This window comes from Pholcus phalangioides, unplaced genomic scaffold (assembly GCF_987345545.1).
Source record: "Pholcus phalangioides strain wild (caught in Gottingen) unplaced genomic scaffold, Ppha-v1.0 ptg000011l_1, whole genome shotgun sequence".
NCBI lineage: Eukaryota > Metazoa > Arthropoda > Arachnida > Araneae > Pholcidae > Pholcus > Pholcus phalangioides.
The window spans coordinates 12,575,399-12,851,727 of record NW_028301604.1 but is presented as its reverse complement, the minus strand read 5'-3'; the positions used below and the strand labels follow the sequence as shown (position 1 = coordinate 12,851,727).

The 276,329-nt window shown below is 34.2% G+C and overlaps 1 protein-coding gene and 1 non-coding gene across 2 annotated transcripts; one reads left to right on the top strand and one right to left on the bottom strand.

The window, feature by feature from the left end:
• Positions 1 to 89,176: 89,176 nt before the first annotated feature.
• LOC149080075 (metabotropic glutamate receptor 6-like) lies at positions 89,177 to 255,666 on the top strand. The gene is made up of 7 exons (XM_089239039.1): positions 89,177 to 89,992; positions 213,330 to 213,484; positions 224,683 to 224,853; positions 231,075 to 231,219; positions 244,712 to 245,245; positions 245,398 to 246,663; positions 255,271 to 255,666. Exons 1-7 carry the CDS (start codon positions 89,236 to 89,238, stop codon positions 255,504 to 255,506), a joined length of 3,264 nt encoding a protein of 1,087 aa, XP_089095165.1. The 5' UTR covers positions 89,177 to 89,235; the 3' UTR covers positions 255,507 to 255,666.
• Positions 231,740 to 231,811, bottom strand: TRNAA-GGC (transfer RNA alanine (anticodon GGC)). The gene has a single exon. It is a non-coding gene; the product is annotated as a tRNA-Ala (tRNA).
• Positions 255,667 to 276,329: the final 20,663 nt, after the last annotated feature.

The window sequence follows — 276,329 nt, the reverse complement described above, 5'->3', positions numbered from 1 at the left end:
AGGCACTCAGTTTCATTGAGTATATTGTTTATTATATTACAATGCTTCACTACAATGATTGGTTACGATCGACATGACTTAATGACTATAAAAGAATGTGAATTTTAACAGTGGCAAACGAATGAAATCGTGAGTGAACCGGCTAATTTTAAGAGTGAATAATTTTTGCGAAATGTAACTAATTATATATGCTACCTTCTTAATAAATTTTCATGACTATTACCGATGCATCATGTGAATGAACGATGAGAGAGAAAAAAGATTATTTTATATATACCGTATATACTCGAGTATAAGCCGAGTTTTTTTGTGGAAAAATTCCCCATGTGGGGGGGGGGGGGTCGGCTTATACTCGGGTCAGTTTTTGATGAGAAAATATCGACCCCCGCAATCAATAGTCATTTTTGTAGCAGTGTTTGAGAAACCGGCATTATTGGTATGGACTATGTTCAAACCCCACAGAACCGATAATGTCAAACCCAGGCAAAGAAATCGAAAACATCATTGGCTTTGATACCAGGTGGGCTAACATCAATTGTACATCCTTTAGATGTGAGCATCAACAAACCTCTCCAAGACTATTTGAAGAATTTGTGGATCGAATGGATGAGTTCCGATGATAAAGTAACTACAAAAAGTGGTGCTTTGAAGAAACCTGACATTGGCCTATTGCGCCAATGGGTACATGAGGCGTGGAATTCTGTTCCCACCGAAATTATCATCCGATCCTTCAAAAAAGTGTTGCATTAGCAATGCGATGGACGGAACTGAACATGATATCCTCTTTGAAAGTGACAATGGCGATGACAGCCCAGATGAAGATGAAAACGAAGATGTCGCACCCTCTATGATGATCTGATGGATTACCATGAGTTTGGAGACTTAGAAGAAACGGATTAAAAAGTTTGAATAATTTTCTATTGTAAATTCCCGTAAGCTATTAATTTTGCATGAAAAAATATAAGATTTTTTTTTTCTCTGAAATGAATGGATTTTTCGGGGTCGGCTTATACACGGGTTTTCAATTTATTGCGGTTTTGGTGGTCCTGAAGTGGGGAGGGGGTCGGCTTATATTTTAATTTCAGACATTAGTTATTGACCCAACTAAAGGTGGGCTGTCAAAAAATTGACGAAAAATGTTTTCAGTTTTTAGGCGTGTTTGGTCTATCTTCACCCTAATTGTACGTCAACACTTTGATCCAATTTGCCTGAGAATTGCAATTTTTAGATCCTCTGCTGGGCAGGATTGCCCTCGCAAGTCTGATCCCCAGATCCCAGCGTATGTCCCTAGGGGCGAGTCGCTTAAACCTAAAGCGCCTTGAATAGACCAAGCGAAGTCATCGCCCTACATCTTAGACCGGGTTCACACCACAACGATACGATCCGCGATATCGACACGGATTGGTTAAAAACCTGAAATTCAGGTTAATAACTAATCCTTGTCGATGTTGTATCGTTTATCATATCGTTTCAGTGTGGACTTGGAGTGGTAAGACTAGTTTTCTGTTCAAAGTAACGCCTAATCGTTTAAAAAGAAGGAATAAGGAACATCTATTGGTTGTAGCGATAATGACGCCACACCTTGCACAAAGATGACGAATAAATCAGCCTGGAATTTTCAGGGGCTCGGCTCTACGTAAACCTTATGTGTCTTTCCCTTTTACACATTATAATTGAATGTATTGGGCATAAATCTAATGCAAATTATACACATATACGTACATATACACACACAACCTACTTTACTTCATAAATACATTATCAACTATGTATACTCTGCAAAAAATTCTTATTTTTTTTCTATAAAACAAAATATAAAAAAAAATATTTACATTATGTTCATGCGGAAAAACAATCTGCAGTATAGAGACCAGTAAAATGACTGAACCGTACTAATCATAGGTAAAAATATAAGAAAAGAAAGTTTCACTCTGTCATTCCTCTGTCTGATCAATTTAAGAACTGAGATCATTCATATACAGCAAGAGTCTTCAACTTTTTTAACCCCCGTTTACATGGGAAATAAAGAAAACCCGAGAAGCCACCGTATCAGGCACCTTCGCTACAACCAGTTTACATGGCGTTTAGTTTATACCGGTATACCCCCTTTTCCGGAAGTCGTACTGGTCACGTGAGTTGAACGGAAGTGGTTGGCTCTCAAGATGGCTGACAAAAGGAGCTAACGGTAGTTTTCATGGCACGAAAGATTATTGGAGAGTGGTCGTAGTTCTCCCCAAAAAATATGGCTTCTTTTGAGGGCTCTCTCTCTCTCTCTCCCCGTCCCTCCTTTCTTTCCCTACGAGGAAATAAAGTTACCATGTAAGTAATCATTGAGATCTTGTTTCTCAATGTGTTCCTGCTCGCAATGACGATAAGTTTACGAGATCGGAGTATGATAACGAAATTTGAAATCACAAGGATCGTTGGCTGTTCGTCCTGGAAGAGGAAGAAAACCCATTTCTATAGACGAAGTACAGAAGGGTTCGCTCTCAGGGCCGTCATTTCAACTTTTTCCGGGGGGGGGGGCGAAAAGCATGTACTAAAGGTACGCATATATATATATATATATATATACCATTTGTAGTGTATTTTCAAAAGCCGGGGGGGGGCGCCCCCTAAATGACGGGCCTGGTTTAGCTTCAGGTGGAAGAGGACAGAGCTTCAAATTCTCTTGGTTGCACTAGTGTCAGGCGTGTAGCACAGGCGTTGGATAGGCCACGTTCAACTGTCCATAAGATCATGCGGAATATCCTCAGATATCATCCATACAAACTTTCACTTGTGCACCGATTGCTCCCATATGATTATGACGCTCGACTCCGATTCTCACTGCAGCTTCTAGCTCGCGTTGAGGCAGCACCTCCTAGTAATAGGCCTTCACACGGGTTGCCATAAACGTCATTCACACTACCTAGCAAGTTTGCCACATTTTGAAACACAGCATCCTATTTCGTTTCTTCTTATTTTGGGGTAGAATCTTCCTGTGATTGGCTCACAAATACCGCATACTTTCTAATTGTAAGTTAGAGCCCAGGTAGACACTCTCAAAACTAGTACCAAGTAATTTTTGAACACCTGTTGAGCATTTTTAAACCAGAATCATATCTCTATACGACGCGGACAGTTGATGAGATAAAGCACTTACAGGACACCCTGTATAAATATATATTAACTAATATTATTATGTATAATGTAACTAATAAGTATAGCAACTAAAATAAATGTATAGATAATAACTGGAAAGGGTGGATGGAGTTAGGACACCTTTGAGGAAAATCCAAAATTTGCGATGTTTTGATTTTTTTTTTGGTTAGAAAAAATTTATTTAGTATAATCACACTTGCAGCACTATTACCTAATGAGTTATTTAAATCAGTTTTTAAATTATTTTAATTCTAAACAAATTTTCAGAATTTACGATTTTGCATAGGGGAGGACGGTATATGTAGGCACTTTCCCTTATCTCCTTTTTTTTAATATCTTGAAAAAAAATTTTTGATGAAAATTTTTTTCCAAATTTTAAGCCAAAAAAAAAAATAAAAAAAAATAACGGGGTTCCTTATTTTACACGTTAAAATACGGTAATTTATAGACATTAATTAAAAAAAAATTCCTGTAGCAATTGTAATGATTTCGGCTCAATTTTCTAACTTCAAATAATTTACGTAATAAATGGTTTATCAATCAATTGACCTTCAAGAGCCATCTTGAAAAGTATTAAAAAATTAAAGAGAAAAAAAATTAGCTAATATGTTTTCTTGACTTAAATATGAGTATGATTTACTGTATAATTTAATAAATCTGAAGGATTTCTCTTATCATTGAATGAATTCAGACCAAGAATGCCACCGCAGGTTTTATTTTTAATTTAGTCTATTAAGTTTTAATTGTCAGTTCGGTTGTCCTGACAATGAACGTAAATTGAACTTTTTATCCCTAACAAATTTCCTTTTTTATTCACCCCATTCCTTTATTCGCATTCTGCATCGATTCTGCCAAAAACACGCAAACGGGGTTCCTTATACGATCGATTTATATTTTGTCCCTCAGTTAAATTTTTTTTCCCCGATTTTTTTCGCTTTCCTGTATTTACGAGGGCAGCAAAAATTGATGTCCACTCTTTTTTATTTATTTATTTTTTTTTATGTATGATCCGCGTCGTGTTTTTAAATAAGGACTTTTTAGGAAATTCTTCTGTTTGGACGTCTGGGTGAACATAAAATTTATAGACTGATATTAGATAGGATCAAGCCGGTTTCCACGCGAGTACTTTGTTAAGTATTAAGTTGTATAATATTTCTACGCTTTCTTGCATATATAAGCACATAAAAAACATATTATGAAATAATATTGTGATATTATTTCACGAATATGTGAATAGCTTCCTTTTGTACCTCATATATTTAAAATTATTCAAATTATTTCATTTTAATTACAAAAAAATATAAGGCCACAACAGCCGAAATATCCAACGAGGTGGCTGAAAAAAGGTGTCCATAACAAATATGCATGTCATACATTTCTGAAGTATAGCAACTCAATTAAAAGTGTAATTATACATACTATATATAAAAACTATACATACGTAATAAAAATATAATACACTGCACATAAAAATATTTATATGGCTGTCTTATCTAAGTATGGATAGCTGCTCGATTTACCCCAATATGTTTATCGTATTCCATTTAGGAATATTCTCCGCAGTCCTATGGATAACCTTAGGAATTATAATATTCCTAATACCTCATAGAAGGCCTCTGCAGTGTTTGCCATAAACGTTATCCAGACTACCAAGCAAGTTTGCCACATTTTGAAACGCACAGCATCCTATTTCGTTTCTTCTTATTTTGGCGTAGAATCTTGCTGATTGGCTCACAAATACCGCATAGTTATTGGATGTGGGCCATAGAAATCGCCAATTCTGAGCCTATCATTTCTTTTCTTCACAACGATGATACTGGCACGCGAGCAGAGAAATTTTTTCCCCTGAATATCCTGAGAGAAAATGGACTACTTACTGAAGTCACAAGTAGACTGCGGAGGCCTGTTGATGCATGTAACGCAAAGAAAAATTAACCTTTATATAATAATTGGAATTGGTGAAATTGAAGCCATGTGGGGTGAATAAAGTATATTAGACAAAATGAATGTAAAACGTTCAAAATGAGAAATAAAAAGTAATACTGTATGGGGTCATTCAAGTATTACGTCAGGATCGATGGGGGATTCCGATTTGCTGTCTTTTGATGACAAGAGGGGGGGGGGGTTTGGATGATGCTTACGTCATCAACCACCCTTTATGAAAATATGAAATATTCTTAATGGGATCTTATTCGGTGCGCTAAAAACGAGAAAAACCTTTCGGTAGTTTGTGAGCACCTAAACTAACATTCTTCATAATGATAAATCCCTTACAGAGCCACTTCAGCGATCTCTAAATGTTTCACGGATCCTTCAATGCTCAGGAAATTTGTCCTGGCTGCTTAAGTGCTATGGAAATGTTTCCGGGCCGTTTAAGTGCTCTGGAAATGTGCAACGCATCACTCAAATGATCCGTAATTATGCCAAGGATCACTTAAGCAATCTGGGAATGTTCCGCGGATAACTTGAGAGATTTAGAACCGCACTGGAGGGCCGCTTAAGTGCTCTAAAATTTTACCACATGTCACTCAAGGGATCTGTAAATGTGCCACGGATCACTTAAGTATTCTGGAACTGTGTCGCGAGTTAATTAAGTGATCTTTGAGGCCTACTTCAGTGATCTGAAAAGTGTTTCACAAACACTTTCGCAACAGGCCTTTTTTTCCTTAGATAACATAACATAGAAAAAACTCGATCATTAGTCATTACAATTAATAGTCGTTACAATTTTGTGAAAACGTAACAGCTTAACATAAATATGGCAGTATACCAAACCATAGTAAGATGTCCATTCAATTGAAATTATTCAATTTTTACCTATATGAGCGTCGTCATTGATTTTTGTTTTTTTATAATTTCAAGTAAAAAATAACAGATAAAGTTCTAATTTGAAAAAAGAACTCCCGCCCCCACTCCTACATTATGGAGGTCCATCTAGCAATATCAAAAATATCATTCCGAAATGAAAGACATAAAAATAAATAAATCGATTTTCTTGTTTGTTTCCTAAATAAAATATGAAAAACAAAAAAATGTGTTGTAGATAGTTAGTTATAAATGTTATGCGTAGAGGAAATTGTTATACCTTGGCACATTATTTTTCAATTTTTTTTCCTCAATCTCTCTCTCAGTTTTTACCATATTATTTCACTTAATTCTTTTTTAGTACCTGTATACTGTATGAGGCACCATCTAAATTTTAAATTAGCGTTCTTTCTTACTGTAATAATAAAATATAGATTTTTGTGAAGGAAAATTTGCTCCAAGATCCCTACAACCAGGGATGTTGTACCTTGAAGCATAAACTGTTATAGTTTGAAGAAGGGTAAAATTACGAAGACAAAAAAATACAAATATTGCTGGAAAAATAATATGAGTATTTTTTCAATATTTAAATCATATATTGAAATAAAAAATATGAAAATAATGGCACAAATATATATGATCACGAAGCACTCCTAACTTTGGAAATAAATAACTCGGAAACGGTGATAGATAGAAGCATGAAACGAGTGGTATGTTTATTAAGAAAACCGTAAGAAAATCCGATACAGAAACCTCAAAATTTTAGTTACAGATTGCGCCGATAGATGGTGCCGCAGGTGGCATTACAGATCCCTATAGAGTTCAGACGACGAGAACGATCAGCCGTTGAAACGTAACCGCTATTAGCGTATAGTGAAAGAAATTCCGGAGGAACATATATTTATTGTGTTAGAGTACCACCGATTAAATCGCAGACCTACTGCCGCAAGGAGAAGTTTCAAACGCGATTTCAAGTCGCAAAAGGCCCAGATAGGAAAACAATTCGTGAGCTATTCAAAAAATTTCGACAGACAGGCAACGCAGACAACGTTGCCTGTCTGTCGATGTGTTAGTCGGAAATGTGGGTCCCACCCACTCCGTCGTTACACCTGAAAATGCAACGACACTTGCTGCAGTTATTGAGCGTCATCCGAATAAACATGTCCGCAGACTTGCAGCTGAATCCGGAATCACGCCATCCAGCACGTACAGAATCCTGTGGAAGACATTACACATGTTTCCGTACAAGATTCAATGCCGGCACGCCATACCAGTTCGAGCTGAACGACAACGAAAGAATTTCGCTAACGAGATGCTCAACATGATGGATGGTTCTGGTTTCGATGTCGCTCGAATATGGTTTACAGACGAGGCGCATTTTCATCTGGATGGTGTGATTAACAGACACAATTGGCGATTTTGGGTTATCAAAAACCCTCACATTTGTCTCAGCACGACCACTCTATTGCCCAAACCTTGCCGTTTGGGCTGCAATCTCCTGCAAAGGCATCATTGGGCCCTTTTTCTTGCGAGTGACGACTGACCGGTGTAAATTGCTCTTTTGAAACAAACAATTTGTCGCCACTCAACAAGCGTTGGACGGTCGACCTGGCACGACATAGTTCACGCAAGATGGGGCTCGTCCAGGGGCGTAGCCAGAAATTTCGTTCGGGGGGGGACCAAAGTGACAGAACAATGGATTTGGCCATCTTTTTCCCTTTTTTCGGTCATTTTCTCACATTTCGGGGGGGGGGGACCAGACCCCCAAGTCCCCCCCCCCCCCGGCTACGCCCTTGGGCTCGTCCACACCGTACACAAGCCGTTTTTGACTTTCTGGACGAATACTTCGATGACAGAGTTATTGCGTTGAACTATTCGACAGTTAAGGGAGGAAGCATGGACTATATTCACCCGACCTCACCCCCTGCGATTACTTTCTGTGGAGCACACTGAAGGACATTATTTACCGCAACAATCCTTTAACACTCGACGACCTGGAGGAGGCTATTTGTCAAGATTGTGTCGATTTCCGGTCACTGCAGAGAGTCACTGACAATTTCATTCTTCGTTTGCGACATGTGTGTTGTGTGAAAGGTGCACATTTCACACAACACACATGTGTAATTTAGGAGGCCATGCCCCTTCACGGGCTGTGACGTCTCAAATTTGGGATTATTTCTCTCATTAATTTGGAATTTTAATCAATTCCAAATTTTTTCATTGATCCTGAATTATTTATCTTATTAATTTTCAGTAATTTCTCTCATCAATTTTCAATTATTTCTTTAATTTTGAGTTGTCATCAATTGAGAACATTGACCGTTAAAATAATAATACGTTTAAATGTGGGTAGAACGGTTTACCCGAATTTAATACAGTTTTTCGAAGTCGAATATCTCAGCAAACATTGCACTTAGAAACGTGGAATTTTTTTTGGCACCAAGAGAGACAGGACAGCAACGTTCTAATCGGGTTTTTGAGTATCTATATAAAAAAAATATTTTTTTATTTGAATAACTATACAACTCCTTGCAACATGAATGACATATCTAAGCATTACACGTTATTTGGATATTTTTTTAAATTCAAAATATGTCTCTAGGTAGGGTCAATAGTTTACCAGTAAAATGTGCCATGCGCCTTGTTACCTATATGCATCCTCCATACTGTTTTCATTGCGATGTTGAAAATTGGTGGATGAAGTACTATTGGTGAAGTTGTTTTACCTCAGGCACGAATTTGACGCTGAAGCTTCTAGAACGCTTCGGACACAGAAGCGAATGAAGAAAGATTTGGATCCAATTAATCCTGCCAGATTATCGTGTAGCGTCCTTTCTCGGGGAAAATTCGAACTTAATTTTTTTTTTCTGTACCAAAAAAATTTCTCTTCGTGGAAACAGCATTTTCGCAAATTGCATTCAAATGTACCAATTCCTTTAAATTTCTATGACTTTTTGAACTGTTTAAGAATTTATGGGACACCCTGTATAATCAATAAAAGTGATTGACTATTCATGTGCCGAGTTTTACTGAAGAGGCCCTAGGAAAAAAGTAAATTGGGGAGCTGGGAGCGACCAGGGTCATACATGTTTGGTTAGTCAGTGAATATATGTTGTTTAATTTAATAATTTAATAATTAAGGCCCCAAAGTCCTGGGGTCCCGTTCAAATCCCTCAAATGTCCATTTGGAAATTAGGTGCTGTGATGACTTGCTCCACTTACTTCAGCGACCATTTACATTGATTGAGCACGTTTTCGGATTTTATCAGTTACAATCAGGGGCGGATCTATGGAGGGGAGAGGATGATCGCATTGATCACCCCCTCCTCAATCGAAATGCGATGATTCGTAGAATTTTCGGAACTTCTATATGATAATATTGAACTTCTATAATAATAACAACAAATTGGAGAATACTTTGACTAAAAAACGGGTAAAACCGGGACATTTTCAAAAAAACTCGGGGTAGAGGAAAATAACCAGAAAAAGGGGACTGTCACGGAAAGTATGGACAAAATATGGGACACATGGTCACCTCATACTGAAACAAATTTTTAGCAATTTGTAAAATCAACAGCGAGCTCTAAATCCGCCCCAGGTGACAATATATAGGGGCGGCGGAAGTATTTAAGATCCTGGGGGGGGGGGAGAGGGGTGCTCAGCTCTGTGTAAGATAATTTTAATACGGATGTAATTTTTATTAGGATGCTCTAAATCAATGATTCCCAACGTGGACGTTAACGCCCGCTTGGGGACGATCGAAATTTCCGGGGGGGGGGGCGGTAGAAGCTACAGGTATAACATAGGATCCTATGGGTTACATTGCGTTGGGGGCGATGGGAGGAGAAAAAAATTTCTGAAGAAGGGGGCGATGGGACGAAAAAGGTTGGGAAACTATGCTCTAAATGAGCCCTCGGCTTCAATGCCACTGATTTGTATTTTTGAATGAAATGAATTTGAAATTATAGGTTTTCTTTTACTCCTACGGATACAAATGCACAATGCAGGTAGTGCCATCTAGCATCCAATATCGGAACGAAGGGTAATTTGTGTAAGACTTAACCCTTTAATTGGCAGGAAAAATACACATTAAATACACACAGGAAAAATATTTTTAGGGGGGTTATTATTGTGTGTGTGAATAAATATAAATCCTTGAATGCTATTACATGACGAAAAAAAATTATTGTCAATATTAAAAAAAATATGGGATGTTGCACTTCAGATGTTGCACTGCATTTATATGCAGGGCCGCAACTAGATGCTTGGTCACCCGGGGCAAGCGCACGTTTTGACGCCCCTTTGTAATGTTGAAGGAAAGGTTTCTGAATGAAATTTACGTCCCCTCGGATCCAGCGCCCGAGGCACGAGACCCACCTGCTCCCCCCCTAGTTGCGGCCCCGTTTATATGATTTACGTAGATTTGAGTAGTTTGATAATGTCATTTATATTGTTTGCCAACTTCGGAACCACCCTTAGGGGTGTGCGACAGGTGCAGTCGCACCGGGCCCCTCGGTTTGGGAGGTCCTGTTCTCTCAGTAAATTATTGGAGGCTTTCACCAATTCTTAAATTATTTCTTGCACTAATTCCGAATTTTCATTGCAATTCTTGAATTCGGGGATTATTTCTTTCATCAACACTGCATTTGCGAGGATTCTGGAATTATTTTTTCCATAGGCGGAGATAGACTTGGAAGTCTGGGGGGCACGGTCATTATTTCTGGGGCGCACGATGATGATGTCAATTCATATATGCATATAGCCTATACATTAGATCAGTCAACTTCACCTTTGACGCTGCCCCCCCCCCCCCCCACATATTTAGGAGTTGCTTAGAAGCACCAATCCCAAAACGAGCTCAAAATATAAAATGCTTTTGCTTCAAAAATGGTGAAAACCATGAAACCCAAGCGCGTGAGCAGGGTTGCCCTCACCAGACGCGGGGCCAGAGGCGTTGCAATAATTTTGGGCCCTCTTAGCTTCGATTTTATATATTCTGTGGAACGAGGGGAGAAGTCTTCAGATCCAAAAATTCATACATTATAACAAAATTTTCAGGAATGTGTGTGTTCGGGAAAATTTCCATGCAAAAATATAGACGCAGTTAACTGAGAATCAGTAACAGAATTAAATGAAAACTTCTTACAGAAAAAAATTAAAATTGATGAAAGAAATAATTTTTCAAAACCAGTTAAAATTGGGACCTAAGTCCTAACGAAAGATATTGTCTGAGAACTAATGTAACTAACTCAGAATCGATGAATCAAAAATAAGAAAAATAATTAACAGAGATAATCCCAGCGCCCCCCTGAAAATTCAGAATCAATAAAAGAAATAATATTCTAGAATTGATGAAAATCCAGAATTTCAGAATTGATGAAATTGAATTGAACAGAATGATTGTTTTTTTCCTATCCCTTCGTCAATGCTTTCCTAAAGTTTCATGACGTTCTAATGGGTAGCTGAGTCTATTGACAGCTGAGTATGGGGCAACTGACCCCTTGAATATCAAACTCCAAACACAATTCTGTGATAAATTTTTTTTAGCTTTAGCATTCAGAGAAAAATGCAATTATTTTAATTTTAAATTTTTTCTAAATCAAATTTTTTTCAGTTCAAAAATTTTTGAATTTAAAAACACTATATTAATTGAAATGTCATTGTTTTTATTCTTTAAAATTTCATTGTTTTTTTTAACTTTTAAATTTCATCTTATTTTTTTAATTTAATTTTAAAAAAAGTCGTTTTAACATCCCAACATGAATGTTCACATGTATCACGTACTGCTACTTGTATGTTCATATGTATTACAAACGCAAAATGGATTGTTTTGAATAAAAAAGTATTTAATTACTTAAAATTGTTATCGGTAGTAAAGGCCATAATAAAAAAAATGATTATTTAACATTATTTTTGGCGGGAATGTCGATGAATGTAGCGCCATCTATTATGTACTTCTGAATATATTAATACAGATTTTTAAATTTTCATTGTTTGAAAAGCAAGGTATCTTTCTGAAGTGTGTGTAATTATTTGGAGGGAATTGATTATTTTTACGTCCCCCGCAGTGGGCCGTTTCAGTTGCCGTTGAAAGAGGCTTAGCCTCGTGCCCGGCGTTGAAATTTTCCCATTCGGTTTTCGGAATTGATTATTACTTTGATTTTCTTTAATGTCATTAGGATTATGATTACTTTCAAATATATGGCTCATTGATGTAAGTCTCATTGATCTCATATGTCTCATCGATGTATCATTTGAGTAAGATGAAATGTTTTTTTTATCTACCAAAGTCGGCATGAATAAATAAATAAAAGAAAAACTCATTATTATTTTCGTAAAGCCTCCTAGTCGCCCCTATCTACGTAAGTGATCTCCACCCCCGTATCTCCACACTTCATTTAACGCTGGGGGGACCCCGCCCCAGCGTAAAAAGCGGAGCCGGCTGATCTAATGTATATACCTATATATGTGCTAACATCATCGTCATCCCCCTCCCCAGACGTACACACACACAAAAGTCTATCTCCACCTATGTCCAATCAGACATTTGTATTTCTATAAAATCTGCATTGCCGTTCATAAAAATCTAGTTCAGTGCAATAGACGCATATTAATGTTATTTATCCCAGGGGACAGATTTTAATTAATCCTAAACAGAAGGTACCATAGTAAAATTTTACTGGGTACTAGGTCATGTTGCAATGAGAAAGCAGACAACGCAGCTTGAACAACTACAAACATTGACAATAGCCTTTTGGTGCCTGCCAGTGACCACTTCTCAATCATCCGAGAAGTGATGCATCTCCGCTGGCAAAATCATTGGAATAATCAGATAAATAATACATTACATGCCATCAAGCCCACACTTGGCCATTGGCATTCGAGCTGCAGAACTAACCGAAAGGAAGAAGTTCTGCTTGCCCGGTTGCGCATAGGACACAGTCGCCTTACACAATCATATCTTTTACTACGAGAGGGTCAACCAAAGTGCCCTCACTGTCAAAGTGCATTGACCATTGTTCACGCTTTTACTTGTTCACAGCGTCATCATTTTACGACCGCTTTTGGCCAGAATCATCTTTCACTTCGCGACATTTTATCTGACCATTGCGATGCATCCCGCATTTATAAATACATCAAAACCATTGGTTTATACGACAAATTATAGTTTTATACAATCCGTCATTGCTTTAAGTTTCATGAATACTTTTACTTTTTGATATGACAAGAACAAATCTTTTATCAATTTTATATGGACATTTCTTTTGGCGCATCTTGACCTAGATGGTCCTTGCTCCAAAAAAATCAAAATCCAATCCAATCCTAAACAGAATAAAAATATGTAAAAACTTCTTTTACTTAGCCCCATAGCAAAACTTTTAAGTTGCCTAGCCTAAAACCAAAGCCTATCCATTGAAATCTAAAATGAAAAAAAAAACCTAATAATCTCCTTCAAAAAATTGTTTGAAAATTTCATTATTTCCATTACTAATATTGAACAATATTTTTAAAATATCGTATTTGATACCTTGTTGTTTATTTGTCGTCTATTTTTTACTCTAATTCTGAAATAACAGTATATATATAACGAATGTTTCTATATTTCATTGAAAAACTGACACAACTGTGTGCCACATGACAATTATAATTTACGTCAATTTTTTCAAACACGAAATTGTGATCTTCATATACCTAATAAATTCGAACAATATTAATGAAAAACGTTTCATTTATGCATGACGAATATGAATTGTATACATTTATATATTTATGTGAATTATGTACATGAAAGGAATTGTTTCCTTTCATCTATAAACACCACTACTGATCCTATGATCCTTTGTTGATTTTATTTTGTTCTTTGAAAAATGCATGATATATATGAATGATAACGATAATAAATTTGTAATTTGGAAAAAAAATTCAGGTGATGCATCACAAATTAATATATCAATTTTACTTTTTATTTCGTACACGCTTATTTTTTTTATAAAAGGAGAAGATGGAAATTTATCAAGCAAAAAGGTAATCTAATTTAAACAAATTTGTTTAACAGAAGATGAAATTTCATACATGATTTTTTTTAATTTGTTTTCGTGGAATTATTTTAATTAACAGTCAGTCAATTTTTTTTGTCTGTGATAAGAGTAAAAGGTGTGAAATAAATACGAAATATGGTGTAAAATATTTAAAGGAGCAAAAATGTTTTAATTAAAACTTAATTATATATAGGTGTCTTTATCAGCTTCGCAAGAACGCAATATGATATTCGGAGAGTATACATATATTAAAATGTTTTCTCCGATCATTAGAAAGGAAAAATTTAAAAAAATTCCATCAAAACATGCGATCATAAAAAATTAAATTGACTTTGTTGAAACACATTTAGAAGAACATACCTTATATTTATATTATTTCAACGTTGTTTGAATTTGTAAATGATGCAAGAGGTATATAATGATGATCAGTTTTTTTATTTTCATTTATTATCTTTATAATTCAGGTTTCATCTTTTTGGTTGAAGCCATTTATTAACTACGTTTATTCTTCAAATAATATAGTACTTGTAATTCCTGTTATGAAATATGTATTTTGTTACCAAACACCGGATTAACTTGTGATAAACATCACGGGAACATTAATAGTTTAAATTTCCGTTAGTTACCTAAAATGTATTTTTATGAGAAAAGGCATTTATTATCGTATGTAAATTCAGAAATATATTCGTATAGGTGTGTGAACATTATTACAGAAATGTGCACACGTGATTTGTAATGTGTTTTTGAAAGTTATATGTCTCAAAGATAAAAAACGTGAAAATAAATGTGATCTGGAATTGAACTTTCTATATTAGTTTGCAAAACAGTAAAGCATTTTAATTTTATTTTTAATACAAAATCGTCTTGTAAAATAGTACATTTTCCTTTTCCCTAGAGCTTTTATTTTTGAGAATTTGCCATATAGAAATTCTAGAAAAATTTGCTGCGGATTATGTCAAAAAAAAAACAAAAAAACTAGCGGTTGATACCCCAAACCATCTATGAAATCGAGATCTGGATCCCACAATACTATCGTGCTGGGATAAGAATGGGTCCTCACCAAATGTTGCTATAGTGTAGGCAACGCGAAATTCTTATATCTCTTATAAAGGCAGTCCCAAATTGTTTGCACAGCAGATACCTCTGTAACCCGTTGACTTCAGAGAAACACACTTTAAATTACAAAAAGTTTTCAAATGATGTGCAGTTACTTAAAATTTCAAAAGTTATTTGGAGGGTCGTATACAGTAAAAATAAAGAAATTTTATAAGGTCCCCGGGTGATAAAACTTCCAATTATCGAAATTTGGATCCCACTCTAAAAGGACCTTTCCAAAAAAAAAAAAAAATCACATTTTTAAATGTAATATTTATCGGGGTAATGAATATGTGAGATTATTATGGTTTAGCAAATTATCACTATTATTACTAGTGGCAAGTTTTCATTACCTCAAAATTTGCCGTTCTTAGGGACTGTACATAAATAGTATGAATTCAACCATTTTATTTTTTTTTTAAATCACAATAAGTAATAGTTAAATTTTTTACTATTATTTAGGCAATCACAAAATTTTTAAGTCTTTGAATTTAATTCACGTTTCGAGGTATTTGTGAACCAGACTTTCAATCATTGACGATATAAATGCTGAAAACTTCGAAGCCAAATATTTCCGTTAATATTGCATTTAAAAATACGAATTTTATTAAATCACTTCTCAGAGACACATTAATTGAATGTTTTAGCGCGTGAGGGTTGTATACAAAGGGTTGTATACAACCCTTTGCAAAATTTAAGACATTTTGAGTAACCGCACGTCATTTGAAAATTTTTGTGCCTAAAATATGTTCCTAAAGTCAACGGATGCACAGATATCCTCGGTGCAAACAATTTGGGACAGCCTGTATATAAAATAAGATAGGTTTCCGTATCAATAGTTTCACGGGAACAAATAGATCCCAAACCAAAAGAAACAGCTTGCGTGTTTTGTCGCTCCATGGTACCAATAATATACATTCTTATACAATCAAATCTCGATATAACGATACTCGATATAACGATAAATACTTCTGCCGCAATATCTTCAAATCTTGTCTGGAATTACCTATAATATAATCCTTTCAGGCCCGGTGTTCATTCTAACGTGGGATTGATTTTTTTCTCACTGTAGATATTATTTTTTACTTTACGATTAAAGAACGTAATATTGCGTCCAAACGCCAGTGGAATGAATTCAAACAAGTTCACTTTGCTTTCTTTCCTCTCTCCTGATCATCCCGAAACTCTGTTGCAACCTTACAATTTTTTTCTTTTTGGTTTTTTGTATACCCTGATAGTGATTTTTTCCATAACACATGATAACACATGATTAGGCTGACCATATTTACTCGAAAGCATTACGTGACATCGGGTTTCAAAATACGGAAAAATACGGGACATTGTTAATAATCACCAAAAATGATGCCAAAAGTAAGCAGTCACCAACTCGAACTAAAATCACAGAAAAGTTTCCAATATAAGTGAAAATGAAGTGCCACTTTAAATTGCAGTGAATTAAAAAAGCGTGACAAATATGTGAAATAAATATTCTTATTTGTATTTGCAAATTATCGTAATGTAATTTCTTTTGGGAAGATAATTTTAAACGTTGATTTGAAGAATAAAAGTCAAATTGTCTTCGTGGAAATACGTGAAAAACCGGGACATTTTTGCAAAAAGGTCGGGACAACCGAAAAAACAAAAAAAAACCGAGACTGTCCCGGCAAATACGGGACGTATGGTCACTCTACATATGATGCATCTTATAAGAGTGAAAGAGAACAGGTAGGGTGGAGATGAAAAGAAATCTAACTCTTTGTGTGCCTACATTTTTTCTTATCATCTTATCTATTATACTTGTCTTACACTCTTTCACTTGTTTTTCCCCCTTTCTCTGACGTGCGGTTAGGTTAGGACATGGTTACTATATTTATTGCCGATTCGTCAAATAGAGAGCATCCGAATTTCTTGCCAATTCGCTTGTAAGCGAAGGGGTCAACCCAGGAAGTTCAGCCCTGCCTTCAATGATAAAACATATAATATTTGAAGTAAGGTATGAACTCCCTGAGTTTATAAACTGAATATCTACAACGAAAGAAAAAGCAGTCCCCACGTTTGAGCGAGCATGGTGTCTGAAAGTGTTACTGTAAATTCTTCTCGACACATCGATATTTTTTACCACGATAAATCTATCTATAATGATATTTCTTTAAGAAATATTGAAATCTCTAAAACGATATTTTACTCAAAATTGCCTTCAATATATTTTAATTCCTCACCAGTTTTTGCTCTTCCGAGGATGTGTGATAACATCGGCATTTTACACATTGTAACCCCTGAGTGTCTTAATGAAGTTGTCGTGAAGTAACAATGCAGACTTAAAAGAGATGCCAAGAACAGCGTAAATTTGGGGATGCATAATGGTAAGGTTACTCTCTATATGTGGTGTGTGATAATTTTTCTACATCACTATTTTTTCTTGATCCGCACAGCATCGTTGTATCGAGGTATCACTGTATATCAATCATAGACGTAAAATAAAAATAAAAATTTCTTGTTAACCCTAATAATCCCTGTATCGTAACATATATATGTTACGGTAAATGTAATAAATGCGGTTATTATACATAATAACCGGTTATTATGCATACTTACCAAGCATTTTGATAAGTTTGATAAATTTTCCTAAATTTATCAAATAATACACGAATGTGTTTGTTATTCTCAACATAATCAAAAATGCAGTATATTTTTCTATCGTAGTTGAATTTTCTGGCGAGGAATTAGTTCCTTTTCGCAATAACATATCGAAGTTCCAGTTCAAAGAGACAACTTAGAAAATTGCAGTTTTGAGTTATGCACACCGGTGACATGCAGAACGGTGGAAAATTCCTCTACACATTGCAAAACAGCAGCAACTCCCGAAGAAGAGAAATTTGAGTTGATTCCAATTCAGTTCTATACGAAGTGAATCTTTAAAATGCAGATACATCTCAAAACATAGAAATTCGAGTTATTGCCCTTCTGGTCATCGATATGAATCAGTTCTTGTTCTATACTTGAAATTTCTAGAAGATGTTGCGTAAAGAATCAAGAAAAACACACACATACCAGTACAAAGGATTTTATTGGCAAAAAGTGTCGTAATATTGATATTAAGATCGTAAAAAATATCTTTTATAAATTTATCGAATGGCCGTCATACACACGTGACGAGAATGGCGTATGAAATTTATAATTCGTAAGTAAACACACACATGGACTGGGATTACATATCAATCGTATGCCAGGACCATCTTAGAAAAATTCTGATGAAATATCTTGAATATATTGGTCAAAAACGTCCTCTGAAAAATTGTTTCCTTCAGCTACCAGGAAAATAAAATGCTCTAATACAGTAAAAAGAAAAAATTGATAAGCATTTCTGTTTTCGGGAGATTTATAGTTCATTTTATGTCTTCTTCTTCTAGTTTATAAAAGGTTTCATGCAACTATAAGGCCATCCCTTGTATAATTTACTAATAATTCCAAACAATACTAGCTAAATACTTATAGCTGAATTTATAAAATAGGTCAATAACATATTGATTTAGTGTTAACCAGGGTGCACCACGTTGAGGCCCTCGAACCTGCACACCCATTCATTTTATGTCAAGTGTAAACCATTGGATACTGTTGCCATATTCAAGGGATATAAGCGTTTAAATAATGTAATTATTAGTAAATGAAGAAAAATAAGGATAGTAAAGTATATACAGTATATATCAAATCATCTTTATGTACATTACTGTACGTAAAATTGTTCTTAGACATTTTTGTAGTGGAATTAATGGGAAAATATTGAAATAAAACATTTAAATAGTAATTTCCAATTTGTACTGATAGCTCTCATCGATGGTGACTCGATTTCCTTTCTAGGGTAATTTTTCTATATGAGACACTATTTCATCACAGTTATCAAGCCCTACTACCGAATTTAGACTTCCCCCCCCCCTTCCCATGCAATTTTTGAAGTAGAAAGAAATAGACAATATGTGGTATGCGTTTTCACGTAATATGGTCATCGGGCCATTTTTTTTTGTGAGATAGCCGTCCGTGGCAGCAATCATTTGCCTGAATATGCTGGAACTTTATGCTGTAGTATCCCAAATGCAACATTTACAGCTCTCGATATCTTATCGTCTAGAAAGAAGGAGCCCTTTCCGCACTGGGACTCAGATGTTCTTTCATTTTTGTACACAACTTTCCCAAATTGATGGATTAGACACCGTCGACCAATAGCTGGTCTATCCAGAGATGACCAGACATCACTCTACTTGATTTTTTCTTATAGAGGTACGTTAAAGGCTGTGTGTACAACAGAAAGATCCGTGATTTATAAGATGTTCGTGTCAGAAACAACTGTACGTCATTGCTACTGTCACTCCACATACGCTGTAGAAGACATGGCTGAGACTCGATTATTTATTGTACATCATCCGAACGCAACAAAGGGAGCGCATTTGGAATGGAAGTGAGCTGATTATTTTTATTAAAACTTTGTTGGTGTGGCTTTCTATTTATACAGTTTTCTCATCCTCTTCAAATATGCAAATCAAAGTCCGCAAAATTGCAGGGTGTACAATTAACAGCTCATTGCAGAATTTTCCTATTACAGGCGCATATACAGGCTGTCCAAATTGTTTGCGCAATGGATATCTCTGCAACCGTTGACTTTCAAACATACTTTCATTAAAAGAAGTTTTCAAACGACGTGAAGTTACTTAAAATATCAAAATTTGTTTGAGGGGTCGTATACATGGAAAAATGAAGAAATTCACTTTTTATACAGTCTCTGTATGCTCAGAAACCGAATGAGAAAATTGTTGCCCTGTCTTTTCTGAGGCCAACAAAAACATTCCAGATTTCCAAGTGCAATATTCACTGAGATAATCAAATTAAAAAAAATGGAGGAAATTTAGGAAAACACAGCTCAAGGCTAAATGCGGAAAAACCGTTTTACCAACATCTCCTATAACTGCAACTATAGATGGCGTTTATGTGACGACCTTTGATGACGTCAATAAGTAGCAGGGAACCCTTTTATAAGGCGACTGGAATAAGGAGCTATTTCTAGTGACTATAGCCTTCTAGCTATAAATGGCGTTGGTTTTACTCACATTTAATGCTGTTTTTTCCCAATATTACCTCCGTTTTTCGAATTCGAATATCTCAGTGAATATTGCACTTATAAACGTGGAAGTTTTTTTGTTCGCCTCAGAAGAGACAGGCACCAACTTTATAATTCGGTTTTTGAGCGCACGGGAACTTTATAAAAAGTTAATTTCTTTATTTTGTCCATGTATACGACCCCTCAAACAAATTTTGAGATTTTAAGTAACTGCACGTCATTTAAAAACTTTTTGTAATTAAAAGTATGTGTTTCGAAAGTTGACGGTTACAGAGATATCCAAATAACTTGTAGTACTCAGATATGCCATTCATGTTCGAAAACGTTATATAGTTATTAAAATAAAATGATTAACTTTTTTATGAACACACTGTGCTCAAAAACCCAATCAAGAGGTTGTTGCCCTGTCTCTTCTGATGCCAAAAAAAAAAAAAAAACCACACACACTCACACAACCAATCTGCATTTCTAAGTGCAATATTCGCGGAGATACCGAATTCGAAAAACGGAAGAAAGTTGGGAAAAACAGCATTTAAAATACGGGTGAATGCGGATAAAACGGTTTAGCCGTACTTAATATGCTGTTTTTTTTCCCAGCTTTCCACTGTTTTTTGAATTCGAATACCTCAGCGAATATTGCACTTAGAAACGCGGAATTTTTCTGTCGTCATCGGGAGAGATAGGGCAAGAACATTCTAATTGGGTTTTTGGGCTCAAGCTGTCCGTATGAAAGTTAATTTTTTTATTTCAATAACTATACAACTCCTTGCAACATGAATGACATATCTGAGTATTACACATTATTTGGATACTTTTTCTAATTGGAAGTATGTCTCGAAATGGTTCGCCAGTAAAATGTGGAAAGGGGAATTAAGTAATCACTCTGTATATGACTTATATTAGACCCAAGGGACTGTATAAAAATCAAGTTTCGTGACTTTAAGGAAGTAATTTTCCTACTTATACTATGCTTCTAGGATGATGTGTGACAACATTTGAGAATCATTTCCTGTTCTTGGAAATTTCCTCTATGACTTACGGTTAAGGAATTTGCGGTTGTACAACGATAAATGTGGACAACCTGTATATTACTAATAAATACGGTATCATAGTACAATATTTGAAACTTTGGCGATGTTCGTCGTAATATCATTACAAGTAAGTACTCCGTAAAATGATAATTATCTTGATAAGTTTTGCTCTCTGTTTCGCGTGATTTGATATATATATGGGCAAATGATTCAGATTTCCTTCCATTACGTTGTTTTCAGATGCATATCTACATGGAACATTTAATCAAAACAGGTGATGGATCATAACAAGAAATGGAATTATCTTGAGTATATGATCTACCGTCTATTCGAGCTTACTTTAATGAGATACTAAAGTAGTAGTAATAAATTATGGTAGTAGTGACAAATCATCTTCGTAGAATGCGTGTGATTTCAAATACTTGTAGCTTCTTCCTTCGGTACAGCTAGTAACCATTGCTTTCAAAATTTCTACGATGCATAACAAGGCATTGAGTGAAAAATGAATTTCTTTTAAGATTGGATGTTTTTATATTTATTTTAGGAGGTATGCTTAGGAAGGAAAAAAAGATCGAATCATCGATGAACCAAGTAGTAATGTATTTTGAGATAAAAACAAGGAATTTTTGTGATAAATAAATTCATTAGATTTAAGAGCCATATATATCAAGAGTAACTCCCACAAGGAATTGAAAGGTCCAAGAATTCCTATAATCTAATGCCCAATACGATTTTTACTGGCGTTTTTTTTCTGCATCCATTATACTCGTTCAATACGATTATTTCCCATAAAATTCAAATTTTCAATCTGGGACGAGATAAAAAGGTTTGCTAGATCAAACAAAGTACGATTTTTGCTTTAAAGGATAAACTTCTGGTTACATTGGGAAAAATAATAAAAATCTATTGATTTCTTGAAGAACAGCGAATGTTATTTTTATCAGAATGTAATGGGCAGGCCATGTTCTGTGGGCAAAAGACGATATTGATAAACCTAGATCTTAACAAAAACAATGTTTTCAGAGAAACTTGTGAATGACTTGGTACACTTCCTCATACCAATAAGAAATATATTATTTCAGATGTTTGCAGTGCAATGCATTTGCAATTAATGTCCACGCTCACCGCCCCTTACAAACAAACAGGAAATTTGAGATTTTAGTTTGCTAAATAAGACGTAAAGTTTGAACTCACTCTCTCTCTCTACATGGAAAACAATCACATCAAATGATTCATTGCTCCTCAATACGCTGTTGAGACAGAACATTCTGCAAACAAAGTAAGGAACTTGAAAAGGCTCCTAACATTTTTCCCAACTTGAATTACAATGATAAAGAAAATATTATAAAGAAAAGTATTACGATGTTTCTAATGATTTTTTCATACAATATTTTTCATTTGATTCATTAACTTCCTAAAGGATTTAAAAAAATTCTGAGCTTTTTACTGTTTTGTAATTGTCACTTTTTAAGTGATCGTAATGTATTTTCCCGCCACCGTATAAATTACGATTAGTATATCACGCAAAACAATCTTGAAACGGCACTTGACTTGAAAACGAAATTATTTTTCTTGTTTTGTGAGGCCAACTAACTTGGAGTGGCTTTGTAATAAGATGAAATGCCAAAGGGAATCTTTTAGATTGTATCAGTTGTGACAAATTAAACGGGAACTGTATGTGGTAGCTCTTTTTTTTGCAAGGTATTTCTCTAGGAAGAAGGTTATTGAGATACCTTTAGCTCACACTAACTTATCTCGCTCTGATTCTATTTAAAATATATTCTTTCGTATATACAGAACATTACGTCCTCATAAATCTCTCCGACGTGCCTGCAATTTTCTAGCTTCCTTTTGATGGATTCACAGATGATGATGGAACGGAGTCTAGAGAATTTTCATCCATTGGGGGAATATAATCGAAAATAGCAACTGGCACCAGCAACTTTCTATTCGGAAGCAGTGAATTTTCAATTTAAAAGAGATTAGGAAGAAATGTATTTGATTAATCAATTTATTTGATTAATCGAATACACACACGCATCTGAGTTCTCGATCGTCATTTTCTGTAATTATAGTCAGATTGCTCATATGTATAAATTATTCAAAACGGCAGGGTCAGAGAAATGGCGAAAACGAATCGAAATATAGAACTGATGTCTCTTGAGAACTCGAAAACTTGAATCATTTTCACTTGGTGATTTAACCTGTTATATGTTGCTGCTACGCATTTTCGAGGCATTTATTCTCAATATTTTCTAACTTTGAAAGTAATCAAAAGGGGAGACGGAAAAGGACAATTTTATTGAGATGGCTCAATTTAATCATAAACAATCACAATTTTCTCGTCTTGATTTTGTAATGTATCTCTTGCGTTGTGTACGGAAAGTAAATTTAATACACGTGAAAAATAAATCAGAATTTTTGTGGCTTGGAAATAAGTACGTTCGGCTATTGCTGTAGAAATAAATGAATAATTTTCGATTGAGTTTTCGAAAAATATTAAAAAATTAGGGGTATTAAACATTCCAAACAGGACCAATTACCCTGGAAAAACATTCAAACTTTGCAACAAATATTTTTTAAATTAAATTAATATACAGGGTGTCCTGTAAGTGCTAATGCGGATTTTATCTCATCAATCGTTTATCTTGAGGTATGGTTTTGATTTAAAAAGTGCTCAAAATGTATTCAAAAATTACTCCACGAATTTTGAGAGTGAAAATACCGCGTGTCACAAAATAAAATATCTGAATTTTTATACTGTTCTCCTGTCCTCTAACATCCAATTGAAAAGTTGTTGCCCTGTCTTTTCTGATTCCAACAAAACAGATCCTTTGTTTTTAACTGCAATATTCGCAGAGATATTCGAATTGAAAAATCGGATAAAATTTTTTGAAAGGACAACATAAATGAGGGAAAGGAGCGTTGACATGCGAGCTTAGTTTTTGCTGTTATTTTGGGAAGATGCTGTTAAAATTGCTGTTGTTGAAGATGATTAGATCATCAATGTAACGAAAGGCAATAAAGTTGTATTGCAGTTTGGATTTTCGGTCGAAGAAGTGGAGAAAACGTTTGGCGAGGGCACTTGAGTATGTCTCCATTGGTATTCCTTTAATCTACTAAACCAGGCATACAACTCGTCCATATTCCTTTGCGGAACTTCTAAAGAAGTGGTACATGCTGGAATGTGCGTGTCCGTGTTGTAAACCTAACGTAAAGGTTGTTTCTGTGTAGTGCTGGCATCAAATTTTCTAACCACAGTGAAGTGTAATGATTGAAGATTTTATCGTTGTAGGCCTGTTGCTTTCTGTGGCGAGACTTTTTAACTGAGAGACCGATTCGCATTCGCAAACACAGAAAACCAACTTCAGCCGACCACTACTATGGCGACGGTGGGGTTTGAACCCGCATCCAAACCCGTCACTATGTCCACTCGAACACCACAGCGGTGGTATTCCTTTAATCTGTTTATGGATATGTATGCCATTGAAAAGAAAGTTTTCAAAAATGCAGATGTAAACCTTAACTTGTGCATTTTGCTGAATCTAGCAACAGCATACCCACCGCCTACTTCAACGACATCTCCCTACATTCAGAACAACACCCTTCTTAAGGTATGTTCGGTGATTTTTGACTACATTTTGGAGCTTTTTAATTCATTTTTGTAATTTTGTGAAAATTTCCTGTAATTTCTGTGTTTTTTGTATATATTTTTCTCATGCTTCATTTTAATTTTAACTTAAAGCTCTGTATATTTTCAAATATTGCATTTCTTCAATTTTTTATACTCATTTTGCATTCCATTTTTTTCTCGTTCAACATGTTTTTGCAGAAGGCAGGCGTCGGGGAACAAGGGTTGGCAATTTTAGGCATAGCCACCCTTCAGGAACACCTACTTTTTTCGAACCATGCATGGGGTTTTCGCCGCGATGACAACCCACTGTATAGATTCTATTTCACTCTTGCCTATATAAATTCCATCTTCTATTCTCTTTTTATTCAAATAATTACCTTTTTTGTTATATATAATTTTTGAATGAACAAGTGAGCAGCACTAGCGCTTTTGTCATTTATAAAGCTATTCTAGTTATTTCTTCATTCTCTTTCTTCATATCTCTAGATTTTTCACACCACACTTCTGCTGGTCCTGCTATATATACAAGGTGATTGAAAACTCAACGTACAAATTTTAGGGGAGGTAGAAAACGAAAAACAAAATAGAATCACATAGGAATGTATGACCTTTTTGAGAGGATAATAAATACAAATACAAATACAACGCCACAACAGGCAAATTGCCCAACGAGGTGGCTGACTTAAAAACATCATGGATCCCCGAGCCATTCTTTGGAGGCCCTACCTACTACTGCTACACCACACATGCACCCGCCCACACCCCCACCCCCTGCGGAACCCCAAAAATAAATCAATAAATATTTAAACAAACAAAAAAAGAGGCCTAAAGGGTACCGCCATATAAATAATATATTAAACAGAGCTTCTCGAGTTAAATAGGGCTCTGCCATAGAAATTGAGCGCTGAAAAGGGCTCCACGAGTCAGTAAAGGTTGAGAACCGCTGCTATAGCAGAACATCGGGGGATCGAGCATGTATTTAGGCTTTTTGAGGCTCAAGATGCTCTCAGAAACGTCCTGTTTCAAGCTAATGTCAGTAATCCCCCCCCCCTCCCGATGAGAGCCCGAGACATTGGTTTCGATTCATTACATTTTTTGAATTTTTCAATCTTCGTATAATGCTTTTGGTAGTGAATTGCTCTTAGAGATAGATCGGAGTTAGGCCCGTTTTGAAAGAAAGAAAGACTTTCGACCACCTCCGCCGGAAACACACACCTAGTAATTAATTTTCTTTTCCTTTTCATCTAGAAACGCAAAAATAAACATAGAATCGGCCAATGTTTTTTATAATGGTTTTATGGACGCCTGGTGTGAAGAGGTTATGAGTTATTTAAATTAATAGTTTTTATAAATTCATAAAAAGCAACACTATTTCAGTACGGCGATTGGAAATTTTCAATTTGTTGGATTCATCCCTGGCTTTTTTAAAATTAAGTACACACGTTGAAACTATAAATTTTGAGAGAAGTGCCCTGTTCTTGTTTTTCTCTGCCTTATTTTTATTACAGTGAAAATTTTAGTATGACACTAAGAATTAGAGAAATTCAACTTAACGCAGGAAACACTATACAAAGCTTTATTCATTTCACGAAAATTAGAAACTACCTTTTGTAGACATTTTCTATCGAATTTCCATTTCAATTGCAGTTTTCAACAAATTCTTTTGAGCATACGAACTCGGAATAACGTGGATGTTGTAGAATGAATTTGGGACCATAGAACTATAAAATTCACCAAACTAGTAATGGCTTTTAGAAATTAGATCAGCCATACACGGTTTTCAGAACATTTTCGAAAGCAGAAATGAGTTCCATTATGTCAGGGTATTAAATTGAGACAATTAGCTTTTAATAGAAATAACATTTCACAGAGTTTTTCAGCTTCATTAAATGGGGTTACGAATTCAATTTCTTCTATAGAAATTTAAAATAGCCATCCCAAAAAGATAGGAATTTTAATGCCAACCTGAACAAAAAGTGTCGTCTGGCAGCAGAATGATTATAACTTGAATCTTCGAGTCTAAGTTTGATTCTTGGATGGAAATGGAAATATTTGTCAAGCCGTTTCAAAATTGATCGATCTTCCTCTGATAAGACCTTTTATGCATCAAATAAATACGGTGCAAAAAAATTATCGTAATGACCGAAAGCTTATAACATCCGGATCAATCGCATGTAAACACATGACTCCTCACATGAGACTTGATTCGAATATGTACCCCTCATAAACAACTATTAGATCTGTTTAATGAGCCTCAGAAATGTACTCACATAGGGAATACTCTTTTCAATTTTTATGCTTTTTTTTACCAATTAACAAGCTAAACATATCGTGTTTATTTAGTTGAGTATTTTTACTCGAAAATGAATTTTCTAGTTTTACTAGAAAATGGATGAGGCAAGGTTAAACCGATTTCCATTACATGATAAACTGGAAATCGATGCAAAATTTCAATGATCGAAAATTTGCTATTTTGCAATAAATAATGAAAGAGTAGAATTTTGTTCTTAGTCTCAAATCTTCTAAGCATCTTCCAGCTAGCACAAAATCTGAAAAAAAATCATGATGAAGTAACGTAATCATTAAACAGATCTGAAAAAAAAATCATGATGAAGTAACGTAAGCTTGATGCAATGTTAGCTCAATCATCCGGGAAAAATATTAATGAAATATTCATAACTTCTCAAATAATCAAATTAAGAAACAGTTTCCTACCAAAGAAGAAAAACATAGAAACGGTACTAATTGAATTTAGTAGGTGATAGTTGATCGCTTTGGTAGCTCAGAATAGACAATAGCAATTTTTCTTCATATATGAAAATGCTTTCACAACGTTAACCATTGTTTACTGCTTGACAATAAACTATAATAAAAATAATTATACACATAGAAAATTTGAGGAACTGCTCATAACGTATGTAATATTTTATTTTAATAACTGATGTCAATCTGTCGGATGTCGTAAATGTATTAGCAGCTTAAGGAATATGTACAGAGGAATTCCACGAGGAATTACTCTCGGGCTTGTCTTTTTTCCTGTATACAGGGGGGAAATCCGATCTATTCTGCCAAACGAAAGGGGGGGGGGAGGGAGGGAAAAGCACGCCCAAGGGGATCCGCACCAAACCTGTCCTATCTTGAACCGTTTTCGAGTTATGATGGATAATCGGTTATGGAAAAAATGCTCCAAGTCTGAAAAAAACCCAAAAAGTTTTTGAGAGACCTACGCACAAACTAAGCACATATTTGGAAAGAACAGAAAATATCCTATAAGGTCACAACAATTTCAATGAAATATCTGGTTTTAGTGGCGAGCAAACGAAGCTGAAATATCAGCAAAGTTCAAAATCGAATTTTCGCCAAAATTTTTAATTGCCAATTTCGCAAACACCCTTATAGCTATAATCGGTCAAATTTTCCAAAAAAACTTGTCCATTCCACAAGCTTTCGAAAAAGCCTAGAATAAACCAAATTGGTCATCTAGTTTTCAGGATAAATTTAGTCGTTTGCTTGCAATACATCACTGAAATCTGTTCGTCGAAGTAATTTTAGTACGTTTTAGCAACAATTTGAATTTTCACTTCACTGATCCCTTAGCGCTTGTAGCTCGCCATTAAATACAAATATCCTGTAGATAGAGGTAGAATTTTTTGTTCAAACTCTCAAATTTTCGCCAAAATCTTTAACCGTCAATTCCGAATTTTCGTCGATAATCTACTTCTCGACAAACGCTGATTTCTCCTGCACCAGAAAACCAATATGGTTTATTGTAAGCTCTTTCGGAAGCTGATGGAATGACGAAGTTTTTGACAAATTTGACGAATGTAGCTAGAAGGATGTTTGCAGAACTAGCGATTAAAAACTGTGGTGACAATACGATTTTGAACTTTGCCAATCTTTCAGCGCTTATAGCATTTTTTCTGTTCTTTTCAAATATGTGCTTAGTTTGCGTATAGGTCTCTCCAAAACTTCACAAACTCCGTTTTTTTCAGACTTGACGCATTTTTTTTTCTATTTTCGATTATCCACCATCGGATAAATATCATCTGGCCCTGGTGCTTTGAGTGCACATACATTTCTTATAAGTTTTAAGGGACTTCCACATCTTCATTACTCAATCACACATCCGTATTTTGGATATCACATTCTCTATTAAAAACTGACAAGAAAATTAATTGAAAATACTACACATGTCTACATTGCTCTCTACCCTACATCCTTCTATCGAAAGGGGGCCAACTGTCCCCTTACATCCATTATTGACGTACCTGAAAAATGATTTTGGGTCAGAGCGAATGTTATCTGCCAACCTTGATTCAACTTTCTTTTTACAACCTTCTTGCTTTCTTCAACGCCCTTCTTTTTTCAGTAAATTATGACAGGTGACATCTTCCACTTTTGTATTCTGCCCTTCTCTTTGAATGCTTTTCTCTTTTCAAAATAAAGATTACGCACGTTATCCGTGAGCTAGAGAGGGTGCGATGAACAAACCCAGTTTTTACGAACAAAGGGTATGACATCATGCAAAATGATGCCATACTTTGAATGGAAATATTGTATACTACAAATATGGTCAATGTCAATAGCAATATAAATTAATTTGTGTGTCATATATGAGGTTTTCACAAAAAAATCAGGGTGGGGTCATATAATTATGTCGTATACTCTATAAGGATTTTTAAACATTGTGATGGGTATGAGAATTAAGAATTCGAAAACTAGATTAACAATGAAGTAATGAATTTGTTTATTGTTTTCCTGATTATTTCCAGGAAAAAAAAAATCGCGAGTTATTTCGCAATAATTCATATTCTAAAACAGTGTTTGTTTCTCACCTATGGTCCGCGGACCAGAAATGATCCACAGGCAGACTGTTCTAAAACATCGTCGGAAAGGATATCCAGTTTTCCAAGCATTCAGAATATTTTCTTGAATCTATACTCTGGGACGAATTTCAATTGCGTCAATTCTCCCGATCAGCTTCATTCAAAAGTTCTACAAATACATAGCTTGTGATAAAAGTAATCGTAGCGCACTTGCACAAGGGCAGTTTTTCGTAGCAATATTCGATGGAACTCATAATAAAAAGCGTTCAACGTAAGTATAGGTCTACTTCAACTTTATTTGTAAATCACATAAATTCGTATCTTGGCGTATATATTTTTGTGTTTTATTATCATATAAACGAAAAAGTAACGTGAAAATTTCAGCAACGAATATATATTTATTGCTTTGCAAATGAAAGGATGAAAACAAGAGGTATATTGACTTTCATTTGAATATACATCCACTTAAATTGAATATTAACGGGGTCATAATTTTAATGAATGAGAGTTAAAATAATGTTTGAGACTTGTGTAGTTCGGCAGACAAGAGTGGTTTCGTTCATATATTTTACATCTTTCGATAGCTTCTTTCAATTTGGAGAGAGAACTTTAGTCGAAGTTATACACATATACGTAGCAAACAACGAATTCTTAAACATTCTAGTTAAGATTGGGTTAGGAATTGCTAGCATGTTGGACAGTCTAATATATTTAATTTAACTCCACTTTCTGAACAGCTAACCATCGTGTAGTGCTGTTGCTTATATGACAAACCTCGATATAAGTTGACAAACAATAAATGGCATTTTTATACTATTCAAATCCATGCAAATCATATAAATACAGCGTGCTCCCTGAAGTGCAACATCTCATATTTTTTTAAATATTGGCAATATTTTTTTTTGTCACGTAATAGCATTCAGGGTACCTCATTTGCTTAATATATTCCCTCAAAATTATTCCCCTCTGGATGTTTCAATGTTTGCCGATTATAGGGCTAAATATCGAGGTACGAGATCACGATGCTATGATAACTGGATCAAAATCCAAGAACAGGACCATCACATCAAACAGCTTAAAATCCCCAGTAAGTGTGCTAGGGGACAATGCATTTTTATATTTATTATCTAATTATCAATATTTTTACATTCAAAAATATACATGTATATAAAAAAGTAGATGATTTCTAACGAAAACTCAACTGGACCTATACTTATGTGGAGGGTGTGTAATTAACACCCTTATGCACATTTTATCTTCTTGACTGTTGGTTATAAAACCATACTTACAATTAGAAAATAAAAACTCCAAATAACGGGCCCATTATAAATACGTTTCTTTCATTAGTGGCTATATGTGTACAGAAATATATGAAATATAGATTTTCATACAGCTTCCGCTGTTTTAACTTCCAGTTAGAAAGTTGCTGTCCTGTCTCTATTGAGTGTGAAAAAATCAGTAATTCTAAGTGCAATATTAGCCGATATATTTTTGTAGTCAAAATAGTCAAAAAATCGGTAAAAATGAGGGAAAGAAAAGCATATATATTAAGGATTGAACTTGAGAAAAAATTCGAAACATTCTTTTGCAGTTGCAATTTATTGAAACTTTTCTAAATTCTGAAAAGTTTCAGCAATATCTCAACGAATATTATACTTAGATACATAGAATTTTTGTCGTTGGGCTCAGCATAAACACAAAAAAAGTTAAAGAAAAATACTTAATAAAAAATATTTGTTGCCAATAGCAAATAATTTTTCTTTAATGATAAATTCTTTTGGGTTAAAATAAGTGAAAACGATAAGAAAAGTGAGAGGTAAATAAAAAAATGTTAAAAAAATAGAGACATTCTTTTCGTGGTATTTTTTTCTTCAAAAACTATTTACGAGAAATTTTCATTTATAATATTTGCATTTGCACAGACAATATAAATATCATTAGATAACCCTCAAATCTGGAAGCGATGAAATTTTGGGTTTCAATCTCGAACCTTTCCTGGAATAGAAGTTGGAAATTCATTCAAATAAGAGAAGAATGTTTTTAATCAGAATAAAATGAAAGTTGTACGTCATCGTGAATGTAGAACAATCAAATGACAAAGGACAAGAATTTCAGGAATTTTACAAGAAATAAAAATTAACGGTATGGCTGACAAACCAAATTTAATCTCGAAGGGAACATTTCATTACATTTTTTCCTCGTGAATTCTCAATAATTTTTTTCTTCAAAATACTAAAAATTTATTTTATGGGATTAAAAATATTCAAATAATCCACAAAATTCTTAACATTTAGTCTCGCACTTTTTTTTATTTAGAGCAATCCGTACTTCTTCACAATTCAATTTTGAATTTGAATACTGGTTCGCTGTCATATAAAATTCAATAAGTATGATATTTATTACAATTCAGAAAAAAAGGTAAATCACATGAATGGGGAGGAGCTGAGTAAATGAAAGAAAAATAGGTTCTTTCATCGATATTGTCGATGCAATTTTGAATTCTTCTGAGAATTGTTTCAAGCAAATAACGAAATAGAAAACTGAAAAGAATAGTTAATTTTTGTGTATTACCATGTACAATTTAGATCCAAGAGAAGAAATTGTGGTATTTCAGTCAAACTCTGTTGTAACGGTATCGAAAATTCCACGAAATTTTGTCGTTATGAATAGAGCTAGAAATCGATTAAACTAACTGATAAATCTAAAATTTTTAATCGATTTATCTATTGATTAATCAAATTATAATGAAATATTTTTTGTAACCGCATAAATATATTAATAGAAGCTATAAAAAATATATTTGTTTTTCATTTCACATAGGTATTGAGCAGATATAAACAAATATAGGTACAAAATGTGTTAATGCATCGTCAATCGAATGTTTCGGCAAAGGGACACTCAGTAACGGACAACTTCAAGTTGTGGTGTCAAAGATACCCAGCCTAGGGGCCGTACTGCAGGATGTGGGTCAAGCCCTCCCCCCAACATTTATCACATTTTTCATAATACCTATAGAAATATTGATTTCTATTGTTCACGATTTCTATTGTTCCCATGATTTCACCAGAAAGTTAATCATAAAATACAATCTGTTCGTTGTTTCATGTAACTGAATAATAATGTCTTCTTCATCGCTAACTTCATCGGGATTTGGCAACAATATGGATTTGAAGACAAAATTACTATTCCTGACTTTGAATTGTCACATATCTGAACGAATAAAATAATCTACAGCCCATTAATTTCTGCAGCAATAAATTTCCGAGACATATTTGAATCTTTTAAATATAGCACTACCCAAAAACATAGATAAGCTAGATGGGGTTCTTTTTCACACAAACGTACAAATCCTGTGTTTGGTTCAGGCAACTATTTTTCTCCATAATTATTCCAGATTACATAGAAAACTGGGGGTATACCACCTTCTGATTCTTAATAACTAACCCCCACTGAACTGGCGTAGTGAAAATTCTGTGCGTAACTGGCGTCGTAAGTGATTTTTTGACCCCAGCAAGTATTAGTGCATTTTAAAAATCAACAAAAAGAGTCTTCATAAAAACAATGGGTTTTTTTACATGACTTCATTCATCTGTCAATTAATTCACTAAATAATTTTTCAAACTTCTTTAATTATATATTTTCCCAAAAATTTTCTTTTATCAAGACACACATTCGAAAAAAATGGAGGAATACATGACTTTTCAAATTATACATTTGATTTTTTTGAACGCAATTTTCGTGATTAAAAAATAAACAGATATGATCGAAACATACTCAGAAAATAAAATTTACAAATTAAAATAATATTTACTACATTTTCACAAGCACCAAAATTAGTCTTATTCTAAGTCGGAAACACACTACTTGCATACAACACCATGACATGTCTATCACACAGATCTTATGCACAATTCACTAACAACACTTTCCTGATATGCTCACTTTGGATATCCGGTGTTTCACCATTAATTTGAAACCGTTATCGAGAAAACTGGCTCTCTTCTGATACACCATTTCGATATGAACATTCCGGCCGTCAGACAAAAAAGACTTAAGCAAGTGGTGTGGTGGGGTCATTTTGACCCACGGAAACTTTGATCAATGATATAGAGAAGAAAAAGTGGAGCAACATTATAAATTTGTCAAACACGTTTAACTAACTAGTTTTAAAAAGTACTGAAAATAAGATGGTCCGGATGCATTTCTTTTCCAAGGGGTGGAGAGATGAGGAATGCGTGAAGAATCAAAATTACTCCACCACGCCAGTTACTGGCTAATCATCCATACGTAAGAATCGAGTTTCGAATTATATGAATAATCTGTTATTATATCTGTTACAAACCTGTTATTATATGAACAATCACCGGATCTCAGTAAGTTCGATATGCATACCGCGAATCGATCACATTTGTAGGTCATTATGCATAACCGTCAAAGATTAATAAGACCTGTAATTCTTCTTATCACTTACAGATAAGAGAGAGAGAGAGAGAGTATAGTATCTATTATAATGTTTTTTTTCTTACTTTTCTACTTTTTTTCCTAAAAATTATAATAAAGTGATTATTCAACCTTTCGGATCCCAAGAAGTGAAATAAAAAAACCCACAACGTATTGTCTTGGGAAGATAGAATAAAATTTCATGAAACGTTGCTGGTTCCAAATTCAAGTCACTGGCAAGCATGAATCCAGAGGGATTGTCTCTCCCGAAAATCGGCAAACTTCTCCTTCGTTTTTTGCTGAACTTTCTAATGCCATCAACTTGCTTTCCAAGCTGTCGTAAATCTCTGCAAGATTTGCCTTGTTTCTTCCTGAAGTTGCATTCCTCATGACCATTTGAAGAAGGTCTCTGACATATATTTGAACCCCCTTCAAAATCTGTCCTTCAACTGCGAAATGGCGTTTGCATAATTGTCTTTGGTCGGTGAAAAGCTCTGTAGAAGGCGTGCAGCTTTTGACTCCGAAACAAGAGCTTGCAGCAAATACTGGAATTGATCTTCTTCTGCGATGTCATCATCTTCGTGAATTTTTACGAATGGAGACCAAAACGCCAAGTAATCTCTAGGATCACCACCGAATGTTTTCAACACAAGTTTTGGAAAATTAAACTTTCGTGTCTGAGAATTTGACTGACTCCCAAGGGAGTCCGCATTTTTCAATTCTTTCTTTATAATACTTCTTATCAGCAAGAATTTATCACGATATTCCTCTGCCAGTTCGAAATCACTTTCGAATTCGGATGTATCCTCTGGTGGCAACAATATTTCCGCAATTTGTGCTTGCACCGTCTCCTAGCGGTTGAACTTATCAGTCAATTGTTTCAATGAAGCTTCATGATTCACTTGCTTGGAATCATCCGCCAAAGCCCCACTTCGATACTCGTACAGCATCTCGTGAATGAAGCACGAAGACTTTTACGAGCCGCCTTCAAAGATTCGATTTCAATATTAAGAACACGTATCCTATTGTCACTGTCGCAGACGTCACTATGTTAGAGGTTCTTTCGATAGGAAGAAGATTAGGAAGAATAAAGGAAATATATTGAATAATAACAATTGCTGATGTTTAATTTCTTCATGTAAGGAGAATGATTCTACATGACCGTCCTCGTCTACAACAAGTACACACAACAAAACAGACAGAGTAAAAGGAGAAAAAGAAGGAACTGAAACTAAAACTAAAGAGCGTGGGTGGCGTCTTCCTGAAACGTCGTCGGGGGAGAGAGGCCCCTTTTGGTTGGCACTAATGATGTTGCTTCTACTTTTAGCTTCGAATTTCCAGGAAAATGAAATCATTTCTTCTCTCTCTCAACATTCATTCGTATCTCAATTTTACTGTATAGTTGGATTTTGTAGAATTTGTTTTTTCAGTTTAATGAAAACTCATTAAGATAAATCATTAAGAATAAAAATCTAAAATGAATGTTGAATATCTTCATGTTTATAGTACCGATTAATTTTTCATAATCATCAATTAATTTTTCATAATATTTCACCTTGGTATTCGCTAGTGGGAATAAGTTCCAATTTTATGATACAATTAAAATGAGTTGTTATGTATAAAGCAATCTCATGTATTTATACCATTAATATTTGTTTACTTTATTCAGGACTTTTAATGACTTTTCAACCAAATAAGAGCTTTATTCCGTTTATGTTCGAATTCCAATTTATTAAAATTGCTATTATAGATGATTCTGAAACTATATTTTCAGATCAAAACTTGCTCTGTAGTTTGTATAAGAAGTTTCAAAAGTTTCAAATTCGAATAAAATCTCTTTCTGCATATTTCTATGCATAAGAGAGAAAAAAGTTAAGCTCGGTGTAATAAGATTGTCTTGGTTTCGTCGATAGAATTTCATCGTTTCTTCCTGAAGAATCTAAAATATTTCCCCACTACACAATGAGATTGCATATTTTGGCTCAGCTTAGTGATTCACAAAAAAAACGTCCACGAGAGGGATGATTTTTCCCTCAATTAAATTATCGACTTCTACTAAAACAGCACTCACCATTTTCTGAGATTCCCATTGACGATTTTGTTTTTTGACTGTCGTTGTACTCAGTGCTGAGCAAGAAAAAAAAATTGGGGTAGGCTGTGTCATAGAGATGGCCACAAGTTTTGACGTGAATACGTTTATTGTGCGTTGAATCACTTGGTAGGTACTGACATAATGAAATTATGCCTTTATCATCGGCTTTGTGGTTGAAATAGCTAACAAATGATACTAATGTCATTTTTTTGTCGGGAACTGCTCGAAATAAAGAGGGGAAAAATTTGTTACGAATCAAGGCAGTGGGCTTGGTACCCAGAAGAATAAAGATATTGAAACCAAAGTGATATAAGTGCATACACCTCTGCGGTGTTCTTCTGAAAATACCATTTTTTTTACTTGCGGTGGGTACTTCCGGATATGAACGTTTAAAGAATTTCGTCATGCAACAGTTTGCAAATGCTCCCAGTATTGTCAAATGATTTAAAAGACGTATTCACGTCAAAGTTTAATCTCTCGTTTGAGCGCCGAAATAGCCAACGTATTTTTATAGTTCAATCAAATTTCAAATTTTATCAAGTTCCGCAACCGTATAGTCTTAGATGCCATTCAAAAAACACGTGATTACGTACAGCACAGCTAAAGAAAGAGAAAAAGAGAAAAATACCTCGTTTATGTTGCTCAGTTATACGACTTTCGTCTTCCGTCGAAACTACAGTAGTTCCTATACATTTTAATGTTAAAATAATTCGATTATTCGACACAAAACCTCAATTATTGAACGTTTTCACTTCGACTCGAACTCTGAATCTTTTCAAAAAACGTCCATCAAACGGGCACAATTTTTGTATGCTGTGAAAACGCGTGGCTGCAATGGTCCTTACATATTGTCATCGAAAAAGCCATAAATTTTAGGCTGATTGCTGACGTATACAAAAATAGCTGGCTGATGGTCATTTAGGAGGGACTCTTGAGTGATTTGTTTATTGGTTGTTTCTGAGAATACGTAGACGCAGTGAGCTCCAAAAAAAACGTGTTTCAATTGCTTTAAAAGCCTTTCGGAATTTTTCTTCTCCCAATGTTTTCAGTGTTATCCTCAAAGAGTAAGAAAGTTTACATATTCGAAGCATTTCGAGGGTACAAGTCTGTTGATAAAAGACACATATATAAATACATCGCCACAACAGGCAAAATGCTCAACTAGGTGGCTGAGAAAAAGATGCCCATAATAAATATTGATGTCATATATTTCAAAAATACAGCAACCCAATTAAAAATGTAATACAAACATATGGTACACATACACAGTTCTATCGACCATTTCCTGTAGAATTTTCTTTCGTTGTAGTGCTTTGTTTGCTGGCTGTGTCAAATCCTCCGTTCATAATGTCGACAAAACGAAAAGTGCTTTCTTTAAATAAAATAATTGGCCTTTTTTAAGAATTCAACAAGAATTTTAAATTCATGTGAAAGTCGATCTTGCAAAACAGTTGAATATCTCTGTGGCAACTTTGAAAATGATTATAAAGCAGAGAAACAAAATGAAAGACCAAGCTGCAGGTTGCAAATCATCTACTACCAAAAAGAGTCCAAGATGGGAAATTTTCCCAAGTCGTTGTTGCAATTTTTTACCCAATGTCGTACCGTTAAGGTAATGTTCCACCAAATTTTATTTCTTTGAGTGATTTGAAATGCACGATTTAATTATTTTTCCTTCAAGTGTTATTGAAATATTTTTTATGAGAGTTGGAGATCCAACTAAACATATTCTAGAGGGAAAAAAGGTGGGGGAAAGAAGGAAAAGAGGTTCTTTAGATATCACCAAGAAACGCGAGAGGTAATGTGTATCCAGCTGTTATCATTTTTAATATTTTTTGCGGCATTAATAATTGCATTCTGCCAATTTTTTGTTTTTATGTGTTTATGGGTGTACTTAATATTTTCATAATTTTTGAAGATGAAACCCTTGGATCCTTTCCTTGTGAGACGAACAATTTATTTCTAATCAAGATGGTGCTTTCTCCTTACGGCATTAAATTCTGGTAGATAAACTGAATGGTCTCGCTATCCATTGTTTCATTCTTAGGATCATGATATCAAAGAATTTTCTACACAAACTACTTTTCTCAAGACGACATCATTCGGCTGCGACTAGAAAAACATTTCTCAACCTCAATGATATTAAAGTACGAAAAACTAACAGAATACATTTTTGAAAAATAATCGAGTGCATAGAATAATGCAATCCTAGGCATTTCAACAAAAAAATGTCTTTCCAACGTGTCATTTTTTTCATCTCAATACTACCTGTTTTTATGTTGAACTCTTACAGCTGTAGTAAGGAGATAGCTCGTCTCACTTGATCCGCTTTATTTCGGTTCAAACGCTCTCATTTCGGCAATCCTGAGCCCAGCTGCTGGGTTCAAGTTATTTTTACAGTCAACTTATTTTCCATTTCCCCCTCCGACCCGTCAATCAACTGCCGGTGGACGGAATCAGCTTTTGTTCGAAGTCTGATAAGAGAAGGAGCGAGAGAAAGAGGATAGTTTTCTTTCCCTTCGGGTTAGCATACGATTATTCGTCGGGGTGTGGGACTTCTTGCGGTAGCAATTTGTTTATGTGGTCATGTTGTCGCCGTTTCTGACCCCCGCGTCAGGAAAGTTTCTGACAAGGGTGAATCGAAAATTGAACCCGCAACACCCCTAACATCGTATGTAGGGTGACCATACGTCCCGTATTTCCCGAGACAGTCCCAGTTTTTTTTGTTTTTCTGTCCGTCCCGACTTTTTGGCAAAAGTGTCCCGGTTTTTCCCGTTTTTTTCACGAAACCTACTTGAATTTTTATTCTTTATTGAAGTCAAAGATTGAAATTATTTTTCAACTCATAAATTTTATTATGATAATTACAACTATAAATAAGAATATTAATCTCCCACATTTGACTTTGGTGACCGTTTTTTCAGTGGAATTCATTTTAATTCACTGCAATTTGCAGTAATGCTTCATTTCCCGCCATTGTGATTTTTCCGTAATTTCTTCAATATTTGGCAACTTTGTTTAGTTTTGGCGATAATTGGCGATGTCCCGTATTTTCCCGTATTTAGAATCCCAATTTCCCGTATATCTCCCAAGAAAATATGGTCAGCCTAATCGCATGGTACTTAAGGCGAGTATCCTATTGACCTGGGTTACCGCATCCTGTAACACACGGATTTTCAATTTTCAGTGATTTTCTTTCGTACAGTGCTCTCTATTGACAGAAATTTAAGATAATTTTTTTTTCTGCACCAAAAAAAAGTATTGATCATCGGTCTTGAAGAAAGCTTCCAAAAATGAAAAAAAATTCCAACTTATCATCCTAGAATTGAATAAAAAAATTGTTACGTAATTAAATTTTTTCTACGGCCCCCTCAAAACCTTGGCTGTAATGGTACATTTTGTAATAACGAAAATAACTTATTTTTGGTCGTACAATATTGTTTTTTTGTTTAACCGGTAGAATTTTTTACTTGGTGTAACTTTTATGACCCGCGTAAAAATTAAATTTTGTAATTTTTTATGAGGTGATTTTTTTTTACGATGGCATTTTTTTCTTAATGGCTTCCAGGATGATAAGTGATATCATTTTCCAATATTTTTTTATTTTCAAATTTCCTTCAAGTGTAATGGTCAAGGAGTTAGCTACTGTATAACGATAAAAGTGTACATCCTGCAAATAAGAAACCCAAAAGAACTATTACAGCATAAAAACATAGGAATTCTTTGAATTTTAATCAAGTTCAAGATTTCAGCCAGTCGAAAGATGGAATAAATTTGATTATTTTTTAATTATTTCTATCATTATTTGATTCCAAAGACTATTAAACGAAAAATAAAGTAAAAAAAAGTATAATATGTAAGTAATATTTTATTTGAAATATTCTAGTGAAGTACTAAAGCTTGAAGTAGAGAGAAACCTCATAAACATTAACTCAAATGAATGACAAAATAATGAATCTAGAAGTCCAATTACAAGTAAGTAAATGAATAAGACAAAAGAAAATGGCGTTCTTTCTTTTAAAAATATGAGAATTGTTCTTACCAATATTTAACTCTTTCTGTAAATGAACTATACACACATACACCCTTCTTCAATTAATAAGGATTTATTGTAAAAACCAACGCAGTAAGTGAAGCTCATTGATAATATATTAAAACATTATTATTCATGAGAGATAAGTATGTGTTCAGTTCTTTAACAAAAAACAAAAACGCTATAAATTCTAAGAACCGACGATAATAAGACGAACGATTTTCACGGAAAATATAATTTGTTGCAGGAAACAGAACCATTCATTAAGCATTTATATAATCAATTAATTTATAAATCTTTTTAACTAATGATTAATTAAATTGAAAAAAAGAAAAACTTTATTATCAACGTTTGGTTTTTTTTTTTCGAACTCCAATTAATCTTTTTCCGTGCTTAATTACACTTTCTACCCCTCCCAGCTGTTGTTTTATTGCTAAAATGTGGTGCTGGAGCATGTTTGGCGTATTGTTTTATGTTTTTTCCTTGTATAGTTATTATTTTTTCTTTTCACAAGTGTTTCTATTTATTTTTATTTCTGCCGCTAAACAGAGTAATCGAGTATAGCGACTGGCATTTCATAAAAACAATCGCACACTTACACGCAGAAAAGAAAAATGTCCTATACGTATGTTCCATGAAAACCATGTTCGTCACCTAACATACTCCGTCTATTTGACCTATTCAGTTGCAGCACTCTTGAGGGTTGATTGATTCCAAAAAAAGTCGCTGAACAAGAATCTCTAAGAAAATGGCATTGAGGACGTGTAAATTCCTATATATTCTTTCTTTATACATTTTTTCCTACGCTTAATATCATGATAATTAAATTCGAATATTTACTAAAACAAGAAATTCTAACAATCCTAAAAAAAAAACAAAAAAAAACGACAGCATTCAATTAATAAATCACCGAGAATAAAAATTGCTATTTGATTGCGAACTTTTTATTGTTCATCAATATCTTAATATTTGCAAATGTATTATAAATATTAAAAAAATATTTCTAGTCTCGTTATACAAAAATAGTATAACGTTAAATGAATTTTCCATCAGCTAATTATTTTTTATCTTATGTTTCTGATAAGTGATGTCCCAAACAATATAATCAATAGTGCGTGGGTTTCGAGAGGATTAATTGAATAATTAATACATTAATAACACTAACGTATATTAATTTGATTATTAAATGATTTCTAGTGCAGAGGTTACTCAAGCTTGATCGTATGGCTTTATTCTCGAAAAAAAATATTAATTGAATTAGAGTTAATCAAAATATTATGTCGCACATGACAAAAACCGCAATTTATTCAGTTTTTTTATTATAGCCGGGATGACACTATAAAAGTTTTGTAAAAGTTCTTTTATAAAATTTTAAAAAATGTAACCAATTATCGGCGAATATATTTGAGCGAATGTAACCACTAGGTTATTAGTTGTTTTTAAAAATATATTTTATCAAACTTTTATAGTGTAGTCCCAGCCTATTCCTTCCATAGTTCAGTTAATATCAATAAATAGAATTTTTGAGTGTTTTACTGATGTTCCTAATTCATATCAAAATTTTTTCTGGTTTCTGAGGAATAAATCTCGAATTTTCATACTTTATAAATCAATTAATTATACTCCTATATTTCTATGATAAAACGTTTGCACATTTCATTTCTTATTATTTACCATCATTTTAGGAAGTGGTGCTAGCTTCATAAAAATTTATGCTCAACAATTTTGAGAAAATATTGTAAAATTTCATGCTATAGTAAATAATCAAAGTTCTAAATGTATGAATAACGAGTGTTTCGAATCATTAGCCCGATTAACTTCATTCATCACAAATAAATTTCTCAACTATACATTGTAAAATTTGAATATTCTAGTTTAGGCCAGTGCAATAATTCTGATATTTTTAAGAACTAATGAGTTTAACTTTGTAATGGATTAAACTTTCATGAAAGTGCATCTGTATTAAGAGATGTTTCTTCGACCCGAAATGTACTGAGAAATAGGATTTTTTTGATGTTACGCTAGAACAAATCTTTGGAAAGAAAAAACTGGTTTATTTCCTCCTTGAATCAAACTCGGGTCCCCTTGAATATCGGGCAAGTGCGCTAACCCATACACCGACACGAGACACACTTTTCATTTCCTTATAACACGCATTAGCTCGGGATATACCACTCATTATATCTCAAGATAAATAAAAAATATTTGTGATAATATTTCCAAGCTGTATGAATTTTTTTTAGAAAGTGAATTTGCCAAGTTTTGAAATTTTTTTTCACGTTTCAATTATACCGTTTCTCAAAAATAAATAAACTAAAAAGCGACGTAAACAATCCGAGAAAAACCGCAGGCATATTTTGAATAACTAATGAAGAGAATTACCCATTTCTTAATTTTTTTTTCAAAAATTGTAACTTCATTATTTCAATTAGTATCCGATGGGATATACACTATATCTTAGGATATTCTTACAAACTAGTTATTTTTTCAACAAAAAATGTGTTAAGCTCGCACTCTCCATTGATTATAATTTCATAGTTAAGAAAACAGATTTTTTAAGCTTACGATTGCCTAAGGGTGAACTTAGCTTTTCTTCAGAGTTGATATTTTGTTGAGTTTAAAGGGAAACTGAAAGAGGAAACATTTTTTTAATCTCTCGTACAGCCTCTTATACTATCCATGGCTAAAATGAATTAATCAAATATTCTTAGATTTTAAGGAAATTAATTTTATTTTATTTATAAATTTAAAGATTTTTATTCTTCTCTCAAGGAATTTAAAGATTCTTATAGTATTTGAGGATTATTTTTTTTGAGGAAAAAATAATGTGTGTGGGTGTGTGTGTGCGTGTTAGTCAGACACACATCATTCACTAACAAATGTTGCTTTCTTTCTCGCAGGAAAAGAAATTTTTACGCCTTGCAATATGAATGACGTATGAGGTCTACACGTTATTTGGATAATTTTTTCTAATTGGAAGTATGCCTCTAGGATCAATGGTTCGTCAGTTATTTGCGGCTAAGGTGTTTAAGTAATTCTATATAGCATTTATTGATGCTATAAAAAGTTACTCTATTCATTTTACGAACCTATTTGCCAAATGTTAAGTGATGTAAAAATAGAAAAAAGATTAAAAGTTGAGCCCTTTGTGAAAAGAATCCAATACGCTACATTATTTCTAAAGTCCTGGATTTTATTCGCCTTTATCCACTCGTTTTTAAGAAAACCAGTTAATTAGTTTAGTGACCTACTGATCTCGAAACTAGATTTACACTGCACATTGCTAACTATTCCCTTGGAAAATGTCGGAAGGTACCTTGAAGGGTATTTTGTTCTCAAATGATGCTGGGGGAAATTGCTGCTCCCAAAATATGAAAACTGTTGTATAGAGTTGAGACAATTAACTTTAGTCTCGCTGTCCATATCTCTCTTCGAACCTAGTTTAAATCCGAAATCATCACGCGTTTGTTTATCGATTTGTATTTTTTTTCATGACGAAACATTCATTAAAAACAAGAAAATAAAAAAATAAAATGCCAATAACAAGAATAACATTAGAATTAAAATACACGTAATAAAACGTAAGACTTGACTGGTGTCCTTGCTGATGCACACTAAGATCAAGGATGTTTGATTGATTATCCAACATAATATTCTTTAAATTGGATGATCAACTACGTGGATGAAAATATTTATACACATAGACACTATATAATGAACATAGATAATAAAGTAATTTTTGCTTTGAATAGTTGGGAGTATTCATATTTATCTCCAGAACTTTTATGTAAATACAGTACATTTATATAACGATTTCACTCTCTTTCTTTTATTAGGTTATAAAAGTTCCTAAATGATTTGATTGAGAGTTCTTTATTGTTGTTCGAATCCAACTTACTCACCTAAGTCTACACGTTCACTACAAGGTGAGTCTCAGTGACGACACTGCGTAGTTATATAGCGTGCAATCTATAATTTATGTGAGCTATATATAGAATGTCTTGAATTCTCAAAGATATTGTCTTCAAGATTGACTACACTTTAATCCATTTCTATAAGTTTAAATGTTTTGAAGGTAAATAACTAAAAATTTCTCTGAAAGAAAACCATGTTGTACACCCCTCCCCCCCCCCAACTTCTCCCGCAAACCACATGCTTTTTAGGAAATCACGAAGAAGAAAATCACCAACAGCTTATTCAAGACCTGCTCTGTTCGTACAAAAATGTTTGATATTGAATGTCTCAACTTTGTTTTTCCTTGATAACCTGAGAGCAGACAGTGATGAACAAGGGCAAAGGTTCCACCAAGACATTGTATGGAGGAGGCAGGTGAGGCCCTTCAGTGATTGGTGATTACGGTTGCTTTTTTGCAGATAGAAAACCATATAAAAAAAGAAAAAAACATGAATTATTTTTTATAAAATATTGGAAAAATATGCGCATAAATTTCGTTTTGTGTATATACACGTATACTTTATAGATATTATACGTATGTGTATGAAGAAAAAAAAATTGCTATTTCATATATAATGATACATGGATATGATAAAATAACTATCGTAATAAATGTATTATAATTTGTTATTAAGAGCATGCCAATTATCTTCATTTTCAAGATGTGTAACTTTTTCCTTATTGTATATGGATTTCAAAAAACGACCATTATGCATACAGAAAAAACTGTACGGGATGGAGATTTTTTACATTCATATTTTAATTCAGCACCCCCAAAATCAGTCTAAAAAGACTCATTTCACTTATGTTATAGAAAAAAAAGTTAAAAATTGTTTACCAGTGTTATCTTTTCATCGGAAAAACTAACCATAACAATTATTGAAGGTTACAATGAATCGAAAACCTTTCAACTTCAATTTTCTATAAGAATCACTTATTTCCATATGTATTTTATAACATGGTTCCTGCTCATCCTCTGGCGAAAATTTAAGCTTTTTTTTATACCTAGGTAAATGCACCGTGATATAATCACAATGAATAGAGAAACATGGCATTCATCAATAATCATTTGTTGCTAAAGTCTTTCAAAGAGAATGTAGGGGTTTTCAACTGTTTGTGTGCACTCCTTGTAAAAGAAAATTTGCTGAAAGTGATGAATGGTTTCGTACTTCTCCAAATTTTCCCGTCGTAAATCTGGACGACTTTCTTTCTTCCCGTAGGAACGGAAAAAAAATCTGTTAAATCATTTTTTTCTCCAACTATCATCAATAATATTTAGGCATCAAGTTATGAAAGTTTGAAGTCTCTTCTCTTCTAGCTAAATTATTGTCCATCCCCTCTTGAACATAATGCGGAAAATTGACAGAACGCCCTTACACAAATCATACGAATATATATTTTTTTCGACTTCTCGCAAGCTCAACAGTTTATTGTGAGATTAATGGTTGTAGTGTCGTAAAATGCTTGGAAACAAAAAGGAAAGAAAAACTTCACTATTGGAAGTTGCGGAAACTACTCTGCGGGAGTCTTTAAAAAATATTTTTCTGTGGTTTCACGTACAGACGAAATACAGTTCTTGGGATATTTATTTGAGAATCGCGATGAATAGGGTTGGAAATCGAATGACACAAATTTCTAGAATCTGGATGTTTTGAGATATATTAATTAATTTAGTGTACTCTCAGAGTGGAATTTTGTAAGAATGTTAACTGAATTTGCAGATTTTTGAGCTAGAATGAAATGTGTTGTAGAAAAGATGTCCTATCTATATGTCCTATTCTTGTTTTTTGGAAAGAAAAAATTTTCTTTGATATACAGTATTTTGCTTTGGTAACATCGTAGTAGAGCACTCGTCCGGCATACAAGAAACCGAGGTTCGAATCCCAGTAGAGTCAAAGATGAATTTTTTTCTTTGTAAAAAATCAGCATCTTTACCTATAAACAGTTTTTATATGAATGCCGCTCTCCACTTGTTAATACAAGATATACAGGAACTGGATGTTGTGAAGATATTTATTATTTGAGATGTTAATCCTCTACCGGGAGAGGCAGAGATGAGTTTTTCCTTCCTTAAAAAAAAAACTTAACATCTCAAATAATAAATATCTTCACAAAATCCAGTTCCTGTATATGTTGTATAAAAAGTTTTTGCATGTATCTTGTATTACAATTGAAATGCTGAAACTTTCAATCTTGTTCAGTCTGGAATGACGAAGACATATGTAACAGATATTATTGCAGTTTTGAAACTTCTTTGAGGTTCGAACACTTGGGTAATAGCATTTTGATGCACAGAACTTCGAGTTTTCAAAACAGAAAAACAACAATGTTCCCATTAAAGCCGGTTCCAAACCAGTAAAATTCTGCAGAACTTTTCAGCACCAAAATCGGTTATGTGGTGTAGCCATGCGAAATTGGCGGATTACCGCACAGGCGCATGAGGCGCGCGCCTGGGGCCTCGGCAGAGCGGGGGGCCTCCAAATAGTTGTGTGCTTCATCCTACATATGAATTTACATGCGCATCAACAAATCTCTTGAACTAAGTACAGTATCTGCTCTCCCTTTTTTTTTTAACCGCAATTTTTTTTTTTTTTTAATGTATACTGTACTTACATGGGACTCTTTACACAAGAGTGGTGACAGTAGGGAAATCCCTGCGGGAAGTACTAGTAATTGGTGTCATATTCACCAAACGATAGGCTATCACAGTTCGTCATACTGCTTATAATATATTTGGCTGTTTTTTATAATGCACATGTGGATAATTTTTCTGTCTTTCTTTTCATTTATTTAGTTAGGTAATTTCTATTTGTGGACGCTTCACTGAACTATTGTCTCTGTTACAGTACATTTCTTAATGTATTATCAAAAAACCTGGCATCGGAAGAAAATGCCGTGCACTTCCCAGGATGAAGTTTTCTTAATCACAGTGGGGGTAATCATAATTGTGAGAGTAGTTTTTATATTTCGATTAAAATCGAAGTCCTGCGAATTTTCGTACAAGCGGTAATATAAACCGCGAATGCGCTTTAGCTAATTTTATTTCCTCTACATGATACCAACTACATTCTTTTCCTCCGTATACAAATTATAAAGACGTAATACGAATGTAAGAAAGCTTTTATAAAATACTTTTCTCGAATATTACAAGTATTGTAAACGCTCTATTTTCAAAAAACATCTTTCATTGTTAGTCCAAAGGATTCAGGTTTAAATTATTCAATGCACTTCTAGGCATTTTAATAAAAGAGCGCCGAGTTCTATTTGATTGAAATATGGGCAGGACTTCGACGTTTATCATTGCTTTACTCCGAGAAAGACCTTTCGTACTAGCATTGGATAGGGAATTATAAATGTCTTTTTTTAATTAATTGAGACAGGAAAAGCTCGCTTGATAAATTTAATTGTTTCCGCGCTCACTCTTTGGAAAGCTCAATATCACAAGTATACGAACTGCCATGCCAGTACTTCATTTCATCGACAAAGATGCGATAAAGTTTTCCAATATAACATATTCATGTGCTAGACGTATTCTTTCAAAAAAGAAAATTATTCCCACAAACTGAGCGTGAAATATTTCACTCTTCCGGATCCTAATCAAAATGTGAATTGCATCATGTATTCGTGTACCGTGATCAGTTTCCAGAGCGAAGTATTTTTTCTATGAATTCCTGAAGCGTTGATATTTGAAGAGAACGTAACGTAATCAATAGTTGGTGCCACCAATCTAGTAACATAACTACATTCCATTAATTAGGAATGTAGAACGTATTTAAATGTTCAAATGAAACCTGTATAAGTGATTGGTTATTTATAACGTTTGTTATAAACGACTTCACACCAACCCAAGGAATTGAATTCTTATAGAATCTGTTAATGACATTGAAGACTTAAAAACAATTAATTCACATTCTGTGATTTAAAATCCGAACAAACGTGTATTCTATTTTTCTGAAGCTTGTTTCTTTGTCAACTTATTCATTATTGTTAATCAATTTCGGCTTACCGCATTTATGTATTTTTGCCATTCATATTTGCTGTGGGCAATTGATTAAATGTTTTTTTATTTTATTATTTTTCACTTTATCTGTTCGCAATTCTCCTGTTGTGACCTTGTATTTTTATTGCAGAATATGTGGCATGCCTTTCCATGACGACATCTAGTCAATTTCACCTTCTGACAATTTCCGTTCTTCCGCTGAGCTTTCGTTTTCATAAAATGCCACTCAATATCGTAATGTTATTTTATTTCGATGATAAGCAATAATCACAGTAGCTCCCATTTTCTGAGATTAGGGATGTTTCCCATTATATAAAAAAAACATTTGAGGATGAAATGTCAACGTTTCTCGTTTAGTATTTCTAGCTTTATTTTTTCATCATATACAGAATTGTTCGAGAGGTATTAAAAAAACTTCAAGGTTAAGTCAGAGGTAGAAAAAAATTATTTCTACATTAGAACAATGTGGCATGTTTAAATTTCTTTGTTAATGCAGGCGTCGACGTAGCGAGGTTGAATGGCAAGAACTTTGCATATCAAAAGCCGAATTCCGATCATGTAAAACAGGTTTTCCGTAAACGTACATATCCACTAATTGGTAATCCGTACATGGAAAGCCAGTCACAGATGTTTCCATTGATAATATGTAGGGTGCATAGCTAACTCCTCTCGCCGTGAATTACTTATTGGTGAACGGGAGGTTTACGCTTTTTCCTGCAAAATAAAACTATAATCTCGGCTTGCGGGGGGAGGGGGGGGGGGTTGGAACCCCAAACCCCCCTCCCTTTGCGTACGCCAATGTACGTCACTCGTATTGGAAGGTGTATAGTTATTGAAGTAAAAACACCCTTTTTATACGGACACCCAGTACTCAAAAGAAAATTGCAAAGTTGGTGAACTGTCTCTCCTGAGGTCAACAAAAAAAAAATTCACGCTTCCAAGTGCAATATTTGCTGAGATATTTGATTTTGACAATTTGGAGAAAAGTGGGGAAAGCAGTGTATATATATATATATAAAGTTGGAAAGGAGCAGCATAAAAAAACTAACAGCCAACATATATATATACATATATGTTGGCTGTTAGTTTTTTTATGCTGCTCCTTTCCAACTTTTCCTGCTTTTGGAATTAAAATATCGCAGCGAATATCGCACTTAGAAACGTAGAGATTTTTGTTGTCTGCAAGAGAGACAGTGAAACATCTTTGTGATTGGGCTTTTAAGGACAGGGTGTCCATAAGAAAAGTTAATTTTTATATTTTAATAACGATGCGACCCCTGGCAATATGTGTGTGTGTGAATGACGTATCTGAATTCTACACATTATTTAGATATTTTTTCTAATTGGAAGTATATCTCACTTAGAATCAACGGTTCACCAGTAATTTGCGATGAGATGAGTTACCTACGCAATTACTGATATATTAAAATTCCGATTTCTTTTAGCTAAAAGTAGAAGAACAACTATCGTTAAAATTTGATGACAAACATTTATTATCACAAAAATGAGAAACTTTGCCTAGTTTTAATTTATACAAAATTGCCACGTTTTTAAGACAAATAAATTCAATTGGTCGAATGGTCTCGACCAATCGAATTCCAATACCATTCGACCAATTGAATTTATTTGTCTTAAAAACGTGGCAATTTTGTATAAAATAAAAACATTTATTGTTTGAAATTATTCGGATTTCATTACATGTTCATATGTTTTTTTAAAGGTTTTGAAGACCATACTTACAAAGGAACATCGACTTGGTAGAAGGGGTGCAGAGAAGAACTACGCGTGTCCTTGTTGGCACACGGGGTTTGAGTTACGAAGAGGCTTCATACATTTAATATGTTTACATTGGAAGAACGCGGGTGTCGGGAATGGGGGATATGATCGAAGTGTTCAAAATTTTCAACGGGATGGATAGGATGGACCATTATTTTAATATGCCGTCAATCAACTGCTTTGACAAGGGGACACCAGTATCGTTTAGTAAGGGGTAATTGCAGGTTGTTGTGTCGCAGGGAGTTTTTCTCTAATAGGGTTGTAATAAATGGTAGTAAAATCTAACACAACTGACACGTTAAAAAAGAAATACGATAAATATTTTGAGGTAAATCGAGAAGCTATTCCTACTCATATAAGACAACCATAAATATTTTTTGGGCATTTTATTATATTTTATCATTGTATATATACAGTTTTTAGTTTTTATAATTGCATTTTTGATTGGGTTGCTGTATTTTAGAAATATACATCATATTTGTTATGGGCATCTTTTTCTCAGCTACCTCGTTGGACATTTTGCCTGTTGTGGCTTTGTATTTGTATTTCATTTGTATTTATTCGGGTTTTGATACTAGCTGCTGTCCAAGAAAGTCCATTTCATGAATTCACATGTTTTTGTTTTTGGAAGACGTGTTTGTTTTTACTTTTGGGCAATTCTCCGAATTTTAGCGTTGATAACTGGAAACAATATGACATAAATTAAAATTGTAATATAAGTGTTTTAATGTTAATATGCATGCTTCGGGGTTGGAAAAAACTAGAATTTCATAAACTGCTAAAATATTTTTTTATCGGTGCTTTACTGAATCCTCACTGACGAACAAACGAAGATAATATCTTTCCCTAGTCAAAGTAACTATTATTGCCTACTATATTGGTTACAGATTTCTTCCTTCATAACCAAAAAATAGCAATTAAATGTACGAAGGGATACAGCAGAACTCATAGCATTATCACGCAATATATTTCTTTACGACTTTATTGGGTTTGCTGAAAATGCAAAATGCTGTTCATTATTTCTTAGAACGCCATACACGGCGAAGTATAATCAAAAACAATTATTTACAGCATAGTTATAAAAATTTTATGAGTAATTTTTAACGAACCGTACCCCAAGTAAAGCAACTGATATGAACTCTTTTTATATAGGAATACAGTATTATTTTAGGACACACAAAACACGAGCTATAAACGCATGCAGACGTATGTTTTATGCCAAGAGAATGTATTTCCACATGAAGATTTTCGAAAAGAACTCATTTATAGGACATTTTATGATCTTTGACGTTCCGGATGATCACAACCAATCATCTGCCTCTATGAATTTCAACGAACATCAGCTGATGGACCAAGAAAAGCAGAAAAAAAAAACAATGTAAGGAACATGATTATTATTGGATTTGAGTTTGATTTTTCATCAGAGAATGTCCCAATACACAGTCTTTAACCAAAATATAAATAAATAAATTCCAACCAAAATAACAAAATTTTTGTGCCTCATGAGCGCAAAGACAACAAGAGAAAAGGAGCTCACTCCATGTTGTGAATACATCCCGAGAGATTCCTGAATTAATAAAAGATATCTCTCTATAGAGGGTGTAAAGCTATATTTTTACATTTCCTTTAACTTTTGAATTGTCGATGTGATACAATACTTTACATACAACATACTTTCAATTAGAAAAGTATTCAAATAACGTGTTCATTTTAGATATGTTACCGCTTCTACTCAGGGCCGTCTACATATATAATGAAATATAAAATTAAATTTTTTTACGGTCTCCCTGTCATCCAACTTCCAATTAAAAAGTTGTCACTATGTTTCTAAGCTCAACAAAAAAATTCCATGTTTGCTATGTTATATGCCGATTGTGATTAACCAAGATATTTGAGTTCAAGAATCGCTGAAAATAAGGTAAAGAACAGCACAAACTACCCCCTTTCACAGTGGTCCCATCATCCACAGATGATGAGCTTAGTAGCCTGCTCAATCATTCTGTGATGATTTGAAATATTTTTTTTTAAGATGAAATTCTTAAAGTGACGTACGCGGATGGCGCACACATGTAGTTTTTTCCTGTATTCTCTGACAGGCTTACCTGTACTATGTGGGATGAGTGCACATGGGCGGGTGTGGTGATAGAGTGTCTGTCGGTGACAGTGGTTTATAAACTCAGATTTTGTGTTTTTCCCCCTTTTCTTCGATTGTACTGAATTGTAATGTTTGAGTTTGATTGCCGTCTGGCTTTCACAAAAGAAAACTGAAAGAAAAGATCGAAGCATTTCCTCGACTATTCAAGCAGCCAAGGGGTTAAGAAAATTCGAAACATTTCTTTGCAGTTGAAGTTTATTAAAACTTTTCTAAATTCTTGAGACGTCCCCCTCTTGACTTTGAATCAGCACTATCTCAGCAAATATTGCGTTTAAAAACAAAAGTGTTTTAGCTGGGATCAGTAGAAAAACGGAACGAAAGCTTTTCAATTGCAGAAAGGGGACCGTACAGAAAATTTAACTTTGTATCTGAGTACATGTACGGCCCTTAGTAAAATTGATAACATACCGTAAAGTGGAGCGACTTGGGTTCATTCGCAGTCCGGTTTTCCGGGCGTGGGGTTTCAATCCAACCGCTGTCACCGTGTGATAGTGTACGATACTACATCGATTACGAACGAGGACCTAACAAAAACTTTAATAAACATACAACATAGACAAATGACAATAACAACCGAGCCGAAATTCGAATGCTACACTGTTGACATTCCGCGGCTCGTTTATAATAATAATAATTGTGATAAATGAATAACATCTTCAACAGATACAGTAGCACTCAAAAGCCTTTTGACAAATACGATAATGATTGTAGCTCCAGTTGATCTGCATGCATTACCCTGACTTTGACATATGTGAAGCAGAAGGAAAATAAATGTATTTATCGACACCTGTCTGCAATTTGTTTGTTTGGGGTTAGTGAGCTTTATTATTTAATTTTGTTTTTGAACAGGTCGAAAGTGTTTTCACAAGTATAATTTAATCAAATATAGAAGTAATAAATTCTTTTTTAATATTAATTTATGGTATTAAACGCTTAAAGAATATTTGGTGGATTTTTTCGAGAAAGTGTAATTAAGGCATTAAAAAAAACGTGGGAATGAAATCCAGTTCAAGTGGCAAGTGATTTTTGGTATTTCAAGAACGTTATAATAATTTTTAGAATTGTGTTTAATAATCTTGGGAACCTGTAAAAAGTAATTTAAATACGACCGAAGAAAACACAGATAAGACAGAACAATCAAAATTCAAGCAAAGAGAGAACCTAGAAATATCCACTAGACGGAAAACCTGATGAGTATAATTCAAAACACGGCCTGAGTTTGAGTGTATCAACTTGTAAAACGTTAGCTGAACATTATGGGCTTGTTTGGTTGTCTTCCAAATGAAAAAAAAAATCGTGATTATTTAACTACAGAAGGGCGAGTAAAAGAAAGAATTATGTCAATCTCCCCCATTGGCAGAGGAACAATCTATAGTACAAATAGGTGGTACAACACGACATACACTTATGTGGTATTACAGGTTCTTATAGGTAGTTAATAAAGTAAATTATAAGGTAATTATTAAATTATTATAGGTTGTCTTTTTTACTGTTAAACATGAAGATAGATGTGGAAATGCTCCTCTGTTGAACATATCGGTCCTCCTTACCTTCTGAAAAAAAAACAAAAAAAACACAAAGGACAGGTTTCGTTACAAAAATTTATTTTGTAACCATAATGTCATCTTTAACGACGTGACACATGACGCTATTTCTGTTATTGCAGGAAAACAAAGACCGTAAATACAGCTCAAAAGTTAGCATACATTACCTGAAAGGCAACAAAATGAGAGTTTTATGGATGGTAAAGTCAGAGCCTTAACTTGAACACCATCAAGCATTTATGGATTGAATTTGATAGATGAGTCGGAACCAGAAATTATGCAAATTCAATGGTTTCTCAATTGCGTGAAAAAATAATGGAATAAAATATCCATCCACTGGCCATGGGACAAACTTATTGGTCCACACCAAAACATGGCAAATAGTTATACAATCCAAAGTTTTTCCAATGACGAGTTAGCTCATTCTACTTTATAATAATACCCATGCCATGACGGATTTGACTGTTTGTTAGTTGTTTGCATTCTTGTCTGTTTGTGTCAAAAGACTTTTGATCCACCATAAAAATGATAATTTTTTTCTGATTTTACAGAGTGCAGACATGAATTTTTTTTGTCATAATAATTTATAATGAGATTCATTACCTCTTTGTTAGAGGTATACTTATTGTTTCAACTGTGGAGAAATAATTGCCTAATTAAATGAATTTGTTAACTAATGGTTAAGTAGGATTTGTGAAATGTTTAAGAATCGGGGTGTGACTCGAGGATGGTACATTATATTCGTTACACATAGTTATACACATGTCACGAACTTATAAGGAATGTTAGTTTTTCAGCCCTATAGAAATTGCACAGAAGTTCATATTAGTTTATATAGTACATATTAATACGATTAAATACTCGACGTTTGGGTTTACCCAAAATTTTGGGTGAACCCAAACGTCGAGTATTTAATCGTATTATCAAACCCAAAAGGTAATCCATTTCTATTCTATTCTAGTACATATTAGTTCATATTAGAAGTTCATAAAAGAGAATAATTCTCTGTATTTATATTTGTAATAAAAACAAAATGTATGTACTTTTTTTTACTTTGTCCTTTATTATTTTCAGTGGGATCAGATGAATGCATACGCTTCAAAGGGCGAAATATCATGGTAACAGAGTAGTGTGTGCGACTTTGAATTCATTTTTCTTCATTATAGAAAGTTGCAAAACTTGCATAAAAAAAGAGAGAAAACTTTTTTCTCTCTATCTCTCTGTGGTGGTGCAACTTTTAGTAAAAAATGTTAATTCATAAGTTAGATGATACAAAAAATGCCCAAAATCTGTACCCAAGTTACTCCGCTTTACGGTATTTAAAATGAATACTGTTTTTGAATACTTTTCTAATTGAAAATATTATGCTATCACCAACGGTTTGAAAGATAAATCGTGTAAGAGGATATGAGCTTACACCCTATATATGCAATTAATAATGCGGTGAAATTATGTCTGTTCACATAAAAGCTATGAAATTGAAAAAAAATATTTCTCTCATTAAAATATTATTGTTACAATTTCGTTACGTGATATCATTTTTATTCGATATAACGTACCTGACTAATTTTTTTTTCAAGTTCAAGATTCTATTACTTCTCAGGAGAGATAGTATCAGTGTTATTTTTTTTTTGAAACAGCAATTTTTCAAGTATTCAATGTTATTAATATATCAAGAAAACGGGAATTCCTTTTTACATTTTGAATTTATTTTTTTATCAACTTATCACGCAACTATGCGTGACAACTTCATTGATTTTGGCAACGCCTTAACCATGAATACGTGTTATGTCACGGTTTCAACAACATAAAAGAATGAAAACAAATGGAAGAGTTCAATTTATTTCCACATTTTCAAGTGATCAACAGAGTAATAATTTCCTCTAAATTAGAGAGGGCGTTCACAAAACCCTTTAGGAATATACAGATTGGATGTTGTGCCGTCAGAAATATGCCAGCCAAAAAAAAGTTATATAAAATTGGTGAAGAAAAAAAAAATATTATAAAACAGTTGACTGGTGGTAAAATATGAGCGACCTTGGGCTATTTAAACTTCAGCAATTTAGCTGTCAAGATTACACAGCAGGCAAATCCTTTCTCCATCATGCATTGTTTCCTAACGACTGTTATTACAGGGCATTTTGTTTCACTGAAAGATTAGTATAATGTCTGGAAGCTTAACAGATTTTCTGTAAAAGTATGGAATATGTGAAAAAAATTCATAAAAAGATTAAAATATCAAATCGATGGCACAGTAGATGTGTCGAAACAGATATTATGAAGTTTATGAAACTGAGAAAAAACCCAACTTCGTATAACTTTGAATATGATTTTTTTTCAAAGAAATATGTGAAATCAAAGATATTTTAGAATTATATGAGCTATCAAAATAGCTATTCACATACGTACAACATAAAAAATAATTAATATTAATTTATTCTTTCCATTTAAATAGAAAAATAAAATAACCATGCATTATATATTATGATTAACAGTTAGTTATTTACAATTATTCTGATAAAAAAAATTCAAGGGAAGCAATTTCGAATTTGCTGGAATTTTGCTTTAATCACAGCATGTAAAAAAAAATCTGATGTAATACTCGAATATGAAACGATTAGTCATAACTGAATGCAATAAAAAATTTAATGTTCAAAATACTAATGGTTCATTTGAGATAAAAAATTGGTATATATTTTTAATACAATGGTTAGTGACTAATTTCTAGAAAAGAATTCAGACAAACTACGTTTATTTTTAACTCCTATTGTGTGGGAGTCTCCCCCAAATGCATTATTATTATGGATAATAATAACACACGTGTCATTATTGCATTATTATTTTCCCGTTCGACGAAACTCGCTTACAGAAAAGAATGATAGTAATAAATATGTAATAATGGGGAAAAAAACCCCAGCGATTTACGTTTTACCAAAGAAAAAAGACTGGTGGTTTTGAAATTCATGATTAGTATCTGTTCTGCATAACCAATTAAGAATTTCAATATATAGTGTATTTCAAAATTAAAAACTCTTTTTTTTCTATATGGAAGTTTATACTGAACGAAATAACACCGAAAATATAGTGAAAAGAAACTAATTATATTATTTTTCTCTGTACCTATTATAATAAGCATAATAGACCACCAATATAGGTAATAAATTACACAGGGTGCATACTATTGACCACCGTGCTTTTCGTTTTAGGATCAGTCGAATATTAAGGGAGTTATAAGGTTTTGAAATTTTGTGACGTGTCAGTTTTGTAACGGTCAGTTACGCGCCAAACACTCACTCGAAAATTTTTTTTCCCATAAAGCATGTTGCTGCTGATTGAAAATGAGCCATAATATTCAATCCCGTTAGACGCCGAATTCAGTTACTTTCTTTCACGGAATTGGTGTTTTTTTCCTCTTCGTGTAGAGTGATGTTAACCTTGTTATTACATGTTACCTTCACCCCATTATATTGGCAAATTTTTCACCAGATTTGTAAAGTGCTAGCCAAACAATATCTGTTTGAAAAATTATTTTCCCAAAACTAACACCGTTTTTGCCAAAATATGGTAATTATTTTTCCTTCACCGTGAAGTTACATTTTTTGAGGAAAAAAACACTGGTTTGCACAGCTTTAATTTTTTTTGATTACTCTCAGAGTTATAGCATTGCTACCTTAAACCGAACGTTTACGCCAAGTTATACGTTTAGTGCACGTTCTGCGAATTTGAAAGGATTCGAAAATGACGTCATCAATTTTTAGTGCTTTATAATTTCATATTTATTGGTGAAATAAAAAAACTGAAACACTGTTCCGTATTAGTTTTTCACAAGAAATCACGTGTATAATTATTGATCGGTCGATAGTATCCACACTGTATGTGGACGCAATTCCGAATGTAAGTGTCACTTTAATAATGTACATCAATTTATATCAGTAACATCGTGAAACGTGACTAATAGGATAACATGTTTGATAGCTTGCGTTGTATAGGATGAGCTTATGTGTATGATGACCAAAATTTGGTTTTGGTATGCTGAATGGCAGATAACAACCCTTTCATCCTTATATACACACGAGGAGAGTGTTTAATTAAAATCAAACATAGTGAATCTTCAAAGTGTCTTCTCTATTATAGCTGCTTTATATAGCAACGGCAGCATCGTTCCAAACTACGGATAAATTGATTCCGTATACGAGTGTAAAAGGAGGAATAAGCTCATGTGTAAGCACACATCAAGAGTTAGTTTATCATTGTTTGGTTTAGAACTAGGAAGATAACAGAGATTGTAATCAGACCTTAAAGTTTACTGGTGCGGGCCGGGTTCTACTGCGCAATAATAACTTAACAAACCCCCTTCGTCAAATAACTCTGCCGATTCCACGAGCAGTAGTGCGTTTAAACCACGATTAGAATAAGAGAAAAATAATGTGACGAAACCTTATGTGGACCAAATGGATATGGTGTGGTATATCGTAATATTTTTGAGGCGGACCCTGACCGTTCTCCCTCCCCTAAAATATTTTTCGATTCGAGTGATAATATACTTTACCTCTACCATGATGAGAGTACAACGGAATTGTGATAATATATACCTCCACCAATTAATTGTAGCAATATGTTACAAATTTATTTATTTACTTATATATTTACATTTCACATCCCAAGTCATTCCCAGGCGTCCCTACCTAAAGAAACCGAAAAGAAAGCATATAAGAAAAGTTCATCTATTCAACAAGAATCTCATCAGGACCAGTATCTAGCGATAAATAATTCTAGGATTTTTTACATGTGAAAATTAACGATTTGGTGAAAAATAAATGTACAAGAAAATTTTATTTTTCCTAAATTACAGTCGGAGAGGACTGGTTTAGGCATATGAAGAACGTTCTTAGGATGTATGTCAGTTTTTCCCTGCTGTCATAAAGGGAGATTTCCGCCAAGTGGTCGAACTCGGAGTTAGAAAGCTCTTCGAAAAATTTCTTGGCGAGTTTTTTTTTTCAAAACATGTTATAGTTGGTACCTTAGTATCTTTTCGCATGTCCTTGTTGCGGCAGAACCACGAGTGGCTCGTGAAACGTCGTAACGTTTTGTTCTGAAATCGTTCTGACGGAACAAGTATTACATCGTCTGGTGTGAAGCCAGGTTGGAGCGCCTATAAAATACTGAATCATCAGTTCATAAAGAATCAAATTATTGTGAATGGAGAGCCTTGTACTCTTGTGGCATATCTTACTAAGCATGATCGAGGCTATTGTCGCCTTGCGCACGAACTCAGCTGGACATTTGGGGAAACTTTGTAGCTTGTCAATTATGACGCCAAGGTACTTAGTATGATTGACAAGGAAGATGGACGTTCCCAGAACTATGATGTGTGCCTTAACGGGAAGGTCTCGTTTATTCGTGACCCACATGAAAACGGTTTTTGTGACATTCAATTGAACACACAGCTTTATAGACACCACTATTCAACCTGACCCACAAGTTCCTTTTTGAATTTTCATCCACACAGAGGGTGCTGTCATCAGCATAAATTGATGAGGCCACCGGAAAATCGTTCATGTAGAAGTTGTGAAGTATCGGGCCCAGGACACTTCCATGAGTTATTGATGAACGAATGGACCTTGAATTGGAGATTGAGTCATTGATCTGTACTTGAAATGTCCGCAAGGAGAGATGTCTCACAAATTTAATTATACTATGTGGTATATTCATGCAAATTAATTTGAGCAATAGCCCTTCGCGCCAAACTTTACCGAAAGATTTCTGGAGGTCGAAATAGGCTACTGCTGCGGTGTCTTTGAAACTAAAAGCTTTCTCTAGACACTATGAATTTAAGAAGTTGTGTCGTTGTAGAATGTTGACTACGGAAGCCGTGTTGTCCAGGTCCTATGATTTTGTGTTCTTCGGTGTATTTATTGATGTGGGCCGCTACTATTCTTTTGAACAGTTTACCAAGGACGCTTAAAAGGCCAATGGAAGTTGTCGTATCCAACTTTTGTTATCACCTGATCGTTGCGAGTTTCCAAATATTAGGAAAATAATTAAGTTCTAGAAGTTTGTTGAAAACATCGATTATGTATTCAAGAACATTGTTCGAGAGATTTTTGAGTGTATTATTTGTTATAGCATTTGGGCCGGGTGCCTTTTCTTCTTGAGGTGCTTAATAATTTTTTGCTCTTCATCGTTAGTTGTTGGGTAAAGGGGCGTGGGAGCTCTGAAATATATTTCGACCTCACTTTCGGTGGCAGAAATATGCTGTTGTGAGGTGGTGGTACACGGCGTGAACTGGCGTTCGTACGTTTCCACAAAAGTCTCAGATTTTCTCAGAGTCATCATATGCTGGGACATAGGGCAATTGATAGGAGGTATTCTTGAGTGAACAGGCTTACATATTTTGTATACTTTGTAAAGAGTCCCGTCTGAGCAGTTGGCCTCTAGAAGGAAGTTCATTTACCTTTCATTCATGTATGCTTTAATTTCTCGAGATGTTGTTTTTAATTTTCGATATTTGTTATGAAAATATGAGTTCAGTGTTCTCTGTCATTTACGACGAAATTTATTTTTTTGCTTGATCATGTTTTTAATCCATTGAGGGATACTGAGAAAATTGTTGGTTGGAACTTTACGCGACGAATCTGAAGCAGTCTCATTAATTAAGTATGGTAGAGATTTAATTTCTTCTTCAATTTCGGTAATATTATTACTAATCGTTAACGGTATGTCTTGCCTTTCAACTTTGAGCTTGAAGAGGGGCCACTTCGCTATTCCTTTTGGTTTATATGTGAAAGGGATGACGAATCGGCATTGAGAAATATTGGATTGTTGTCTGACGATAAAGTCAATTGCCATTGGAAATGAGAGATTTTTGGTGAGCGCTATGTCTAGTACATCAGGGTCCTGGTAAGCTGGTCTGGAAAATTTGTGTCAGTATCTGGTGCATAGGGCGTTATGGCTTTTTGGAGGCGAGTTGAACAAGAAATTCCACATTCTAGGCTAACTCAATTTCTGTCAATTCAAAATACCGGTGATGGTTTATTAACTCAAAATTTCGCTAATAGATTTTCCTTGTGCCCTTCCTGACGTTCGATCGTGCGTACGCCCCGCAGTTCATTTCAAAAGAGCGTCAATTATCCGAGATTGTTCACTGCGTATGACAGAAATTATTGTATTGCGCATGCCCTCCGCAACCTGTAGCAGGGTCTCTAGCCCAGGCTTTTCAAGGTCCCCTTTGTAGTGAGTTTATAGCCTGAAAAAAAATGATGAGAATTGTTTTTCTCTCCAGGGGTGGAGACCCAAGGCTGGAGCTCTGTCACCTCCACCCTTGTGGGGTTCATGGTACTGTGCAGAGTCGTGAGGTGAGAATATTCTCATGAATGTGAATTCGGAGAATAATCGAGTATATTCTTTTAAATAATGAAAATATATATATATATATTAATTTTGTTATTAAAATGAAATACAAATTCATTGCCAGAAACATTTTGTCATCCAATTTGATCGAGGAAGTTATGTGTGAATAAAGATTATTTATTCATTCATTCACCAAAATTTCTAATTTTGAATAATTTTCTTTGCATGATTTATTCTTACATGATTATTTTGCGGAACCACTTACAATTTGATCAATACAATTTGAAAATCGAGTATATGTGGTTAGTAAATTAGAGTCAAGGCAACACAAAATTTTTGTGGTTACTATGCCCCGGAAAAGTTAAAAGAAATGATATTTTTGTACCTGTGTTTTTCTCAGAAAAAAAAATGTTTGCCTCTTAAAAGTCTTTTCCCGAAACCTCAATTTTTTAGGGATTTGTCATGTCCAGCTTTATGGATAGCAAAGGATATATTCCTTGTTGCACAGATTTTTTTCGTAATTTTGTTATCAATTTGAATAAGTAACATTTTCCCTTGCATTTAACATTTTCTTTCATTTTTTTCCAGACGTCAAGCACGGGAAGATGTATGTAAAAACCCAATATTAGTTGAGGTTCTTGTGGCAAAGTTGACTATGGTTGCCAGTGTTTGCAACCACCATTTCCAGGAATAGTGTTTCATGAACATCAGCCAGAAAGATCGTTTGGTTCATAACGCTATTCCAAATTCCCAAGCATCATCGCAGGACATATGGTACCCTTCTCACAGACATCACATATGTATATCTCTTATAACCATCGTCAGAAATCATCCAGGTGTGCTTTCTAGGTCCATGTTTGCATCCTCTTCTACTAACCATCAACTGCAGATAACTCCTCTATGATAACTCTAGTGTCTCGCAGTATTCCTATTGCAACTGTCATATCCACAATCTCTTCAAATACTTATTTCATCATGTTTGTCTGCCCCTGGATATTTGAAGTGCATTGAAAGATGATTTGTCAGGGAAAGGCAAGCAAGAACGATTCTTTGCTATGGTTTGTGTGTGAGGAAGTGTCATTAAAACCATACTTGGTCTACAATAAGTGCTGACGTTGACAACACACATTCCTTAGATTTTTTCCCCTTTTAAGGGAATGTATGATAAGATGTATGTTATGCTTTTTTTCTTTTAATTACTGGTTTATTTTGTATACGTTAACCGCTTATATCCCTATCTTGGGACAGAGTGGGAGCCATGTTCTGGTTTGGTGGTGGTTTATTTTGTATACATTTTTATTGTATTAATTTAAGCCACAACAACAAACTGTTGAAACTGTTTGTTTGGAAATTTTTTTAAGTTTTGGACGTTTGATGTGTGGATGTAAACAAATAATATTTTGGTAATGACATTTTTTCCTGAATCGAAATTTGAAATCAACCTTAAAAGAAACGTTTGCAAAATGAATTTCACATTCAACACTTTTGCAAGTGACAGCTAAAATATGAGATGTCTAAATGTCAGTATGATTCATAATTTTTGAAGTAAAAAATTCAATTTTTTTCATTTTGATTTTCCTGAATAATCAGTCAACTTGTTATAATTGGTTTTTTTTCCGTCTTCCACCCCAAAAATGATTTATTACACTACCAGTTTAGAACTACTTATTTACGTCATTAAGATTTTTATCAGTATAAAGTGACGTACAAGTCTTGTTTCATTGTCATGTTGCTTGTGGTTGTTTTACATCGGAAGTCACATTTGTAATTCATTTTCGTAATACACAAGTTTCTAGCTGTTGAAATAAATGCGTTGTTTCTTACTTCACACAGCTTGGTTTTTCTTTTTTACTTTTTGCAATAAGAGACGATGGAAAATTTTTATACGTATATGTGAGGGGAGTTCTCAGTTTAATGAAATTAATTTAAATGCTTTGCATTAAAAATTAAACATCATTTGATCATTGTATGAAGTTACGCACCATAACATGGCTTAAAAATCACTGGTTAATTAAAATTGTTAAACTTTGTATGAAATATTTTGATTAGAAAATGGACTCGTAATCTGCTGAATATTCCATGTAATTTTGAATAAATCATTAGCATTTTTCATTTTGGAAATAGACTGGGACAGCTCTGCTTATTGATTTCATAGCCATCACATGACACTTCCGTACATCCATCTTTATACATTTTAATGCATTTTCGTAATTTTTATTTTGTCAATTTTACTATTTAGTGGAGATGATTTCATTCTTTTCCCTAAACGTATAACAGTATTTTATCGGTTTTGATGGGAGCTTAATTTTCTTCGAATCGCTATACAGGGTGCATAGGTAAAAGGGCGTATGGTATTTTACTGGCCAACCATTGATCCTAGAGACATACTTCTGATGAGGATAACGTATCCAAGTAACGTGTAGTACACAGATAGCCATTCATATTTGCAAAGGGTTGTATAGTTGTTGAAATAAAATATCAACTTTTTATACTGACACCCTGTCCTAAAAGCCCAATTAGAAAGTTTTGCCCTGTCGCTCTTGAGACAAACAAAGAGAATTCTACTTTTCCAAGTGAAATATTGGCTGAGATATTCGAATTCGAAAAACGAAAAAAAAGTGTTAAATGCGGGTAAAATAGGTTTCTCGCATTTAACGCTATTTTGTCGCAACTTTCCTCCGTTTTTTGAATTCGAATAACTCAGCCAATATTTCACGAGGAAACGTGGAATTTCTGTTGTTGGCATCAGGAGAGCGCGCAACAACTTTGTAATTGGTTTCATGAGCACATCCGTCCGTCCGTATAAAAAGTTTGTTTCTTGTATTTTAATAACTATACGAATTACATGCCCGAGTACTGCACGTTTTTTGGGTACTTTTTTCTAATTGGAAGTATGCCTCTAGGATCAACGGTTCGCCAGTAATAGGCCTACTATACGCCCTGTTACCTATGCTACCTGTATAATCGCTATCATCTTTATGCTCCACGCTGTAATCTCTTTTATATCAGTCGTCCAAAATATTTAGAGTTAAATTATTACATATTCTGTAGCTTAACTCGATATTCACGAATGTGATATCCAACTCTATTGGCAGATTACGCATGGTAAAATAATAGCAGTGAAAACATTTATGTGATTTTAATGAGCATTGTTTTCCAATTAACCACCGAGTTAATCGCCAATTTCTTTCATTATTTTTGATGAAAGCGGAATCAGTTTATTTTGTACTTGTCTTGTAATTTATCGTGATAGCATTGTAAGAAGCTCTTATACTGCTAATTACAAAATCTATAACTTTATACAATAGGCTGTTAGTAGAAGTTACACCTTATATTACCCTAAATAAATAGTGCAGAAGTTCACAATGCAAAAATGAATTCCCATTAATCTTTCAGAATATTATATAAATCATCTCATTTTCGTCGGCAAAGAAACGCTGATAAGGATTAGGTTAACCTCGCATACAATCGGAAATCGATAAATGAAGAGAGAAAAGCATAGATTCCTGTTTCAACGATTTTCAGCTCGCGAACAGATATATTCAGTTTCAAGCTATACCTCTAGCATAAGGAAACGAGTTTTCATAGAGCAGAAAACCATAAACATAGCAAACAGCAATATCGCAAGATATAAACCAGTTCCCAAATGCAAATATAAATACAAAAACAACGCCACAACAGGCAAAATGCCCAACGAGGGGATAAGCTATTCCATTTATTAACATCCCTATTAGAGAAAAATTACCTGCGACACCATAACCTCGCATTGTCCCTTACCAATCGATACTGGTGTCCCCTTGTAAAAGCAGTCGATTGACGGTGTACTAATAATTCATGGTCCTTCCTATCCATCCCGTTGAAAAGTTTGAACACTTCGATCATATCTCCCCGACACCTGCGTTCATCTAATGTAAACATATTTAAAAAAATTAAATCTCTCTTCATAACTCAAGCCCGGGGCTTTTTCTTTTTTTCCAGCATGGCCCAGCCGCAAGGTAGCCTTCTTATATCCCACAAAGGACAGAGCGGGGGCCCATGTTTGGTGTTTGCATAACTCAAGCCCCGTGTGCCAATAAGGACACGCGTAGCTCTTCTCTGCATCCCTGCAACCAAGTCTATGTCTCTTCGTAGGTATGGTTTCGAAACCTTACCTACGAATACTCCAGTGCGGGACGAACTAAGCCTCGGAAAAGCGGAAAAATGCGTTTAGGAGAACGCGAAGAGGCCTTTTTGAAAATGAAACCGAGTATTCTATTCGCTTTTTTGACCACCGCTGAATAATGTTCAGAAAACCTAATCCGCTCCATATAAACAATATTATTTTCCCACAATAGAAGGAAATGCATTTATCTGAATGGTTCATTGTGCGAAACGTACGTGGGTGCAACAAAAATCTTGAGTAAATATTCAAATTATATTACAAACAATGTAAGAAAGAACGAGAAAGAAATTTATTTTCTCTCTCGCATATCGCATATTAATTAACGTTTGTGTGAAGTAAATATCGTATGAAGTAATATCTTTATATAAATATGTAATACCATAAAAAACGAAATACCCACAATGACGGATATGTTTTATATAATTTATAGCAATACCCGTCTTATGTGATAGAATTATTCGATTTTATTTGAAGCTATTTAATTTAATTGAAGAATAATAATACTTTGTGTGTGTTCCTTAATATACGGAAATTTTACGCATGACGTTATTTGGGACAAATAAATACAAAAATAATGAACACCTGACGCATTTGCGTCAAAGTGACCAGAACACGTCAGGTGCTCCTTATTTTAGTATTTGTATTTAATAAACTTTGTGCATTAATTTTTTACTTCTTGAAAAATGTTATTCTTAACACGTTGGTCACTTTGTTTCGGACTGAAACATGTCCTAAAAAATCTATTAATTATTGTGTCTTGACAATGGTTTTAACTTGGCATAGTTAATTAATTAGTTACGATGTTTTCAAAGATATGTTGGATCTCATAGAAGCGAAGAATGTTCACTGACTACGCATAAAAGAAATTTAATCTTTCTAAAATATACAAATAGATCAGCCATTTTTAAGGCAATGATTACGTAACACAAAACCTTATGCAGTTGACTTGCTATAACAGCCTCATCGTTTCATGGAATATTGACGCTATATTCGGAAATCGTTATATCGAAAATTAAGAAAAAACTCAAAAAAGTTTTATGTTTTAACGGAAATTTTTTTTTAATTATTTTTTTAAATTTTGTCATAATGTTCGTTGCAGTTCCAACGAAAATGTATCAGGTTAGAAAATAATATAATGATGATATTTCAATAATCACAATGCGTGTGCACGCACTTAGAGAAAGAGAGTACTGAATACACCTTTGATAACAAAGGCTAAGGACAAACACACTCAAGGACGGATTTTGTTCATTTCTTAGCTAAAAGAGGCAGAGCCGAATTCAGATGTTGTATTAGATTGAATGTCTTTTGTAGGTCGTTATTTTGGATGAAAAATAACATGAGATGAATAGGAAAGCGTTTGAAACTTATCGTACCAGTCATCATAATGGAAAGACCTCAATAATGCATGGTCGTTATAACGCGCGTTGACTTCATAATCCTCGAAATTTTAACTTTAGTCAAGGAACAATCCAGATGAAGCACAAGGAAGGAATGAACAGGAATAATAATATTCCTGTTTCGCCTGGCAGTCCAGTGGTTAGGGAGCTAACTTCTGACTGTGCAGGTCTGGGTTCGAATCCCGGTTCGGGCATGGATGTTTACTAACACACTAACAAATTCCCTGGACAGATCGTAAAGATCTCTTGGGAATACGTGATGATCACATTAAAAAAAAAAAATTAGTATATACACCCCGAGTGACTACTTTATCTTGACTTACACGTCAATATTCCGTTGGGCCACTTTCTATACAGCGTTGATTCTTATTGGCATGGATTCTACGAGATGTTGATAGATCCTTTATGAAATCTGAGATCATACTTGATGAATAGAAATTTTAATAGAGTGAGATTGGATGGTTGTGTATCTAGATGTTTGATAGCTATTTCAACCTTATTACGAATGCTCAATAGGATCGACATCTGAGGGATTGTGGGGGCCACTGTAGCAAAGTGGCCTTCCCGTTCGTCAAACCAACCCTGTATAATACCAGCACTATGGCAGGACGCATTATCTTGTTGAAATGGCCATTGCTATTTGGATAAACCATCCACGTAACAGGATGTATTTGGGCAGCAACGATGTTTAGATATGGTCTTATTCAGAGGTTTCATGAACACGAAAATTAAAGGGCCCAATTAAGGCCAGGAAGACGTTCCCCCAAACCATCACATTGCCTCCACCAGCGTGAAGAGTTGTAGCAATGCACTTGACATCCATGCTTCCTGCTGTTTCTGCCAAATTTCCACTCGCTCATCTGCACGGTGTAACTGAAAACGTGATTCACCGGACCGCATAACTGGTTTCAAATTATCCACTGTCCAATTCTGGTGCTGTTAAGTGAATTTGACACGTTCTTTCTGTCAGGTGTAGACAGTAACCGTGTTTGAAGTGACCTTCGGTTTCTATATTAAATACGCTGCAATGTACGGTGAGCAGTGCGTTTAGAAATCATTTGAGTCGATCTTTGGTTAAGATCTGCTGCAATTTGCTGCACTGCTACCGTTTTGTTGTCTTTTACAAGCCTGGAGACTCTCCGTTCCGCCCGACCATTCACAAGACAGTGACGACCACAAGTTACATGATGAGACCTAGTTTTTTGCCTGACTGTCTAGTATTTAAACCTTTAACATTACACACAGGCGGCAGTTTCGCTGATACTCGTTCCATGGTTCCGAGCTCCTACAATCATACCACGTTCAAAGTTCGTCAAATCACATTTTTCTCCCATATCCTCACAAACAATTTGACTTATGTGACGTCACTGAAGTCGTCCATTTCACCTATAGTCATTGAATATACTGCAAAAAGGTAAAGATTTCGCATACGTCGGACTGCTATATTCAATGGCTACAGATGAAATGGACGACTTCAGTGACGTCAAAGCTTCGCATGGAGACTTTCTGGTATAGAAGATGTTGGCTCATCAGATAGCTGTCGATCTGCGTTTATGGGAATCAGAGCCGCCCTTAATTGTGTGGGACAGGTGCGGTCACACCGGGCTCTGCGTTTTGGGGGCCCGTATTTACAGTATCAATAATTTCTTTCATTAATTCTGGAAATTTGCATTTTCATTTAGAAAGAGATAGTTCTGAATTTCCCACCATATCTGGAATTGCTATTTAAAATAATTTCTGAATTTCCCATCAATTCCGGAATTCTGAATTTTCATCAATTCAGAGTTCTGAACTTTCCATCAATTCTGGAATTCTGAATTTTCATCAGTTCTGGAATTACAGTGAAACCTCAATATAACGATATTCTGCGGACCTAGGAAAACTATCGCTGGAGAGCATAGTTTCTCAACCTTTTTTGTTCCATCGCCCCCTTCTTCAGAAATTTTCTTCTCCCACCGCAATCCAACCCATAGGATCCTATGCTATACCAGTAGCTTCTACCGCCACCTTGGAACATTCCATCACCCCCCAGGGAGCGTTAACGCCCACGTTGGGAATCACTGCTGTAGAGGGATTATCGTTACATCGAGAGGCAGCAGTTTAACATTCGAGTATAGACATTTCTGAGCAAGACATGAAAAAATATCGTTGTAGAGGGATTTATCGTTGCATCGAGTAACGTTTTTTGTAGCGAAGTTTCACTATATTTCTATTATTTTATATATTTTCACCAATTCTGAAACATTTTTTCTCCTTACATTTATTTCGAATTTTCATGATTATCATTTTCTGAATTTTCGATTCCTCTCTCCCACAGAAGAAAAAGGAAATTAGGGCTAAGGGACGCAGCTATTATTTTCGCGACGGGTCCCATGTATGGTAAAAGCGGTCCTGTATGTGATACATCCACATTCTTCTGGAACACTTTACTGCAACGATTAATGCAATCATTTCTTCCTCATCAAGGTCATCCAAGACACGTCTCACATCCATGGGTGTTGAAAAGAAAAAAAAATTTTCAAAAAGCCAAAACAGTTATAAGTTCTCAAAACGATAGTACAGTAGTAAATATCACGACCAATACACACAATGACTTCACTTCGACTGATGGCGTAAAGACTGAAACACACTACACTGACGGGACATGATTTCACGTCATGCCAGAGACGTGGTAAATTCTGATTCGTGAAAATTCTGTGACGTGATAATTCCACGTCGCATAGTTTGTACGTCACACAATTTCCACGAATAAGATTTCACAAACTCGTCATCGTAGTGTGTGTTTCGGCCACACATAATGCATCTCTTAAAACATCAGACCAGTGTACACACCGTATAATGTCTGATATGATCTCACGCCATCTGACGTGACGTAGTTACACCTCACGTCATAGTAGTGTGTTTCAGCCTTAAGAGTTTTCTCACCATCTCTAAGATGACGAAAAATTTAAAAATATGGCTCTGGAAGTACATCTACCTCAGGAGTTTCATTTCATCTCCGCAGGAATTAATGGATATCATATACACTGAAGAGCCAAAAAAACCGGTACACCTGCCTAATATCGTGTAGGGTCCCCGCGATCCCGCAGAAGTGCCGCAACACGACGTGGCATGGACTCGACTAATGTCTGAAGTAGTGCTGGAGGTAATTGGCACCATGAATCCTGCAGAGCTGTCCATAAATCCGTAGGAGTAAGAGGGGGTGGAGATCTCTTCTGAACAGCACGTTGCAAGGCATCCCAGATATGTTCAATAATGTTCATGTCTTGGGATTTAGGTGGCCGGCGGAAGTATCTAAAGTCAGAAGAGTGTTCCTGGAGCCACTTTGTAGCAATTCTGGACGTGTGGGGTGTCGCATTGTCCTGCTGAAATTGTCGAAGTCCGTCGGAATGCACAATGGACATGAATGGGTGCAGGTGATCAGACAGGATGCTTACGTACCTGTCACCTGTCAGAGTCGTATCTAGACGTATCCGGGGTCCCATATCACGCCAACTGCACACGCCCCATACCATCACAGAGCCTCCACCAGCTTGAACAGTCCCCTGTTGACATGTAGGGTCCATGGATTCATTAGGTTGTCTCCATACCCATGCACGTCCATCAGCTCGAAGCAATTGGAACCGAGACTCGTCAGACCAGGCAACGTGTTTCCAGTCCTCAACAGTCCAATGTCGGTGTTGTCGGGCCCAGGCGAGGCGTAAAGCTTTGTGTCGTGCAGCCATCAAGGGTAAACGAGTGGGCCTTCGGCTCCGAAAGCCCATATCGATGATGCTTCGTTGAATGGTTCGCACGCTGACACTTGTTGATGGCCCAGCATTGAAATCTGCAGCAATTTGCGGAAGGGTTGCACGTCTGTCACGTTTAATGATTCTCGTCAGTCGTCGTTGGTCCCGTTCTTGCATGATCTTTTCCCGGCCGCAGCGATGTCGTAGATTTAATTTTTTACCGGATTCCCGATATTCACGGTACACTCGTGAAATGGTCGTACGTGAAAATATAAATTTCATCGCTACCTCGGAGATGCTATGTCCCATCTCTCGTGTGCCGACTATAACACCACGTTCAAACTCACTTAAATCTCGATAACCTGCCATTGTAGCAGCAGTAACCGATCTAACAACTATGCCAGACACTTGTTGTGTTATATAGGCGTTACCGACCGCAGCGCCGTACTCTGATTGGTTCCATATCTCTTTATTTGCGTACGCATGCCTGTACCAGTTTTTTTGGCTCTTCAGTTTATTATCTCAGTTCAAGTACAGTAGATTCGGATACTATGGAACACCAGATTTTCCTCTACCGTCAGGTATGGCCTCTAAGGGAAACGGTGATAAACAACTTCAAAAGGCCTCCGTGATGATAGAGTCAGTGTCGCTCAGTTGTTACCATTATCACGGCTGCTATAGAAAAAAAATGTTTGGTTTATACACTTGCAGAAATGTAGTTAGGCAAGTTCTAAAAAAGTGTTTATTAATATATTATTGGAAATGCACCCAATAATTTCAAACTAAGCACAATGTACATCGCAAGTGTTGTATTTTATTGTGTTGTGCTTAGTTCTAGCTAGCGAGTCTCTTCGGTTGAATGGAATGCTGTTTTTTACAGATGGTGTGTTGGATAATATGGAATACTATAAGTATTATCAGTTAGGCTAGAGAATATCTTTTCAAGATGGAATGTTCAGTAAGATAGAAGGGAAAAGGTCTAGAGAGAAATAATGTGTGTCCTGTTGTCTATGGGCCACTTTTGACTGTTTTGGAGTGGAATTGGAAGATTGCATTTTTTTGTGACCGTAGTATAAATCGACTATTGCACGGCGGAACGTCAACTACAGAAACAAACGATGAAATTTCAATTTTTCATTGCCATAGACTCATTAGATCTTGTTTTTGATCAATTAGAAAGTTAGTTTTCTTCATTTTGAACCCCCCTCCATTTCATATATTATCCGACTATTCCATATTACCTCACTAATGCTTTTTTCTTATAATATTCTCTAATATATTCTTTTTTTTTATAATATTAATTTCAAATGCGATACACTTATCAATGCAAAGACAAGAAACCAAACTTTATAGATATATAGGTTTCTCTGCCAGATGTTTTAAATTGGAGTAATCGAGAAAAATGAAATGAATAGTATTCCATATTACCCGAATGTATTATATAGAATTTCGAGTTTATCTATTCCCCCCAGATATTACAGAAAATATATGGTTCCCTGTACAAACTTAAAAACATATATATACAGAAACAAGAAAAGACACGAAAATCTTAAATGTAAGACAGAAAGATATTTTGTGGCATCAGTTAATAGTAACGGAGGGCAAAAGAAATCTCTAGTATTTAGTTTCTTCCTTTTCATGAGTTTTCCCTTATGATTTCAGAGGAACCTTCCATAAAGTAAAATGCAGTTCTCTAAATCTATCTTACCTCTTTCACGTAGTTTCATTTTGAGTTGGTTTGCCTTAATTCCCTTAATGCTGCTAGTTATCCCATCGGAAAGTTTGATTTACATAAATAACGGCATTTATGTAGATTGAACGAATTAGTCATGACTGAAGAATATTCGGGAATTCGGAACATACAAACTATTAGTTAAATAAAAATATCACTGGAATTGTGTGCACTTTGAAATTTTTTCTTCTTTTCTTTCGAACCAGAATAATCTTTATGAAATAAGGTGAGAAAATCGCTAAGACGACAATGCGAACAAAGCAGAAAAGAAAACATTTCCATTCATTGATCATAGAATTCTTACCAAAAGACATCTAAAATTATGATGACGTAGTCAGCTGGCGTTTCATAAATACTTATGTATTTGGAAAGTAGACAAAATAAACATATTTCATTCTTCAACTTTTAAAAAAAGAAAATACGTGAAAATTCTTACACAAATATTCTTGGAAGAAAATACACCATATTTTTTAAAATGTTTACATTATTTTTATTTGCATGGATTATACCTTTATAAGTATCACTAGATATTTCTTAACAGAAAGTTCAGAATATTTGATACCCATATGTTATGGAGCTGGGTATAGCCATAGTTTCTTATAGTGTAAGAACTAAATATTTTGGTTTTTACTTTTTCTATTCTGATTTGAATGTGACTTTTATGCTGTTTGTTTCGGTTCGATTAATGTGAACGGTCATACGTTACGATATTTCTTGGGAGAAATTTATCTGGTCATCTACCGTAAATGTATCAGACATTTAGATCATGACCAAACAGAGCCCGAACTATCACTATGAGACATTTTCACTCTGAAGGGGCAGATATTCTCTTGTGGAGGTGGACTGTGCCGGAAAATTTTTGATCATAGATGCTTGTCAAGGGATTCATTATTATTATTTTTAATTTAATAACGTGATTCTCATGTATTCCCCACGGGATCAGCATGATCTGTCCAGGGAATTTATTAGTGTTAATAAACATCCATGCCCGAACCGGGATTCGAACTCAGACCTGCACAGTGAGAGGGTAAACCTCCTAAACACTCGACTGCCAGGCGGCGAAATGAGTACGATTACAAATTCCAAAACAGGCATAAAGCCTAACGATATGTAGTTGATAACTATAAATAATTGAAACATGCCATTGTTAAAAATTGTCATTCAGACCTAAACATTATTCAATTACGCTGAACCCGAAGTTAAGTATTAAAAAAAATACTGCCAAATACAAATATGGTTGCCATTTACGGATAGATATTTTGTCGATTCGTCCTGCGGTGAAAATTGCGTTTTCTTTTGAACATGTCGATACATATTTAGTAGATGGATAGACGGGAAATACAGATGTATATAAAAATATACTTATCACTGAGAGCAAGTACGAATGAAATTGACAAGTTGTGAGCCTCTGATTTAAACTTTCAAATATTTATGAGTTTAATATATAGGAAACCCTAATGCCATATCCATTTTCATCATCGAAAATGTGCAATACATGACACAATAGTTCTATTACTTCTCTTTATGCATCTTTACATTTAATACTATACTGACCAATCTGTAGATACCTAGATAACTGCGCGAATTTCCAGCGTAAAAGTACTATGGAGTTCTGTAGTAATGTACTTAACAGGATGATTATCCTTTTTTATGTTTGCTCACACAATGAACAAAAATACTGCAAAAGTTATTAAAAGAATCGTGTGTTCACGTATCCGAGTGTTTGACGTTCTATCACGCTAACCGTTCTTTAAAACCTAGTGAAGCGTTTCGAGTGAAATAGAAACGACATAACACCCGGAGATTAATTCAATCAGTTTCGGATTGGAAACCTTCAGCAATGCTTTTATCGCCAATTTTTCAATGATTTAGAATATTGATTCTGCCGGTCGCAATTCACCTCCAACTTCGACACTGGTATTTATCGAGTCCGAAAAGTTATTGATGATGTAGGATTGGCAATTCTAATTTGTCTAAATTAATAAGTGATGTTAACACGCATTCGGAACGTTTGAGGGGTTAAAATCAGAGTAACGAAATCAATAATCATCATTTTGACAAAAAAAAAGGTTTTAGTAATTGTTGTGTCATAGCGTCCTATGTTGAAAATTGTAAAATTTTACAATCTATAAGTGGCGAACTATTGAAGCTGAAACTGAGTTCATTTTAAACAGTTTAGCACTTCTAGATTGCATTTCTGGATTTTAGTCAGAATTGTTGAACTAGAAATATGACATCTATATCTGTCATGGGCATCTTTTTCTCAGCCACCTCGTTGGGCATTTTGCCTGTTGTGGCCTTGTATTTGTTGGAAATCGACTTACACCACTATGACTTTAACCCCCTCATTTCCAAGACAACGGACGGACATTTAGGTGACATTAAAATTTCATTTTTTCAGCCCAGTGTGATTCTGAATGAAACAAAATCTAATGAGTTTCCTCTCTCTCTCAACTGTCATCGTAATCTTTCTTCTAATGTTATTCTAGGTATTATTTTAACTTTTTTTTGGAACAGTTTGACCCCGAAATGCTTTGTTTGAAGAGAGAAGATCCGCCGTCGTAAATGAGCTTATTATTCATTTCCCTGTGAATATGTTACATGGAGAGGCATTTGTGCACATTTGAGGCATTTTCCACCGTTCTTATGGCGTGCATAACTCAAAAATGCAATTTTCTGAACTGTTGCCATTTTGAACTGGGCCGTCGATATCAAGCAAAAAACAGGACGCCCTTACCAGACACGGGGCCCAATGTGAAGATAATAGAGGGGCCAGGGGTGCTTTCTGAACAACACACTCACACACACATCCTCCCTTCGCCCCCATTTTATACATTTTGTGGCGTAGGGGAATCGCATCTATTATTTCAGAACATACAGGAAGGCTGAAAAACACCATACAAAAATTTTAGAGAACAGAATTAAACATAAATTAATACAAAAATTTAGAAAAAATCAGGACTGAAGGTAATGTTAAACTAATGACAGAAACAATTCCCGAAACTAATGAAAATTTTAGAATTGATGAATCAATAATAATTGAAACAAAAAAAAATAGTTCCAGCACCAATGAGTATTCAGAATTAACGAGAAGTTCTAGAATTAATGAAACTCAGAATTAGTGGAAGAAAACATTCTAGAATATTGATCAAAATTCAGAACTAATGAAAGACGTAATTCCAGAGCTGAAGGAAACTCAGAATTAATAACACAAATAATTCATAATTGTCAAAAATTAAACAATAATGAAATTAATAATACTCCATTGATGAAAATTCAGAATTTATGCAAGAAATAATTTAAGAATTGGAGAAAAATAATCCAATTATTCACCGTGAATGCAAGGCCTCACAAAGTACGTGGCCCGGTGAGGTCGCACCTGTCACACACCCCTTCAGGGCAGCTCTGGCCAAAAAATACGAAAATCGCTTTTTCAGACAATTCAAATTAGTCATTTCGGCGTGAAGACGAGAAAATTTTGTAGAAAAAATGAAACTGCCAAAATTAATTAGAATAGCTTATACAGGGTGATTCTAAATTTATGCGACAAACTTGAAGAGGTGCTATAAGACTCCCAAACAAGCATTTTCGGTCATAGAATGTTTTCTCGAATCTCAATAGCAAAGGCGGTAGAGGGTGTTTTTAGAGAGTGCACAACAGCACTTCACCAAAAACAAATATCATATTTTTCTGACGAATTCGCTGCAATAAGTACAATCAACCATTCGAGGGTGCAGAGGTAAGCCATCTCATGGTATAACTTGTTTAACGCAAATTCTACTACAAGTCGTTATGACTCTTTATCATCATTTGACGCAGCATAACCTTGATGGCCCTTGACCAATAAAATGCAAACTCCAATCCAATCCGAAGGTGCACAAGCACACTCGAATAGTTAATAGTATATATAGCAGCAATCCGTCGAAAAAAATTTTCAACCGGCCAGGCCATTTGTAAGCAGCTGTAATAGCCCTGAGGGCAGGACTCGGTATAAAATTCTCGCATTCCGCATCCGTTGAAAAAATATGATACTTGTTTTTGGTGAATTGTTGTTAAGCACTCTCTAAAAACACCCTCTACTGCTTTTACTATTGCGATTCGACCGCACATTCTATTATCAAAAATGCTTGTTTAGGTGTCTTATATCACCTCTTAAAGTTTGTCCCATCAATTTAGAATCACCCTGTGGATATAAAAACGGACGCATATGTTTTTTTTATCATTGAGGAGAATATTTATTGCTGAAGAAAAACCTTTTAGAAAAAATTCCTGGTTCCCACTGGCATATTTACACAGAATAACACTTTCTTATCTGATATATGTGGTTTATGGTCATTGATCCAACCGTAATTTGAAACGAGTACTTCATCATATACTCAGCAACGTTCGCTGGAAAAGTTTTTCCTGTTCTTCATAACACATCGCCAGAATATGTCGTCCTTATTCACAATTCCTCTAGGAGAGCTCTCAGCTTATGATCTGCTCAATAGAGAGTGACAGCGGCATTATCGATCGTGTCTTTTTTCTTATATTCTTATCTTATATCGTTGAATGCCAGCCACGTATGTCGACATTTTCATTGGCCAACACTTGATCTCTGATCACGTAGAGATAACAACTTATTGTCGCTCTGAAAGCTTACGGAAACTAGGGAAATATCACCTTACGGATGTCACAACTTTATACATTATTTTGGTTTTAGGTACATTTTGGGTGTAATCATTTTGAAGTGGAGCTCATTTTCACGAATAAACTTTATTACAAACTGTTGAAATTGATACTGTGCAGTCATAACCCGACTAATGCTCTTCGATTTACGCGATTTCTGAGTCACTCCATTTTCTGTGAAAAATGCTTAGTTCTTGAATTCAGTATAATTCGTAAGCTTAATAGCTGAGATGGAAACACTATTTTAATTTGGAGTCACCTATCGCGTAACGTCGAGTTATTACTGTATGTATCAGGTGATATTGTTAATGAAATCTTATTTTTTACATGGTTTTTGCTTCAGATTCGGAGTAATAAAATATTGATAGATTTGTATAAGCAGCAATTCTGGGTCATACATGGGTCAATGTAATATATGGATTTTCAAATTTATGTTTGTTTTTTAATTGAAAAATTTAATACAGTTTATTTACAGCTTTCCAAGTGTCTGATATACAGTATACAGGGTATTCTGTTAATGGGCCGACAAACTCAGGGGGTTGTTAGTAGACATGAAGAATAACAAAAATTGCAATGGAACATGGTGTCGCAAACCCCGTTGAGAGGCTAAAAATCGCAAAAAACGCATGCAGGTTTTGAAGTCACGAACGACAAAAAGTACAATAATAACTACACAAAAATTGGTTTGATTAATTATTACAAAACTTGTTGGAAGTGGTGGCCACTGACGTCATTGCACAGTCTAAAACGACGTAAAAACGATCCCCGGACGCGCTCGAAGATACCAGGTACGAGTTCAGCTGCAACCGCTCGTGTATTTGTCGACGGGGAATCGCCAAACCGTTGCAGCACGGTTTCTTCCGTTTGAGTAGTGCGTACGTTGCGCGGTCCCCCTACATCACGCCGTGCTGGATGGAAGGTCCCCGTCTCCCGTAGTAGTCAATCGATCGTGGCGAAGATAGTATCGTGCGGACAACGCCTCAACGGACATTTCTGTTGGTGCAACTGCTGTGCTAAGCGCCCATTGTCATCTGCTCGACCGTAAATCAGATGCATATCAGCGTATTCCTTGTTCGTGTAGTCAGCCATCACGATACTCATTGAAACAGACAACTAACTGCTACACGTGCTTACTACCACAATAGCATGATTTACGTTGTTCGTAGCGCGTGATCCTACCCCAGCGCATGCGTTTCGCGACGCTGCTTACGTCAAATATGGTGAGCGAACCCACGAAAGCATTCAGCGATCAACTGACATCCCCTTTCGTCTCCTCTGGACTCAGAGCCTGCATGCGTTTTTCGCGAGTTTTACCCTCTCAACGTGGTTTGCGACACCATGTTCCATTGCAATTTTTGTTCCTCTTGATGCCTACTAACAACCCTCTGAGTTTGTCGGTCCATTAACAGAACACTCTGTTATCAAGTATTTTTTAGTTTCTTTTCTTCAAATTATAGTGACAAATACGTTTCAGATAATGAGATTTCGGATATATTCATAAATATTATTTCGAAAATCAGAGCCAGCCATCCTGAAGAATTGGACGGATTTTTATGTGTTTTTTTAAAAGTGACGTATATTTTTTCGGATAATATTACTATAATTATCAACTTGTCATTTTCAAATGATACTCGAAACAACGTTTTTTTATTGTAATTTTCTTAAAATATGGTAAAAGCATTGTGTTATCAAAAAAATAATTTCTCGAATCCAAATTACTTAAATCAAATATTCAAAATCTGTTCTTGAAAAAAAATGGACCTTTTTTTTTTTTAATTCTATTTATTACATCGACACATGGCATTTATTTAAATACAAATTTCTATCTTTTTTGGGGCCAAGGAAAGTTTTTCACTTTTTATCGATAAACTTGATCAGGGTATCGATGGGATTGTTAGCAAATTCGCAGATGAAGTGAAGCGAATGGGGGTAATCGGGAATCAATGCGATAGGGAGTTGCTCCAACTTAAACAGGATTGCAGCATGGGCAAATGAATGGAGCATGACGTTTAGCGTTGATAAGTGCATAGTCGCTCACTTTAGTTCGAACAACCCACGGTTCTCTTACGAGTTGAATGGTGTCACTATCCCGGATGCAACTAGGGACACCGATTTGGGAATTCTCATTGACGAGCGGCTTAGGTTTTCTGAACATTGTTTAGCGGTGGTCAAAAAAGCGAATAGAATGCTCGGTTTAATTTTCAAAAAGGTCTCTTCGCGTTCTCCTAAAGTTATTCTTCCGCTTTTTCGAGGCTTAGTTCGTCCTGGACTGGAGTATGCTGTAAGGTTTTGGAGACGTTATCTACAGAGGGACATAGACTTGGTTGAAGGGGTGCAGAGAAGAGATACGCGTGTCCTTATTAGCACACGGGGCTGGAGTTATGAAGAGAGAGACTTCATTTTTTGAATATGTTTACATTGGATGAACGCAGGTGTCGAGGAGATATGATCGAAGTGTTCAAAATTTTCAATGGGCTGGATAGGCTGGACCATGAACTTTTAGTACACCGCCAATCGACTGCTTTTACAAGGGGACACCAGTATCGATTGGTGAAGGACAATGCAAGGTTATGGTGTCGCAGGGAATTTTTCTCTAATAGGGTTGTTAATAAATGGAATAGCTTACCCCCGGAGGTAGTAAATTGTAACACAATTGACACGTTTAAAAAGAAATACGATAAACATGTTGGGGTAAATCGAGAAGCTATCCATACTTGGAATAAGACAACCATAAGTATTCTTTATGGGCATTGTATAATATTTTATCACGTGAATATATTGTTTATAATTTTTATTAATTGCATTTTTAATTGGGTTGCTGTATTTTTGAAATATATGACATCCATATTTTTATGGGCTTCTTTTTCTCAGTTACCTCGTTGGGCATTTTGCCTGTTGTGGCGTTGTATTTGTATTTGTATTTTTTACCAAGCCTAATTTTTTTCTTTGATAATAAGTATTCTAGAACGTTAATGTGTTTTGCAGATGTCAAATAATTAAATTATTTAATTTGAATCGTAAATATGAGAATAAAGTTGAAATTTTTGAAAATTAAATAATGTTGCACCATAATAGAATAATTTTTTCATAAATTTCAAGTATCTCTCGGTGATGCTACATGTGGGAAGTTCATGTCTTTGCGAGTCTTATTTTGTTTCCATGGTTTTCCTTCGGTTCGAAGTTATAAAATATTGATCAATTTCTATGAAGCAGGTCTTTCCAATGCATGGATCACCGTAGTATATGAAATGTGAAAAATCCGTATTTTTTTCCTTTCAAATTGAAAACTGTGGTAAGCAATTTATTTTCAGCTTTCTATGTGTCTGATGAGCAAGAAACGAATTCACCAATATCAAAGGAAATATCATATATAGAGAGCACTGGAGAAAAGAGAAACAATTTTTTTGATCGAAATTCTTTATTTATTCACCTTGTATAGGAAGTAATTTCTGTGTACGGCACCAGGCAATACGTCATGTAAATATTACGATGCAGATATATGAAATTTTATACTTTATATTAATGATGTTAAGGGATTGATTAATATGGATTTACTTCGGTATTTTGATAGAGATACGATCGCCACTATAGAAATCGTTTCTTGCAATTATACGGTAATCGAAAAAATTCTTGATTCTCTCCTAATGTATATGAAATCTCGCGTTCACATACTTTAGTTATACTGACTTTAGTTGACCGTTTTCATTACTCTGATTTCTATTGGGCTTTAAAATCATTTCACGATCTTGTTAAACGTGTTTTAGCTCAGAATTTTGTGAAGCTTATCCTTGTTACTTATCCGAAAAATGCTCAGTTTTGTTTTTCGGTTTATTTATTTATAATCTTGATACGTTGTTGAAATTAGTTACTTGACCAACACATGATACATTTTCGAAATCAACTATTTGACTGGCTTATTGCCCAAAAACTTTACTGAAAAATGATTGAGAATATTAAATAAGTCACTTTTTGAACTCTTGTATTTCAGAATATACACATATATAAAAATTGATATCGGCGGATATCGCATTATATAGAAAATAAAATTTGTCGAAATAAAACTATGCAATATATTTGAAATATTTCTTCTTTTGTAGAGTTAATAAAAATGGAAATTTTCAAGCCAATAAAAACTTATCAATCTGATCGATCCGTTTCTTAAATATAGTAATTTTACATTTTTAATATCTTTGTAAATATTTCATATAAAATATTTAATTCTCTTTAAATGACTTCTCGGACTGAAATCTCTGGAATCTATGTTTCACTAACTGGGAGCTTTAGCACACGGGGTCTGTATAAAAAGTTATTCGTTCTTTTATTTCGTGAACGCAACCCCTAAAAAATTAATAACATTTTTAGAAATAGCACAACATTCGAAAACTTGTTTTAATTTTAAATATTGAAAATACTATAGATAACAGTTGCGGAGATATCTTTGGGAAAACAATTTGGTTACTGCTGCATAAGAGTTTCACTATATTTACGTTAAATATTCTAGAAGGTATATACATGTAATGTACATATATTACAGTGAATATGATAAATCCGGTAATTATACATAACAAATCGGTAATTATGCATAATAGTCGAGCATTTTGGTAAGTTTGATAAATGTCCCTAAATTCATCACTTTCACCGATGATTATGCATAGTAGGCTATTCAAGCATCATTGGTAGATTTGATAAATTTCTCTAAATTCATCACTTTTACCTGTGATTATACATAATACCCCAGCGTCGCGTCATTGGTAAACATGATAAATCGTACTATATGATATGCTATACATCAGGGGTAGCCAACAGCTGGGTAACCGCGACAAGGTAAAAGTACCGTGAAAAAGTTAAATTTGTGATCAATTGCGATTTGAACTATCGGTTTCAACAGCAGATTTCTTGATTAACAAACTGCTTGCAAGCTTCCTATTTCTAGTGACGAAATTCATTTAATAACTAACTAATTAATTCAATTTATAATGGAGCGGCTTATACACCGAAGTTGCACCACTGATGCGGCCCGCGACGCTATAGCTGGCCATTATATTGGCCCGCGAGCAGAAAGAAGTTAGCCATCCCTGCTATACACGATAATTCATACATGCATTGTATCACAATATCGCCTTACGATCGTCAAATTTGTTATCATTATATCGGAGTCCGACATATATTCATCACACATATTTGACTCATTTTGATTTTTTTTTCATATTTATCAAACTCACCAACGACACTTGGGTATTATGCATAATAACAGGTTTATTATGTAAAATTATGTATGCATAATAACCGGGTTATTATGTATATAGCCGATTTATCACATTTACCGTAACATATATATTACGATTTATATATATATATACGATTTACGATATATCATTTCGATCTAAAATGAATTTCAATTAGCGAATCTCGAAAGTTTTATGATGTTCTGTTGAATTTCAATAGAATAGAAAAAGTTATATCCACAGTAAACATTCAATCTAGTTAAAATTCATCACATTACTTATACCCAAATAAATCTTCTGATATCTTAGAATATCTGTTTTTATTTAAAACAATGGCATACAATGTTTTGCAAGATTAATTAAGTGTAAAAACAGTCAGAATTCTCACTAACGCTTAAACGCTTAACCTAATAAAAACAAAATATATTATCGTTAAAAATGTGAAATGCTACAGGAGAAATACAGAACACCCAACAGAAATAGCACATCTCCAAGAATACAAATAGTACATAAATAAATGAAATATTTCTTAAGAAAAGAATGTGTTGAATTTTGAATTTTTGTTTGTCCTGTGGTATCGGATATTTTATCGGAATGTTCAGTTCGCAAATAATTATCGTATCTGCGAAAAAAACGAAATAATCGTTGATCGTGACGGTAAATAAATATCACAAAATTATATTTTGCTCTATTATATGAGAGACGCGTTTTATTAATTAAATCGTTTTTATACACATAATTGGTGTCAAATATTGATAAAAACATATTGCTTAACTCGAGGGGAATTTTTTTATGTTAGACATAAATAGAACCTTTGTAATTAGAAACTTTTTAAATCATATGTTTCAACAACAAGAGCCAAGGCAGAATGGTAATTTTTTTTTCTAGACGTGTACGAGAAAAATCATATTTTTTCAGTTGTAAAAAATGTGCATTAAAAATTAATGAAGCAATTGATTTAAAAAGAAAAAGAGTTATAAAAAATGGGGTTTTTTTTCATGCATTAATATCATTATAGAATATATTTATGTTTAATTTAATTATATAAGAACGGAAATGGTTTTATTTCCTTCCAAATAAATGGTAAATAGGATTATGTTTGTGACGTGGAAACTGTGAAAATATTTAGAAAGTAGTAGTGTGTCTTACCAAAATATTCAAGTTGAAAAAACAAAACAATTCGCATTATACTTACTCAATATTCATGATAAAAAAGTCTGTTTGATAATTAAATAATGATGGGAGCAATATTTACCATTAGTTTATGTTTTTTATCCCAAATTTTGTCCATTTCTGGAATTCGAATATTTCAGCGAATTTTGCAATTAGAAATGTAGAATTTCTATGCTTTCCTCAGGAGAGAGGACAACAGCTTCCTATTCGGGTTTTTGGTCACAGGGTGTTCATATAAAAAGTTATTTTTTTTTTATTTTCGTAACTATACAACCCATGGCAACATGAATGACGTAACTGAGTTTTTGCACGTTATTTGGATAATTTCTCTAATTGAAAGTAGGAACAACGGTGCTCCAGTAATTTGCGATTCGAGTAGTTAGCTATCCACCCTGTATATTACTATATTTCCCAATAACACAGAAATCTATAATTTATGATAATTTCAACAGCAGTAAGTAATATACAACATACTCAAAGACGTTTCAACAACGTTCAAAGACGTTTCAACAACGTTCAAAGACAACAACTCTTCAAAGAGGTTTGTCTTGATTTTCTCGATCGTAATTCTCTGAAAAAAAAAAATGGATATCCAACTAAAATTTCTCCGCCCAATATGTTTTCGATAAAATTAAGCTGACGGCATTCGCATTTAAGAAGTTCAATTACTGTCATCAACTCAATAATTTGTAAATACGAATGACAGCCAGGGAGAGCTGTGTAATAACACTGCTAAGTATCAAATGTGTATAAATGTATTGCTGTACGGCGACAGCGAAATTGAAATTTCGGATATCAAATGAAATTCGATGTATGTGACATCATTGAAATATTCTTTTTTTAATGGCTGTTCAAGTTATATCAGATATCTATATCATCATTATTCGACGTGCCGAAGTTGTTTATTGAACTCGGAGTTGAAATGAACAGCTGTGATTATGTCATCTCAAGATTCATGATATTTGCGCCAATTGATTCGATAAAATGTGATATTGAAAACTCATTTTTCATTCCGAATCCTCGATCGATCTTTTCTTTGTTCAATGATCCTTCAAAGAAACCTTTTCTTTCCTAGATAACTTTTTTTTAAATCGTTTGTTTTTTCCCGTTAATAGCTAAAACATGTGGTTGAGATTGATAATTGTAACTGTTCTGATCATAGATATTGAATCCTAACAGAAACTGAGAGTAGATAAATTGAACAATTCCCCCAGTCACATATTGTATTTTTAATAATTCCTTTCAATTTATATATCCACATTCCGTATCATCATAGTTTATTATTCGTTGTGGTTTCTAAATTCATTTTCTTGATATAATCAGGAGAAATGAAACTGGAACTAAGGAAAAACTAACTACTAGCTTTTTTTTTTATCAAGTCTCAGTTTAATTTCGTCAGATTGCATTGATAACGAGAACTTAGGCGCTATTAGGAATATTAAACAATTAGAAAACATGGCCGAGATAAAATTTTCTAGAGAATGTAATATACAGAATGTCCTGTAAGTGAAAGCATGGCCTTTATCTCATCAACCGTCCATCGTAGAGGCATGATTCTAATTTAAAAATTGCTCAACAGGCGTTCAAATATTGCACTGTACCCGTTTCAGGATGGAAACTACAGTGTGTAACAAAATAAAAAAACTAGATTTTAATACAGTCCCTTTTGTGCTCTAACTTCCAATTAGAATGTTGTTGCCCTGTATCTTCCAACACAAAAAATTCCATATTTCTAAGTGCAATATTCACAGAAATATTCGAATTCGAAAAACGGAGGAAATTTTTGAAAGGACATCGTTAAATGCGGAGAAACCGTTTTACCCGCATTTATAACGCTGGTACAGGGTAATTTTTAAACGCCTGTTGTATATTTTTTTAAATTGGAATCACAACTGTACGATGGACGATTGATGAGATAAAGGCTGTGCTAGCACTTACAGAACACCGTGTATGGTATATTCTCTAGATTTGATATTAAAAAACACACCAGTATAATATACCGTTTTTTAATTGAATCCTCAGTTTTAAGAAGAGAATAAAGACTAAAAATGGAAAAATTACTTTTTGGGCACTTAAGATCTAAAGCACTGGTTCCCAACCTTTTCCAGGATCTCTGAGATCCTAATGCCCCCTTATCAGGGCCATAACTAGAACTTTTTTTCAGGTGGGGTACCCACTCCACGTGAAACTTCATTGTTTCACAATAAAATTTTTATTTATTTAATTTTTGTTATGCAAAAACAATTCTTTTTTCTTTGCATCCTTAAATTTTTCCACCCAGGGGCTTTGCCCCCCCCCCCGACACTTGTGCTTCGCCGTTAGTTTGGTTCTTGTTAATTAAAAAGAAATCACCAGTTCCCACGTTGAGGGAACAAAAATGGTCATTTGCTTGACCAAAAGCAGTGGTTCTCAAGATCCGGGTTCGAACTCCACCATCGCCGCAGTCGTGTCGGCTGAAGTTGGTTTTCTGTGGTTCCCAACTTCGAGGCGCAAATGCGAGCCGATCTCCCCATTAAAAAGTCTCGCCACAGAGAGCGACAGGCCTACAATGATAAATCATTCAATCATTACACTGCCCTCGTAGTTAGGAAAACTGGTGGCAGATGGCAGCACTACACATGACAAGCATTACACAGAAACAAACTTCGTCAGGTTTCACTACACGGACATTCCAACATGTACCAATTCGTTAGAGGTTCCGCATAGGAATATGGCCGAGGTGCATGCATGGTTTAGTAGTAGTAGTAGTAGTGGTTCTCAAGCAGGGGTTCTTGGACAGATCCCAGGAAGTCCGTCAGCTTGGAAAAACTCGTTGTTTTTAACCCTTTTTGGTGCATAGGTTTTTCTGGTAATTCATTGTACACTTCGTACTTTGCACAGTGTCCCTCTCCCTATAAGGAAGGCCCTGAGTGGTAGCTCTTGAATAGTTTGCAAGTTCTGCTAAGAAACCAAATTGTAATAACTTTCCTGTAATCGTAAAGAGCGATTGTAACAATGAATTATCGTTTTTTCGTGATCGCTATTCCACCTCGAAGTAGGATGCAAAAAGTGAAATTGCTCTATACACACACTATAATATTTTGTAAAGGGGGTCCATGGCCTTGATTTTTCTTCATGTTACAGCATTTAACTGGTGAAAATTGTCCGTGGCACGCAAAATGTTATAAACTCCTGGCCAGACCCGTTTCCAAAAAAAAACACTGAACGAGACAGGAGAAAGAAAGAAGTCATCAAGATATGTTTCAAAAAGAAATATCAGTTTGAACTGATGGCCTATAAAAATGGCAGTTCGTCTAAAAGTTTCAACTCTTAATAGAAAAACTCATTTTCAAATTGCCCTTCCCCCTTAAAAATAAAATTGCTCCCATGTGAGGGCGTGAGCCCCACGTTGGGAATCACGGGGTTAAAGTTTCTCCAAACTTCACTCTACACGTGAATGGTAAGAAAAAAAAAACCAATCCCTACAGGCATATATAGAACCGTGAAAAAGCGTAAGGTTTAGGAAGTTAATGTACCACTCTCCTACAGTTTTATTTTAATTTCTCAAAAACTTGATTCTATTCTTAAAACTGACGATTCAATTATGAAATCAGATATACCTGTATAGATGAAATGTTTCAATCTTTCAATGTATTCATCAATGTCAAGGAAAAACCAAGTCTTTAATTATAAGATTATTTATTTCTAGATTGTATCGTGTTTCCAAAATTATTTAAAAAAGATTATATACATTTACTGTGCCAAGACTTTTTCAAATTCTTCAGTTTTCATTATTCATTATACCAATTATTACTAATATATTTCATTGCCCTCTACGGTTTTCTTCCCCCCCCCCCCGCTGAACGGACTTTTTTTATTAAAGCTCATTAAGCTCATTAGTGAGCTTTAAAAATAAGAAATAGGAAAACGAAAAACATAAATTTAATAAATTAATATATGGATTTTTTTTGTATTTCTTGTTATTCAATGGTATTTTGGTTATTTCTCTTGTAAAATATGCAATATTTTTTTTTGCGTAATTTTGTTTGCAACAGTTTGTGTGTTTTCTACGGCATGAAAAAGTAATTACTTTCAGCGAAGATTTATGGGTTTGCTTTTTAGCCTCCCTAGGTAACACTTTGGAAAATTGGTTACTTACTTTCGAACGTTGTACAAGTCTAGCTACTAATTGTTAAAAGTTTATCAAAAAACCCCATAAAAATAGGAAGTAAATAGTTAAATATTCAAACCCTTTTAAGTTAATTTTATTTTAACTTAATATGATATTTTTCTGTATATCAGTATTAGTAGAACATATTTTCTGAAACCTCAATTGAAGTACGTGATATAATTTTTTAGAATTTATATGAAAAATAAATTATGATGGAAAGTTGGAATTTTAGGGAAGGACACGTGGCCTCTGCAGACGATTTTCCGACAAATAAAAAAAAACTTTAAAAAATATGCCATTCAATTAACAAATAGAATGCAAAGAATATTTCGTGTCAATCGGTCAATTTTTCATTTCAAAATATAAGAAAGAGCTAATGAATTAGAGTGTAAATGTGTGTGTGTGTACTCAAGAGTGTGAAGGCGATTTTCTCAGATTACAGTTTTTGAACCAATCCGTGAGTTATCCACTGTGTTACACCATCAATTCTGAAATTTTGCAGAAATGTTTATTCAATATGTGTTTAGCGAAATGAACCTCGAACTTGAATGTCTGACTATTCGTTAAATTTTAAGAATTTTTTAAGTTTAAAAAGTATAAAAAAGATTAAAAGTCTGAATTCAACATTAGTCAATTGCAAAATCGGAGATTCATTTTACTAACACATATCGAAAAGACATTTCTGCAAAATTTCCAAATTTTTGGTTCAATATGGTTTTTTTTTAAATCTCACGGATGATTTCATAAACTGATAATTCATTATTGTTTTATTTTGAAAGAAGAAAGTAACCGATTGACACGATTTTTTTTGCATTTGATTTGCAATGGGATGAAATAGTTTTAAAGTCATTTTTGAAAAATTTGCTTTGTGGTCATGACACCCCTTAAATTCGCAAAACTGCATTCAATTCACTTCAAACATCGAAAGTAAGACGCTAGCATGTCTTATAGCAGAAAATAATCTGTTTACTGTATTAGGAAATTATTATTCATGTGCTTGTATTTTTTCTGCAATAAAAATGACAAAACTGTTGAAAAGTGTAGATGATACTTCTAACAATACTCTATACCAGGCCTGGGAAACGCAAAAAATCTATACATCAAAACAATTTTTAAACACCGAAATTTTTTTACCTGAAGAAAAGGGTCCAAAATAATGCTTCTTTTGACTTTTTCAGGGCATAGTGACCCTCTTTCATGTTGGCAGACATGCTGCTATAAATTCCAAACATTTTGGGCTACTCTCGGCTGCCTGCAATTTAGTAAGTGCGCAAAGAAAATTTTAGGCTCCAATACGAATTTTTTAGTCTCCATGGTGATCTGACGACTGGGATTAGTCCAGCCCTGCTCTATACTGTATTTTTTTAGCTGCATCATGTTGCCAACATAAACATGAATGTTTATTTAAAAAAAGTGAGTATTTCTCAATATTTTCATGGCAATATCCAATTTTAATATCAATCCCTAGTATAGCCTCAGCTCTGTTTTCCCTGAAGTTTCACGAACTATCCACATCAATTCTAACATGACAAAATAGTCCCATCGAAGATGAAATATTGTTTTTGTTGAACTGTCATCAGCGAAACATTTGCCACTTTCTTATGAGATGCTTACGGCAAACTCAAAACTAAAGATTAATGGAAATTGAAATACACTTTGATGTTTTCCCACAATAGTGTTTCTTGAAAAGTAATGAATTTTTCAGTGACTAAAAAAAATTTTTTTTTAACTTTTGGAACTCGGTAAAAACGAATGGTTGGACCATTGGCATCTAGTCGATCAATAAATAACAAATACTCTCCTGCAGAGCACGTGGAATGGAATAGTCTACAGATGGCGCAAATGCTCGTAAATGGGAGGGTCTTTTTTTCACATCTTTGGAACAGTTTTAAAGAGACTTCGCGGGAAACGGTACGTCAGATGCGTGGAAAGTTATATCCGAGATGCTTGTTGCTGTGCTTAGAAATGGATGCGTGATATAAATCCTAATGATTTGATATACGTTGTTTATCTCACTATTTCCGGGATGGGGAGTAGTTGTCGCTTGAAGAAAGTGTCGAGTCGGTTGTTGTGTGAAGATAGAAAGTTTGAATCTGTTTCAAGACAGTTCGGGAAAATAAAATACTCCTCTTTGAATGAAATTTCACTGGGTAAAATTCATCATCAAACTAGCCATTTCATTTTCAGAAACAAATACTTTTTCTACTTCATCTCATTTTTTTATCTGTTCCAATTGAGTAGTAGCGCAGATGACTTGAAAAACCAGGAATATGTTCATCCCTCATCAAAACACAACCAAACTAGTACACTATCATTCAGCTTCCATAGTGAAGGAGAGCTAATGAGAATCTTAGAACTGGTGAATGTGAAGGGAACCAATCAAAGGTTACAGAGTGAAGAATCTATTATTGAAGTTCCGGCGAGAAGAAAAAGAGTTTTGTCAGATCCGGTTGATTCATACGTATGGCCTATAAAAAGAGTTGCTGAAATCGAAGGAGATATCGTTCTTGGAGGTCTCATGATGATTCACGAAAGAGAAGATAAAATTATATGCGGTCCAATAATGCCGCAAGGTGGAATCCATGCCCTAGAATGCATGTTATTCACACTTGATTGGGTGAACAATCAACCGAATTTCTTGCCTGGCATCAAACTTGGAGCTTACGTTTTGGACGACTGCGATAAAGATACTTACGGACTGGAACAAGCGGTGGACTTTATTAAAGGTAAGTGTCTTTTTTTTTCTCGTTTGTCAATTAAATTGTATTTAATATTTTCTTGCCGTGCATAAAATATTTAATTCGAGAAATTTATCAACAGTTGTAAAATTACAAAATATTTATACCGTGGCGTATATGTTTTTGTCTTTAATTATTTGACAAGTTCAATTTTTTCTTATACGTTATGTTCAAATTACATGTGGATAAACATGAATTCAGAACTTAAATTTGTTTTACGCGAAATGGTTAATGCATTTTTTGGGTGAAAAATGACTGAGTCACACGATAGTGGTTTTCTTATTCGGTAAATCTTATACTGAAAATTCAACCATTTTCTGAATTGTGTCAATTCTAGTCTCTCAATTCAATTCAAATGAAATAATACACATTTATGCCATATTTTATACAAGGTCAAAAAATATTGACATTCATAAATGACATTTTCATTTTAAATTCAATTCCCTTATATTTAGATGTAAGGAATTTAATCAGTTCTAAAATTATTATATACAGAATTTTTCCATGAATTTTTTGTTGTGATACCTATAAATCTTCAAATGCCTAAAATATTATTAATGATATGTGAAATCTTTATTTGAACATGATGTTCCGTTGATTGATGATGTTACGGCAAAAGCGATGGACATAATTTTATTTTTTAAGTTAGCAAAATCTAGCATAGACTGAGTTTGATCAATTTTGTCCATATAAAACGAATTTATCACATTTATTAGTGATTATGCTTAATTTCCAGCTCGTATTGGCGAACACGTTAAATCGTGAAGAATTACGCACACTCATCTGTCTACGATTAATTCCATAAAAAAAGGGTTATACTGTTAATTAGTTTATAATTATAATTTTCGAATAAACTCTTTGTATGTTAAGAAAGCTAACAGTACAATATAAATGTTAACTTCTATATCGTCTTCTACACAATTTGTTTTCCATTAAACTATTTTTTTTCTCAAAATACGTATTGTGAAAACTTGTGAGCTTTTAGGGAAAATAGTTGGAACTATAGTAAATAGCATAAAAATTATCATAACGTTTTTAATTGGGCTTCCTAAATTGACTTTTTTCACATACATTGAAGTGTGAGGTAAAAGAATGATAGTACAGAGAAAGAGAAAGTAATAAGAACTGATATATTTCTCCATTTGTATTAAGGTTTTTCCAATAGAAGTGGTTTCTCTCATATATTTCGTATAAGAAATTAATTTTTTTTGGTCTTTCTATACTAAAAAAATATTAAGATCTTTTGAATGGTTTTTCTGTGTATACGGAATTGAATTGAATGGTTAATTATCAATAAATGATCAATTATATAGAAATGAAAGAATATCCTTTGGTCCAAGGTAATTTGTATTCTTGCACTAATGACAAATTATTTTTGGGAAATTGTTATCATAAAGTAACTGGGGAAAGGGATAGACGAGAATAGTGTATTGGCGAAAAACCAGCATAAGTTCGGGAAGAGAAAGTCGTGTGTAACCACAATCTTCATTCTTTCTATGATCTTCAAGCAAAGGCAAAAACGTAAACTTTATATGCGTTGACTGCTAAAAGACATTCTATCGGTTCCAACATGGAACGATGATCTAATCTCGTGAAACGTTTATATGAGATTGGCATTGAGGGCAACTTTTTGAATTGGATAGAATCGTGGTAGCGAGATAGGTCACAGCGCGAGTTATGATCAACGGAGAATTTTCTGATTGAGCAGGTGTCACATGTGGAGTCCGTCAAGGAAGTGTCCTTGGTCACATACTTTTTCTACTTTTTATTGATAAACTTGATCAGGGTATGAATGGGATTGTTAGCAAATTCATAAATGACGTGGATCCAGTGGACGTAGTCCGGAATACAATCGATAGGGAGTTGCTTCAGACGAACTTGAATATGATCGCAGCATGGGCAAATCAATGGAGAATGAGTTTCAGCGTTGACAAGTGCATGGTCGCTCATTTTAGTTCGAACAACCCACGTTTTACTTACGAGTTAAATGATAATATTATTCCAGATGCAAATAACATCATCGACTTGGGAATTCTCACTGACGAGAGAAGCTTAGGGTATCTGAACACAGTTCTGCGATGGTCAAAAAATCTAATTGAATACTCGATTTCATTCTCGAAAAGGCCTCTTCGCGTTCTCCTAAAGCGATTCTTCTACTTTTCAGAGGTTTAGTTTGCCCTTTACTAGAATATGCCGTAAGGATTTGAAGACCTTACCTACAGAGGGACATAGACTTGATTGAGGGGGTGTGGAGAAGAGCTATGTACGCGCTCTTGCTGGTACACTAGACTTCAGCTGTGAAGAAAGAACTGATTTTCTGATTTCCTTTTTACATATATTACTGATAAGAAAAAATAAAATAAAATAATACACAAGGCAGAAATGGAAAGCTGTGCACATAAATGAATATATACATGTATATAATACACACACATATATACATTAAACATGTTTATAAAATGAGATGCAAGATAGAAACAGTCAAACAGGAAAATGCAATAAGAATAATAAAATGAAGTAGAAAAAAAACAAAAAACGAAACGCATACAAATTTATTCCGGGGGAAAAAAGAAATAACAATAGAAAGCGGGACGAAGGGGGGGGGGAAGAGAATAGCAGATAGAGTGCTATTCCTAGTGCATTGCCTTCCCTTTTCCCGGGAGTGTTTCAGAACATCTATATGCCCTCGCTGTAAGGAAACTAAGAAATTTCTGCTGAAATGAAATTTCTTAGTTTTAGGGCAGACAAGGAGAAATTTTACGATTTGGTGGTATTTTTTATGTCTGTATGTTAGAAAGGAATGTATATTATTATCGATCAGAATATTAGAAAAATATTTTTTCTGTAGGACTTATATAAGTTGGACATTCCATAATTACATGAGACCAAGTTTCAAGTTTTATAAAATTTCAGAAATTACAATCTTTGTCAGGAGATATTTAAAAAATTTACCCTGTATAAATATAGAATTTTGCAATGTTCTTAACTGAAGGAGGACCCTTTTAATCGAAAAACCAGTTTTCGAGAGTATATAATCTTCCGCAAAGATCTGAGGTTTTAATAAACTTGTAGTGAGAATTTCTTATGCTATTTTTCATTGCGCTCATACCTGTTAAATATTTTGGTCAATATAAACTTGTAAAACCTGGGGTAGATATTTTGAAGCTATGTTAGGGTCCTGCGAAAACCAGACGAACGCAAATCCACAGTTTACCAAGAGAAGTTTGAGATCTGAGGCCCAGTTAAAATTATTTTCTGTAATTGAGTTACTAAAAAAATGAAGCTAAGAGATCCTACGCAATCTAGATTCAGGTATTTGAAGAATGCGTATCCAGTATTTAATTATCAATTTTATGAACGTCACAGATAAAGCAGTATAACCGAGTTCTAATCTTATCATATAACCTGGTGTGTATTTTGAGAGATTGAATAATGTTTTTACAAAGATTCAGAAACATTGCTCTAGAGGGTTGAGATAATGGATTGACCAGATGGGAGAGCCATAAGAAAACACTGAGGTAACCATACTATTGACCAGTTCAAACCAACCAAATGGGGAGTTAATTTTAGCTCCTGAAAGTAAGGGCCACAATGCGTTCATTGCAAGAGGCAAAGGCCACATGCGTTTTGACAAGAAAGGGATTTTTTGCTACATAAAAAATACCAGAAAAGGAAAAGGGGAGTCCAATATAGGTATAAGAACCAACTGTATCCAGTTTTTTATTTTGATAAAAGAAGACATCATGCTTAGAGCGTTTACAACCTTTACGCAAAACCATAACTTTTGTTTTACTAACGTTGACTGTGAGTTTGAAGTCATTGCTGAATTTTTCGAGGATATAATTTTTTTTCCTTAAATTTACTGGTGAATCCGCCAAAATTACTGCGTCATCCGCGTATAGTAGAATGTTAAGTGGCGTGCCGTTAGGGAATGCCGAGATTCCAGCTGAAATCAAACGGATAATAAGAGTGTTGAAAAAGAGTGAAAAAGTACAGGACTCAAAACTTATCCTTGAAGTACAACTGTAATATTATTTTATTAGTCTTTTTTTTCACGTACATCATGTTTTTATTCAAGCAATTACTGGCGTTTACGTTGTTGTGCACATGGAGTGCATCCTATGATTTTTCAAACTCGAAGGGACATCACTCGTTCTTGTTTTGCAGTTCCAGTGCTTCGGGTCCTGTGACAAAACGTGATTGCGATTCCCGCAGCGCCAGGATATGTCACAAAAAACATGTTTTTTGCATGTGTTTATTCTTGCTGTGTTTGGGTGAGGTGGAATTAAACCCTGGGTCACTTAACCGGACACCTCCTTTATTTGTGAATGCTCAAATAACGCTGGATAATTTCCTCTCGATAGATGATGACTCGAGTACAAGCCACAAAAGATCACGTGAATTCTCTCCCTATGCAGGGGAATCCAATCTGCCATTTCGTGAAATCCTTGAAATAGTCAGGAAACTCGATTGCAAATTTGACACCTTCCAACAAAAAGTCAACAACACCGAAGCTCAAATGAATGACTTAAATACGCTTTGAAACACTTCGTCTACAAAAATTAATGACTTGTCAGCTATAATTTCCGTCCAATCCGTTGAGATTTCGTGGCTGAAATCTAAAATCGATAACCTTGAAAATACAACATGCCGCGAAAATTTACTATTCTTGAATGTGGCTTGCGATCAATCCTCAGAAACCTGGGAAACGAAATGAGAGAAATCTGTGAAAACCTCGGCTTGCGCAGCACCTTCTAGAGACAGAAGGCCTCTGCAGTGTCTGCCATAAATGTCATTCAGACTACCTAGCAAGTTTGCCACATTTTTGAACCATAGCATCCTATTTCGTTTCTTCTTATTTTGGCGTAGAATCTTCCTGAATGGCTCACAAATACCGCATAGTGATTGCATGTGGGGCATAGAAATCACCCCACATTTCTGAGCCTGATCATTTCTTTTCCTCACAACGATGATACTGGCACGAGCAGAGAATTTTTTGCCCTGAATATTCTGAGGGAAACTGAACTGCTTACTGACGTCACAAGCAGACTGCGAAATCGGCAATAAATTGTAGGTCCCGGTCTAATTAGCCCTCGTATGCAGAAAATGACCGTGGTGCGACAAAAATGACAAAAATGGAGCCAGCGTAGTTGATTATATAATTGTGTCTCGAAATGTGTATGTTCATACGGTCGATTTTCAGGTAATCCATAAATTAGGCCCCGATCATGTTTTCGTTAAAGTAACGCTATATATGACTGACATAAATTGTTCTGAAAGACATGGGACATGCGTTCAATTTTATAAATCTGGATAATGTTAAGTAAATGAAATGTGAGAATAAAAAGTTTAATCACGTGTATTTTAAATGTTCCTGTAGTAGCAAGTGCTATAGTACTTTTGTATGTAAATAGAAATGTCCAAAATTTTGTAAAACTTAAAAATCCAAAATTGTGGAATAATTTAATCACAAAAACAAAATTTTCGTTCAAAAAAGGGGTACGAAATTCAATTTTTTACGGTTTCTGGGTCCTATAACTTAAATTTAGTGAAAAAAAAATTATGAACTGTGTGGTGAAAGAAAATTACACAGGTGAAACAGACCGACTTACTGATTGAACGACTAATTAAAATTGAAAAACATTATTTTTTTTAAAAATCAGGATCATATACAAAATTATTTTGGTAAGGAATAATTTTCTGAAGAATTTAATAACATTGCAACAACCTAACAACTCCACCTTTTGTCATTCAATGAAATCTCGAAAAAATTATTTGGTTTTACATATACATTTTTATACGGCCTATCAGTGTGTCTCCAGCTTGTTTCTTCATTTTCATTTTCAGATGAGGAATATATATACCTAAAAACTGTAAAATTCTATCTTCCATAACTCAGTGATTATTTTATCGTAAAAGATTTTTTTTTGTTTCACATGTAAGTAAAGCTTTAAGATTTTTTAATGGATATGACTCACATACAGCCTTATAACAATTTAAACTCCGTAACTCATTAAGAATACTTTATTTTAATTTAAACAGCTATTAAGCTGATGTATGAGAATATTTGAAACACCTTCTGTATCTGAAAAGACAAACGGCTTTATATAAAATTAGGAATCCGACGATGAAAAAATTGATCGCTTCGTATAAATATTGAATATATACAGAGAGAGAGAGCGGGATTATACCCACACTGACACTGTTTTTTAAAGACAATGGCTCAAATCAATGAATGAGAATATGTTATTGAAAAAAGACTGTAAAATAACAAAAACTGTAAAATCTATTTCTTTTTGTGAGTTTATTGGATATTTCATTCCTCTCACATTCTTCCTTTGTCTTGAAAAATACGAAGGCGATTCTTTTTCAAGCTACAAGGAATGGTTTTCTTTTATTGAACAGAAGAAATACGAAATTCCTCCTAATATTGACGGATGTAGCTTGCGGCAAGTTAAAAAAACTAGAGCTTACAGATGCATGGTTGTTGTGAATGTGAAGCTCGGTGAAGATAACAAGACTTAGAAGGCTATGCTGCTCACGTGTAGCAACTTTTCGCTTTTTCATATTCGACACCATTTCCTAATCGAATTTCAATACCGCACCAAGGACTCGAACTTTTCCTTTATAAAGTCTTCTTATGCTCAAAAAAAAAAAATTTTTATGCGTAATGGACAGCGTATTTGCAACTTGAGTGATTCTTATCCCATGGAATTTCCTCTTTTTTAGATATACAGTCGACGCTCGATATAACGACCCTATTCGTCACGATGAAAACGGACATTATATTAGGAAGGTCTTTATATCTAATGTAAAACATATATGGTAGTCGTTCTATGAAAACATTTGGGACTTATCCCACCGGTCGTTGTAAGGAAATGGTCTCTATAACGAGGTCCTTATAACGAGCATCGACTGTGTTTCCCTTAGGTTTTGCGTCAAAACTTGAAATAAAATTTCACTTCTGTGGTAGAAACATACTGTGCATATGTGGGATCAACTGGACCTTAAATAAATTTAAGATGATAAAACAATTATGTCTGAGCTGTGTGTTACATAATTTGTTTTGTAATTTTTTTAAATTTTATGCAACTTATGGTATTGGTATCTTAAAGCATTATGGGTGACAGATGAATTTTAGGTCTTATTGTCAAACTTATAAATTTTTGAATTAAAAAATTGTTTTAGTTCCAATAGCGAGAAATGAACAAAAGGTTATTTGTGCGCAGTTGTTTCCTCTCGATACTCTGATCCTTAGAAATTTTTAATTCCAAAAAACGATATGAGTTAATTAAATAGTTATATGTTATCAACTAATGTTAAATTTATCTTCCAATAATAGCACGTGTAATATATCAGCTTATAGGTAGTTCCATGTGTAAAAGGAATCACGTCAGTAGCATTGATCAAGTGAACCAATTTCGTTGAACTTTGAACAGACTCTTTCTCTACAATGTGTTATCACACTTCCACAGCAACCATAATTTGGCTTTCGAAATAACAAATGGTGGCGTTTACAGCAAGGCCAGCTGAATATAAATGTTACATCTAAACCATTTCAATAAGCCTGGCAAAGACGTACATGCCATCGAGTTAATCGAGAGAATAACGTACTATTATATATAGAATAAGCGAGCATAACTAATGACTTATCACGGTATTCAACTCGATAGAGAATATCACGCAGGGCTCAACGCCTGCCATAAGGTTTCCATGTCGGTGTTTAGATTTGAACGCCAGGTCTTTTCACGGATTGTTTGAGAAAACGAAGTGTTTTATCTAATGATCAACGAGCTAACGCATCGTTATTGGTCGAAAATACGAATAACTAACCGGAATCATATACACACATAGATGAAAGATTTATTCTGCTTAATTTTATCCCATCAATTCAGTGTTTTTCAATCGTTTTAATATCGCGGAACACTTGGACCGACAGGTGAACTTCCACGGCACACTCAAATTATGACGTTAAAGTAGAGTAGTTTCAGTGATTCAATTATCCATCTAGACAGAAAAGTTCATTTCTATTTGTAATTGAGAGAACATTAAAATTCTTGAAACAAACTTAATCCTCTATGGTTCCGTATATATTTGAATACACGTGGCAAATACGTCAGATGAGAATTCTACATCTTCAGATAAATACTTAATGCACACCGAGATCTCTCATCTGAGATGATTTGCAATGTAAGTTAGTTGTCCTCCTATGTATTTTATACACACACATATATATAGATTTTTTTCTTTTATATTTTACTCCAAGAATTTCAAAATTACAGAACAGATCAGTATGAAATAACACATTTAATTTTCTTAGCTACAATATCTGCTTATCTTAATATGCATAAATTTCGTTTCATGACTTTTGATGATATCACTGTATGTTTTGTCCAAATTTTTGCTTGTTTCGTATTACTAGAGATTTCGATTTATTGGCGCAAGAACCAATTTGGTCAAACTGCGCCAAGAAATTCGTATTACTGAGTCTAAGTCAAAGGGTCTTAACCTATGGGTCGTGATCCAGACTTAAAAGAACCCCTAATGTGAATCATTTGGAAATATACCACCAGTTTATAGTTATAATTATGATTATACATCTTATTGCTCATATAATTGATATCATAAGGTCTTAATTCTGGTTTGTACACTTATTGTCATAAAATCTGAACGTCCGATTTTGAACGTTTTTGAACGTTCTGGATTTCTTTAGAAAATAACTTAATTTTTTTCCTTTTTTTCTAAATTTTTCGCGAGAGTCTGCCGTGAATTCATACGATCAAACTAAGGCCGGGATGACACTATACAATTTTGATAAAATATATTTTACAAAACTTGAAAAACAACCAATAACCCTATTGGTTACTTTCACTCGAATGTAACCGATGCGCTTATTGGTTGCATTTTCCAAGTTAGATTTTTCCAATAGAACTGTTATGTGTGTGTGAAATTTTACAATGTAATCCCCGCCTAAATCATAATTTCGTCGCAACCTTTTTTCAAAATCAGAAATGATATTTTATTCTAAATGCAATGAATCGCATGAAAGTGTAGTAATTATTTAAGAGAATTCAGAAAATGTGAGATTCAATGTTCTAAAAATTTAGCATAAGATTGTTTTAACGGAATATTTCATTTATAGTTTGTGATTGTTTTCATATTTCTAAATTCCCAATTTTCGATGAATTCCTTCGAGTTTGGAAAAAAGTAACTCTCAGTCCTGCTCTTTGATGTTTAGATTAATAGTTTTTAAATCCAAATATCGACTAAATTCACCAATTTTAATGCGATAACACCGTAGCATATCATTTCACGGGAACGGGTGAATTTTCACTAAAACACATAAAATCTTAATGAAATTTTAATTGCAATACTAAAAATCTTTAAGAAATTAAATTTTCATGCGTAATTTCATTAATATACGTTCACAATTTTTGTTAATAAATTTTGTTTTTGTGAAAATTTTATCAGATTATTCTGGAATGTGAAAAAAACCTCTAAATGATATTGTCTTAAACTAATGAGAGAGAGAGAGAGAGAAAAGTTTTCCCTATTAAGGCTAAATGGAATTATCATATTATATGCCATATTATATGTTGGCCTCAGTTTCAGCCACTGCGGTGCTAGAGTGGTCATAGTGATGGAGTATCCGGTTTCGAATCTTACCGTTGCCACAGTGGTGGTCGGCTGAAGCTGGCTTTCTGTGGTTCCTAACTTCGAGGCCAGAATGCGAGTCGATCTCCCAGTTAAAAAGTCACCACAGAGAACAACAGGCTTACAACGGTAGAATTATCCAATTACACTTCACTCATAGTTAGAAAATTTGATAGCAGATGGCAGCACTACACATAACAACCATTGCACAGAAACAAACTTCACGTTATGTTTACAACACGCTCTGCTTCCAGCATGGGACCAGGTCTGTCTCGACCACTTGCTCATATCTCTTCATTGAGACAGAGCGGCGGGCTATGATTAGGAGGTCTCCGTTTAAGCATATACCAATGCTTTATAGGTGCTATTTTGTAATGCTTCACGGCTTGTAGAATATTATAGACCCTCTGGTCTATGGCGTACCATATCGAGACTCAACGGTTCTGATTTCGAATGGTTGATCACATTTACAGTGGCCCTTCATTTTGTATTGAACTAAACTGTTTATTTAAATTAGTATCATTTGACACATAGTGAAAGTTTTCTATTTTAACAATCCGTTATTTTCAAATCTCAATGTAATTCACTTTACTGTTTCATTTTGTTACATAAAATACAAGATCATTTGATCATTTTGATCATTTTTGTCGCACACGGTCATTTTCTGCACACGACGGCTAATTAGACCGGGACCTACAATTTATTGCCGATTCCGAACGGCAGGCTTGTTTTTTATACTCGTCGAGAGGTTGGTGCGCTAAGCCCTCGAGGGGGGACTTCCTGCGGTAGCAATTTTTGCTGCGGTCATGTCGCCATTTTTGTTGTACCCCTGTGTCAGGAAAGTTTTCTGACGAGGACGAACCGGGTATCGAACTCGCGATACCTCTAAATATCCTTTGGTACTTTAGGCGAGTAATACAAGATGTAATAAAATACATAAGTAATAAAATACAAGATGAGACAAAAAATCAGCCAAGTGGTCTAGAGACCCATACTGGTTGATACATTGCAAGTATAATGAAAAGTAATGAACACTTACTTATTAGTGAACGATATCAACAAATTAAAACGGAAAAAAGAAATAAAATTAAAAAAACGCAAAAAAGGGGGGATTTAAAAATTGAAATGATCAAAAATCCAAATCTCGTCTGTAAGGCTCAAAAAACCGAAAGTTCAAACCTCACCTAACCATCTAAAACCATTCATGATATCGTAGGAAAGGAAACTTAGGCTGTAAAGGACGTCAATAAAGTCTACCGCCAAAATGAGAGGTTCACGTCAGGACAAATAATTTTTGCAGTGGAATCAAGGGTGCAACCCATTTATTCATGGCATCACTTCACTTCAGAAATCACCAAAATATAGCAACGTTGCTCACGTCTTCAGGAGCGACAAGGAAATTTCATAAACGTTGTGAGAGAAACAAAAAAGTATTCCTTCCCGTTAACGGTCAATTTACAGAGGGGAAAACAATATCGTTCCTTTTCCTCTCTAACGGAATTGCATGTAGGGAGAAATATTTCTTTGCTTTCACTCTCAGGGTTACTTTAGGACTTTGTTTCTCCTTTTTTGGTGTCAGTGGCTAAAATATTGCAAGCTAACATGCACTAAATAAAAAAGTCATTTGCGACCATAGAATCCACAGCAAAAATTGTTCGTCTTGCAATGTACTATCATCTCCCCTCATTTTTGCGGTAAAGTTTTGTGACACCCTGTACAATTGAACCTACTGATTGAATATAAATGAAGTTAGGTCTTAGGAATTTTAGGAATAAGAATTTATTATGATTAATATTATTAATATATATATATACACACACACACATACATATTAATAATAACAATTTATTATAATTATATTATATAATTAATTAATTAATTAATAATAATTTCAGAAGAATAATTAATAACCACAATCAGTCGTCTTGTTCTATAAGTACTAACCTTTTACAACTAAGGTACTTGATTACTTATGGCACGCGACCGACTACATCCCGTGATAGAATTTTAGAAAACAGATATTTAACCAAAAACAGTAAGCATTCGTGCTTCAAGATCAGTAGTTCTGCACATCATTTAAATCTTAATTGATTCAAAATATAATGAGGTTTTCGTGTTCGATAACTTTATTACTATCAAGTTCGAAACAACAGTATTTAGCTATCATCCTTCATAGAAACTTTAGATTTTCTATCTGCTACTCTTCCGATTCACGAAGTTTGAAACCAGAAACCTTTAAAACTTATTAAACCAGGATTTCAGTTTTATTTGCGCTATAAGACACGTATGCAAGCTCCAATTCAAAGGCTCCTTGGAAACCAAGTCGCAACAACTAAGAACCCACGTACGGAAATCATATGTAAGGTAGGGAAACCGAAATGCATATAACATAATACTTCGAACATTGTATAACGCTGGTTAGTCACGCTCTTATAAGATAGACGGACACTGCAGAATGATATTTAACCAACTATTTCTAAAAATGGTCACCTGAGCGATGATTCCGGATCGAAAATAAGCACTGATCACGATAACGTTATTCCTGCAGTTGTCCAATGTGCAATTGTAATTGGTATACAATAAATTTTCCCACTCTTATGACTTTTTTTGCTAAACAAGGTTATTCCAACAAAAAAAAAAGGCTATTCTTTTTTCCAATTGATGAACGCGGGTACAGGTATCAGCAACTATTAAGTGACTGCAGATCAATTGCACGCTTCAAGAATGCAAAATTTCCCCAATCTGGAAAACATTACGAGGTAAGTAAAATTATTTATTAAGTTCTGGAAAGAACACAACTATCATTTCGTACGAAATGAAACTTCTGCGTGCACGAATAGCGTGAACAGAAAGCGGGGAAGTTCTTCATTAATTTTTATCGAATCTTTCTACGAATAGTATCGAAAAATCTCTCTGGAAACACTACATTTTCTTTTACCAATTTTCTGTTGGCAAATCAATATTGCACATGTGAAGGCAAACATTCTACGTTATCAATCATCAAGAGAAATGGATTTCGAGGGCAAGCAGTTTAAAAATAATTAATCTCGTTTCCACAATGGTAGGGGAAAAGTTTGTTGGATTAATATGCTGAAAATATATTCAATGGAGTTTTTTTTTTGCATGGTGAATTATAAGAAAAAAAACATTGAAAAGGTTCTGGACATTACATGATTACCATTTATTTTTTAGCTAGAACAGAAATATGTAAGTCATATCATTACAGAATCGATCTAATAAATGGAGTTCATACTAGTCATTAGGCGAAGTGGAGTGTTTTACCATGGCTTTCGTCTTGTTCGAGAATGCTTGTGATACATAATATATAGGATTTGAGCCTTAACGATAAAACCACTTACCTAATAAAATGTTGTTCTCCTTTAGTAAGCGGCTACATAGTCCCAAATTCAACGAGGAACGATGAGCTATGTTTGCGGACACATTGTTTCGATTATACTGATTGAGTATACATGTGATGTGTGTGACTCATAGTATTCCTCCTGTCTATGAGGATGAGACGAAAAGTTAGTAATGACCCTGGCATTAATGAGATGTGGTCATCCAATACTTGTTGAAGACTCAAAATGTGTGTGTGTGTGTCTCCTGTTTCACACCATCTTCGATGAGTACATACTATTGCATAACGCTGATGATCTACCAGTATTGCTGATTCGGAGATGGTATTATTTAGGTATCATCATCATGCTATAACAATCTCCTCTTTTCAAAGCGTTATGAATCGTGTTTGTGATACCATAACCATGTGCAACTATACAGTAGAACCTCACGATAACGGACACCATTGGGCCCAAAAATTTTGTCCACTAATGGGGAGGTGTGATAAGTGAAACCCCATTTATATGACTTTCACAGTTATAAGACGTTTGTTTTCTGTCGCAATTGGTTTCTATACATTTTAATATTGAAATGCATATGTTACTGTAAAAGTGATGCACCGGTGATTATGCGTAATCACTAATCGTCTCTATAAAAAAGTTTGATTAAATTTCATTAAAATTTATCACTTTTACCGGTGATTATGCATAATTCCCAAACAAAGGTGGATAGCTTGATAAATATGAAAAAATGTATATGTATATATAATCTTTCATCTGTTCATAAAGCCAATTAATTATGTGCTCATTATATGAGCACTTCACATCTTTTGCAATAAAAATTAAATCAAATTAAGCGTGAAGAAGATTAAAACATAAAAACCATAATTATCAGTCTGGTAATGTGGGCTTTTTTTCACACGTATCAACCATGTAGGAACAAAACCAGCGCGCGCATTACCGTTCAAATTCACCATCCTGGTTCATAATTATGTTCATTCAATTTAGCAGTTAATTCACGATTTATCATACTTACCAATATGATCTCGGATTATACATAATCATCGTTGAGCATGGTAAATTATCGGTTTATGTGAACAAAAGTTAATAAATTAACAAAATGGTCAGTGATCATGCATAACCACCGAATATATCATTTTTACCGTAACATATATATTTAATATGTTAAAAAAGGATCATCATATATAAAAGAGTATGTATTAAAATAACACAATTGAATGCTCGGAGATTAAAACCAGAAAATAAGTACATTTCCAGAAAGATACGTATTGAGTGAAGAATATAGTACACAGAAGTTAGACTTACCCGGTATACCAGAAACACAGTTGAATCACAATTTGAAACACTTTGTGTCCGTATACTTTTTCCGTGAACGTATATGAGACCAAAAATTTTTTTCGAAATTATCGTGTATTCAATATATAGGTTTGTATTTGTATCTAATGAGACCTTTCAGAGCATTTTTCTATCAAGTTAGTCAGGGTTGGACCAGGAATCACACGGATATCTTATGAATTTCATGACTTACGGAATTTCTCATGATTATTTATTCGAAGACTTTCCATACGACATTTTTATACACGGCTACTTTAATTTCAAATAACAACTTTTTTCAACATAAAACTTTGCTCAGACTAAAATAAGAAACTTAACTTAGTAATAATATAATATTGATGATCTTTCTGGCTGCACAGCCGAGATTTTCAGGGTGACTTCACCGATGAAGATGTAGACAAAACGTCTGGGAAGTCCAACTTAAATAGATCACATCTCCCCAGCCTACAGCTATCTTCTCATCATGACACCGACCGTGAAAGTCTTCATTCTTCTAACAAACAACATAACTTCCACTACAAAATAAATCCAGTTAGAATGCTTCATGTGCGATTATATCAAAAACACTGAAATCGAGATAAACCATCGAGAAAAATCTCGATAGCATGGGTATAATAAATACTGGGATACTTAGAACACACAGACATCTACCAATCACACATAGACTTTCACACTTTCACCACAAATATAACCATCCACACCGTAATTAAAAAACATCCCCTTCACACACACACACACACACACAAGTTGCATTCGAAAAGTCATATTATATGTTGACCTCAGTTTAAGCCGCTGTGGTGGTAGAGTGGTCATAGTGATGGAGTATCCGGGTTCGAATCTTGCCGGTGCAACAGTGGTGGTCGGCTGAAGTAAACACTTTGTGTCCGTAAAATTTTTTAAAATTAATTTTAAAAAAAATCCGTCAAATGAGTTTGTTTCATTTGTAGGGCACGGTAGCCCGGTCGATAAGATGCTCGCCTAAAGCACCAAAGGGTGTTTAGAGGTGTCGCGAGTTCGATACCCGGTTCATCCTTGTCAGAAAACTTTCCTGACACAGGGGTACAACAAGAAACGGTGACTTGACCGCAGCAAAAAATTGCTACCGCAGGGAGTCCCCCATCGAGGAGTTAGCGCGCCAACTTCTCGATGAGTATAAAAAAGAAGCATGCCGTTCGGAATCGGCAATAAATTGTAGGTCCCGGTCTAATTAGCCCTCATGTGCAGAAAATGACCGTGGTGCGACAAAAATGATCAAATGAGTTTCGTTTGTTTGCCATATGCGACGTTTCTTAGTGAATTTTCAATCTGTTTGCAATAATTAGACTCACTTTTTTCCCTTCTGCAAAACGTCTAAGAAAAAAAAGAAAATACTTCTCAGAAAAACCTACAAATGAATACAGATACGGAATTGAGAAAAAACAAAAATAGAGGCAGCAGATAAAAAAAATATGCTTAAAAGAAAAAAGAACCCAAGAACTTTTCTCTTGCTGTTTAATCAACAAACGAATTTGGGGGGGGGGGGAGGAATGGACAACCGAATAGTCAATATTAAGACAAACTGTTCGAAAAAGCGTGTGGCAGAAATGTTAGTATCTTTTCCCATCTGGCTAAATTTTTATGGAGGTCTCTTGTGTTCTAAACTCAGTCGAAAACATAACACAGTTTGAATACAATATGCCTATATGGATTGGTCTTCCTTTCGGTGGCAATCAAAGTGGAGGACTGGGTATGCGATTGCATTGCAAGAGTGGGGAGGGGGAGGGGGGCGAAAATATGAACGCCATGAGGCGGGGGGAATGTAGAACATCTTATTTTCGTGAGTAAATTGTAAAGGCATGTCCCACGAGAGCTTGCTTAGCGACGCAGGGTAAGATAATTAAAGTAAAAGATAATAAAAAGTCTTTGTTGGGCATAAAAACCGCAAAAACCACAGCCGGCGTGTGTTTGTTCCGAACTAGTACGGGATTTCCTTCACGCCGGCTGTTGTTTTTGCGGTTTTTGTCCAACAAAGCCTTTTTATTATCTTTTACTTTAATTATCTTACCCTGCGTTGCAATGCAAGTTCTCGTGGGATATGCCTTGTAGGTAACCGTCAGATTATGGCAAAACTACTGTTTCCACAACCAGACACTGGATGGTCATTTTTTTCAGATGCGCCGGCAAATTAACAAAGAATGCCACCCTTTTCATGACTCTTGAATGGGCTTCCCATCTATGGCTTCAAAAGCCGTCGAAAAAACTTCTTTTTGAACAGTGGGACTTCCCAAGATTATCTCTAATAATACTTCAAATCTTTGTTAGTCACTCAAAAAAAGAAAGAAGCATGTTTTTATCTCTCTATGAGGTTGCACACATATATATATATATATATATATATATATTTATATATGTTTTTTTTCGTAATGTAAATTTTTCTATATATATATAGTACATGCATAGGCGTGCGCAGAATTTTCTCGAGGTGTGTTTTTACTTTTTTCCTTGCAAAATAACACTATAATCTGTGCTGGTGGGGGGGGGGGGGTTTAGAGCTCCAACCCCCCCCCCCCCTCCTTGTGTACGCCAATGTATACATATATATATATATTTTTTGATAAATGTTGAATTTTAACAAAGTTATTTCTACTGCAAATCGAAAAAAAATTAGTTTGCCCGATTTTACTGTCCGCTATCGAGTGTCCACCAACGGGAGGTTAAATACATTAAAGCCCTATTTCACGGGACCGGAAAGCAGAAAAGTGTCCGTTAGGGGAGGTTCCACTATATTACTTCATTTGTTAAAAACAAACTGCGGTGGAGGAATTTTATCTCCGATATATATATATTGTCAAAAGACAATATATATATTGTCAAAAGACATACCAGCTCAAAATAACTGAAAATATATAATTTCCTAGTTATTTTCAAAATAAATTTTATTTATAAAATTCGTAGTTAAGTCACAAATTCACAAATTTCGTAGATAAATCTAATTCATTGTTTTCATAAAGCACAACTCTTCAAAATTTTGAACCAAGTATACCGGAAGGGGGAGTAGATAATTTTCTTCAAAAATTAACTAACTTCAGTGTTATTGTACAGTGCTGGCGTTTGGAGTCTCTGGTTTATCGACGAAATTGAAGAGGTTCATTTAACTTCTTAAAGAGAATTTTTCGATTGAGAATGAGAGCGTACTTCGGGGGTTACATTAGGTGGGAGAACAAATTTCTTGCCAGAAATGATAGATAGTGGCAGACGAGTTGCAATAGTCGCGTTTACAGTCTAATTTATATAATCGTGATCGTTTTGGAAACGTGAAAGTATGTTCTAGTAATACGCAAATTTTTTTTCGTTGTTTGCAAATTTTAGGTGTGAATACGGGACGTGTAAAATGCCTGTTGAAAAATCTAAGATTCGTCGTATCATTTGATTTACTGAAAACCCAGACTTATTTCTTTCAGGGCTGCAACCGGGATAAATTCCGTCTTACGATAGTCCACTGTAAGTGGAAGAATAGTAGGATGCTGTTTCCACTATGTCCATTCCCCTTCACAATGCAGCAGGAAATTGCCCATTGCGAGGTCAAAAAGTTCGGCAGACGCACGCTGCCACACAAGATCATATTGTCTGTCTGGTGGGATCACCGTGGAATAATCTTCTATGACTTTCTTCCAAAAAGATATATTTCTTGCTTTCTTTTCTGTATCCTTTTCCCCCAAACAATAAATTTCTGATAAAAACTTTGTTCCCCACCTAATATAAAACGACATGAAACTGGACGGGTAACCATAAAGCGATCAGTAATTAAATTAATTTTAAATTTATGGTTTTGCATTCTCAATTTTGATAACAGGCTAAGAAATTTTTTATTGTCCTTAACAATCAGAAAAATAATAGCGCAATTATTAACTAAGTTTTTCAAGTAAAACATATTTTATCCAAATATGGCTATGCTTATATAAGGTCCCTGTCTATTATACATATACAAATACAAAGCCACAACAGGCAAAATGACAACAAGGTGGCTGAAAATAGAAACCCATATAAAATATGGATGTTATTAAAAAACTAAATGCAGTAACCCCCAAAAAAGACAATTACCACAAGAAAACTAATACATACTAAAATAAAACAGGAAAAAAAAGGAATAATTATGATAAAATGAAATGCACTGCCCATAAAAAAGGCTATGATTGTCTTATCTAAGTATGTATAGCGTCTCAATTCATCCCATTATAATTATATATATATATATATATATATATATATATTTATTTATTTATTTATTTATTTATTTATTTATATTAATTATATATAATAAATATTATTATAATATTTTTTTTAAACGTGTCAATTTTCAATTGTGGTAGAATGCATGACTCCCTGACATAAACTATTCCATTTATTCACAGCCTTATTAGAGAAAAATTCCCTGCGATATCACAACCCAGAGTTGTCAGCTTACTAATCGATACTGGTGTCCCCTTGTTGAAACACCCGATTTACCATTTATTGATTACTCATGTTCCATCCTATCTATTCAGTTGAAAAATTTAAAAACTTTAATCATATCCCTCCCGACACCTGCGTTCTTCCAATGTAAACATAATCAAATAGTCAAGTCTTTCTCCATTGCTCAATGTTCGTGAACCAACGTATGGTTTCCAAAACATTACGGCATACTCCAGTCCAGGACGAACTAAACCCCCTGAAAAGTGGAAGAATCGCTTTGGAGAACACGAAGACACTTTTAAGAATGAAACCGAACTATATTTGCTTTTCTGACCACCGAAAATTATTTCTGATTACCAAAATTGACCATACCATTCCTTCTATTTTAAACAATATTGTTACTTGCAATTATCATAAAGATTATAGCTGTATTTCAAACTCAACAAACTTCTCAAATTATAAACACTTAATTTTCTGTTTTTTACGAATGTTTAAATATCAAGCATATGTCTATTTTTATTAACCATTCGAAGTTGGCATATTTTTTCGAATGAGATCTAGTTTATCCTTTTTGAGTGACAATGGTGAAATTTCATTCTATTATATTTGTGACTAGATCTGTAAACTTTGTAATTCTGGACTCAACGGTAAAATATTTTTTTTTTATTAATAATTCAAAACAGCACACATAAATACATGGACACAGATATACAAAATAAAATAAAGACAACAGAACAAAAAACAAAACATACACTATGCAGCTCTTAGGGACCCATAATATTGTACATATTTTATTTCATTGTTCGTTTTCCAGCGTCTATCGTAACAAGTATATTCCTCCACATTGTGAACTTACTAATTTTAACGAGGATGGATTATATAAGACGATCATTAAATACTAACTCATTCTATAGAACATTTATATCAGATATACACAAATTTTTCAAAAATGTCTCTCTACTTTTTTTGGAACTAATGCAATTTTTTTCCTCTTTTCATTTTTATTTCAACAATTATGTATAAAAGGTGTAGCCAATCTTTGTAACGGGCCAATGACGCATACGCAAATAAAGGTTTGATTTGAGTATAAATTTTCACGTTAGAATTGAAAATGTTTCTTACTTGACATTTCATCTAGTTGATATTCGATTTGCTATTAATTCTTACGACCAATATCCTTTTGAAAAGCCCTAAAAGTTCTATTAACTCATAATGTCTCTAAAGTTTCATCTACGCAGTTTTTTCCGAATTCCGAACTGAATTAATTACACGATGTCATTCCATAAACTATCTCTCAGTTTGTAAATCTTCATACTGAAATCTAGTTTAGGGCCAATCGCTATGTGTTGCATCGAAATTGTAACATTTGAAATCATTAACGTTACTTCAATCATAAATAAAAACTGTTTGGCTCTGGTATTTATTTACACTAAGTGCACCTTCAAATTATTCTGATTTGTGACTCATAATCATAACTATTAAGCTTCTTGAATAAGTTACAGTCCTCGTTTTTTTTTCAGCTGGGTTTACGAACGTAAGAGTGCTAAAAAGCAAAATTTATGACTGCCTTGGCTCTTATTATAGGTTTTAGCGGAATTCTGGCGTAAGTGCTTTCTCGGGGGCAGTAATCCGAGTATCTTATATGGAGGCGATAAATAAACTTTATAAATGCGCCAGACTACATTGATTGATACGTATATTCAATGATTATGATTAAAAATGTAACGAATAACCGAAAATTAATAAATGAAACACACATAAGTTTGTTTTCTTTAAAAAAATGTTTTTCTATTTCAAAAATATTAGTCACATGTGTAGTCAGAATCTGAAAGTTGATATAATAACAGTTTCTTTCAGCATTTTCAAGAAGCAATACAAGGATGTTTCCATCCATTCCCCGTACATTAATTAGCAGTGAATACTTTGGTTTATCATTATATTATTACACTATTTTTCTCTGCGATGTCGCTCTTTCTGGGATGACTGTTTTTTAAATATATATCACAATAGATGTAATAATGTTATCATCATGGAAAGTGCCACTTTACTTACTAATCACATTACGAAAGATGAATTCAGCAGTTAACAGTCAGAAAAAGTTTTGCAGTTCAATTTGAAAATAAATAATCCTTCATCTAACGTAGCATACAAAGTAATGCCCTATAAGTAAATATGCTTCTAAAGAGTCTGTTCTGGATGGTTCTATTTCTTTTGTAGTGATTTTTTAAATTACTCAAGTTCATTCGTTTCTCATTATAAACCGTTCATTAAAATTTAATTAATTAGAAAGTGAAGGAACAAAACTTTATAAATCTATTCTTTCTCATATTCCCTACAGGTTGATCAGGTTAAGTAAAAAAATATTAAAAGTCTGAAGAAGTAGAGGAAAATATCGCATCCAATTAATGTAGAGAATGAAACGTTTCTACGTAGCTGGCACATTGAGTATGAATGTTTTAAAGATACAGAGTGGCTAGCATTTAGGATTGAAATGTTATTGTTACTTATTATAAAAACAGAGGGGAAGGAATATATATCAAAGAAAAAATTCATAAGCCATGGTTTAATGAAAAAAAAAGAACAAACAGATATAACTGTATTACAAGAAATAACAAAAATGACAGAAATAACTATAACTAATTTTCAAACAAATATCAAACTTATCACGACTGTGATTACAAATGATTTTCTGACAAAACAATTGTAACAAATAATTTTTCTCACAGTACACATACAAATACAAGGCAGAAAAAGTCGAATTGATAATAGGAATGATACTTGGTCATTTGTAGATACCATTTATTTGCATGTTGAAAGCGCGCACACTGTGAGTGCAAAAAATATTTTATTCATGTAATTTTTGTTAAATCCGGATTTTTTGTTCGTGAATTTCCCGGTAACTCATAATGTCCTAAGGCGGTTTTTTGGTGCATGATCTTAGTTTCAATGCTTTCCTATGGGGAAAATCTCCTTCCTTTAAGGAACATTTAAAAAATTTATATTCACTTTGCGCACTCAATTTTTTTCTCACTACACTGTATATATTTTTATACAATTTCACACGAGCATTTAAGATTTTAATTGTTGGTTATTTTTTTCTCTCCAGACATTTATCTTCAACAGCATGCACAACTTTTCAAAATTCACCCATATTTTGCGCTGTAAGTTTTTTTAATAACTTTAATGAAAAATGTGCTCGTGTCAAAGTACATATGTAACATAGTGTTGAGACACAAAGTTTCAAGGCGAACAAAAAAATGTTCCTCATCTAACAAAAATCTTAGTTTTGAGAAAAGAACATTCTAGTGCAAAACATTAGCAGGTATATTGCCTGTCAGCAGCATATTTTAAAGTATTTTTACTACATGTAGAACAAAAATTTGAACACAGACGTAGAAAATTTCACACTGTTTGAAAATTGAAAATTGAAAATTCCATGTGTTTTTTGGAAAATGTTCAATTTTTCAAATTTAATTGACGTAAAAAAGCGTTGAATTTCCACCAAACAAATTCAATTAGCTTGCATTAAATAAAAACAAAAATTAATTTGAAAAATTTTTTGATCACAAATTTCTTTCGCATGCAATGCAGTATTTCTATTCATTAGACCGGGATTACACTATAAAAGTTTTAGAAAAGTTCTTTTATAATACTTGAAATATGTAACCAATAAGCGCGTCTGTTACATTCGAGCGAATATAACCAATAGGCTTATTGGTTGCTTTTTCAAGTTTTGTAAAAGATCTTCTATCATGCTTTTATAGTGTAATTCCGGCCTTACTCAAGTGTCAGACATTTATGGATTAAAATGTATGCACTTTTGCGTGTTTGAACTAAATTCGTGAATTCGGAAAAAGAATAAAAATATTCAAACGTGGCAATATTACAAAAATATCTTCATGCATTATTCCTTTATCCCATCAAAATCGTAATCATTATTAACGAAATTTTTTTCCGAGATTAAGAATATAGTGTGTTTATAAACCCTTTAATTTGAACCGTTCATTCCAGAGAGACAAACTTTCAACTAGAAAGCAAACATATTCGAATGACGTATTGATCTACATATTATCGGGCGCGGTAGCCCAGGTCAATAAAATGCTCGCCTAAAGTACCAAAGGATGTTTAGAGGTGTCGGTTCGTCCTTGTCAGGAACTTTCCTGACACAGGGTACAACAGAAACGGCGACACGACCACAGAAAAAGATTACTACAGCAGGGAGTCGCACATCGAGGGGTTAGCGCACCAGTCTATCGGTGAGTATAAAAAAAAGGCTGCCGTTCAGAATCGGTGATAAATTATAGGTCCCGGTCTAATTAGCCCTCGTATGCAGAAAATGACCGTGGTGCGACAAAAATGAACAAATTAAACCTTATTATTATTATTATTATTATTAATTTTGTAAAATTAAATTTCGTAGCATTCAACGTTATTTTTATAATAGTGGGCTCACATAATTTAGTAGCTTTTCTTTTTCTGCTAACAAAGTTTTAAACCAGTGATTCCCAACGTGGGCGTTAACGCCTCCTTAGGGGCGATGGAAAGTTCCAGGGGGGCGGTAGAAGCTACGGGTATAACATATGATCCTGTGGGTTAGATTGCGTTGGGGGCGATGGGAGAAAAAAAATTCTGCAGAAGGGGGCGATGGGGGTGAAAAAAGGTTGGGAAACTATGTTTTAAACAGTAAGTTTGCCAGGGAAAATCACGTTCAAAGAACTTTTAAGTTAAATATCTCGTCTATTATTTCAATTAAAAGCATAAAAAAATCCTTTATAAGGAGGACAACAATTTTATAATTAGATGATTTAGAAGAGCACCCTTTTCTTAACGAAGTTGTGGGGGGATCGTATAAAAATTTAAATTTAGTATTTTAATACGTATACCTCTTCTTGCAAAATAGATGATACATCTGAGATCTACGTATAACATTCGAATATTTTTTCTTATTCCAAGTATATCTATAGGATCAACGGTCCAAAGTTTAAAGCGTATCTAATTCTCTAAAACTTACTTTGCACCCTGTATATTCGAATTAGAAAAACTGAAAATGTTGTTGGCAGCTATTTAATGTATCTGATTATGTTGAAAACACCATTTAGGAAGAAAATATTGACTTATTTTTTTTTTTTTCTTTATGAAAGCCGTATGACTTGTGGTTCCCAAACAGGCCTCGTTTTGTTAATATGACGCTTAGAGTTATGGTCACTTTAGTGTTGCGTACAAGTAAACAGTGAATAAAAACGAAGAATGCTATTTTTGACATTTTACCTGAGTTTGAAACATGATTTATAAAAATCAATTGATTGCATCATTACGAAATTTGAATATGATATTTATCTATACATTGTTAAGGTTATGAACTAAAATCTAAGGACTGTCATACGTATTTGTCTGATTACAGTGTTTTATACCCGATATATAGAATGAAATTTCAAAAAAATCCACATGTACATCAACTGATTTTGAGTGTAACTTATGAGCATACCGTACAATCCTTTAAATTTTGTTCAAAACTTGCACAGTTAACTGGTTAAATGTAGTGTAAAAAGAACAAAGCATTCCATTCATATAATTTTTTTGCAATCGTATTTGGAATATTTCATGAATTTTGCTTAAAATTTGACCCGAAAATCACTTTTTTCGGATAAAATGATATAGGCCGTCCAAAATTTATTGTTTTCACCATTTTAGGACAATTTATATCATAAAATGGTATTTAGGTTCAGTCCAGTACCATTTTATAGAAAAATGGCAAGAAAAGTAGTCGGATACCTTAATCAAAGATTATTTTTCAAAATAAATTCTATTAAACACTTTAAAGCAATAAATTTAATGTGAAAAAATGAAAATTTGATGCTTCAAAGAATAAAAATGAGCGAAATTTTTACTTTGACTGTTATGTTATTAGAATTGCAGTCAAGCTGGAAATAATATGTTAGATCGATATCTAAGAGAGACGAAGTCCGGATGAATGAATCCTTTCTGGTTATGTCAGATAGTAATGTGAAAATGGTATCTCCCGTATCTCAAACGGTGTCTGCATTTCGTCCAGCAATATAAGAAAAGATTTCCGATACTCGGAAAATTGATCTGTTCATTATTATCATCGCAGCTTCCGTCTCACTACACGAACTTTAACTTTCTGCGCTGCGTTTCTCGAAGGGAAACGAAAATAAAACGCAATAAAGCTTTAGTTGCACTAATGCTACAAGAATTGATACATTGACGTATAAATCTCGTGTGAAAACGGATATTTCGGCTTTTGATTGAATTATGTTTGATCAAAAGCTTTATATTATGATTAAAAAAAGTGTTTAGACAAATAAAACATTCAACACCGTAAGAGTTTAAAAAAAATTGAATTCATCCAGGGAGATAAAAAAAACCAATATATAGTGAATACAAAAGAGAGCCTTAGCAAGAATGCGATCATGTATGGGTTCATTTGTATCAGATTACTTCTGCATATAGAAAGTCTTGGAAATATTCGAAAAACGGACAGTGAGAAAACGGACATAAAAGAAGTACAGTGACGAAAAAAGAGATTTAAGACTAGTTCGTTCAAAAGACTTCCATCTAAACTTAGACCAATCTCAAGAATATCAGAAAATAGATACTTGGCCAGCGGAAAAAGTCATTTTAGCCAAGCAAAGAGGTCGTACATGCTCGTTGTTGCTTCGAATGTTGCTCACGGGATGGTTCCAATTTCCTGTGCTTGTCGCTTCCTATTTTCCTATTTTTCTATTCAACTCTCGAAAATATCTTGACATTTCGACTGTTGTTGAGCTGCTATTATTATTATCAACTATTTGTTGAGCTGCATGCATCTTGTATGTTTTCTGCTAGAGCTACAGCAGGTGACTGATTCGAAGCTAGGGCAATAGTTCATCAAGACAGCCTCAATCTCTGTTCACTCTTTTCAAAATGATTTATTTGTGTATAAAAATGGATATTAGAGATGGCATCATGTACACAGGGTGGTAACTATCGATCGCCCAATAATTATACACGTGATTCCTTGTGAAAAACTAATATGGAGAAGTGTTTTCAGTTTTTTTGATTTGACCCATAAATATGAGTTATAACACTTTACAAATTGACGACGTCGCTTCCAAATCCTGCCAAATTCACAGAACGTACACCAGTCGTACAATTTAGCATTTTTGAAACTGGATAAAATTGATATAACGCTAACGAGAGAGATAAATCGAGAAAAAACAAACAAGTCTTTTTCCTTCTCGTGTGTATGTCTATGCGAGCATGCACTTTTCCAATTTTTTACGCGATCATGTGTACCCAAAAGTAAAAATGATTTTCGCTTTGAGAAATGTTGCACTACTTCTTTGGTTTGCCTCGTTTAAATCAATAAAATATCGCTAACGATTTTGAGTAAGGGGTCGCACGGCGATAGCCAGAAATCCGTCTCTGCTAAGAGAGGCACGGGGCTACCCAGCACCTCCTAGAGATAGAAGGCCTCTACACTGTTTGCCATAAACGTCATTCAGACTACCTAGCAAGTTCGCCACATGAACCATAGCATCCTATTTTGTTTATTTTTATTTTGGCGTAGAATCTTCCGGATTGGCTCACAAATACCTCATAGTGATTGGATGTGGGGCAAAGAAATCGCCAATTCTGAGCACGATCATTTCTTTTTCTGACAACGATGATACTGGCACGAGCAGGGAATTTTTTCCCTGAATATTCTGAGGGAAAATGGACAGCTTACTGACGTCACAACCAGACTGCGGAATCGGCAATAAATTGTAGGTCCCGGTCTAATTAGCCCTCGTATGCACAAAATGACCGTGGTGCGACAAAAATGGAGCCAGCGTAGTTGATTATATAATTGTGTCTCGAAATGTGTATGTTCATACGGTCGATTTTCAGGTAATCCATAAATTAGGCCCCGATCATGTTTTCGTTAAAGCAACGCTATATATGACTGACATAAATTGTTCTGAAAGACATGGGACATGCGTTCAATTTTATAAATCTGGATAATGTTAAGTAAATGAAATGTGAGAATAAAAAGTTTAATCACGTGTATTTTAAATGTACCTGTAGTAGCAAGTGTGGCATAGAAAAGATGCTGGGCAATCCCCCCTCTTATAAATTCTCCCCCGAATGAAATTTCACCTGAAAAAATTATCAAGTTCTGCGCGAATCATGTAGGCTGATAAATTTCGAAGTCACGTCAAAATTTATCTTGTATAAAAAGATAATGCATCTAATCAGCACCTCCTAGAGATAGAAGGCCTCAGCAGTCTGCTTGTGACGTCAGTAAGTAGTCCATTTTCCCTCAGAGTATTCAGGGGAAAACATTCCCTGCTCGTGCCAGTATCATCGTTGTAAGGAAAAGAAATGATCGGGCTCAGAATTTGCGATTTCTATGCCCCACATCCAATTACTATGCGGTATTTGTGAGCCAATCAGGAAGATTCTACGCCAAAATAAGACGAAACAAATAGGATGCTGTGTTTCAAAATGTGGCAAACTTGCTAGGTAGTCTGGATGACGTTTATGGCAAACACTGCAGAGACCTTCTATCTCTAGGAGGTGCTGATCTAACACACCCCTAAGGGTATTCAGGTATGTATAAAAAGGTAAAGTAAATTTAATAACATTTCAGCACGATAAAAATCTATTACAGTTACATGAAAATTAAAAATCTTTGTTGCAATGTGTATAAATCTGTATGAAAATATGACTGGATGAATAATCAATAGAAAAAAAATTGAGCGTTGAAAAATTGCTGATTTGCAGCAATATACTAGAAGGTGAAATGTGGAAGTTCAGGGCCTGCCTGAATCCGAGAACGAAGATATTGAAGTAATTAAACACTCTATTCTATCTACAATTGACCTGAATGATCTCTCTGATGCCATCACAGCGATTCACCGAGTTCCTACTACACTTAAAGACAAAATCAAACCCATCATAATGCAGTTTAGCAATAAAAAAAATCGTGATGTTTTCCTACAAACAGCTAGGAAAAGTGAGTTAGATTCTACGACCATTGATCCCCGACTAAGGCTTAACTCGGTATACTTCAATGAACATCTCGCACCGTATGTTAAACAGATACTTTTTGCTAGCAAACAGTTCAAATCAGATAATGATTATAAATTTTGCTGGACTCGTGATGGTAAAGTTTACTTAAGAAAATCTGAGAAAACCAGGGTGCACAGAATCAGACATGTTGACGATCTTAATCAATTTATTAATCAGAATTGAAATGATTGTGATCTGTCTGTGCGCCCTGAGTATATTCTCTTGAAGCCTGAGTCCGCGAATTAAATTTTCACCTGTCTTGTTGTTCTGCAATACTGTTAAGAATTTTTTTCATTTCATCAAATTTAACCTTAACGATTTTTTTCCCTTAATATTTTTAATTATATCCACTCTAAAATACGAGTTTTTTATTCACGATTACCATAACATTAGGAGTCGTCAAACTATCCATTTAGCTATTTATCATGCAATAGTTTTATCTTGTTATTCTATTTTTTTGGCGTTACTAATTTTTGATAATGTGAATTATCTTAACTATTGTATCATCATACTAGTTATTATAGTATTAAGTCAACTTGATCTTATATACTCTTGCTATATTTAGTATAATTCATGCCCACTGTATTTATATCCAATCATCTAACTCTTGCCATAGATATGATCCTATTTATTCGAAATTAACTGCTAACTTACGAATTTATATTTTGCATTCTATACTTAATAACAAATTATCATACATTAATATGTTCACTTACACTGTTACGTATTTTTCGACATTTGAACCAATTAATTCATTTTCAATCCTCTAGGGTTTTTTAAATGGGATATTTTGTTTTCTAATATGTCTAACAGTTGTGAAATAAAACATTTCACACTTCATACCCTGGAGGATTTTGAAAATTTTTTAAATTCATCTATGGTTACTGATCATAAATCGATATTATCAAAACTCAATATTGTACATTTTAATATTCGCAGTGTAAGATCAAATTTTAATTTACTTTTATCATATCTAGATTTAATAATTAACGAAATTGACGTTCTTGTTTTGTCTGAAGTGTGGGTTTATACTGATGAAGTTGATTTTTACAAAATTTCAGGTTTTAACTTAATATCTCGTTGCCGTGACTATATAATAGATCTGGAGGTATTTTTGTGTATACAAATAAATCCTGTTCATTTTTTATTCACAATTCATTAACTATGCTTACTGCAGAATTGATTGTTTTATCTTTAACTGAATTACAAACTACTATACTCTGTCTATACAGATCTCTCTTACTCAATTAACAATTTTGTCGATGAATTTGATGCAATATTGAGAAATGTAAAATAAAAAATGTTATTTTTCTTGGAGATGTTAACATTGATTTATTAAGCTCTGATTCTAGCGATATTCAATACTACATTGATATGCTTTCCAGCCATGGTCTATCACCATTAATTAATGTTGTAACCAGACCATCATAGCAATCCTGTTTAGATCACATTTTTATTCGTAATTTTAAAAGCATTACCAATATTTATTCTTCTGTATTTACTACTGATTTAAGTGATCACTATCCCATTCTTTGCAAGTTTATATTTTCATCTCCTAGATTGACGGCTACATTGAATTCTCCTACTGTGAAATTTATCGATTATACAGCTATTTCTTCCTATCTTTCTAACCATAGTTTTAATTCTCGTTCAAATGACCCGGGCAAGGCATTTGATGATTTTATTCTCTCCCTTGAAACAATTGTTAATAATCATTCCCGTTGTCACTTGGTTAATTCGCGTATGATTCCTAATAAATGGTTTACGAGAGATCTTTATGAACTGATTAAAATCAAGCAAAAACTATATTTAAAATCCAAAAAATATCCATTTGATAATTTGATCTTATCTGCATATAAAAGTACAGTTTCCCATGTCAAATTAAAGGTAAAAATTACCAAACAAAATTATTATTCTCAACAATTTCACAGATGCAATAACCTAGATTCGAAATGGAAATTTATCGATAAATTATCAGGTACTAAAGATAAACAATCTAAATTGCCTTCTGTAACTAACCTCTCTCTACTAGCTAATAATTTTAATTCACATTTTATAAATATATCTCGTTCTAATTGTGTTATACCTTTTGACTTCAAGTTTTTTCTTTCTCGTAATCCAAATTCTATTTTTTTCTCTCCTACTAACCCCCACGAAATCCTTCAAATTATTCGAAAACTACCTACTTCTACTTCCTCTGGTATTCTAAACTCTTCTATTTTAAAAATTCTCCCTTTTTGCACAGTCTCCACTCTGTCTACTCTTATCAATTCTTGCATGTCGGAAGGTGTTTTCCCGGATAGTTTGAAAATTGCATCAGTTATTCCAATTTATAAATCCGGTGATTCTAACGACCTCAATAACTACAGACCTATTTCAATCCTTAACTCTGTTTCCAAGCTGTTTGAAACCATAATAAAATCTCGACTGTTTCCTTTTCTACTTAAATCTAACTTTTTCTCCCCCAAACAACATGGATTCCTACCTAACAAAAACACAGAATCTGCTCTTCTAGATTTTACTTCAACTGTCTATACTAATATTGATAAATCTTACAAAACAGTTGTTATTTTCTTAGATATCAGAAACGCTTTCGATAGCGTCTCTCATGAAATCCTGATAGAAAAACTTAGTTTCTGTGGTATAAGAGGTGTTCCTCTTAAACTTTTGTGATCTTACCTTAATAATAGATACCAATTTCTTAAATGTGGTGATAAATATAGCAATATTATGAAAATTATTAACGGAGTCCCTCAAGGCTCTGTTCTTGGCCAATTATTATTCCTCATTTTCATTAATGACTTTTGTAACATTAACATTGTTGGTAACATAATAACATTTGCTGATGATACAGTCATTATTTATAGCGCTAAAGACGACCAAACGTTGACTAATATGATTAGCCAAGACTTAATTAAAGTACGCAACTGGTAATCAGCTAATAAATTAACTATTAATGTATCCAAAACCAAATTCATCTATTTTTCATTACTTAATAATCCTCTACATAATATCAATATTGTTTTCCATGATTCTAACTGCTCCCCTAATGATTGTCATTGTAATCCTCTTCAACAAGTACATTCTATCAAATATCTTGGTGTTTATGTTGACTCTAACCTTAAATGGAATTCTCATATCACAAAACTTCACAGAAAACTTCGTTATTTGTTGTACAAATTTTTTTACCTCAAATTTTATGCCAATTCCTCTTTTCTTTTAGTTTTGTACTACTCATTTTTTCCCTCTCAACTACTTTATGGTCTTTCCGCCTCGGGTAGTGACTACATTACTAACCATATCCTTTGGTCACTTTGCGCAAAAGAATAATTAGACTGATTACCAATGATTATTCTACTCCCTCACTACAACTTTTCCATTCTCTAAACATATTGCCTCTTCGACATCTCCATTTCTTCAAGTCAATAGTTATTTTATATAAAAAACAACATTCTTTACCTTTGAACACCTTTCGTTCTTCTGCAAGAATCAACTCCACCTATTTACTCCCTAGAATCTATAAAACGATTGGTAAGAAACATTTTGCATATCTTATCCCTAAATTCTATAATTCTTTGCCTGATCAACTCCTTAACAATAATACTTCATTATTAATTTTAAAAAAAAAATTAAAATGCTACCTGTTTTCAATAAATAATATTGAAGAGTTTTTTTAGGATGAATTTCCCACCTATTTCATCTTTTCCTCAAATGAAAAGAAAAAAAATGGTAATTTTTTCCCCCCTTACTACATTTGGACTTACTTTACATTTTTTTTAAAATTAACTTTTCTTCCCCCTTACTTATTTTTTTTTTTACAATCCAAATATTTTCACCACATGCCTGCGACCACCATGACCTTATCATGTTATATTGTGTTTAGTTTTTTTTTGTGTGTGTGTGTGTGTGTGTGTGTGTGTGTTTTGCTTTCTTTTTACTTTCTGTTCACTCATGTTCTGTCAATTATTTTTTATTTATTTATTTTTATGTTTATAAGTTTCATATCAAATTGTAAATTGTAATTGCCAGTAAGAGCCATTTGGCTCCTTGGTAATTTTTTTTCTCCCCTATTTTCTGTATTCCTCATTTCTGACTAATTAAGTATTGTATAATAAAAAAATAATAATAATAAAATAAAATAAAAAAAACACTAATTACTTTGAATATGTCGATTCATAAAATAATTAATTTGATTAAACCTTTCTGAGCGAATCGTTGTTAGTATTTTACTGTTTTCACCAGTCACTTTCGTCACAAGTTACCATTTTTACATTTTCACTGAGGGTTTTCACGCCTAACAGTTTCAATGAAATTTTGAAATAAATAAAAAAATATTGCCCTGTTTTATTGATCAACTGTAATCTAATCAAAACGACATCATAAAAGAACGATCGCGCAGTAAACACTATTTCTCTCAAAAAATTTGTCTTGATATTGAAGGAGAACAAATTACCACATTTTGACAAAAAGTTTTGATTTTGGAAAAACAATTTATTTTTTTAATAGATGCCATTCGGCTAACGTTTTACAAATCTGGTGATAAATTTGCCAATATGGTGGAACGAATGTAAACGTAATGAAACACGTAATACAAGCTTAACATAACTCTACGCGAAGAGGAAAAAGCCCTAATCGGGAAAGAAAATAACTGATCTTAGCTTCTAACGGGATTGAATACTTCATTTCAATTTCAAAAAGCCTGCAACTCTCTGCTGAGGGCGAATTTTGCTTTCGTTTGTTCTTTGGCACGTAACTGACAATTACAAAAATGACATGCCACAATCACATTCAAAACGTTATAAACCATTAAATATTTGTCTGATCTCAAAACGGAAAACAGTTTTCTTTATCAGTTTTTCACAATGGGTGAATTCACGTGTGTAATTATTGGGCGGTCGATGGTTCCCCTCTCTTCCTCTCTTGATACTGAGATTGTACTCGTTTCGCCAGTACACATACTCAAATTATATCGATATAGAGTAGCGTTTCTCAACCTATGGTCCGCGGACCAGAGATGGTCCGTGACGATGACAAAGGGGGGTCCGCTGATAGACGTGATAATTTACTTCTAAATCAATTGTAAAATTGTTCAATTGGTGTAATTTATATTCGTAATATCCTTTTGGGTTCAAAAAAAAAATTATTGCTTCATACTTGGCGTCACAATATCTTCTCGAGGAAAATGCGGGAAATTAAAGTAATTAATAAAAATGCGAGCCGATCTCCCCATTAAAAAGTCTCGCCACAGAGAGCAACAGTCCTACAACGATAAATCATTCAATCATAACACTTCACTCATAGTTAGAAAAACTGGTGGCAGATGGCAGCACTACACATAACAAGCATTACAGAGAAACAAAAAAAACTTCACGTCAGGTTTCACTACACGTACACGCACATTCCCGCATGTACCGATTCGTTGGGGGTTCCGCGGGGGGGGGGAGGGGTGTGTGGTGTAGCAGTAGTAGGTAGGGCCTCCAAAAAAATGGCTCGGGGATCCATGATGTTCTTAAGTCAGCCACCTCGTTGGGCAGTTTGCCTGTTGTGGCGTTGTATTTGTATTTGTATTTGTAAAATATTTAATAGATGGATATTTTTTAAAGGACATTTTTTATGCATGGATTATTCAATTATACCCTATAGATTATGTGCCTGGGGTGGGGCTTACCTAGCCAATGTTACGAAATTAAATAACACTTACAACAAAGCAAGAACACTAATAATACAAACATGTAATACTTATGATAACTATCAATTTTCATAAATTGGATATTAGACAGCTATACATTTACAGACTTATAAATTTTGTGTTCAAAAACAATAATATTGGTTAAAGCGGAAAACAAACAGAACTCCGGCAAGAATCAAACATTTGAAGAAAAACAAACAATTTGAAGTCCCAAAAACAAATAAACACCTTTTTTCAAAAATATTTCTCGTTTACTGCTACAAAAATAGTGTAAAAATATACTGTCCATTTCAGTCGACAGCTCATAATTTTAACAATAAATATGACGCTTTCATATGTATGCAAAAAGCAAATTACGAAAATATATTTTAAGATTGTTTTCATATAATACAATATAAATAATGGCATCAATGGGAAATATTGGGATAATTGTTGAAACAAACAGACATTTTTCACGATGTCATGGTACAAAAAAAAGAAGGGTTATGTATGTGTGTATGTATGTATATATGTATCTCTATGGGCATGTACGTATGTATGTGTGTATGTATGTGTATATATATGTGTATATATGAATAGTATTGTGAAACGAAAAGGTATATTTATTCCATAGACTCATTATTTACACAAGAAATATCGTAATTTAAGAATTTCAGATGTTATAATTCAAATGTTTAGAGCGAATACATTTTTGAAACATTCATATCTTATTACATAGCATTTATTAACATAACGTACGGTACCGGAAAAAAAATGGCTGCAAAATATAATAATTTAATCCATTGGGTTGCCTGGAAGGACGTTATGTCCCTTTGGGCCAAATATGACTATTTTACTCATGTGTTGTTCTTTCTATATGTTTTTGTTCTGTCTTTTATATGTATTTTGTATTTGTTTTTGCAAATAAGAAAAAAATACGTGATATCACTAATTGTAGAAACAAAAAATGAAATTTACGACAATTTGCTAAATATTGAAAAATTTGCTGAAATAAAGAGCTGCTGCAAATTGAAGCAAAGATGTATCCATGGCCGGTTCTGATCATTTTTCAAGTGAATGTATTTCTTGTAAAAAACATCCATCATGACTTAGTGACCATATTTCATAAAGTAAAATACGGGAAGCTAGGATCTTAAATACGACATAATACGTGACATGTGACGTAATATGTGTTGCCAATACGTTGCCGTAAATCAACAATAATTGCTAAAATTGCTGAAAAATTACAAATGCTTGGAAATGAAGGACTACTGGAAATCGCTGTTAATTTAAATGTAGCCATAACTATCATAATATGATTTATGAGCTATGAAAATTATCATCATTCATGAGTTAAGTAAGCATTACAAATTCATTGAAAAAATCAGGACAAGTGTATAAAATAGTCGGAACAGAACAAAAATATGGCCATTCTGACAGTCCCGTAAAATACGGGACACCCTCAAGTTGTAAGTTTGAGATCTATAGAATTTTTTCAGACATTTTACTAGTTCTTAGTTTCAGAAAGATTGAGAAACACTGATATTACAGTCAGTTGGGAGAGAGAGAGAGAGAGAGAGAAAAATTCATATACATATATAATATATTTTTTTCACGAGAGATCAGTGTAGTTCTTTCCCAAATATTCATAAATTTGGTATGAACATGACACGACTAATGAAATATATTTCAGAGTAGTTTTAGTTACGTGCTAGAGCTGATTTTTTTCATTCTTCAAACATCATTCACTATAAAATTCAACGGAAAAAATTAATAACATTCGAAATATTGAAATCAGAATATTATAAAATAACGTCCATCCAAAATGTTGCGATATAGATATATATATATAATTTAAAAAACAGTTATTTTTTTTAGCATTGACATTTGAAACCTACTGACAAAGGCAATTTTATTACAAATAATGAGTTGCTTAAACAAGATATTTTCAAAGATGATGATGAATAAGGGAAAAGATAAAGAAATATGAATCTAATAAAAATATTTACTCACCCACGCAAAATAATCAAATATCTTTCTGAGAAATTGCGAAAGAGCCGGATATAAAAACGGATTATTGATATAGGAAACCATTCGTTATTGAATTGAAACTAAAATCGAAATGTGAAACTATGAGAATTGTAAGCTGAATATAATGGTTTTTGAACCAATTCGATCAAACTAAGTATATATACTATATATACAGTCTGTTTCAAAGGTTTAGGCACAGTAAAAAATACCAATAAATAAATGAACTAGATAGCGCAGCAAAGAAAACCTCTTGTTGTTTATTGAAACACACACAAGGCTGCATATACAGGGTGGGAAAAAAGTCCGTAGAAACTTTAAAAGTTCATAAAAACCGTAAAAATAACCGAAATAGAAAACGGTTTGTAGGGTTAGCATTGCTATATAGGTTACGGTAATTTTTTTGACAGGAAAAAAAATAACTAAAAAATCAGCCGATGGGTGGCGCTGACGTACATAAGTCAAAGAAAAGATACGCAAAAAACGAACACAATGCCTCCAAATCGTTTATTACATCAGTATGCGTTTCACATGACTACCACCACCACAGGGGATAACACATTGCAGGCGAGTCACAAATTTAGCAACGTCAGAGTGCAGTAGGTCCGGTCCGGATGTATACATGCCACCTCTCATCGGATTGCATCTTTCAGTTCTGATAAATTGGATGGACCGGATCGATACACTTTTCTTTGACTTTTTTACGTCAGCGCCACCTATCGGCTGTTTTTGAATTTTTTTCTGTCTTAAAAGTATTCCCGTGACCTAGCGATGTTAACCCTGCAAACCATTTTTTATTTCGGTTTTTATGCATTTTTAAAGTTTCTACGGACTTTTTGCCCACCCTGTATATGCAGCCTCGTGTGTGTTAAAAACAAAAAATTAATTTCTCTTAATATTACTTTTGATTTCAGATACATTCATGATTTAATAATCTTCAACTACAACAACTTTCACGAAATCAGTCAAGAAGTTTATCCTAGCACATTAAATCTTAAAAAAAAACTATAATCTCAACAATAATCAAGCTGATTTCCTTGACTTAAAAATAAACATTGCTAACGATATGATCTTAACTGGTATCTACGACAAAAGAAATGACTTTAATTTCAAAAAGTCAATTTTCTAACTAATCCTAATCACAATTCAAATATGAGTAAAAACGTTTTCAAAAAGATTGTATTTTCTCAACTATCTCGCATCAAACACATGTGTAATAATGCCAACGATTTCCAAAATGCATCAAGTAATCTAAAAAAAATCTTAATATGCAACAGGTTTCCTCCTTACACCTTGGACTTACTTCCTCCTCACACCAATAACTATAACTGCTTACTTTAAATCTGACCGGCATGGGCAGGCGTTGCACATGGTATGTACTTGCACACCTTCTGCATCTATTTTTATATATTGACTGCAACTTTGCTTTTATTTTCAACTTGACAAAAAAAAAAACACTCGTTTTTTGGGTATTTTCTTTTGGTTTTTCTATATTTTTAATTCAATGGTACTACAACAGGACGTCGGGGATCGAGTATCTATTTAGGCTTTGGAGGACAAGGAATGCTCACAGAAACGTTATGTGTTAAAACACTGTCAGGGTGTTTCCCATGATGAGAGCCCTAGACATTGACTACGACTTTTTGAATTTTTGAATTCTTCGATTAATTTTATTCTAAAATTTTTGAAATTTTAAATGTTCATATATATTGCTTTCAATTTCCAGATAGCCTTTTTTTTATGAAAACGGAGATTCTCATGAAACGAATGAATGAATTCTCATAAATGAAATCTAAACATTCTCATTAAATCTTTTGAGTGGTTTCTAGCTGTAGAAGCTTCCAACTTAGGCACAAATCGCAAAAATTTACTTGTACAATTCCTAGAAAGCAATTTCATCCCGTAATAATTTAGTCTGGCGTGATCGGAATGTTTTCCTCAGTTTTATCAAAAGGAAAAGACTAAACTGTACTGTACTCGCTTACCATCACGCTAAAACCGAATTTATTCTTTTCGAAATAAAGGAACTTCCCTAACTTTTGATTCGTCCTTGAAGACAAAAAAAAGTAAAAATAAAATAAAAGAATTTACGTTATTTTCAGGAAAGAAAAACAAGAAAGATGTTCCTCAAAAAGAAAAAAAAAGTGATATTTATATATATATAATCCTCTTATTTCTATCTCTCTCTGATTCCTTTTTGTTTCTGCAAAAAAAAAAGATCCAAATCCTGTCCACTTGATATAGAGACAGAAAGAATGTTCAAAATCTACCTCCGTTATGATATTATCGAATAAATGATTGCAACGTATATAGCATTACGTAACATTTTCTTATTTTTGAAGATAGCTGCTTAATTTTTTACGTATTCCTTTAGAAAAATTGAGGGAAACGTCACAAACACATACGTGCATAAAAGACGTGATGTCAGCAAATAAAGCTTTCTACGCTACTCATAAATCTTTTAAATGTCTTACCCGAATAAGCGGATTTATATCTGTACTATACTATTAAACAGCTCTGCTTTTTTTGCGTTCTATAATTATAACCATTTCGCTAATGTTCCTATTACTGTAATTCAATAAATCTCTTTTCCTAAGAAGTGTTTAGAAAGAAACTGATGATAGAGTCTAACAAAATAATAAGTCTATTATACTCAACAATAAGATGATTGTTTGACGAACTTCGATCGTCTGTATATAAGAAAACATACTTAACGCTTACAGCGGCAATGACGAGATATCTCGTCTAACTTGATCTACTTTATTTCGGCAGTCCCGAAACATAATGGTTCTTAAAACCCTCTCATTTCGACAATTCCGAGCACAGCTGCTGCGTTGAAGTTGTTCTTCTATTCAAACATGTTTTCCACTCCTCCAACCTGTCGATCTACTGCCAGTGGGCGGAGTCAACTTTTGTGTAAAATCTGATAACAGAAGGAGAGACACGATGGTTTTCCTTTCCGTTCGAGGTGGTATAGGATTATGCGTACAGCATAAATAACAGAAAAAGGATAGGGTTTTCTATTCCTTTTTTTATTATTATTATTTTCGGTGTTGCGATGGTGGAAACCGTTTATCAGCCCACACAATTGAAAAAAATATTCTTCTTCTGAAAATAGATAAAATAGATGGCAATTTCTAGAATGTTTAGCGATTTTCACTGTGGCAGTTATAATGCGGATCAGGAAAATTTTGAAAACTTCTTAAAGGGTTAGGGGAAAAGAATATGGTGATGGCGACAAGTTTTTACCATAAAACTAGATTGCTTTTGGCGTTAAATTATTAGATATCGTGCACACAATTTTATTATCGGTTATTTACGATGTAAACTAGATTTACAAGAGATTATTTTGTTGAACAAATGAATTATAATAAAATACTTGGAGATAATATATCACTACCTTTTACTTCAGTCGAAATCAGCGGGGACACCATAAATGTGAATTTATATGTTAATCTATCTATATCGATAATATCCTAATAAACGTGTTGTGTAATGCGGTCGCTATTACCTCATTGTGGAGTTGCGACTAATTGGAGGAACATACAGTAAAAGTTCATTATTTTAATAAGTTTTTTAATGTCAAGATCTCTCTTACACACACACCTCACCATTTGTTCTTGTTTTATTGGTATTAAATGAAAATGATCTACTACAAATGAAATGAATGATAGTCAGAAAGTTTCTTTGCTAATTTGAAATGCCGTGCTGGAGGCTTATATGAATGAACTGATGAACTTGAGAAACTGTTTTTTTCAAGCATAGGTTCAATGTACCTAGCGTTCCGCCATTGCTTTACGCAGCGGTAACGACTGTAGTCACAAAATTTCCAAAAAAATGCAATGCTAATAACCAAATTTTATTGCGGAATCGGTACAAGCGCTATGACAACAAAAAAAGGAACTAAGTGCATTGAAATTTTTGCATCAAGTATAGATGGGTCTGCATGAACAATCCGAAAAAGTCACGAAATAAAGGGAGGAAAACATCACAGCAATGTGTCTACTTTGCTCGCATCTTCCGTGAAATTCTCGTCGAAAAGCGAGAAATTTTTTTTCCAACCATTTTTGTAATCCTTTTTAAAAAAAAGACTTTGCTGTGAAAACCCTCTTGTTTTCTGCGCTTTATATTTCGCGACATTTTTGGAAATTTTATGCCACCCATCTAGACTTGAAGCAAAAACTACGCTCTAGTTTAGTTTTTTTTTTCATAGCGTTTGTTTTGATTTCAAAATAAAACTTGGGGTAATGTCATTGCATTTTTTCGAAATTTTGTAATAATAATCGTAACCGCTTCGTATAATAGCGGCGGAATGCCAGATATCTTGAGCGCATGCTGAAAAAAAAACAATTTTCCAAATTCCGCACGCCTCACGCTTTCTGACCACTCTATATATATTCCACTGCTTGATGAACAGGATAAAAATATATTTCAAACCTGTTTTATTCGAAAATATTATTTTCAACTACATTTAGGGGGTGGGGTCTCTGAATAAAAATGTAAACAAGGATCATTGTGTGGTTGTGAAGGTTTTTTTTTTGATTTCTCAAAACAAATAATTTTCAACCACGCATGCATGATAACTGAAAAAGTAATCAACCGATTTAAAAAAAATCACAACTTAATTTTAATTGCTACAAAGATTAAAATGAACTAAAAGATGATGATCCATATATTTTTATTTATAAAAAAATAAATTCATTTCTTTGCATTTCAAGAAAAATTTAAATTTTAAATAAGAATAAGTCAATGTGTGAAATCAAACTTTTAGTTGATTTTATGAAATTAACTGTTTTACTCATCTTAATTATGATGTTGTGTGCTTTAATTGATGTATTTTATCGTGTGCGCAAGCTGTGGCAAGCTGTGTTTAATATATATATATATATATATATACACGTATATATATATATTTTTTTTTAAATTTTCAAAAAAAATTAAGTACTAGAGATATCTCAAATTTCATACTAGCATAGATTAACATATATATATTAACATATTGTGTAAACATTTTCAAATAAAGCAATGGTTGAACATTATTTTTAATGATATTTCGACTAGGGCATAGTTTTTGCCAATGTTAAAGAATTTGAAACACCTTAAGTTATCTGAAGTTTATTTTCAGTTATATAATTAAATGCGAAAGATATTGATTCACCTCCCAGTTTCATTTTACAAGTCTTTTGGACGATATTAGTTTCAAATTTCAAATTTACATTTGTAAATGTAAATTTCATTACAAAACTTGAATTATTGAATAAATGAATAACGAGATAACTATGTGGTTATTTAGCTATGCTATATTATAAGAGTTTCTACTGCTCAGTTGCAAATGAGTTTTGAAAAGTACGTAGTTAAAAAAATCCTTGATTAAGAGTGTAGCTAGAGAAGAAATTGCAAAGTTTTAATTGGTATACCATTTATATGAGGCGGCAAAGTCACAAACAACAAATTTCAATTTATGAAGGTTCCTTTTAACTCCTTCTTGGCTATCTTCTTCTGAATTTCATTTTTTAACTTTTCAAAGTAAAGTAAACCGTGAAGTTTAACGATTTCACCTTCCTCAAGACCTTTGAAAAATAAACTGTTTTCAAAAAATGCCTTGAACGATGAAAATAAAACACTTTAATGTCTATTTCTCCCACTCATGAATTTTTGAATAACGAATAAGATACTTGAAATCTGTATGTTTCAGATTTTTTCTCGTCTTCGCACTTGAGATTTTTTTAAAGTAATATTTATCTCGTTTTGAAACAATGGCGCGCATAATTTTATTCAAAAAAGCAGCAGCGACAAACAAAAAATTATAATAAAAAAGAAACTTGAGTGGTTGTATACCTTTTGTGGTTTAACTTTAATGTATAGTACAAGTGGGCATAAAATTTTCAGAGTCATGAAAATCGTTAAAATGGAAATTTCGTGTATATAGCAGATACGTTTCGTTTGGAAAGTTTTTATTGTTTTTGATACCTTAAGGGATACATATTAAAACGTTTAGAAGAATTATGGCCACTAAAATGTCGGAATATTTGACTAGGAATTGAAGTCGAAAATTTATTTGTCGTATCGATAAAATCTGGACCTAGCTATCCAAATTTTCCAACAACTTGATAATAGAGTGAATAGAAATATTCAAGCTATTTCAATTGGTGCAAAAAAAAAAACACTTTGATTTAATAGTTTCATCCTATATTTACTTTTGTTTATTTTACATCTCTCTCACTCTCTCTCTCTCTATGTGTTTATACATTTAATTTAAATATTGTGACGATTGGTGAGGTGTATACGAAGCGACGAACATGAAACATTCCTTTATTTTGCATTAACCTGTGAAACACACAACCCTTCGTCAAGAAGGTTAAAATCGAACTCCTCGAGAATGTCTTCGTCTCTCGATACAACTTAAATCTCACGTGTCTCGTGAATAAAAGTATTGCTGTACATCCTTGTTAACAGCTTGCCTGTTACAATATTTCATTTCATATTTATTTTTATACCATCATTTAAAAATTTGAATTTGCAACATGGAAATTTTTTTGTTTTTCCAGTTCTGTAAAAAAAACCTCAAAAAATAAAACACTTGAGAAAAAGTAGATATTACATTTTACATAAAGCATGTCATAAAAATTGAGGAGGTAACTATTTTGGTGATTACCGTTTGTGATAAGATTTGCATATGTGTATGCCTTCTCGTAGCACAGAAATCTCACTAAGCAAATGCTTCTTTTTCTTCAAATTTTCAGAAATTAAAAGCCAAAAATATACATTCCTGTTTTTAATGGAATTTGGGGAGAGATATTTGAAACAAATAAAAGCATGTCCATTATAAAATGTTCTGTTGTCATTAATACTTGAAATGTTCAAAATTTAAACAACATAATTTTGTGATTGTGCTGCTTTATTATAATACTCACCATTATTTGCATAAGATTAAATATTTGTGTATTGCTTGCGAGATAATGTACACCTTGTTCCAATTTAACAAAGACGCGCGCACGCGTTCACTTCACGAGCTTTTACTGTGGTGGCGTACAGTAAGAATCGTAGAATTTAACTAAAATTTGTTACAAGTCTAAAACAATGGTGAAACTGAGCTGTTTAAGAAAGATTAGATAGATATTAAAATCTTTTTTATATGTATAAATTGCTAGCGGTTGAAAAGGTTTTGCTTACAGACATACAAACTCTGTCAAAACATTTGAAGACATCTCAAGACATTTTGAAAAACGGAAACAAAAAAACACATAAAATAAATTAATGAATGTCAGTAAATTTTTAGTTTAACAAATTGCGCAAACATTTTGGTAGATCTTTGTCTCACATACTCCTAATAATAATTCGCAAAATCAGCATTTCACACAATTGTTCCCTTTTAGTTAATCCAATCTTACTTCATGTGAGGAAAAAGTGTCATATCCATGGTACAGTAGAACCTCTCGATAACCAACACCCATGGGACCAAAAATTTTGTTCGCTAATGGGGAGAGTTACTATATCGTACTTCCAGTGTTATCCGAAAGTATAATTTTGGAGAGTAATTTCACTCCTCTCCAAAATTTTTAAGGGGTGTTTTTATAAAACAAGGGGTATATTTTTTATTCAGCAGTGAGAAAAAAGTACATTAAAAAAAGTATCTTAAATTTGAAGGAATATTTTCACTCCTCGCTCAAATTCAGAAGAGTAAAATTGAATTTCAATGCGTGTGAATCACGCGGATTGGCGCCCCTAGATGCGTATTGGCGAATACTGCGTACCTCCGATATTATCGAGTGGAACCACGCTTACACGACTTCCACATTTATATGACGTTTGGCTTCAGTCGCAATTGGCTCCTTGTATTTTAATGTTAAAATATAAATGTTACTGCAAAAGTGATACGCAAAAAAGGTTATGCATAACCACCAATCGTCTTTATAAAGAAAGTTTGCTTATATTTCACTACATCTATATTACTTTTACCTGCCGACGATTATGCATAATTCCTAAATTAAGTTGGAAAGTCGGATAAATATGGAAAAATGTATAACCTTTCTTCTCTTCATTAAACCAATTCATTATTTTTACCCGTACATGATATGGGCACTAATTGCACATATTGCAGTAAAAATTTAATGAAATTCAAATATGTATAAGTGTGTAGAAGATAAAATCATCCATAACAACATTATCAGTTTTGTAATGTTAGATTTCTTCACACGTATCTACAAACAAAACCAACACACACATTACCATTCAAATTCACCATCCTGTGTGAACCATAGTTATATTCAGTTAATTAAGTAAATAATTGACAGTTTATCATACTTACCAACACGAGCTTGGTGGTGGGAATTGAACATAATCTTAGTTGAATATGATAAGTTCTCTGTTTATGACCAAATATTAACAAATTAGAGATCGGTAAAAAGTTAGAGTGTGTGTGATTTTACTGTCCGCTATCGAGAATGTCCGCTAACGGAGAATGAAATGCATTCAAGTCCTATTCCACGAGACCGGGGATCAGGAAAGTGTCCGTTAACAGAGAGTGTCTGTTAGAAGACATTGCAGTGATAAACAGATGATTAACGATTTCTCTGTTGCTTAAGATCAACAATAATATAATGTAATCCACTCTAAGGCGCTCATCAAATTTCTATGGGAAGCAGACTGCAAAGAAAGCTCAATTTCTAAATTTTTAATGCGCTCTTAAAGATTCTTTCGATCATGACGAAAAAAAAAACAGATTGTACACACATCATACGTTCATTTGATAAACATGCTTGGATCATTGCTCATTTTTGTCGTACCACTGTCATTTTCTGCTCACGGCTAATTAGACCCCGGGGCCTACAATTTATTGCCGATTCCGAACGGCACACAGCCTTTTTTTTAATACATACCAAGAGGCTGGTCCGCTAACCCCTCAGTATGGTACTGCCTGCTGTAGCAATTTTTTTCTGTGGTCATGTCACCGTTTCAATTGTACTCCTGTGTCAACATGCTTGGACGAACTTGATTTGAAGTTCGCATAAATACTATGTATGAACAACATGATATGTTTGGAAAATGAGTCGAAGGAATTTGTACAACGAACGTCATCCAGATCTAAAAACACACAAACACACTTGAATTTTATTTTCCCTTTCAACAGCTGTAGATTAATATCACTAGAACGTAAAAAAGGAAATTTTTGTTGGTTTAGTTGAACCAAAATTTATTTCTATTAATATAAGAGACTGAGTTTCAGGTTATGTGTATTTCATCCCCTGAGATTTATGTGTGCAATCCCGTTTACTTTAATATAAATTCATATAAATGAATTAGATATAAAACTCCGAGATTATGTGGGAGAAAACGCGACATCACTTAAAAAATACACTGAAGACACAGTAGCAAAGGTAGTCTCTTTATATCTGTACAGATTCATGATTTCGTAAATAGTTTAAAAATTCATAAAAGTTGAAGGAATTAATATATTTGAATGGAGTTTCAGAAATAGTTATTCTCACAAAAATGGCTTTTTTTTTGGCACAGAAAAAAATTTTATTCAATGTTTCGTCGATAGATTGAGCTGCACAAAAGAAAATTGTTGGAAATATGTAGATCAGAGAGTGTAAAATGTGTGCAGGGTGTACGATTTATACAGCTCAGAGAACTGAAATTTCCTGGAACTAGCACTTTCATAAGGTTTTCCTTGTGATGGTGACATTGGTCTACACACACTATTGGCGATGTTGTTTTACCTCAGCCACGAATCACCGGCTGAATCTTTATGAACGTTTCGAACACAGAAGTAATTGAATTGACTCAGAGAGAAGGAATTTCATGATTTTCTTTCGTCAGCCTCCTCCATCAACAAAAATTTTAACTAAATACTTACGTGAGAATAACTTTTTTGCTAACCGCATTCAAATAAATATACTGATTCTTTAAATTTTTATGAATGTTTTAGCTAGTTACGAATTTACGGAACACCCTATATGTCATATCTTTCGCAGTGATTCGAAGAACTGTACAATGTATAAGAGATAACGTGGCCCCAAAAGAAAAATCTATTTTTTGGGAAAGACACATGACCTAGTTTGTGAATCATGTTATTAAAGGCGCTATGGTCAAACATTATCTCCCATTCGATAATAATTTTTTTTTCTCTTCCCACGATACGTCAAATCACTAGACCTTCTAGATATTATGCCGAGGTAAACTAAAAAAAAAGTTCCATCGCTTCTTATCGGGAATTGTGTGTGAATCCAGGACCTCTTGAAAACAGGGCAAGCGCACTGACCATTATACCATAGAGACGATATAACGAAAGGTTATAACTCTAAAAATTTCCTAAGACGTTCTTTATCATGCAGTCTACTCTTAGACAAGTTTTAAGTTTTTTAAATTTGAAAAGCATCATCCCACAAATTTATGAATAGCCCGAATTCTTTTGAACAAGTTTTTTAAAATAAATTCTTCACAATTTTCAATTTACGATGGTGATAAAAGATTTCGCTAGTTTCACGGACTTTTGGCATTATCGAAATTCGACACTACTGATCCTTATGCTTCTTTATGCAAAAAAATTATTTAAATAAAATACGTGACCATCTTAACTTTTTTCTTTTACTTCGTGGTAAAAATATTTTTACTCGGAGAGAGAAAAAAAGTAAAAGGCTCTTCATTCTTCTTGTGTTTCATCATTTCTATCGAATTGATAATTTTTTCATTTTCGTTCTTCGTGATGGATTATATTCCAGAATGTTCTGACAATATATTAAATTCCACCTGTACAGTATTAGGTATCTCTGTGTATAAAATCGGTACTTGACACTTACTGTATAATAATATTTTTAAATATGTTTTTTGGAGCAAAATTTTAAAATATTTCATCTTAAACTGCTCAGAAGCATGGTTTGTTAGATCATAATGTATAGCTAAAAGTCTGTGTTCACTTAGGAGTGTGGACATTTTCTTGAATTTCTACAAAAATATCGAACGAGTACCTCTGAAATTTCGGTCATATATATTCTATGTTGGTACTCACCATTTCTAGTGAAAATTTAGTCACGGAGGGAGGAGGGCGATAAAAAATCAAATAAGATTGAAATGTTTTTGCTTAACCCTGTATCAGTTAAAGCAGCAAATGATTTGTAACAAAAAAAACTGTAATACTTTTGTGCATTTTCGTGAGAATAGCAAGTATATTCACGAAAATATAAATGTTTTCTATAAAAACTCCAATTTTCATCGCATGTTTTTTTTCTTATAACATGTGAAGTTTCCAACCAATTTTTACGAAATTCACAGAAAAACTGACGCTATACATGAGACATACCGAATATATAAATTTAAGATGGGACAAATTATTATTCAACGAGATATTACTATTTTTAGTAAATGATTATTAATTGCGCATGCGCAAGAAATATAAACTTCATTTTACATAATATGGTTGCCAGATCCATAGTACGCCCGAGCCCGAGTGGCGCACAGTGGTAAGATGCTCGTCTTCCACTGTGATAGTTACCATCAAGGTCCATGGGTTCGAATCCGGGCATAGAACGTCATAAGCAAGTTCTTCACCCACCGAGCCTGGGGCGACCACCGATGGATGGAGCCTTCATTTCCCACCCAACTCCACTGTTGAAAATTGTCGTATGGCGATATAAATATATAAGACCGGAGTTGGTATGCGGTAAAGAAAGATATATAGTACAACGTATATGTGAAAATTCTAGCTGAATATTATGAAAATTCAGAATGAGATATCGGTGTGAGCACAGTAATTTCGAAACTTGCTGAAAGTAACCAAATGATAAGGGGTTTTCCGCAAATTTGTATTTCGATTACCTTCTGTCGTTTCATTATTGACTTCGGTTTGTTCATTTTGACATTACACACGCGTGTTATGCTAAACACTTCTCTTACATAGTATCAGATCCGCGTCTTTGCTCATTTGCATAATGCTCTAGGCTTATTCTCGAAATAATCAAGTATCTGTCAATTTCGTAATTTCGTTATTATCTCTAATCAAATTTTCTGTAAATTTCGTAAAAATAAAATCTCCACAAGTTATGAGCAAAAAAACATGCGATGAAAATTGTAATTTTTGTAGAAAACATTTATATTTTCGTGAATATACGTGCTATTCTCACGAAAATGCACAAAGGTGTTGCACAAAAAGTTAGTGTACCATATATATATATATTTTAAAGTTGCAAGTCATTTGTAGCTTTTTTTTGATACAGGGTTAGTCAGAAACTTTTTTCAGTATTTTTTTGTCCCTAAATGCACTCACGACTAAATTTTCACTGGAAATGATGAGTACCAATATAGGGTATATATGACCAAAATTTCAGAATCATTCACCCAGTATTTTTCTAGAAATTCAGGAATATGTGTAAACTCATAAGTGGACACAGGCAATATAGTGCAAATATATAATTTTGGCAATATAGTGTGTGTAAACATCAAACCGAGAAAACAATCTTGTCTTCGGACAGTATTTCGACAAATAATTTGGATTGAATATTATCGTACTATGTATGTCGATGTATCGTTTGTTTCCATAGAACAAGTTCTATTTACCGATTTGGAAGATACTAATCTCTGAAGGTTAATTCAACAATCTTCGATTAGAATAACTACATGCAAGTGGGAAGCTATCTGTACTCAGAAGCAGCTGCAATTACTTGCAAGATTGTATCTAGTCATTGGAGCTAATCCAATCACGATCTGACCAATGATCTTGAATGTTCATTGAGTATGTAGATGTCACTTGCACTACGTTTGCTGATACCATTCCGGTGAATATCAGAAATTGTAAACTAAACGCTCTAGAGCCATACATCAATTTAGTCAACCTATTCCAGGCAGCTACCATGCGTACGGGCTTTCACAATATTGCATTGATTTCATAGAATACACCGAGTCATATGTGTAATATATAAATAGTGATTACAAATACTGAATTCGATGGAATTCATGTAATAAACTGCATGGAATGTAATCAGAACGCGATCATAATTTGAAGAATTAATTCACGATCTACACACACACAACGGGACAGGTGCATTTCAATACATTATTAATATAAGTTTTTGCGATTTAGCACATTAAGGTCCCTTTCACACGGAGCTGTTTTTTCGCAATTTTTGTAATTATTTTTCTCCTTCACCTCTGATTCAGTGTCCATAGGCAGCCTAGAGGCATTCTTTGGTGGTTTAATCTAGAGCCACATAGAATATGGGAATAAAGATGTCTTCATTCCGATCCTCACAAGTAGTCGATGGGAGAAAATGTCTTCAAATATTTTCAAAAGATTTTGAAAAAAAAAAAATCCGTCTTTTCGGAAAAATATGGAAGAAAAATTCCAAAAACATCCAATGTTCGAAAAATCAAATCCAAAAACATCCAAAACATTCGATGTTCCAAAAAAAAGAAAAAGAAATTCAGGAGATATCAAAGAATTTGCAAGTAGTAAAAAAGGGGAGGGGTATAGACTTTCAAAATGCCTGTGGTTAGAAATATTCACATCACAATTCTGTCTTAGGCCGGGTTTACACTATAAAAGTTCGTTTATAAAACTAGCAAAATGCAACCAAAAGGCTAATCAGTTAAGTTCTCTCGAATGTAACAGATGTGTTTATTGGTTACATTTTTCAAGTTTTATAAAATAACTTTCATAAACCTTTTATAGTGAAATCCCATCCTTAGATTAGTCACTTCTGAAATATAAAATTTCATTTTTTTTAAGTTTATAGACTGAATATCGAGTAAAATATACTTGTAGGTATCGGGGGGAACCACCAAAAATATTCATGTACTTGGGGTCTTCAATCGTCTTAATCCGGCCCCGAGTGAACACCGTACGTGGATAACATTGTTTAATAAAAGTATTTTTTTTAATGTTTGAAAAAATTAAAAGATTGAAAATTTAAAAAAATAATAAATATTTAAAATAATATTTCAAATATTAATATTTTTTTAAAAATTTTAAAAATTTAAAAAGAACAAAATTAAAATTTTTAAATTAAATTTAAAAGTTATTAAAGTATTTAGTCAATTAAATATTCGTAATGAACAGAACGGCTTATAATTTTGGTCCCGTCAGTGGCCCTTGTTGGCAGGTTTTATTATATAAAATTGTGAAATATGGACAAAAGGCAGTTAAAGTTGCTATATCTCAATCTCAGAAGGAAACGGAGGGATAGACGTATGTAGGTACATTATATTAATGAGCAGGGACCATCATATGGTGTTTTTAAGGGTATTTATGGCAAATAATTAAAAAAATTCCGTGAAAAATCACCTTCAAAATGTAGCCAAAGATACGGACGAATTCGCTCCGCATCCGCATCGTGTGAATAGCCCCGAATAACCCAATTTTCAAAACTTCTATGTGCGGATGCGGAGCTCGCACTTTGGTTTTGACACATGCGGACGACGTCCGGACCGGCATGAACATTTCCTAGGTGCGGAGATTTTTCGGCTCGTCTGAAAGGCGCAGTATATTCCAATTGTTAAAACTTCTTCCGGACCCGCGTCCACATCCGCTCTGTGTGAAAGGCCTCTAATGCGATTTAGCACATTGCGGTAGCACATTAATTTATATAAATTTTGCGATCATAGTACAAATCCGAAATCCCAATTGGTGATTTTTAATAGAATAATTATTTAAAAAAAAAAGGGAATAAAAAACCAAATTATCCAATGAGTTGATGTTCGGAAAATATTCTCGTGAATCTAAATTCAGTGAAACCTCAATATAACGATACTCTGCCGACCAAGAAAAAATATCATTGTAGAGGGATTATCGTTATATCGAGCGGCAACAGTTTAACGTTAGAGTATAGACATTTCTAAACGGGACTCGGAAAAATATCGTTGTAGAGATATTTATCGTTATATCGTGTATCGTTGTAGCGATGTTTTACTCTGTACCTATATATACTCCCTGATATTCTGTCAAAAAAATTTTTTACGTAGAATAGCATTACCCCTGGATATATAATATTGCATTTCGACTTCATCTCAATATACATCTACAACCGCACACCAACTCTCCAGTCATATATCGCTATATGTCAATTTCCAACTAGTGGAATTGGGTGGGAAATGAAGGCGCCATCTATCGGTGGTCGCCCCAGGCTCGATAAGAAAAGAACTTTTTCTGATACTCTTTAGGCTGGATTCGAACTCATAGACCTTGACGGTAACCTTTATAATGAAAATCGAGCATCTTACCAGTGCGTTAATCGTGCGCTATCTCGATGCATCTGGTATGTTACTAAGCATCTTTGGTAAATGTATCTACTATAGGAGATGGAATTGTCACAGATACTTTACAGTTTATTACGAGCTCCGGGGGGGGCTCTCACCATATGGGATTACGGCTAGAACTGCTATTTTTACCTGCCAATTACTATTAATATACGTATACAGGGTGAACGTGACATGTTCTGCTAAACCAAAGGGGTACATGTAGATCAGTGATTCTCAAACTTTGGAAGCCCGCAGCTACGTTTCATTTAGTTTTGTACGTAGAAGGTCCGGTCAAACATAGACTAATGGGAAATGAATGGGGAAAAAGGGAAAGGCCAATCACACGCGGCCTGGTACGAATGATGTCAGGGCCCGGTACCGGGCCACATCCCGGTGGTTGAGGAAACGCTGACGTAGGTGAGCCCATTGAACATGAAACATCCTACCAACCCTGTCCTATCTGGAACCGTTTTCGAGTTATGGAGCGTAATCAATTATGGGGTAAGACAGATTGGCGAAGTAATAAAATAAAAGTGCATACACAATAATAAGTACAAAAACTCTTGTAATAATTTCTCTTCGTGAAGTCCTACTTTCTGACAATGAACTGTGCTGCACAGGCTGTATTGTAATCATGTTGTCAAATAAAAGATTTTTCTACTTATTATTGGCCTGTTTGTCCCATTCGACGTCACACCCTTCATAAGTATTTTTGCGATTTTCACCGACCAAACATGGTTTGCGACACCATGTTCTATGTCATTTTTTGTTCCTCTTGATGCCTAATATCACCCCTCTCAGTTTGTCGCTACTTCAAGGCCATATATATTGGAACAAATCAGTGTAGTGACAGGTCCACCTTACCGAACACATAAGAAACTCTCATCTTATACGAAGTCTGACGTTGCCGATCATGTGTGTCTGAGGAAAATCATCAAAATCTCTCTGAAGCCGGGTTTTCCTAGGAGTAGAACTTTTGCGCCATGTGCAGCGTGAAAACGCTGATTGGTTAAAAACCTGAAATTCAGGTTTTTTGACCAATCAACGTTTTTACGCTGCGTGGGCTGTAGAAACCTGCTCCTAGGAAAACCTGGCTGTAAGGCACACACACAAACTGAATTACAAATACGCAGTCAATGCGTTCACCTTCTTTCTTCATAGAACGGTCTGGGTCTGTTCATAATCAGGGCCGTCTTAAGGGCATCATGGACCTCCGGGCCAAGTAGTTTTTCTGTGGCCCTACCGTGCAAATTATAGAAAATTTCAACCGGATCTAATTTATGTCAGGCCCCGGAACGTTCCCGGGGGCCGCACACCAACCCCCCACAGTGCGTCACCCCCCACAATGTGTTGCGTGTCCCCAAACACATTTTTACTCATATCTCTCGCATTTTTATACTTAAAGCGATGAAATTTTATTTTTAGGGTAAATGCAATGCGATAAATTAGATAAGATGGAAAAAAATAAGGAGTTACATTGAAGATTTTGAAGTTTGAACAATAATAAATATATAGATGACCCCTCATCAAGACGAATAGCACATAGTCGGGTAGAAAATCACAAACCATAATTTTTGGTGAAAACCACTTCATTCTACAACTTTTGGAACCCAAGATATTGCTAACGTTCAGTTAAAAGTTGTGCGTACCTTACGTCTGTTGGTAAGTCTCCAAAACCGTACAGCATACTCTAGGCCAGGACAAACCAAGCCTCGGAAAAGCGAAAGAATGAATTTAGAAGAACGCAAAGAGACCTTTTCAAGAATGAAACTGATCGTTCTCTCGATTTGCTATCTTGTACGACCACGGAACACGTGGAATGATGTGCCAGTTCAAAAAAGGAAATGCACGTCTCCGCTTTTGTCCTCAGTGACTCGAACAGCTAGAATTTGTAACTGACTGAACGAGTTTGTTAAACGAGTGTTGCAGTTTTACTGATTGGCGTATCCAATAGCGCCGTGGTGTTACTGTTTTGCGCTGGCAGAAATCAGTTTCGTTCCGCATCGTGTTCTTCTGGCTTCACTGTGTATCAATCACTTCATAAAATGAGTTCTTTGTACTTGGACGGATAGCAACATATGTTACGTTTGATATTATACAAGCACACGTATAATTGGTTCTTGATTAAATTTTTATCTAGTGTGATTCGTCTTTCGTTCCCCTCCCCTCCCTTCAATCACCCACCAATGGACACTGAAATATTCGTTTCATGTAAATGAAGTCACGCGTATGTGCTTTTTACACCAGCAAACAGTTTTCTCACAATTTTAACACGACCGGTAAATTTTAATGTGTATTTCAAACTACTATATCCTGTGTCACTATTGCTACTATTATGTATTGTAAACAAGGTTTCATTCACTTAATACAAACGCAATCCTGACGTATTGTTTTATCACAATACGTCAATCACAATCACACAATTAACCGCATATTTCTTGTTACGTTATCATTAAGCTGGCCGTCCTTTATAAGCTAATACGAGCGATAATAAGTCGCGTGTGTGTGAAGACTGCTATTTTAGTCTTGTACAAACACGCGACTTGTTTTCACTCGTGATGGATTCCAACAGGGGTTCAAATTGTTGTGAAAAGGGGACGTCCCTCATTTTGTCCCGTATTTTCCGGGGTAGTCCTGGTTTTCTAGTTTTTTCTTCGTCCCGACTTTTTTGAAAAAAAAGACCGGGTTTTTCCGTTTTTTAGTCAGAAGTTTTCTTGAATTTGTTATTTAATAAAAAAACGTTGATACAAATAATTTTCAATGGACTTATTGAATGCAATATTATCATATTCGCATATTACGTGCCCCTCATAGATGCGCGCCTGGCTTCCAGTGGACGACCAGTCTTACTTTTTTAAACGTCCTTCGCTGTGACTAAAATACTCACTTTAAAGTCATTTAGCGCTGATATATTAGTATTTGTGTTTTTTATTTAGTTTCTCTGGAATAAGTTTTTGAACTATCGATATTATTTTTAAAGTACTTCGTTTGAATAACGAATGCGTACAAAAAAAGGTTTCTGATTTAAAATCAATTCTTTATTTCAGGATTGTGATTAGTTTATACGATGAGGCTTAATTAAACTGAAAACTACATTTTTGAAGCCCATTCCAAATCGTAATTGAATATTTTTTAAGATTTTATATGTGAATGTGAACACAAACATTCCTGCCTCTCATAGAAAGACGAAGTCACAGGTTTATCTCTCGAACGCTAGCTCACTTTAAATTTCAAGAGAAAGATATTATGAGACCTTTGAAAATTAAATACATCTATTCGTCTTCTTCTCACACATTAGCTTTATTTATATATGGATACCTTTTTTTTTTTTTTTTTTTTTTTTTAATAACATACAAACATATATACAAGCATATACAGAAACACATTTAAACATACACTTTTGACCTCAAGGGACATGCCTGTCCTTCCAGCAGGTCTACAGGGTTTCTCCGTAGATTATTTTTCTTAGCAACAGCCTATTATGGTTTAGGTCGGTTTATAATTGTTCAATATACAGTTTTTTTTTGTTTTTTTTTTTGTATTTATGTTACAAAGAAATTTTACATACAGATGGATTGTATCATGTGGTTGTATTATTGTTGTAATATAGATTCTAGACTGGTATTCATAGAAAACGTGAATATATTGTTATTAGATCTTATGTAATTATTTGTATGATTGATTGTATGGTATAGATTCATTATTTTTGGAGCGGTGTATCTATAACTCTTTTGAAATAACGTTTTATTTGTTTTTGGCACTTTATATATGTTATTTAATCTAGATGACGTTCTATTTTGTTTCATTTCTAACCAATTATTGTTTAAGAATGAAAATTTTATTAGTCTATAAACATAGTTTTGTCTTATAGTTAGCTTATGGCATTCTGTTTTGTTGGTGTTTATTGTGGTGCTTGTTATTTGGGATCTTATCTTGTTATATATATTATCTAGTTTTTGTATATCTGTTTGATATGCACCTCCCCAAGCAGTGATTCCATATGTTACTGTTGAATATATCCAAGCATAAAATAAATCTTTTAGAAAGTTATTGTCTATTGTGTCTCTTAGTCTATAAAGAATTGCTGCATATATTCTTAATTTTTTTATTATTTTTTCACACTGTGATTTCCATTTTAAATCATCTTGTATTATTATTCCTAGGTAGTTGTATTCATGTACTCTTTCAATTTCTTGACAGTTACATTGTAATATATGTTGACACGGACAATGATCATGAATTTTTATACTTAAATTTGCCAAACTATTTATGTTTCTTGTTTTTAAGCATATGTATTTAGTTTTCTGTATGTTTAGTTTTAGTTTATTTTTCTTGAGCCAGTTACTGATTTTAAATAGGTCCTCTTCAACTTTTTTTATTAAATTTGTAATTTCAGTGTCTTCAACATACAGTACTGTATCGTCCGCGAATGAGATTAATTTACCATTTATGTTGAGTTTGAATATATCATTTATGTAAATGAGAAACAATATCGGGCCAAGCACAGATCCCTGGGGGACACCTTTTTTTACTTCTATGAATGTACTCATTTCTTCACCTATTTTAACTGATTGTTTCCTATTAGAATAGTATGATTTAAACCAGCTCAATATGTTTCCACGTATACCAGCTGTTGACAATTTTCCTGTGAGTATCTCTAAATCTACGTAGTCAAAGGCTCTTTTTAAATCCAGAAATATCGTTATAGAAAATTTATTGCAGTTGAACCCGGTATTTGAATAATTGCACAGCTCTAAGATGGCCATTTCTGTATTCTTACTTTTCTGAAACCCGTATTGGTTAGGAGCTAAATAATGCTCATAATTAAGAAAATCGACGAGCTGTTTTTTTATGCACTTTTCTATTACTTTTGAAAATATTGGAAGAATTGATATGGGTCTATAGTTCAGTAAGTTATTTGTCTCTCCTGATTTATAAATGGGGTGTACTATGCCATACTTTAAATCACTATAAAAGACTCCTTCCGTTATAGATGAGTTAATTAGGTTTTTTATTACATCCACGTGATAATGGGCAATTATTTTCATCATCTTAGGGGTAATTTGGTCAATTCCACTTGCTTTATTAGTCTTCAATTCTGACATAACCTTATCAATATCATAATCGTTAACTTCAAAGAAGTACATAGAATTGTTAGAATTAGTCATTGTTTGGTCATCTTCACAATTACAGACTGTGTTTATTTCTATTTCTTCCAAGTTTCTTGTAACAAAGTCTTCGTTAAATTTCTTCGCTAAAATGTTATGGTTATCACAGATAGGGAGTATATTTTGCTTTGCACTTTTATTAAGTATATTCTGATTTATACATTTCCATTGCATTTTTTTGTTATTCTCGCATTTCGTAAAAGTATCTCTGATATATTCCTGTTTTATTTTTCTAATATACTTTTTCAGTTCCTTATTGTATTCTTTGTAGTCTTGCTCGTATGACATAATATTTGGGTACTTTTTGTATTTTTTGTATAATTTTTCCTTATAATTTATTTTATTTACTATTTCTTTTGTGATCCAGTTTTTTTTACTTTTTTTGGGTTTCATCTTGACTTGTTTCGTCCATAAATTAGAGTTTGATTGTATGATATCCACGAATCGTTTGTATTTATTTTGTATGCATCTTTCTTCTATGACACTAACGAAATTTATATTTTCAATGAATTTTTCAAATTTATCATAATTTATTATTTTTATATGTTTGTTTTTTTCATTTTCTTCTATTTTCTTTTGTAAAAAGTTTATGTATCCTAATACTGGATAGTGATCTGTTATCTGAGTTTTATACACTGTGAATTTTTCTATTGAATTTATTTTTGATCTATAGAATACATGGTCTAAACATGTTTTATTATTATTTGTTTCTCTTGTTATATTTTTGTGAAGGGGGACCAGTCCATTTATTGCCATTATGTTAAGATATTGAGAAGTTTCGTTATCATCTCCATGTAAATTTATATTAATATCACCCACTATTAAAGTATTTTGCTTCAATTTCTGTAAATTTTGTTCTAATTCATCATTAAATTGTGAGATGGAGAAAGAATGCGAACGGTATAAGAGTAATAAATCAATGTCATAATCAGGGAGGTATATACATAATTCTTCAGCAGTTAAAAATTTAACATTTTTCTTTTGTATTGATTTGATATTTTTATTTATATACATTATTACTCCCCCGGCTCTATTGTATGTTCTACTGTTTATATAGCAATAGTAATCTATTATTCCCTCAAGATTGTCAATATAGTAATTATCAGTGTTACTAATTCAGACGATTTTATTCAACATGTATCAGTGGGGGACGAATTTCTTTCTAGTATCCATCGTTTCATTAGTTTCAGGGGCATCGGAAGTGTTTCTAAACTGTGGGTGCTCGTCTTTAGTTTTATATCGGAAATTTTAATTTCTGAATCAATTCCGGGGGTGCTCGGATCCATGCCACAAATTACTATGCCCCAGTACCCCCGACTCCGACACCACTGATTAGTTTTGTATGCAAATTTTCTACAGGTAAAGCGGTTAACAAAATATTTGTCCTTTGTTTTCGTAGAACCAACTTTGGACTATTGAAAGAAAAGTTCGAGAATACTTTCAACACCAGTTAAAATTGTAAAAGTGGGTTTCTTTCGGGGTGCGGTATCAGACGGGTATCGCACCCTGTCTGGTTCACGGATAGCATGCGTGATCTATTTTTGAAAAGAGAAGGGCATTCAGTAGATACAAAAAAGGAGGAGATGACCTGTCATCATTTACTGAAAAAAGAAAGGAGTTGAAGAAAGCAATAGGGGATAGTGAAAAGGAAGTTGATTCAAGGTTGACAGATAACATTGGCTCTGACCCAAAATCATTTTTCAGGTACGTACGTCAATAATGGATGTACGGGGACAGTTGGCCTCCTCTCGCTCTCGATAGAAGGATCTAGGGTAGAGAGCAATGTAGGCATGTGTAGTGATTTCAATGCGCATTTCGTGTCTGTTTTTAACAGAGAAGGTGATATCCAAAATACGGATGTGCCATGGGGTGATAAAGCCCTCAACGAAATTCAGGTGGAAGACGTGGAAGTACTAAAACTTCTAAAAAATGTGCAAAGTACCAGGACCAGATGATATTCATCCTCGGTTCCTCAGTGAATGTATAAAGGAACTGATGAGGGCAGTTGCACATATTGCAGAGGGGATTGGGAGCTTGATAATATTGTTCCGATATTTAAAAAGGGTAGTAGAGAAGCTGTGTCCAGTTATCGTCCAGGGGTTTGACGAACTTCCTCTCGAAAATTTTGGAAATTATTATCAAAAGCCGAAGTGGTAGGTGAAGTGGTGAAGTGGATAGACGTGAATAATGTATTGTCGGATAATCAGCATGGGTTCAGAAAGGGGAAGTTACGTGTGACTAACCTCCTTTGCTTCTAGGATCACGTGAATTAATCTTTGGGTAATGACAAAAATGTAGATGTTGTTTATCTTGATTTCCAAAAGACATTTGGACTTCTTGCAAACTCTTGAAGCGTTTATATAAGACTGGGATTGGGAACAACTTACTGAATTGGATAGAATCGTGGTAGGGAGATAGTTCACAGCGGGACTTATGATCAACGGCGAGTTTTCTGATTGGGCAGGTGAAACAAGTGGAGTCCATCAAGGAAGTGTCATTGGCCACATACTTTTTTCACTTTTTATCGATGAACTCGATCAGGGTATCGATGAAATAGTTAGCAAATTCGCAGATGACGTGAAGCTAATGGGGCAGTCGGGAATCAAAGCGATAGGGAGTTGCTCCAACTTAAACAGGATCGCAGTATGGAAAAATGAATGGAGCAAGACGTTTAGTGTTTACAAGTGTATGGTCGCTCATTTTGGTTCGAACAACCCACTTGAGTTGAATGGTATCACTATCCCGGATCGTCATGATCCTATGGTAATCGATTTAGGAATTCTCATTGATGAGCGGATTGGGTTTCTGAGCCATGCTTAATTCGACCTGCACTGTAGTATGCCGTAAGTTGTAGGAGACCATACCCACAGAGGAACATAGACTTGGTTGACAGGGTATGGAGAAGAGATACGCGGTACCGTGGTGGCACATAGATCTTGAGTTATGAAGAGATACTTCATTTTTTGAATATGTTTACATTGGAAGAACGCAGTTGTCAGTGAGATATGATCGAAGTGTAAAAGATTTTCAACGGGATAGTTAGGATGGAGCATGAATTATTAATACATCGTCAATAACTGCTCCGACAAGGAGACACTAGTATCGTTTATTAAGGGACAGTTCCAGGTTGGGGTGTCGCAGGGAGTTTTTCGTTAATTGGAGTTCCAACAAGTGAAATAGCTTACTTCCGGGTGTTGTGAATTCTAACACAATCGATATATTTAAAAAGAAGTGCGATAGACATGGTGGGATAAATCGAGAAGCTATCCATACTTAGATAAGACAACCATATTTTTTTGCTGTATTTTGGTTATATTTGACATCGATATTTTTATGGACATAATTTTTTCAGCCATTCGTTTGATAATGTAATGGTTGTATATAACTCACGATCTTAAATGGGAAAACTATTCCTGATGTGCAACCAGGCTCACCGATGTGGGAATTCTCATTGACGAGTGGAATAGAATGCTCAAAACGCGTACGAATAGAATGCTCGGTTTCGTTCTTAAAAAAAACTCTTCGCGTTCTCCTAGGCTAGAGTACGCTGTACGGTTTTAGAGACCCTATCTGCACAGAAGGATATAGACTTAAACTGAAGGGGTGCAAAGAAGAGTCACCAGAGCACTGGTGGGTATGCAAGGCTTGAGGTATGAAGAGAGATTTGATTCGTTGAATGTGTTTTCTTTGGAACAACGTAGGTGTCGTGGAGATATGATTACAGTATTTAAGTTTTTCAAGGGATCGATATGATTGATAATGAGATATTTTTATGCCGTGTTTCAAATGCTTCGACTCGTTGACAGCTTCGATTACAGCGATAATTCGATGGTATTATGCCGCAGAGAGTTTTTCTTCCGCAGGGCTGTAAATAGAATAGCTTGGGAAATGGAATAGCTTGACTTCTGATGTCGTGAATCCCCCCGACAGACACCTTCAAGAGGAGATATGATAAGATGGGGGTAATAATCGAGAAGCTATCCATATTTAAAGACTGACAACCATATTTTTATGGGCAGATATTTTAGTTATTTAGTTACTTTTTTCTGGCTCATTATTTTTGGGTAACTATATTTAGACTACGACAGCCATAATTAATTTTACTGGATTTCTTGCAATGTACTATCTATTTTTATTTCTTTTTTTCTTTTTCCAGCCGCCTTGTTGGGCAATTTACTTGTTGTTTCTGAGTGTTTGTATTTGGATTTAACTGTAAAGAAAACACGGTGGTTGAGGACATCGTTCAACTAATTTGAATATGTATCAAATGAAATCCCCATTTTCTTTGATATGTATTTCTTGATAGTATCCAGAATGTACTATAAAAAAAAATTATGAGCATCAGAGTGCTTTGAATTCTATCTATTAACCTCAGTATTTAATTTTATAATCAACTTAGAAATAAATTCGTTATTGACGTTATTGTGTGAAAAGTTTGGAAGACGACGCAGCTATTTTCGGATATTTTTAGGATATTGTGTAGTTTTTAACAGATAGAGGCAGAAGATAATTAAACCAATGTATACGTAGATATATTCTCATCTGAAGGCCATTGAAAAGGATGGATATCTCTGCAACGATTTACTTGATATTACGAAATATTTGAAAACAACAACACACATTTATCTGAAAAAATATACGTATTTTCATTTGAATAGAAAGTACGAACGCTTATGGGTTTAAAACGTATTATTACTTTCCTCATTTCATTCAATTAAAACAGTTTTTTAAATGAAAAATATGTAAAACATTTTTACTTGAAAAATAAGTTTATCAAAATTTAAACTAATACAGTTTAAACTGATGACTTAATTATTCAACGGAATTATTTTTAATTCTGTATGACGTGTTGAAACTTTATACTGCTTATCACGCTGGAATGTACAGTATATAGTGTATGCACTTTAAACTAGAGCACATACATGATGAGATATTCATATTCCTATTTCGTTGTTCAGCATTCATTTAAGGTTTTAAGGTTTAAAATTTCAACACGGAGTTTTCATTTTCCGCGAAACATAACCTACAATATTTTTAATCAAGTATGTGTGTATATCTTGCTGAAAGTCAAGTAGGCGACGCGAAAATACGAATAAATTCCAACAAAGAGCTTATGACGTCCTGTGATCGGTAACTGTAAGTTGAGGTTTCTCTCAAATTAGAAACGTTTCAAGTATTTGGAGGCAAACATCTGAATAATTTTACACAGTATTTTATGTTCCAATAGATGAATGAATACTTAGAAAATGAAATTTCAGAAAAATCTGTATTGCTATTACACATTTGAAAACTGCAAATAGCTCACGTAAAAATTGGGAAGACAAACCATTCCATCATGTGAAACGTTAATTGAATGCAATTGAATAAATTGAAAGCAAAAAACAGGTGATTTGAAAAATTATTCCAGTTTTAGAAGAAATTCCACCCATTTTTAATAGATTCGACAGCCACCAGTGCCCATTATTCGTTTAATTGTATCTCGATTTTTCGTTTAGTGCATACCGTATACCTGAACAATTATAGAAACTTTTTATTTTGTATAAATAACGAATCTCACGAGAAAAACGGAATGAATACCTTTCAAAGGCACGTCTAAAGAATGCGTGCATCTTAATTTTTCCTTATTTTTGTTGAACATAAATTTCCACATGAGCAAATTATGAATTTTCAAACTGAGCAATTACAAATAGAGCTTATGAAAATAAAAAGCTGAAATTGAAATTCAGAAACACAACGAAAGAGACATGGAAAAATATAAGATCCGTCTGATATTATCCTGATACGAAAGTGCAGTCCACATTCACGAAATGTGGTTGCACGTTGGGGAACTTCTCGCATAACCGTCGCTTATCCTGCTTTTTATCTTTCTTCTCTTGAAAACCAATACTTTCAGAAATCGGTAAAGAACAAGGAGTCCGACTGAAATTGTGAAAAAAAGATGACATTTTTCCAGACACTTCATGGGTGGTTTCCACTTCAAAGTTCTCAAAACTTTTTTTCTCTTTGGGAGCAAAGATCTCCCCAGTTGTTTTCCAATAAGCAACAGTGACTTTTTTTTTTTTGAATGAAATATTCCCCCGACATCGGTTACATGCAACCTTATTTATGTTGAAAGTTTTTCCTCCGAGTGTTGAAATAATCAAACAGCGGCTTTTTTTTTACACTTCACTATGCCATGCAGTCCACAGTTCAGGTCTTGGCACTTGGAGAAAATCGATCGCATTTCCCAAATCCAAAAGATTTGACCAAACAAATAATTCCAAACTATAATTTTATCCTTTTTCTAACTCACGTTCAAACATTAGGTGTTTTGTATTAAAATTATTAGTTGTTTAATTATACTATGCGATAACCATTCAAGTTCATGATGAAATTCATCAATGCCCTTACTGTTTAATGTTCTTGTTATTGTCTAGAAAATTCAGTGTGTGTGTATATAAGTATTCTTGCCAACTGTCTAGTGACAGGGAGTAAGAGACAAGCACAATCCGGTTTTCCTTAAGTAAAGACTCTTGATGTCAGCGATATTTTTTCTGTAACCGCACCAAGCACGGTGGTTTGGTCGGTTCCCAACTTCGAGGCGCGAATGCGAGCCGATCTCTTCGTTAAACAGGCCTGCAACGGTAAAATCTTCAATCATTACACTTCACTCATGGTTTGAAAACAAATTTATGGCAGATGGCAGCACTACACAAAACAAGCATTACACAAAAACAAACTTTACGTTAGGTTCACAACACGGACACACGCATTCCAACATGTACCAATTCGTTAGAAGTTCTGCAGAGCAATATGGACGAGGTGCATGTCTCGTTTAGCAGTGGTAATGGTTCAGTTAGTGATTATGCGATTTTATATAGATATACTTAATTATCAGAAGTCGTTGCAAAGTAACGGTCACTTTCAGATAAGCTCTTTATTTAAACTTGAATTTTTGTTTTTTCAACCCCTTCTAGTACAAATTCGGATTTTATCATTAAATGAATTGCGTACACACACACATCAATATTATCTTTCGAAGGTACATTATTTTATGCACATTTAAATTGATTACTACTGTGCTTCAATTACATACGAGATCGTTAGATAATCTAAAACATTACGTTAATTGAACCTCTATCAAGTGGAAACGTGTGTTCAAAGGAAAAAAAATCTCTGTCCCTTGCGATTCCGTATTGTATTATAAAATTCAATGTGTTTGATTGCATCTCCAACTCTGTTGTAAAAAATATCATTTCAATAACACTTGAGGGGAAAATTAAATCGCGCATTTCAAATCACTTAGGGCCGTATTCGCCGATATTGTTTAAACTGTAGTCACAATTTTTGAATAAGAGATCGACACGGATTGGTTAAAAACCTGAATTTAACCAATCCTTGTCAATCTCTTATCAAAAAATTGTGACTACAGTTTAAACCATGTCGGTGAATACCACCGTTAAAGAAATAAAATTTCGTATTATATTAGTGTACCTTTATGACACGACATTGGGTAAAAAATTGAAAAAAAAATTTCTTCACATAGAAAATTTCCCATCTTGGATTCTCATTTTTCTGGCAGTAGATGATTTTCAACCGGGAGCTTTTGGTCTTTGACTTTGTTTTTCTGCTTTTTATAATCGTCTTCAAAGTTGACACAGGGATATTCAACTGTTTTGCAAGATTAACTTTTGTCACACATGAATTTTAAATTCTTGTTGAATTCTTCCAAAATTTCCAGTTTTTTGTTTTTTTAGAGAAAGCGCTTTTCGTCTTCTCCACATTACGAACGGCATTTGACACACCCAGCAAGCAAAGCAGCACAACGAAAGAAAATGAAAATTCTACAGGAAATGATCGACATAACTTACTAGATATGTGTACCATATGTGTCTTTTATTGGCAGACCTGCACCCTTCAAATGCTTACAGTGTGTGGACTTACTTACCCTTTTAGGAGAACGCTGAAAACATTGAGAGAAGAAAAATTCAGAAAGGCATATGGCCGTCAAAACGTTTCTTTTGGGCTCAGCGCGTCTGTGTGTGTGTGTATTCTCAGAAACAAGCAATATATAAATCCCTAAGGAGTCCACTCTAAACTACCATCATCCAGCCATTTTTATACGTCAGCAATCATCCTAAAATTTATAACTTTTGCGGTGACAATATGCAAGAACTGTTGCAGCAAAGTGTATTCACTGCATACAAAAATTATGCGCGATGGATATAAATGACATTTTTTCAAAAAATTCGAAGTTCGAGTCGAAGTGAAAACGTAGAATAATTGAGGTTTTGTGTCGAAAAATGTATGTGTGTGTGAATTATTTTAACATTAAAATGTACAGGAACCAATTGCGACGGAAGGAAACGTCGTATAAACGTGGAAGTCGTATAACCGAGCGAGGTATATACGAGATTCCGCTGTATATCTTTCCCCCATTTCTTTCTCTATCTGTGCTGTACCTAATCATTTGTTTGAATGACGTTACTCTAAGACTCTAGGGTGTTGTGGGATTTCAAAATTCATTCTTGGCCTCTAATTGCGTTCAAAATATTAATATTTACATTCTTTTAAAGTGGTCCACAATGATTCCACCTGATGTTTTAATATTTTTGTGCATATTTAAGTAAGCAGACTAAGTGGTAATTTTTTCGAAACTTTTTGAGGGTGTCACCTTTGGACTCCTTTTTTGTAAAATGTGTCAACAGACATTTCCAAAAGTGAAACCTTCACTGATTCAAAACTTCGCATGGTGGAATCATGAATTAATGTTAAAAAAGAAACGTCTGAGAGCACTAAAGAGGAGGTGCCAAATGCAAAATGATTCGGACAATCAAACTAGGTTAGACCTATTATATAAAAAAGAAATCGCATTTTACAAAAATAATATTAACGTTGTGAAATCTTACATGTATACTTATTATTTACAAATTTGAAGCACAAAATTTTATGACATTACCTCACATCAGGAATTGACGTGTTAGTTTTATTACACGGTGCTAATTATCAAATGGAGCAATATATGTGCTATTATTACATTAAATAGCACTTCTCGAAACAATTAATTTTCAAAAAACACAAATACATTTGACATTTCGTACGATCAACCCTGGATCCCGATTTGCATCCTGGTAATCTGCATTTCGATGTATTTCCATCGTCCATGTATCAAGGGAGATTAATTCATTCCATACACGCGAACATCTTTCATGGGTTGGGGAACAAATTTTCGCTGCTTTCGTCTCTTCCTCATGTTCAGAACTATCCAAAAAGTGGAGGCCTTTCTCTACGTGGAACTATATTTTCTTCATACTTGCAAAGTGCTGATGCAACAACCATTCTATATTCAATTAAAGTCTTATAGGCACTTCTTTTTTTTGCGACACCTAACACACATTACCCAACAATTCGAAATAACAAGATCGACAATTGAGGGAAAACTCTAATAGGCCATTTGTTTGTTCTTAGCACACACACACCGGTAAGATGCCAAGTATCTATCGCACAGTCTACGACTTTAGTTTAGCTAGCAGGGATAAATCTAAAAAAAGTGATATCATTATTTAAACATGGGAAATGAAGGAAAAAGGATGAAAAAAACTGGTTTTCCGTTCTTTTTTTTCCAGCAACACTCTTGCTATGTATACAAATACAAATACAACGCCACAACAGGCATATTGCCCAACGAGGTGGCTGACTTAAGAACATCATGGATCCCCGAGCCCCTACCTACAACTGCTACACCACACATGCACCCCCCCGCGGAACCCCCCCCCCCAACGAATCGGTACATGCGGGAATGTGCGTGTACGTGTAGTGCAACCTGACGTAAAGTTTGTTTCTGTGTAATGCTTGTTATGTGTAGTGCTGCCATCTGCCCCCAATTTTACTAACTATGAGTGAAGTGTTATGGTTGAATGATTTACCGTTGTAGGACTGTTGCTCTCTGTGGCGAGACTTTTTAACGGGGAGATCGGCTCGCATTTGCGCCTTGAAGTTGGGAACCACAGAAAACCAACTTCAGCCGACCACCACTGTGGGGTTCGAACCCGGATCCTCGCATCACGAGTCCGGCAATATAACCACTCGACCACCACAGCGGCTAAAAAAAAAAAATTTAACTGTCTGGAGTTGGGTAGGTTTGAACCCACGTACGCTGCTCTTCCCATCTCTAACTCCGTATCTTACCAACCCACCACTACAGCACTCAATACTCTAACTCAATACTCTGTACTATGTAATGTCTTTTTTTTAAATCGTCAAACCATAGCTAGGGAGGAAAGATAAAAAGCAGTGCTGAGATGAAGGAAAAAGAGAAAAAAGACAATCATCTTTTGCAGGGTAACCAATGAAGAGTCTCGAAGGAAGGGAGAGAGAGCTCGAATGTATGCCTTGCATTCACGGAGGGACGAGATATCTCGTCCGTGATCGTTAAGGGCCTAGAGATATTGAAATCCTTATCAAATGTATTTCAATGTCTGTCGAAGCGTTAGTTATCACAATGAAGTTATTCAGTTATTAGGTGTTTCCCAAACCTAATAACTGAGTTTCTGATACCAAAACCTTGTAGTTTTGGGATCAGAAACTTCACCAAATTTTGAGAAAAGATTTTGAATCTTTTATTTCTTTTCCACTGAAATTATTGTAGTTGTTCTGCAATTCCATGTAGGCTATAAATTCTTTAAAAATCCCCCCCCCCCCTTTAGCAAAGAATGAGTGCATTTCCTTTTTCTTTGGCTATCCTCCATTTTCCCAATGGAAATTTTCCAATTGTATCAGATATATTGGGAAAAAGCTTTCTTATCTGTGAATTATTTCCTCAGGTACACCTGGCACACCTTCAGGATTTTCTTTGCAGCACATCTTCTCTTCCGATAGACAAAAAAGGATGCCCTATCAAGAAAATTTTCAGAAAAAAAGTTTAAATCCCCTCAAAAGAAAGAAACTATCTATTGATATCAGGAACAAAACAATTTCATTTCGTATAGCCTTTATACATTACTTAAAGTATCATTCACATTATACGTGAAAAATCCATCTAAGTACGGATATGTTTTCCTTAAAGTGATAAAAAAAATTTCTATGAATAAGAAATTGAATAGGCTGTTTATTTCTCTGATTTTTTTCATAATATAAATTTGATAATAATAAATAAACAATTTATGCATGAAATAACGAAAGACTTGAACAATAATTTGCGATAATATTTAAATTACAGTTAGTAAAAGTCTATAGGTTAGGTTAATGTTGAGAAATTTATTATTTGATGAACAAAAATTACGGATTGACTGTGTCTAGACACGGTCGCAAGATTTTAGCGTGAATACGTTAATTTGTAAAGCCTTATTACCGAGTAGTTAAATGAGTTTCTTTGAATTTCTTAAACCTGACGATTTAATTACTCTGGTGCTACTCAAAGCCTATCTAACAACCAAAATGGCATGAAATTATGTATGGAAACTAAAAAGACATGGAAAGACGGATACCATACAAAATAAAATTAGTCTCGACATTCATCGACAGGAGACCTACCTACCAAAGCTGTATTTATGTATGTATGTTTCCTTTGCCAAATAATAAATGCTGATATGAGTTTCTCAAGACCGAATTTAGCACTGCTGTAGCCTTCAGGTGATGTTTGGGTAGTTACCCTTTTTAGCTTCGTTTAATGAAAATTTTTTACTACGTACGCCTCCTATCAGGGCCGTCTTAAGAGTATCATGGGAACCGGGCCCAATTGATTTTTCTGAGGCCCTACCAAACAACTTCTCGAAAATTTCAACCAGATCTCATTTTTGTGAGGCCCCTCTTCGCATGAGGACCCGGGCCGTGCCCGGGTGGGCTCCATGCCTTAAGACGGCACTGCCTCCTATCAGTGAATTTTGGAACTTTTGTGCCCCGGAAATCTTTCTTCTCATGTCTTTATCAGTGCTTTTATAAAATTTTGTGTTCTTACGGTTGTAGAACGAGCTGCAGACTGTTTCGAGTAGTGTTCGTTTAAGTTTTATTATGGACACCCCGTACATAGTTATACGCACACAATTCATTTTCCACCCTTCCAAAACTTCATTATGGAGTGAGTAGATCAGAATTATTCAGATTTAATTATATAGACAGTTGGATAAAGTTTTTTTAGAATTTATTGAGCTCTTAATTCTGATTTCTTGTTTAGATTTCATTTATCTTCACAAAAATCGAACGACGTTCGATCCAAATTACACTGTATTCGCATTCTATAATGGTTATGATTTCTCATATAATTATACCTTACCTTATTTTTGAGGTTTATTCACGATTTTAAATAATTCTTCGGGCTTAAAGGCGCATTATTATAAATATAATAATTTCATTATAATATGAGTATTATAATTTCATTTATATTCTTATATTTTGAAATTAATATCCACCACGAATATATATTTTCGAGTATATCTTCCTTGTTTGGAATCTCGTGTTATTCTTTTCAACACACCATTTCAAAAAGTAAATGATAAATTTGAATCCAGTTAACATTTTCAAAAGTATGCGAAATCGAAAATTGACTGCTCGTGTTATTATATTCAAGTTCTGAAAATTCTTCCATTTATATTTTGAAAAATTTAATGATAAGGGGTCATTCAAGTATTACGTCAGCATCGAGGGAGGGGGGGGGTTTCGGATTTGCTGACTTTTGATGACAAGGGGGGAGGAATCGGGGCTTGAAGGTTGCTTACGTCATCAGATACCCATTTTTGAAGATATGAAATATTCTAAGCTGCTGACGAAAATTTGCTGACAGCGGGGGGAGGGAGTCAGTGTTTTGCTGACTTTTGCTGACAAGGGGGGAAGGGGGGTCAAAAATGGCTGAAAATCTGCTTACGTATTACTTGAATGGCCCCTAATGACTATTACTCGGACTTTTATGACCTAAAGATGACACGTCGTTGCTGATACGTTAAAAAAACCAGAATTTCAAATTTTTTAACCCATCAGCAACGATATATCATCTTTAAGTCATAAAAATCCGAGCCCCTAATAATGACAGACTGCTCCTTTTTTTTAGATTCTGATTTTTTTCCCCTAGAATTTATTATAGATGGACGGCGTCTCTCATCCTTGATAGACATCAATAACTAAAAAGTGATTTGCAAAAGTTTTGCCGATATAGACTAAACATTTCCCTCAACTAAATCCCTCAAAGTGAAAAAAAGATAGTTTTACAAAGTGAAAAAGAGAGACATTTCTAGGCATGCAATCAATGTTGTTTATATTAATGAAAACGTAATTGGTTTTGGAACAAAAATATGGTAATTTGAGCAATAGAAATTCAAATTTCAGCTTTGACTGTCAGAATCTATCGATAATAATAATTGGCATCATGTAAAAATTATTTTTCTCCAACCTCAGATTATTCTCAAAATATTAATGAGATAAAAATTAACATTTTTTTTTTAGTTTGAGCTTCAAGGTGTATTATGTAGTGGCACCAGCTGCAAGTTATGTATTAATTTATTAATATACAGTAGAATTGCATAATTGATATAAGCTACTGACAAATAATCTGCTCTTTACGATAGAATGCATCAGGCAACAATTTTCATAAACTACGCAAATACTGATTTCACTAGAAAATGAAATGTCTTAAAAAATTGTAATTTACTCTTTTTTTAACCACCATATTTTATATGGTATTTACGAATACAGTACATTTTAAAATAGCATTTATTTAAATATTCATGAAATTATTAAATTTCTCACTGTAACTGATCTGCAAACTCAACAACGCGGAACGAAGAGAAGACGAATATTATTGTGATATAGAGTATAAGTCGCATTATATTGTCCGAAAATAACAGTAGTAGTGTACGCGTCGCTTGACCGCGATAATGTCAATTTCCGCCACCAGATGGCGCCACCGGAAATGTTTTCGCGCGTTTTTTTTTTTTTAGCCGGACTTCGAACCAGATTACCTGACCGATATATTTCGAACCGGACTACCTGTCGACAGTGTTTATTTTCAAAATGGCGGTATTTTTTTATGTCACTGTCGAGACGTTATCTTGACCATGGGATGTTTTCTGTGGTTATCAACTAATTCCCGATAATTACTATACTCTCTTTGGAGTTCAAATCCAAAGTAAAACTAAAAGGGGTCATAGCGTTATCTTGACCATGGGATGTTGTCTGTGGTTATCAACTAATTCCCGATAATTACTATACGCTCTTTGGAGTTCAAATCCAAAGTAAAACTAAAAGGGGTCATAGCGTTATCTTGACCATGGGATGTTGTCTGTGGTTATCAACTAATTTCCGATAATTACTATACGCTCTTTGGAGTTCAAATCCAAAGTAAAACTAAAAGGGGTCATAGCGTTATCTTGACCAAGGGATGTTGTCTGTGGTTATCAACTAATTTCCGATAATTACTATACGCTCTTTGGAGTTCAAATCCAAAGTAAAACTGAAAGGGGCGGGGTCTTACTCGTCCAACTGCGAGGGTTCCTTGATTTAAAAAACGTCGCTCCTAATTTTGATGTGCCTATGATCGACGATCGTCCACGGAGTTATTGGTGAAAAGGGCGCATATTGTGAACCATATCTACTGTTTTTCAATTATTTTCCACGAACCATTTTTTTAAATAAATTTTTAAAAATTTTCTCAAGATGGTCGATCACGTGACCCACGTTGATGACGATACTAGATGGCAGCACTACCGATATTTAACTTCCGTGAAAATTATTCACTATGTCGTTATATAAAAAAATTTATGAAATGTCGTCCCGATTTTCTCTTTGGACATGAAGCTGTATTAGAAATGAATTTAAAAGAGAAAAAATTACGTCTCCAAATTACGGCGAAAATGTCAATTTTGGCACCAAACTAACCAAGATTTTTCTCTAGCTATTTTCAAATCTCAAGTTTGAAAAGATATAGTTCGTTTGTGGTTGATGATGATGCTAATTAACCACTAGTGTTCAAATTATGCTGCTTCGAGAAGACCCTTTTTATAAAAAAAATATCCAAGTTAATCAAACATGATCCAAAAAAAACGCTCACTTTCCAAGCGTTATTATTTTTACCCATCGTCTTTGGATCTTTAAGAGATTAGATACCAAAAATATGCACAAAAAAAAAAAACCACACACAAGTTTTCATTGTCAACATTTCTATATTTCCTTCCATAACGAAACGAGATTTGTAACTACACCCTTAAAAAGCTTATTCTTTAGACATCACTTCTTATACCACATAAATAAGAAAGATATTGTGTCTTCCCGCACTTTATTATTTTATTTCTATTTTAGTTTTTCATTATGTCACTTTATTCATGGCTTTTATTTTATTCACTTCAAACACTTAAAAATTTATTTATTTCACTTTATCCAACTTATTCTATATTTAATTATTCAAACTTTTATTCAAAAATTTTTAATATTTTCTTTATTTCATTATCTTTTTCATTTCGTTTATTTTTAATCATTCAAAATTTTATTTTTTAATGTTTCATCGTTATTATATTATCTATTTGATTTTATTATCTTTGTGTGAACATTTTATTTTCATTGATATTATTTTTTTAAATTTAAACCTACTTTTAGTTTTTCATTATGTCACTTTATTCATGGCTTTTATTTTATTTTTTATTCACTTCAAACACTTAAAAATTTATTTATTTCACTTTATCCAATTATTCTCTATTTAATTATTCAAACTTATATTCGAAAATTTAATTTTTTCTTTATTTTATCTATTTGATTTTGTTATCTTAGTGTCATAATTTTATTTTCAGTGTTAGCTTATTTTTTCATTTTTATTTTATTTTTTATTCACTTCAAACACTTAAAAATTATTTATTTCACTTGTTTTAGTTCACTTTATTTCCATTGATATATATTTTTTTAATTCAAGCCTTTCCAACTTATTCTATATTTAATTATTCAAACTTTTATTCAAAAATTTTAATTTTTATTTATTTTATCTATTTGATTTTTATTATCTTAGTGTCATCATATTATTTTCATTTCGTTTATTTTTCAATCATTCAAAATTTCATTCTTTAATGTTTCATCGTTTATCTATTTGATTTTTATTATCTTTGTGTCAACATTTTATTTTCTTTATGTTTTTATCGTTACTATTCATCTATATATCGTTTTTTCATTATTTTTGTTATTTTATTTTTATTTACTTAAAATTGTTTATTTTGTCGTTTGAAGATTTTACATTTCTTAAATAATATATTTTTAAATTAAAATGTCATGTGAATAAATTTCACGCGTAGTTCAAAAAATGAGACAGACTACAAGTTTATACAGTTCAAATATTTATTCATATCAAGATATCGATAGCATGCTCGATAAGTTTATACATTTGTCTGGAATTTAAATTAATTCCTTTTATCGTCGGTGTGTTATTGACAAAAACACGAATGTCATAAATTGTATTACATTTCGTGAAAAAAACACCATCACCAAGAGGTTGGGAACGAGAACAGTTTCCTCTAAATTTGAAGCTGGGGTCGTCGTACACATTCAATGCAAGGCTAGATAACGTGATAATCACGGACACAACGATGATCCCGATCAAGGCTTTCCTGGTCTCTTCACGGCTAAAAAATTTTCTCTGGGCCGTCACAGCGCTATCCTTTGATACGTCTTGCATAACTCTGTACTTATCACGATCTCCACTGGAAATGACAAATGCTAGCGGGATTTCAGCAATTAATATGCTTCATTATGAAAAATCGACGTGGTCTTTCTAGTGTTAAACTGTATTTACGTTGAATTGGGTATGAAAACCGTGTCTCTGACATGTCTCAATGAATAAAATTTTCATAACTTAAGAAAATATTCATTTCCCGGCGTTTTATGAAATATGAATGTTTCTTACATTTCTGCTGAAAAGATTTCTAATGTTTATCAATCCGGGAAGTTACTCCGGCTTACGTACTATAAAATATTATATCTGTATGTTTATTAGAGTTTTTTTTTTCATGAATTTTACGTTCCTTAGCAGACATTGTTATAACGAGAGGCATGTTTTTTCGAATAGTGATGAGAATAACAAAAGGCTAAAAATAAACTACTGAATCCGATATGACTGGTGTCAACTAAAGAGTGGACATGACATTTTAACTTTTATTCTTTCTCGCACCAATTTTCTCAGAAGCATGTGTGTATTAAATAAAATAATAATACTTTTATAAAAAAAGGGATAAATAACATGAAAAAATGATAAAAATGTTAAAACTCATAAAAATGATAAAAATAACCCACTAGGAATTTTTAGCCAGCAAGACTTCAAAATGAAAGTCCTTTTTTTACTGTTTCTAAATCGCATGTTATATCGTGACTTAGAACGTGATCTACGTGAGTGGCACTTATTACTTTCAAAGGTCACGCTTAGAATGACCAACTGAACACATTATTCCGCCCTAACTATTCAGTGTGAATCCATTGTTTCTTTCATAAAAGTTCTCACAGTGAATGCTTTCCAAAATCAGTTTTTGGTTTCCAATCTTTAATTCCGACATATTCAATTTCTCGAGATGGACGAATTCTCAGCTGTTTTCTCTCATTCAATTTACTATCTTTTTACTAATTTTAACATATTCTATTTCAAATGAAATTAAATTTATTATTTCTATACATACAGAAAAAAAATTGAATTATGGGAAACATATATACCATCTAGAGAAAAATGCCTGTACCGACGATTAAAAAAATTACATTGTTATTAAGGGATAAATAAAATATTTATAAAATTAACAAAAAAATATAAAAAAACACAAGACAAAATTACTGATGTCAAATAAAAAATAAGCACAGAAAAAACACAATATATAAGGGAAAATTCTTAATTTATGATGAAAAATGCAAGAGAAACAAGACAATTTTACGTTCACATAAAATTCCAAGATTTAACGAAATGAAATGATTTTTTCAGCTGTTGTCGTAAAGTACTCCGGATATCACACTATAAAACGAAATGAGTTTTTATATATATAAGTTATTCTTCTTAGATTATTTTCACAAATTCAACAAAATGGGATACATGTCGTTCTTTTAGTTTTTCTTAGATTTCCACAGTGGTTTCAAAGGATTCAACCTAAACTTTGCGCTAGTCAACTAGTTGATTTGTTCTCCCACCCCCCAAACAAGAGCGACAATAGAGAAGGTAGTATGGATACAGATGATTGCAATATCAAAGATGGATAGACGAAACAAATACAGAGATGTTTGGTTTATGGTGTATGGATGAGATGAATAATGGTTTCTCAAAACTGAATTGTTCAAATGGATAAAGTATTCACGTAATTTTCGAATGATGTTCAATATGATGAGACTTAACAAACCTCTTTTATTATTTCAATGCATTAATTCCTTTTGACATATTTTCTTTGATTTCGTGATTTTTCCCCTTTTCAAATTACCGATTTTTGATTAAAAAAAAAAGACACAGTTGTATCATTTTCATCAACTTTTTTAACAGAAAATACTTTAACTACCGTGAGCTAATAAAATATGAATTCGATTATTTTACTCTTCGTATGCTCATTCAAACTTTTCCTTGGACTCATCATTCGCGACGTTTCAAAGAATTATTTTCCGATAAAACTTGCATTTTCGATGAAAAGATTTTTCGTCGAGGTTTCTTCCCGCTATCTTTCTATTGTTTATTAACCTATTGCCGCGAAGATACTTCAGCTTTAATGTTATAAAATATTATCTCTGTACATTTCTTCGTGTTTTTTCATGAATTTTACGAGTCTCAGCAAAATTACATCGGTACTTGATAACTCTCATATCGAATTGTTGAACATCAACGAGGTCACGAAACCCCCCCATACCACATTAAATACTCAATATTTCTCACCCATATGAGCGTTAATGCTGAGAGTAATACTTTGATTTAGACAAAATTTATCACTTTAAATTCACTTTGAACGTATACGCCTGATAAAAAAAATTTATTACCCATACCAGACTATTGAAAAAGACGATTAGGTCAACAAAATTTGGGCGTTCACTCTTAACTTCGAGAACTTTGATGTCCTATATTACGACACAATCTTGATCAATCGATGGGTTTGTAATCCAAGAATGTCGTTCAGAACGGGTACAAATTTAGGTGAAAAGACGGCATATATCATCAATATAGTGGAAGAGAAATTACATCAAGCACAAATATTATAGAAAGGCGTTTATTCAGTAAAATAATTATACTTTAAAATAAAAGAGGTCGATAAAAATGATTTAAAAAAGCATTGAAAATGGTAATAAAGAAAAAATGGTAGAAAAAAATATTACAAATTTTAAAGAGGATGAATTTGAACAAAAAGTGTGTGGGAGACTGCCATGTGTCTGCCTTATCCACAGAGTAATAATACTTTATATCTTAAGTCTATGGCCTTATCCTTGCAATAGTACTCAGATCTTGTAGCAACCGATGACCCCCTTCTTCCATTCTCTGGGCATCCATCTTTGTTGATAGTCCTTTGCAAGGATAAGGCCATAGACTTAAGATATAAAGTATTATTACTCTGTGGATAAGGCAGACACATGGCAGTCTCCCACACACTTTTTGTTCAAATTCATCCTCTTTAAAATTTGTAATATTTTTTTCTACCATTTTTTCTTTATTACCATTTTCAATGTTTTTTTAAATCATTTTTATCGACCTCTTTTATTTTAAAGTATAATTATTTTACTGAATAAACGCCTTTCTATAATATTTGTGCTTGATGTAATTTCTCTTCCACTATATTGATGATATATGCCGTCTTTTCACCTAAATTTGTACCCGTTCTGAACGACATTCTTGGATTACAAACCCATCGATTGATCAAGATTGTGTCGTAATATAGGACATCAAAGTTCTCGAAGTTAAGAGTGAACGCCCAAATTTTGTTGACCTAATCGTCTTTTTCAATAGTCTGGTATGGGTAATAAATTTTTTTTATCAGGCGTATACGTTCAAAGTGAATTTAAAGTGATAAATTTTGTCTAAATCAAAGTATTACTCTCAGCATTAACGCTCATATGGGTGAGAAATATTGAGTATTTAATGTGGTATGGGGGGGTTTCGTGACCTCGTTGATGTTCAACAATTCGATATGAGAGTTATCAAGTACCGATGTAATTTTGCTGAGACTCGTAAAATTCATGAAAAAACACGAAGAAATGTACAGAGATAATATTTTATAACATTAAAGCTGAAGTATCTTCGCGGCAATAGGTTAATAAACAATAGAAAGATAGCGGGAAGAAACCTCGACGAAAAATCTTTTCATCGAAAATGCAAGTTTTATCGGAAAATAATTCTTTGAAACGTCGCGAATGATGAGTCCAAGGAAAAGTTTGAATGAGCATACGAAGAGTAAAATAATCGAATTCATATTTTATTAGCTCACGGTAGTTAAAGTATTTTCTGTTAAAAAAGTTGATGAAAATGATACAACTGTGTCTTTTTTTTTTAATCAAAAATCGGTAATTTGAAAAGGGGAAAAATCACGAAATCAAAGAAAATATGTCAAAAGGAATTAATGCATTGAAATAATAAAAGAGGTTTGTTAAGTCTCATCATATTGAACATCATTCGAAAATTACGTGAATACTTTATCCATTTGAACAATTCAGTTTTGAGAAACCATTATTCATCTCATCCATACACCATAAACCAAACATCTCTGTATTTGTTTCGTCTATCCATCTTTGATATTGCAATCATCTGTATCCATACTACCTTCTCTATTGTCGCTCTTGTTTGGGGGGTGGGAGAACAAATCAACTAGTTGACTAGCGCAAAGTTTAGGTTGAATCCTTTGAAACCACTGTGGAAATCTAAGAAAAACTAAAAGAACGACATGTATCCCATTTTGTTGAATTTGTGAAAATAATCTAAGAAGAATAACTTATATATATAAAAACTCATTTCGTTTTATAGTGTGATATCCGGAGTACTTTACGACAACAGCTGAAAAAATCATTTCATTTCGTTAAATCTTGGAATTTTATGTGAACGTAAAATTGTCTTGTTTCTCTTGCATTTTTCATCATAAATTAAGAATTTTCCCTTATATATTGTGTTTTTTCTGTGCTTATTTTTTATTTGACATCAGTAATTTTGTCTTGTGTTTTTTTATATTTTTTTGTTAATTTTATAAATATTTTATTTATCCCTTAATAACAATGTAATTTTTTTAATCGTCGGTACAGGCATTTTTCTCTAGATGGTATATATGTTTCCCATAATTCAATTTTTTTTCTGTATGTATAGAAATAATAAATTTAATTTCATTTGAAATAGAATATGTTAAAATTAGTAAAAAGATAGTAAATTGAATGAGAGAAAACAGCTGAGAATTCGTCCATCTCGAGAAATTGAATATGTCGGAATTAAAGATTGGAAACCAAAAACTGATTTTGGAAAGCATTCACTGTGAGAACTTTTATGAAAGAAACAATGGATTCACACTGAATAGTTAGGGCGGAATAATGTGTTCAGTTGGTCATTCTAAGCGTGACCTTTGAAAGTAATAAGTGCCACTCACGTAGATCACGTTCTAAGTCACGATATAACATGCGATTTAGAAACAGTAAAAAAAGGACTTTCATTTTGAAGTCTTGCTGGCTAAAAATTCCTAGTGGGTTATTTTTATCATTTTTATGAGTTTTAACATTTTTATCATTTTTTCATGTTATTTATCCCTTTTTTTATAAAAGTATTATTATTTTATTTAATACACACATGCTTCTGAGAAAATTGGTGCGAGAAAGAATAAAAGTTAAAATGTCATGTCCACTCTTTAGTTGACACCAGTCATATCGGATTCAGTAGTTTATTTTTAGCCTTTTGTTATTCTCATCACTATTCGAAAAAACATGCCTCTCGTTATAACAATGTCTGCTAAGGAACGTAAAATTCATGAAAAAAAAAACTCTAATAAACATACAGATATAATATTTTATAGTACGTAAGCCGGAGTAACTTCCCGGATTGATAAACATTAGAAATCTTTTCAGCAGAAATGTAAGAAACATTCATATTTCATAAAACGCCGGGAAATGAATATTTTCTTAAGTTATGAAAATTTTATTCATTGAGACATGTCAGAGACACGGTTTTCATACCCAATTCAACGTAAATACAGTTTAACACTAGAAAGACCACGTCGATTTTTCATAATGAAGCATATTAATTGCTGAAATCCCGCTAGCATTTGTCATTTCCAGTGGAGATCGTGATAAGTACAGAGTTATGCAAGACGTATCAAAGGATAGCGCTGTGACGGCCCAGAGAAAATTTTTTAGCCGTGAAGAGACCAGGAAAGCCTTGATCGGGATCATCGTTGTGTCCGTGATTATCACGTTATCTAGCCTTGCATTGAATGTGTACGACGACCCCAGCTTCAAATTTAGAGGAAACTGTTCTCGTTCCCAACCTCTTGGTGATGGTGTTTTTTTCACGAAATGTAATACAATTTATGACATTCGTGTTTTTGTCAATAACACACCGACGATAAAAGGAATTAATTTAAATTCCAGACAAATGTATAAACTTATCGAGCATGCTATCGATATCTTGATATGAATAAATATTTGAACTGTATAAACTTGTAGTCTGTCTCATTTTTTGAACTACGCGTGAAATTTATTCACATGACATTTTAATTTAAAAATATATTATTTAAGAAATGTAAAATCTTCAAACGACAAAATAAACAATTTTAAGTAAATAAAAATAAAATAACAAAAATAATGAAAAAACGATATATAGATGAATAGTAACGATAAAAACATAAAGAAAATAAAATGTTGACACAAAGATAATAAAAATCAAATAGATAAACGATGAAACATTAAAGAATGAAATTTTGAATGATTGAAAAATAAACGAAATGAAAATAATATGATGACACTAAGATAATAAAAATCAAATAGATAAAATAAATAAAAATTAAAATTTTTGAATAAAAGTTTGAATAATTAAATATAGAATAAGTTGGAAAGGCTTGAATTAAAAAAATATATATCAATGGAAATAAAGTGAACTAAAACAAGTGAAATAAATAATTTTTAAGTGTTTGAAGTGAATAAAAAATAAAATAAAAATGAAAAAATAAGCTAACACTGAAAATAAAATTATGACACTAAGATAACAAAATCAAATAGATAAAATAAAGAAAAAATTAAATTTTCGAATATAAGTTTGAATAATTAAATAGAGAATAATTGGATAAAGTGAAATAAATAAATTTTTAAGTGTTTGAAGTGAATAAAAAATAAAATAAAAGCCATGAATAAAGTGACATAATGAAAAACTAAAAGTAGGTTTAAATTTAAAAAAATAATATCAATGAAAATAAAATGTTCACACAAAGATAATAAAATCAAATAGATAATATAATAACGATGAAACATTAAAAAATAAAATTTTGAATGATTAAAAATAAACGAAATGAAAAAGATAATGAAATAAAGAAAATATTAAAAATTTTTGAATAAAAGTTTGAATAATTAAATATAGAATAAGTTGGATAAAGTGAAATAAATAAATTTTTAAGTGTTTGAAGTGAATAAAATAAAAGCCATGAATAAAGTGACATAATGAAAAACTAAAATAGAAATAAAATAATAAAGTGCGGGAAGACACAATATCTTTCTTATTTATGTGGTATAAGAAGTGATGTCTAAAGAATAAGCTTTTTAAGGGTGTAGTTACAAATCTCGTTTCGTTATGGAAGGAAATATAGAAATGTTGACAATGAAAACTTGTGTGTGGTTTTTTTTTTTTGTGCATATTTTTGGTATCTAATCTCTTAAAGATCCAAAGACGATGGGTAAAAATAATAACGCTTGGAAAGTGAGCGTTTTTTTTGGATCATGTTTGATTAACTTGGATATTTTTTTTATAAAAAGGGTCTTCTCGAAGCAGCATAATTTGAACACTAGTGGTTAATTAGCATCATCATCAACCACAAACGAACTATATCTTTTCAAACTTGAGATTTGAAAATAGCTAGAGAAAAATCTTGGTTAGTTTGGTGCCAAAATTGACATTTTCGCCGTAATTTGGAGACGTAATTTTTTCTCTTTTAAATTCATTTCTAATACAGCTTCATGTCCAAAGAGAAAATCGGGACGACATTTCATAAATTTTTTTATATAACGACATAGTGAATAATTTTCACGGAAGTTAAATATCGGTAGTGCTGCCATCTAGTATCGTCATCAACGTGGGTCACGTGATCGACCATCTTGAGAAAATTTTTAAAAATTTATTTAAAAAAATGGTTCGTGGAAAATAATTGAAAAACAGTAGATATGGTTCACAATATGCGCCCTTTTCACCAATAACTCCGTGGACGATCGTCGATCATAGGCACATCAAAATTAGGAGCGACGTTTTTTAAATCAAGGAACCCTCGCAGTTGGACGAGTAAGACCCCGCCCCTTTCAGTTTTACTTTGGATTTGAACTCCAAAGAGCGTATAGTAATTATCGGAAATTAGTTGATAACCACAGACAACATCCCTTGGTCAAGATAACGCTATGACCCCTTTTAGTTTTACTTTGGATTTGAACTCCAAAGAGCGTATAGTAATTATCGGAAATTAGTTGATAACCACAGACAACATCCCATGGTCAAGATAACGCTATGACCCCTTTTAGTTTTACTTTGGATTTGAACTCCAAAGAGCGTATAGTAATTATCGGGAATTAGTTGATAACCACAGACAACATCCCATGGTCAAGATAACGCTATGACCCCTTTTAGTTTTACTTTGGATTTGAACTCCAAAGAGAGTATAGTAATTATCGGGAATTAGTTGATAACCACAGAAAACATCCCATGGTCAAGATAACGTCTCGACAGTGACATAAAAAAATACCGCCATTTTGAAAATAAACACTGTCGACAGGTAGTCCGGTTCGAAATATATCGGTCAGGTAATCTGGTTCGAAGTCCGGCTAAAAAAAAAAAAACGCGCGAAAACATTTCCGGTGGCGCCATCTGGTGGCGGAAATTGACATTATCGCGGTCAAGCGACGCGTACACTACTAACAGTGTATCGGTATGTAGGGAAATGTCTAAAGGCATACACTACTCTGACGTGACGTGGGACCACGTAACGTCGAAGTAGTGTGTAGCGGTCTTAATCCATGTAACCCGTGTCGTTAAAGTGATCGAGAAGCAGTAAATAGACAAATTCCTGTCAATAATTCTGGCCTAGTGTGGTCTTGATATTACTTCTGTCTACAATATATATTTCGTAGAACATGATGTTTGCTTATTCTTTTGTGCAATCGGTCTGATTATGAGAAATGCAAAATAATGGCCAGAAACAGTAGACAAGGACATACCTGTCATATATAAACGAGCAATAGATTATTTTTCCAAGTAACTTTAACACATCGCAAGCGGGGAGCTGAGATCTCAGTTCAACTTCGCCTGACTGGAATTTAAAACTCGTTCTTCACTTGTAGAAAATTGCAGAGTGTAGAATTCTTTCTTACAAAATCTGAAAATGGAGGGAAGGAAATGATGTTTGAATCACGACACTTTTTTCCTTCCTATCCTTTGATTAACTGAAGTTGGTGAAGAAATATTATATTATTAGTCATAAAATGGTGTTTTTCTCTCCTGGATTTTTATCTGCTTGTGAAAGAGGAAAAAAACAAGAACGAAATAAAGGTTGACTATGGAATAATCCTGTTTTTGACAGGGTTGCAATATTGCGCTAGTGTTGTGCCTAAAAGAAAGGATAAAATAATTTTACCATTACAGGTGAAAATCGCCCGCATTAAAAAGTTATATTAACACGTAGTTATTCTTGCACGCACATTTCGAATTCTATTGTTGTATTTCAACAGACGTGTTACATAGTATATTTCCTAAATAACAGGCGATATGACATCGGTGTAGTCTAGACTCACACTTGCAAGTACAAAGTGTCTAGACAAACGAAGGTTACCAAACTATTTACACCTAAAGATTCCTTGTAGAAATAGTCGTTGTCATCCACAATGGCTAAAAACCCCTAAACCACAGTTCAAAAGTTCGCGTTTACATGAACAAAAATCTCTTACTTAAGGGTACTGATAAGGCAATGCTATGAAGTGACCGAAATTGAACTTTTGCGAACGAACTGGCTACATATTGTTTGAAGTGATCGAGATTGAACTTTTGCGAACGAAATGGCTACATACTGTTTGAACAGAAATGCAGCACGCATACATATGCTCCGTAGTGATTAATAATGTCTTTGACAAACGTTCGAGATACTACGAAATGTTTAGTCGCTCGAGGATCATTCATCCCAATATGACAACGATTATTTCTATAATAGTAAATCAATGTCGTGTGAAAAAGTTTTTACGTAGATCTCATTAGCATTATTTCATCTTTGTACCACGGATTAATTTTGAATATATTCATAATGTTTTAGAAAATATTTTGTTTCACCTTAGCTGTATATATGTATAACTTCATGTACCATATTCTTCGAGAGATTCTCTTTGGAGAAATTGATTTTAAAAAAACAATGTTTTTTCTTTTTAACTCGATATTTCATAAATAATGTTTTAGAACTTAGATTGCGCTGTCACTTTGAACTCCAACCAAGAAACTGTTAGATTATCTCTAGAAAAAACTTTCTGTGTCCGGAAAAAGTTTATTAATTTCGCCTATCACACTTTCGCTACCAAACATGATGAATTTAGTTATGTTTTCAAAGCCAGGCTATATAGAAGTCTATTGCTTGTAATGGTATGGATTCAAATGATGATTTTATAGAAAATTTGTAAGTGAAATGGTTCAGGATATACAATAAACGAACGAGCATCAGTTAAATGGCGACAATAATGGAGTGTTCAAATGCAGCTGTTATTTGTATTTCAGTGAATGGCTTACCAGGCATTAAGACTCATTACGAAAAGCTTGTGGTCATTATTCGCTAATAGAAGCTAAAGAAGAACGGGGAAACTTCGGACTTGTTCACCCTAAAGTGCTTGAAATTAGAGGCTTATTTCGATTAGCAACGATTCCTCGTATTCACTACGTATTTATACCATGTGGGTGTTGAAGGAAAAAGCTTAATAGAATGACTTTGCTTTCATGAAGATCAAATGTATAGAGGTGGCTGTGAAAATAGACGAGATTTTGGACGACAAATGAATGGAATGAATTTTGCTGATTAACGCTTCAAATTGTGAATGTGTTGAATGAGGAATGTGGGAAAGCATGGATTCTGAAAACATTGCCACAACGCTTCGTTATGGTAGAGATATAATGATCTAATGAGATATGGTAGAGATATATTTTGGAACAAAATCTGGAAAAATATTGAAATTCACTTGAATATTTATATAGAACTTGAATGAGAAAGGATGTCAAGTGTCATTGTTGGTGAACGCCTTGATCAAAGCGTATTAATAATCTTTGTATGCTTTGGCCTTGATGGGGATTTAGTTCGCTGAGTTGGCTTTCATAATTCAATGACTTGTTCATAATTAAAATATTTGTTGAGAGATTAGGTTTGAAGACAAACATTTTTGAGCAGAAAAGAAATACAAAGAATCGAGCAAAATCATGCAATCCTTTTTTTTTTGATGAAATTCATTATTTACAAAATAAACATTATAAACTTTCAGGCAAAATTATTGACAAATCCTAAAGATTATTAATTACACGTACACAATTACTCATTCGATTGCAATTTCCATCTCGTTGATGGAGCATAAAATAATAAAAAAAAGATCAAATATCCATCCCATTATCAAAATGTTTCAAAACATATTTTATAGAATTCATCAGGAAAACAAAAGAATCCATAGATTCCATCCTAGTATACATTCTTACGATGTTGTTCCGAAACCTCAAAAACGGGTTTTAAAGATCGAACATCTCTTATCAAATGCTCCTAAATTACTTATAGTATTAACGTTATTTTACTTTTTTTTCTTCGTAACATATAATAGCAGTATTAATAGGATAACTTAAAAAAATAAAATTTATCTCATCGTGTTAGAAAATACGAGAGTTCATTTGTTATCAACACTAATCCGCTTATCTCTTTCAATGAAACTCACCATGGCTATCATCAAAAACAGTTATCTCATATCCACATTATTTAGTTGAGAATAGGATTTTTTTTTTTACTTTCGTTAAAATTCAATTTCTTTGGATTATCTGACAGATGAAAATTCTTAACTTATATTGAAGAAAAGAATCTTGTTTATTTTATCATATCACATCTATTTTATGTACTCGAGTGAAGTGATTAACCTATTTCACGTATAGCTGAACCCGATCGGGGCGGATCTATAGGTGTGGCGAAATGCGATAATTCATAAAATTTTCGAACTTCTATACGATCATATTGCAGCAACAAATTAAACATTAAATTTAAGAAAAATTCGACTAAAAGACGGGTGAAACCCAGAACACACATATTTTTGAAATAAGTCGGGGGATGGAGGAAAAAAAACTGAAAAACGGGACTGACACGGAAAGTACGGAACAAAATGCTAGACATACGATCACCCCATGCCAAGACTAATTTTTTTAGCGATTTGTAAAATCGCCCCTTCCAACGGTGACCTCTAGATTACTCGATGCACGTGTATGTCGTAAAGATTTTATCTCAAATTTGTCGAGAGGGAGGTTGTTAAGGTATTTTTAAAATGAAAAACGATAAAATGCTACTTTCAGTTTTTTTTTCATTATTGTACATGAAGATTACGAGAATTCTGTATAATAAAACACAATATATCAGCCTGTAATTACAGATTCGCAGTCCAACAAACTGAAAAGCAAAATATCACACTTGACAATAACTAATTTCCGTATTTGTCAGGTACAGTGCACACACGTCACGTTGTCTGTAAAAAAAAGTATGATACCTATTCTATCATAGTTATGAATGTAACATTCATGGTCTTCTCATGTATTTCGCAGACGTGAAATTTGAAAATGATTGTTCGTAAACAGCTAACGCGATTTTCTAATTCCCGCTATTCAGTTCCCATCATTACTCATTTGTTAGTTTTCTTGCACTACAGCATTTTAATGCACACTAATGGGCAACTATCAGATCAAATTCACGGTTTTGATATAAATGCGAAAGGTCAAGCGTAATGCATCACAAGAATGGATTCAAAACGAAATCTGTGAAACCGGGAAATGGTATGTCATCCACTCAGCTGACATGATTGTTGTGTCATTAACCGCGTTAATCGTGAAGTGATATGTGAGTGGTGCCGGAAGAAAATACGTGAAGGAATATCAGTAAGATGAAGACATTCGAATTCAGGAATATATACTACAATGCTTGTTACAGATATGCCAACTGTTAGTAATAATGGGTGCATTATTAAGTTCCTTAACCACTGCAAAGTGAAAATTAATCAGCACCACGAAGCAATGCACTTTTTAATGCATTGTGTCGATTAATGACGGTAATTTAATTCCCAAAACCAGAAAAACCTCACTCTGTTTCACACTATTCAATGTACGCAAAATCTCTTGTAATAACATGGCTAACCTATAACATCACCCCCCATAAAACAGTCAAATTCGGTTATAACGACGTCAAAGATTTCATGAAATAACCGAGGTGTGATTATAGACCAGGTTGACGTTTTCGAGACCTTCCTCGAAGAAAAATGTAATGAAAAGCAATCATATAGAATTAAAACTTCATGAACGGTGTATGATTATACACCGTTCATGAAGTTTTAATTTCTTTATGATTAGGGTGACTATATTTGACCGAGAAAAATACGGTAAATTGAGATATGTAATTCGGGACATCAACGGTTCTCTCCAAACATGTTGCCAAATGTTGACGAAATCGCCAAATATTGCTTATAATTAACCGTTGGAGAGAAATACAGTGCTACAGCAAGTTTGCTAAAATGTATTCCACGGAAAAAGTGAACTTAACAAATATGTGAGATAAATATTGATACAGTACTCACGTTTCGTTTCACATAATTTATAAATTATGTAAATTACCTGCATTCCTGATTTTAGTAAGAATTAGGAATATAAATGTAAGTTTCGTTGAAAAAAACGGGACATTTTTACAAAAAAAATAGTCGGTCAAAATACGGATATTTTCTGTGAAGTTTTCATGTCAGTGAGCAAGTCTAGGGGTCAAACAGTAACAAATCTTTCTTTTCTACATTAGAAATTAATAGAAAAACAGACGAACACTCCCTGGACGTTATTATCTTAAGAATTTCTTGGGGAAACGTAATTGTGAAGCGAAAGCAAACGTGACGAAAAATTTGTCATTATATCCGAGGTGGTTCATTTACATTATGGAGATCAATCTGGACTGCCAATTATTGACGTTATAGCTAATGTGTCGTTTTTACCCAGTTTGACTATATTTGATTTTTCCTGAAGTATGAAAACGTTTTTCTAAAATCAATACGAGTGTTAAAAAATAAATATATTCACTTACGTGATAATTACATTTTAATCCCGACCGTTTCCAAATTATCTGCCATAAATATTTGGTATAATCTAGAAAGACACTGTGATGTTAGACTGATCGAAAAATGCTATTCGCTAGGTACCAATTGACCGTGGTGTTTTCCAAACAGAAGGCTATTCATCAATAGCTTCCAGCGTGACCGAGAAAAATTACTTCATTGTCATCAACACATTCCGAAAATGGAATGGATATGGGTGATCAAGAAGCTTGTGCGTGAAAAAAAGATGGTAATAAAATTATCGCATTTTTGGTCATAGAATGTGTGGTCAAATCACAATAGCAAAGGCTGTAGAAGGTTCTTTAATGAGTGGACAATAGCACTTCCCCAAAAGAAAGTATATTTTTCAGACAGATTTGTCGTGTCATGTGCTATCAATCAATTTGGTTTTCTTTGGTGTGAAGACCACCAAGGCTATACTGTGACAAATAATGACAAAGCGGTACAATGACTTTTGCGTTACCCAGGTTGCACCATGGTGAAGCTTGCCACATTACAACCTCCTGCACCCACGAAGGATTGATAGCACATATCAGGGTAAATACGTCGGAGAATGTGATATTTTCTTTTGATGAAATGAGGAATTTATTTTCAAAAGGGAATATTTCCCCTTTAACTAAATTTACAGTACATGTTTAAAAGACTTGGTGGTCTTTACAAAAGTAGAAAATATCCCAACAGGTAGCATGTAGTAATGATAGAAGAATATTTAAATACAATATTTCTTCATAAACATTCAAGAGGGTTATCTACATTTGAATTTTGGAATTTTGAATTTCATTGTTAAAGAAAATTAGTGGAAATGTTACGTTTTGATTAAAATTTAAGCTGGTAAAGTCTGAAAAATTGAAAATTTCTACGTCACATGTTGATTCCAGAAGGTTTTTACTAGCCCAGGAAGGTAGGTGGTGGTGGCCCTTCGTCATTAACATAAGAAACACGAACATTATACAGTGGAACCTCTCATAACGGACACTCCCGTTAGCGGACACTGCCACTGACGGATACAATTCTGAATCACATTGACGGGACTCAATATGTATCCTACGATCCATTAACGGACACTCCTCGTTAGCGGGCAAAATGTTCGGTCCCATGGGTTTCCGTTATCAAAAGATGAAAGCACCGAAGTGTATGAAAAGGTTCCCTTTTGATAGAAACGACTAACTATACATTGTAATATTTACCAAAAATATTCCCATTTATATAATACCGTAGATTGCATAATCTGACAGAGCTTATCCCAAAGATTCATAAACCGTTAAAAAGTGCATTTCGGAAAAAAATGGAAATGTTACTTTTTGAAAATAAGCTCCTCTACTGTGGAACTATTACGATTCGACTACATATTCTATGACTAACATGCTTGTTTAGGTGACATGCATGCATTACCCTTAAAGTTTTTTCACCACCACCAGACCAGAACATGGGGCCCCGCTCAGTTTGTCCCATGAATTTAGAATCACCCTGTATATGCATACAGAATAATACTCGAACTTATTAATAATACCGTCAAACCTCGTTACCTCTTTTGTCGTTAATATTGTGTGTTACAGTGACGGAATCAAAATAAATGGCTAAGTTGGATAGGCCTTTGTTTTCTACCAACGAGGGATTGAAATTTCAATTTCGCATTTGTGATCACTGCTTGGTTTTCCAAGCGGAGCTCCTTTGCCTTAATCTTGCTCTCTGAGAAAAGAATTCCGAATTCGAGAAAAGAATTCTCTTCTTATTTGCAGTGATTCTCTCTCTCTTTTCTTCTTGCCCTTCTACCTATTTCTCCTTACCTGTTTCTATTTCAAAATAACAATATAGCAATAGATTTTTCATTTGTGAGAAGTCACTGCGGCACCATCGGGAACGAGAGAGCAGATGAACTTGCCAAATCCTCTATTACTCTCCGGAAAATTACTAAAGTATGCAAACCACCATATTCGTTCTGGAAACGCTTCTACTGCGGGGAAATCGAGAAAAGTTGGACGAGAAATATTTCAAATCCAATACTGCAAAATGGACTAAATACTTCTTTCCAACCGTACATTATCGATTAAAGCGACCTTACTTTTCTTCTGATTTCTCTCTCACCGAATTTTTAACTGGACTTCAAATGCAACTTCAAATGATTTCTTAAGCGATTCAACCTGGCATTGGGTGACTTATGCAGTGGTGGAAAGGGAAAGGAAGATCCCGAACATCTGCTCTTTGAGTGTTCAAATGTGAGAATTAAGACAGAGAACTGCAATTGCACGCGATCTGCCAAAGCTGTCAATCCAATGGCCACCGGTACCATCAAAAGTGGTGTAGTCAAAGAAGATTCTATGTGCTCTTCGAAGATTCGTACATACCATAAAGGACTGAGGCTTCTGTTTTTTCATTCGCGCTGTTTCTATCATATGTACGTATTTATACATATATATATTTCATTTTCTTCTTTTTAAGTTTTTATATTCTTGTATATATATTTATTTATTTAAGTATTTATACGCTTACAATTTTTTTTTACTCCTTCCACTGTTTTTCTTTTTTTTGTTTTTATTACTTTTTTTTAGTTGTCTTTTTTCAATAATTATTCGTTTTTTCATATTACTGTATTTTTTCATATATTATTATTATTTCTATTATTTTATATTATTTATTTTCATTATTATTATTATATTTTTCTTTGAAAACCATCATTTTTTCCTTGTATAAAATATTACAATGTTTCTTCTGTTTATTTTTTCCACGACAAATACGTATATACGAATGCTGATTGTACCACTACATATGACCATGTTATACTGTGTGGTGCATAGGGAGATGTTTTTGTGACAAAAAATTTAAAGAAAACTTGTTACCTAGTCACCCGGATAACGTGTATCTATTTAAGGGGTCATTTTTGTGCAAGTACCTTAAAAAATTTTCATAGAAACCTAAACTTTTCACACAATGCGCACAATAAGCTCAACACTCAATTTTTGGTAATTTTACTGCCGTTCAGCAGAGCATGGAGTCTCCCATATAAGAGGCCTCTCACACAAAGCGGAGGCGGATGCGGACGCGGGTCCGGAAGAAGTTTTAACAATTGGAATATACTGAGCCTTTCAGACCACCCGAAATATCTCCGCACCTAGGAAATGTTCAAGCGGGTCCGGACGTCGTCCGCATGTGCCAGAACCAAAGTGCGAGCTCCGCATCCGCACATAGAAGTTTTGAAAATTGGGTTATTCGGGGCTATTCACACGATGCGGATGCGGAGCGAATTCGTCCGTATCTTTGGCTACATTTTGAAGGTGATTTTTCACGGAATTTTTTTAATTATTTGCCATAAATACCCTTAAAAACACCATATGAAGGTCCCTGTTCATCAAATAGGATGTACCCACATACGTCTATCCCTCCGTTTCCTTCTGAGATGGAGATATAGCAACTTTAACTGTCTTTTGTCCATATTTCACAATTTTATACAATAAAACCTGCCAACAACGGCCACTGACGGGACCAAAATTATAAGCCGTTCTGTTCATTACGAATATTTAATTGACTAAATACTTTAATAACTTTTAAATTTAATTTCAAAATTTTAATTTTTTTCTTTTTAAATTTTTAAAATTATTTAAAAAATTAATTAAAAATTTTAAAAAATATTTGAAATATTATTTTAAATATTTATTATTTTTTAAATTTTCAATCTTTTAATTTCTTTAAACATTAAAAAAAATACTTTTATTAAACAATGTTATCCACGTACGGTGTTCACTCGGGGCCGGATTAAGACGATTGAAGGCCCCAAGTACTTAATATTTTTGGTGGTTTCCCCCCAATACCTACAAGTATATTTTACTCGATATTCAGTCTATAAACTTAAAAAAAATGAAATTTTATATTTCAGAAGTGACTAATCTAAGGATGGGATTTCACTATAAAAGGTTTATGAAAGTTATTTTATAAAACTTGATAAAATAACTAATAAAGCAACTAATAAATTTATCTGTTGCATTTGCTCGAATGCAACCGATAAATTTATTAGTTGCTTTTTTAAAAGAATTATTATAAAATTTTTATAGTGTAATCCGGACTTAAGGCCGGGATTATACTATAAAGTTTTATAGAAGAACTTTTATAAAAGTTGAAAAATTCAACCAATAGGCGCATTGGTTGCATTCAAGCAAATGCAACCGGTGATCTTATTGGTTGAATTTTTCACGTTTTATCAAAGCTTTTACAAAACTTTTATAGTGTAATCCCGACCTAAGGCTGGTATTACACTATAAAACTTTGATAAAAATTATTTTATAAAACTTGAAAAATGTAACCAATAAACACATCTGTTACATTCGAGCGATTACATACTGATTAGCCTATTGGTTGCATTTTTCAAGTTTTATAAACGAACTTTTATAAAACTTTTATAGTGTAATCCCGGCCTAAGATACAGAATCTTGATGTGAATATTTCTAAGCACAGATATTTTGAAAGTCTCCACCCCTCCCCTTTTTTTCTACTTGCAAATTCTTTGATATCTCCTGAATTTTTTTTTCTTTTTTGGTACATCGAATGTTTTCGATGTTTTTGGTTTTGATTTTTCGAAGATTGGATGTTAAATTTTTAGTTAGAATTTTACTTTCATATTTTTCCGAAAAGACAGATTTTTTTTCAAAATCTTTTGAAAATATTTTAAGACATTTTCTCCCATCGACTACTTGTGAGGATCGGAATGAAGACATCTTTAGACCCATATTCTATGGGGCTCTAGACTAAACCACCAAAGAATGCCTCTAGGCTTCCTATGGGCACTGAATCAGGGGTGAAGGAGAAAAATAATTACAAAACTTGCGAAAAAATAGTTTTTATGCACGAATTTCGAACTAAAGATGCGGGCGAAACACCCGCTCGTGTGAAAGGGTATGCGGACCCGCGTCCGCATCCGCATCCGCTCCGTGTGAAAGGGGCCTTAAAGAGACTGATAAGTCTTCAGCAGGGAACCCGTCTCAGAGATAGAAAGAAGTCTTGCGACAGAGACCTCCAGTTTTTTCGTTCATGCATCTCCCTACTAAATTTCCAGTTACATATTTCAGAACCTTTCACGCTGTTGTAAGAGTGAAAATTAAATTTTTATGTTGGTCTAAATAATACGCGATCCTTACATACACCTGAGGCATGAAGACCATACCCAAAAGAATGCATGCGTTAAGACATTTCACAAGTATGGCCAATTTGACCCTCAATGTGAGATTTTGTTGTTTTTTTTGTCATTAAATTTTTTTATGTAAAAAGATATTTCTTGGTATTCTTGCCTTTCAATTTTGTGTTTTCTCTAAATTTTGAAGACTCTACCACTTTCTTTGCTGAAAAATGGTGAATTAAGCATTCACGTGAAGGTTACGAAAACGATATTGTTAGTGCTTTCCATGCCATGCTCTCCTATGGGAAAAATTAACCTTCCATTAAGGAACATTAAAAATTTTTCTACTTACTTTTGGCACCTCTCTTTTTTCTAAAATTCTATGGATATATTCATGCAATTTAATGAGAGGATTAAGGATTTTAATTGGTAGTTATCAATCTTCGAATTTTTTCAAAAATCCTGAAATCGACCTCTATTTCATGCCATAGAATATTTTTAAATCATTTTAATGAAAAGCTTCTCTCATTGAAGTATGTGAAACCTTAGAGTTGAGAGACGCGCAAAGTTTCAAGACATTTGAATAAGTGGTGTTCGAAAAAATTTTTCTTATCTGACAAAAAACTTAGTTTTGAGAAAGGAGCATTTTAGTTTTATGTACACACACATGAATGGAGATTAGAAGTAGCATGGCATGGCTTACTCCGTTTATCGAGTCAATCCGCTCACGGGGTCATATTTTTGCTATCCCAAGCGATCGCAAAAGTTGACTCATTAACGAGATTTGACTGCAGCTTAGAATCATCTAGAACAGCGTTTCTCAACCTATGGTCCGCGACGATGGCACAGGTGGTCCATAAGCATACTTAATTCTAACTTGAATTAATTTAATTGAATTAATTTAATTGAATTAATTTAATTGAATTAATTTAATTGAATTAATTTAATTGAATTAATTTAATTGAATTAATTTAATTGAATTAATTTAATTGAATTAATTTAATTGAATTAATTTAATTGAATTAATTTAATTGAATAAACTACATTATCCAATTTTTTAACTCCGAAGTAGTAGAACCTTATAGGTTTTAAATGAAATGTTATAATTTCATACTTTGGAATAACCATAATCTGATCGAGAAATTGTTATCTTAATTACGGATTATAGCTAAAAATTAAAATTTTAAATTTCAAACAAAAAAGTTGCTAATCATTGCTAAATCCTCTAATGCCCGGGGAAATGAAAGGCTGTTATAAATCGCATCGAACAAAAATGTATCCCACAGAAAAAAGAAAAAATGTTCGACATTCGATCAAATGATCAAATGTTCGAATTATGCGACATATTACTGGTTTTTGGGTACAGAAAAGTTGAAAAAAACTGATCCAGAATATACAGCGCGTTTCCCACTCACTGTCGTTATCCAAAAGCTAATTCCTTAACCATAAAGATGAATTCACATCTTCCGACACTCACCGTTCCAGACACACGTCGTAACCGACACGAACAGACAAGGTTTACAGTAATATCCCGTACTCTTTGAAAAACCAGATGTGATCACGTCGTATTGTCCAACAACCCTTATGCCTATAGGAGGTAAATGTCAAGAAAAACTTTTGACTAAAAGATCAAAACTTCCACTTGGAATCTCAAAACTATAACTTTAACCTTCAATTCGGCTTTAGGTCAGGTAATTCATAGACGATGACCTCAACCTAATGCTCACTTAAATTAACGAATTCAAGAGGAAAGAACTTGACGTCGCATTTATAAGTATCGATATTAAAGGAGCTTTTAACAACCTGACCTATTCCTCAATAAACCAAGAACTGTCCAAAGCTCCCCTCCCTAGCAGCATCAAATCAATGTTTTCGGACCTCCTAGCAAATAGACATGTATCAATCAAAATACCGGAAGGCCTGGCGATTAGAAAACAGGACATTGGCTGTCCACAGGGTTCGTGTAGCGGGCCGGCTTTGTGGAATCTTGTGGCCAATCAAGCCCTAAAAAACCCCCTCCCGGAAGATGCCCATATCCAGGCCTTTTCTGATGACTTTGTCTTTGTGATAGGGTCAAATAATGTATCACAGCTAGCGACAAAGGCAACTAAAATTCTTAACGATTTTTAGAATTGGCTTAATGAACATAACCTCAAAATCTCAACAGAAAAAACACAATTTCTCTGTTTCACAAAAAATAAATATCCCCCAGGATCAAAATTAATGGTAAAGATATTAAATGTCTGAACAATCTCAAATACGTATTTAGGCGTAACCATCCAAAAAGTCTTCGGCTGGGAATCACACATCAATGAACGAAAACTAAAAGTTTGCGCTTCCATTTTAAACTAAAATAGCAGGTAAATCCTGGGGCATCTCACAAATCATTAGGAACACCATCTACAAGACGGTGGTCGGTAGTCGAGAGATTCTTAACCGATGGCACCTCAGCTTGGTATTAGCATCCAACCAAAAACACACAACATACTCTAGATAGCGCACAGAGGATATTTCTTTCAACGGTAATCGGGTCCTACGACACAGCAGCCACACTCGGACTCCAGATGATCACAGGCAACTGCCCACTACACCTAAAGCTCCAAATGGAAGCAGTCTACACAAAAACGCAGTTAGGTTTAGGAAAAACATTCAACCAGAACGTCTAGACTTTGACCCCAATAACTTTGAAGCACGAGAGCATCACTGGAACCACCACCCCTCCTGCTCAACTATCCTCAATCAAATTTCGATTGACGGGTACGATATAAAAATAGCAAACACCCACATATACACAGATGGCTCCAAAACCGATGAACGCATCGGGGCAGGCTATTGTGTATACACAAACAATACAGAAAAGCAAACGTGGCAAGCGGCGCTATATAAAGACAATAGTAACTTTGAAACAGAACTGTTAGCGATAGAAGCAGCTACACAATACACAACGGGAACAGAAGAACGATGCTGGCTTCTAATAACTGACAGCCACTCCTCCCTTCAAGCCCTTCTAGATCCAACAAATAGGAACACAATAGTACGTGCATTGAGGCGGCGTTTATTAGATAACCCAAAAATTTTCCTAGGTTGGACCAAGGCCCATGTAGGTAACCTTGGAAACGAGAGAGCAGACTCTCTTGCCAAGGCTGCAATCAACTGTGACAATAAACTTGATCACCCTATTATATATATAATAATAATAATAATTATTATTATTATTAAATTCCCTCTATTCCCACTAACGCTCCTGAAGACACAACTTAAACAAGCAACCGTCCGGAAATGGCAGCAAATTTGGGACCAAGGAACAACAGCTGGGGAAGTGCATGAAATTATACCACGAGTTTACAAACAACACATTAAACTGGAATAGGGAGGTTCTTCATCTTCGTAACAGGACACGGCCCATTACCTATATATCTACACGAACGGAAACGCCGCCGAACAGACAAATGTGCCGGTGGTATGGTGGGTACTCTAGTTCACTATGCCACAGAGTGCAAATTTACAAAGCATTTACACATGTGCAAATATTCAGAAAATAATAGCCACGAAGCTGGGCTAGAAGAGATCTCGGCAACGGATAAGTCCAGTGGCAAAGTTCTGGCGTTCATTCATTCAGTAATACCCCGGAGTTACTAGATAGACAGAAACGATGACAACTGTGTAAGTCGAATCCGCGTAAGTCGGAGTACGATTTTACACACAAATACATTTTAGTTAATTAGGACAAAAACTTGGGAAAAACGCATATTTTGAAATTCGTAACATCCATGTTTGTTATAAGTGAGTTCAACTGTATTAAATAAAAATATTAATACCTCGCGAACTCATCAAATTGTCTTATTGATAGTTCGTAAGCAAAACTAGTTTATTAACAAATATTAATTCACAGATGTTATTAGAAATATGAAGGAATACCGACAAAAACATTTTTTCGACGCCATTTACAAACACTTCAAATATGAAGAAAATTACAAAATCGGAATTAAAACTACTTGATTTATCTTGTGACAACCAAGTGACGAATAGGCCTAGGGTAATTTTGAAAATACGTTGAGAAATTACAGTCTCCAATTTCCATATTCTTTATTGTCACCCATCAACATTCTATTAGGAATCAAGTTCTAATGAGAAAAAATTCCGAATAAATTAGAATTTTGTCCCAATGGAGAAAAATTTTCGAACATCTAGTCGAGTTTTAGATTGAAGATAAAGATTTTGTTTCTCTCCACTAGAGATTTAGAACCGATCTCATAAGAGTGTAAATAATTGAATTCCAAGGTGAACGTAATTTAAGTGCGGATTTTCAAAACATTTGTCGAATACTATATTACTTTACTGTATGTGTGTGAAAAACATTTTTATTGTCATTTCACGCATAACATAAAATCTCAAATTCATGCATACGAGTATTGTTTCCACCAGTTCCTGTAGCAAAAGCTTACGATAAACAATAACTTTCTCTAACCCTTTTTCTGCGGAAATAGTGGGAAAAATGCTTCTCTCACTGCGGAAGAGTAAGAAAAAATTTCCCTTTCTTTTCAGTTTTCTTTTGTGAAAGATAGGTGGCAATAAAACTCTCTCAGACATTGTTAATTCAATGCAATCGAAATAAAGGGGTGATACAAACTCAAAATCAGAGTTCGAACCCGAAATCACCTACACGCTAGTGATTAAAGACACTCTAGCACAAGCCAATCCCATATAAATCCTCGAGCACAGTATAAGCAAACCTGTCAGAGAATAAAGAGATTATGAGAAAAAGAGTATTTAAAAAAAAAACTAGAATATACACTGAAAAGCACCAAAAGTCATAGGATACCTCTTAATATTGCTGCTCTTCGCCGGGTAAAAGGAGGTCCCACACGATATTAAGAGGTATCCCATGACTTTTGGCACTTCAGCACTGATATCACTGTATAATATCGTCTGTCTTAATATCGTGTGGGACCTCCTTTTACCCGGCGAAGTGCAGCAATATTAAGAGGTATCCTATGACTTTTGGCACTACAGTGTATATGCGCACGCATTCTATATGTCATTTTAAAGAATTTCATCTAAAAAAAATTCGAATCATCACAGGATTATTGATAATTAGATCCCCCTCCCTTAGATTCTCCCCTCTTTGTCCGATTTTATATATACAGTAATGCTGAGAAATATCACTACAAAAAATTGTAAATAAATAATTAAAGAAATTAACACACAAATTGATGGAAATTTAGCACTGAAGGTAATTTTAAAGAATTTTAAGTAGGTAATTTTAGGGAAATGATTCTCCAGAAACTTATGAATATTTTGGAATTGATGAATTGAGAATGATTAATTGAAAAAAATAATTGCAGTGCCATTGAAATTTCAAAAATAACGAAAGAAATAATTCCAAAATGTTGAAAATTCAGAATTAACGGATGAAAAAAATTCTAGAATTGATGGAAATTCAGAACAAATGGAAGAACTAATTCCAGAAGTAATAAAAGAAATAATTCCAGAATCGATGAGAATTCAGTGTTAATGAAAGAAATAATACCAAAAATATTTCAAAAATTGATGAAAGAAATAATTCAAAAATTGATGAAAATTAAGAATTAATGGAAGAAAAAAATTCAAGAATTGATGAAAATTAAGAATTAATGGAAGAAAAAATTCAAGAATTGATGAAAATTCGGAATTGATGCAAGAAATAATTTAAGAATTGGTGAAAGCCACCAATAATTTACTGGAAGAGCGGTGCCTCACAAAGTGCGTTGCCCAGTGCGACCGCACCGGTCGCACACCAGTAATGGCGGCTCTGCGCTCATCACTTGCGGATGATGGGAGCCCTCTGGAGGGTTAAAAACTTTGAAGAAACGATGGGTACGACAAACTCTCCGATTATAGACTTACGAAATAAAATATATAAAAAATATGAGGTCCATTGCTTTACAGCAAAGTTTTAACTTGGTGTCATAATTAGCCAGATACTTTTGAAAGTTCTAGAATACACTTCGTTAAACTTTGAACTACCAGAAAGGAATAATTATGCAATCATCTTCTCTGATGCAATCGTTATCACTCTTTCCGGAGAAACATCTTTCCGAGGAAAGAGACCTGTATTCAGCTGCAGAAATATCACTGAAGTTACAAAAGTGGTGAACAAGAATGCTGTTGAATAATTTCTATCCTATCTCATACCATTTTCCGCAACGTTTCATTTTCCGGACAAACTAAAACGCTCTCGTCAAACCAGAGTGGGTAATTAGAATTTACAATTTCCAGGAAACAATTCGAAATATGGCCGACTGGTTTTATCATCCCATACACACTGTATCTTTGAGATTTCCTTTTCTTCAACAAAGTCTAATAGTTGAAGCGAATCAATGTTTGCGCATAAAATTTTATCAAGAATTGTGGCCGGAATCTGGGTGAATACATTAAGTATAAATGAAGTTAAACATGTGTAAATTGATGTTTCACAATAAGAAATTGTATTTTTGCTCTAAAGCTCTTCAACTCTAAGAGCAATGTGTTCATAATATACATAGGGTGTTCTGTTAATGGACCGACAAACTCAGGGGGTGTTTAGTAGACATCAAGAGGAACAAAAATTGCAATGGAACAATGTGTCGCAAACCACGTTGAGAGAGTGAAAATCGCGAAAAACGCATGCAGGTTTCGACGTCACCCTGGAACGGCAAAATGTACTATAATTATTAAAAATAAATTTATTTGATTGATTATTACAAGAGCTGGTGGAAGTGGCGGAGGCTGACGTGATTGCACAGTCTACAATGACATAAACACGATTCCCGGACGCGTTCGAAGATACCAGGTATGCTTTTGATGTCTGCCGCAGCGACGAAAATTCGCGCTATGGGATCCTCCGGTGTGTCCACAGGCGCCGCACATAGGTATGTGACCCCATAGGAAAAAGTCACACGGATTGAGATCCGGCGAACGTGGAGGCCAAGCAACGGGTCCCGCGCGTTCAATCCACCTCCTTGGTAATGTAACATAGAGGTGATTACACACCTGGTGAGAAAAATGTGCAGGGGCACTATCGTGCATGAACCATATGCCTCGCTGCACTGCGGCCGGGACTTTTTGCAACAGTTCCGGGAGGACGTGTTGCAGAAAACAAGGTACGTTGTTCAATTCAGGCGTTCGGGCAGCAAGTACGCAATAGCGATAATTTACGTCGTCCACAGCGCGTGATCCTACCCCAGCGCATGCGTTTCGTGACGCTGCTTACGTCAGATATGGTAAGCGAACGCATTCAGCGATCAACTGACATCCACCATTCGTCTCCTCTGAACTCAGAGCCTGCATGCATTTTTCGCGATTTTTAATTTTTCTAATTAAAGACGAAAGCATTTTTTCGTCTTTAATTAGAATTAAAATGACCTACCAAATAATTTACATGATAACTATTTATTTTTACTTTTATTTTAATTTCTTATAATTTTCTTCTTATTTTACTTTCACAATGTCGTATTATAAATTGTTAAACATTTATATGTGTAACCATATTCATTATTTATGTGTGCGCACTTGCGCTACCTATTTAATTAATGAAAAAAGCGCATCATTTGAATTACCTGTGGTACAAATTTTGTCTCATTTGTAGCAGTAGAATGCACTCCAGAACACTTTGAAGTGGGAAACGTATTTCTTTCTAACCCCGCACAATATGACTAGAAGCTGTCAATACAATAAATGATGTATTTTTCTATCCCATCTCAATTTCTAGTTCTTGAATTTTCAACATAGTAGATTTTCAACAAAGTAGATTCGAATACTAAATGTCCATGCACAGTATGCTCAAAGAAATACCCCTTATATAACCGCAGAAATATACATTTTTATTTCTTCAACCAAAATCATCTGAAGTCTTTGTTTAAAATAGTCTTTGAAATATGAAGCAAACCATGTGTATTTCAAGCCGTTACACAATCTTGTCATTTCTCTATGTGAATTCGAGATATGTGTCTACAAAAGTCCTTCATAGCTGCTTGATAGACGGTTATTTTCTCAAAATATAATGCTGTGGCACACTTTAAATCATTTGATGTACCTGTTGACCGTCTTCAACACATTTGAAATCTTTCAGATATGAGAAATATAATCACGTTTCTCTCTCCGGATGAAAACGAGACTACAGGAGTCTCGTTTACGGATTTAAAGCACTCAAACTATGCATCATTTTTGAAATGAGGGAGAGAGAGAGAGAGAGAGAGAGAGATTAACATTATTCTCTTTAACACATTTTATATTATATTTAACTCTAAATTCCTTCCCTTCCCGATGAGAACTCTTCCATCAAATTAAGCATTTGCGTATCGTACATTTCGTTGATCTGAAGCTTGAAGGGCGAAAAATGATTGTTTAACTGCATGCACAAGAAAATTTCAGACATATGCCATGAAAGCATTTTGGAAATATAATTATTACATGAATGTGAGATAGCATTGAATTCTATAAAAAAAATGAAGTAATAGTTCATTTTGCCATGATCATTGAAAGTTTATTCTGCCTGTAGTTGTACTAATTTTTGTATGTTCCTCATTTTCATGGACGTGCTTCATTAGTTTTCAATTTTATTTTTTCTATGATTAAGTTTTGTTTTTCTTTGATTTCAATAAATTAAGAAAAATTTCCTTAACTTCTGAAACGTCATGAATGAAATGAATCAAAATAATGATTTGGAGCTTAAGGTTTCTCAACCCTGTTTTCTCTGAATTATACGTAATAAAACTTTGTCTGAAAATACGTTGGGAAAAGTGTAAAATTCTCTGATAGGAAATAATTACAAATATTTGTTTGCTGCAACACAGTTTTAATCAGTTAAAAATGAAGAGTGTTAATGTAAAAGCATTGTTTTCTATCACAATGGTATTGAAATTTTTATTTCGTGCTAAAAATATTCCAATAAGATTTACTAAATTTTTTGGATGTAATATTCAAATATGCACGTGTATATGTCAGGCCCGTAGCCAGAAATTTCGTTCGGGGGGGGGGGGACCAAAGTGATAGAACAATAAATTTGGCCATCTTTTCCCTTTTTTTCGGTCATTTTCTCACATTTCGGGGGGACCCCCCCCCCCCGGTACGCCTTTGGAATATGTGCATTTATTTCACTGAGAACATGCTTCTTCATAGCAAGTATTACTTTTATGTTGCATTATTCAGTAAAATAATAAAGTATTCAATATTTTATGAACGTTTCCTAAATAGATGGTGTCCAACATAGAAAGCATGTTTATATACCACTTCCCACTCAAACATGAAATATGTGCATATTTTCTGAATGTAAATCTGTACACAAAAGCTGAAATGAATTCAGTATCGTGCTGAAAGAGTATTTTTTCGTAAAATAGAAATAGAAACTTTCAGAGAGAGAGAGAGAATGTGAGTGAGGGAGTCACATAGTATACATTTTATGGAAAAATGTACCATAATGCATTCTTACTAAATCGGTGCATTTGGTACGGGGGTTTCCACAATTTTTCTCATGAATTGGAATAAAATGTCAGACTTAATTGCTTAAGGGTGCTGAACGGCTCTTCTTGCATGAATTCCCATCGGTTTTAATAATTAAATGTTCAATCAAATACCAAATAGACAATCAGCTTCCACATAAATATGACAATAATAAAGAGAAATGTTAATAACTACATTTAAAGTTCCAGAGTTAAATTTTTTCGAAGTATTTATTTAGCGCAATAGTTCCGTTTTCTTCATAATTGCTGAGCAGTTGTTAGCATCATACATTTTTGTGCATCTCTTGCATCTCATACTTGTAATTACTATACTCATTTGCCTATATGATTTCCATAATTGGTTCTTTCTTACAATTTTCCATCCACCATGATTTTCATGAAATGTTTCCTCCCATTTCTTCAAGTTTTACCTTGTTTTTCTTTTCGCCTCGTTCTCTTTATATTCTTTTATGATATCCTTAACATCATTTGATCATTTTTGTCGAACTATGGTTATTAGCTGCACACGAGGCCTTATTAGACCGGGACCTACAGTTTATTGCTGAATCCGAATGGCAGCAGTGTTCGGCATTTTATTACATTCCTTCCGTATATCTCGTCGAGGGAATATTGCGCTAACACTCGATGGGGACTTTTTGCGGTCACAATGCGTTTTCTTGTTATGTTATTGCCGTTTCTATTGTAACTAAGCGTCAGAAACGTTTCTGACAAGGACGAATCGTGTACTAAACTCGCGACACACCTTATCATCCTTTGGTGCAATAGGCTAGTGTTTTTCAACCGCCTTGCTGTGATATCAATTATACAGTTAGATAACACCATGTAACACGATTTTTGTTCTTGGTTAGAGACCCACATTGCCCAATGGTTTACGACTAAAAAAGACTGAATACAACGATTTTTTGTGTGGTGAGGGGATCGATATTTTTTGTGAATTGGTCATTTACCATTGACTGACAGAAATTTTGAAAATGAGAAAAAAATGAACCTTTCACACTGATAATAATTTTAAAAACTAAATAACTTTTCGAATATAAATAACGTATCTGGACGTTTAACCGAGAATAAAATAAGTTAAAATAAAGTTTTAAATTAAAAAAAATAATGTTACATCTTCCATCTTTGCCCAATATTTACTTTATATTTACCCTTTTTGCTCCCAAAAATAACTGTCGTGATGTTTTCGATGTGCTCTCCCTTATATAGATGTTCAAAATCAAAAAGTCTTTATTGTGAAGGTGCTCTTTTGGATAAGCACCCATACCGTCTTTGGAATTTCGAGACGCCATGTGTCATATGTACTGTAATTATAGTAAAGAATGTGAAATAAAAAGAACTTCCCATAAAATTCAAAGACTAATAAAGAAGTTTGGGATACATCTGTTCACATACTTAACTGGTTCTTAGGTTACGGCTGGACCAAAAACTATTTTGAGCTTGCAGAAAAATATAAAAAATAGGAAAAAATTAAATGTCCAATGTTTCACTGAATAACACATCGCATTGTCCACACTTATCTCGAAAAATTCAAAGAAAGTATGGGTGCTTTGCCAAAGAGCATCTTCAATAAAGAATTCTTGACTTGGATCATGTATATAAGGGTGAAAACACACATCAAAAATATCATGACAATTATTTTTGAGAGCTAAAACGTGAAGAAGTATAAATGGGACTTTATCCATTGTCATTCCCATAATATTCCATAATATTTTTTATTTACTTAAACGAACAAAAACAAATTACAAGATACAAATATATAATGTAATATGCAAATACAAACATAAGTTACACAAACACAACGACACAAAACACACACACATATTAAATGTACTATGTAGCCCCAAAGGACTGCATGATCCTTCCAGCAGGCCTATATGATTTTCTTCTTCAGCAACAGTTATTTTCTTCATTAGATGGATTTTAGTATATATATATAATTAATATGAATTGGTGCAATAATGTATTTCAAAGTGCTGCATTAATATCTGTGTTTTTGATCATATTAAAGATAATGTAATCTGTATTTTTATTACTATATTGGTGTAATTACTAGAGTAGATGAAGTTCATTATTTTTGGCGCGGTGTAACAAAAATTTTTTTGAAATGATGTTTTGTTATTTTTAGGCATTTGATAAGTATTTCTATACCTATTTGATGTTGTATTTTCATTTTTTACTAACCATTCTTCGTTTTTGATGATAAATTTATAAATTCTGTACGTGTAATTCTGTCTCAGTGTTAATATGTGGCACAGTATTCTTTTATTATTCATAGGAACATTTATTAGTTCTCTTAATTTATTACGCAGATTGTCTAAGTTGCGTGTTTTCGTAATAGCTCCTCCCCACACACACATATTCCATAATTTATATTTGAATAAACCCATGCATAGAAGATATCTTTCAAGACGTTATTGTCAACTATGTATATATATATATTTATTTATTTAAGTTTATATAGAATTCCTGAGTACACATTCTGAGATTTCTTTTATCATTTTTTCACTATGTATGTTTCATTTTAGGTTATCTTGTATAACTATTCCTAAGTATTCATAAGTAAAATACTCTACCTATTTCTTCACAATTACATTCTGATATAGTTTGAGATTGGCAGTGAGTGTGTAATTTTACGTGGATTTCTGTACTGTCATTTATATATCTTGTTTTCGTGCACATAAATTTAGTTTTCTGTGTATTTATTTTTAATTTATGTTTAATTCGCCAGAGATTTCGTTAGATCCTTTTCTGTTCTTTAAAATCGTTATCCGTATGAAAAGTTCTTCATCTGTCATTTTCAATATCGCAGTCACCCAATTTACAAATATCGATCCCCCTCATCCCAAAAGCAAAGTTTGAAGAAAATAATCATCATTTTCATGATTTTCGGGCTAAGCATTTACTACCCCTGGAAAAAATACATTTTTTTTCTGTTACATAGTGTGATAGTTCATACGATAACAAATCTTTGACCGACGTGTCTGTGATAATCACCGTTTTTAATTAGTTAATTAATTGACGTTAGCTAATAGCCATATAAATATTGTTGAGATTAATATAGTAATTGATTTCTACTGATCATTTTTTTGTTTTCTTATCTTTAATTTACTGACCCACTGTCTCAAAAAATTTAAGAATCTCTGCAGAGGCGAGTATTTTATCAGCCAAAGTGCTCGATCCTAAGATTCTTGTGTTACTTTTATCAGATTGTGCCCTTTGTATATTTACAACTTCGATTAATTATGTTATTCTTTATTGAAGTAATTGATTCCTCTTGTTAATATATTTTCCTATTTTCCTTCGCAAGTATTTTCTTATTCCTTTTCATTGGTCTTTTCTCGTTGCCTATACATCTAATGTATCTTTCTATTTTTCCTTAACTAGCTTCTTATGTACATGTATTTTTGTGTGTGTTTTTCACATATTAGTAATTTTATTTTATTTCGTTAAAATGATTTTCAAGTTACCTACCTACTCTGTTCTTTAAGTCTCCCTACTTTGTCTGTGTCCCATCAATCCCATTTTGTTTTGTTTTCTTCATGTTTTTCAGTGTTTTTTTAATTATCTTTTCTTTTTTATGCTTTTGTTCTTTTGCCTACTAATAACTTCATATTTTTCAGTAAGTAAGTTTCTTTAATATGCCTTGTCCAACCTTCCGGTTTTTTGTGAACTCATGTCGTTACGTGGTCCAGACTAACTTCAAGAGGAATTTTTACTTTTCGGTAATTTATTTTTATTATTTTTTTCTCGCAATTTTCTCCGGAATTCCTTCTAGTTAATTTCCTCCGAGAATACTACTTTTAAAATAACTCAGATAGCTACGATACTCCAAGCTATTACTATATTGATATTAGTTTTTGTTTGGTTGTTTTTCTTAATGTGTATCTTAGCAGAGAGTTTGCAGAAATGGGTGGATGAAAAATTTTGTCCACATTGGGTAAATCTCGTGGAGGATTACCTTAAAAGCAAAAGTATTAAATTTCGAAATCCCTTATTTATCCTTTTTTTCCGAATAAAAACGTTTTTTTAAGAAAGTCTTGGAACATTTTTCAAAGTAAATGCTGAAGTGTTACAGATATACCTGTGTTGTATGGTACTTTAGAAAATAGTAATTTATCAATATAAATCAACCGTATTCTCTGAAGCGATCAATACGTGCGATGTACGTCATTGTTACCTGCTCAACTAATGAAAAAAAGGGTTTTTCGCAAAAAAATTAAATTTTAGGAAAAATTATACAAATAACAAATACAAGTTTCTTTGAACTATTTCTATGCGTTGAAATCTAAATTATTTAAGAATTCGATTGCACATATTGAAACTTTAAGCAACATATTTCGGCATTATCTGAATTGGCGCTACTCCAATGTTTATTCAAATATTATGAAATTAATTACAAATACAAATACAGAGACCACAACAGACAAAATGCCCAACGAGTTGGCTGAAAAAGGATACCCATGAAAAACACGGATTTCAAATATATATCTAAACTTTATGTCAAAAATACCGCGAACCAATAAGAGCAATAAAAAGACTAATAATTATGACAAACTATCAATATACTACCCATAAAAAATTATGGTTGTCTCATCTAAGCAGGGATAGCTTCTCGATTTATTCCAATATGTTTATCGTATTTCTTTTTAAACGCGTCAATTGTGTTAGGATTCACGACCCCCGGAGGTAAGTTATTCCATTCATTCACTAGCCTATTACAGAAAAATTCCCTGCGATATAGATAATCTAGAATTATATCTTACCAATAGATACCGGTGTACCCTTGTCGAAGCAATTGATTGACGATGTATTAATAACTCATGATTCATTTTATCCATCCCGTTAAATATTTTAAACACTTCGATAATATACACAACCCCCCGCCGAAATCTGAGCTCTTCCAATGTTTTCGAAAAATCAAGTCTTTCTCCATAGTTTAAGCTCTGTGTGTCTTCAAGAGCACGCGTGGCTCTTATCTGTATCCCCTCGACCAAGTTAATGCCCTTCTGTAAGTATGGTCTCCAAAAACTGACGGCATACTCCAATCCAGGACGAACTAAGCCCCAGAAAAGTGAAAAGTAGAAGAATCACTTTAGCAGAACGCGAAGAGACCTTTCCGATGATCCTAGTTGCATCCGAAATAATAATACCATTCAACTCGTAAGTGAAACGTTGGTTGTTAGAAACAAGATGAGCGACCATGCACTTGCCAACGCTAAAAGACATGCTCCATTCATTTGCCCACGCTGCAATCCCGTTTAGGTTGGTCTGGAGTAACTCCCTGTCGCTTTAGCCCCGTTCACATGTGCAAGATTGGGGGTCGCTTTGGTAATAATTACCGGCATGACAACTTTTTTCCCCTCGTAGGGAAGAAAAAGGTGGGAGAGAAGCTCATCAAAAAAAGCCCATCTTTCTTGGGGTGGATTGGAGGTCGACACCGACCTTCTCTCCCATAATCCTTTGCGCCGAGAAAACTGCTATAAGCTCCTTCGTCAACCACTTCCGTTCAACCTACGTAACCAGTGACGACTTCTGGAAAGAAGAGGAGGATTACCGACATAAACTTACCGTCATGTGAACGGTTTGTAGCGAAAATCCCCGTTACCGGGAACTTCCCGGGATGTTTTATTGTACATGTGAACGGGGCATTTGATTCCCGGCTAGTGCTATCAGCTTCGCGTCATCTGTGAATTTGCTAACAATCCCATCGATACCCTGATACCCAGTTTTTCAATAAATATTGAAAAAGTATGGGTCCAAGGGCACTTCTTCTTGCGACTCCCCTTTTGACACCCGTCCAATCAGAAAATTCCCTATTTAACATAACCCATTGTGACGCATTTCTCATCGACGATTCTATCCTGTTAAAGAAGTTGTCCTCAATCTCAATGTCGTGTAAACGCTTCAAGAGTTTACAATGTTGGACCTGATCGAATGGTAAATCAACATAAACCAGATCGACATTTTTCTCCTTACCAAAAGCCTTAGTCACGTGATCATAGAAGCAAAGAAGGTTAGTTATATATACACATGAGATTTCCCCCTTTCTGTACCCATCTTTGTTTTACAAAAATACATTATCCTCGACTATCTATTTCATCGATTGCCTTTTGATAATAATTTCCGAAATTTTCGAGAGGGAGCTCGTGAAACTCACTGGACGGTAATTGTTCGAGGATTCTCTACTACCCTTTTTGAATAACAGACAGAATCACATTAGCAAGCTTCAAATCCCTTAAGATGATACCCTCAGCAACACAACATTACTCCTGTAAATTTGTGTGATTGGCCCCAACAATTCATTAGCACATTCCCCGAGGACCCTAGGGTAGATACAATCTGGTCCTGGTGCTTTACTTGTACATTCATTTTTTTTTTGAAGTTGTAGGACTTCCACATCTTCCACCTCAATTTCGTTGAGAACTTCGCCACCCCATGTTACAAAGGTACATTGTATATAGCTTTAACTATTAAAAAGACTAACGCAAAATAGTTATTGAAGGCTACACATGCTTATAATTTTATATTTAATTTTAATTTAATTTTAATTTAATTTTAATAAATTTAATTATACATTTACTTTATAATTTACTTTTGGCTACACATACCTTCATTGCTCTATACCCTAGACCCTCCTATCGCGAGGGACCCTAACACTGGAGGATAAAACTGTCCCTTTACATCCATTGTTGACGTACCTGAAAAATGATTTTGGCTCAGGACCAATGTCACCTGCCAACCTAGATTCAACTTCCTTTTTACTATCCCTTATCGTTCTCTTCAACACCCTTCTTTTTTCAGTAAATGATAACAGGTCATCTCTTCCACTTTTGTATTCTCTGAATGCCCTATTTTCAAGATAAAGATTACGCATATTATCTGTGAACCAGAGGTGATGCGATGAATAAACCCGCTTTTTACGAAGAAAGAGTATGACATCGTAAGAAACAGAGGAGAATTTTGTTCTGACACCAACGGGTTTTTGAAAACTAATCGTAAAGTTCCGAGTTGTTTCTTCGAAAACAATTAAACCATTCTTTCGTCATATCTAATGCATTAGCGAATGAATGTAAATAACGTCTGACTAGTTTTGGCTTATATTTATATTCACATACCATTAGAAAGTAAATAACATACAATTTTATGCTAATTAGTTTGAAGTACTCACCATTTCCCTTTTTTCTAATCAAATTATTTGCTAGTAGTTATACCGATTTTCCATTTCACAACTCATAATAGATAAACTTTAAATGATCATATAAATTTACCAACCAAGTCTTGGCTTTTTTTTTAGTTTGTAAGAATTTTGTGGAAGTTTTCTTATTCGGTAAATATATATAAACTTGGAAATATGACAAGGCCTTAACTTTTTTCGGTAAGAAACAATAAAAAATTGGTGTAACTTTTACCTTTCGTCAATAGTATTGGTGAAAATCGAAACTTTGTAACCATGAACTGGAATGATCAGCTTTTGAAAGTTGATTATATAAAGATTTGTTTTAAAAATAATCCTATTCAATAATCGTGTTTTCGTGTTTTGTTCACTGACATCAACGCTAGGATTGAGGGATGACAATCATTGAATTTTTTTCTGATTTTAGTCATAACATGTTCACATTCAGATTTGAAAACAATTATACTAATTAAGTTTAGGATCGTTTGGAAAATCCATGCACGAGTGCGCAGTAATTAAAATTATAATTATATAGGGTGAATACGATCTATTCTGCCGAATGAAAGGGGGTGATAGACGAGCCCAAGTGGATTATGAAACTCATAATTCATAATAGATATAATTTAAACCCTGTCTTATATACGTCTTATCTAGAACCATTTTCGAGTTATGGATAACTCGAGTATAACTGAGTATGGATAATCGGTTATGGAAAAAAAATGCGTCAAGTCTGAAAAAAATTTATGAAATTTCTGAAAGACCTAAACGCAAACTAAGGCATTTGGAAAGAGCAGAAAAAATACTATAAGAGGTGATACCAATTTCAACGAAATATATGGATTTATTGGTGAGCTACAGGAGCTGTAAGACTGGCAAAGTTTCCAAATTCGAATTTTTCAAATTCGAAAATGTTTAATTGCCACAATCCCGCAAACACCCTTCCAGATACAATCAGTCAAATTTGTCAAAAACTTGTTCATTTCACCAGCTTTTGCCACATATCAAATAATTTAAATCCGTTTATTTGAGACTCGCTGCGTCTGCTGATTTCTCAGAAAAAAAGTGCAATAAATTTCCACGTAAGTGTTCACTTTAACATGTCCATTACCGGCTCAATGCGTCTCTCTTTCTCAACCGAAAGTTTATGGTTTTTGCCTCGATAATACGCATGAAAAACTAATTCAGCGACGCGTTTTCACAATCTACAAAAATGGCACGTTTGATATTTGGAAATGATGTCCATAGATTCCAAAGATTCGAAGTTTGAGTTAAAGTGAAAATGTCAAATAATTGGAATTGCGCATAAATGAAATATTTCAAAGTTGAAAGGGGTACATATAGGGATGCATTGTGATTGAAGTCAAACGTCTCAATGTGAAAGTTATGTAACCAAGAGACTTATAAATGGGGTCTCATTGAGTCGTGGATCGGGCACAAGTGGAATTTGCGCACAACGGGGTTCCTCTTGGCCTTTCTTTTTCCCCTCAACCTTTCTTTTATTTCCTTCTCTCTCTCTCTCTCTCCTAAAGTTATGAACCAAAATCCTTTTGTAATAGCTTGTCATTTAATGAGACATCAGATTTTCACGATGAATGCAAATCTCACCTTATCGAAATTAAAGTCAACAAACAAATAACTTTCTTATTTGAAATCAAATTATTTATCATTTCTGATGGGCTTGAAATTCTGATAATGATTATCATTATATGCTCACAAATTATTTAAACTTTTTTTTCCAAATGAACAGTTTTGTTACTGCGTACGTGATTTCTGCGGAAATGGTTCAAACAAATATTCTAAAATTTCTCACATTTATTTTCTGAATTCAATGTAGGGATACACACAACATCAACCTGTATCTTTGATATGTGTATTGTAATTGAAAATGATGTGATGAACTTTCAACTTCAGTTGTGACTGAATTGTGTACTTCCTCATTATTACTGTTATCTACATGAAGAGAATAAAAGTAATAAAAGTGCTAGCTACCACTTTTTGTGATTTTTATCATTTTAAGAATACAGATTTTGGAAGCTGCTACTGATGATTCTGAATAAAACTACATATAAGCATTTACGCAAAAAAACTAATTTGTAAATAATAGAAATTTCATCCGGTACAGTAACTTACAAATACAAATACAGCGCCACAACAGGCAAATTGCCCAACGAGGTGGCTGACTTAAGAACATCAGGGATCCCCGAGCCATTTTTGGAGGCCCTACCTACTACTGCTACACCACACATGCACCCCCTCCCCCGCGGAACCCCCAACGAATCGGCACATGCGGGAATGTGCGTGTACGTGTAGTGAAACCTGACGTGAAGTTTTTTGTTTCTCTGTAATGCTTGTTATGTGTAGTGCTGCCATCTGCCACCAGTTTTTCTAACTATGAGTGAAGTGTTATGATTGAATGATTTATCGTTGTAGGACTGTTGCTCTCTGTGGCGAGACGTTTTAACGGGGAGATCGGCTCGCATTTGCGCCTTGAAGTTGGGAACCACAGAAAACCAACTTCAGCCAACCACAATAACATTGTTCCGTCTTCAAGTGCAACGTTTGCATTGATTAAAAATAATTTATTGTATTTTCACCGTATTTTATAACTTCTTTCAATCATTTTCATAAATTAAAAATCAATTAAATTCAAACATATTTATACTTGAAACAATATTTGAATAACTATCTACCCCCCTACGGAAAAACGGGGGGTACAGGGTGGGAAATTAATCATGGCCATAAGGGGGCCACAGGAATGAGAATTGGTTGAAAGGGGGCCATGGGCAAAAATGGTTGAGAACCACTGCTTTAGAAGAAATCTTTGAATAAAAATAGTATTAGAGGAAAATTGTTGCTCTCACTGAATTTGGAGCACATCTCTCATTTATCATCATTATCTGATCTTGAAATCTTGAACGGTGGAACGAGGACTCTCGCTGAGTGTAGACTCAGCCGATAATCTCTTTATCATATCTATACCGATTCGAAAACATTAGTGCGCTAAACAAATGACTTTAATAGGCTATAGTAGAAAATACTTTTAATTTTCTGGTGCTCTTTATCGGGCTAGAAAAATACAATGGATCGAGCAAAGTCAAGGTATTATCATACGTTATGTGCAAAATAAGAAGTATGAAGATATTATACAGGGGGGTAAAAAGTCCGTAGAAACTTTAAAAATGCATAAAAACCGGAAAAATAAACGAAATAAAAAACAGTTTGCAGGATTCGCTAGATCGCGGGAATTTTTTTAAGACAGGAAAAAAAATTCAAAAACAGCCGACAGATGGCGCTGGTATGAGCGACTTCGGTGGAAATATGCGAATGAGACAGTTATAAGAACTTGCGCTCCTAATCCACAATCAATTCACCGTTGTGAATCGTGTATGTGAACTTGCTGCATTCTGCCGTTAATGGATTTGACTCGCCTGCAATTTCTTATTCCCTGTAGTGGTGGTCATGCGGAACACATATTGCTTTAAAAAACGATTTGGAGGCATTCTGTTCATTATTTGCGTCTTTTCTTTGACTTGTGTACGTCAGTGCCACCTATCGGCTGTTCTTTGAGTTAATTTTTTCCTGTCTAAAAAAAATTCCCGTGACCTAGCGATGCTAACCCTGCAAACCGTTTTTTATTTCGGTTATTTCTCCGCTTTTTATGAATTTTTAAAGTTTCTACGGACTTTTTGCCCACCCTGTATGATGATCAAGGTGAATAATATTGAAAATATTGTGAAAATGAAGTATCGATGAGAAAAAACTACTTTTTTAAATAATATATATATATATATACACAGTACACACACTAAGATATCATCATGATGAATATTTACATGTGAAACACTAGTACTGCGATAATATGGTGATTCTATGGGCATCTTTTTCTCAGCCACCTCGTTGAGCATTTTACCTGTTGTGGCCTTATATTTGTGGATAATATGAAAAAGAGTATATTTTACATCAGGTATGTACAAGGATATAGATCGATTTCCTTCAAATGTTGAAACTGATTCATCCAGTAATTCGTAAAATTTTCTAGATAGTTTTTGGGAATAATCTGTGATTGTTTCCATAAGAGCGTATCTTTTCTTTCATCTGTATTTCTAATGAACCGCAGAGCATTGAGAAAGAGACGGAGTGTGACATTTTGAAATCATTCTAATTTGATAAGATTAGTTTTACTCAAATACATCCAGACCGAAGCGGCATAGAGCAAAACGGGTCGAATTGTCATGTATAAGGTGAGTGTGTTGGAGATAGAGTAGATCGAGTGTGACAAATTTGTTCAACATGTGTTTTGCTTTTTTTAGCTTTAATGATTGTCTCCTCACAATGAGCTCTAAAAGATAAGTGCTTGTCTGAAATGACTCCAAGATATCAACTAGTGTTAACAGGTGAGATTTGAGTGTCATTAACTTCAATAGTAGCTTCAAGAGGTAAGTCCTTTTTGCCAGTGATACACATGAACATCGATTTATTAGCAATAAGTTCGACTCCACTGCTTTCACACCAGTTCTCACAGCACTGTGAAGCGTTTCCTGAAGATTGCTAAATGCTTTTGTGGGCACCCTGTTTACAGAAATTATGATTGAATCATCTGCGTAAAGGGCCGTAGAAACGTTAGGAGCGATAAGAAATTTATTCATTTGAAAATTGTGTAATAATGGCCCAAGGACACTCCCTTGCGTAATTGAGGCTCTGATAGGACGTGAGTTTGAAACTGAGTCATTAATTTGAACCCGAAAAGATCCAGCACAAAGATCGATGGATCGTGAATTTGATTACCCTTATACAGCATGTTCACGTGAATTAATTTATACAGCAAAACATCATGACATACTTTATCGGCACACTTTTTCAAATCGAGGCGAGCCACAACTGCTGTATCTTTGTTAATGTCAGATGTAATGTGTGTTCCTGCAAACACACCACAACATAGATCATTCGATCATTTTTGTCGCACCACGGTCATTTTCTGCACACGAGGGCTAATTAGACCGGAACCTGCAGTTTATTGCCGATTCCGAACGGCAGGCTTGTTTTTTTTACTCATCGAGAGGTTGGTGTGCTAACCCCTCGATGGGGGACTCCCTGCGGTAGCAATGTTTTTCTGCTGTCAAGTCGACGTTTTTGTTGTACCCCTGTGTCAGGAAAGTCTTCTGACAAGGACGAACCGGGTATCGAACTCGCGACACCTCTGATACTTTACGCGAGTATCTTATCGACTTGGGCTACCACGCCCCCACAACATTGAGAATCTGTGTAACGGTAGAGTGATTTCTTCGGAAACCATGCTGTTGTGGAATAATAGCAATATATTTGACATAGTCCTCAATTCTTACAAAAATGATCCTTTCAAATATTTTACTCAGATAACTGAGCAAAAAGATCGGACGCCAGTTGCTGGGGAAATGTAGGTCCTAACCAAGGTTTGGTATGAGTTTGACCGATAGTTTGTTTCCAAATGTCAAGGGATATAATTTAGATCCACGAGGTCGTTGAAAAGAATAACACACAAAACATTCAATAATATTGTTGGTTAAATATTTCAGTGCTTTGTTGGCAATTAGATCACGTCCCGCTTCCCGGAGCTTTTTTTTTTTCTTAAGGTGTTTAATAACATATATAATTTTCACCTCATTAGTGTTTGTGTTAGACATAAAAATGGTCGTTTTTCCGTAGGCGGATGCAAGAAATAGTTATCGATAGTGCGAGTAACTTCGTTATTTGTTCATTAGAAATATTATTGGGAGAAAAAAAATTGAATTTCAAGTGCATCAGCGAACATCTCTATTTTCTCTGGATGTGTGTAAACAATGCCAAGACACAAAATCTTACATTGATTTTACGATGAGTGATTTTTTTTATTCATATAAATGAAATAAATTATGAGTGTAGCAAATAATTCGTATTAAAATAAATAATGGCAACAATGGAAGGTGAGATTTAGAAATTTTTCAGTGATGGGACAGTGTTTTCCTTTTTTTTCGAGAGTTTAAATGAAATAGGAGGAAAAAATATCGAATATTTTTTTAAAAATGACTTCAATATCATTTATGGAGAGCAAATATTGTTTGACACGTTTTTTTTAATATTAATAATGAAGTGCAGTCAAGAATTTCAGATGGCAGATTGTAGTAAAATTTCGGAATAAGAAACGTGAAAGGATTTCTTTGTTTATGAATAAGTAGTATATGTAAAATGTATTGCTAAATCTACTCGATATTCTTGAAGTATTTTTTTTTAAATTGTGATCCTCACGTATTCCCAAGGGATCAGCATGATCCGTCCAGGAAATAAAAAGGTAGTATTGAAAGGTAGGTTCAGTTGATTTTTATTCAGAAGGATTATCGATCCGTGGAAAAATACAGGGTAGTAACTATAGACCGCCCAATAATCACAGACGTGATTCCTTGTGAAAAAACTAATATGGAAAAGTGTTTTCCGTTTTTTAGGATCCGACGAATATGTAATGAGTTATGATGCTTTGAATTTTTGTGACGTGTCATTTCCTTACTATCAGTTATGTGCCAAACACCCAACAAAAGTGAATTTTTTCGCCAGCAGCGGGTTGCCACTTCTTGAAAATGAACTGAAATATTCAATCCCATTAGAAACCAAGTTCGGCCTTCTTTCACGATTTGCGCTTTTTCCCTCAATGTAGTGTGGATATTATAACCTTGTTGTTACGTGTTAGCTTCATCCAGACTTGTAAAGTGTTAGCCAAATGAGATCTTTTTCAACCAAATCAACACTTTTTTGCCAAAATTGGTAATTTGTTCTCTTTCACTATCAAGTCAAATGTGTTGAAGGAAGGTGCATACAGTGCGTAGTGTTCACTACGCGATCGTTTTTCTACGCTGTCATTTTAATCAGATTATATGTTGATCAATAAAATAGGGTGATATTTTTTGTGAGTTATTTTAAAATTTCATCGAAACAGTTACGTCTAAAAAACCTCGACGAAGATTGCAAAAAAGGTAGCTTGGCGAAGGTGACTTGTGGGAACAGTAACATAATAACACCGATTCGATCAGAAACTTTTAATCAAACTAGTCACTTTATGAATTGACATATTCAAAATAATTAGTGGTTTCGGATATTTGCTATTGATTATTCATCAAGTCACATTTTCATACCGATTTCTGCATGTTGAAATGAAGATTTTTCATTTTCTTTTGACTGCAATTGATTTTTATCGCGCTGAAATATTAATAAATTTTTACTTCACCCAAGAAAGATTTGGACTACTCTGAAATTTTTTTCCAGCCTGCATGATTCGCGTAAAACTTGGTAATTTTTTCAGATGAAGGTTTGTTCTGGGGCTTATTTATTGGATTGAATTTTGATTTTTGTGGCGAGAGGACCAATTAGGTCAAACTGCGCAAAAACAAATGGTCAATTAAAAATAATTGTGCTTGTCTTGTCAGGAAAGGAGGCATATTTATGAGGGGGTAGCCCTGGTTCCCTCTTAATAGAGACGGACTTCAGGATTCACCGCCTTAGGAACTACTAATTTTGCCGCCCCTTCCGTCCAATTTGGATCTTATCTTCTTCTAGAAAAGAAGATAAAGATGGATATATGATATTGTTGAAGTAGATTCTCTCAACTAGGTTCGTAAGCGTATAACACGATATAGATGATGGACTACAGTTGGGACACAACTATGGTTCAAAATTTAATTTTTAAAATATCCATATTTGAGATACATAAGGAAAAAAAAAATTTAATATTAATGCTTGATCTTTCCACAGGCAATATCAGCAAAAATAAGTTTTAAATAGCTTGAATACAGAAGTTATGATGATTAATCTAGAAAATGGTGTTATTTTGGACCACTGTTGTGTGAAATTAAGGTACTCTAACTGAAGATGCAATCGTTTCACCTTCGTCTCTTGTAATTATAAAATGCTATTTTGTGATTGCACATCAGATCGGAAAGAGATTGTATTGCCCATTTGATCAACGAGTGTGCGTTTGTGCTTTGAGTTTCCACCATTCCTTAGTTACCAGAATAGGTGTATGTTCTTAGACAGGATTAAAGCGAAAAGCATCGATGGGAATTCAGTGCTTAATGTCAGTCAATGCGGGTGGCAACCAATGATAGTGTTCGCAGTTGTTTATCTTGGGGCATCCCTAGTGAGAGAGAGTTGCCCAGAGAGACAAACCTAAAGACTTTCTTCGCTTTTCTCACACAGATCAACATACAAATCTAGCAACTGTAGAGAAAGATCATTTTATGAGAGCACGCAAAAGAAGAATAAAATTCGAAGAACAGCGAAAACACCAGTCTCTAACTAGTCTAAATTACATATGAATATATAGTAGGCCACACAGTGTCTGTCGCTCATTAAAATCACTTTTAATCTAACGATTCTGATTTTATTAATCGGTTGATTTTCATAATCGGCGAATCAAAAGTTAAATTTCCAAACTTTGCAGGGTATAACTAAACTGATGGTCAAAACTAAAAGTTCAACTCTCACCATATAATATAGGGTCAGAAAGCAAGCGGCAACAAGCGAGAGGACGCCTGCGTGGTATAAATGGAGAACACAGTAAAGACAAATAATAAAGGACAAAGAATCCGTCACATCGGTGACGGATAGCAGCATCTGAATGATGGGTTCTGCGAAAGGCAACGTATCATTTACTCCGGAGAAAGCGCACTATCGCGGCTGTATCTTGCTTGCTGTCGGACCTCACATTGTATGGTGAAAGTTGTTTGTTTTGACTAGTTCTATCACACCCCTTCCGATTACCCTGCATATACGGTGAATCCAACCTATTCTTCCAAACGATAGGGGGTGATAGACAAACCCAAGGGGATCATGAAACACCCCACCAACACGCCCTATCTCGAACATTTTCGAGTTATGGTAGATAATCAATTGTAGAAAAAAAAATGCGTGCAGTCTCAAAAAACCCGGATTTGTGAAGTTTCTGAGACATCTACAAACAAATTAAGCACATATATAGAAAGTGCAGAAAAAATCCTGTAAGGTCACACCAATTTCATTGAAATATCTGGAATATAAAGGTGAGCTACAGAGGCACTGAAAGATTGGCGAAGTCCAAACTCAAGTTATCGCGCCAAAGTTTTTAATTTCTAACAACAATCAGTCAAATTTGCCATAATTTTGTCCATTCCACTAGCTTTCGAAAGAGCTTAAAATAAACCAAATTGGTCGTCTAGTTCAGGAGAAATTTAGTTTGTTGTTGTTTATTTTAGTTAGTTTGCAATACATCACTGAAATTTGCGTTCGTCGAAGTAATTTTAGTAGGTTTTGGCGGCAATTCGGTTTTTCGCTTCACCGATCTCTCAGCGCTTGTAGCTCGCTATTAAATACGGATATCCTGTAGATAGAGGAAGTGTCACCTTATAGGATTTTTTGTGCAGAATCAAATTGTCGCCAAAATCTGTACAAATACAAATACAAATACAACGCCACAACAGGCAAATGATGCCCAACGAGGTGGCTGACTTAAGAACATCACGGATCCCCGAGCCATATTTTGGAGGCCCTACCTACTACTGCTACACCACACATGCACCCCCCCCCCTCGCGGAACCCCCCAATGAACCCCCAACGAATCGGTACATGCGGGAATGTGCGTGTACGTGTAGTGCAACCTGACGTAAAGTTTGTTTCTGTGTAATGCTTGTTATGTGTAGTGCTGTCATCTGCCCCCAGTTTTTCTAACTATGAGTGAAGTGTTATGGTTGAATGATTTACCGTTGTAGGACTGTTGCTCTCTGTGGCGAGACTTTTTAACGGGGAGATCGGCTTGCATTTGCTCCTTGAAGTTGGGAACCACAGAAAACCAACTTCAGCCGACCACCACTGTGGGGTTCGAACCCGGATCCTCGCATCACGAGTCCGGCACTATAACCACTCGACCACCACAGCGGCCACTGTACTGCCAATTTCGAATTTTCGTCGAATATCTATACTTCGACGAACGTTGATTTCAGTGATTGCAGATGCATTGCAAACAAAAGACTAAATTTCTCTCTCCTGAACCAGAAAACTAATATGTGTTATTGTAAGCTCTTTTCGGAAGCTGGTGGAGTGGACAAGTTTTTGCAAATTTGACTCATTGTAGCCAGAAGGGTGTTTGCAGAATTGTTGATAAAAAATTTTGGTGTGACAATTGGATTTTGAACTTTGCCAATCTTTCAGCTCTTGTAGCTCGCCGTTAAAACCAGAATTTTGATGAAATTAATGTCACCTTATGACATTTTTTCTGTTCTATCCAAATGTGTGCCTTGTTTGAGCGTAGGTCTTTCAGACGCTTCACGAATTCTGGTTAATTATTTCATACTTGACGAATTTCTTTTTCCGTAATCGATTATCCACCATAACTAGAAAACGGTTTGGGATAGGACAGAGTTGGTGTGGTGTTTCAAGATCCACTTTGACTCGTTTATCACCCCCTTTCGTTTGTACATTATGAATAGGTATTATGCTTTATATATAAGAGTAGGTATACAAAGTGCATTTCTCTTTTCACCCTCACCCTACCTTTTCTCTTTCGCTCTTATGTAAGTACAAAATTGTTTTATCTATACAAAGAGTTGATTCAATATTGGTGTCATTTTTTGAAAGCTTCTGAAATTTTACTATTCAAATGTTTATAAAATGACACCAAATCGAGGGAATTAGAAATAATATTCACAAAGTAAAACTAATACTCTCTCTCTACTAAGCAAGATTGTATCTGTTTATCACTGTTTTCGTAGAAATTGAAAAGAATTATATCTTAGTTGAGAGAGAGAGAGAGAGTTTATTTAGATATTTATAATCATAGCTCTCTCTCTCTCACTCACACACACACACACGCACGCACGCACGCGCAAAAGGATATATTCATGCTGAATCTGCTCTTGTATGCATTTGAAAAATAAATCAAAGCTTTCAAAATACAAAGCGGATACTATCGACGTCCTAATAATACGTGATTCCTCGTGAAAAACTAATGTGGAAAAGTATTTTCCGTTTCAGAATCGGAATTAATCAATTCAATGTTTTTGCATTTTTGATACTCAAAAAAATGTATTAAAAACAAACGTGTCATTAAATATTTTTTTTCTTCAAATTTTCGATTTTTTTAACGTGAAAATCGCTAAATGGATATTTCAAATTTTTTGTGAAGAAATAATTCATTTCGTTCAAATGTTTTCAGCCAAGCTGATGCAAGACATATTCATCTTCACATACAATTTTTTCCAGAATTTAGTGCTAAATTGTATGTAATAAATCCTACTTCTTCTGGAAGCAGTTACTGGAAGCCATTTTAAAAAACCCCTGAAAGTTCAACTCCAAGTGCTGCCCTCTGATGAAATCCTCAAATTTCATTTATTAGAAATATTCACCATATTTCTAACTCGAAATTTACCCTGATGACAAAAAAAAAATCTACAGTGCGAAAAGGCAACCCATACATTTGTGGCACCAGTCTAAAAGGGATATAGATAACATGAAAATCAAGGCAAACTGTATATTTTACCCTTACTCAAATATTTTAGTCACTCTATATAATTAAATTGCTGTGCTTTGATGTATTGCGTGTGTTTCAATTAAAATTATGCTAACGGCACCAGTTTGCATCCGTTTTGCAAAAAAAAAAAAAATCGTTCAATACGTTTTTATCAAAGTGAACGCATAGAGAGTTAATAGCCAGAAATGTATAAGGTGTATATACATATATACAGGGTGTCCTGGAAGTCTTTATTCTGCCTTTATCTCATCAACCGTTCGTCGTATTGGTACAGTTTTCATTAAAAAAGTACTCAAAATGTGTTCAGAAATAACCCTGTACCACTTATGAGAGTGAAAATATAGTGTGCCACTAAATTAAAAAAAAATTATATGGGCACTGTCCTCAAAAACCTAATCAGAGAGTTGTTGCCCTGTCTCTTCTGACGCCAGCAAAAAAGATTTTATGTTTTTAAGCGAAATATTTGCTGAGATACAATTGAAATTCAAAAATCAAATATAAAAAGGGGAAAGGCCATCATAATGATCTTGTCCGTTAGTTTATGCTTTTCTTTCGCAACTTTTCTTCTATTTTCTAATTCAAATATCTCAGCAAATATTTCACTTGGAAACGTGGAACTTTTTTGTGGTGTGTGGAATCAAGAGAAACTGCGCAGCAACTTTCTAACCCAAAGTTAGAGAGAGGACAGGGGAAACATATAAAATTTTTGATTTTTTTTGATTTTATTACACTGTATTTTCACTCTAGAAACTGATACAGAGTCAGATTTTGAGCATTTTTTAAAATCAGAACCATACCTTTACGACGAACGGTTGACGAGATAAAGGTCGAACTGGAACTTACAGAACACCCTGTATAGAGTGCATGTATGTACCAAGATACAAAATTTTGATTTTTCACACATACAGTCCCTTTGTCCCTCAACTTCTAATTAGAAAATTGTTTCTCAGTCACTTCTGAGCCCAACAAAGAAAAATTCATGTTACTGAGAGCAGTAATTGTTTTCTAATTTTTGTCTCCATGTTGACACAATACGGGTTTCTTTCCTGCTCGTCGGTTTGTGTAGTTTTAATATTGTATAAAATAAATTAAAACAAAACATTCGCGAAAACTGATCTCCTGTTTCCAAAAACGTATAAGTTACTTTCCAAGAAGTCAGGATGATAAGAAACCCCAAAATATATAAAACGTCGATCACAGTCAAAGACTTTAAAATAGGAAAGATGATGTGTACTAATATAAAAAGCTTGCCGTAATAGAAGAAAGCGTGTACTCTACTTTTGCATGTCATGATCATCTTTCGTAGTTATACAACAGGGGTTTCAGCCTCTTTCTCGAGGGATTTTTATTGAACGTACAGGTGGCATACGGGAGAAATACGATTTTTTTACTAAATGTACTGCTGCTACATATAAAATGTGATCACGAGTGAAATGTTTATGTATGAGTTCCTTGAGATAAATATCTCTCCTGAAGTCTTTTTTTAAAACAAAATACCCAGTGCTTTTTTTACATGATCCGAATAAATCTCTCGTTATTTTTCTTTACAAGTGCCATCAACACTGAAATATTTATTTTGAAAGTTTCTGTGTAGATTTAGAGCCTCCAAATTTTCCTCAAGTGTACAATTTTTCCGCAATAGCGTAAAACTAACGACGGAATATTTTCTGAAATCATTGTCTCGTAGTCTTTCAAAAATGCAGGTATCGCAACATTTAATAAATTTATTCTTACTGTTTCTGAACACAAAGCTACAGGAAATGTTGATCTCAAATTCAACTATAATCAAGTTACGGATGCATTTATATTCGTCCGATTCTGAAACGGAAAATACTTTTCCACATTGGTTTTTCACGAGGAATCACGTATTATTAGGACTTCGATAGTATCAACTTTGTATTTTGAAAGCTTTGAAATTAATTCATTTTTCAAATGCATACAAGAGCAGATTCAGCATGAATATATCCTTTTGCGCGCGCGCGTGTGTGTGTGTGTGTGTGTGTGTGAGTGAGAGAGAGAGAGAGAGAGAGAGAGCTATGATTATAAATATCTAAATAAACTCTCTCTCTCTCTCTCTCTCAACTAAGATATAATTCTTTTCAATTTCTACGAAAATAGTTTATCAGTTGAATCAGTAGTTCAAGCGCAAATAAACTCGAGTCTCCGTTTCCTATATGCTGTAGTACCAGTGATTTCAGTAGTCCTTCTTTCACGCAACGAATAAAAGTTGCTGATCGTGACATGAATGAAGGATATAAAACATGTAAATTTAGTCTGGGTATATGTCTTCAAATCCAAATGAAGATTGTTGAGTAATTGGAGAGACTTTTTCATGCATGAATAATCGAAAATTTTGTCATCTATTCAAAATGTCATTATGTGAAAAATGCAGTGAGCTTACCGTTACAATAATAGGCAAGTGCCCATATTTGGGACAGCGGCTTAACTTCGGCCGATTTATAATGTTTTAATACGTCGGTAGCACTTCGGTTGTTTCAGGTTACGTTTAAAGCAAGTCATCACGTTTGTTTGTTGTTTCGTTAACATTTCACGATAGTTTCAGTAGTGTAGAACGCCTAACTTGGGACAAATGCCATTTTATTTTTTTAGATGCTAAATGTACATCTAAAATTTTCAAATTATCAGTACACAGGACCTAGACACTCTTCAGAATGTGGGAACTTTTTTTAATTTTAACGTTTCATTGAGGGGTTGAGTTGTCAGATCAACATTGTCTCAAGCATGTGAATTTGACTGTAACTGAAAGTTACGCGATAGGTGAGACTGAGATTGACACTAAGCGCGTAAGTTGGGATGCAATGTTGCATAGAGATACATTAAAATAGTTGTTAATTGGAACTAATATTTCTGAAAACCCCAGTGTTTTCGAAGAAAATTAAAATTGAAATGAAATTTTTCATATACATGTACTTAAAAAATTCTCATTATGTTTTCGAATTGCTCCAAAATATCTACAAACTAATTTGGTAACACTGGTTTATCGAAAGAAATGAGCTTCTTTCGTTAAAGCAGGGTGATTTTGTTATTAGTTTTTGTTTCTTTGTATGAAGTCAAGTGAAGTGTTAAAATTACTCGGCAGGCGAGAGACCGGTTGCATGGTCAATAAATTTTAAATAGAATTCATAGTATCATTTTGAACTCAACGTATTAAATTTTATTTAAATCATTCTTCAAAAATGGAAGGCATGTTTCCAAATGGATCTAAGGTCCAAATGGATTACTCTGGCGAAGTTTAGTTCTTGAGATGCTCCCTTTGTTTCCTACTTTTAGCACATTAAAAATCAGCGCAGCTTGGCTACATGTGGGGCTTTGAATGAACAATATTTTTTTGCTCGATAAATAACATCATAATGAAAATATTTTTTCCATCTCAGCTGTAATTCCATAACGCTTATGAAATGTGTTGCATTCAAGAACCAAGCATTTTCCCCAAAAAATCTCGTAACATCGAGATCACGTAAATCGGGGTAGCATAAGTCGGGGATGACTCTTTTTTTTCTCCAATGCTCTCGCTAGTCATAGCTGTAGCTAGTGGTTTTCTATTTCTCACCTTATTTTAAAATGTAACCGATCAAACATTAGGATATTATATATATGATATTTATTTATTCATTCATTAAGATTTATTCAATTATTTCATTATTCATTTATTAGGATCCATTAGCAACATTGACGGTGGAAACTATCACTGTACAGATGGCTCAAAACCCACTATTCGCCAAAAAAGAATAGCGGGTGTCTTGGGAGCGGCATCAAGTGTGACTTCCATACAAGTAGCGAATCTACTTCGCCTTTTTAAAATTCCTCAGGTTAGTGGTTATCTTTAAACACATAATTCATCTTACATAGAAAGTGTCCAGAAAGTTCTTATTCAATCCTTTATTTTCTACATCCCGGCCGAAAAGGAAAATCTTCCAATTCAAAAAATATTTTAAATAAGGTAAATATTCATTATAACACTTTTATGTAAACAAATTAGCTTTTGAAAAATTACGAAATCCATTTTTTTATTTTCTTCCCCAGTCCCCATAAAACTTAGAAAAAGTTTTTTTCAATTTCAAAAATATGTTAAAAAAACAAATACCATTGCTGTATGACAAATATTGATCGGGATATTGGATTCTAAATTTTTAGAGAATATTCATTGTGTCGTTTACAAATTGAACAGTAACGTAGTTAAATTTGCATTTAACCAAATAATGAAATATCAGTTTATGAGCGAATGTATTTTTATACTGCAATATGATTATCTTCCTAAAGTAATGAAAGTGGATGCGAATACTATAAACAAATTTTCAGGTTCATTAAATTATTTGTTTGCAAACTAATTAATTTTACCCATTAATTTTTGCATACGAATATGTAACAAAGTTACTAAAAAATTCCACTCACTAATAAATCACAAGCAATTAACGTATTGAGTGATATCGAAGGAAAAAAATCAGTCTCTCGAACTATCCCAATTTATATTTTTTTGCACCAACCCCCCTTCAATCGCTAGCATGGTGACTCCAGAGTACCGAAAAATGCAAATCTTTGAAATTAAATATCTGTATATAGTGATTAAACTTGTTTTATTTTTCGTATTACTGAAGTGCAAAACTTTTTCTGGAAGTAACTGTAAGGCCTTGAGGAAAATATAAAAATGTTAAATTTTAATATTTCTTCGAAAATAAATTTGTTCATATGAAAGTATCACAAAATGAATATTTACTTCATTTAAAATATTTTTGCAATTGAGAAGTTCTTGTCTACCACCAACGGTTGAGAAGAAAAAAAAGCTGGGTAAGAACTTTCTGGACATGGTGTGTGCGTGCGTGCGTGTGTGTGTTAAGAGTAGTTTTTTCTTATTTAGAATACATTTTAGAGAATATTTTCAATTTTCTTTCTACATCATCTATCTGAATTCAATTATTCGGTTTACATCTTCATATGAATAAATTTTAATAGCAATGAAAACACAATGAAATGTAAATGCACGTTTAGTTATTCATGGATAGAGGAAAGTGTTTTTTTTATAAATGAAAATAAACTTTTATAAAGTCTCTGAATCGATTTACATTCAAGTTAGAATTTCTTATTCATTATCACATGAAAATTTATTGACCACTAAACACACAGTAACAAAGACTTGAGTGTATAAGATACTAAAATTCGTAAGCCACAACAAATCAAATGCTTTTCGAATTTTTTCTATTCCAAAAAAGTTTCGATTGAGCTTCTCACAGTTCAAAATATCGTAATAGTCTAATATTAGAACAATATTAAATGGACAATTTTTCAGAACTGCATCATTTCTACTTGAAACGTGATGACAAACATCAGTAAAACGTATGCATAAAATTTGCCCAACACGTTATTTTTTGTGTAAATTATAAATCTCTGCAGTCCTGTGGTCTCCATAGTTCCTGCATAAATCGTGAGATGAATATTGGTTCTCATAATTAATCTCCTTCACGGGTGGGTCCGAAATGAATTTTGCATTCCAAACATGCACGTCATCTGAATGACGCAGCATATAGCACGCAATAAATAACGTTTTCCTAACGTTCGAGATAAGGAAACATTGGTATTAACACGTGACACTGATATATACTAAACAGATAAATATAACAAACACATTTTTAATTGCGTATCACAATTCTGAACCTTCTTTTATGTTTTTTTTCAAATCTAAATATAGAGTTTAACCATAATGAAAGCTAAAATCCAACTCGGAGTTCTTTTTGTGCCCACACGTATCAAATATGGCAAAAAATGGAAGTGGGAAAGAATTTTGATGATATTGGGACCCACACAATCATCAGCGGGAGTACCTGTACTGAAAGCAAAGAAATGGAAAGAGGAATGATGGCCTAATCTCATGAGCTTTGTTTTCCAGGGTAAATGAGCCATGCGTTGCCTTGCTTAGGGGTTAGGTTATCGGTGCACATCACCAGGTCTCTTTCTTTTCATTTTACTTTTCTGTTTAGTGGGGCATTGCACCGAAAAAAAATGAAATCCGCTCAGCGATGGAAGCAAAAAATGTTTCCCTGGATGGCTATCTCCACGAGAAAGCTGATATATTGTACATCTAGAAAAAATAGGAAGGAAACTTTTAGTAACTTTTAGTCCCTTCGAACCAGTGACACGTCTGCACTTTCACGAAGGCGTTTGTTACAATAGCTATTAATTCAACGGATCACGTTTTTGTCGTGTTTATCTTATAAATATACACATTGAATCGCTTTCAGAAATACACACACAGGTGCCGTTACTTACAAAGGTACGCATCAAAGAAATTATTTTCTTTCGCATTGAAATCACACTTAGAATAACTTCGTTTCTCTATTTACCATACAAGTCAGATGTTTTATCGTAGATATGCTTGAGTGCTTCTATAATTTCTTTTTTTTTGTTTATTTGTGACACCTGAATTTTTTCTCGAATTTTCAAAATATTATTTTGTTTTATACAGTGATAAACTCGTCCTTCTCTTGCGTAGCAAGATAACTCTTATTCAGTACATAACATCTGTCACGTTATTCCCTTAATTCATACGTTGAAACTTCACAGTTATAAATTATTCACTTGAACATAATTCAGAAACGAAATCCGTGTAAAAAGAGGAAACTTAAGATAGACGCATATGATATTCATTTTGCAATTCTGTACAACGCTACGTGAAAATTGCTAATGCGAGTTTTTTTTATAACAACACCAAGAAATATGTATTGGTCCTTTTATCCAACATGTTTTTTCCTTGAAAACTTTTTTTTGTTGAGTTGAAGTTACTTACAAGCAAGTTTTATTACACATAAAAAAACAATAAATCAAATATTCTCGTGAAATTTTTCTCTTTTGTAGAGTTTACTAATATTCAAAAGCAATTTCCGTTGACGTCTGTATCTATCTCTTTGAAGTAGAAGTCAAAAATAATTCAGAAACGTCATTGATTTTTGCTTCTGAAATGGTACTCTGTATATAGGTGGAACACGTTACGAATTTTCAAAGATTTTTTTATGAATTTATTTCAGATAGTTTGTTTTGCCTCCTGTGATTTCATAGTTTTTAAAAACATCTTATTATTGCATCTTAATATTCTTTGCATCATGTCAAAAAGAGAAGACAAAATATCAAACTGTAGATCAAAATCATAATATCATGCAACTGCAGATCAAAATCAGTATATTATATGATTAATCGAGAGAGAGAGAAAAGTTCTCTATCTCGAATAACCTATCGATATTCTTCCGCACATGCACGTGAGGAAATTATAGATATGCTAAAGTGAGTATGCCAGACCAGATACAGCCTATTACAGGATATTTTCATGGTGTATGAATGACTACTGCATGTCTTTTCGTGGTAATTCACAGAAGTTCTACAACGTTGTAATTTCAATTCCTTTTATATGTCCTTCGCTACACTTAGATGGATCAAATATTAATTGTATTTTTATTTAAGAAATGCATGTTGTTAGTGGGTGGCCCTGTAATGGTTAATGGTAGGTGGTTTAGGTGTTAGCAGTGTCTTATCTGTTCTTGTCTGCAGCAACTGTACTATCTATACTATACTCAGTTGCACAATGAGAGAGGAAGAGGTACATGCAACCGCACAGTGCATTATCATACAATTTCTGGTTTAATAAGATGTAAAACAGTCTAAAATATGAAGGATACTCGAGCCACATACAGACATCAGAAATAGTATAAACAACTGATACAGTATTAGCTATGCGAGAGCTTAATACATCATTGAGAATGGCCTGGATCCTGAAGTGCCGAAAATAGTCTGCTAAGTGGGTTCCTCATGTTACTCTTTTACCAACAATACAAGGCTGGTCAGGTCTCGAACACCATCCGCACCGTCCAAATTCACCCCCCCCCAAAGAAAGACTACCATTTGTTTGGATCGCTAAGAGGCAATGGCAGGCCAATGATTCGGAAGTAGAGGAGCACTTGCGCAACACGCTGCACATATATTACTCTTCTTTCTTACTCTTCGAGGAAAAGATTAAATCTGCTAATTCATTAGGAAAAACGTGTTTCCAAACATGGAGATTATTTAGTAAAGTAATGTGTTGTTTTGTGTCTTTTTATTCCTTTATTTTAAAATGATTGCGGTTTATATTTCTGGGTGCCGTAGGTAAAGTGTACCATGTGACAAAAGGGAAATTCCACAGGAGAGCTGTTGAACCCATTGAGGAAAGCTTTCTATTTTCTGCAGTCTTTCATGAAATTACTTGATAAATGCCATGTCTGTGCCTTATAAGTGTAAAATATGATGAGAATTTGTTTTTGCATCCCTGATAGAGAGGAGGTGGGTGATTGTTTAGCGGCGTAACCACCGTCCCTGCATAACATGATGTTGATGAATTTTCAAGATATTGGTTTCACATAAAAAGGATAAATATAGTGATGATTATCTATCATTTTATTATAAAATATCAATAAAAAAATAAAAATTTCAAAATCTTTTAGGTTATTAAAAATATAATAAATCTAGCACTTATTCTAATTCTACTTCGTACGATATTTTATCGAACAATACTGAACATAAAAAACTAAACACAAAATAAAATCATAAAGTACAAAAAATTATATAGAGTTTTTCAATAAAAATCTATGTACAAAATTTCCATTCATATTGTTTATTTTTTCTAACTTTAAAAATCATGAAATTTCTGAAAACATATGCCGCCTTTCTGATAAGAACACAGTGACACAAGTGCTGGACGCAGTACTTATTCAGTGGGGCTTCTATTTGGTACTACAAAAATCCCATCTTTATGATGTATACTTTACTGGAATATGAATGTTGCATTTTGTATTTTTCTTCAGAAAAGGGGAAAAATCACAACCTCCCCACAAATACATAATTGAGTCTCCTCACTTGCAAGCATATCATATTATAGCCTAGCAACAAGAAAATGCCTCACTTCTTAGCTCCAAGTAAACGGTGGTTTACCTATAAAAGTTTTATTCAGGTTATTGCTGACTTTTTTTTTTAGTATTAATTGAGAAAAAAAACATTTTCTCTGTAGCTAGCTAAAGTTTGTTCACACATTTAAGTAAATTTTATAAAAGGAACTATATATTGTAATTTGTGCATCCATCCAATAGCTTTATTGCAACTTAGAAAAAATATTTTTATAAATCAACCACACCCCTAAGCCACCGCCCGGCTAAGGAAAAATTTTTGAACAGGTAGTTTCACAGCAAGTCCCCGGCCATCAAAGGTTTTTCTGTGAATCTTTCTATAGAGCTTGATAGTTTTATAACATGAATATCTCTGTTATTTATTAAAATAGGGCTTATTGTCCTATACCTCTGTACAGTGTAACGAAAGTACAGCAAATTAATGGCGTTTTTCCAATGTAGACAAAAATGGACATAGTGTTATTTACTTGCAGCATACAGATTTGATTACCGCGTAGTTTTTCAATCAATTAACTTCCGTATTTCACTACTAGGAGCCGAATTCTGTGCCATCGTGCTTTTTATTGTACAGGGTGGGCAAAAAGTCCGTAAAAAATTTTAAAATTCCTAAAAACCGGAAAAATGACCAAAATAAAAAACGGTTTGCATCGCTAGGTCATGGGAATTCTTTAACAGAGGAAAAAAAATAACTCAAAAAACAGCCGATAGGTGGTGCTGACGTACACAAGTCAAAGAAAAGATGCGCAAATAACGAACACAATGCCTCCAAATCGTTTATCTATATGTTCCACATGACCACCACCACAGGGGATAACACATTGCAGGCGAGTCACAAATCCAGCAACGGTAGAGTGCAGCGGGTCCACATACACGGTTTACAACGGTGAACTGATTGTGGATTAGGAAAGCAAGTTCTTATAAACGTCTCATTTGCATATTTCCATCGAAGTCGCTCGTACCAGCGCCACCTATCAGCGGTTTTTTTGGTTATTTTTTCCTATCTTAAAAAAATTCCCGTGACCTAGTGATGCTAACCCTGCAAACCGTTTTTTATTTCAGTTTTTTCCGGTTTTTATTCATTTTTAAAGTTTTTACGGACATTTGCCCCACCCTCTGTACGTTAAACTGTACTTAGGCAAATTGCTATCACTGCTATTTACTATTCGCTGCCGAAGGTATTCGTGGAAGGGTCTTGAACCAATTTACCGAGGATATGGGGGTTCCCTGGACATTCAAGTTCGATTACCCAAAAACCATTATCACAACTGCAGAAATTATTTTTGGCTAGAATAAGATTAAATTTCTTGAGATAGAATTTGACGTCAAAATTTCAATTTGAAATCAGACGAAAAACGAGGTCACTGCAGTAAAAAGAATTGTAAAGTTAGGCAAAAGTTTTCAATTCATTTAGCCGTACTGGATGTTAAATATTCATCCTTTTTTAAATAAAAAAAGGTGTTTCCCATATATATTGTCATATATATAGTTACGATATATATACAATATATATGGTAGCTGATATGGGAAGATGATAGCATGCTTGCTCAGTTCGCAAGAGGGCCTGGGTTCCAGGGCCTTATCCAGAAAATATCCGTATCTTGAAATAATAGCAAGATTACTAACAGGGCCTATTCTAATCCAGTGGTTTGGAAAAAGTGATTTGAGGACACAAGGAGTGTCCGCGGATAGATTTTGAGAGCAAAGAAGATATTGTAACAACAATCAAAGTGAGTCACTATATCACAGTTGCAAGGGTCATAGCGCCACTGGTTTACTCGGTATTCGACCAAGGATTCTTCGAATCTCAAACTACGGCCATGAAAATTGATATTTCATTGCATTTCATCGAGAATTGGGAGAAAGAAGAGGTAAAAATAAACAAATCTATAGAGACCACATACAAAAATAACTTTTAATTTTAGCTCACGTTTTTATTCTCTTAGAAGCTATATAATGTTGCGGACTGCACTTAGAAAATTATGGTAAATAAAAAACAAATTAACTTTAACTTTTGATATTTATGTATTAACCAGTGTTCAGAATTATTTCAGGTTATACAAAAAAAAATTAAATAAAATAAAAAATAATTTTTTTTTATATAAATTAAAACCAGGCAAAGTTCTAATTTTTGTGATAATATTTCAGTTTATTTATTTTCTTATTAATTACTCCATTATTTAATCAGATGAACGAGTTCTGGAGGTTTTAGTTACAAAACATTTTATAAACAAATAAAAATCACGCCTTGTGAAAGCGGTTAAAAATTAAATTTGCCTTATGTTAATCCTTCAAAAAGAAATAAAATGGTTTTGATCTAATAGGTTTGCACATGCTACTGTACTTCAAAAAGTATCTCTGATGAAAAAAGACGTAATCGTATTAGCCAAACTCAGATTCTCTTACCCACAATATAATATCTTAATTGAATGCTTAACTCTCAATTTATTTCTCAGAATTTTTTATCATTTGTTCTCATAATAAGGTCTCTAAAGCCGTTTTTGTTTTACTTTTTTGTGAATTTGAATTTGAAATTAAAAGTAAGATTACGTCTTATTCTTTTTGCAGAATATTTAATTTTAAATAAATTTAGAATTAAATATTAAGTGGCTTATTTCTTATTTTAAATCAGAATATATATTGAAAGATATCATAAAATGTTAGTATACATTTATCATCTAAAGAGAGTTCAGCATTACTGAAATGTTATATAATGCTTTAGAAGTGATATAATCGTTTCGGACCCGAGCATTCATTTTTTGGAATTTTCAAAATGATTTTATATACATTTTTGATGATCAAAAAATTCTGTGGTGCTTGGTAAGAACATGGTATCCCCAAAAAAATGGCTTTTTGATCTAAAAGTAAGTATTGCTAATTATAACTAATTGGAAGTGAAATAAATGCACAAATACGGCTAAACAATTTTCATTTGTATTTGGGTATATGCTTTATTTTTGATTTTTAAATGACAATGAAATTGCTTATATCTCAAAAATGTGATTTTACGGTTATCATGTTCTGACCAAACACCACTGAATTCATTAAAATATTTAAATGTCATCAAATCTTTCTTTTTTCATTCTTTTTGTCAAATTCATAATTTTCTTTTGTGAAGCGATAATACATTTCGTTCAAAATTTTTTCAGCCAAGATGATGGACTGTGACGTGCATTGTGCTTCCACAAATGTTTAATTTTCACATTATTTTGTGGTTACTATATATATTTTAATTCCCCCCCCCCCCCCATGTACATTGAAAAAGTGCTCTCATGTTTGATCGGGTAGGGTGGATGGATTTGATGGGCTGGGGAAGGTGTTGCTACTTTTCCAACAGATACCCTTTACGTTAGAGGTTCCGTAAGGAATATTAACGTGGGTATCTGTCTGGTAGTTCAACTTCAAGCCAAGATTCATCTTCACATATAAATTTTTCACAGAATTTTATTGCTAAATTTTATGTAATAAATCACAGTTTTCCCGGAGGCACTTTCTCGTGGAAGCCATCTTAAAAACCCTCTGACAGTTCAACTTTAATAGTGCTGCCCTGTGATGAAACCCCCAAAGTTTATATTCGCCATATTTCTGACTAAAAACTTACGCAATCCTTTAAGCCAGGCCTTAACTTCGAGGTCAAAAAATAAATTTCTACAGTGAGAAAAAGTAACCCACACATTTGCGCATGCAGGACATGAAAGGAATAAACTCGTTTGTTAATGTTTTCGTCGTATAAATTGTTTTCTACTTTTATCTGCCTTTGAAGTTATTTTTATAGTTCCTAACCTCTTTTTATAATGAATAATAACAATTTTTTCTAAAAGAAAAAAATAAATCCTTTTGTAGAGATTTCAGAGAAAATCATTATAATAAGTTTTTTTACGATCTTCAAAAATAAGATTCATTAACTTAATAATATTCATATATTTGGAAATGTGAGAGGATATTGGTAAAACAAATTAAAAATTAAAAATTTATTTTTAATAAATGCGTTGAAAAATGAAATGGTGGGCAGAAATAAAAAAAAGAGTTTTTGTTGAAGAAAAACGCTAAAACTATTTCAAAAAAATTGAATTATTGAAGAATTTAAGAAATTGAAGCAGTATGTCTTAAAACTCGAATTCAACGAGTCTTTTCTCATTTTTTAATATATTGCTTTCTTTTCCTCTACACAAATTCCGCGTCTTTTCAATATACTTTCAAATGAAATATAACACAACTTTCCCGCGTTTAATTTAAAGATTGATGGTAAAATCGAACAGAAAAAAATACTTCGACGTTGTATGCAAATTCTTTGAAAAGTTTTTATTTTTAATAAGTAAGAGATTAAAAAATTCAGTCGATTCAGAAAAATTGTCAAGTTTCAAAAATTTTAGTTGCGAAAAAAAATTTTTTCTTGATTTTCGAATTAGATTCTCTCAATTGCATGAGTACAAACTTATGATGAAATTGTATTCCGATACTTGAATGGTAGTACTGGAATATACAGCTTCAAGAAACACATTAACAAATTAATACACGTTTTCAATCATTCGATTCCTGCACAATATGCCGTAAATGTGATACTATATTCTATTATTCTGACTGGAAATGTTCAATAAATGGCGTAAAATTTTACCTACACACACAGAAATACCAGGTACAATCGACGTTCGCTATAACGAACAAGACTTAATATGACCGTTTCATTATAACCACTACTTCACCAACTCTGGCCATATCGCTATACTGCAATTTACTGAGATGGGTTGGAAGTGAAGGCGCTGTCTATCGGTGGTCGACTCGAGTTCGTTAGGGAAAACATCTTATCGATATCCTCCCTTGGGTTCGAACCCGGGACCCTGACAACAACCTTCACGATGGTAGACGAGCATCTTACCACCATGCCACTCGGACACTCATTGTAACCACTGGTACGATAAGTCTAATTCTTTTTCCTATTCATCCCATGTTATTATTCATCTAATATAACGACCTGAAAAGACCGTTCAATCCAATACGACGTCCACTTATTTCTGCCTGACTTCTTTTTTGAAAAAAAATGTACAAAATCCGTGTTTCGTTTGCTGAAATTGTGTTTGACCTTGACTCTTGACATTGGAGAATTAGGTAAACAAGTGAGAAGTGCATGTAATTAATAACAGTTTATTTTTTTTTTCTAATGCGTAATTCAATTTTCATTGCAACTGCTCATATTATAACAAAATTAATAATATATTTTTAATAGCTATTTTCAAACGTTCGATATAGCAATTTCCCAATTTAACGTCCATTTCCCGTTGAACGAATATGGGGGGGGGGGTTTAAATGTACGTCGACTGTATTATTACTTAATTTATGGCGTATTTATGATTATCGTCGATAGATTTGCATGTTTTTTTTTAAACAATTCGAAAGTTACTTGATGTTACCGTATATGTATATGTGTTACGAAGTTTTAAATTTAACTTTTGATTTCACATTTCACATCAGCGTTTTACCACATCCATGGAGATTTACTTTATTCTTCATAGTATGTATATTGCCACTTTCTCGGATACAATGTTGTCTGTTCTAACACAATTGACACGTTTAAAAAGAAATACGATAAACATGTGTTGGGGGTAAATCGAGAAGTTATCCATTCTTAAAAATAAGACAACCATAATATTCTTTATGGGCATTGTATAATATTTTATCATGTGTATATATTGTTTATAATTTTTTTTTGTGATTGTGTTTTTAATTTGGTTGCTGTATTTTTTGAAATATATGACATCATATTTGTTATGGGCATCTTTTTCTCAGCCACCTCGTTGGGCATCTTGCCTGTTGTGGCGTTGTATTTGTATTTGTTTAAATCAGTTAGAAATACAATCGGAACAACCTTCTCATAGATGTTAATTTCGTTGTACACGGTTTTATTTTGATGCACACATTGTTTGAAGATTTTGCATTTCAAATAACTTTTCTCCATTAAAAAAATGAAAATTTGCACATTTTTCTCTAAAAGTATTTAAAGTGTGTTAACTTGCATGATTTTCTTGTGTCTGTGTTTTCATTTCGAGTCGGATTTGCATTTGCAGCCATTGAAAGAACATCCTTGTTTTCAGGTGAGCTTCTTCTCAACGAGTCCAGAACTGAGCAACAAGAACAGATTCGAATATTTTTTGAGAACAGTTCCTTCAGACATGAATCAAGCCCATGCAATGGTAGAAATTATTAAACTTTTAGGATGGACCTACATTTCTATAATTTACGAAGAATCCAACTACGGCGTACAAGTAAGTCGTTGCATTTTTTTAAAATCAATTGCTTCTGTATGAATATCCATTTTTCTCAGCCTTACAGATAAGTCTTCTCATTCTCTTAAAATTTAAAAAAAAAAGTGGGTAAAAGAAACGTGGAATTACGTTGCAAATGTGATAACGATTTTACGAGGTAAGTAAACTGCATGAGCAAATTTTGAAAGATACATTGGAGTTTCGCTAGACATCGAGGTAGGCCACATTGGTAACATTTGTTCTGGTGTTCCGAAAGATGACAATATGTGTGAAGCTGTAATGTTGTAAAGGAGAAGTTTCATTTTGTGACTCTACACTTTCACATTTGTTTGATCCGTTTATTTTTATTGTACTGCATTGTTTACATTTACATTGTTTACATTCACATTGTTTACATTTACATTGTTTACATTTACATTGTTTACATTGTTTACATTTACATTGTTTACATTTACATTGTTTACATTTACATTGTTTACATTGTTTACATTTGCATTGTTTACATTTACATTGTTTACATTGTTTACATTTACATTGTTTACATTGTTTACATTTACATTGTTTACATTGTTTACATTTACATTGTTAACATTGTTTACATTTACATTGTTTACATTGTTTACATTTACATTGTTTACATTGTTTACATTTACATTGTTTACATTGTTAACATTTACATTGTTTACATTTACATTGTTTACATTTTTGTGCATTTCTTGTTTTTGTACTTATGATAGAAGTCGAAAATGCATTATTTTAACATTCTGAAAAGTCACTCGAATCCATATCCACGCAAAAAGCCCCAAATTATTGACGAGTAAAATAAATTTTTGGTAGTAATTTATCAGTGTTTTTGTTCTATGTTATCTGCGGAATTTTTTATGAGTAGGAGACTAATTCTTGGAATCTAATCAAAATGAATGCAGTCGGTTATAATGATCTTCAAGGGCGAGAAAAGGTTGTAACTGAGGATGAGTTTTTTTACATAACAGATATGAAATATGTTATTCGATACTATCATGTGAAAAATGGTTATTTTACCACCAATACTTTCTAAAAAATAAATAAATAAAAGTTTGTACCACCTGAGGAGATTGTTTTTGTACATCTTCCCCTCATGCCGTAAGCACGAGTGTGCAATCCTTGGAAGAAAAAGAACGTGAGAAACGTCGCTTGAATGTTTACTCTACCCATGCTACTATATCGAACTTATTTTCTAAAAATGTTTTATAACATGTGTTTCGATAGGAAAATACACAGTCGCGTTTCAGACAAAACCTAAATAGCAAAATAAGGTATCCAACCAGCTGATGAAAAAAGGAAAATTTGTGTGTGTGTGCACATTCGTGCTTTTGCCATGCGAGGGGACGATATGATTTTTGATCTCTGAATATAGTGTCATAGCGTATGAAATGCCATTTTAGTTTCCCAATCGCCACTTTTGTAATATTCAACGATGGAATAACACAATGATATACAATCATTTCTAGTGACTACCTTCTAGTGAAGACACCTTGTAGATACTCAATACATCTGACTCCAAAGATGAGACTCACAGTTGTAACTTAGGTTTAATTAACAACAACGGAACATCATTGGTTTAACGTAGTAACACTTACATATCAGCAACGCAACGCCAGCGCGCGTACAGGTAAGTGACAAGTTAAAAATAAGCAGGCATGCAAGTAGTCGATCGCAGCTCACTACTTATACAGAGTGCAGGTTGAATGACGTCACGCTCCTTGGCTTCATCTGCATGATGCTGCCATACCATAGTTATAATTAAACTATGGCGCTATATTCATAGACACTTTCCTCATGTTACACCTATCGATGCTTTCCTTCGGAATCTGCTAAAATCTGAGTAGTATAAGTACACTTGCGAAGAGAGACACTCCAATTCTGAAACTATCCACGACAGTCACCAGAATTTAAAGTAGTCTGAAAACCGAGATCGAACAGTTTCACGTTGAGCGACAATATCATTCAACGTTCGTCTTCTGTTAGCAAAGTCGTTCATTAGTGATATTTTCTTGTGTACTCGTGTCGTACTCGTTAACTTTAAAACTAGTTCGAGCGAACATTAGTTTCGTGTAGACATCGCCGAATTTCTCTAAAAAGTGTGAACCACTGACTTGAGAATTTTTCTCTCTACGCGAATTATCGACTCCAGGCAGGGCCGGAACTGGGAAAAGAGGCAGTGCCCCGGGCACAAAATTTAGGGGCGACAATTTTAGGTGAGAACAGGAAACACCGTTGTAACATTATTGGATTTTAAACTGTGGGGGGGGGGGATCATGTTTGGCCCCGGCCGCCAAATACCTAGTTACGGCGCTGACTCCAGGACAATATTAAAGTCGAGTGAACACTCATGTGAATAGTATCTCTTCAAAATTTCAAAATTAGCTATATCTTCACAAGAAGCTTCAGCATGATTAGATGAAATAAAATATCCCTGTATATTTTAAATACCTTCTCTCTGAAAGTTCGACAAGAGAAGTTTAAAATTCTCAGTAAAATCTTATTTCCGACTATTGATTAAATATACCGGTTGAGTTGAAAAAAGTATTTGTTAATTTGGGTCGTAATTATTCTAATGTTAAACTCACTTCAAAAGACTCGTAATGCGTCATCGTCGTTCGAAATCCATTAATTTTAAGTCACCACTAATTAGCGATTATTGAAGAGATGTTTAAACTCATTTCAGTTTTATCACGCTTTGTGTGTGCTTTGTGTGTATGTCATGCTTTGTGTGTGAACAAAGAATGAACTACTATTTTCTTCTCAAAGGCAGATATATTTTCAAAATACTTGAGACCAGAAATGAAGAAAAAGCTACAAATAATAACCCTACAAATAATGCATTTTTATCATCGACATGTTTCGGTACTCGTGTGTCTCGAGAGGATAAATTGATCCAAAAAATAAAATCCGTGTTTCTTCTAGATTTCTTTCAGGTTCTATATGAAAGCTTTTCTAGAACAATTGGTAAATAACAGAAAATCACCACCCTGTATTCCGTTCTTCCATACTATTAACACTACTTCACACTTACTCAGTTCCGTATTTGTACAGAAGTAGCGTGGTTGGTGATTCGGGTCGTCAGAATGAGAGTCGAATATCTTAACCACTGCACTACACAGCTCGTCTTCAAACTGGGTTTAGGAAAACTTTAACTATATTTGGAATACCGGAATTGATTTGATAGAAATGATTGTCTGTAATGATTAAAACTTTTCCTCCAAAAAGGTATTGAAAATATTTGTTGGAGAAAAAGTTTTAATCATTACAGACAATCATTTCTATCAAACGATGTAAAAGCAGTTGCATTTTTTTAAAAGAAAGCTGGTTAAAAACACGTTCACATAATCTATAAGAATCCATCATTTCGAATTGTTTCAACCACACTTGTTATGAATCTGGAATCATAAGCCACATTGTCAAATGAGCGTAAAATGAATGAGTAAATATCAAAGAGGAAATTGAATTTAATTCCTTTCTGCTGATTTGCCAAATACGGTATCTCATTATGTGATATGCAACGAAGCTACTGCTTTTCGTTTGATAAAATTAATAAATGTTATGAGATAAGATTAAATGATAAATGTTAGGATTCTCCGAAACATATTAGTTTAAGAGTTAAAATTTTTCTTTTCCATGTACTTCAGAAATTATGTGAAAGTATATTAATTTCGAAATGATATTATACTATATTAAATTCGAAATTTGATCATATTTTTGAAGAAAAATAATTTAAATAATAATTAAAAAATATATTCACACACACATATACAAGCTTACTGACATATTATTTCTGTACTTTGGAATACGAAGCTAGGGGCATTAGTAGCTGTGAAATGTGCGTGGTTGCACTACTACGTGTGAAACGCACATTTCACTACTACTGGCATTTACGAAGTCTACTTTCATTATAAAAATTTAATAACTGCTATCCTTATGACTCACGAGGGTAGATGGCTGATTGCTTTGTTATCCGCGTGTGGAAGTGCGGAACTGCTGAAATTCATCAATTCTTTTACCACTGAACGGTCATTGGTAACATACAACAAACTCTTCCCCCCCCCCCTCCGTTTCAACACTTGAATGAGTAAATCATATTGAATGTTTTGTCGCTCATTTTAGTTCGATTAACCCTCGTCTCTCCTTACGAGTTTAATGGCGGTATCATTCTGGATGCATCTCTAGGATCACCGATTTGGAAATCCTCATTGACGAGCAGCTTAGGTTATCTGGACATTGTGCAGCGGTGGTCAAAAAAGCGTACAGAACGCACGGTTTCATTCTCAAAAAGGTCTCTTCGAGTTCTCCCAAAGTGATCCTTCCACTTTTCTGGAGTTTAGTTCGTCCTAGATTGGAGTACGCCGTCAGGTTTTGGAGACCAACTTACAGAGGAACATTGACTTGGTCGAGGGGTGGCAGAGAAGTGCTACGAGTTCTCTTGATGGAACACGGGGCATAAGCTACGAAGAAAGACTTGATCTTTTAAATGTGTTTACATTGAAAGAGCGCAGGTGTCGGGGGGTATGACCGAAGTGTTTAAAATTTTCAACAGTATGGATAAAATGGACCATGAGTTATTAATACATCGTCAATCAACTGCCTGTACAAGGAGACACCAGTATCGATAGGTAAGAGTCTATTCTAGGTTGTGGTGTCACATGGAGTTATTCTCTAAAGGGTTATGAATAAATAGAATAGCTTACCTGTGGGGAGGCATGAATTCTTACACGATTGACATGTTTAAAAAGAAATACGATAAACATATTGGGATGAATCAAGAAGCTATCCATATTCAACCATAATTTTTTATGGGTGGTACATATTTTATTATAAGTAATGGTCTTTTTATTCCTCTCATTGGATTGCTGTATATTTGATATAGTTTAGATATACATCCGACATCCATACTTTTTATGAGCATCTTTTTCAGCTACCTCGTTGGACATTTTGTCTGTTATGGGCTTTGTATTTGTGTACCATCTATACACATCTTTCATTACAATAAATATATTGTATCTTGATAGTAATTTGGTGTTAGGCTAGGTATGTAACAGCGAGTTGCTTGCTTGTTACTATCCCACTTTTATCAGAATTATCTTTCATATCATTAATGGTAAAATACAACGACCTATATATATTTTCTTCATGATGGGTCAGTTTTCAACCAATATATGACTCATCATCTTTGACAATCATTCCAACATGTAACAATTGCACATTTTTTCCCTGACGACTCTGGTTAAATTTTGCTCTCTTTCTAAGTTTAAAACTTTCAGGACTTCAACAAATGTAAAAATGAAGGATTTCAATTGCTGATATCCCAGTGAATTTTCACATTTAATACAACGGAGTAAATTCTTTTTATTAAATAGAGAAAGGTTCAGATTTTACTGATATTTATTGGATTCGGTGTGACCGAATAAGTAATTTTAATTTTCATATCTCCTCTAATTATTATTTTACGAAAGGATGATTATCGATCTTTTTTTCGCTGATGTTTTTTTTTTTACATTTTACTCTAATTTTAGAATCAGCCATAGACTTTTCATTCCTTTCGAACGCTCTTCGTAAAATACCTTGCATGTTATTGCTGATTTTAAAAGTAATTTTTTTATGTTAAAAGCCTCTGAGAGTCAAAAAAATAGAATAGCAAGACATTCATCAAATCAATATAAAAATCCATATGCAAAAACCACAAGTTTATTGAATTCCGCTGAATGGCCAATATCTCAAGTTTTTTTTTTTAAATTCAGTATTATTAATGCATTCGTGAGATTGAATATGCATTCACTGTCTTTTGTTAAAATTATTTGCATACTCGTATACCAATTGTGTGTGTGTATATATATATATATATATATATATACACACAATTTATATATATATATATATATAAGAAACCTCTTAAAAACTGCTGAGGCAGGCATCGTATTACGATATCAGTATTCATACTCTGAATGAAAAAGCGGAAACTTTTATTTTTTCGGCTTTCTATTTTGCCATTTCGATACATTTACGCAGTAATTTAATGTTTTCAAGGAGCAAAAATGCATTACTATTTCGAAAAAAAAGCGTAATATAGTTGAAGTGAAAAATGCTGAAAAAATTACATACATATCTTTAAGTTAATTATACAAGCGATATGTTATATTTTACGCAGAATAAATTGAAAATAAAAGCACTTTTTTAATATTCTCTAGGCTTTCAATGTTCTGGAAGAGCTTCTGTCGAAAAATGAAATTTGCATAGCGGTGAAAGAGCGTCTAACGAAAGATTCTGGTGTTGCCGTTGAAAGCTATTACGACAATATTGTTAGAAGAATGATGACCAAGAGAAACGCAAGAGGTAACCTAATTATTATTTTTTTTTTCAAGATTTATTATACGCGTTATCTTTCATATTCTCAGGATGCATATTTACACTTTTGCTCTTGTACGAGTGTGGGAGAAATTAGCATGCCAGCTCTGTCGCTACTAGTGACGAAGATCGCAATACGCAATGAGGGAAAAAATGTACAATATTGACGACAATATAATGAAAGCATTCTGATGACATAAAGTCGTCACGCCATAATTGTGCCTTGTTTTTCAAAATATCTCTGGCGTCAGAAAAGACACTGACATTTTCAACTTTCATTACCAGTTCGAATTCAAAACACCGTTTTTGATTCTTTGGTTTTTCAACTTGAGATAGGTGCAAAGAAGTTTTATCCAACCAATCAGATTAGTTGTTCGCTCGAACAAAGAAAATCCGAACCAAAAGTTAACTGCATATAGAAATGTCCTATCTACTTGTTAATACAAGATTCATTGAAAGACTGGTTATTTGTGGACATGAAGATGACACAAGGAAGAAAATTCACCACTGCCCCCACGGGGGCTCGAACCCCGGTCTCTCGCTTGCCGGACGAGCGCTATACCATCTAAGCTATGGAAGCAGATAGAATATTTCCATGTACGGAGCCTTTCAACATATATATACGCTCCAAGGTTGAAATACTCTGCTTCCATAGCTTAGATATTAGAGCACTTGTCCGCAAGTGAGAAACCGGGGTTCGATTCCCCGTGGAGGCAGTGATGAATTTTCTTCCTTGTCATCTCCACAAATAACCAGTCTTTCAATGAATCTTGCAAAAGTGTTAACTTTCTCGATTTCCTTGTTGAAAAAGAGAACTTGCTCCCGGGAACATGTTCTTATAAGACGTAGTGTGACAGTGCTCAGGCGCTTATATACACTGCTGGCCACCGTAAATGCAACACCCTGAAGAAAGCATGCAAATAATATGAAATATACAACATGCATTAGCGGAGGTGAGATATGCAAATGATTAGAATTTCAGCGCAGACGCACATCACGCGCGCCTGTGGCGCCACTTCAAAGCGCTATTTAAGGCTTGGAGATTTCGACGATTTGAAGTACGGCAATTGTGTTTTTCTTGTGGTTTTTTCAAAAAAAACGATCATCTTTTGATCAAGTATCCGAGTTCGACAGAGGAAGGATAGTGGCCTACCGAGATTGTGGATTATCTTTCAGGGAAATCGGTAGTCGTGTTGGACGAAACCAAACAACTGTAATGCGGATATGTGATCGTTGGATGCAGGAGGGTACGACGGACCGACGTGTTCGATCGCATCCACCTCAGTGCACCACTTCACGTGATGACAGGCGTATTGTGCGTATGGCAGTGACGGATCGCTCAGCCACATCACGAACCATAGCACAGCACATTCAGTCTGTACCGCATCATCCAGTGTCTGCGCGTACCATTCGACGCCGTTTACAGCAGAGTGGTCTGTCCGCAAGACGTCCATTGCTTCGTCTACCCTTGACGCAGAACCACAGACGTCTCCGCCGCCAATGGTGCGATGAAAGAAGGATGTGGACGGCACAATGGAATGAAATTGTCTTTACTGACGAGTCACGCTTCTGTCTGCAACACCACGATGGTCGGATTCGAGTCTGGAGACACCGTGGAGAGAGGATGCTGAACAGCTGCGTTATGCACCGCCACTGGTCCTGCACCGGGTATTATGGTATGGGGCGGTATTGGATATCACTCTCGCACTCCTCTAGTACGCATTGCCGGTACTTTAAAAAGCCAGCGCTACATCTCCGAGGTGTTGGAGCCAGTTGTCCTTCCTTACCTTCAGGGCTTGCCCACAGCCATATTTCAACAGGATAATGCGCGACCACACGTGGCACACATTGTCCAAAGGTTCTTCGTCAATCGCCAGATTGAATTGCTTCCCTGGCCAGCTCGCTCTCCGGATCTTTCGCCGATAGAAAACATGTGGTCCATGGTTGCTCAACGATTGACCCAGATTACATCCCCAGCTGCCACACCAGATCAACTTTGGCAACGCGTGGAAGCTGCTTGGTCTGCTGTACCCCAAGAACACATCCAAAGTCTCTTTGAATCAATGCCGAGGCGTGTGGCAGCGGTGATCTCCAACAATGGCGGCTACTCTGGCTACTGATTTTGGCAGGAACCACACTTCACAGAAGTCTATAAATTTAATCATTTGATGCTTGGTCAACATGTTATCTACAAAATAAATATTGTTGCGATATCTCTTGTCTTTCTTGGTGTTGCAATTTGGGTGGCCAGCAGTGTATATAAGGGATGGTTAGTTTTGTGTGTCAATGGACATTTAATTTTTCTTAAAGCGCTAAAGGCACATAAAAAAAAGATCTTGTGTTAAGTACGTCGGACCGCTGCAATTAAGTATGTCGATTAAATGACGTCGTGAGTGAAATACGTCATGTGAGGCATACCACTCGAGTCCTGAGTGAAATAAATCATGTAAGGCGCTGTAAATACCCAAGCGACCATGGTGGTGAGTGACAAATATTTTTTTATTGTTGTTGTTATCAGTTATTTGTATGCGGTGAGTACATACGATGGTGACAATTAAATATAAAAATATTGAAAAAATTATGATTATATTTAAGGAATACGATTCATTGATTAGTAATGGAAGGATCTAAACAATAAAATGATTATTAAATGCAGCAGCATATCTTGAGTATTTAATTGAGCAATGTCTTATATATATTTTTATCGACTATGTCTCCAACCGACCTCATCACGGAAGCACAGGTAGTGCAGTTACAGAGAAAGAGAACTTTCTCTTTTTCGCACAAAAAAAAATTGCCATGTGATAAGGAAAAGAATAACAGCAAGTTCTTTCAAAAAGTCTTCAAAAGTGCGGTGAAGAACGCGATAAAAAAAGGAATAGACGGTTTTTTTTTTTAATGATAGAAATCTTGAAATGTGATTGGATCAGCTCGATCAGCATTTCGGAGAACATAAAGCAGTCTCATCGAGAAAATTGGAGATGTTACGGAAGAGCGATCGTAAACTGGAAGGATAACAAGACTACAAGAAATTTTTCGGACAATGGTGAATTGGAAAGAAGTTCACGTTTCTTGTCTTAACGTGTCAGTTATTTTCTACAACCTCACTATAGATAACAAAAAATTCATCATAGAGTTAATACAGTATATAAAGACTTTTCAACCTGGGACATCTGGAAGCACAGTAGTAGTAGTAGTATAGATGAGGTACAAAATTTGTAAATTTAGTAAATTAATACAAATTTCAAAGACTACAATAGGCAAAATGTCCAACAAAGTATCTGAAAAAAAGATGCCCACATAAAATATGGACGTCAAATACAGTCCTCGCCGCTTTATGTGATCGCATTGGAACTCGGGAGTTTCTGAGAACATACCCGGATGATAACTACATCCAAAAAACGTTCGGTGGCCCTGCATACAATTACCTTACTTTTTTTTACCGAAAATTGGGTCCTAAAAGTAACGGGGGTGGAGAGTTCTTATACACATGAGTAGTATCATGAAATTAACAAATTACTCAATTTCTTGCAATTTACGATGAGAGTGACTGGGATAATGATAATAAACTGGCTGATTGTAATGTCTCAAATGAGGGTGGTGAGAGGATTCAATAGTTTCTCTGACGTGCGAATAAATATCTATTTTTTAAATATCTTTAAAAATATCTTTGCCTTCTCCCTGCTCTTACGAGATAAGGCGTAAGTAATAGCCTTTTTTTCGCCGTTACGTAGGATTTTATTTCCTGAAAATGCTCACCACAAGTGCAAACGAAACGTCGAAAGATCTTTCGTCGAAAAATAGTTTCTGTTGCGTTCATCAAAAAACCCGAAAACTTTACTTCAAGCAAAGATATTATACGAAGGTTTTAAATAACTGGCTGTTGCGAAGACGAATTTTTGGAAAGAGAAAAAATTGAACTGCCTTTGCGGGGAATCGAACCCACGTTCTTTCACTTTCCGGGTGAACGCCCTAGACTAAATTAAAATGAAGAAAAAATAATATTAAATAAAATTTAGGCTTAGTACGAAGCGAACGTTTTTAGTGCGTGTTATCGCTACCGATAGATCGTTGCCACTCCAGGGTGGATACTATCGATCGCCGAATAATTACACACGTGATTCCTTGTCAAAAACTAATATGGAAAAGTGGTTTCAGTTTTTTTTATTTTACCTATAATTATGGAGATATAATGCTTTAAAAATTGATTTACGGGTCGCTTCATAATCCTGCCGAATTCACCGAACTTATACCAAACGAATAACTTGGCATTTTTGAATCTGATGCAAATTCTATTTGCCTCCTTCTGGAATCGAACCCTGGTCCCCTTGCATACCGGGCAAGAGTGCGCTAACCAATACACCAGAGACACACTTTTCAATTCCTGATAACGCGCATTAGTAGCGTGAAGCGTGAAGCATTATCAGGAATTCAAAAAAGTGTCTCTGATGTATTGGTTAGCACACTTGCCCGGTATACAAGGGGATCCGGATTCGATTCCCGGAGGAGGCAAATCACTTTCCTTTCCAAATATCAGTTTCGGCAAAATTTAATTTCTCAATCACACCTATAGTTTTTTTTATGCCTTAAATCCCGTGGCAGGTACTGACGTAATGACGTATTATCATCGGCTTTGTCTTAGAAATACCTAACAAACGATATCAATGTCATCTATTTTTGTTGTGAACTGCTCGAGATATAGCAGAAAACAATTTGTTATGAATCAGGGCAAGCGAGCTTTGTAATCAGACGGGGAAGATATGAACCGGAGTGACATTGTTGAATGTGTACCTTTGGAATTAATTTGGCGATACCATTTCTTTTTTTCAACATGAGTTGCGTCATTCCAGAGATACGAGCGTTTAAAGAATTTCATCGCGTAACTTTTTGCGAATGCTCCCAGTATCGTCAGTTAATTTAAAAGACGCATCCATGTCAAAATTTCCAAGGTTTGCGTGAGTCATGCAAGCTGGAATTAATTACGACGACACGAAAATATTTCTCGTAAAAAAGAAAAGTAAATTTATCAAGACGGGGGGAGAGGGAAGATAGAAATCGATTGCAGTCGCACGGAAATTAAAAATTTTCATTGCAACATGTAGAATTCGATATGAAATGTGACTGGATGAATAATCAATAGAAAAAATCCGAAGCCACTAATTATTTTGAATATCTAAATTCGTAAAATAATTAGTTTGATTGAAAGTTTCTGATTGAATCGTTGAATTTTACTGTTTATATATACCACAATCACACCTTCGTCAAGCTCTATCGTTTTTATACATTCTTCATTGAAGATTTTCACGAGTAACGGTGAAATTTCAAAATTACTCAAAAAATATTGCCCTGTTTTATTCATCGACATGCGGTCTGATTAAAATGAAAGGCTAAAAAAATGATCACTCAGTAAGCACTATGCACTGCATGCCTCAAAAAATCTGACTTGATAGTGAAGGAGAGTAAAATTATCACATTTTTTTGCGAAAAAGTATTGATTTTGGTTAGATAATTTTGAAATACCTCTCATTTAGCCAACACTTTACAAATCAAGTGGCATATTTGTCAATACAACCGACGAAGTTAATCTGCAATAACAAAGTTAACATTAACTCACATTTTAAAATGCTGCAACCCACTTGCAGAGGTAAAAATTTACTTCCGTTGGGTGTTCCGTCACGTAACTGACCGTTAGAAAACTGACACGTCACGAAAATTCAAAATATTATATAATTAATTCCTTAAATATTCGTCAGATCATTTAACGGAAAACGCCACTCTCTTTGTTAGTTTTCCACAAGGAATCACGTATATAATTATTAGGTGGTCAAAAGTATCCATCATGTATAGTCATATTCTTTCAATATCTTTCCGTTTTTTTTTTTTGTTTTTTTTTTCATGAGTATTCGCTGCTTCTCATAATTATATCTAGCTCTGTACATCCCAATCTAAATATGCCATTATCAATTAAAGGTAACCGTAGTTCGTCAGTCACACGAAATTTTAGTCGTCTACGACACCATGCGCCTTTCTAGACTTGACTTACTTTGAAGAACATATTCCACCGCCTACATATTACAAGTCTATGCACATTTAACAGCTTGGCTTCGCTGATCGACTTTAATCTGCCTCTAAGCATCTAGTCGGATGGTCATGGCAACTCTTCTGGCAAATTATGTCTAGAGCTCATTCCCTGAAATACTCATTTCTGAATTTTATTTTACTTTACGTAGTTGAAACACGAATATTTTCAGCTTCGGCAACAAAGTAATGCCCTTGCTATCATACAATTGCATCAAAAAAAAGTGCTGATTTACATATAATATTCTATGTGAGCTTTAGCTTCATTTTATGTTACAAATGCAAATTCCATGCAAATCCATCTTTTTTCTGCTGCATAATCACACATTTTCTGCTTTATTTTTAACTAAGAAAAATTAGTGCAATTAATTCAGAAAAAAAGAATGATTTGTAGAGAAATTAAAGGGTTTTTTAGTGTATTAAATCTCTATTTTTTTTTTAAAGTAGTTCTGAATGTTTAGGATTTCTTCTCAATTTTGACTCCCACAGAATTTATTTGTAAACTAGATAATGATATTTTTGTTAATAATAATAATGCTACATTTCAGAAGTACTTAATATTTTAAAGAATTTTTTCAAGTAAAATTCAATTTCACATAAAATTACGTTTTTTTATTTTATTTCATTTTTAATGATGAAATAAATGATGCAGAGATTTCTGGCGGTTAAAGTAGAATCTTCGTTAAACGTTATTACTCACTTGATAAAAAAACAAATCATTTTGTATGTTATATTTTAATCTCAAGGAAAATTATTTTAATCTAAATACCCGGCTCATTGGTGTACAACTAATGATGCAGGAAACATAAATTCTTTCTTAATTAATTACCATAAGATTTTGATCAAATTATTTATGTAATTTTAATTGGATTAACTCCCACGTCCAAGGCAACTCATGAGTTGAAACGCAATATTTTTATTTCAAATATGTGGAAGAGGAATTTATAACATAATTTTTGGAGGGGATGAATCTTTTTCCACTATCTCGTAGGATTTATTGCATTTTTCTTTTCTTATACTTATGTGAATCATTCTCGTAATCCCAAATGTAATGCGTGTACATAATAAAGTTCATGTACACCCATGTAACTTCAGGACATTGTCATAGATATGGGTACGGTGTAGCGAAGAGGATGTATAGGAATGTTAAAGTGGTTAGCTGCTACAAAAGAAAAAACCTCTATTTTTTTTATAGCAACACACCTAGAGGAGAAATTCGGAATAGAGTGTGGATCGGTGAAGTGAACTGACTCATGGCTATACTCCGGGTTGGTGGTCAATTTTTACCATTAATACTCGACTTTTATGAATAGAGCAAACACAGAACATGCAATGCAAATCCTTATAGACCGAAGAATTCGTTTCCTTTCGATGCTACGTCAGCTGTTGCGTACTATATAGTATACTACATTTATATACTTACTAACATGTTATGCGTTGATATCGAAAAGCGTTCGGCACACGATACAAATTTGCTCGTGGCCTCAGTTATAATTCTATTTTGTTCCTTATGTACACAGGATGCCCTCCCATTATAAACACAGGCCACTGTAGGCCCAAAGAGGTAACTGAAAAAAAGATACCCATAAAAATTGTGGTTGTCTTACCTAAAATATGGAAGGCTTTGCGATTTATCCCAACATGAATTTCATATTTTTTGAAACGTGTCAACTGCGGTAGAATTCACGACATCCGAGGATAAGTCATTCCATTTACCCACAATCCAAAAAAAATCCTTGCTACACCACAACCTACAGTTGTCCCTTACCAAACGATACGGGTATCCTCTTGTCAAAGCAGTCGATTGACAGTCATAAATAACTCATGATCCAACCTATCCATCCTCTTGAAATTTTAATCACTTCGATCATATCCCCCGCCACCTGCGTTCTTCCAATGTAAACATATTCAAAAAATTAAGTCTTTCTTCATAAGTCAAGCCGGTGTACCAACAAGAGTACACGTAGTTCTGCACAGCCTCGACTAATTTTACCAATCTCTGTAAGTATGGTCTCTAAAACCGTGCAGCACACTCCAATTCAGGACGAACCAAGCCCCGGAAAAATGGATGGTAAGAGAACACGAAGAGACCTTCTTAAGAATGAAACTGAGTATTATATTTGCTTTCTGACCACTGCGGCGCAATCTTCAGAAAACCTGAATCACTCGTCAGTGCGAATGCCCAAATCGATGACTCTTGTTGCATCGGGAATAACTTGACCATTCATATTATTGTTGTCCGAAAGCTAATACCTATATCGTTAGTCTTATAGAAAAATTCCAATTGAAAATGGTTTTAGTTTTCCGGCATCATCCTTGAAGCTGTTGAAACAATTGTTTCCTAAAATATTAATAAATTTGATTCTTTATACTATCCTCTTGGGTAAAATTTTATGCGCTGACATATGGTACAGGAAAAATTCATTCTTTTACAGCCAAAATTGACTAAGTTATACATTGAATTTTGTGAATTTGATCCATATTTCTCTCGAAAACGAACATTTTGGTCAATCTCTAAGGGTTCGTATAAAAATTTGTAAGCTACCTAATAACCAATATGGTTTTTTTAGATGTCATTCAATGATATGACATAAGTAGTTGTTGGGGTGCTCCTACAAATGAATTAAGTCAAAATTACCGTCCCTGAAATATTTTGTGTATATATGACCCATTTCTCAGCAACTGGTGGCAGATGGCAGCACTACGCATAACAAGCATTACAGAGAAACAAAAAACTTCACGTCAGGTTTCACTACACGTACACGCACATTCCCGCATGTACCGATTCGTTGGGGGTTCCGCTGGGGGTGGGGTGTGGGTGGGGTGCATGTGTGGTGTAGCAGTAGTAGGTAGGGCCTCCAAAAAATGGCTCGGGGATCCATGATGTTCTTAAGTCAGCCACCTCGTTGGGCAATTTGCCTGTTGTGGCGTTGTATTTGTTGTATAACTACAGTAAAATGTTTGAACTTTAATTTACTCGGCAAATTACGTTCGTGAAGAAATTTTTTTTCAACTTTTCAGTTCATGAAATTTTTACCAGACATAAGTTACAAGATCCAGGAACCGTGTGAAAATTGAACTTCGTAACTTAATCTTTTTTTGCTAGGGTAATATACGACAAAATCTGATGAGCATTACTTGCACGATCGTGAAGAAATATGTCTCTAAAATCTGCATATTGTGTGTGCTTTTCTTTCATTATTCTGTCTTTTTGGTATTTATTTTTGTATCGTATATGAATGTGCCTGTCTATGTGTTGTTTTTGTAATGAAAAAAAAAACCTAAAATGTCTAATGAGTATCATAGTGTTTTTTTTTAATTTGTTTATGATGAGTTTCGATTTTTTAGAATTTTTAAAACATGAAATTTTTAGAAATTCCATTCTAATTTTCTATCTGAATTTTTTTTCCTGACCATCAACAGAAATCATTTTTTTAAAAACAGGAGAAAAAATAATTTTTAATTATTTTTTTTTTTTTTGGTTTCCCAAAATTATAATTATTATGATTGAACTAAGATGATTAATTTCCATTAATTAGAAATTTAATTAATTGGAAATTTACTTTAATTACAAAGAAAACGTACTAAATCCATGTCCAATTTTTTGAAACTTCAAAAGTATGTTATTTGACTTGCGCATCATATATAAAAAAATTGTGTGATTTGGTCATGAATCGTAAGAGCGGTAAAAAATTGGTTAACTTGTAGGCTGTCTTTCTTCAACTATGAATTAATTTCAAACGGCAAATAGTTGTTACAAAAAATTAAATAACTTCATTACCTGAAAATTTTTATTAGTATATACAGTAAAACCTCTCTCTTGCGGACACCGACAGGACAAAAAAATTTTAACTTTTATTACACAACTGGAAATTGTTATTTGGCCGTAAAAGAGGGGTGATCGCATCTGAGCGGTGTCCGTTAAGAGGGGTTTACTGTAATGCAATTTATGAACACGAATTTGCATGCTAACCGCAGCCAACTTCAGCTTGGTGAAAATAATTTAGCCAATCCCGAGAGAGAGAGAGAGAGTCACGTGGCATTAAAAACTAAAAAAACCCGGTTGCTAAACAGTAGTGTGTGTTCCACACAAAATTCCGCGGTTGCTGATAAGATCAACCGCAGCAGCCGAACCGTAGTGCGTAGTTTAGCCAAAGCTTTGTTTTGAAACCTTACAATTTTTTTTTCCTTTCAGTTTTTTGTATAACATGATAGTGATTTTTTTCCCTCAGGTATTATGTACCTTTCTTATAAGAGGGAAAGAGAACAGGTAAGGTGAGGGCGAAAAGAAATCTAACTTTGTACCTGCATTCTTATCGCCTTATCTTTTATACTGTCTTACTCTTTTTTACTATTTATTTGTGTTTTTTCCCCTTTTTCTAATGTGCGGTTAGATTAGGACAAGGTTACTATATTTATTGCCGATTCGTCAAACAGAAAGCATCCGAATTTCTTGTTAAATCACTTGTAAGCGAAGAGGTTAATAAACAAATTTGAAAATAATAAAGCGGTTGGTTATGATGGGATCACGGCAAAAATGTTAAAAACTGTCAGTAAATGCTATTTTAAGTTTATAACCCACATTATAAACTCTTCAATTCTCTCAGTGGAGTTTTTATTGATAAATTGAAATATGCTCTTGTCATACCCATTCATAAATCAAGTAATGTCAACGATTTCAAAACTATTAAACTATTGTCCGATCTCTGGCCTATTTTTTTGAAAATTTTGGAAAAAAGTAATGAAACACAAAAATATAAATTTTCTAAATCAATTTCAGTTTTTTTCGAAAAATCAGTTCTATTTTCTTGAAAATAAGAATATCGAGATATTTAAAATTTTCAGAAAAAGTACATGAAAGTATTAATGACAGCAATAGAACCCCCTTGCTATATTTATAGACTAAAAAAACCTTTGATAGTGTCAATCATCCAATTCATATGCATAAGTTATATTGTTCAGGTCTAAGAGGCAACACTTATCACTGGTATAAAAGTTATCTGTCAAATAGAATGCAAGCAGTTAAAATAAATGATAAAATAGGTACATATACGATTATTAAAAATTGCGTCCCACAGGGTTCTGTTCTTGGACAAATTTTATTTCTAATCTTTGTTAATGAGATCAATAATCTGAATCTACGTGGTTTGATTAGCTATGCGGATGCGGATGACACAGCTATTGTTTTGTCAGAACAAACATATACCATTCTGAAATTTGATAATGAAAAAGATTTAACAAAAATTAATACTTGGTTGAAGCATAATAAGTTAACCTTGAATCTCAACAAACTAAATAATAATTTCTAATTTATATAATAGAAATATTGAAACACTTATAATTCGATGGCATGAGTTGGAATGTTCTGGTGACCAATGCTTCTGCCCGATTATCTGGGAAACTGAAGAGTTTAAATATTTAGGAGTGACTATGAACAAAAATTCCAAATGGAGCTCTCGTGCAACTACACTTAGTAACAAAATAAAATACATGAATGTTCGTTTATAGTGCTTAGAAAATATTATTATCTCCTCAATTTATTCATACACTTTATTTTTCTTGGTTCTACTCACTTATTCAGCAAGCTATATGTGTTTGGGCAGGCGATTATGAGTACAACTTGAATGTCTTGAAAAGTATTCTGAAAAAAAGACTATAAATATTATTTCCTCTCGTAACCCTACACCATCTGCCTATAAATCACACACACACGCACACACAGAGACCACAAATTTAATATTGCATCATATTTAAATCATATATATACCGAAGTCTAATGTTTATTTATAAAAATCCTACTTGGCTTGAAATCAGGCAATGCCCAACAAACACACGTCTCCGTCGAGGTTTTCAATATATATTATACAACCTAAAAAATATTAACCCAACCCAAAAGCAATTCATATATTTATCTCCATTATATTTTAATAACCTGCGAAATGAAATAAAATATGAAAATGAATTAAGAGCTTTCAAAAAACTAATTATTAATTATATTAATCTTTTACTACAATAGGAAGGTACTTCTTGGCCCCCAGTATACAGTGTTGTCACACCAAGGCTTCTGTAATATTTGTGTCTATTTGTATACTTGTATTTTGTTTAACACTTGTTATTATATGAAAGTGTTTGCCACCGCAGAAGAATTTATGTTTGTATACTCTGGACGGATCAAGTGATCCTTTGAGTAGAATACTGTATGTATATAGGCCTATACTATATAAGTATATATTATTTTCTCTTTCTTTTTCTTTCTCAATAAACTATTATTATATACAGGCACATATACATACATAAAAGATTTTGAAAAATATTAAAGGTGAAATATAAAACCTCGCTAACTTAACATCCGCTTAAGTCGACATATTTTGCGATCCCCTTGTGGGGTGTCGAGTTATCAAGCTTCCAATGTATATGATTTAAAAGGGAGGCATGAAGAGGATTAGCATCCTGGAAATATCTTCTAGTAAGATTCTGTTGCTTGAAACTAGCTTAGTCCAATTTAATTCTTTGTTTAATTCATTTCTAAATATAGCTTAAAATATCAAATGGTTTCCGAGCGATAAAAATTTTAATCAGCATACTCTGGAAAACTTTATCTGGAAAGTTATTCCTATGGTTCAACAAAAATTTTATTTTTTCTCGGTTTATATACCGACACAGCGAAAACAATGCATGGCAGAGAAAAGTTTAAAAAATTCCACTACTGTATAATCAATTTCACTAATCTGATGCGTCAATCTTTTAATCGAAGGTATTTCAATCCACTTTGACACATATGATGATTTATGATCATGTAGTTGATTAATTGAAATTAATTTTCTCTATAAAATTTTAAAAAAATATTCCACCAGAAAATACCGTCTAGAATTGCACTTCAATTTAATCTACGTTGCAATAAGCTGAACGTGAAATTTTAATGAAATTTGTGAAATGTTTATTGAATCATAGAGTACGCTGTAGATTTACGCAGTCCGAATCTTTTCCGTATTGAGTGCGGATTTTTTCAGATAAAATTGGCTAAAAGACATAGATACCTTTAAATATATATATATATATATATATATATATATATATATATATATATATATATATATATATATATATAATGCGGCGAAAATCTTCATGTCAAAGTGGCATCAAAATACTTGATTTCCCTCGAACTTTTTTGACTTTCTAAAAAAAAAAACCGGTAAATCAATTATTTTGTTGAGTAAGTGGAGTATGTCTTAAGTGTTCAAATTACGTGCATCTAAAACTCCATCGGTCTCTTACAACATATTGCAAATATCATACAGCGGAGATAGACATAGAATAACTACACTTGACGTTTTCGTAATTCAAATTTGCTAGTTTATACTAATAAATGCATAATGAAGAGCTTTATATATTTTTATTCCAGGTGTAATAATTTTTGGATCTGATCAAGAAGTAGCAGGTGTAATGCGCGCTGTTCGTAGGAATAACGCTACTGGACTTTTTTCTTGGATTGGCAGTGATGGATGGAGTGCAAGAGCTCTAGTTTTTGAAGGCAATGAAGATCAAGTCGAAGGTACGCTTTCGGTTCAACCAAAAGCGCATCCCGTCAATGGATTCGACCAGCACTTCTTGAATCTTACTGTGGATAATAATCGAAGAAATCCTTGGTTTACAGAATTTTGGGAGCACTTTTTCAACTGCAAGTGGCCGAACAGTACTTACACGCCATACAACACAGATAAAGAACCATGCACGGGAAACGAAATAATGTCATATGAAACAGGCTATGCACCCGAGAGACAGCTTCAGTTTGTAAGTGATTCTGTTTTGGCGTTTGCATATGCCATTAAAAATCTTCATGAAGATCTTTGTAACGGCAAACCTGGGCTATGTAGCAAAATGAGGCCAATAGACGGATCTACTCTTCTAAATTACCTGAAAAACGTAACTTTCAAAGGTAAGGTATTCCTAAGATTTTCGTTTTTACTGTAGATCTGTTGTATTTTCGATTTTTGCGTAAAAAAAATTTAAGAATGCCATAATTCAAGTTCATCAATACTCGTACGATCATTGGATAATAATTTGCTTTTTTTTTCCTTTGCTTTTCAGGATTAAGTGGAGATGAATTTCAATTTTCAGAGAATGGAGATGGACCAGCGAGATATAACATAATACATTTCAAACAAGAATCTTCTGGAAATTACCGATGGCTAAAAGTTGGCGAATATCACGAGGGCAAACTTTCACTCAACTTATCAGCAGTTAGATTCCGACAGTCTGAACCAGAAATGCCGACATCTGTATGTAGCCTACCATGCAGTAAAGGACAAGCTAAAAAGTTTGTTGAAGGAGAGAATTGTTGTTGGCACTGCCTAAATTGCACTAAATATCAAATACTTAAGTCTGAAACAGAATGTTATGACTGTCCCGATGGTTCCTTACCAGATAGTGATCATATAAAGTGTATCCCCACACCAGAATTCCATATGCGACCGAACAGCTATTGGGCTATAGCCGCAATGTCTTTCTCCACTGCCGGTATTCTTCTCACAATATTTGTCATTGCCGTATTTGTTAAATTCTGTGAGACACCAGTTGTTAAAGCCTCTGGTCGAGAGCTTAGTTTTGTTTTGCTAGGGGGTATACTTATGTGTTATGCGATAACGTATGTTCTCGTACAACGTCCTACAGATTTTGTATGTGGACTACAAAAAATCGGCATTGGTTTATGTTTTACAACAATATACAGCGCTGTATTGACCAAGACAAACAGAATAGCTCGCATATTTCGTGCTGGAATGCGCAGCACCAAACGGCCCAATTTTATTAGTCCTAAGTCTCAACTCATTATATGCGGAGCACTGATAGGTATCCAGCTTTTGATCACAGCTATCTGGTTATTTTTTACACCTCCAAAGGCAATACATTATTACCCATCCCGTGAAGAAAATCATCTTGTATGTGCAGCAACAGTCAGCGCAACTTACATGGTAGCCTTTGCATACCCTATCATTCTTATAATCATATGCACGGTATACGCTATCCTGACAAGAAAAATTCCAGAGGCTTTTAACGAATCTAAGTATATAGGTTTTACCATGTATACAACATGCATTATATGGTTGGCTTTCATGCCCATGTATTTCACCACACTAACGCACACTGAAATTAACGTCACAACAATGTCTGTCACGATATCGTTGAGTGCCACGGTGACTCTCATTTGTATGTTTACACCAAAGCTCTACATAATTATTCTCCACCCAGAGAAAAATGTTCGTCAGTCACTGATGGCCGCAAACAAGCACTTTGCAACAAAGAATCAGAACAACACGTTGACGTCTACTCAGCCTCCAAACTCAACTCACTCTGATGGTAAGCTGTTAATACCACACTGTATTTATTATCTTTACATTTCAAGTTTCCAAACTTCCGCCGTTACTAAGTTTACTTCGAAGAAATTCTCGATACTTTTTCCCCGTTCTTTTCATAGTCTTTCTTCTCCATTTAGAAAATAACGAAGATTTTGAAAACATTAAAAAAAATAGCAAAACTGAAAATACACTCGACGACGCTTATTAAAATCACGGATATTGTTATCATTCGAGTATTAATATCACTTTTCTAAAAAAAGGAACGGACCAATATCATAACATGGGAAAAAATTCGTTTATAGTTATCGAATTCTTCGGATTATGGCAATTTTTTTTCTTGTTGGAATTTTTTTTCCCGCATTCTGAAGCTAAAGTTTGACCAAACTTATTTTTTTTCTTATAAATCAGTTGTTCTCAAACTTTTGCCACTCCCGGCTCCCTTGCCATGACAACGTTTATTCCAACAATAGTCTAAAAAAGAACCAATTTGAAGCACTCAATAGACCAGGGGTGGTCAACTGCTCCCCCAAGCCATGCCACAATTAAGTTTATTTTTGATGCACGTGCAGCCAATTTTAACACGCATCCTATATGTCCCGATTTTAAGGGACACAAGCATTCCATCCACCTCCACGAAATATTGTTCTGCTGTTCTGTTATTTCCGTAAAAATGTTCTTTTTGTCATTCTTTTGAGTTCAAAATTGTTTTTTATTTTTGAGCCGTAAATTCAATTATTGCAATGCAAATTGTGTATGGACGTTTTTCCATAGAAGTTCATTTTATCTACATCATGTTGAGCATAGAAATCGGAACCTACGGGTAGTTGAGATGGCTGGGGCCTCTTTTCCCAATAAGTTTTGAAAGTGGGCTTAGCCCACAGGAATTAATTGATATGTAATGCGTGCACCCATGCGGACTTCCCTAAATTCTACACATATTCTGAACGTACAGTAGTTCTGGCCTCAAAGATGAAAAGCCAAACAGAGAAACGAATCGAATGAAAAGTCATCACATAATTATAGGTAAGAATAGGTAAAGATATAGGTAAAAATATAGGTAAAGAATACCTACCACACTAAATACAGGTTTGGTAGCCTACAAGACTATCATTCAATAGAAAAAGATTGCTCGGATGTTGGAAAGAATTTCTTGAAAAATGAAATAAAATTTCTTTAATTTTTGAATAAAGTCTTTCCGTGCCACTCCCGATACCATGGCATGACCCTTGTGACACGCGTACCGCGGGTTGGCCACTCTTGGAATTGATAATCATTCATGTAAACAGCTCACCGCGACGCCCTTGGCAGAGCTTCTAGGAGCCCCGACGCACACGGATATAGTTATCATTCGGTTATTGTTATCAAAAACCCCGAGTACCAATTGGATCTTATTATACACAAATAAATACGAAGGCCACAACAGACAAAATCCCCAACGAGGTGGCTGGACTCTATTTCGAAACGACAGTGCATTTTGCTTGAAGCATTGAGTTCTTTCTAGAGAACCCAGAGTAATTCAAAAAAAGAATTATCCGACTTCAAATATATTTTTAAAATTTAGATCACAGAATGATAAGTCATACATGAATATAAAGAAAAATGTCCAAGTTTCAGATCATACACAATAGATGGGAAATTAAAAAAACTACATAAAACGTTTCCTAATACATAGATATAAAGGCAAAAGTCTAAGTTTGTTTTATAAGGGTTCAATGTGAAAACACTGTGGAATCTCACTCTCACAGAACCGCGTTACAACGTCCAATAAATAAAAAAGTGGTGTAATTAAACATGTTTGAAAATGAAAGTGAACTCACACCATACACCATATACTTACTACCTCTTACCCATATTACGGGAACGTCTTTAGTTTTTCTTGATATTCGGAACAGCAAATCCGATACAGCAAGCTAGCAAAGCAACTGGGAACAATATTCTACTGGAAATTAAGGAAAACTGATGCTGTACATGTTTCATACAGGCCGACAAGGCCGTAGCGGGGGAGGGCGAAATGTGAGAAAATGACAGAAAAAAGAGAAAAAGATGGCCAAATCTATTCTTCTATCACTTTGGTTCCCCCCGAAATGAAAGTGACCCCCCTCTCGAACGAAATTTCTGGCTACGGGCCTGATGGCTGACCTGTGCCCTTTCAAACGCTCTCAATAGGCTTTCCAACCCTCCAGAGAAAAAAATGGAAACGATGGACAAACAAGGGTGAGAATCTCTAAAGAGACATCACATGACATCACCTTTCAAGCAATCAAAGTTCGTTTCGTTTGTTCTCTTTGTGTCTCTTGTATTCGCAGAAGGAGGGAATAAATAAATCACACTAGTGTTCCATTTGAAGGGATCACGAACTTGCGGAAATATTCTGTTTTATTTTACGCCTGCTATCAGTCACCATAAAACAATATGAATGAAAGGTGATTTCGGTGACGTCTTTATGCTACACTCACAATAAACTGTAATAGAACCTATTACATAGATAGACTAAACTAATCAGCGTTCCCAAAATTTTGCATGGTTCCCTGTTCTGGTCACTGCCCAGTTACATGACTTTACCCTTTTCCATAGTAATCTTGCATCAAATCATCTGAAATCGGGTCGGGCAAAGTTAGGTTTATACAAATCATGTATATAAAATATTTCCGGAAAAGGAATACATTTCAAAGGAAAAGGATATAAACCTTTCTCAAAGAAATTTTAAGTTTGACCTTTTTGAATCTCTATATAGAAGTTATCGTTCCTATTATAAGTTAAGGTAACAAAGCACTTCTCATATACCATTCATCACGTGTTCTGCCGAAATGTACACTTGAAAACTCCTTAAGGGGAAAAAAGTTTATATCATGAAACTTAGATAATAGAAGAATAGAAGATAGAAGAATAGCATCGATTTCTCTATAGTGAAAAGAAACAACTAAGTATTGAAGAACTGCTGCTGTGTAATACATTTTACAAAAATATTTTAGAAAATATTTATTTGAAGATGGAATCACAGTTTAAGCTCTCCTGTTATTTTTCTCGTTGTTTTAAAGTATTCGGGAAAGCTTTAAGGTTCAAATTCTTGAAAAAGCTTTAAATTTGGAAAAGTCAAGGAAAAAATCGAATTCTCTCCGCAAGAACCTTCTTGCAGTTCAAAATAAAAATCTCCGTAAGAGCATGTGCATAAGAGCTATCAAAGTCCAAATACATCATGTGTAAACCTTATAGTTTTATTAGGTATACTTGATACACAAATGTCGTTGACTTTCAAGTAAATAATGACGTCGTCTAACTGAGATATTTTATTAAAAGCGTATTTTGCAAACTCTGCAACTCCTAATTAAAAAAATCGTTGTAACTAATCTCTTTTTAATAATTACAATAATTTCAAAGTAAAAATAACACGATCATTCCAAAAAAAAAACCATTAGTTCGTCGACAAAAAACGTTTCTTGATTGCTTGCATAGAAATAGGTTGAAGGAAGTTGCAACCGATTCATGTTGTATAGCAGTGATTCTCGAACTTGCAAACAGAACAGAACCACACGTGGCCAAGGTGCTATCACTAATGATCAATTTCAGCCATTGCTTATCTGGGCTCCAAGAAACCTTATGAGCTTGGACCATGTTAGAAAAGAAACTCCATCCGGTGACAATGTCAGGCTGTGGAATTCCGATCTTGTCATTACAATTAAAATACGTAATGTATAAATTTCCATTAATGCGATTTTCAATGAGATCATTTTTGGTAATGTATTTATATGAAAAAACATGCTTCTTTTCTGCCATATGTAATTTAAAGGAAGGTATGAGATCGGAAAAGGTTGTCGTGTTACATTTTGCTGGTACAATTACATTGAGCGTACTAATACGGTTGTGATTTTTTCAACCACTGTAAGACTGAAATTTTCAGTGCCACCAAAGTGCCAAGAGATAAATCAAAAATTATGTTCTTAATCAACAAAAAGAAAAAATGGGGAAAAACGATACCAAACTTTTGGAATATTGCAATTCATTTGAATTGTGCAAAAAATACAAATGAAATGTTATTCCGAAGAGTAAATTTTGATTTTATCAGTTATCAAATACAGGGTGAGTCAGAAAAACATCGCCAAACTGAAAGTGCAATTCAGGCATACGATAAATCCAAAATCGCGTAGGAACATGGGAGCGCAAACGCCATTCGGAGCCACTACAGCGAGTTGTTGCGTCACACACTTTTGAAGCAATCCCGAACTCAGCAAGCATGAAGCTGCAATTCTGGCAACATAAATATGTTGAGAGCCACACATACACTCAGAACACATATTCCGGCATTGACCGATTCATTAGAAATTCCACATGGACTCCATGCTTGCTACTACTACTTAACCATACATGCACCTCGTACACACATTCCTCTGCGAAATTTCTAACGAATCGCCGAAATGTGTGGCCTTTAATGTATTTCTGTTGCCAGAGTTGTGACTTCCTGCTTGCTGAGTTTGGGATTACTTTTAAAAGCGTGTGATGCAACAGTTCCCTGTAGCAGCTCCGGATGGCGTTTGCGCGATTTTTTTCTGAATCACCCTGTATATGTGTGTGTTTACGTATAAGTGATCATCATCGGTCATCGTGGATTGATTGCTATTAACCAAATAAAACTTGGGAGATTTCAAAATCACTGGAACCATCTTCCAGCGAGCTTCCGTTTCATTATAGCTTTTTACCACTACTAAATAGAATTTTACCACTACGTATATAACATCCCAGTTCATGAAAGAGAAAAAATACACGATGAACAAAAAAAATCGTAAAAGTTTTGAGCCATACGTATGGTGCTGAGAATTTCTGCAACTGCTAATAACTCGTATTGTTAAGAAATCGTCAAAACTCTAAAAATCCAGAGCATATTTGATCATCTTTGTCGCACCACGGTCATTTTCTGCATACGAGGGCAAATTAGACTGGGACCTATAAGTTATTGCCGATTCCGAACCGCAATTTATTTTTACTTACCGAGAGGTTGGTGCACTAATTCCTCGTGTAGTAATCTTTTTCTGCGGTCACGTCGCCGTTTTACTCCTGTGTCAGGGAAGTTTCTGACAAGAACGAACCGGGTATCGAACTCGCAAAAAACTTAATAAATCCTAAATTATTATCAGTACCACAGAACCGTTTCAAGTACATACCTACCTTATACATAGATATTATCAGTATTTTCAACTTTGCATGATTCAACTTCTTCGGAACTCTGTACAATAAAAATTTGGTTAAATATTAAATTATCCTTTTTTGGGGAGGGATAATCAATATAAGATTTTTTGGAGAAAAAAGACAGTTACTAAAAGACGGCCCTCAGAAATATCAAAAAAATACAGAATTATAAAGTGAAAATTTTTGAAATCTAAATCTTCTGCGTGAATGAAATATACTGAAAGTGTGAACGTTCTTGTAATACGTTATGACATTATTTTCAAGGAGAAAAAATGGGGCTATAATTTCTTTTCTCACGCCTATGAGCAAATTTTTTCGTTTTATTTGATAGCACGAGTGAGAATTGGCAGTCCAAAAGGGCAATAAAAGATGAAAGCAATCCAACATCTAATCCGAACGCAATTTTCGAACCGCGAAATGAAACAGATTCTGTACCGAAATGACATTTTCTTCATTAACTCATGACAATTGAACATAAAAGTGAAATAATGAACTTTCATATTCAGTTTCGCTATATACGGGCCCGTATAGACGTGCTTTAGGAAAGAAGAAAGAAAAGGAATTCATTCGAGAAAGAATTCATTCAACGAAAGAATTCATTCAAAGAAAGAATTCATTATTGCCATTCTCCATTCTTTTGAATGGCATTGTCGAAAGTCCTTTTCTTTATATTTTCACTTTCGTGATGGAAAAGATACATACTCGTATAAGCATTCGCAATTTAGATAGCAACAGAAAGCTGTTGCACGAAAAAAAACCCCAAAATTAATTAACTCTAATTAGAGAATTAGAAATAAATGAAGTTTTCGAGCTTTTATGGATTTTTCCCTTCAATTGAGAAAAAAAAACAATTTTTTGAAGCTTTTTTTTGTTGAAAATTTATTTAGATCGTCATTATAAGCTCCACCAGCTCAAAGGATTGTGAAGTGTGTTATACTAGTCCAAGTAACATCAAAAAAGATACTTCAGATAACGCGCTCACCAGTTATTAAATATAAATGAGTGCAAAAATATCACCGATAGGTAGCGCCACCACTCGACAAATCATTCTAAGTATGTTCAATATGCCCCTATGGCTTGGGCCGGGATTACAGTATAAAAGTTTTATAAAAGTCCTTTTATAACATGAAAAATTCAACCAATAAGCTTATCGGTTGCATTTGTAACCTATGAGCGTTATGTTAGTTGGATTTTTCAAGTTTTATAAGAGGTATTTTATATCAAACTTTTATAGTTATATTTAACAGTTATATTTCCATTCGTAAAGCTAGTCTCCTCAGCCACAAGCAGAATGTCTGCAGAATGTCGATCACTAGAACATGAGGAAGAATGCTGGCTTTCAGATGTCACGATGATTGTTCTTGGTAGACCTGCGAATAAAAAACATTGTGAAAAACTAAGGTGCATATTGAATATATGTAGAATGATTTGCCGAGTAATGGTTCCACCTATCGGTAGAATTTTGTACGATGATCACAGTAAGGTAATCAAGATGGTTTTTTCGCACTTCCACAAGGCGCAGCAATGGGACTATTGCTGTGACTGCAATCACACCCAACGGGGAAAAACAGTTCAATATGGAGAACTCCAAAAGGCTTTCACCGAGGACAAGAAAAAAAGGCAGACCGGGAATTGGCAAAAGAGCGTAAGGAAAAAGTGTCAATTCGATTGATGGATTTAACACATTTAAAATAAATTAAAAGTATTTCTAAGGAAAAGCTCTCACGACATAACGGTTGCGTTCACGACATTGTTTTTACTTTGTTATATACTGAATAATATTTTTTAAAGGTGCGCTTTGATTTTATTGGCACTAGGGATCTGTGGAACACCAAAAGGTTAAGAACCCTTGCTTACATAATAGCGAACATTTCAAAGTACCTGGATACAGACATTCATGAATCTGTAAATGTTCGAACTAGAACTAGAATAGTTATTTTTTGGTGCGGCAAGAAATGACTATACCAGGTGTGAAATTAATGTTTAGTTAAATCGTTTATTCATTATTACGTATGTGTATGTGTGTGGAAAAAAAATCAATGACTTTGAATGAAAATTCTATGACCATCCTTAATAATTGTAAAAAAAAATTATCTTCAAAATGCAAGGCTCCATTCTTGTTCTCGTACATAATGAAATTCTTTAAAAATTGATTTTTTTCTTTCAACCCATGGCACTTCATTTCAAAAACTCGTTTAAGGTCCATACAGCAAAAGTCTCTCTATACTTTTTTTCGCACATTAAGGCCAAGATTTGATGCACACGCGATACATGTTTCTTTCTTTCGTCCCTCACTTTGACGGCACACCCATCTCACGGGAATTAACGGCAAACGCGCTATTAAAAGTAAATAGAATCTGTTTTTTTCTTTTTACAGTGTATAAAAAAACCCTTGTTTGCGAAATGTTCACTACAGATCAGACACACATATGTAATTATGTTATCGCAACTGGATACGGGTATAACCGTTAACACCATTAGGAATAACCTCAAAACACACAGAAAAAAAAACCCTTTAAAAATTCAGAGTTCGTGTTCTGATTTTCTCAAGTTCAAAAGCATGTTGTACGTATGTGCGCGAAATACATTTACTTATTTTATAAAGGAACACTAGAAATGGCAGTAAAAATGTATATTCCCCCCCCCCCACTACCACCACCTAGTTATCATCGAGTTGCGATGCTCAAGGTAATGATTTTTGTAACGCCTATTTTTTTGTGTGTTGATTTCCCCCCCCCCTTATCTTTTTTCTATAAGCCTAGATGAAAATTTTAACAAAATATTGAAAACATTGCTCTTTTAATTGCTTTCTGCAGGAGAAAAATAAAATCATCCTAACAAACCATCACTTCCTTAAACATAACGTACTCAATGCTGAATTACTCAATGTATGTGTAACACTACAGTTTTCGTCTGAACAAGCCTGAGTTCCAACTCTAGTTGGGTCATAATTCTCTTCTTTTTTTTCATCAGTTTGAAATTGACTCTAACCTTTAAGTTCAGTTTTGACAGTCAGTCCACGAGAATGCATTTCTATGTCGAACACAGAAAATGATATAGATGAAAATTTGGTTATTGAAAAATGATATTTATCGTTAGGGGCCATTCAAGTATTACGTAAGCAGATTTTCAGTCATTTTGACCCCCTTCCACCCCTTGTGAGCAAAAAACTGACCCCCCCCCCCTCCCTGTCAGCAAAACTTCGTCAGCAGCTTAGAATATTTCATATCTTCAAAAAGGGGTGGTTGATGACGTAAGCAACCTTCAAACTTCAACCCCCCCCCCTCGATGCTGACGTAATACTTGAATGACCCCTTAGTGGAAGTATGCGGGAAATAAATATATTTTGCGCACCTTTAATATATTACATATTTATCAAAAATATTCCAGTTATAAGCTTGCTTTAATTATTTGCATGTATTTCAAGGTTCTCTACCAAATCTCACGGAACGTGAAAACACAAACGCAATATCCGGAAAGGCAGCGACTATAAGTCATCTCCATCTGGCAAAGCGTGTGAGTTGTGGAACACAAACCACTCCAGACAAAAGCATTGAATACAATGATAAATGCACAGATACGCATTCGATCACATTGTCAACAGGATCTACCGGAGAAGTATTTTCTCATTCTGATAGAACTGAATTCGAAGTTCATCTATGAATTAGTTTGAGGTAGTATTCGCTTAAATGATTCAAATGAATTTTTATGAAACTAATTCTTGTCGTAACAAAAAAGGATAAAGTACTAAGATTATCCTTACAGTATGATAAGTCAACTCATTCATTTTATATGGTTGGTAATAATTGAGAAGAAAACTCAATGAAAGGTTTGTAAAACTCTTTGAATTTAATATCAATGAAAAAATATTTAATGAATATTTCAATGACTTCCAGAAAAATGAGAATTTTCGATTCTCATCAATATGATTGTTATTAGCCGTTTTAGAAGGGACTTAAACTGAAAATGTACAATATAAATACAACGTTGTTATAGTTTTTGTTTTTCAACAATGAGCTTGAAGGTCAATTGATATATATATTTGTAAAGAAAACTATCAAGATTTGATTCGATTCTTTCAATAGGAAACAAATCTTTTCAACCACAGATTTCTTTGGCACTACTTTGTCTGCATCAGGTTGGAAATAGTTTTTAGTACAGTAATATCTCTCACAGAAATCGCACAAAAATAAGAAGTATGAAGCTCATGGTGACATACTACATTCAACGAATTTGAACAAATGGGCGTGCTGCAAATTCGTTTTGTATCTGAAATGCTACTGTCGTGTTTTGAACATTTCAGCATCGATCAGCATTAACATGTTTCCTCACGCCAACGAAACGTGCTCTCATTACCGATTTTCAACGATCACCTTCGAGAATTTCTTCACTCCCAATGGATAGGAGTTTTAAACGTCAAACGGTTCTGCCCCCGTCTATGCTTGTATTCAAAAAATATCACCACTTTCACCCAGGATATTACCTTTCGTGTTATCTCATTGAAACACGATATTAGTGGCATATATGTACATATTTTCCGAGTCATAAGCTAGAGAAACGCGAAGTACGTTTTTAAAAAGTACTACTATCACTAATGAGCTTTATGTCGTTCAAAAATCAACTGTAAAATATACAGGGTGGTTATAAATTAACTGACACTACTCAGACGTGTGTAGTAATTCACTCTGATTTAGGTTACTTTGATGAAACTTTATATATAAGATATATGGACCGTGGGGAAAAGAAAGATTCGATATTAAAAAAATGGCTTAATTTTTGAAGCTTAACTATATAGACACTACTCTGACCTATGTTGTGCCCGTTGTTGTGGACGTATTTCATTGAAACTTGGTTGTTTCGTTATTTGAACCATGGGAAAAAAAGCAACTGCGATAAAAAGCACCTGTCGTCAAAAATCAAATTTATTTTTTATTTAATCTTTTTTCTCCCATAATCTATATATATTTATGTACCAAGTTTCATCAAAATACTTCCATCAGAATGGGTGCTATATACGTCTGAGTAATTCCACTTTATTTATAACCACCCTGTTTAATGTTGAAGATAATTGAAATATTCCATTGTAATTCTCTATTATTCCGATTTTTTGGATGGGAAAATACTGGGTATAAAACCCTAGTTACGCACAGTTTTTTATGTATGAGATTTTACAATATTTCCTCTTTGTTTTGTATTATCTATAGTGTGGTATAATATTATAAACTCACCCTACTCAGACCAATGTAGAGCATGTTCTGGTTAATGTATTCCATTGAAACTCGGAATATACGTTGTATGGACCATATGGAAAAGCAAAACCGGCAACAAAAAATAATATTTCAAATTTCAACCATCAGTGAAGAAATGGCGCAGAGAACAAAAAACACGAATTGGAAACATAAAACTCCATTTAATCACAACATTTGTTCAATGAGCATTACATTTGCTTCAATCACATAATTACATGCGTGTAACAATGTAGTCCTGCAACCACGAGATGAGATTTGGCTAAGGCACGTCACTTCACGTCAGACGGTTCTATTATTTTCTAGACGTACAGGCCACGCTATTCTCGATGCGGTTCATGTTCAACGGTAGCGTGAAGGGTTTCTTGAGCAATCGCAGCAACATGACGTGTCATGTTTTCTTCTAATTAAGACAGAATCTGTATGCTTTCTCCATAGACACGATTTTTCAAGAATTCCCACAACCAGGCGCATTCATAGAGATTCAAGTCCGGAGCGTTATTCATGCGGGAAACTTCTCGCAATTACCCGAACATCTCTAAAATGAACACGAAGTAGTTCCTTCACTTGTTCGCCAATATGAGGTGTTGCACGACCTTGCAATAGTCCCCCAAAAAATTTTCTTCTTGTAAGGCAGGAATGATTCGCTCCTGCTGAAGTTCGCCGTAACGGGCATGCATGGGGGCCTTGGTGATAGTACTCCTCTTGACTCACATTTGAGCATGTGAATGACGCAAATCGCAAATGTAATGCACATTGAACAAATGCTGTGATTAAATGGAGTTTTGCGTTTCCAATTTCTGTCTCTCGTTTTTCGTGCGGTGCTTTTTAACCTGGTGGTCGAAATTTTAACTACCATTTTTTTATATTGCAGATTTTTCCCCCATGGTCAATAAGCATGCAGGGTCTTTATAATTGAAGTTCCACTTTGAAATGGCCATGAAAGGAAGACTACTTGACAAAATGTTATCAAACTTGGTAATAGTTTACAGTAGGTCATGGGATTCAATTTTCCGCAAAAAATAGTTCAAAAACTCACCACCAGCGGGAAATGGCGCTGTATGCAATATTGTTAAACGAAATAAGACATGAAGACATCGGTTTAAAATTTTTTTAATCGTTTTTAAAACGTGTAACAAAGCATTTTCGATGTGGCGTCCACCATTTTCTGAAAGCAAGTTAAATCGCATTACTGCGATTCAACAGTAGTCCTTGGCATATGAGGAGGAATGTTACGGACATGTCGGTGGATCGCATTTTTCAATTCCACCAAATCGTTTATGTTAACGCCATAAACAGTGGTAACATGAACAATTTGGCGGAATTGAAAAATGCGATACACCGAAATGTCCGTAACATTCCTGCTCATATGCCAAGAACTACTGTTGAATCGCAGTAATGCGATTTAATTTTCTTTCAGAAAATGGTGGACGCCACATTGTGAAAATGCTTTGTAGCACGTTTTTTAGAAACGATTAAAAACATTTTAAACCGATGTCTTCATGTCTTATTTCGTTTAACAATATTGCATTCCCCGCTGGTGGTGAGTTTTTAAACTATTTTGTTGCGGAAAATTGAATCCCATGATCTCCTGTAAACTATTACGAAGTTTGATAACATTTTGTCCAGTAGTTTTCCTTTTATGGCCATTTCAAAGAGTGGAACTTAAATTATAAAGACCCTATAGATACCAAGTTTCAACGAAATACATGAACCAGAACGGGTTCTGCATAGGTCTGAGTAAGATCAGTGTAATTATAACCACCCTGTATTTGATTTGTAAAATATATGAATGCTTTATAGACCTCCACGTTCAGGACGTCAAATCAGTTTTTATTGTCACAATTTATTTTCTTTGAAATAGAAATATTACGTGGAATCTCATTTTTTTAATTGCATTTTTTATTCTTATGATGCAAAAACATACTTAAATCGTCCTATGGATATTCAAGTTATAGAATTAGAAAGTGAACGGCAATGTTAAAAAAAAAACCAATGCAGAATTTTAAATTGGAATTGACTTGGTATGTCAATTGAAGATGTATTTACGCACTATTCATTCATTATGCTTTGATACATTAAACACGTTTTTCAGAAGATGAGTTAACGGTGTGTTGTGCATATGTGTGTATATATAAATGAAACAACCACCATGAAAGAAATTAAGATGACCCAGACGTATTACAGCTGTAAAATATATATGACAAGCCAAAAAAGATTTGTCATTCGTGTTATCGTTTTTCAAAGTCATTTCTTCGTCATGCTAATGACGTCATATTATGTGAATATTATCAAGATCGCTAAGATAACGAAATTTATGCATTTTCATAAACAAGATAAATGAATGTCAAAGAGTAATTAATGGGTATCAATATTTCAAGATTTTTCTCGAACAAAGTCTTCAATAAGCATGCATTTCGCGATTCTTTATTACCTGAATGTTTGCTACTTTCGTGTAAGTGCATTGTGGGAAAAAAAAATTCGAAGTGAATGTATCAAATTCCAAAAGGCCACTTCAGTGGAGTTGCTCACATGATTGTCCGATTAATGTTTTTTCTATCGCCTGTTTCAGTAACATTGTTAATAGAATATTTTATTCATAATTGTTGTTAACTAAAATTCAATCTATCAATCAATACTTTGGCATGTGCATTTTATTTCGATACAATGTTTCAAAAATTGTGTTCTATCGCGAACAAGAGAATGACTCAGATGTGTTTTGAATAAATGTTTTTCTTTTTCTAGTGATTGATTTTTTCTCAAAACAAAAATAAAACACAAACATAGTTATTGCAATACAGATGTGTAAACTTTCTATTTGTTAGACTCATATCAATAAACACATTCATACTGTCTTCTTATGTGTACTGTAACCCGAACATTCGGTATACACATAGAAGTTCTTCTAAATTCTTAACATTGTGACGTTAAAAACAGTCACATTTATTCGATAATACTGAAATTATCTCATATATAAAAAATACTGAACTCGGGTTAGATCACGGAAACTAAGCTTCGCAACATTAAAACTGTAGTAAGATTTCATCAAGGAAAGAAACTGTGACTGTTGTAGGCAGTGAATTGATATTACACTTATTTTAAGAATATTTAAACCGTAGAGAGAGAGAGAGTTCTACATTTTTCATCACATACATATACGAAATCTCTGGTTCAAAGTTATTTTTTGAGAAATTCTTACCTTTTACGCTAAATATCACTGGACTTCGAAACTGAAATATTGACTGAAAGGCGTTTTTAAATTGCTTAGTATTTTTTTAAATTTTATTTTTAGTTTTCGATTCATAACCTTGAAACCTTTAATGGTGATACGAGGTTCTTCGCTGAATGTAGGCTCAACTGATAATCTTTTCGTCATATCTATGCTGATTCCAAAACACTAATACACTAAGTAAAAATCAATGCATAAAATGCATATACCGTGAACAAAAAGGGAAATATTTTCTAAATTAAATTTGAGTACTAAGAGAATTAATTGGATCTACAAGGGTGGGAGAAAATTCCATGGCACATGTATTTCTGTTACATAAAAATTGAATATTTTCTACTAATCTAATGAAAAATTGAATCGTATATTCGAAATATAAATCAATTTTTCAAAAGGTTATTGGAAATTTTCAATTTTAATTCATCAGAAATACAGGGTGTTTGAAAAGTAACGAAAATAATGCCCCAGAAAGGCTATTTGTAAGTCGTCAGAAAGCCTGCTTAAGTTGGAAAACTATGTAAATCTTTTATTCTGGTCTGGTCATGGATTAATATGACCACATCAAGAGCATCTTATTTCGAGTAGGCTACATAAAATACTGCACATCGCTATAAGAGGATATATACACTATACTTGAATACAGTATATCGACGACCATAGGTGTACTCAAAATTTTTCTCGACGGGGTTTCAGATTTTTCCTTTTGAGGGGGGTTAAATTTTTTCCTGCAAAATAACCCTATAATCTTGGCTCAACGGGGGTTAGAACCCCACCCCACCCCCTTTGCGTACGCCAATGTCGACGACACAGTTTAAAAAGTCAGCAACGCATCAACTCATTAGTTGTCTTGTTGTTTTGATCAACATTTTTGATCATTTGATCTTTTTTTTTTCGCACCACGGTCATTTTCTGCACACGAGGGAGACCGGGATAATAATTAGACCGGGACCTACAATTTATTGCCGATTCCGAACGAATCGTTGTTTTGAGATATCTGCATTTTAAAGATTCACTTTGTATGGAACTGAATGGGAATCAACTCAGATTCAATTACAGTAGGGAGCGTATAAACAGAGTTGGGAGTTGTTGCTGTTTTGCAACTGGTATGTATAGTCATTTTTCACAGTTCTCATTGCCTGCATGACTCAAAAAGGCAATCATCTGAATTAGATAAGACAACCGTAATCTTTTTCATGGGCAGTGGTTTATGTATTACTAATTTTTTTTGTTGCTTCCTTTGCTTGGTTATTCGAATTTATTATAAAGGATCATTTTGGAATATTCATTTTCAAAAAAATATAATTAACAGAATCTATTTTTGAAATCAATCTAAATATAGACCCAAGGAAGAGGAAATAATTTGCTATAATTTTGCTATTTGCGATAATTTGCTATTTTGGTCCGATACTTTTATCATAATATTTATAACAACTAAATTTCTCAAACTACGGGTATTTTAAGGGATAGTGATACTTGTAATGACATTACGAGAAGGTACCATGATCCAAGTAAATTTAATTGGGTAAACTTCAGGTTTCTTCTCTCAATACGATAGGAAATTGCTAGCAGTTTGGCCTTGATCAAGAGCCGTGAATTAATTTAAGTTGTTGTCTCCCATTATGGATCTGTTCAATTAATATGATTGAGTCCTGATGGACGGTTTAACATAATACAAATATAAATAGAAAGGCCACAGCAGGCAAATTGCCCAACGAGGGGGCTGAAAAATTACACCCATAAAAAATATGGACGTCAAATATCACCAAAATACGCAATATAAAAGCATATATCTCCAAAAAAATTAGTAATATATAAACCACTGCCTATAAAAAAAAGATTACGGTTGTCTTATCTAAGTATGGATAGCTTCTCGATTTACCTCACTATATCTATCAAACTTCTTTTTAAACGTATCAATTTTGTTAGAATTCATGACCCCCGGAGGTGAGCTATTCCATTTATTAACAAAACTATTAGTGAAAAACTCCCTGCGAAACCACCACCTGTAATTACCCCTTACTAAACGCTATTGGTGTCCCCTTGTTGAAGCAGTTGATTGACGGTGTATTATTAACTCATGGTCCATCCTATCCATCCCGTTGAAAACTTTGAACACTTCGATCATATCCTCCGACACCTGCGTTCCTCCAATGTAAACATATTCCAGACATTAAGTCTTTCTTCATACCAAGAGCACGCGTAGCTCTTCCCTGCACCCCCTTGTCTCTCTGTAAATAAACCAAAACCTGTCTCCAAAGCAGGGCCCAAGTGGTGCAGTGGTAAGATGCTCGTCTTCCACTATAAAGGTTACCGTCAAGATCCACGGGTTCGAATCCAGGGAAGAACATAAGCAACAAGTTCTTTGTCTACCGAGCCTAAGGCAACCACTGATAGATGGCGCCTTCGTTTCTCACCCAATTCTACTGGCTAGAAATTGTCGTATGGTGATATATGACCGGAGTTGGTGTGCGGTAAAGTAGCTGCCTCCAAAATATAACGGCCAACTCCAATGCGGGACGAACTAAGCCTCGGAAGAATGAATCTAGGAGAACGCGAAGAGACCTTCTTAAGAATGAAACCGAGCATTCTATTCGCTTTTTTGACCACCGCTGAACAATGTTCAGAAAACCTAAGTCAATCGTCCATGAGAATTCCCAAATCGCTGGCCCTAGTTACATCTGGGGGATAGTAGTACCATTCAACTCGTAAGTGAAATGTTGGTTGTTAGAAACAAGATGAGCGACCATGCACTTGTCAACAATAAAAGACATGATGCATTCTTTTGCCTATGTTGCAATCCTGTTTAGGTTGGTCTGGAGAAACTCCCTATCGCTTTGATCCCCGACTACCCCATCAGCTTCACATCATCTGCGAATTTGCTAGCAATCCCATCGATACCCTGATCTAGTTTATCGATAAAAACTGAAAAGTATGGGGCCAACGACACTTCCTGGAGGGAATTTCATTTTACCAATACATCAATACAGGAAGCTAATGTAAATTTTAAAATTAGATAAAAATATTTTTTGAAGAGAACTAAAAACGGGTTTTTATTGCATTGGGTATTTTATGCAATGCATTTTTATAATCAAATCATTTTAATTTATAATGTGAAACAGAATTTTTTGCTAAACTCGTTTTAAATTCAAATGAACAATACCGTTGGAGACTTTTCGAAATTCAAATTATTTGAAATCTGATGGAAAGATGGAAGAAAAATTAAAAATAGGTACCCACACTTTCCTGTTGTTTCCAAATTGTTGTTTTCTTTCCCGTGAAAACCTGCCAAACAAATCACATTAAAATTCAAAGTGTATTTTCTTTTTTGGCTTTGTTCGATGAATAAATCTATATTGAACCAACAAACAATATTTTTTCTGTCTTATGTCAACGGTTTTGACAGCGGTCAAGATTTAAAAAAAAAATATATTTATATATGATATTCTTCGATATTTCTCATGGGTTGGTTTTAAAGATGTTGATATTTAATGAACTTTTATGAGACTACCACCGAAATTTCGAGTCAGTTATCGAGATTAGCATGGTAAAGTTGATATAAATTCTCGTTCAGTTTTCCATTTAGTGATTTCAGTTTTTGTAATAAATGCAGACTATTCCATAAATTTGGACGGATTTCAAAAAATCAGTAGCGGTGATCCAATAAAACGCATCGCATTGGCTAGAATTCAAAAGTTGAGAATAATCTGCTGTCTCAAACTTGCCCCCAGTCCCAAAGTTACCTCGGTTTAAGGTTTAAAATGTTAGACGTATCCACCATCATATTCAATAACATCCTGCAATCACAGGAGAAAACCATTTACAATTGTGCACAGCATGTTGGAATTGATAGCAGAGATTTTGCTGATGGTATCTTTCGGTCCCGACAAAGTAACTTCGAAGCGCAATGTGAGCCGATCTCCGCGTTAATAAGTTTCGCCACAAAGAGCAACAGGATACAACGGTGCAATTATTCAATCATTACACTTCACTGAAAGTTAGAAAAATTTATGACAGATGGCAGCAATACACATAACAAGCATTACACAGAAACAAACTTCACGTTAGGTTCACAACACGTACATTCCAACACATACCAACTCGTCGGAAGTTCCGCAGAGAAATATGGGAGATGCGTATGAATGGTTTAGCAGTAGTAGTAAGCCCAGACAAAAAGTAGATAAACTTCGAACATGCGTCCGAAGCAAAAATTCGCTCATCAAAAAAACATCTCAAGTGTGGGGATTTTAGGGCTATGTATTACTGAAGAAACGGATTATATCATTCGCCCTTGACTGAACATCCTGTGCAGAAATTTTCTCACAATCGTTGTTAGCTGAGGAGGTGCTCCATCTTGCATAAACGTAATGGTGTCGAGAACATATGAGCCGTTATGTGCAAGAGTGGTTAAGTGATTTTTCGTGTAATCCTCACTCGCATCATATGTGGGTAGGGTTACTAGACGTCTTCCTTTAGAAGGACATGTGCGCCTTTTTGACTTTTTGATGTCATTTCAAGCGTCCTCCCTGTTTCATAAATTTCAATATTTTTTCCTCCTTTTTCAAGTTTCTAAATTTTTTTTACATTTTTTTCCTGGGAAATGTTTTTTTCTTTCAAACTCTTAAACATATATCTCTTATTGTTTTCCTCCCCCGAAATTTGTACACGCTTTGACCAATCGCCGTCGAAATTCCCAGAATACAAGAACTCAACTCGCCTTCAAGTAGGGCAGATGCTAGTCTATCCACGGCCCAACTTGCTCCAAAATAATATGAGAAAGACAATGCGTAAAACCTCTCTGGAAGAACAAAGCCACACAACATCCATTTTCAGAATACTATTATTTGCTCACCAACCGCTAATTCTGTATACTCAATTGAGGAGGAACGGGGTGAAGTGCTACCATTTCCATTCAGGAATATACAAAATGGGATGCAAATAACACTCAATGCTGATTCCTACATCGAAATCGCCTCTGGGGGGGAAAAAGGAGCTTCCGAAAGAAAACAAAAACCTTCTGAAGGTAGAAAAAGAAAATATCTCTCACTTTGCTGCAGGCAAAAAAAGCTATAAAACTGACCAGAAATCAAAAGACTATAATTACCTTCATTAAAAGCGAAGGGAGACGAGTCGTTATTTGTTATTTTTCTTCATTTTTGAGCTTTTTCTAAAGGTTCTGTTTTAGTTGGGGAAAGAATGCCGTGGGGCGAGTTTTCCGTTAGTATAGTGACTTCATCTGTTGCGGAAATTGGAAAAAGTGACGTTACTAAGTGTGCCCGCACAAGCGTCCTTCTTTCTCGGTTTCGAATCTGATAACCCTATATGTAGGTAGCTTAACCTTCACAATCATGAACTTCAATCTTCACCTGCTCAAATATTTAGACAATGGATACTGAGTTCACAGTGAAGAAAAAATTGTACTTCATTCAATTACTCAAAATTTCAGAAAGTTCCCAAAAGAACTACTTATCTCTTGAAAGTCTATTTTTGACTTACACCACTCTTGCACCTAACTTCTCATATGATTGGACAACTGTCTGTTTACGCAAAGACTGCAAAATGTTATCTTGCAGTTTTTTCAAATAACGATTACGTTGTTGTTCATGGGCCAGTTTTTGATTCCCTAGCTCCTGAAAGGAATGTTTACGAGGTACATGCACGGTTGTTGTGATTCCCATCGTGTTGTTAAAGTTATCAAATTTGATTATTATCAAAATACGATACTATGCTGTGCTATCTATCAGTAAGAATTTTAACTACTATGTGCAAGACATACGTGACTCCTTTTCACTCGAAGTAGCTTCCATTCGCCGACCGGCATAAGGGTGCGAAACGTAACTCGGTACATCAATTTGTTCATTTTTTATGATTATTTTAAATACGTCTAAATTGATGGGACAGCCTGTATATTTTTCAATATTGTTGATGCGATTTAAAAAAAATCAATATGATATTTTTTACAAAAAAATCATTTCAGCTTCCAAAAGTTTTAGTTAATATATATCCGAAAATTACTTAAATTTTTATCTCTTCTTCATAGGAAATTTTTTTCCTTCATTAAATTTGACGCACAATAAGATTGTTTAAATGGCTAAAATGACTCATAGATGTGTGTATCCATAGGTATGTGGAACTCTTGAAATATTTTATTAAAGGAAGCTGGATATAAATAAAATTGGAAAACCAAAATAGCTCGCTGTAGTTTGAGTACGTCATATTTCAATAAAAACTTTTAAGGTGAATCCATGCGCTTTCTGTCAACGAAATAACCTTGTTTAAATTGCACTGAAAATTCTTTGTTTCAGAAAGAATTTATAGTATTTGAAATATCTTTAAGCTTCAAAACTTAAAATAATAACAAAATAAAAAATTCCATTAGGATATATATATATACGTTCGCTATTGATTTAACCACTTGCCAGACATATGCCCACGGGCATCCACTTCCTCCCGAAATTGACAAACCGAGCGTAGCACGGGTATCGTAGTCTTTGTCCCTAGAAAGCGCACTATCTTTTAACGAGAAGTAAAAAATTAACTAAATCGGCACAAACGCCATGGTTCATGCAGCATTCGCCTGCAGATACTAGATGACGCGAGTGTGGACTGCTATTATAGCAGTGTTTAGGAACTTCGATAGGCCAATTATGATTCTGGAAATCTTTTACGGTTCTGTTCTGATTTGCCCGTATTCTCCTGTTTTCTTCCTTTCTTTTCAAGTTTGAATTTTTTTCTAGTAGGTGCCTATAGCACACTACATATAGCATTACATGGATACATAATCTAGTAACCTAATTACACAGATACATAATCCAGCTATAAAAATTAGATTGTTTATATTCCTTGCAAAAAATTCAAATAAGAGTTTGTTATTTTTAAAATTAATTTCAGGAAAGGTAATAAGCGAATCTAAATTTTAGGATTTTCAAATTTCAAAATTAAGTATGATTTTCTGTAATTATCTGCAATTCCAAGTCACGGACATATGAATAGAATGAAAAATGAAAAACCTTACATTTTCTGAGCGGAAAAAAATTAAATACCCATCAAGCAAATGGTCAAAACGTGTGAGAAAAATAGCAAAAATAATGGTAGAAAGTTGGAAAAAAAACCGCTCTGAAAATGCGGAAAACCCGTTTTACCCGCATTTAACAGTTTCCCCCAAATAAGCTGTTTTTCGAATTCGAATATCTCAGTGAATATTGCACTTAGAAACAGAATTTTTTTGTTGGCATCAAAAAAGACAGGGCAACAACTTTCTAATTGGATTTTGGGGGTACATGGGGATTGCATAAAAAGTTAATTGTTTCATTTCAGTAAGTACGCAACCTTTTGAAACATGAATGACATATCTGAGAACTACACGTTTTATTTGTAAACTTTTTCTAACTGGAAGTATACCTCTAGATCAACTGTTTGCCAGGAAAATGCCATATCCCCTGTTTGCTATGGACCCTGTATAATAATAATTATTATAATTCATCTGAGCTATTGATCCTTCGATAGATGGCATTCGTAATATGTTATCAATTTATTTTCACAAGCATCTTGTTGTAACACCCTAGTCACACCCCCATCATGTAGCATGTGTTGGAAATAAATTTAATCATACGTGGCAGCATTTTTTCCTTGAACACACACAATATTGTGAAAGCCATTACAAAACGAATTCGATGGATAATTCCGTATTCATGTTTCCCCGAATATCGAAATACACACTCATGCGGGGGGTGATGATAAATAGAATTCGATAACATTTAACCGATTTTCAAAAAATATAACAAATCGAAAAATATTTACCAGAAACTAAAATGAAATTTCTTATAGAATTCATTTTCAAGTTCTAGAAATTCCGATACGCTTGATTTATGGAGGTCTATCTAGCAATATCAAAAATACCATTCCGAAATGAAAGACATAAAAATAAATAAATCGATTTTCTTGTTTGTTTCCTAAATAAAATATGAAAAACAAAAAAAATGTGTTGTAGACAGTTAGTTATAAATGTGTTATTCGTAGAGGAAATTGCTATACTTTGGCACATTATTATTCAATTTTTTTTCCTCAATCTCTCTCTCAGTTTTTACCATATTATTTCACTTAATTCTTTTTTAGTACCTGTATACTGTATGAGGCACCATCTAAATTTAAAATTAGCGTTCTTTCTTACTGTAATAATAAAATATAGATTTTTGTGAAGGAAAATTTGCTCCAAGATCCCTACAACCAGGGATGTTGTATCTTGAAGCATAAACTGTTGTAGTTTGAAGAAGGGTAAAATTACGAAGACAAAAAAAATACACATATTGCTGGAAAAATAATATGAGTATTTTTTCAATATTTAAATCATATATTGAAATAAAAAAATATGCAAATAATGGCTCAAATATTGGTGTTTCACGAAGCACTCCTAACTTTGGAAATAAATAACTCGGAAACGGTGATAGATAGAAGCATGAAACCAGTGGTATGTTTATTAAGAAACCGTAAGAAAATCCGATACAGAAACCTCACAATTTTAGTTACAAATTGCGCCGATAGATGGTGCCACAGGTGGCATTACAGATTCCTATAGAGCTCAGACGACGATAACGATCAGTCGTTGAAGATTTCGCCGTTGAAACGTGACCGCTATTAGCGTATAGTGAAAGAAATTCCGGAAGTGATGTATTCCATGGAGGAACATATGCTTATTGTGTTGGAGTACCACCGATTTTAAATCGCAGACCTACTGCCGCAAGAAGTTTTCAAACGCGATTTCAAATCGCGAAAGGCCCAGATGGGAAAACAATTCGCGAGCTATTCATAACATTTCAACAGACAGGCAACGTGGTCTGCGTTGCCTGTCTGTCGATGCGTTAGCCGGAAATGTGGGTCCCACCCACTCCGTCGTTACACCTGAAAAGGCAACGACACTTGCTGCAGTTATTGAGCGTCATCCGAATAAATATGTCCGCAGACTTGCAGCTGAATCCGGAATCACGGGATCCAGCACGTACAGAATCCTGCGGAAGCCATTACACATGTTTCCGTACAAGATTCAATGCCGGCACGCCATACCAGTTCGAGCTGAACGACAATGAGAGGATTTCGCTAACGAGATGCTCAACATGATTGATGGGTCTGGTTTCGATGTCGCCCGAATATGGTTTACAGACGAGGCGCATTTTCATCTGGATAATTTCGTTAACAGACACAATTGGCAATTTTGAGGTACCAAAAACCCACATTTGTCTCATGCGCGACCACTCCATTATCTAAAACTTACTGTTTGGGCTGCAATCTCCTGCAAAGGCATCATTGGGCCCTTTTTCGGTGACGACTGACCGGTATATTGCGCTTTTGAAACAATTTGTCGCCACTCAACAAGCGTTGGACGATCTACCAAGTATGAGCGGGTCCGCTCCGCTCATAATTATTCGTTAATTATTTGAATATAAATGTAATTAGTTAAAATTGTTAATTTATTTAAATGGTTAATTGTTTAAGGATTATTTTGTATTTAAAGAATTATTGGAAAGGTGACTGGGTAACAGGTGTAGTAATAATTGAGGCTTGACTTTTGGTAGTTATAAAGAACACGTGCAGGGCGGTGATAAAAGATTATGTAAGAAAGGATGAACGTGCTTTAGGCCAACTGCCGATGAAGCACAATTCATTTGGCAAGGTATGAAGCTACGAAATAAGAATGTAAGATGGAAAATACATGAATAGTGGATGTCAATAGACTCGGGACCTTCACTGAAAAGAAGATGCAATTTGAACGCAACTTGAAAAGAAAGAGAGGGTATTGAAGAGTGAGGATATTAGAAAGAGATCGAATCGTCATGTATAGGTTACCCTTAAGCAAATTGTCGGTACGACTTTCACACGGGTGTATAACCGTCACCTGGCATGCTCAAGGCTTGGTGACAGGAGAAAGGTGTTTTTCTAAAATACGTGAATAGGAGCTGTTACGGAATGAGATTCGATTCCTGAGGCGTAGGTGTGGAGAAGTTATGGAGAGCGGGAATAATGAAATGTTGAAATTAATGAATAGTAAGGATATTGCTCGCTTTTAGAAATGGATGTAAGAGAGGAAATATAAATACAAAGCGGCATTGCCAATTAGAGCACCTGTGCTCTGCTTGTAACATGGGGGGTCGCCTTGGGTATTGATATGAAGATGACCGGTGCACGTAGGCATTCTGATTATTTAGGAAGGGGCGAAATTTATTAGGGATGAATAGCACCGATCTTTTCCGGAATGGTCACGCGAAAGTCCAATCAAATTGCCCTTGCTTGAGGCCTCAAATTAAAATGTAGCACGGAAAGAAAAATTACAAGACGGAACGAATCCTGGGTTCTACGGAAGAGACGAAGAGGATGTAGAATCAGGAGGCCCGATGATGAAAGGGAAATATAGTAAGGGGGAGATAGAAAGTGAGAGATGGAAAGTGAGAGATGGAAAGTGAGAGATGGAAAGTGAGATGTAAGTTGGAAAGTGTTTTTTTAGGAGAACGGGGAATGAGAGAAGGGAGTTGACCATCGGTTTGAAGAGAGACAGACTCTAGATATAGTGGAGAGTCGCGGATTATGAAAAGGATATAGTGTGGGGTGTAAGAAGTGCCGGATGAAGGAAGTGCCGTGCGGAAAAACAGCAGCAGCTAAGATGGCAAGGCGACGAGGACTGGGGTGAGTACACCACTCTATCGTTCCCTTAACCCGTAATGTCCAGTTAGGTAATTGTTGAATTCGTATATAGTGTGTAACGTCTCAGATACAGTACAGCTTACTTGCATTGGTGCTGATCGCATAAAACAGTAATTGTTAAGGAGATACATTATAGTCTATATTGATGTCTGCTGTGTTAAACTTCTCTATTAAATAATCTTTAAACTTCTAACTTGCCTCCGTGCGTCTAATAACTGGGTTACGATAATTTGTTTTTATATGTCTTAACACAACGCAACTATACGATCGAATCTTGAGAATTAATAATTGATTAAATACTTAGTTAATTAACCCAAAAGTCAGCCTGAACGGCGGGCTGACACAAGCACAGCGTGGTTCATGCAAGATGGGGCTCGCCCACACTGTACATAAGCTGTTTTTGACTTTCTGGACAAATACTTCGACGATAGAGTTATTGCGTTATTCGGCAGTTAACGGAAAAGGCATGGACCGGTCTCCGTATTCACTCGCCCTCACCCCCTGCGACTACTTTCTGTGGGGCATTCTGAAGGACATTGTTTATTCTTTAACATTAATTGTTTATTCTTTTGACGAGCTGGAGGAGGCTATTTGTCAAGCTTGTGTGTCGATTTCCGGTGACACACTACAGAGGGAGTTACTTTTAAACTGTACACCACCCAGGCTCTGTCGACATTCATCAATTTCAGCCCTTGTCCTGGTTAAGGTGCTCGGTGGTGTCGGGGAACTTCATTTTCCATGTACATAGAACACATACATAAAAAAGTATAAGAAAAGAAAAGCTAACAAAAGAAATAAATAAAAAGAACAGACAAAAGAGAAAATCCTAGATTAATTACAATATATATAAATCATGAAGACAGAAAAATAAAAGAAAGAGGGGGAGAAGCCAATTGTACAGTGAACGTTCGCCGAGGGCCTTCAGCGCAGGACTTGCTTGTCTGAATCTTCGACGTATCGCTGATGTCTTCCTGACAGCCTCGCCGAGTGTCTTAGCTCCACAGTGATGGTGCTGGGCCTCTCCTCACCCGGTCCGATCACCTTAGCCTTGGCCGGGTTTAATTGTAGGAATCTTACAAGCTTGATCAGTGTTCTTGTCGGCTCCGGTCTTTTTAAGGCCATCCACGTTTTGTGCCAAGTTCACCACAGCTGCAGCAATCGTTGGGGATGAACTTGAACCTTCTGAAGTTAGCAGAGAATAGGCCTTGTCCAGTAACGAACATAATCAGTTTTCTGCACCACTTGCTGTTCCACGTTTTCACGCGACGCAGGATCTTATGCGTGGACCTTCCCGAAGTCTCCGAATCATCCCAGACTATTCACCAGTTCATCATCATGTCATCCCATAGCCTGGCTTTGGCAAGGGATGCCGGTAAGTGAATTTCATTTGTGAAGCTGCCATTCTTTGTGGCCTCCTTTGCGTAGCGGTCGGCCTCTTCATTGCCCCACAAATCCGCATGCGTCTTTATCCATGATATTTTGATGTTCAGGTGTGTGTGGAGCAATTTTCTTATTTTCCGGGCCGTATGGTGGTATGTCTGGGCATTCTGGATAGCCATGATTCCGGAGAGACTGCCCGTTCTTATGTGAGCATCTTCTTTCCGTCTTGCTGCTTCCTTAGCCGCTGCTAAGATGGCATGTAGTTCTGCTACAGAGAGTCACTGACAATTTCATTCGTCCTGTGTGTTGTGTGAAAGGTGCACATTTTGAATTGCTTTTGATGTGAATGCAACGAGGGCTGCTTGCATTACCCACCCACAATGTACAGCCTAATTATGGTAATGCCATCTGCAGCGCCATCTATCGGCACAATTTATAACTAAAATTTTGTGGTTTCTGTATCAGATTCTTACGGGTTTATTAATAAACATACTACTGATTTCATGCTTCTATCTATCACCGTTTCCGAGTTATTTAATTTCAAAGTTAGGAGTCCTTTGTGAAACACCCGGTATGATTATTAATAGGTCTATATAAACATAAAATTAACAACAATGGACGTAAGAACGTATTTATATAGATGAAATTGGAAATGTAGCAATATTCCAGACGCACGAACTTGGAAATTACTGGAATTCCCGAAGTTGAAAATGAATATACAATTGAAACAGTGAGATCGATATTAACCACTCAGGAGGAACAACAACCCGAAGGTATACTAGTCGCTCATCGCGTTCCCACGAACAGGAAAGATTGCTACAAGCCGATTATAGTGTAGTTTTCTACAAAAAACGAACGTAATCGCTACATTGCAGCTTCTAAAGAGAAACGCCTACAAGCATCCGATATAGATCTACGATTCAACTCGTCAAATATCTATCTGAGTGAACATCTAGCTCCAGGACTGAAAAACTCTCATATACCAACGTAAGTTATTTAAAAACGATAAAAATTTCAAATTTTGTTGCGTCAAGAATGGAAAAATATTTTTGCGCAAAAATGAAAATTCTAGGGTGTTCAGGATAAGAAATGAATTTGATTTGAACAATGTTTCAATTTCTCACCTATGAATCTGATTACCAGGATTATTTCTTGAATTACGTAACCTTGAGCACTCTGGAAGATTTAAAATTATTTTTCTGCCTGAACGATTAATAAATTTAACATACAAAGTATACGGTCAAATTTTAACGAGCTAAATATATTATTACTTGATATGTATGACAAAATATATATAGATGTTTTAGTACTAACTGAAATATGGATAAACGAGGATGAAACCGAGCTTTATAAAATCAATGATTTCAACTCATTTTATTGTTGCCGAAATTATAATAGATCTAGCGGTGCAGTTATATATACTAATGCAAAATACATATTGAAAAAAATCGATTATCACATATATTCAGCAGAAGTTGTTATTTTGTATAGCGAACCCATTGATCTATAATCCTGTTTTCCATATATCGATCTCATTCCTTTCATACCGATGTTTTTAATACTGTGTGAAATGCAGCAAATTTTACCTCTGATCAAAACTAAAAAATGTCCTCATAGTCGGTGATATTAATATTGACATCCTAAACTCATCAAACGCTGGTATTGATTACTTAGACCTCCTACATGATATGGGTTCTCGCCCTAATAAATGACATTACTAGAAATCAGTCTAACACAATTGACCTCGGAATTTCTTGGAATATCTTGGAATTTACATTGACTCTAACCTAAAATGGAAAACCCATATAAAAAATGTTTCAAATAAATTAAGATTTTTTCTAAGCAAATTTTTTATCTAAAATCTAAAGTAAATAATAATTTTTTACTAACACTGTACATGGGGAGGAGACTATATCCCAAACATTATCGAAGTTTAACGAATGCAAAATAAATTTATCAAAATCTTATCTAATTTCAATGGAAGTATAACTTTGACTGACTACGCAAACCTTAATATCTTATCCATCAGACATTTGTATTTCTATAAAATCTGTATTACCGTTCACAAAAAATCGAGTTCGGTGCAATAAACGAAATGTTATCAATCCCAGAAAACCAAATAAAATTTTAGTAATTCCTAAACCGAATAAAAATATTTTATGTAAAAATTTCATTTACTTAGCTCCGAAACAAACGATGTTTTTTATTCATTAACTTCATTAACATATGTTATCATTACATAGAATTTTAAAATTCCAAGCGCAAAATAGTATTGCATTTTGAAACCGATACATTCAACTATTTTTCATGACCATTAATATCAAATACAATTAATTGAACTAGAAATACATTGCATTAGTTAATTAATTTAAGAGAAAAATTAGTTTTTTCGTGTTTTCGTGTTTGGCATATGAACTATAATGAATTGCTTCAAAAATGGAAAGAATTTACAAACTCAAATTATATGCATATTGATAGACAAATAGCATGACCTCATCTAGGTTTTTTAAATCCCAATTATCTGATTTGTATGTTTTTCACGCTCTTTCAAATAATTTCTTAAAAGTTTATACAATGTGTGTGTTTGTATTATTAATTAATTTTTTTTTTTGGTTCTCAGAATTTTTAATTAGTTTTATATATTTTTTATATATTTTTCACATAATGCAGTTTTTAAACGAGGAAAGATATCATATCTTTATTTATCATTTCTCGAAAAGAAATTGCGAATTCACCAAAAATATATCTAGAAAATAAGTGAAGTTTAAAGAATTCGATTTCAGTTTATTAGCGTCAAACTTTAGAATTTGTATTTTCGAAGGATAATCGTAGTTTCAAAAATTCTGCTGACGGAAAGTTTCTTTCAGAAAAAAAATATCTGGATATTATAATACAGCTTGTGCACGACCTGTACGAACGTTCCAAATTATGCCCAACAACACCCATTTCAGAGATCCTTAATAACAAATGAGAAATTTTTGAAAGAAAATCTTTCGAAGCGAACTAACAAGGAGAATATAAATTTGATGTGAGAATTTGAAAAAAGATATAGAGAGACGACCTTCGTTACACCTAGAGGCTCAAAAAAAGATGACACTTTGCAAGTTTTTCCATTTACGTAATCAATACTGTTCGTCTTCTTTTTTTCACCGAGTATTCTTCGTGCTTTGGTGCAAATGTGTGTGTCGGCTCATAAACATACCAAGTGTCATACCATTCTGATGCTTGCTTCATGAAATATTCAAAAGTTCATCGATTATTCTTTATAAACTTATACGCCAATGACAGTGAGAGATGATGAACCGAACTTATCTTGTGACACACAGCGAGTTCAGTTTTTATTTCCCTAAGGAAATATGTTATTGCAAATTATGTGATTCATCCGATTGATATAAGTTATCTGATGAGGCGGAAACTATTCCTACGTATGGGATCCAAGTTTTAATCATTTAAGCGGGTCTTAAAATTAAGATCCGTATTATAACTACCACATTTGAAATTGCCACGTATTTTAAAATTTTTAAAATACCCCCCCCCCCCCCACAACAAGAAAATTTATCCGCCCATCGCTTTTATTTCCTTGACTACGATACAAAACACCTGCCATGTGTTGTGGCTTTCTAGGAAGAGAAATACTTTTTGGGGGGAAATTCTTTCTATCATTTATACTGAGAGCGTATATTTCTTTCTCCCTTTTTCTCGCTTCTTCTTATCGAACGTTGAGCAAGAGTTGACTTCGCCCACTGGCAGTTGATTGGTTGGAGGGGGGATGGAAAACCTGTTTTATTGTAAAAACAGCTTCATTGCGTTTCTAGAAGGCGAAATATCTCGTGGTGACAGAAATAAAAGTGAAAGTTCGACGAAATATCTCGGGTTGACAGAAATAAAGCAGATCAATTTGACGAAATATCTCGGGTTGACAGAAATAAAGCAGATCAATTTGAC

What these genes read in the sequence shown, in the direction of transcription:
- LOC149080075 (XM_089239039.1), top strand. Translation starts at nt 89,236, where the DNA reads ATGCGTGATATAAATCCTAATGATTTGATATACGTTGTTTATCTCACT. An exon ending in GCCTTTTTAAAATTCCTCAG is followed by an intron (nt 213,485 to 224,682) that starts GTTAGTGGTTAT and finishes CCTTGTTTTCAG; the next exon opens with GTGAGCTTCTTCTCAACGAG. An exon ending in GACCAAGAGAAACGCAAGAG is followed by an intron (nt 231,220 to 244,711) that starts GTAACCTAATTA and finishes TTTTTATTCCAG; the next exon opens with GTGTAATAATTTTTGGATCT.